The sequence below is a fragment of the Dermochelys coriacea genome, chromosome 23 (genome assembly GCF_009764565.3).
Source record: "Dermochelys coriacea isolate rDerCor1 chromosome 23, rDerCor1.pri.v4, whole genome shotgun sequence".
In the NCBI taxonomy this organism is placed as follows: Eukaryota; Metazoa; Chordata; order Testudines; family Dermochelyidae; genus Dermochelys; species Dermochelys coriacea.
Window position 1 is genome coordinate 2,826,039 of NC_050090.1, and position 219,009 is coordinate 3,045,047.

General features: G+C 56.0%; 13 protein-coding genes across 28 annotated transcripts; 3 read left to right on the top strand and 10 right to left on the bottom strand.

Annotated features, from left to right (window-relative positions):
• Window positions 1-2,524: 2,524 nt before the first annotated feature.
• HNRNPL (heterogeneous nuclear ribonucleoprotein L) lies at window positions 2,525-14,709 on the bottom strand. Of its 2 annotated transcripts, none has more exons than XM_038381678.2 (13): window positions 14,471-14,709; window positions 13,396-13,514; window positions 12,960-13,197; window positions 12,299-12,384; window positions 11,581-11,677; window positions 10,949-11,021; window positions 7,370-7,441; window positions 6,994-7,274; window positions 6,051-6,172; window positions 5,731-5,932; window positions 4,748-4,805; window positions 3,523-3,630; window positions 2,525-2,847 (listed from the first exon to the last, which is right to left on the bottom strand). In XM_038381678.2, the coding sequence occupies exons 1-13, from the start codon at window positions 14,519-14,521 to the stop codon at window positions 2,789-2,791; spliced, it is 1,566 nt and encodes a 521-aa protein (XP_038237606.2). In that variant the 5' UTR covers window positions 14,522-14,709; the 3' UTR covers window positions 2,525-2,788. The 2 variants fall into 2 exon arrangements, with proteins under 2 accessions (XP_038237606.2, XP_038237608.1); XM_038381680.2 differs by having other exon boundaries at window positions 3,523-3,618; window positions 14,471-14,496.
• A 13,142-nt stretch (window positions 14,710-27,851) lies between these two features.
• LOC119847347 (ADP-ribosylation factor 6-like) lies at window positions 27,852-36,257 on the bottom strand. 2 transcript variants are annotated; one of them, XM_043501428.1, is made up of 3 exons: window positions 35,970-36,257; window positions 31,841-32,318; window positions 27,852-28,361 (listed from the first exon to the last, which is right to left on the bottom strand). In XM_043501428.1, coding segments are annotated over exons 2-3 (447 nt in total). In that variant the 5' UTR covers window positions 32,287-32,318; window positions 35,970-36,257; the 3' UTR covers window positions 27,852-28,360. The 2 variants fall into 2 exon arrangements, with proteins under 2 accessions (XP_043357363.1, XP_038237994.1); XM_038382066.2 differs by having other exon boundaries at window positions 27,852-32,318; window positions 35,970-36,256.
• Window positions 36,258-44,600: 8,343 nt separating this feature from the next.
• LOC119847243 (SPARC-related modular calcium-binding protein 1-like) lies at window positions 44,601-72,243 on the bottom strand. The gene is made up of 12 exons (XM_038381843.2): window positions 72,113-72,243; window positions 55,678-55,870; window positions 55,353-55,459; window positions 54,662-54,761; window positions 53,831-53,881; window positions 53,069-53,122; window positions 52,346-52,423; window positions 51,475-51,667; window positions 50,023-50,105; window positions 48,925-49,024; window positions 47,462-47,696; window positions 44,601-45,915 (listed from the first exon to the last, which is right to left on the bottom strand). Exons 1-11 carry the CDS (start codon window positions 72,191-72,193, stop codon window positions 47,468-47,470), a joined length of 1,269 nt encoding a protein of 422 aa, XP_038237771.1. The 5' UTR covers window positions 72,194-72,243; the 3' UTR covers window positions 44,601-45,915; window positions 47,462-47,467.
• Window positions 72,244-77,683: 5,440 nt separating this feature from the next.
• Window positions 77,684-98,056, bottom strand: RINL (Ras and Rab interactor like). 9 transcript variants are annotated; one of them, XM_043501418.1, is made up of 13 exons: window positions 97,012-98,056; window positions 95,211-95,342; window positions 93,316-93,466; window positions 91,121-91,286; window positions 90,132-90,249; window positions 87,642-87,714; window positions 86,904-86,992; window positions 86,129-86,488; window positions 85,041-85,664; window positions 83,277-83,591; window positions 82,768-82,896; window positions 82,138-82,301; window positions 77,684-78,961 (listed from the first exon to the last, which is right to left on the bottom strand). In XM_043501418.1, exons 3-13 carry the CDS (start codon window positions 93,372-93,374, stop codon window positions 78,644-78,646), a joined length of 2,415 nt encoding a protein of 804 aa, XP_043357353.1. In that variant the 5' UTR covers window positions 93,375-93,466; window positions 95,211-95,342; window positions 97,012-98,056; the 3' UTR covers window positions 77,684-78,643. The 9 variants fall into 9 exon arrangements, with proteins under 9 accessions (XP_043357353.1, XP_038237872.1, XP_043357352.1 ...); XM_038381944.2 differs by having other exon boundaries at window positions 85,041-85,667; XM_043501417.1 differs by lacking the exon at window positions 97,012-98,056 and adding an exon at window positions 94,338-94,501 and having other exon boundaries at window positions 85,041-85,667; window positions 95,211-95,678.
• Window positions 98,057-98,192: 136 nt separating this feature from the next.
• Window positions 98,193-109,596, bottom strand: SIRT2 (sirtuin 2). Of its 3 annotated transcripts, XM_038381949.2 has the most exons (16): window positions 109,476-109,596; window positions 109,087-109,133; window positions 108,318-108,366; window positions 107,004-107,120; window positions 106,142-106,183; window positions 104,898-105,004; window positions 104,118-104,174; window positions 103,222-103,290; window positions 102,669-102,798; window positions 101,799-101,858; window positions 101,431-101,486; window positions 100,907-100,983; window positions 100,772-100,823; window positions 100,309-100,376; window positions 99,617-99,683; window positions 98,193-98,947 (listed from the first exon to the last, which is right to left on the bottom strand). In XM_038381949.2, exons 1-16 carry the CDS (start codon window positions 109,489-109,491, stop codon window positions 98,762-98,764), a joined length of 1,200 nt encoding a protein of 399 aa, XP_038237877.1. In that variant the 5' UTR covers window positions 109,492-109,596; the 3' UTR covers window positions 98,193-98,761. The 3 variants fall into 3 exon arrangements, with proteins under 3 accessions (XP_038237877.1, XP_038237879.1, XP_043357361.1); XM_038381951.2 differs by lacking the exon at window positions 109,476-109,596 and having other exon boundaries at window positions 109,048-109,129; XM_043501426.1 differs by lacking the exons at window positions 108,318-108,366; window positions 109,087-109,133; window positions 109,476-109,596 and adding an exon at window positions 107,876-108,026 and having other exon boundaries at window positions 107,004-107,121.
• A 4,178-nt stretch (window positions 109,597-113,774) lies between these two features.
• Window positions 113,775-121,816, top strand: NFKBIB (NFKB inhibitor beta). 2 transcript variants are annotated; one of them, XR_006276768.1, is made up of 7 exons: window positions 113,775-114,360; window positions 115,114-115,219; window positions 116,120-116,348; window positions 116,986-117,074; window positions 117,195-117,428; window positions 118,513-118,969; window positions 121,337-121,816. XR_006276768.1 is itself a non-coding variant. In XM_038381492.2 (6 exons), the coding sequence occupies exons 1-6, from the start codon at window positions 113,921-113,923 to the stop codon at window positions 118,558-118,560; spliced, it is 1,146 nt and encodes a 381-aa protein (XP_038237420.1). In that variant the 5' UTR covers window positions 113,775-113,920; the 3' UTR covers window positions 118,561-121,269. The 2 variants fall into 2 exon arrangements, 1 of the variants encoding a protein (XP_038237420.1); XM_038381492.2 differs by lacking the exon at window positions 121,337-121,816 and having other exon boundaries at window positions 118,513-121,269.
• Window positions 121,817-123,588: 1,772 nt separating this feature from the next.
• Window positions 123,589-128,333, bottom strand: LOC119847097 (proteasome subunit alpha type-6-like). Of its 2 annotated transcripts, none has more exons than XM_038381494.2 (7): window positions 128,173-128,333; window positions 126,933-127,027; window positions 126,206-126,287; window positions 125,038-125,193; window positions 124,432-124,607; window positions 123,902-123,996; window positions 123,589-123,817 (listed from the first exon to the last, which is right to left on the bottom strand). In XM_038381494.2, exons 1-7 carry the CDS (start codon window positions 128,246-128,248, stop codon window positions 123,760-123,762), a joined length of 738 nt encoding a protein of 245 aa, XP_038237422.1. In that variant the 5' UTR covers window positions 128,249-128,333; the 3' UTR covers window positions 123,589-123,759. The 2 variants fall into 2 exon arrangements, with proteins under 2 accessions (XP_038237422.1, XP_038237423.1); XM_038381495.2 differs by having other exon boundaries at window positions 126,933-127,122; window positions 128,173-128,304.
• Window positions 128,334-131,280: 2,947 nt separating this feature from the next.
• On the top strand, window positions 131,281-144,893 carry LOC119847095 (inositol-tetrakisphosphate 1-kinase-like). Its single transcript, XM_038381493.2, has 10 exons — window positions 131,281-131,459; window positions 135,800-135,824; window positions 138,993-139,115; window positions 139,921-140,032; window positions 140,672-140,770; window positions 141,574-141,614; window positions 142,829-142,994; window positions 143,557-143,624; window positions 143,983-144,145; window positions 144,619-144,893. The coding sequence occupies exons 1-10, from the start codon at window positions 131,365-131,367 to the stop codon at window positions 144,891-144,893; spliced, it is 1,167 nt and encodes a 388-aa protein (XP_038237421.1). The 5' UTR covers window positions 131,281-131,364.
• A 3,737-nt stretch (window positions 144,894-148,630) lies between these two features.
• Window positions 148,631-162,768, bottom strand: CCER2 (coiled-coil glutamate rich protein 2). Its single transcript, XM_038381069.2, has 6 exons — window positions 162,471-162,768; window positions 156,855-156,901; window positions 154,279-154,372; window positions 153,466-153,534; window positions 151,716-152,530; window positions 148,631-150,884 (listed from the first exon to the last, which is right to left on the bottom strand). Exons 1-6 carry the CDS (start codon window positions 162,514-162,516, stop codon window positions 150,801-150,803), a joined length of 1,155 nt encoding a protein of 384 aa, XP_038236997.1. The 5' UTR covers window positions 162,517-162,768; the 3' UTR covers window positions 148,631-150,800.
• A 4,089-nt stretch (window positions 162,769-166,857) lies between these two features.
• Window positions 166,858-186,515, bottom strand: SARS2 (seryl-tRNA synthetase 2, mitochondrial). 2 transcript variants are annotated; one of them, XM_038382177.2, is made up of 16 exons: window positions 186,231-186,515; window positions 185,015-185,110; window positions 183,585-183,614; window positions 182,011-182,151; window positions 180,385-180,439; window positions 179,365-179,428; window positions 175,207-175,312; window positions 174,380-174,427; window positions 173,578-173,686; window positions 171,680-171,725; window positions 170,901-170,988; window positions 170,199-170,311; window positions 169,859-169,952; window positions 169,304-169,396; window positions 168,810-168,875; window positions 166,858-167,992 (listed from the first exon to the last, which is right to left on the bottom strand). In XM_038382177.2, exons 1-16 carry the CDS (start codon window positions 186,492-186,494, stop codon window positions 167,876-167,878), a joined length of 1,530 nt encoding a protein of 509 aa, XP_038238105.2. In that variant the 5' UTR covers window positions 186,495-186,515; the 3' UTR covers window positions 166,858-167,875. The 2 variants fall into 2 exon arrangements, with proteins under 2 accessions (XP_038238105.2, XP_043357359.1); XM_043501424.1 differs by lacking the exon at window positions 169,304-169,396.
• Window positions 186,516-187,348: 833 nt separating this feature from the next.
• Window positions 187,349-190,542, bottom strand: MRPS12 (mitochondrial ribosomal protein S12; the record flags this gene model as incomplete). The annotated part of the gene is made up of 3 exons (XM_043501661.1): window positions 187,349-187,942; window positions 189,122-189,221; window positions 190,342-190,542. Coding segments are annotated over 3 exons (714 nt in total), but the record flags the coding sequence as incomplete, so codon positions are not given.
• Window positions 190,543-191,407: 865 nt separating this feature from the next.
• On the bottom strand, window positions 191,408-200,864 carry LOC122457289 (F-box only protein 27-like). Its single transcript, XM_043501427.1, has 5 exons — window positions 200,272-200,864; window positions 199,304-199,415; window positions 197,799-197,894; window positions 197,004-197,142; window positions 191,408-193,373 (listed from the first exon to the last, which is right to left on the bottom strand). Exons 1-5 carry the CDS (start codon window positions 200,573-200,575, stop codon window positions 193,236-193,238), a joined length of 789 nt encoding a protein of 262 aa, XP_043357362.1. The 5' UTR covers window positions 200,576-200,864; the 3' UTR covers window positions 191,408-193,235.
• A 775-nt stretch (window positions 200,865-201,639) lies between these two features.
• Window positions 201,640-213,983, top strand: ACP7 (acid phosphatase 7, tartrate resistant (putative)). The gene is made up of 14 exons (XM_038381448.2): window positions 201,640-201,805; window positions 203,631-203,887; window positions 204,453-204,653; window positions 205,442-205,624; window positions 206,489-206,514; window positions 207,213-207,310; window positions 207,559-207,621; window positions 207,998-208,112; window positions 208,200-208,313; window positions 208,536-208,593; window positions 209,659-209,726; window positions 209,858-209,929; window positions 210,641-210,778; window positions 212,933-213,983. The coding sequence occupies exons 2-14, from the start codon at window positions 203,767-203,769 to the stop codon at window positions 212,996-212,998; spliced, it is 1,323 nt and encodes a 440-aa protein (XP_038237376.1). The 5' UTR covers window positions 201,640-201,805; window positions 203,631-203,766; the 3' UTR covers window positions 212,999-213,983.
• Window positions 213,984-219,009: the final 5,026 nt, after the last annotated feature.

Sequence of the window (219,009 nt, forward strand, 5' to 3'; positions counted from 1 at the left end):
TAAGGGGAGGGGTAACTTAGTGGTTTGAGTATTGGCCTGATAAACCCAGGGTTGCGAGTTCAATCCTTAAGGGGGCCATTTAGGGATCTGGGGCAAAAATTGGGGATTGGGGTTGGATAGATGACCTCCTGAGGTCCCTTTCAACCCTGAATAGTCTATGATTAAGGGGGATGAATCAGCTTCCATCGGAGGAGAGATTAAAAAGGCTGGGACGGGGGCAGGGGAGGAGATACGGCAGGAGTCTATAAAACCATGAATGGTGTCACAAAAATGAATTATTTATCTTGTCACATATTCCAAGAACCAGGACTCATCTAATAGAAGGAATTATTTTCCCCACACAACACACAGTCAGTCAATGTGTAGAACCTGTTGCCAAGGGATGCTGTGAAGGGCCAAAAGTATAAATGGGTTAAAAAAAAAAAAGGATCAGAGAAGTTAATGGAGGATAGGTCCATCAATGGCTGTTAGGCAAGATGTTCAGGGACACAACCAGCGTTCCCTCTAATTTTTCCCCACCCATCTGCAGAATGAATTGTGTTATGTGCACCAACACGGAGGTGGTGTGTGACACATCACCTCCATATTGGTGCACATAAAATTCATGCAGTCGGCATGGGGCAGAGGGGTTTAGAGAGTGGAAGGGGGCTCAGGGCTGGGGCAGCGGGTTGGGGTGCAGGGGTGTGAGGTCTCCGGCTGGGGGTGTGGGCTCTAGGGTGGGGCCAGGGATGAGGGGGCTCAGGGCTGGGGTGCGGGCTCTAGGGTGGGGCCAGGGATGAGGGGGCTCAGGGCTGGGGTGCGGGCTCTAGGGTGGGGCCAGGGATGAGGGGGCTCAGGGCTGGGGTGCAAGCTCTAGGGTGGGGCCAGGGATGAGGAGTTTGGGTGCAGGAGGGTGCTCCGCAGCTACAGCAGGGAAAAGAGGACTCCCCCCAGCTCTCTTCTCCCCCCCACGGCAGGGGCTGCAGGATAGGCACCCCTTCCCTGGCCCCAGCAGGTCCAGGCCAGGTCGCCCTAGCTGCTCCTGGGCAGCACAGCCCTGGGCCACAGAAGAGTTGGGGCCTGTGGAAGGGCATGTCAGCCACAGCAGATCCGGACCACCGCAGCAGGTTGTGGGGCGGGCTAGGTTGGAGCCAATGGAGGGGTGCTCCTCCCCCATCCGGGTTCCCTGAGCACTTGTGTAGTGCTAAATAGGCTGCTGTGTGGCTACGCAGCTTACAGAGAATTTAGGACATAACCCCATGTTTGAGTGTCCCTAAACCTCCGACTGCCAGAAGCTGGGCCTGGCAACAGGGGATGGATCACTCTATAATTGCCCTCTGTTCATTCCTTCTGAAGCATCTGGCACTGGCCCTTCGTGAAGGCAGGACAGTGGGCTAGATGGACCGTTGGTCTGAATCAATATGGCCATTCTTACAGATGTGCAGATCTCACACGGCACCGCTAGGGTAGCTACAGCAATTGCTTGCTTGGAGAAGTAACATTAAGAAGTTAGTGTGTTTTTAGCTGTTGATTAATAGAATTGAAAGAACAGAAACTCCCAGTCAGCTTTCCGTACACCTACATGTTCTCCAGAACTACTGATGTACGCCAGTTTCTGGATTGACTGTCACGCATGCAGGGCTTTCAGAGAAAACCTGAAAAGCCTCAAGCCTCATCAGGGGCATAGACATTAGAAATCCCACTGAATACTTTTCAAAGACAAGACTTATGCCCCAATGTCAGACTGCACGGGGTGAGGAGAGGAAATAACCTACACCCCAAAGACAGCTGCATTTCCATGGTGCTGCATAGGTGTAGAACACTTCATGATGCAAGATGCTATTTCTTTAACACCAGATCTGTTTAAGTTGTTGTCTGTAACATCCCGAAAAATAATCATCCCAACCTCCTCAATGAATTACATTTCAAAGCATTCATTATGCACTCTAAATCTGTCTCAGGAATTCTTTTAGAAGACAGATTTCAGTTTTCTTTTAATTGGCAAGCATGTGGCTGCGGTTTGTAGTCTGTGTTACTCTATCATACAGGTTCAGAAACGGACATCGTCTTACATTAGTATGCATCGTGCTTTTAGATGTTATACAAATTAAAAGGTAAGGTTTCCACCTAAAGCACCATGCATAGTTATGGCATAAGGTTTCCATCTAATGGGAAACAAAGCTCCATTTCCCACTCATGGTGAACTCTCTTTGAAAACGAACCTTATTTAGCAGTACAGTTCTCAGTAATAGCACTTCAAAAATTGAAACAACAAAGTGAGGAACAACAAGAACATGCAAGTGGTGCTCTGGATATTAACACCTTATCTCAGGAGAAGGTTTGGGCTAGTTTCAAACTAATGAAGTCTCATGTCAAACCTACACTGATGAGTGATGTCACAAATTGAAGCTCTCAGTTATGACTTGCTTTTGTTCCCTACAATGAACAGGAAAGCCGCAGACCATTCTCAGTTTACTAACCTCAGGAGCCTAAGGGAACATACTCTTGATGCCACTCTGATATTTAGGATCAAACACAGGTAATATTTATTTTCCAAACTGTTTTATTGAAATGTGCCAGTAACACAAGCAGCACAAAATATGAACGGGAAAACAAATCACATGTACAATCATTTTAAAAACTGAAGGTATCTGGGATACAGACCACTTCACTTCTCCCAGTTGACATGTCTTCGCTATGGGTAGCCTCTACTAAACTGGAGCATTAAAAAAAGGAATACAAGAACTTTTTGAAAGGCAGCAGAAAGAACGGAAGGAATCTCCTGCTCCTGGCCCAACCTGGGCAGCGCTTATGAGGCATGCTGAGCAGTTGAGAAACAGAGTTTCAGCGTGTACGGGTATGGCCCATCTAAGACGAGAACAAAACAGGATAAAGATTTATTTTTTGCCCCAGAGATTCTCTCTCTCATGTCTAGCACCATTTAATATGAAGGATCTAAAAGCTCTTTATATGCATTAAGTCCCATCCCTCCCTCAGTGAGGTTAGAAGTATTATCTCCTTTTTGCAGATGGGTGGATAGATTAAGCACATTGTTCAAGGTCACTTAGCAAGTCAATGACAGAGCAGAGAATAAAACCCTTGAGAGTCCCAGCTCCCTCCTAAGCAGCAGGACCATGCCCCCTCCCACCCACACTATCTGTTAAGTGCAGCATGCCGAATTTCAGTTCAAACAGAGGCATGAAGTGGAGAAGATGGGAACGCTCCATCATATTAGCATAGCAACTCCCTCTGACAGAAACCATGGCAATTTCAGATGACAACGAACCACAGCATTTATTGGACCAGGCTTCTGACCACATCCTGTTAAGACTCTCGGCTGATGCTTACAGTTGTTCGTATGGGAAGTTGTGATAAGCATCAGCAATCTTAACTTTAGCTTAATCAAGTCTGGCTGTGGATAGAATTACAGATGACTATCAAGGAGAACAGGAAAGCATATGCTCCATCACTGTCCCCTGTTCCTGAACCCAGGCTCACAGATTAAGACGAGCCCCCCAAAGCTTGAGTGCATGCACATCTTACTTGGATTTTTCATCTGGTAATGGTTCAGGAATGACAGGGTCTCTAGCGCATCGCTTTTTGAATCCCATTCCAACAAACCAGAGGAGCTTCTTTCACCTGGACGGAACACTGGAGGTTACAAGTGTGCGTACATCACTATACAAGCAGGACAAGGTAGAACAGCACATGCTAATGCTCCACATTGCTATACAAGAGCTCTGGGCCCCATTCTCATCGGCCTCTGACATCTGGACTAGGAACACTGCAGAGGATGCCGCATGCAAAGCAACAGCAGCTCTGAGGGAGCAGTAACACCCCCATAAAATGCGTATTATTGCATTTGCTCCTAAGGAGGGAGGTGTTAATTGTCAGAGTTTAAAGGCCAGAAGGGACCACAAGATCATCCAAGAACAGCCATATTGGGTCAGACCAAAGGTCCATCTAGCCCAGTCTCCTGTCTTCCAACAATGGCCAATGCCAGGTGCACCAGAAGGAACGAACAGAACAGGGAATCATCAAGTGATCCATCCCGTCGCCCATTCCCAGCTTCTGGCAAACAGAGACTAGGGACACCATCTAGTCTGACCTCTTGTCTATCACAGACCACCGACACCACCCAGCCACCCACACACCAAACCCAGTAAGGATCTGTTGGGTTGAATCTAGCAGTCTAATGGGATTGGTTCCACTCAAGACATTTCCTGACCCACCCCCCATTTTTATACGCTCAGGTCCAAATCATGCACACGGTCCGTTCACAGGTAGTCATTCGTCTTCCCATCCCCTAATCCAGTCCTCTGATGGAAAGGCAGTGTAACACGGGGAAATCATGGGGAGCCATGCTTGCTCAGCAGAATAATTCAACCCAAGTGGCTTCTGCTAATGCATGTTCATTCTCATCTCCCTTTATGTGTGGACAGCTTGCTAAATAAAGGCTTGATGGCTAAGACTCTAAACTGCAGTTCAAGACTGCAACTCTAATGACTAAAGCTGGGTATGCCACTCAGACAACACAGCAATACAATGCAATTTATCACCTGTGCCCCAACCTTACTGGCAGGAGGAGTAAGAGTGCACTGAAACCTGCATTCTGGACCTGACCGTCAAACAGCCGCTCACAAGCATCCCCAAGGTTTCCCCAATAAAATTTTGTTGCTCCTTTAGTTTAGAAGTTCACCTCTTGACTAAGCAACCATTTTTCCCTAGTCCCTAAGGGAAGTTTCACCATGTTTAAAGGCTTACTTACTTTTCCCTGAAAACACCTTGACAGAAGCCGGCCTCTTCGCTCCCAGCTCATCACAGATCTAATGGGAAGACAAACAAGTATTCAGAGATAGTAACACAACAGCTTTGAGAATCAAAGCGTAAATACAGCTCAATCATCTATAAGCCAAACTTCATCAAGGCCAATAGATTACAAATTTATCACTCGCCTAGCATAATGGGATCCAGATCCATGAGCAGGCTCCTCAGTGCTATGGTAATACAAATAATTAACACCCTTCCATGTACTCCAACTAATTAGACACTTTGGTTGCTCATTACAGTACCTATATCAGAATTCTCCAGTTAAAAAGTTGCAAGAGTTTTTTTCAGTTCAGAAAGATACCACTGAATAGTGTGGGCACCATATCAAAACAGCTATCATATGAGAATTTTACCTTTGCTTTTTTTAAAACCACACACACACACTATGGGTCACTGGAAACTTTCACAATTTAAAGCGTAACCCCGCATGCTGTGCCTTATGAAAGAACACCACTTACACAGAGCAAAACTGATTAAGACACAACATGGAAGGCTTCTGCTTGGTGCGTACACGTGCTCGTTGAGTGACAGTCCCCTCAAGTTCTCAAAGTAGATCATCATATTAAGCCTTGACCACCATTTGAGGTCAAAATTCTTCTGTTTGGCAAGACAAAGATGGGAAGTGACCTTGAGCAAGTCCTAATGATTCAGTGGAAAAGGGTTACCCAGGAAAACTGGGTTCTACCTCATGTTCTAGCCACACAGGAACAATATCTACATTCTAAGCTCATTATTACTGAATGTATCCTTTCCACTAGAACCCAGGAGCGTTCATCAGGATGGAGCTCCACACCAAACTAGGAGCTGTAGGCAAAAGCAAGGTATGAGACTCAAATCTGAGACTGTACCATGAAGAAGAGGGAAGAATGTTAATCAGACAACGAAGAGCTGAGGGCAACTGTACAGTCTGATAAAGTTTACCTCATAAAAGTTGTCTTCTGTCACCTCCAGAGGAGCATTGAAGAAGTGAAGCACATTGCTAGGATGTTGGATCCTGTTCTTTGCTGCCTGCTCTGGGGTCGAAAACCTGTTATTTCGAGAGCCACTGAAGTCCTTGTAGCTGCACGAGCCATCCTCAAGCCCGTAAGACTGACCAGGCATGATGGCTTGCTGCTTGGATACACTACAAGCAGAGAAAGGCACAGCTTGTCACTATATGCATAGCTTTCTGCTGGGGATCAAGCTCCCCCCTAAGATCTCACCAGACATCAAGACCACAAAGCATCTGGAAAGAGACCCACCACACATTCAGCTTCTGTCCAAACATGAAGTTGTTGTTGAGGTGGGTGATTGCTCGATCCACAGCATAGCCATCTGCCATCTCCACCATGGCTGCGCCTGGCTTGCTCTTCATGAACTTCACCTAAGATACAACACACCCTTGATGTGAGCACAGGATGTTTACATTCGTTAGAGGGGAAATTTAGAAAGATCACAAGGGTTTGAGAGGAAAGGTGGGTGAGTCAATATCTTTAATTGGACCAACTTCTGTTGGTGAAAGACAAGTTTTTGAGCTTACACAGTTCTTCAGGTCTGTGTAACCTCAAAAGCTTGTCTTTCACCAACAGAAGTTTGTCCAATAAAAGATACTATGTCACCCACTTTGTCTCTGCAATATCCTGGGATCAATACGGCTACAACACTGCAAACCTGGGTTCTACACATTTAAACTAAACTGCTTCAGACTGATCCATTTCAGAGTCAGCCTTCAAGCTCTGCTTCTTATTTCACATGATTTGAGTGAATTGCTCCACCCATTCCTTAACCCCCATGTCCCACCACTTTGAAGACGCAAACTCTTCCATGATCACTGCACTCTTCCAGTCAAGCTTATGTCTCCAGAGACCGGGGGTATTTTCAATTAGCCTGCTAGAGACTGTTTGCAAACAAGGAGCTATCCCATAGCCCCAGCATAACAGATTTACGCTTCTGGCTTATTTGAGCCCTGTTTGCTCAAGCAGAGATCACAAGATACTGTGAAGGAGTTTTGTTTCACAGCCAAACTGCACACCACCAATTTCAAAGCCAAGCCAACAGACTTGGTGGGAAGCAAGTAAGGCTACCTAGAAACAGAAATCCCAAGCCCGAGCACAGGAACCAGAACTCTGCCAGACACGTGTAAAGGATCAAAGATATCAGTCTACACAAGACTATGAGAACAAGCCATTAATTTTCCCCTCTCACCTTTTCTACATTCCCATAGAGGCAGAAGACATTGAAGACCCTATCACAGTTCATCTTGGACTGGTCTAAGCCGTACACCATCAGCACAGGGCTGTCAGCATGAGGGCCATACTCTGGGGGTGGAGGAGGGGGAGGAGGATGTCCATACTGAGGGCCATAGCGGCTTGGGCCCCTGCGGTGGCCACCAACAGGAGGGCCCATCCTTCTCCCTTCATAGTGAGGTGGCGGAGGGCCGTAACCCTCATCGTGATAATGACTGTGGTATCCACCATGAGGTCCTCCTGTGGAGACACCGGGAGTAGAGGCAACACGTGAGAGCCATTAACATTAGAGCAAGACACTCCCACTGAAGCTAGCTTGCACACCAGATCCATACCATATTCTGCAGGGTGGTCCCCAAGGAGAGGGGGCTGTCTCTGACGCTTGTTAGGGTTACCACCAGGATCTCCTAGAGAAAGAAGGATGGGTTAAAAATGTAACCAGAGAGGAACAATGCTTCACTCGGTTGTTCACCTGGGGTTTACCTGTACGCTACCAGAGTCATTTAAGTCCCTAGCTTCTTTTAAATCACAGTGTGACCCCTGCTACCCAGGAGGTTTAAACCATTTTCTAGCCAACAACTGCCTCCAACATTTTAAGGTTTGTCTGGCAGGGGGAGATTAAACTCCCCTCCCCCTCAGGGTCTCCACTTCACCTAAGGCCTGGTATTATGAGGACTGACTCTCCTCAAAGGCAAGGAGGGTTGGATCCAGCTCCCTCCAGAGTTTTCCAACCCTGCTCCAAGCAGGGACCACAGACCCCTTTGGCTGGGGCAGCGCCATCTCTGCTGAGATCCCAGCCACAGACCTACAACATGACGCTGCCCTAGGCTAATGGGCCAGACTGACCTATTTTAACAAGAGGTTAGTTTGTAGGACACACATTTACAGTTTCATTTGTTACAACTACCGCCACACAGTCATGACTACGACTCCTATTTCTGAACCTACACAGACAAGTTACAACATCTTGTAACGCAATCTGTGTCTGAGTTAAAAGCTTAGAACAAATACAGCTGACTAGAGAGCTGGGCACGTCAAAGCGGATTACAAGGTAGGCATGACTGACAAGGGAAAAAAAAACAAAAGCAAGAGTGTCCCAGTTGATTTCGTGATTGAAACAATACTGAAGTACACCTGCCTCCAGGACACTGCTAGTTCTTTATAGCAATGGAAAAAAAAATAAGAAAATATCTCCCCACCCAAGCACAGGAAGGGGGAGTAAGTGAGAGACTTATACAAGCATGGTAGCAAAGCAACAGTAGTAATAAGTTAAAATGAGCCATCATATACAATGCGTAACATTCATGTAACCATACAGTTTCTTTGTTTTTTAAAACACAACCGAGTTTCATACAGGTTTATTCCAACAATCAGTCATTACAAAGATTGAAAAGGGCTACTTACAGCAGGAGTACACAGTACAATGTCCATTGTCACATAAAAATTCTGTATTTCTCTTACCATTGGACGCTTCAACAGTGAGTTAGCACAGTTCTGAAAGATGGCGTCCCATCAAACATACACTGCGACCCTGCATCACATGGTTTCAGAGTCATAAATACAAGTCAAAGGCACAAAACTGCTACAAAATTTTTTTTAAAGTAAAATCTTTAAAAGGTCTCACAGATGTTTTGTCCTCAGAAGATATCAAGAAAGAGGACATAAAGGTGTATAAATGAGAGTGTTCCTTCCATGTTTCATCTCCTGAATTTGTGTGGTGCTGTAACAAAATGGTGCTTCTGGCTCTGTGTAGTTCTCCAGTGTGCGTGTCTCCTCTGTAATGGAATGTGCCTTGGGTCAAATGCCCCCGTTATGCACGCATGCACCAGACTGCACACCCCAGCTACAGCCTCTTAGGTATCTGTGTGCCTTTGGTTTGTTTTTGGTTTTTTTGTCTCCACTTGGCGCTGATATGTTGGCAGCTGAGGACTGCAGGAAAGCAGTATAACAAAAAAACTGCCCTCCCAAACCAAACCATGTTGATATGGAGAGCATCCTATGTCTTGGATGGCCACTGAGATCTAGTCCATTCTCCGAAATGCGCTGGTGGACTTGTTTTGAGAACCCTCTGTTCTGTGTTTCCTAGTTCTGTGTACATTCTTGGGTTCAGAGTTTTGTTTGGTTTTGATTAGTAAGAATAATGTCTGCTGTGGCATGGTGCGCCTCTTTCTCTCTCTCTCTCTCTGTGCTTGTAGATGTTTCTTGGACCACGGTGTTGTGTTCTTGATGTAATGAGCTCAATCTGCTGCTGTTTCTGGTACGTAAGGATGATGCATGTTTTCTCCAGGAAGAGCTAGTGAGGTTTCTACACTGTGTGGTGTGAGGAATGTGCAGAGGCAGGCCACAGCCAATTCGGGACGTCCACTGTAGTACGGTCCCCCAGGGTTATATGTAATAACTGCTCAGAGCTGGGAAAGGCCAGGATAATACACCACCCTCGTTTCCCAGCCTCATATCAAGAAAGCCAAGATGCATCTAAATAAATGCACAGCCCTGCAACTAGCCCCTGCGGCTCTGCACATCTTCTAGTTATGTACCTTGGAGGAGAAATTTGTTTATGTTTTTGTTAAGTCATGTAATGCCATTGCTTGCTTCTGTATCTTAGTAAGTTTTCATCTTTTAAAAACAGGGGTGTCCACCATGTGGGAGATACTCCAGCCTGCCAGGCCCTTACTCAGCACCTTGGGCCACACTGCGCAGGGACCCTTGGAGGCTGCACGTCTCATCATGAAATGAGTAGGAAGAACTGCCTTTTGAGGCAATAATGCAGCATGGTAGGGACTGGCAGGAGTCCTAAGTAGCCTTCCCAAGATTCCTTAGAGGGGACAAAAGCAATCTCTCTGAAGGGAAAACACCCAATTCTGGAGGGACCTCTAAATTCATATCAGCTGGGACCACAAATAGCTCCACACCCTGGTTTTAAAACACGAAGCAAGACAATACTGCCAAGCAGATTGTACCATTTAAAAAAAAATAAATAAAGGGAAACATAAGAGATGCAACTGCTTCAACTGATGCGAGAGCTGCTCAAACAGTAACTCAACACCAGCTATTTATTTCACACTCCTCCACACAGTATACATAAGTTGCAAAAACCCAAGCAAGGGGTTTCTAGATAAGCTTGACCATAATTGTAACAGTCTGAAGTAGAGATCTATGGCTACAATTTGAATAATACACATCACTGTTCGGCATCACACAGATTCTGTGTAACTAATTCGCAGCACTCAATTTGGAAAGGAAAGGGATCTGTTCCTTTCCAATGCTTCCAAAGATGGGAGCAGACAGTCTTTTACAGATTTTTTTTACATTTCCCTCCATGTTCAAGTTACATTTGTATAAAATGTTCACCCACACCCCTGTGAATTATAACCCAGGCCCCACATTCTACTATCCTTTAGCCGTGTGATAACTATGCAACAGCTCAAGGAAAATTTTCTTGTTACTTTCCAGCATAATGAAAGACTAGCAATAGCAACACAGCTCAGTTTTGAAAATCAGGCACAAACAGCCTGTAGCTGCATCAGTTGACAAGCTGTAAATCTCCCATGTAAGAAAGCAGTGGTACTAAGCCCTTGCTTGCCCCTGAAGACTACCCTTGCCCAGAAACTTCTTAAACCACTTATGCATTGGGTTCCTTAATTCCTAACATTTAACTGATGAAGTTAGGCAGCAAATACACAGCATAAGCCACCCGTGAGACTCCCTGGTGACAAATGTTTGATTTTAAGATAAACTGAACAAGCACTCTTCCCCCTATTTTGCATTGGCAAAATTACATCATGTTTGAATTTAGGTAACTGAAGTTAGGAGGCAGGCCAATGGCATTACATAACATGAGTCAGATATGAAGTGCGCGAGTCAACTGACAAGCAAAGTTTGTGTATAGTTACAAAGCAGTCCATCAAGGTTACCTTGTCCACTGAGATTGGGGTTTGTGTAATCCCAGGTGTCCTGGTCATTCTTGAACACATTCAAACGTGTGGGCTGCAAAAACAACCACCCCTACCATTACTCAATTTTGCAAGGTGAGAGTTCTAGGCAGGACAGAAGAATTTAAAAAGCTACAGGAGATGGCCATGCTATTGCATCTGTCATTCAAGGATCTCAAAGCAATCTTCATGCTAAATAAGCCTTACAGCTTCCTCAAAAGTTAGATAATTATTCCCATTTAAAAAAAAAAGAGAAGCGACTTGCTCAAGCTCACACAGGAAGTCACACATACAGAACCCACGAGTCCTAGATCCCATTCCCTTGTTCTAACCACTAGAAGAAAAAACTCTTCCTCCCAAGGAAGAAAGGAGAAAGCAGGAGTCAAAGTTTCCTGCTCTAATGTTGTCTCCCTGTTATTTTTACATCCACACAGAGGTACAGGTCTGTATTTCTGATAAGGAGGAAAAAATTGTGAAAAAAGTTGGAGCTTGAGAGAGTTAAGCTAGCTTTTCCACAACTCTGCTATATAATTTTGTACAGATGCTCTGCATTCAATCCAACACACTGACAGGCGCAACTCATGAAGTACCTATCCATGTTTTCAGTTACTTACCTTGGCATATTCAATCTTTAGAGTGCAACACCCAGAGTAAATATCAGCACCATTCAGAGATGCCTTGGCTCTCTGCGCACTCTGCACAGAGTCAAACGTTTAGTACATTAAGGAAATCTTTAGAATACTTAGCATATTTAGTACAGACGTGCAGCAATTCTTTAAGAGCAGGATAACTGATCCAATCATGAGGAGATCCTCACATATGCAGGCTGCTAATGTCTGCTTCCTGATTTCTTCTGCTGTTAAAAGGGCTCCATATACTATTTTGTGCTTGCATAACACTTTACAAACCATACAACCCCGAGTATAGTCATCATCTCTCTTTTGTTGCTGGAGATTTAAGGCAGAGGGATCAAAGTACTCCTGCCCAGAATAAATAGTCAATAGTAGAAGCAAGTACAGAACGTTCTTGCTCTCAGCTGCTTGCTGTAGTCACTAAGGGACACCCATAATAAAAGTAGTGAATTTTCATATTATTTCTAAATTAATCATCTTTTGTTAAGGACGTACAAGATGCAAGTCCCCTGTGCCTACATTCAAAATAACTTCTCACTTGGAGTATAAGCATTCTGACAAGAAGCACTGAGTGAGAGGGTTTCTAATCTGCTAGAATCTGAAAACTTCAACAGTTCAGTCTGAACCCAACATTGAGTTAGGATCAACTTTAGTGGGGCAAAATATGGACAAACACTGAAGAGCATGTGAAAAAGGATATTCCACCATGGCCTGGACCCCATTCTTCCTGAAGATAACAATCCTTTGCACAGGACCACATGGGTTGCAGATGGTATACAGCACGTCCTGTGGAAGGGAAAGAGACAAGATAATATAGGAAACACTTTAAGAAGAGTTTAAGAAATGACATCGCAATAATGGCCTAGCTTTTCAGCTCTAGAAAGCAGACTGCAGCAGACCTTGCCTGCAGCATCACCACAAGATGTGGCTACAACTGACAGTCTGCATTCAAAAGCACTTGGATAGCAAGACCACTGCAGCTGAGGATTGAGGTTTTGATAGCTACGAAATTTGCACAGCATGCATAGATATTCTACATGGCTAGCTAGTAATTTTTCTTCATCCAAATCTGCAAATATACTCTCTCATTTCAATTCAGTGTAATCATTATTCCCTTGAATTTGCCTTAGAATATCCCATTTCTAAGTTAAGCGGGCTTGCACAAACTAATTCAGATACTTAAAGCAAGACCACAAAACAGATGCGGATTAATTCTCCAACATATCTCAAACTTCCTCTTGCATTGGTATATGCAATCAAGTACTTGGGCTATGATGCATTCTGCAAGGATGGACTCAGATTGCCCAGGGTTAGAGAGATCTATCACACTAAGGGAACCTGGAATTAGAACCACCACACACCGTTGTAATCGAATAGATGGGGTTTAGGATAGTGAAGAGCAGCACATTGTTGACTCCTCTTGAATCATCTGTGTCTCCAGGGCGGGATATTTTCTGACTGGTGGAATAGTTGACAAATGCAGGGTGCCCTGCTATGTAGATCTGGTTGTCTGCTGCGTAGTTCACAGCATTGCAGGCACCGAGAATATCCTCAAATTCCACTAGGGCCTGTCTCTTCTTAGGCATCACCACCACATAACTAGGGAGGAGAGAACCTAAGTTAGCTTTCAAACATACAGCAAATGGAGAGCTGGCTAATTAACATTTAACTGTACTAACTATTATTGTTTTCAGTGCCCAGGTAAAATTAATGCAAAAAGAAATGTGAAGGCTGAAATTAGTACTGAATCATACATGGATCCAAATTCCCTGCTTGATGAATACGTGTTTTCCCTACCTGATGGGCCCAAACTCCTGCAGGGCCTCCACAAGATCAGCTTCCACAACACCATCGATCAGCCCCCTGATGTGGACAACTGGAGAAGCAGGAGTTTTGTGGGGATCATCATAGTTTTCCTAAAGACACGAGGCAAATAAGTATTTTAAAAGATGTTTTATGCTCTCTCTGACTCAAGCTCACGTTTTATAGCCTTAATATGTAAGCACCTGCATGAGTCGGCACCTTAAGCACGAAGAAGGGTTTTCGAGAACATTAAGCTATCGTGACTGAAACACCATCCCCTTTTTGACCACCAAGAGAGACCTGGACGATTCAGGGATGATAACCCTGCAGAGACCAGACTGCTGGAGGCATATAGACTGAGACACTCTGCTTCTGCCAGCTCCACTTGAGGCCCTGCTTTCGGGTCAGTGAAGATACTCCAGAATGCTGAGGGGCAGCCCCATGAATCCCGGCATGGCAGGGAAGCATCATGCCTTCACCCTAGAGATGATGCCAGGCACTGAGCCCCCAATGCATTGGGCGAACCAGCTTTTTATTTCCCTCTACCTAATGCTAGGCGAAGACCTGCGTGCTGCCAGGCACCACCATCCCCACAAGCTTCCCCTGCAGGCCTTGGCCTATGGGCGGGTCTGGTTTTTGGCCTACGGGCACTGCCAAAAACTGCAGGTACCCAGATGCCCAGACCCTCCTCCCCCACCCCCCACATTTCTCCCTTGGGTTTGGAGCGTGACACAAAATCCCCCTCTTGGCCCTGGACTCGCCCCCACACCCCATTGTCCCCCCATCTGCCCCCCTACCCTCTCCCTGCCCCCCCCCGCCTCTCCACCATCACCCCCCCACACACATCCCAACTCCCTCTCCTCCAGCCCTCTCCCGCTTCCCTGCCCTTCTGCCCCCCCCCCCCGCCCAGCACCCATCTGGGTCCCATTCCCAGCAGCCCCCCACCTTCCCTCCCCCTCAGAGCCCCCCCCATCCTCAGGCCCCCCGCCCCTCCCCCATCCATGAAGCCCCGCCCCTCAGGGGCCTCCCCACTCACCCACCACGGTCCCAGCCCCCTCGCTGCCCTCACCCCTCCGGCCGCTCCGGGGCCCCCTCCGCCGCCGCCCCCCCCCCGGGCCATGCTGCTGCTGCTGCTCCGCGTTCTCCGTCTTCTGGCGCTTCGGGGCCCGGCCGCCCTCGGCGCCCCCGCCGCCGTAATACCGGCCCGAGCCGCCGCCCCCGGCCGCCGCCATCTTCACCATCTCCCCACCCCGGCCGCTGCCCTCCGCGCTCTGCGGACCCCGCCACCGCCGCCGCGACATGGCGCCTGAATCGGAGCCTGTGCCCGGACACGCCCCTATTGGGCCGGCCCCACGCCACTCAGAGCCCCCTCGACGCTCATTGGCCAGTCCTTTCGCTTGGCCAACTGCCACCCCGCCCTCCGTCGCCATTGGCTCAGCCATCTCCTGCCCGCCGCGCTGTTTCGGCCGCTCCCCTGCCTATCATACCCCTCACCACGCTCCATTGGCTGCAAATCGCGTCTGTCCTCCCGCCCACCGAGCTGATTGGCTAATCTCGCTGTCTATCTAAACGGCTTCCCGCCCATCTTCACTACCTTTCACAGACTCCGCCTTCTTCTACCGAAAGCCATTGGCTCCCTTCAGTCGCTTCCGACACTCCATTGGTTTATCAGAACGTCACTCAAAACACCCTTGATTCTGATTGGCTTATCCGCTCAACGCTTCTGCCACTTTCGACACTTCATTGATTAATCTGCACGTCAGTCAATAAACTCTGGGCGTTGATTGGCCTGACTGCGTAGCTCTTCTGCTGCTTCCGACATGCCATTGGTTAAGATTAACGTCACTCAACAAATTCTTCACTAAGATTGGCTCGTATTCCTGCCTGTTAATCCTATTAGCTATTCGCTCACCTGCGAATCCGTGCCCTGGCCACGCTCACTGGCTCATCCGCCTGCCTGTCAACTCCTCGGCTCGCCCTCCTGCGCCACCCTGTCTCCTTCTGGGCTCTGATTGGAGGTCGGCCTCGACCCCTGCGTTTCATTGGTGTCTCCTGCTGGCTTGGGGCGGGCTGACCAAGAGCAGAGTCCGTTTCGCTCGTTTCGCTCCCCGTGGCGGGGCCCACATTGGTGGGAGGAGTTAGGGGGAGGGGTTCAGCCGGGAGGGGGTGGGGCTTCAGGGAGGGGCTCAGCCAGGAGGGGGGACTAAGGGGGAGGGGCTCACCTGGGGAGGGGGTCTGGTTTGAGGGGGAGGGGCTTAGCCAGGAGGGGGGATTGAGGGGGAGGGGCTCAGTCGGGGGGGGGAGGGAAGTTTTAGCCTGGAGGGGGGATTGTGGGGGAGGGTCACACGGGGGGGGGGGGCTGGCTTGAGGGGGAGGGGCTTAGCCAGGAGAGAGGATTGAGGGGGAGGGGCTCAGTCAAGGGGGAGGGAGGTTTTAGCCAGGAGTGGGGATTGAGAGGCAGGGGCTCACCTGGGGGGGGCTGGTTCAGAGGGAGGGGATTAGCCAGGAAAGGGGATTGAGAGGGAGGGGCTCAGCCAAGAGGTTAGAGCCTTGTGAGACCCCAGGGCTAACGGGGCCCTGGGGTTGCATCAAGCCCTGGGGGGCCATGGACTCTGGGCCGCCTCAAGGCCATGGGTCCAGACAGGGGCGAGGGTTGCCTCAGGAAGCCAGAGCTGGGGGGGGATCACCTCAAGCCCCAGGGGCCCATGGGCTTCAGCCCAGGGGTCTCCTCGAGGCTCAGCATGGTTAGGATGACCAGATGTCCCATTTTTAAAGGGACAGTCCCATTTTTTGGGACTTTTTCTTACATAGGCGCCTATTTCCCCCCATCCCCTGTCCCGTTTTTTTCACAGTTGCGATCTGGTAACCCTAAGAATGGTGAGGTTTTGACGTCATGGCGACATTTCACCTCTCATAGCTCATCCCCGAGAAGCTCAGCTGTTTCATGGTTCAGGATCCCTCTCTCCTTCCGTAGGATCTTTGAGGCCATGAGGCAGATCTGAGCCCAGATCCCTTACCACAGCAAGCATCCATTCTATGCTGTTCTACTGCGATTTTAAGCAAACCCGGCAGGATCGTTTTGGTTTGGTGTTTTTCCTTTTACAAATCAAAAACCTCAGAAATTTGATACAAAAAACTGTGTGAAAACCACTTCAAGGTTTCAAACCGAAGTGCTCCTCTAGCAGGAATTGACAAAGTTAAGGGTCCCCATGGAACCTCAACTCTGCCCATTTTGACCTATACACTGAGGCCATCTTTAATTGCATCAGTACAGTCTATTTTTTTTCCTCAAGCCTCCTGCCTCATTCAGTGCACATGCTGGACAATGAGAAGGGGATGTCTCCATCTGATGTCTTGAGCTTAAATTGTAAACTCTTTGGGGCATGCACAGCAGTCACCTCGCTGCATGATGGGAGTCCCTGGCCCTGGTACAGCATGGGCGATGGAGTCTTACCGGGGCGGCCAGCCCCTAGCAGAGAATAATGACATGAGGCACCCAGGCTGCAAAACCCATGAAACACTGCAGCAGTATTTCCGAATCAAAATATTTCCTGGGTTGGCTGAAAAACTTTCTGATTTGGGGGCATTTGTTTTATGTGTTAAACAAAAAACTGAAATTTTCCAAGGGAAGCAGACACTGTTCATGAAAAAAATCTTTTAATCAAAACCCCAATTTTCCACCAAAAAACCTGTCAGCAGCAAACTTTTGACCTGTCCTAATCACACAATGCACATAGATATGGACAGAGTTTTACACGCAACCTTCTCTTTGTCATTTCCTGACTTTCAAGTGCTTGACTTTGCAACTTTAAATTATTTTAATGTAGTTTTTGGTATGGAATTTGCAAAACAAAGAAATGGCAAATTGGGGCACCATTTTCCAGACAGGTTTCAGAGTAGCAGCCGTGTTAGTCTGTATTCGCAAAAAGAAAAGGAGTACTTGTGGCACCTTAGAGACTAACAAATTTATTTGAGCATAAGCTTTCGTGAGCTACAGCTCACTTCATCGGATGCATTTGGTGGATTTTTTTTTCCACCAAATGCATCCGATGAAGTGAGCTGTAGCTCACGAAAGCTTATGCTCAAATAAATTTGTTAGTCTCTAAGGTGCCACAAGTACTCCTTTTCATTTTCCAGACAGCAGCAGAACACCGTCTCAAAGGGGCCAGGGCAGAGTTAAAGAGATACAGGCAATCTGTGGCATTCACTGATTTGTAAATTTTAACATTCTTTTAATGTAGCTTTTTCAGGCAGGGAATAGTATTAGTGTAATGCCAAGGTCCTCTGGGTGGGAAGGTTTAAAGACAAGGATCCCGCTCTAATAAATTTACAACTATACTGATCAGATTCATTTTCCCATCCTGTAAGCCAGTCATCACTTTTACAAAATAACTTCTAATTGGAGAGCAAGGTCCCTGTACAGTTCCTGCCTATTTCTCCTCTGCTTTCCACAAACCCCACATTATTATATCTCTGCAGCTGGTGGTTTCTTTCATATACCAAGAGAACATCTTTACCCAATTAAGGAGGTTAAAAAAAAAGTTTCCTTTTCTTGTGGGAAGCATTTTTTCTCCAACAGAAAGAGACATATTTAAAACAGCTCATCGCAGCTGACGCATCCTGCCTACAGTGCTTCAGAGATGGCGAGGTTTCTACAGAGGGGTAAGACACGAGCAATTATGCTGATGCGGAACAAAGCCATTTGTAGGGATTATGGGTTGGAAGGGTTTCTTACGAGACGACAGGCTGCTTGCTCTGCTGCAGATAAGGAAGAATGTATTCAGGGGATCAAAAGGAGGATTAAACCGCAAGGCCCTTAAAAATGTTAATTCTCCTTGATGCTTTTAAGTGCTGGTTAATGACCCGGAGTCCCGTATTTATCCTCAGGATAGAGACAGCATGGTGGGTGTGTGGCACCATTGTGGTAAGTGCTGGACATACAGTTTTTTAGGCCACGTCTACACTACACAGCCTATGCTGGCATAGTGCAGATACAGCATGTGCGACAGAAGGAGTTTTGCTAGCTTAGCAATGCCAGCTCCCTAAACGACATGCTAAGCCAACAGACGCTGGTCTGTCAGCACAGTTGTCTCCATTGGAGACTTTGCTGGCATAGCTAAATAAGCTGGCGGGGGGGGGGGCATGATTTAAGTCTAGCCTACCCTGAAAAAGGCTTGGTGGTACCCTCAAGCCATCCTAGAGCAGATGCAGCGTCTACAAACAGCAGTGTGCTTTTGCCGGTATAATTTATATCAGTTCCTTGAAACAAAATTAGCAACCCTAGTAAAAGGACTTTTTCTCAGTATAACTTTGTCCATACTAGGGCTTTTGTGGATATAAAATTGTCCTTAAAAATAAAATACACCCAAGCTGACATTATCATACCAGCAATAGACCTGGTCTAAGAGGCAGTCCCTGCGCTAGCAAGCTTCCAGTCTAAACAGACAAGACTGCGAGGGGGTGGGGGGCACGGAGAGGGAAAGCGATTGGCTCAAGGTCAGAGATTTCATAGATTTTGGCCAGAAGGGACCCTTAGATCAAGTCTGACCTCCTGAATCACACAGGCCAGAGAATTTCACCTAGTTATCCGTGTATCAAGCCCCACAACTAGTGGTTGGTTAAAGCGTCTCGTCCAGAAAGGCAGCCGGTGTTGATCTGAAGCTATCAAGAGACAGAGACCCCACGACCTACCTTCCCTAGGGAGTTGGTTCCCCATGGTTGATTACCCGCATTGTTAAATCAAATCGGTGTGTATTTCTCAATTGAATTTGTCCCGCTTGGACTTCCTTTCTGCCTTTCTCCACTAGATGAAAGGTCTTCCAGCAGTAGGCTGGCCATTTGTCCTGTGGTAAACTGGGCGGCCCTATTTGTCTATGGCTTGTCCCATGTCCAGTCCTGAGACAAAACCAGGTGTGGCTTTGTCGAGTCTCACCTGTGCTGCTTGAGATCATACCTGGGTGGATGGGATCACACAGGTGCGGGTGGGCCTAGGCGGTTCCCAGAAGTACCAGAATGTCCAGTATTCCAGGGCTGCATCAGTGGCTGAGGCAGGAATCTCCTGGCTCCCAGCCTAATGCCTTACCACAAGATCACTGCCTAAAGCTTGAGAGGGGAGTCGTGTGTCCACGATCCAGTCCAGCCTTGGCCTCTCTGCTGAGGCTGCCAGGGAAGTGGTCTAGTGTCAGCTTTGAGGGTGGGGGTTGTAAAGCAGACACAGTCCTGTTAGGAAATGCATTGAGACACCCCCCCACCGGCCCAGTCACTCACTAGGATTCAGGCTGGTGCTTTAGAGGTTAAAGGCTCTGGGGGAGGCGTTGGGTTTTAAACCTGTGGGAGCTGCAGGAAGTGGTCAGCTCTGCTGCTGTCTGGATGGAGAGATGCTGGACTGGAGTCATGGGGATCATTCAGCAAAATGAGGCAGTGGGACATGACCTCTCGCTGTGGGTATTTCCAGTGTCCTCACCAACCCAGCCCACCTGGGAATAGCTGGGGGGGGGGAACAGCTGCTCCCTTCCGCTTTTCTTCTTGGCTGGAGGGGCTCAGTAGCTGCAGCTGGCATGGGAGGAGCCCAGGTCCGGGGGCTGGCAGCAGCACTGGGGGGGAGCTGAGGATGGAAACAGCAAGGGACTGTGGGTCTGGGCTGAGGTGCTTTCATAGTACCTGACTCTAGCAAGCTCTCTAAACTGCCTGGGGTTTAAATCCAACCCACAATTCAAGCAGGAACACAAGGGAGAGGAGATCGGGTGACAGCTGCCTCTGCTCCCTGCCCGCCTGTGTGAGCCCCTCACAGCTGCAGCGCAGCTCTCCCGGACCCTCCCTTCTGAGCAAGCTCTCCCTGGGGTGCAACCAATCCCTCCCAGATGCTCTACTCATGGATGGGCTGAGCTCCCTGCTGGTCCATGTGCAGCCCTCAAAACTGACAGCAAGCGTCAGGCTCCTGGAAAATGCCCATCCTCACCCCCCACCCTCAGGCGGATGTGCAGCAATCCCCAGGGATGGGCCCATGCTCCCATCCCCTTCCCCGGCAATCAAGAGGCTGATGGCTAGAATCAGCTCCTTGAAGCTGGAAGGGGGAGGGGAAGGCGCCTGTGGGCTCCCCTGGCTTGCCAGGTTCACGTTCAGGCATGTGGCCAGGCAGCGAGTGCTGAGTCACTTGTGGCTGACGCGCCGGGAATCTGACCCAGCAGCTGCAGTTATACTAACTACACAAACCATTGCCATGGCACTGAAAAGGGCAGCAAATCAGTGACATTCCCACCCGCACCACTTTCTAGTCTCAGGATGTGCTGGGGGCATGGGGGATCTGGCACGGGCAGGGTACAGAATCCCTGCGGCAAGGAGTCCTCTGGCCCCACGCCCCCTTCTGAGAAGATCAGCCACACATGCCTCTTTCCGTGGGCAGGGGTGTGCCCCCTTTGCAATAGGCCCAGAGCCCTGGCATGCCAAGCTGCAACAGAGCTTGGGTGTACCGAGAGCACCCAGAGCATCTCCAATATCCCCCGTTTCTGTGGTACCACGCCAGACCTTTGGTGCCTATCCGTCAGGCCTGGTTTCCATCACCAGGGCCCAGGGTTACCCATCCAACTGGGAAGCGTTTCATCTCCACTTGGCCCAGGTGAGTGGCTCTCTCAGGAGCAGAGGGCTGGGAAATCAGGCCTCTCAGGTCTGGTACCCTACCTCTTGCGGTCACAGATCAGCCTTCGCCCAGCCAGCCCAGTAACCCCGCTGCTCCATCGAATGGCACATTCCGCCTCTAGCTTTTGCTTCTAAAGGGGTGTTAGCTTAATTGTTCCCAGGTGGGTTTTGTCATCCCCACCAGGGGAGGGGGGAGCTACAGGACATCTGAGAATCAGCATGGGTGTAACAAGATCAGAACTTTTTCCTGTTCTTTTTGAAAGGCTCCCAGCTGCTCTCCTCCCCCCAAACACCCAGCTCGTCCACCACTGATTTCTGGCACAAGACCGGTTAGGTTCAAAGACTGCCCGGGCAGGCGTGTTCCTGGAAAACAGGGCAGGTTCACGGGTAGGGGCTTGGATTGCTGGGTTTAAACCATCACTGCAGAGGTAGGCTAGCAGGTCATCTCCCTGATCAGCCGTGCTAGGCCAAGTGATTCCAAACAAGTGCTGGCCTTTTATTCTGCAGGTGGCTCTTTCCTAAATGATAGGCTCCGTTGCAAAACATTGTGAATGACTTTGAATCCCCCTCCTCCCCACTACCCACCCCCTCAAATCTCCATCCAGAGCGATGAGGTGCACAGTTTGGCTCATCTCCTCATGCCTGGTTCTTTCCAGTCTTGCATTATCTTCACTCAAGCCCCCAGCAAAACACAACCACCCCATTCCAAGAGCTTTACAAACATTAAAGGAGTAGGCTGCAAGCAGGGATGGTGGAGCAGAGTGTGTGGGGGGTGCTGGGGGGTGTGTGTCGAGAGCATCAGCAGGGAGGGGTGTAAAGGGAACCCCAGCAGGGCTGTGGGGCGGGCTTGTGGCACATCAGCAGAGCTGGCTGGGAAGGGGAACCCTGGGCTGGAAGAACACAGGGACTTGCAAGTCAGGAGCGAGAGGCCACAAGGGCTCCGGCTGGGAACAGCAGGTCACAGAGGGGCATTGTTGCCCTCAGAGATCAGTGCCTTTCCATCACTGGATTCAGCACCCTACAGCTGAGATCAGCATCTCCCATGACTGATCCCCGTCTCCTCCAGCCCCCCTGCCCCACTTGCTGCCATCCCTCAGAGATTTCCTCTGCCTTTTGCAAATGCTGCTCTGACCTTTCACTTCACCCTAGCCTTGCTGAACAAGGGGAATCAGCTGTTCTGTAGGGCAAAGGACACTTCAGAGACTGATTTCCCCACCCCCCGCCACACACACCTACTATTTGAGTTGGATCCACCCCAACGGGACCAGAGCACACAGCTGGCTGAACAAACACCTTTCACATGGCTGCCAGCCCTGCTCCGGGGCCCTGCAATCTCAGGGCTCTTCAGCTGGGTGTCAGGCTACTGCTGCCCAGCAAGGGACTAGCAACTCTGCAGGGGAACATGGGACAGCAGCAGTGCTCACAGGGGGTTTCTTGGATCCCCAGGTCACCCCAACCAGCTGAAACAAGTGTATCCCACAAGCCAAAGAACAGATTCAATAGGGCTTGTCCAGAAAGACAGAATAGAAACTTAAACACCCGCCAGGATCTGGTCCTAAGCACCTAACTCCGTTGATTTCAGCGGATTGCAGGATCTGTGCCTTAGTGCTTTACTCCTGTTGCCATCGCGTTACTGTTGGCTCACATGAGAGATGAGTTGGGCCGGTTTCAACTCGCACCCTGGCACAAGTGCCCCCCCCCCGATTCCCTCCCCTCCATGTTGGTGCTAGGCAGCCCCTTGACTGGCAACTTCAGCATGATGGCCAAGAAACAAAACGAGCCTGTCCCCCAAGAAGGATCGAACTGCCCCCAGGTAGGAGCTGCCTATTCTGCATCTGGCTATACCGCTTTCCACCTGCTGGGATCATCTATACTGCAACATAAGCCCCCAGTTCAAACTCAGGCTCAAGCTTCACCCCACTTCTGCTTACACATAAATGGCACTGACCCCACAGGGGATGGAGCATCTGAGCTGGAGTCAAGCTGGAACCCAGGGCTCAAGCCCTATTGCTTTGCAGTGTAGACGCAGCCACCCCGGACTCTGGGAGTCTACCACAAGTATCCCACAGGCTGACTTTCTTTACCCTCTGGACAGTCAAGTTTTCCCACCCTGCACCACGAACACAGGAAGTTTGGGATTCAGTTGGTTGGACTCAAGCTGGCGTAATGCAGAGTGGACACTGGCGCCCCAGGGTTCAACCCTTCCTAACCAGATTACAAACATGGGCAAGATGCTCAAGCCCTAGGTTATCACACCCGGAAGCTGCTAACTTGAGTTCTACTAACCCTGGGCTTAATTTGCAGTGGAGACGTTTCTAACATGGGGCCAGAAAAGTAGGCTGGGGGAGTGTGGCGGGTAGGCCAGCGGGAAGCTTCGAGCACTCGGTCCTACAAAGCCCGGGATCCCACAGCGAGGAAGGACGTCCCTGAGCTGCTTCCCAAACCCACCCTGCTTGGTGGCGTGCGGCGAGAGGACTTTCCAAGCCTTGCCCAGCAACTGAAAAGTCAGCAGTGGGGGTGCAGGCGGGGGGAGGCAAGCCCAGTGGAGACGATTCTGCTAATGAGGATGCAAACTTATGCTTCCCCTGCAGAAGCCGGCTCCGGGGCACGGGGCACTGACGGGTTTAAATGAGCGTAAATGGCAGATTCTCGGTCACTCGAGGACGTCCGAAACTCAGCCAGAGGTCAGGGCTCTGTTACAGGAGTGGGTGGGGGAGGTTCGGTGGCCTGCAAGGTGCAGGTCAGACCCAATGATCACAATGGTCCCTTTTGACCAAGAGGGTCTGAGGGACCAGAGCCATTTCCCACCATGAGCCTACGTAATCGGTCGCCCCCTCAGCCCTAGATCTTCTGGGAATAGAAGCTGGGGCCAGAGCTAACGCAATGACCACACGAGTGGCCTTGGGGAAGGGAGGCCCCTATTCACCTGTCAGTCTTGGAGTGGCCTCCACTTGGGAGGGCGTCCTGCAGACCTGGCGAAGATCATCAGCCCTCATGGCAGGTGGCTGCCGGCTGCACACTGGCTCCTCCACAACCCGAGAATGCTTGAAAGACAGAAGGGGGACGGAGGGTCACTGGAGGGGGCCTGCCAGACTGCTGCTTAAACTGGAGCAAACACACAAACAAAAAGTGGGGGAGGGCTGTTACAAACAGGGAACAAAAGGAGGACTGGGGGTCAAGGAAGGGGATATGGGGCCTTTCCCCTTTAGGGGATGCTGGTTCAAATCCAGCCCCAGATCAGGGGGGACTGGTGAGCTCAGGAAGGTCAAGGAACGGGGTACAAGGCTTCTCCCCTCTTGGCCCAGGTAGGGGGGACTGGCAGGCCTGGGGGACCAGAGAACAGGATAAGGGGCCTTCCCCCCCCCCCCCACAAAGGACTGGCTCTAGCAAAGTTGATGACTATCCAACATCCAGTGATCCGCATGGAGCAGGCTGCTAGGTCTGAGTCTCGTTTCCAGTGGAGCAGCCCCCACCACAGCACCCCACACATCCCAGCAGGGAAGGCCAGGAGTAACCAGGACCCCAGAGACCGAGCCTGCTGGGTAACTGGCCGGGGGTAATGATTTGAGGGGGCAGACCTGTGCTGTACCTATGTCGGGGGTACACAGAGCCCCTCGTTCTCCAGGGCTGTTCATGCAGCAGAACCCAAGTGCATTAAGAACAGGAGGCACAAGTGAAACGAGTTGTCCTGTCTCAGTTCTGCCACTGCAGCTCAGCAGCTTTAACAGAGCACAGTCCCGTTCCCCCCCCCCCCCCCGATGTGGGGTTCGGATCCAAAGACGTGAACACCATAGACAGAGGGCTCCTCTGGGGAGAGCGCACCGGCTGGCTAACCGCAGAGACAGGAAGCGGATGAGCGCAGAGGTACCGGCTGGCTCAGCCCAGGAAACGCAGCGGCTCGCTCGGCCCAGGCTGCTGCAACTCACTTCCAGCACGCGGGGGCCTTGGCTTACCCCTCCCACCTTTCTCCTTTCCACTGTCTCCCAGGGGGGCACCTTGCCAACAGCCCCCCATGCAGCTCCGAGCTGCACCCCTCCCATGACGCAGGTGTGCAAAGCATAGCGCCTGCCTTGGCACCTGTAGAGAGGATCTTGGTTAAGTGGCAAGGGGAAGTCAGGCAGGAGGCTGAGAGGTGGGACAGTGAGTTACAGAACCTTCTCCGGTTCAAATCCCCTCTGGGCTAAGGGACCAAACATTCTTACCTTAGGTGTTGGTTCCCACGTGGAGTGAGTTGGAAGGTCTCAGCCTTGGTCCTGGTGGAGGAAGTCTCCCTCCCAAAAACACCCCCTTTGCTGACTGCTTCTGAGTGGCCACTGGGCAGCAGCTTCAGAGATGTTAAGGGCAGACCCGCTGTGGGCATGGGGCATGCCCTCCTGAAGCACCCAGGCCAGAGTTCGAGAGGGGAGGAAGGACAGTCGAAAGCCCGCCCAAGACTGGGAGTGGGAACAGCTGGGTTCCCAATTCCCAGCTCAGCCCCAAACTTCCTGTGTGAACCTGGGCCCCTTGCTGATCCATGGGGCCTCCCTTCTCCGGCCTTAAGAGGGATGATGGAGCAGGGACTCAAGTACCTTCCCAGGGGGAACGCAGCAGCTACTAAAGACCTCCTTAATCTAGCAGAGAAAGGCCCAAAGCCAGACCCAACAAGGCACTGGTTTTGAAGAGTGTGGGCGATTAATCCCGGGAACCAACCCCCAAAGGGAGAGCTGGACGCTCTGTCTCTTGAGATTTTCAGATCCAGAGTGGCAAGTCTGGAAGAACATGGGCCTGGCCCAGAGAAACCAGGGTGAAATTCTCCAGTTGCTCATAGGCTGAAGATGCCCTAATGCTGCCTTCTGGCCTTAGAAGTCTACGGGCACGTCTACGCTGCCATAAAAAAACCCCATGGCTCCCAATCCCAGTGCCCGGGCCAGCCATGGGTCTTTGATTGCAGACATTCCCTACTTCCGGGGGACATCTGTCCATTGTGAGGCACTCCCTACCTTGGACAGCTCAAACTCAGACTGCCACCAATGGAGAGAAGTGGGGGGTACAATGCAGGGCTCTGCTCCCCGGCACTGGCAAAGCCTGTCCCGTCAGCAAGCTGAAGGCTTTTGCCAGCGCTGAGACCTGCCTCTCTCCTTCATGGACTTGCATGGTGGGATGCAGGGTGGAAGCGGGCAGGGGAGTTGGGTTTAAAAGGTTTGATCTCTCATTGGCCAGGAATAGCATGGCCTCAAGTGGCTCCCCTGCACTAGTCTTTCCCGTTCAGCCCAGGGTAACGCTCCCTACTGCTGCATACCCCCACGCATACAGATATGAGGGGTGTGGATGAGAGGGATTCAAGAAACAACCTAAATAGTTATACTCAGGTAGGGCCCAAAACCAGGACAGGGTTGCAATGCTAAAAAGTCATGGGGGAAGAGGAGTCTCATGGATAGAGCAGGTGGGTTGGTACCAGGACTCCTGGGTTCTATTCCCAGCTTTGGGAAGGCAGTGGGGTCTAGTGATCAGAGCAGGGGGCTAGAAGCCAGGACTCCTGGGTTGTTCCCAGCCCTTCCATGGACTCCCTCACTTCAGGCAAGTCCCTTGACCTCAGTTTCCCCATTTTCAAAACAACCCCCAAGGATTGGCTCAGATATCTGTCCCATTCCTTACGCACAGAGGGAGCAGTTCCCCTCTTTCCCCCACCACCTCTAGAGCACAGAGAAGCCCGCCTGGCAAAGAGGGAAAGTATAGCTCAGTTTTCAAAAGGGCCCAAGCCTGCTTTTGAGAATTTCTTGAGCCCCTCCACCAGGTTGGGTTAGCAGTGAGGGGCTGCAAATGCCGAGATCAAACCCCCACTAGAGAGCTGAGCCTGGAACCCAGGAGTCCTGACTCCTAGGTCCCTGCTCAGTAGTTCTGCAGGAAACAAGCGAGGCGGTGAAAAGCAGAATGACCCGCTGTATAGAGAGGAGGTGGTTGGCTTAGCAGGTTAGGTGCAGGGGTGGGGGGGTGGGGTGTCACATGTGTGCCCAGACGTTGGTGCAGCGAGCCCGCAATGAGATCAGCTGCCTCTAACACCTCCTGCACCCGCTTCCACTCCCTTGAGTCACAGCCAAGCTTCGCCTCTCAAAGAGGAACCGAAATGGCAGCAAGACACCACCCACTCTGTGCTTCCTACGGGCCCCCCAGAGCACATTGCGAGAACCTCAGCCCCAGCTCAGCAAACGGAGCCAGAGAAGGGGGAGCCATACAGGGACAGAACTGTGACCAAAGCCCACCTTTTGGGGGCCTGCTTGACCCCACAGCCACTGTAGGTATCCAGGGGTCCCATCATCTTAAAAACAAGTATGGTTGGCTGAGCATCCCTTACACTGAAACCTTGGGCCTGGTTCACTGATGCTTTGCACCAGCTGCACCCTTGCAAAATCTCCCCCATTCTGAGGCCATCGTTTTGTACCCCCAACTCTGCCCAGGTGCCAGCCCCTCCGCAAGTCATAGGACATTGGGCTTCTTCGTTTGAGAACTGCCAAGCGCTGCTAGGGCAGCATTGGGCTTAGCTGTGACACGGCCCTTTTCAGCCCCAGATCCCACTGTGCTTTACAAGAGATGGGTCACAGCCCCCTTTTAAACAGGTGAAGAAACTCAGGCGGCAAGCGGGGCAAAATGGTCAAAGTGACAGAGCTGGAAATAGAACCTGGATCGCAATGGCCCTGTCCAGAGCTCTAACCACTGTCCCATGCTGCCTTGTTAGAGACACTTGTGGGGAGGGAATAAAAAAAACAAACAAACCAGGCCCTTTTATAGAGGGAAATCTCTGCATGAAAGTGAGAAATAAAGCACAGGACTGCTGCCAATACGATTTTTAAAAAAGATTTTCATTTGCATAAAGATTAGAAAGAAAAAAAAACACACCTTAAAAAAACCCCCCCCACACAGTTCGAATGTCACGAGCCCTTTGAAACACACTGCACTTGCAGCCTTCCGGCTGCAGGGAGAAATTTACCAATAAGAAATAGGGGATGCTAAATCTTCCCAGATTACATGTACAGCAGAGAATACTTCCCCCGCGTAGCATCTCCCCAAGCAGATTACAGCCCCCAGGGGTTTCCAGCACATTTTACAGCTGGCTCTTAAAGTACCTTCATTTTCCTTTTCGCAACAGTGGCACTTCAGTAAAGGCACAAGAGTCTCCAATTCTCTCCCCTTCAGGAGGAAGGCTTTAGACAGCCCCACTTCACACAGAGAAGCTCCACCAGCTCTGGATCAGAACCAAACCTGACGCAGGATTACGGAGGAGGCCACCCACCGCAAGCAGGATCAGCTCCCCCCCACCCCCCCCCCCCACACGCTCTTGAGATGAGCATCCATGTAACGAGGAGACGCTTATTTCACAGCCCCAACTCAGCCCGCTCCAGTGAGTGGAAACAGCCCTATCACGCCACCTTGCAGCAGCAGTTCCTGCTAAAGCCATAGGGCCGGTGCGGCCCCCCCCTGCTCAGCAAGGGTTGTGCCTTGGGAATGCAGGCTGGGAAAGCCGGCACGCACCGTTAACGTGGCCGATCAGCTGAGTTTGGAGGAAGAGCACATGGGACTCGTGCTTTGCAGCCACCCCTACAGTAGAAGCTGCTTGTGCCAGACGCACACCCAGATTTTTAAGTGCTTTGGCCTGCTCACCCTGTACGAGATGCAGGCGCGGGGGGGGGGGGGGGGGGGAGAAAACCCAAGTCCGTTTCTATTTTCTGCAGGAAGATGAGCCTGCCCAAAGAGTCACAGCTGTCCCACAGTAAACAACAAACAAGAGCCGCAGTCTCATCAATTTCAGCTTCATTTCAGCAGGGCAGAGCAAACTGGGCCCCGTGTGCCAGAGGGGGAATTTTGGAAGGGGGGGGGGGAGCAAAAGGAAAGAGACATGTACTAAACTGGAACGTTCGAGGAAATCTGCTCCTGAATCTGCCCATCACACACTCGCCTCTAGCCCTGTGGTGGAACTGGCACTGCCATGTGCATCGATTCTATTGCAGCATGGGGCTTCTTGCCAGCCAAAATGTATATCAGATGGGGGGGAACTGGCACACCTGCACCTCTAAGGGTTAGTGCCCCCACCAAGAAATGCAATGCTGGAAGGCTTAAGGACAGAGGCAGCATCAGGACACTGGCTAGTCTCCCCTCGGGGTTAGGGCCCGTCCTGCTCTGCGTGGCCAAGCTGGGTTCGAGCGAGAGGCAGGGACAAAGTTTACAAGGCCAAGCCTCAGGGAAAGGCGACATTTGCAGAGCGGGCACCACACCACAGCTGGGTGGCACCAGGGCTGCCAAGAGCTGGCTTGCAACAAAAAGGGGCTGGCCGGCTGGCGTGGACTCCTCAGTAATTAGACTCACAGACACCTGAGGGGGGAAGGCACTGCCCTTTCCTAGTTATGATTCATTCTCTCCCAGGGGGGCACGCCCAGGGAGTAGGTTGGGAGCCCAGCTGCAGGGATGGGAGTGTGGGATTTCCCTCAAGGGTTGCCCCCAGGACTCAGAGATAAGGAGGGGATGTGGGGACATGGCTCGAGGGAGACTCCTTCCCAGACCAGTCCCTGCTCAAAGCCACAGCAGCTGGATCCTGGCAGGATGAGATGGCACATCTTAGTGGATGTGTGTGGCAGGGGGAAGGGGGGGGGGGGATGCGAACAGGCCTTGGGTGGGGCAGGCAGAGGCCAGGCAAAACTCATTCCAGCACTGGGTTCGGTTGGAGCAGCACCCACGCATGGGAGGAAAAAGGGAGTTTAATCCACTCCCTCGTCTAGCAGGTTTCGCAAGGTGGCGGCTTCACCCTGCCTGCCTCCCCGAAGAGCGAGAGAAAGGCCCATGAACCAGGGGCTGGGAGTGAGCCGCCTGAAATCGGAGGGGGCAGGGGGCCCTAAGGGGGAAGCACTGCGTGTGTGAGGGTTAAGAGGGAAGGGGAATAGCTCCAGTTTGGCATGGCCGCTTTGTACCCTCCCTCCAAGGAAGGGCAGAGCTCCCACCAAACAGTGCTACCCCCCCATTGCTCCTCCCCTTCCAACAGGATCAGCAGCTTCTGCTGGATGGGGTTTCCTTGGCAACAGCCCCCTGCCACCTTGTGGGGGTGGGAGGAGGATGCTAAGTGGACAGTGCAGGGGAGGAGCTGGGGGGCAGAGCCTGTCACCCATAGGAAGAGGGGCCGGGCCAACAGCTGCAAGCAAGTGCCACTTCTGCTCCTCCTAGCTGAAACTGGGGACAGGACTTTCCCCAGCCATGGGAGCCCCCCAATGTGATGGGGTCCTACCTCTACACACACTGGCCCCTCCTGCCTTTGCCCTGGGGATACCCCACCAGTAGGAAGCGAAGTCATATCCCAGAGGCTAAGGGGGTCCCTTCCCCCAAACATTCCCATCAGGACCCCCTTGCTTGGCTTCAGCAGATCCCTGGGGTATTGGCAGCCCATGCCTGGGATGGTCACAGACTGGAAGGGCTCTATGGGCAGATGTCCTGGAGCCCATGCAGGGGAAAACCTGAACCCCAACTGATAAGCTGAGAGGGCAGGAGGTGGATGCGAGGCATTTACCAGGGAACCTCCTGCCCCGCCCCACACAGGTCCCAGCCCGCAACTCAGCAAAGGGCAGAGCTTTGGAGGAGTCTCAGGGAAGGGGTGCGGCCGCACCCACAGGTTAACTACGATCCCAGCGGGGCCTGAGCCAAGGCCCACTGACATCCCAGGAGACGGACGCCCCCTGGATTTCCACCAGCCCCGTGGCCACCTTCCCCACGAACAGGAATGTAAGCCGGCAAGGACAGGTAGCCCCAGAATTTGGGGGAGAGCCACTCCTCTAAGACAGCTCTGATGAATGGGCTCTTTGATTCCCCCCACCCACGTGCTGGGGAAACTGGTTTGGGCGGAGACATGTGGGCATGTCTGCGTCTCCTCAGGACACCAGCTCTCCTCCCGCCAGGGTAAGCTAGTCACCAAGGCGTGCACGGCCCAGCCCCCTCCCACATGTGGGACAGCCCTCACGCGTCACCCGGGCTGGGTCAGTGGCAGAGAAGAATGGCGGGGCGGGGGGATAAATAAGGATCATCGAGATTTAGTTTGATCAGGGCACGCAGCTGTCACTCCCAACAGGCAAGGACATTCTTATAATTGTGGGTTATTGGGGAGCTGGACGGGGGACCCCCACAAGCTGCTCCCATGAACCTGCCACTCCAATGCAAAAATCTTAAGTGCCTAGTATGAGAGATCTCCAACACTCCTGCCTCCCCCAGCTGGTTCTGCAGACCACCAGGACATAAAGAACGGGATGGATTCCATGAACCACAGGTGAGAAGGGCTGCTGTCGAGGGCACACCAGTAGCACCAGATGATCCGCCCCTGTGAACATAGCGGGGGGGGGGGAAGGAAGGAGAAGGAGAGAGTCTACAACCATCCCCTGCTTCTCAAGTTAATTAAATAATAAACTCTACAGGATTTACAATCAGAAACAAGAAAAAAAAACTGGCTTGCATTCAGATCTAAAGAGCCACCCCCCCACACCCAAGCCTGCAGCATTCACAACACCCCAGGCCCCCCCATTTTAGAGGGCGGGTGCCAAGGTACCATAGCAGGGATCCAATCCCACTCCACCAGCAATTCTGAGAGAGAGAGAGAGAGAGAGAGAGAGAGAGAGAGAGAGAGAGAGGAGTGGGGGAGGTTGGGGCTATGGGGTGGGGAAATAAAGTTTCATTGGTTAGAGACTCGTGTGCAGGCTCGGGTACAAAAAGCCAGGATTAGGATTTGTAATTGGACGTCAGCCACATCAGACCTTCGCAGAGTCCTTCCCCGGACGTTGCACATGAGGGCTGGACATACCAATTCCTGTCCCTAATACGTGTCAGTCCCAGTTTCTCCTGGATTTCGTGGGGCTTCATGGCGTCGGGCAGGTCCTGCTTGTTGGCGAAGATGAGGATGATGGCGTCACGCATCTCCCGGTCATTGATGATGCGGTGCAGCTCCTGCCGGCCTTCATCAATCCGGTCACGATCGGCGCAGTCCACCACAAAGATGAGCCCCTGGGTACCTGTGTAGTAGTGTCTCCAGAGGGGCCGGATCTTGTCCTGGCCCCCCACGTCCCAGACGTTGAACTTGACGTTCTTGTAGGTCACAGTCTCCACGTTGAAGCCCACGGTGGGGATGGTGGTGACCGACTGGCCCAGCTTCAGCTTGTAAAGGATGGTGGTCTTGCCGGCTGCGTCCAGCCCTAGCATCAGAATCCGCATCTCCTTATTGCCAAAGATCTTGGACAGCATTTTCCCCATGGCTACAGGCAAGCAGCAAAGTCCATACAAGGCTGGAGGAGAAGGAACACAGAGAGATGAAGTCAAGTGCAAGCGAAGGGCCTGTGATCTGCTTAGCCTCAACTCCCCTTCCTGCACTCCACCCCGAGGCAGGTCATGGCAAGGCACCAGTATTCAGACGGTGGATGGGCCGGGATGCAGAAGATCTGGGCTCACATCCCAGCCCTGTCACCAATTTCCATTTGAGCTCTCGAGGCCTCAGTCTTGGCCATCTGTAAAATGGGGAAAACACTGTCTCCCCACCCTTTGTCTGCTTAAATGAGAAGTTCCTTGGGGCAGAGAAAGAAGCAGGCCAAGCACGTCACAGCACCTAGGTGCTACTGGTAGCCATGAGTCTAACACGGAAACTGAGGCCCTCCAAAGCATTCAGGCTGGGTCTAGCCTAGCAACATTTCGTCCACCTGGATCACAAAGGATCTCAAAGCTCTTTAACAATTCCCCCATTTCACAGGTGGGCAAAACCAGAGGCAGAGAGGACACAGTAGGTCACACAACAATCAAGGTCTTGTTCCTACAGTCCCACCTCCCAGTCCCCTGTTCCAACCTCTAGCCCTCACTCTCCTCCCAAAGCTGGGAATAAAAGCCAGGAGTCCTGACTCCCGATCCCTCCAGTCCTAGGAGCAGAACCCAGGAGTCCTGAGCCACCCCAATCCTCACCACCACTCCTCAGAAGGATCCAGATATTAACAGCAAGCCAGGAATGGATCCCACACCTCCGAGGATAGAAGCAGACCTACAACTAGTTTAGCCAAACGCAAAAGCATGGGGAAATGTCACACCATTACTGGGGTCTCTGGCTCAGATCCTCAAGAGGTATTTAAGCTCTTAGGTCACACTGAAATCAGCGGCAGTTTGGCCTTGCTGCAAAGAAGCCAGGATTACCCCAAAAGTACAGGCGGGGCACTTCAACGCAGCTCCTAACGCCAGCTGTTTATTGCTACCCTAGGGGAAGGGGCCAATTTCTCCACAAAGTCCCTGGGGAGCAGAGTCCCCCCTCCCTCCATGGGATCCTGCTAAACCAGCCTCTGATTAGACAGAGAACAAGCCCAGAGCAGCCTTGAAGGTCAAACTCGAGGGGAAGTTTCCAGGAGATGGAAAAATACCCATCATCTGGGCTGGGCTGCCTCACCCCCAGGGCACAGCGGCTCCACTGGCCGGCGCCTGGCCCCCTTTGTCCAAACCCAAACAGTTCTTCTCCTCGTCAGTCTGTCCTTCCCAAGCTATGGGAGATGAACGACTCCTTTCACCGAAAAGAACTGGAGGGAGGCAGGCAACAAACTCTGAGCCCAATTACCTCCAGAGCGTCAGATCACACGGTAGCAATCTCGGGGTCTCAAAATTCCACCGTGGGAACTGGCTCCTTGACGCCACACCAATCTGCACCCTTTTCGTTAAACTGGTTTAACAGGATCCCCCCCCCTTCCACCTCCCATGTGGGCGACTCTCACGACACTTTAAGAGCATCTTATTTTGGTTTAGTGGGCCCCTGTCCCTCGTTGGCCTGATTTTGGCTCAAGGCAATCAGAAACAGCTTTAGGCAAGCCCCCAACTAAGCTGCTACTCTGCACCTGAAATCCGAGCACCTGCCCAGGGGGCTGCCCCCAATTGAACTGGCTTCGTGAAACCGAGGCAAGTTTGTGAAGGTCCCCCAGCATGGCCCCTCCGAGCCCCCTCCTCCCCGCATGGGGACCCATAGGAATCCAGACAAGAAAGGTACCGAGTCCCTTTCCCGGCTGACTGTTGGTTGCCCTATCACAGAATCCCACCCGTAAACGGCTCAAATTCCAACTGAAAGCCAGTTAGGTTGTTTGTCCCCACAGCCCTTGCTGGGGGGGCTCTTCCAAAGCACCCCCTCACTCTGACTGGTAGAAACCTTCCGACTTCCAGCCTCGGATTTCCTCCCCGCCAGTTTATTCCCATTTGTTCTTGTGCCAACTCTGTCCTTGAGCTTCAGCTGCTCCCCCCCCCACGTATTCCTGGCTCTGCCACCAGCCTGCTGAGTTACCACCCCATCTGTGCCTCAGTTTCCCCATCTTGACACAGGGATAATGATACCGTCCTCTTTCAGAGAGGGCTTTGAGATGGGCTGACAAAAAGCTCTAGATCGATAAAAGCTATAGATCATCATACCGGCATGTAGAACGCATGCCAGTCCCCTGAACAAAATAAGTCATACCAACCACAGGATTGGGGGGGGAGGGGGGGGTGCAGCGTAACTGTGTCTACACTAGGGCTTTTGATGGTCTAAAAAAAGACTTCAAACCCCGCTAGCGGATCTTGCTGCACTGGCAGCGTAGACCTGACCTTTGAGCCACAGAAATTGCTACATGAGGGTCCAACCCTCCAGCATCTGTCCCACCACCAGCGTGTTACAGCAGAAGGGAGCTGCTTTGTGAGCTCCAAAATGGCCCCCACAAGCAGCCAGAGGGAATCCCAACCCACCCGTTAGTCAGACCCAACCCAACTTTTATAGGGTTCCCTGGCTCAAGCAAGCTCTTCCACCCTGCAAAGTGAGCTCAAAAGGCTGGCTGCCCAGTTCTGCACATGGGCTTGTTCCCCCACCACCCTCCCAGAAGCTTCTGTCCCCATCAAGCGGAACAGCTGGGCCGAGGGTTGGAGGAAGATTGGATTTAATTTTTTTTTTTAAAACCTCCAGTAAGACACTGGAGAGAACTGGGGACAGGTGCACCGCTGCCCGGCAAGCTCAGACAAACTGCTGGTTCTAGCAGGAGTCTCTCCGGGACCACATTTTAAACCCAGGTGGCAGAGACTCAAGACCCCCCCCCCCCCCCCACACACACACACAATTTGGTTGGAAAAAGAAAAAAAACGTATCCCCTCCCCAATCAGCAGAGCAGTTGGTTGCTACCAGCACCCAAGTCAGGACTAGAAGAAAAAAAAAATCGACCACTTCCCCTTTCTTCCAGCCCCCACCCACAGCAAGCAAGGTTGGGTTTTTTGTTTTTTTTTTTTTTTTGTTTGGAGGGGGGGTGCGTGTGCTGCTGTTTCCGGGCAGGGAGTCGTTTCTAGGACTCTTCTTGGCCGTTTTAATTCAAACCCCGCAGATCCACCCGAGAAGTTTCAACCCTTGGGCGCACACACGCCTGTTCCTCCTCCGGGATGCACGGGGAAAATATTTCACACCAAGAAAGCGGAGCGGGGAAGGGAGGGAGAGAAGGGACCAAGACACCCCTTTAATCCGATCACTTCCCCCCTCCCCTTCCAAACTTGAATTCAACCCCCCCCCCTCCCCCGATCCACCCGGAGACGTTTCAAGCCTTTCCCCGTCAGACTCGAGTTCAAATCTCCCCCCCACCCGCGGCCACATGCGCCCATCACAAGTTCACACGCGCCTCTACCCCCCCCCGCCTCACCCCTTAATGGGGGGGGTGTTTTCAAAGCAAGAAGCCGGGGAGGGGGGAGGAAACCCTTTAATTTGACCCGTTTTCTCCCCCCACTTCGAGAGCTGGGATTTAGATTTTCACTGAGCGATCAATGCCTATTCCCCCCCCCCTCGCCCCCCATTGCACTGTATATGGGGGGGGCGCGCGGCGGCGGGGGGAGGGTCCACCCTCTCGGTATGCGAAGCGGAAGGGGGTTTCCGGGGGGGTACCCCGCCCCCCCCGGCTCCCAGCCCCACTCACCCGAGCGGGGCGGAGGTCAGCGGCACCCCAGCGGCTCCCCGCGCCCCGGCGCCCCGGCCGCTTCCAACTTCCCGAACGCGATGTAACAATTTTCAGCGTCTCGACGTTCCACGGGGCCGCTCGGCATCGCCCCGGCCCCGAGGCGCGGCGGATCCGGGGGGGGGGGGCGGCTGCAGGATCCAGCGGCCGGCGTGTGGCCCCGATCCCGATCCCGATCCCGGCCCGCCTGTCGCCAGCCGGCGCCGCGCTCTGCCCGCCTGGGCGTCCCGGAATGGAAAGGGCGCGGACTGAGGACTGGGGGTGGGGGTGGGGGCACCCCTCCCTTTTGACAGCCGTGCGCATGCTCCGGAGCTCTTAAAGGGATCCGACCTCTTTTTTTTCCCCCCTCTGTCCCCCCCCGCCTCCACCCAGCCGAGGGTGGTTAAGGGGGGGCGGTTTTTTTGGTCAGTTTCCCTGTAAAGAACTGGAAGCATCGCGGGGTTGCTGGGTGAATACACGCCTCGTGTGTGTGTGTGTGTGTGTGTGTGTGTGTAGGGCTGCTGTGTTAATACGTGTGTGTGTGTCAGTGTAGGGCTGCTGGATGAATACACGTGTGTGTGTGTGTGTGTGTAGGGCTGCTGTGTTAATACGTGTGTGTGTGTGTCAGTGTAGGGCTGCTGGATGAATACACGTGTGTGTGTGTGTGTGTGTAGGGCTGCTGGGTGAATACACGAGTGTATGTGTGTATGTAGGGCTACTGTGTTAATACGTGTGTGTGTCAGTGTAAGGCTGCTGGATGAATACATGTATGTGACTGTGTGCATAGGGCTGCTGGGTGAATACACGAGTGTGTGTGTGTGTGTATATGTAGGGCTGCTGTGTTAATACGTGTGTGTATCAGTGTAAGGCTGCTGGATGAATACACGTGTGTGTGTGTGTATATGTAGGGCTGCTGTGTTAATACGTGTGTGTGTGTCAGTGTAAGGGTGCTGGATGAATACACGTGTGTGTGTGTGTGTAGGGCTGCTGGGTGAATACACGAGTGTGTGTGTGTATGTGTGTATGTAGGGCTGCTGTGTTAATACGTGTGTGTCAGTGTAGGGGTGCTGGATGAATATACCTGTGTGTTTAGGGCTGCTGGGTTAATACACACGTGTGTGTCAGTGTAAGGCTGCTGGATGAATACACGTGTCTGACTGTGTGCATAGGGTTGCTGTGTTAATGCACACACGTGCGTGTGTGTGTGTGTGTAGGGCTGCTGGGTGAATACACGCCTCGTGTGTGTGTGTGTAGGGCTGCTGGGTGAATACACGCCTCGTGTGTGTGTGTGTGTAGGGCTGCTGGGTGAATACACGAGTGTGTGTGTAGGGCTGCTGTGTTAATGTGTGTGTGTCAGTGTAAGGCTGCTGGATGAATACACGTGTGTGACTGTGTGCATAGGGCTGCTGTGTTAATGGACACGTGTGTGTGTGTAGGGCTGCTGGGTGACAAGACGTGCGTGTGTGTGTAGGGCTGCTGGGTGAATGTGTGTGTGTGTGTGTGTAGGGCTGCTGGGTGACATGACGTGTGTGTGTAGGGCTGCTGGGTGACATGACGTGTGTGTAGCGGTGAGCAGAAGCAGCTGAAGCAATTGCTTAAGACTCCGAGCAGCTCAAGGGGCCCTGATTTTGTTGAACCCCCAAACCACCCATCTTACTGACCGTGGCCATTGCAAGGAGAGTCTTGGCATGTGTTGGGCTGGGATATTGTTTGGTTTGTGGAAATAATGCAGTGAGTATTTTTAGGGGATTGGTGAGGGATTGGGGGGAGCCCAAACCATCCCTGCTCTGGGGTAGCCCCCCCGCGTGTGTGTTGCATTGTCCTTTAAGCTGTATTCCCCTTGATTAAAAAGAACGACAGAAAGGATCCATGAGAGGCTGGGGCTTTGCATGACTGAAAGTTGCATGTGATATGCACAAGGGTTTTTTTCCACTAAATGCATCCGATGAAGTGAGCTGTAGCTCACGAAAGCTTATGCTCTAATAAATTTGTTAGTCTCTAAGGTGCCACAAGTACTCCTTTTCTTTTTGTGAATACAGACTAACACGGCTGCTACTCTGAAACCTGTCACAAGGACTAGTTACACACCAGGCTGGGGCTCAGGCTTCAACCACTTACAGAGCAAGTGTGTGACATGAACATTGAGACTTGTCATACACCTGAGGTAGGGTGAGGGGGTGAGTCAGCTACAAGCCAGCTACCCAGTGTTGGGTGTGTGACTCCAGCCTTTGGATGAGTTATACACTAGGGACAGGGTGTGTTGTGTGTGACACTAGCATTTGGAATAGTTCTCCGCTGGCAGCGGGACTAGCTCTTGAACTAGTTGCACACTCTTGGTCGAATTACTTGTGTATGACACTAGCGCTTGGGCAGTGCACTGAATTGCCCTGTGCCTCAATTTCCCCACTTGTAAAATGAGGATAGTGATTCTTCCTTTACCTCATTTCTCTAGGCTGTAAAATGTTGGGGACAAAGATTGTTTCTCACAATGAGTCTGTGCAGCATCCGACACAATGGGGCCCTGATCTTGGTCAGGGTCTGTGCAGCGCCCAGCACAGTTGGGCTCTGATCTCGGTCGGGGTCTGTGCAGTGCCCGGCACAGTCGGGCTCTGATCTCAGTTGGGCCTGTCTCTGGGTTCTATGATAATAATAACAAAAGTAACAAGACAACTCTGAAGAGAAATTCAGATTCTCAAGGTGGGGGCAGGGGTGTGGGAGCAGGAGGATTCCCCTCCACATATCCCCCTCTCAGTTTCTCACACACACATGCACTGAGCTGGGGAGCTTGAAAGCAAATTCTCCAAGCCATGAAGCTGCAGTAACCAAAGGGCTGTTCACAGAGGGTGGGATGGCAAGGAGAAAAGGGAAGTAGAAGAGGCAGGTGCTGGTCTTGCATTTGCACATATTTCCTTCCACCACACCCCAGACAAAACCGAGACGATCTTGCTGATGTCACTTCATTTTGCATCCGGAGGAAAGGCGGGGGGAAGATCCAATAAGACCAGCCAAGTGAGCTGAAGATTGTTTTATAACTAAAAGTCAGGAGATAAGACCATGCACTAGGTACTGCACCTGGGTGCCAGGATGAGCTAGAATAGATAGATGATTAGATTAGATCGAGGGGGTGTGTGGGGATAGATAGATAGAGGGGTTGTATGCAGTTAGATAGATAGATAGATAGATAGATAGAGCAGGTGGATGGGGATGGATAGATAGATATAGATGATGGAGTATATGGGGATAGATAGATAAGCTCCAGATGTACATATGAGGATAGACAGACTCAGCTGTATCATCCTTTTATCCAATGGCTGGGAGTTAAAGCCAGACAAATTCAGACTGGAATGAAGGCATACCCACTTCTTTAACGGTGAGAGTAATTGACCATTGGAACAATTGACGAAGGGGCATGGTGGATTTTCCCTCACTGGCTGTTTTTCAATCAAGCTGGGATGTTTTTCTAACAGATCTGCTCTAGGAATTATTCAGGTTTCAGAGTAGCAGCCGTGTTAGTCTGTATTCGCAAAAAGAAAAGGAGTACCCGTGGCACCTTAGAGACTAACAAATTTATTAGAGCATAAGCTTTTGTGAGCTACAGCTCACTTCATCGGATCCGATGCACCGGATGAAGTGAGCTGTAGCTCACGAAAGCTTATGCTCTAATAAATTTGTTAGTCTCTAAGGTGCCACGGGTACTCCTTTTCTTTTTAGGAATTATTCAGGGGCAGGTCTCTGGCCAGAGCTGTTCCGGCCTTGGAACCTACGAATCTGTGATGGATTCTGCTTGTCCATTGCACCGTGAATTCCATATGTAATTGACTTATTCACCATTCCATTTGGAGGCCTCCTCCCGTCAGCACCCGTCCCTGGGCCCAGAACGAGCCAGACTTGTTTTTAATCTCCTGCCACTTCAGATTGGTCAAACAGAGGTTGGCAGCTGGATTAGAGGAAGGCATCCAGCTGGTTGGTCTCTCTTCCCGGAGATCCGGCGCTCCTGCGGTTCAGGGCCAGCAAGTTAACCCGCCTCTGCACTGAGTTGTATGATGTCACTCCCACGACATACCTTTGAGGATCTGGGCCAAGCTGGGTATAGCTTAGTCCCCGTCTCATGTGGTAATAGGTAGGCCAGCAGAGAGCATGTATAACGCTGGCTTGCAATGAATGGGAATTAAATACCCACACATTTTTAAAAATCTGGCCCTATGTCCACACGCAGGGGAATTGTGTCATGACTTTCTAGTGTAGACAAGACCTTCGACTGGAAGCACTTTGGGGTGGGAGCCAACTCTTTGTTCTGTGTTTATACAGTGCCCGAAGGGCCTGACCCATGACTGGGACACCTGGGTGCTACCGTATTACCCCTAATAGCAATAAAAACATACCGTACCCAGCACAATGGGGCCTGGGCCATGAGCAGGCCTCTTAGGCACTGCCATAATACACCTAATAAATGACAATAGTAACTACAAGATTTGTTCAGGTATGAAATCCCAGCAGCTCGGATCTCACTCTGGTAATTGACGAGGCACAACCCTCCTGGGATTTGCGGGCTAGGGTAGTGGGAATGGGGAGCGGCAGGCTGGGGGGATCCTGAGATAACCCCGCTGGGGGAAGTGGGCTCAGTCTCTCCCTTTGTACCTGGGTCTGCAGCTCAGTGTAAAAGGGGCAGCTTTGATAAGGGTGCTGCGACCATGGGTTGACCCAACCAGGCCAGCGTATGTGAATGGGAGGTCAGGCTCCTGCTCTCTGCTAGTTCCCCTGAAGTAACAATCCCCCACCTCCTGGGCCAGGAATAGAACCCAGGAGTCCTGGTTCCCAGCCCCACCCTGCTCGAACCACTACATCCCACTCCTTTTCCTGAGCAAACTTTACAAAATAAAAGACACGAACAGGCTGAACTAGAAAGTTTCTCTCCAAGTGGGGACAACAAATAATATTTTTGTAGAATACAAGCCCCACTGGTGCCCGTGTGAAGGAAACGGCTCAGCTCCTTGGCTAGGCAAGCCTTGGGGACGTGGAATAGCCATTGTGCGGGGACCTGGGGTTTGCCTTCCCTGTCAGCAGAGGGTCACTGCGCCCACTCCCACACACGCATACCTCAGACCTCACACTCACACTCCAAGTCCCACCCATGCGTCACCCCATCACCATGCGTCTCTGTCTCACACATACACATACATCACAAACACACACAGAGACCTACCATGCACAACACATGCACTCACATGTACCATGCAACACACACACGCACCAGCTGTGCATAACACACATACCCACACACCCGCCATGCATCTCTCTCTCTCTCACGCATGCTCATACACGCACACAACCCTGCCACGCAAATGAGTGTATAACTTTTTACCTTCCCCTGCTCTCTGTGGCTTGGCTCCCCACCTGTCTCTCTGGCTGCAGCAGGCGTTGCCAGGCAGCACTGTCACACACACGCTGACCAAATCTTTACTTAGCAGATAGGCAGGTAAAGGTGTTCTGAACAAACACTTCAGCGGGGATGAATTTAGCTGGTGCCACCTGTTTGTGTGGGGAGCTATTGCAAGCAGCAGGAGCCTTTCCATTCTGCTTCCCTCCATTTTTGATGCGAAGTCGCCCCGTGGGAATGGCACACAGATGTCGGGCTCCGATCCCTGCCAGAGGGGACTGGGCGCGTGTCGTTTGTGACCGCTTCTGCTCCAGGACCGGTGCATACGGTGTCAATGAACAAACGGCATTAAGAATGTACCCAGACTGCATGGCACTTTTCTCTCCTTCCTCAGGAACTGACCTGCCAAGCCCTGAAATTAGTGATTGTGCAACGGGGGTGGGTGGGTGGATCTCTCTATAAAACTGCCCTCTCATGGATGGGAGCAGAACTGCTCTGCTGTGTGTCCTAGACCCCTACATTGCTTACAGCTGAGGGTGATCCCTTTTAGTGCTAGGCCCGTGTTTAGGCCCGAGAGGGGCTAAGCCACTGCTGCTGCGAGATAGCAAAGCACTGGCTGGTTACAGCTTTGCTGGCTGCTCATGCAGCTCTTGGTGCTGTACGTGACTCAGAGGGAGCCACAACCCCTCCAATCTGCAGATTGCATCCACCCCCATGGCTGTACTGAGATCTCCCCCTGCCACCCCTGAACTCAGCCTAGTGTGGGAAGGAGTGCTGGGAACCGGGTCCCCCTTTAGGAGAGGAATGTCGTAGGGCTGCCAGGACCTAGGACCCAGCTGGGGGTGCTGGGCAAATGCCCCTCCCTGTGTCATTGATGCTGGCAGCCCTCACTTTCCAGGCCCTCTGCCTACCAGCACATCCCAACCTCGCCCCCGATTAAGTAGCTGCCCTTTAAAAACTACCCAGCCGGACACTGTCAGGCAGCAGCAATGGGGTTAATGAAGCAACTTTCAACACACACAATTCCCCCTCCCCCCCCGCCCCTGGCCCAAGGAATCCTTTGTGGAAATGCTGGCAAGGAAGCTCCAGCAATGAGAGCTGCTTTGGAGTAAGTGAGAGAAGAGGGTTTAGTGGTTAGAGTAGGGGGCTGGGAGCCAGGACACCTGGGTGCTAACCCCAGCTCTGGGAGGGGAGTAGGGTCTAGTGGTTAGAGTGGGGGGGCTGGGAGCCAGGACTCCTGGGTGCTAACCCCAGCTCTGGGAGGAGAGTAGGGTCTAGTGGTTAGAGCAGGGAGGGCTGGGAGCCAGGACTCCTGGGTTCTAACCCCAACTCTGGGAGGAGAGTAGGGTCTAGTGGTTAGAGTGGGGGGGGGGGGCTGGGAGCCAGGACTCCTGGGTGCTAACCCCAGCTCTGGGAGGAGAGTAGGGTCTAGTGGTTAGAGCAGGGAGGGCTGGGAGCCAGGACTCCTGGGTTCTAACCCCAACTCTGGGAGGAGAATAGGGTCTAGTGGTTAGAGCGGGGGCGGGGCTGGAGCCAGGACTCCTGGGTTCTATTTCCAATCCTAGTCAGAGGTGTGCATAAGCAGGTACAGCTCTATGCTGCTGAAAGTGGCAGAGCAGGTGTTTTATTTTGGGGCCGGGGGCCTGGGAGCGCCCGGGGCGGGGGGGGCGGGTGACGAGGCCAAAAGCAGATTTTTGCAGCTGCTCTTTTGTGAAACGTCCCAGCTTTGCTAAGGCGCAGCGGGCTCGGTTAATACCGCAGGCGGACAGCAGAGGGCGCCCTTCTCCTGGGAATGAGAGGCCGAAACAGGCTGTATATGGCAACTCAGGACCAGCTGGCAGGCGCCGGAGTTGTTTGGCAAACACAGAGAATAGAGGGCAAGGGGCCCTGGCTGTGGGTCGGGAGCGAGGGGCACTGGCAGAGCTTGTGAGGAGGGGGAGCCCAGGGCTGGGCTGGCAGGGGACTGCGGGTCAGGAGCGAGGGGCACTGGCAGAGCTTGTGGGGGGGGGGGAACCCAGGGCTGGGCTGGCAGGGGGCTGCGGGTCGGGAGTGAGGGGCACTGGCAGAGCTTGTGGGGGGGGGGAGCCCAGGGCTGGGCTGGCAGGGGGCTGCGGGTCAGGAGTGAGGGGGCACTGGCAGAGCGGGATGGGGGTCAGGGGGTGGGTGAAGACCTGGAATAGCAGGACTGACCACAAGCCAGGACTCGGAGAGTTTAAGGCCCTAAGGGACCATCCAGTCTAACCTCCCCCCTGACCTGGGAGCAGAGAGCTGGAAGTGGGGATCGCTCAGAGACCAGAGCAGCCCAGCCCAGGCTGCCCTCCAAGCAGAGGAGGACTGGGGGAGGGTGACACACCCCACGTCTCAGCCCAGAGCAGGTGCCCGCAGTCCCCTCAGCCACCACGCCCCGCTCTGCCTGAGAAACGTGTGCTCTAGGTGTGGGGATTCAGGAACCCCAGCATTCCCCCCCTGGCAGCCTGGAGAGGGGCAGGGCAGGCCCGGGACACCTGCATGCATCCCCTGTGCTGAAAGCAACCCAGCGAGCCAGTGCTGCATCTCTGCTCCAAGGGCAACCCCAAGCTGGCAGGTGGCTTAGGGGGCACAGGGTGGCTAGGAACAGGGTGGCAGCGTGGGACTTTGCAATTCATCAGAGGTGCAGGAAACAGGATTTGGAAGCAGGCTGCCGCCGGCTGCAGCAGGGGCCAAGGGCACCACAGACCTGAGTTAGCCATCCCAAGGGCTCTGTCAGGCTGGGGGCTCTCTGAAGCCATCAGAGACTGGGCTTCTACAGCTTCTGGATTGGCAGAGCTCAGCTCCGTGCCTGGAACCGGTTGTGGGATTCCCCCGTCATCAGAGGTTGCTAAGAACAGGTTGGACAAACCCGGGTCAGGGCTGGGTTAGGGTTACGTGGTCCTGCCTCGGTGCAGGGGGCTGGGCTCGGACACTTCCCAAGGTTCCTTCCAGCCTGATGCATCTCTCTTTTACGCAAGAGATCATTTGGCCAGGATCCCTGCGCTGCCACCAATCTAGCGCACCGAGTGAGGAATTCCAGAGACAAGGGACGTTCATCAGTTTCAGAGGCTACAGCACCTGCCCGGAGGATCGGTGCACATCTGGCTACACAGAGCCACACCCCACGCAGAGGAAGCTGCCCCCCCGCCATATCACCACCCAGGAAGGGCAGATTAAGAAACAGTCATGGCCCTGGGGGATGGATCCCTTCAGCACCAGAGCTTTAGGAGCCAGGTATAAGGGGGCTTCAGCCCCTCAGAAGAACACCCTCCCTCCTCTAATTACACAGGCAGGACTCCTGGGTTCCAACCCCAGCTCTGGGAGGGGAGTGGGGTCCAGTGGTTAGAGCAGGGGAGGCCTGGGACCCAGGACTCGTGGGTTCTATCCCTAGCACCAGATGGGGGGGGGTGTAGCATTGGGGATAAGCACTCCTGTTACAGTAATCGGGGCCGTACAGTTCCCTAGATAGGGGGCTAGGCATCAGGACTCCTGGGTTCTAGGCTCAGATCTTCCCCAGACTTGTCCCCGGATTTTAGGCAGTTGGCTTCTCCTCCCCTTGCCTAGTTTCCCCGTCGGTAGGGACTGAGGCTGGTCCCCACTTTAAGCTCCAGCTATTACGGGCCAGGATTGTGAGCAAGAGAGAAGGGGAACCCGGCTGGCATGGACACAGGATGCCTGGATCTTCCCTTGGGCCAAGCAGAACAAAACCCCCAGGGCTTCACGCTGCCAGGCAGCAACCGCATTATAGCTGCAGGGGGACCCAGCAGATAGACTCAGGAGCCTCTGGCCTGCTGGATGTTTCTGGACAAACCACATCCCTGGGTCTCTATCCCCATTCCCAAAGCTGGGAAGGGAACCCAGGAGTCCCCCCTGCCCCCCGGCCCCAGCAAGCTGCCCTGCTCTGACCACTAGACCCCGCTGTCCAGAGAATTACACTTTTAAAAGGGACAGGAACCTTTTAAGAACACATTGAGATCTCCAGGTAGAAAAGAAAGCAGTCGGTAGTTACTCTGTGGGCAAAAAACCGAGGCATCACCACAATACTTCTATAACTTATTGATTTAGGACACAGATTACAGGATTGTTGGGTTGTTTTTTTTCCTGACCGTTTTCTGCTTTATAAGGAAGCGGAGGGATTGTAAAGTAATTGGAGCCAATTTTAAACCCCCCTCCGATAGTAAACAGTAAAAATAAGCAAAGATTAGAGGGGTTAAATAAAATAATAACCCCTAACTGCACTTTACATTTTGCAGGATTCTCTTATCTACAGAAGAGAGGAAAACCAGGACTGAACTGCAGCGGAGTTGCCCAGATGCAAATAAATGGCCTGACACGTCCACATCCTTTAGATCGACCGATCCCCTTCTTTCTAAAAGGTCCGTCCGACTTTCTTCAGCGCCAGGGAAATAAAAATAAAATCCACATTCTACAGTTCACAGTGCAAATCGTCTGCCATCAGAGGTGGGAATGCAGTGCTGGGCGAGGCAGCGCCCCCATGGGTGGGAAGGGCGAAGCAGGGCGCGCCCCTCTTCAAGGAGACGCCTGGGGAAAGAGAAATGCCGATTAGATGCAGGAGTTTGCCGCGTGGATTACAGTAGCAGCATGAGGCCCCAGGGTGCTGGGCGCACAGTGAGAGAGGGTCCCTGCCCCAGAGTTTGCACAACAGACTAGGGGCAGGAGTGGAACTGAGGTATGGAGACTGACCCAAGGCCATGCGAAGCTGGGGATAGAACCCAGGAATCCTGGCTCTCAGCTCCCCTGCTCTAACCAGCAGATCACGGGCTCCGACACACCAAAGCCAGAACTTTGAAAGGCGGCTTCATACACAGCCCTGCCATGACCTTCAAGGTTGATCAGTTGCAGAGGGCTCGGAGAAGAGCCCCAGGAATGATCAAGGGCTGGAAAACCTGCCTTAGAGTGAGAGACTCCAGGAGCTCAGTAAAGAGAAGGTGAAGTGGTGACTTGATCCCAGGCTATCAGTGCCTACAGGGAGGGGCGGGGTAAATATTTAATACTGGGCTCTTCAGTCTAGCAGACCAACGTCTAACACGATCCAACGGCTGGAAGTTGAAGCTGGGCCCATTCAGGCTGGAAATAAGGGATACATTTTTAACAAGGGGAATGACTTACCCAGGGGTCGCGGTGGATTCTCCATTCCGGAGGATTTTTTTTAACCAAGCCAGGATGTTTTTCTAACAGACCTGCTCTAGGGATTGTTTCAGGAGCAGTTCTCTGGCCTGGGCTATCCAGATGAAATGAACACGATGGTTCCTTCTGGCCTTGAAATGAGCAACCTGCAGCTCCTGCCATCCCAGCCCCAGCCTGCTCCCTACCCATCTGGCTCTCCACAGCACTGCCAGGCTGAGCCGCAGCTCTCTCACCTGGGCAGTGGTGGTGGAGCCATGTGGGTCCCAGGATATTTGAGACACAAGGTGGGGGGGGGGATACCTTTCATCGGGCCGTCTTCTCTCTCAGCAACAGAGCTTGGGCCACGAGAAGACAATATCTCTGCCTTGGCTCTGTCTAACGTAGGGCGGTCAGCCGGGAAAGGCCAGCTCTGCCGTGGAGAGGCGGCAAGCTCAGGACTTGCTCTGCTGTCCCAGTTTGGAGGGACAGGACCATCCCCTGGCCAATGACCGCTGGAGACAAGAGAGATGCTCTGCCCTGAGTTACTGCTCAGGTGTTCTGGGTAAATCAGCTCTTAGCTTGAAAGGCCTTTTTCTAAGACACACTGATGCCAGGGAAGGGGACTTTTTCCCCCCTGTCCCATGCAAGAGAACTGGGCTCTTCCCTCCCTTGCTTTCTGTGATAGCTTGCAGCCCCTGGCAAATCTGGGCCCCTGGATACAGGAGGGGAGTGGCGCTTGGGGGTGGGAGCCAGGCTGCCCGAGTTCCAGTCCCAGATTGGCCCGGAGCAAGTGGCTTTGCTGCCACACAATTCCCCCCGGCCCGCCTGCCCGAGAGTACCGGGACCTGGGTTTCACACCAGTCGACCTCCCCATCCATCCTCCCCGGGCTGGATTTGAACTCTCAACCCAGGGGCTCTGCTGCCACCTAATCTGAAGCCAGCTGCCAACCCTCTCGCTCACCCAGTGCTAGCTGAGCCCCAAGCAGCCCCTGAGCTCCTGCAGGGAGACGAGCCGGTTGGTGTCCAGATCGCAGTACTCCAGGAACTTGCGGGCGCAGCGCTTGGGCCGCGCATGCTGCTGCACGTAGAGCTTGAGGGGCCGCAGCTCCCGCTCGCTCAGCCCGTCGCTGAAGTCCTTGTCCAGGCGCACGAAATGCCAGCGCGCCGCCCGCTCTTCCAGGTTGCGATCCGACAGACTGTGGGGGCAGAGACACGGTCACCTGCCGGGGCTCGAAGGCCCGGCCCCAGCACGCAAGCTCCCCCCCCCCCCGCCACCAGTGAGCCGTGAGGTTGTCGTGGCCGCGGCGGGGCAACGGGGACGCCTGCTGCACCCCACCACCCTGCAGGGACTTTGGGATGCCAGCCGGGAAATGCCCCAAAGCACCAGGCTAGGGCAGAGGGACTCTGGCAAGAACAGCTGTCAGGGGATTGCAAAGAGAGCGGGTGTCTGCACCCTCCTCCCCATGGGAGCACCCAGCCCACGAGAATCGATGGTCCATCTAACTCAGCACAGGGCGATTTTGGGAAGATCCACCCCTGTCTTCCAGCAGCCGGGGGTTTAGGGTCCCCCCGAGCTAGGCTGACCAGATAGCAAGTGTCAAAAATCAGGATAGGGGTAATAGGTGCCTATGTGAGAAAAGACCCCAAAATCAGGACTGTCCCTATAAAATCGGGACATCTGGTCACCCTACCCTGGGCCCGGCGTTATGTCCCTGACGAGCTTGGCTAATAGCCACTGATGGATCTATCTGTCCTCCAGGACCTCATCTAGTTCTTTTTTAAACCCAGTTGTATGGGGAGAATGGGGGTGGGGCACACGCTGGCTCAGGAAGGAGGGGGCTGGGGCCTTTTAGGCTTCTCCCAACTTCCTGTGGGGCAGAGCTTGGCCATTATCTCCATTTTACAGATGGGGAAACCGAGGCATATAGCGACTCAGTAACTTGCTCGCCCAGCAAGTCAGTGGCAGACCTAGGACTTGAACCCAAGTCTCCTGAGCCCGGGAGCAGCATCCTAGCCACTGTACCCCCCTCCCTCTCTTGGGGGAAGTAGAGTGGGGGGGAGTCTCGACTCATCAGATGAGCCCATCCACCTCCCAGGCAGACATTGGTCAGGGCCAGCCCCACGGCTCTGGGCTGAATGGCTAGCCGCACCACCATGGTCCCCCTATAAAACAGATTCCCTGAGGCCCTGTAGCCTCCTGGCTGGTCATGGGACTAAGAAGTTGATGAACCTTTGCACAGCATCATTAGCGCCGGCCCCACCCCGCTTCTTCTTGGCCGCCCCGGGGGGATGGTTAGCCCTCCATCAGCCAGCAGGGGTCGCTTCAGAGCAACAGGCCGCCCCCAGTGTCGGGGGAGAACCCGCCAGAGAGTCCTCGGCTCACCCTTCAGCATTCACCGGGGCCCCTGTTCCAGCCCGGCTCACCTCCTATACGTGATGAGCATCAGCCGGGACTCGATCATGTCGGACGCCAAGGCCTTCATCAGACTGGACAGGAACTCTGCCTTCTTGGGACCCGGGCAGCCTGGAAGGGGAGTGGGGGGGGCGTTATGTGGGGCTCTGGGGAGCTGCCCACCCATGACTCATCCCCACTGCAGACCACTCGCGGGGCCTCTCTCTGTCACCCACGCCAGGAGGGAGAGAGACACCGGCACGATGCTCGCAGGGAGGCGGCAGCCAGCTGGATTTAGAGTCCTTCGGCCTGGGGGTGGCCATGGTCCCCCCAGCCAATGTCAGCGGGGAGCTCGGAGCAAAGGGACACCCCGCTGCCCCTACAGTTACAAGCCTCTGTCGCCAGGACGGCAGCATGGGGGACTGACCGGCTGGCTCAAGGAATGGGGCATGGGGCCTTTCCCCTGTAGGGGGTGCTGGCTGTTGTCTGGCCCCATGGAGGGGGACTGGCTGGCTCAGGGGGGCAGGGAATGGGGCACAGGGGCTTTCCCCTCAAGGGGGCTCCTGTCTGGCCGCATGGCAGGGGACTGACTGGCTCAGGGGAGTGGGGAATGGGTCACGGGGCCTCTTTCTTCCGGGGGAGCTGGCTCCCATCCAGCCTGAGGGTGGGGGACTGGCTGGGAATGAGGCATGGGGTCTTTCCCTTGTAGGGGGCACTGATGATCCGGCCCACGGCAGGGGACTGACTGGCTTGTCAGGTGGGGGGGGGGGATTGGGGATTGATTTCCTCTCTCAGCTCCAGGGTGGGGGACTGGCTGGCTCAGGGGGGCAGGGAATGGGGCCTTTCCCCTCTAGGGGGCACCAGCTCCAACGCCGGGGGGGCTGTGAGCTCTCACCCCCACACCCACTTGGGGAGCTCTGCCCGGCCAGCGACAGGCTCAGCCAGCTCCCTCATGGGCAGCCTCAGGAGAGAGGCCAAGAGGACCAGACTCCCCGCTGCGTGGGGGCCGCTCATTGGCAGGGCACTGGGGATAGCCGAGTGCCACATGGCTGGAGAACCCGAGCTGCCCAGGGTACCCATAGAAGTTAGGGTGCCAAGGACATTGGTTGTCCCCCGCGCCCCCTGCCCACCTGGCAGTGCCCTGTCCCGGAAGAGAGAGCTCATCTCTGCGCCCTTGGCCGCAACATCGGACTCACAGTCTGGCGGGAAGTTCCTGGGTGGAAGAGAGACGGGTCAACGCCTGGACTTTCACAACTGGCGCGTGGCATTGGCAACTCCCAGCGCTGGGGCAGAGGAGTCGGGGTGGAAAGGCAGCTGCGCTTTGCAGGACTTTTGGTGCTTCCAAACCCTCTCCACACGTACCCCATAGGCAACCTCTCCCCCACGTTTGCAGGAGGGAAAACTGAGGCACAGAGGGGGTGGGTGGAAGGAAGGATTTGGCCCAGGCCACATGGCCAGCCAGGAATAGAATTAGAGAGTCCCAACTCCCCCCCGCTTTTAACCACTAGACCCCACTCCCCTCCTAGAGCTGGGGACAGAATCCAGGAGTTCTGGTTCCCAGCCCCATTTGGCCACTAGTGCCCCATTATGACCACATAAGCTAGCATTAGCATTAGCCATAAACCAGGTGTTGGCTACTCAGCGATTCAGTAGTTCACACATTAAACCCACTCCCTGAGTTCTTCTCCGCACACATTTATGGGTTCACTAGACCGACAGCCAATAACTCAACAAGGACTCTGCCTCCTCCCCTCGGCCTTCGTTCCTTGGGACCCCTCGCCAGCCCCCATGTGGACATGCAGGGTCTGCCCAGCGCCATGCACCAGCATTCACCTGGGGTGACTCCGATGAAGACTGTAATCCTAGAGTTGGCTCCAGCCATCAGAGTCCTGACTCGGGCAAACATTTTCCTTTGAAAAACAGAATTTCCCCCCACAAAGGCATGTCTGTTTCCAGCTGAAAAATTGAATTTTTCATCCAAAAAGAGGAAGGCCTCAGTATTTCAATCCAGAGAGGCTGCCACAGCGCCTCATGGGAGCTGTAGTTCAGGTGTTTCATGCTTCCCTGTTTTTCTATGGGCTAGGCTCCCTGACTGGACTACATCTCCCATGATGCACTGGGGCCAGAAACTCCCTAGCCGTCATTGCATCTTTAAGCGGGGAGGCTGTGGTGCATCTTGGGAGCTGTAGTTTGGGTGCCTCAGGATCCCATTCTCCTCTATGGGCTAGGTTCCCGGACTGGACTACACCAACGATGATGCACCATTTCCCTCGTCCCCCCTTTCTTGGAGAGGCAGTTGCATCATGGGACTCCCTGGCCCTGGTGCATCATGGGAGATGTAGTTCCAACCAAAAGCCCCCCAACATTTCCTATGGAAAATTCAAATAAAAATGATTCTCCCCCTCCCATTTTCAAAATTTCCAATAGGTCCAAAAAAATGGATTTTTTCCCCCTAGCTCTAACCCCACCCCCGGCTTTTAACTCCTTCTACTCCCAGGTGGCAGGAGACAGTCAAGGCTTATGCCAACCTACAGCCACGCGTGCAGCAAGCTGCTCTGCTGTCTCGGGCGCTGGACGCTGACCTGGTGGAGGTGCCGGGGACGGGCCGGCCGGTGTCGGCCTGCACACACCAGCAGTAGCCCGTGGCCTGGTGGCACTGCACGGGTTTGTAGGTGCCGTCCCCCTCGCACTCCGGGACGAAGGTCCCCTCCTGCTGGTGCTGCTGAATTTCCTTGAGGGCCTCTAGCCGCTCCTGCTCGCAAGACGGAGGGAAATCTGCAGGATGCAGGGGGGATTATGGGGGTGCTTTTTACCTTTTAACTCTCCGGGCACCCAGTCTCCACCTGCCCTCCCCCCCATCAGCTGGGATCAGAATCCAGGCATCCAGGCACCCTGTCCTTCCTGTCCCCCACTGGGATCAGAACCCAGGTGTCCGGGCACCCAGTCCCTCCTGCTTGCCCCCCGCTCCCTCCCCCCCACATCTGGGAGTGGAACCCAGGCATCCTGAATCCCTGCCCCAACTGTAGCATAACTAGACCAACCTTCTCACTCCCTTTCCCTTCCTCACCCCACTTTGGGGTCGACGCCTTTGCCGAAATCCCAGACATCGTCCCCCACCCCATTTGGTTTCGGTGGCATCAACATGTCTTACAGTGGATCCCAGAGCCGGTTTTCTGGGGCTCTTATTTGCGTGGCATTGGCGCCAGACCTGGCCCAGGGCCCCATGGCACCCAGCGCTGTACGAAAGAAAGTTTCCAGTCTAGAGAGACCCAAAGGAAAACGATCCCTCACTGAAAACAGAACCCCCCCAATTCTCTGCACCCCAGATCAGAGAAGGGTCTGCGAACGAGACCCCAAAGAATTCAGCCCAGGTGGCAGCCGGAGAGCCAGGGGGCAAAGCTGGGAACTGAACCCCGGGTTCTCTGCCTCCCACCACCTGCCGCCCCAAGTTACCTTGAATCCGCTTCACTGTGCGGTTGGGCTGGAAGTGGGGGAGGATGATGGGTATGAGGAACGGCAGCGAGGTCCCCTCTGAAAGTGGTGGAGAGAGATTCGGGGTGGCGGGGGGAAGGAAACCCTCCAGGCTCCTCCTCCCAACCTTTCCACCCACCCCACCCCCTGTCTTCTCTGGACACAGGGCACACGCCCCAGCCCCTCCACCGGGGGCAGCAGGCACCCCCCACTTTCCTCCCAGCCTGCCTGGGCAGATATGCCAAGGCTAAAACCGTACCAGGGAGGGGGGCACAGACCTCTGATGCCTCTGACCAATTCGGGGCTCTCCCCTTCATAGGTGCCAGGTGGGGCCCAGGGGGCAAAGCTCCCAGGGGAGGTATAAGGGGCAGAGCCCCTTATATTTGGGGGGGAACCCCCCCAGATAGGAATGGCATGAGAGGAGGTGGCTGAGCCAATTGTGGGATGGACAAAGGGGGCAGGAGATCACACGGGGTTAACAGCAGAGCAGCAGCCTTGCCCAGGGAAGCAAAGGGGACCCAGGAATGCCCCAGGTGAGGGGGGGTTCAGATGGCATCCCTGGGAGCGGTTTGAGAGCCACCTGGGGCGGTGAAAACTCCCCCTCCCTCCCTGGCACAAGTGCAAAGTGGCAGACGTGCATGCCGTCAGCCAGGCACGTGCCCCCCCGATGAATGGGAGTCGGGGGGCGGGGAGAGGGCTGCTTACCTTCCTGCTTGTGGGGTGGGGGGCTTGCTGGGGTGGGCCTGGGTCTCCCGCCTTCTGCGTTCAGGGAGGAAAAGAGTTCGAAGGCCACTATTACAGAGGTCTTAGTGTCATCTATTCTGCCCAAAGAGTGCAGTTCACGGCACAGACCCCAGCGCCAGCAGCCCTGCTGGGGACAAGCGAGGTGGGGCGGAGGGATAAGGGCTCCCCCCATTATCACAGCTGCCAGGACACCAGGCACACACCACCCTGGCCCCTCGCCATTCGGGGCACTTTCCTGATATCCTTTCAGCCTTGTTCTCCCTGCAACCACCTGCCCCCCGCAGCGAAGAGAGGGAAACTGAGGCACAGGGAAGGGGCAATGACTCAGAAATGGGACTACAACCCAGGCATCCTGGCTCCCAGTTCTAAGGAGCTGGTGGACAGCTGGCCAGTCCTAGGTTATAGGGCTAGAGTCTGGGATAGGGACCCCCAAAGTCCCATTAGGAAGCAGGCTGCAGTACCTGGGTCTCCCTCTAGAGGGTTCCCCCTCACTGCTCCCCACTCGCTGCTCAGCTGGCTGGGGAATTCTGTGGGGCACAGCAACCGCCAGTGGGGGACACCCCCTCGCTGCCCTGCCGGGGTGCGAGGCTATGCAGACGGGCATGGCAGAGGATGGAGCAGGGCCATGGTGAGACAGGCAGGAGTCACGGCACTGCAGTGGGGCAAGGGGGGAGATATAGCATTCATGGGGGGGGGCTGGGATGAGGGCTGGTGGGGGGTTACCTCTCCGTGAAGAGTTAGGGTCCTGCCAGGACGGTCGCACCACATAGGAGCCTGGGGATGAGCGAGAGACAATTCATCCCCATCGTCCAGGCTCCTGACTCCCAGCCTCCCGCCCTAACCCCTAGGCCCCACTCCCCTCCCAGAGCTGGGAATAGAACCCAGGTGTCCTGACTCCCAGCCCCCCTGCCTATCTCTGACCTCTTCCTCCACATAAGACTTCCCAGGTCTCTAAATATGAACTCCTTCGGCGGGGAGGGCTCAGACCAGACCCCTCGCCCGTTGGCAGGATGCTGCCCTACAGGGGGCACTTTCACCTCCTCCCCACCCTAGGAATACAACCCCTGTGTGCCCAGACCAGGCCCAGACACAGCTGGGGGCTCAGGAGGACAAAGGGTCCGCCCCAGATGTGTGGGGCCCAGGAAGATGCTGGGCCCAGCACACAGCAGGAGCGGGATGTATGTGTGTGTGGGGGGGGTGCACTGCCGAGGTGGGGGGTGGGGGACCTGGATCACAACCTGGGGGCAGTGATGGATTAGCCACTGGGCCGACCATGCCCATGCCCAGGGGCCCTGGCCAGTTGGGGGCCCCTGGAAAAAATCCACCATGGGGTGGCGGAAGCCTGGAGCAAACAGGTTGCAGGGCCACAGTGCGTGTGTAGGGGGGGCATGACCGTGAGTGGAACAGGGGTGGGGCCATGGAGGGAGGGGCAAAATGGGGGCGGGTCATGGGCGGGGCCGCAGGCAGAAGGGGCAAGGAGGGGCCCCCCACTTACTCCGGCCCGGAGCCCCACGAAACCTTAATCTGCCTCAGCCTGCAGGGGCTGCCAGGTACCTGTGCAGTTGGGCGTCTGGTTGAGCACGGATGTCCCGCTGACGGGTTTGCCCTCGGCGGTGGCACACCAGCAGTAGCCTGTCTGCTTGTGGCACTGCACCTGGGCGGGGAGGGACACACAAGCAGGTGACCCCCAAACGGGAGCTGGGGGATTTTCCGGGGAGGAGGTTTGGACTTTTGGGGCCGGATGCGGGACGGGGCGAGTCTCTCAAAAATTCTCGGGGGGTGGGGGGGGGGGAGAAATGATCTCCTCGCGGAGCCCTGGCTGCAGCGAGCTGACAACGCGCCCCATGGCCAGGATCTGCCCCTCCGGGGTCCCCTGAAGGGAGGCCGCACCACTATGCATGCACATGGCGCTGCAGGTTGGTTGCCCAGTTTCTACACAGGGGCTCTATGGAAGGGCATTCATGCCACACACACCCCCACCACTAGAGGGTGCTGCGTGGCAGGGGCCCCCCCCATGCCCAAACCCCACACATGTTGATACAAGGGGGGGGCAGAGATCTGGGGTGAACAGCGGCAGGGGTCCCCTCTGGGCAGGGGCGGTGACAGCCACCCCTTGCAGCCGATGAGGGCTGGGATGAGGGGGGTTCTCCAAGAAGGCTGTGGGGTGCAGAGGGACCCTGCGGTTCTCCCCCAGAGGAGGTGGGGGGGAGGGGGAGAAGCATGTTCCCCCCACCCCTGCCAGTACCTGCAAGAAGGAGCCGTCCTCGTTGCACTCAGGGACGTAGATGGAGTCCGCCTGGTTTCGGGCCAGGGCCGCTGTGCGGTCCTCTTGGCATCGGGTGAGGTTCACGCCTGCAGGGGGAAAGGTGAGGGTTAGAGGGGGCTACGGGGCGGGGGGCTGCTGGATCCTACAGGGCTGGCTAGGGGCAAGGGACACATGCCCACGGCCCTCGCATCACAAGCCAGGGGGTCAGGGAATTCCCCACCCCACCCACGCGGACGATCAGAGTGGGGAGCAGGAACCAGTTCCAAGGGCATCTTAGCTGCTCCCCTGCCAGGGCTCTACCTACTGGTGGGGTCCCGGTGGGCGCCCCCACAGCGGAAGCGGGGCAGCGCCTCGAGGAGGGGCTCCTGGCACCGGGCACGCTGGAAGACACAGTGGGATTTGTAGAGCTTGCCATCGGAGGCACAGACGGGGCGGTGGCGCTCGTGGGGGCATTCGGCCGGGCACGGCAGCCCCCGCTCGCTCTCCGAGATGATGAACTGCAAGGAGAGAAGGGGCAGAGAGAGATGTGAGACGTCAGCATCCTGCCCCCCACCAGATCCACCCTGCACTGAACCCCTGGTCCTCCCAGATCCACCCTTCATGGCACCTTGCACCCCCAAAATCCACCCTGCATGGCCACCTTGTTCCCCCAGATCCACCCTGCATGGCCCCTTGTCCCCCCCAATCCAAAATCCAACCTGCACTCTCCCAAATCCACCCCCATGGCACCCCTGCCCTCTCACTCCACCCCACACAGCTCTCCCTTGCTTCCCCCCAAATCCATCCTGCACATCAGCTCCCGCCTGCTCCAACCCAACACCCCCCCCCAACAGGCTGCAGGCTCCACTGAGACAAGGCTGCCGGGCCCCCAGTGGACCAGGTGCATCTCTCCGGCACCTAACTCCTGGCCAGCAGCCCCCCAGAAGGGATTGGGGTGAACGCAGCACGCAGCCCTGGGAGCTGAAGCGTTGGCTCAGAGAGGCACTGCTATTTGGGGATGTGGCAGGAAGGCACAGAAATACCCTACCCCCCCACATCCAAGGATGCTCTCGCGCTAGGGGACGGCAGAGCCCCACACCCCGGGTCTCAGGCTCCCTTCTTGTCTCAGCCCATAGCCGCCCCGAATTCAGGATGACTAGAGAGTGCCCCCTGCAGCGGGGGAAGGGGCATATGAGTAGGAGCCTAGCCATATGGATGAATAAGGCCTCTCCGTTCATCGGTAGCTTTCCCAGCACTTGGTCAGTATCGGTCACACCGTTTAACAGATGGGGAAACTGAGGCATGGGGGAGTGATTTGCACGAAGCTTCCCAGCTGGAAGGGCCAGGAATAGCAGCACCGTCTCCGGTATCCCGGTTCAGCGTGCTAACCACTAGGCCAACGCAGAAAAAGCACAGAGCCCTATAGCTTGGACCCAGGCAGGTGGTGACGGGAGGCCAAGGTGTTTGCTAGACTACCAACACTGGAGGTGCCTCATGGAGAGGAAATGGGGGAGCCCCGCCCTGGGGTTCTCCATAGATTCAAGCTGAAATTCACACACACACCCCCCCAGGCATTGCTCAGCCATCGCCCCTGCCCGGGGGGAGCCGAGCTCCCTGTGTGACTTGGCAGGGGGACAGGAGTTGGTTTAACTAATTGCACAGTAAATAAACGCCAGGCGAAAGGGGGGCCCATTAAAAGCCACTAAGTTTTCAGATTTCAGTTGTTTCATGCCGGTGTGTTTTCCAGAGCGAGCGCGAGCTGGCGGGGAACAGGACAAGCCCGTCACTTAAAGCAGCTGGCGTAACCCTTTAGAGGCCTGGCAGGCACATGCCGTTCTCTCCCCCTTTGGGGGTTTTAAAACTGCTGGATCTGCCTGGACACCTGGGTTCCTCCAGCTCCTTTCTGACAAAGGCCCCCAACGCACGGAGGTCAGTCAAGCCATGCTTGGCAGGTGGGGGGAAGGAGGGATTTGCCCCTATTTTATTTGGGGGGTGGAATCTTGAGGTGCAAGGGAAAGGAAGCACTTGCAAGAGGTCACATAGGGGAGCCAAGAATAGGACCCAGGTGTCCTGGCTCCCCCCCCCCCCGACCAGCTGTCAATTCACGGGGACAGGGGGATCCCCCTCCGAATTAAAGAGCCACTTCCCAGATCCGCTCCCATCCCTCCTGGGGCCAGGTTCTCAAACCAGCAGTTCCCCTTGGCCAAGGGGAGCGGGCGCCTTGTGTTAACAGAGGAGAGTTTGAAAAAGGAGCCACTCCTCCCACGCCAGTGGGAAGCAGCGACCCCGGGAGCATTGGCACACCAGCCCAGAGGGGCCTGGGCCCCTCTGCCAGTCTCCGGTGGCCAAGCACAGGTAACTTGGTAGCTGGGCTGGAGAGAGAGAGAGAGAGAGAGAGGCAGTCAACCAAAGGCCTTGCACCTAACAAGAATCTCCTTTTTGCTCCCCGCACGCCAGGGGCACCGTGCCAGCGAGAGGGTGATTGGCAGCTGACGGCTTGGACTCAGGGGAACCTGAGTGCTCTGGTGCCTGGCTGGAAGTGGGAGGAGAAGGGCAACGTTTCAGGTCCTCAGGCGGATTAATGGGTAGGTTGTTATTTGCGCTTGTAAACCGGGAGAGCGTCTGTCTGGTGCCCCAGCTCACCCATGTCCCCGGGGCAGAACTGCGGCTCCCTTCCCAGGCTTGGCTCAGCTGGGGTCCCTGGGCGGCTGCCCCGCCAGGAGCGCTCTAGGTCAGTGGTTACGAGGGCTGAGTCCTGGGGTGACGGTAAAGGGCTCATGTGTAAGGGAGAAAGGCGGAATGTATCACACCCCCAACTATCTCAGTCCTGCCCCCTAGCGCTTCTGATGCCCCTCAACCTCACCCACAGCCCCGCTATCCCAGCCCTGGGTGCCCTACGGATGCCCCTCAACCCGACCCACAGACCCGCTATCCCAGCCCTGGGTGCCCCACGGATGCCCCTCAACCCGACCCACAGCCCCCTGCTATCCCAGCCCTGACCGTCCCCCTGCCCCACTGATGCCCCTCAATCCCCGACTTGAGACACAGCACCCAGATTTCAAGAGCCGGGCTCTGCAGGATATTCCACGGTAGGAAATGTGTCCATGCCACGATCCCCTGTCTTGGGGTGCACCAGACCAGGGATTGCTGGGGCAGAGCCCCATGCTCACAGGGCACAGAACCAGGTAACCTTTGATCCCCGCCCCATCAGCTCACACTCTGCTCTGGCCCGTGGGAACGGACACCATCACTGGCAGAGCAACGCGGGATCTTAAGACAGGACAGAGAGAAAATCTAGGATTTGGAGGTGGGGGCGGGGGGGAAGAGAGGCTGATCATCCCCACTCTCAATCCTTGATACCCAGCCCCAAGGGTTTGTATAGCAGCGAGCACATGGGGGCCCAGTCCGTGACTGGGGTGCCTAGGTGCTACCATAATACAGCTAATAGCAATAAAAATGGACAGCGCCTGGCACAACGGGAGACCTGGGCCTCCCCATTGCGCTAGGTGGTGTGCATTTAGGTGTATTACGGTAGCACCTAGGAGTCCAGTCAGAGATCAGGCCCCCAGGTGCTACCGTAATACACCTAATAGCAATAAAACTTGTACAGCCCCTAGCAAGGGATTGAGATGAAGCCGGAGGGACCATGGGTGGGAGTCCTTCCATCCTATCACCTCACCTCAGGGGGCAAGGGCAGCTATCACTGGGGAGGGGGGGTCACCCACGAAGCTCTGAGGTACCTGTCCGGCCCCCATTATTGAAGTATCTGAGCCCCTCCCAGGGCTGTTGTCCCTGATGTACAGAGGGGGAAACTGAGGCACAGAGTGGCTAAGAGACCTGCCCAAGCTCACACAGGGAGCCTGTGGCAGAGCAGGGGTGTGATCCCAGGCAGGTGTCCCAGCCCCTGCAATTCCATCCCCCAGCTTCCCCTCTCCACCAGCTCTGCTGGTGCCCCTCAGTCCTGACCCGCAGCCCCCTGCAATTCCACCCCTGGCTTTGCTGCGCCCCGACCCAAGCCCTGCTGTTGCCCAGAAGCAGATAAGAGGCACTTGATGGGGTTTTGGGGTGGGGGGTGGGGGCAGGAGCAGGGAGCCTAGCATGGGAATGGGGCCACCTGGAAATACAGAGGCCTGCACTTCCAGGCTGCCTGTCTGATCGGCTTGTCAGCAGCCCCGGTGGAGCAAGCGGTCTGGTTCTGAACCCAATTCCCAGGCCCCTGCAACACCCAGTGCTGTCCACGCGAAAGGGGGCTGCCAGCGGAGAGGTTGAATTCTGCCCTCAGGCCCTGGCATGCGCCGGGCGCCATACCTGCACCCCGGCAGACCAGCAGCCTCCATCCTCCTGGGCCACTATCCCCACCCTGCCCAGCCAGGTCCTCCCGCTGGCGCCAAGGAGCTGGGATCCCGCAGGGCCGCGAGCATTGGCATGGGAAGTGGGTGGCAGGCCCCGAGGCCAGGAGCTGCCCTGGCTGCCGTGCAAAGGGCAAAGCTGTTGACAGAATGACGGGACGGTGACATAAACCGGCAGGGGCGGGTGGGCGCGAACTGGCCGAAGCTCCCAAACCCTCATGCGGAGAAGAGCCCTAGACACACACGGCGCTTTTCAAAACAACAGCCCCGGGCCAGCAGCACCCTTAATAAATACACCCGACGCCTCTTTCCATCAAAGGCGTCTCTTAGCCGCACAGACGTGACATCACTCCTCCCGCCTCTCCATGAGACAGGTCCCCCACCCCGCTAGGAGCTGGGACAGCTGGCATGGACTAGCCTCCCCCCCCACCGAGCCGCCTCCTCTCCCCCAGCTGCGAGTCCATCCCTGGCTGAGTCTCCGCTCCCCTCCAGCTCTCACATGGCAGACGCTAGTCACCTCAGGCTGCTGGTGGACGTGATGCTGGTAGCAGCTCAGAGACCGTGGGGATGGGCATGCTAGAAGAACCCGGCTATAGAACGCCACCCCTCCCCCCACTTATTCATGGACCAGGCCTCCTGATCCCAGTTCGACCCCCTGCCACCCACCCCTCTCCGAGAATTCACTTCCTCTTTGCGTCCCTCCCAAATATGCCACGGAGGGTCTGAGGCTGCTGGCTCCAGCCACTAGAGGGGACATGACACACACACACACATAGCCAGCATGGTATCAAAGTCACTGGGAGGGGGAGGGTGCCTCATTAATGAGGGAAGCTCCCCACCCCCACTATACTGCTGCTCACAGGCAGACCCCCCCACTCTTCAGGCAGCTCGTCCAAGCTGTGTATCACTGGCCACCAGCCCCTGCAGACCGAAGCCAGCTACCCCACTGAGACCAAAATATCCCAGCCCATAGCAGACACGACTGCCATGGGCCCCAGGCAGAGAACAAGAGGGACTGAGGGGTGCCAGCACCCAAGACCCCCAACCCCCACTATGGCAGGGAAGTGAGATGGACCCAGGCAATCCCGGCAAGTGACCCACACCCCCTGCTGCAGAGGAAGGTGATACCCCATCAGGGTCCCTGCTGATCTGAGCTGGGGTGGGGGGGGATTCCTTCCTCTGGCGATCAGTTAGACCCTGAGCACATGAGCCAGAACCAGCCTGGCAAGCGCCTGCGAGAGACAGAACAACTGGTGCCATCTCAGAGCCCCGGCTCACCCAGTCTAGTGCCCCTTCCCCAGCCGGGGCCATCCCTGCTGGTTAAGAGGAAGGGGATTTAAAAACAAAACAAAACAAACCCTCCCAGAACACATGGGGAGGATATCCCTTCCTGACCCTGGCCAGCAGATACCCTGAAGCATGAGATTTAGGAATAGAAGAAAGAAACTGGAAGTGAGCCCCAAGACTGCTGGGGCCTGCCCTCCCTTCCCAAGCAATCAGCAGAGGGAGTTGGGGGGGTGAAGACATCAGCTCAGCCCATCCACCCCCACTCCCACCAGAAGGGCAGCTTGTGACTTCCTCCAGGCATGCAGTCTTACAGCTTTGTGGGGGGAAGGTATCAGGGGTCTTCTACAGCAGGGGAAGGGAAGGAGAGCTCCTGGCTCTGCCACTCACCAGGAACCCAGGAGTCCTGACTCCCACTACCCCACACTCCCTCTCTGTAGGGGGTTGCTGCAGGAACAGCTGCGTCACCCCAGAGGTAGCTGCATCTCAGCGCTGGCTGAGGACCCCCGTACAAACAGCTGCCCCACCCCAGAGGCAGTTGCATTGGGTGAAGCCGGCCCACATGCACACAGATGGGAATACAGCCCTGCAGGCTGCTCCTCAGAGGGACACGGGCTCCCCGCGTGGGAGCTGAGGCCAGAGAGCTGGCCCGACGGCTCCCATCGTAGCTCGGGGCCTGTGCCGACACTTGCTTTTCCTGGCCGCTGCTCTGCAGTTACCAAGCCAAGCTCTGAATCTCTTTGCCCCGCAGGGTTTATTTATTCCACCCTGGCCTGCGGCTCCCACGAACCCTGATAGGCAGGATGAAGGTAGTGGCCACTGGCAATCCCCGCCCCCACTGACCCAGCCAGGCCTGGGGATGGGGGGGGCTACAGGGGGGATGCTGTATATCCCAGCCGGGGGGGGGGGTATCCCTTCCACCCCCTCGTCTTTCCCTACCTAGCCACCTGCACCCCTCCGCACCCAGCCCGATGGCCCAGGTGTGGGAGACCACAGCTCTGCCTCAGACCGCACGGGCCCTTCTAGCTCTGCATCCAACCCCTCCTCAACCACACCAGACCCATGGAACTGGATCCAGCTATCCTAGCAGCTGCTCCCCACCACACCTGTGGGTCCCTCCAGCCCCACATTCCCACTCCCAGCCCCCACGCAGTGTTGCCAACTCATGATGTGGTCACAAGTCTCCTGCTAATTAGTGTGTTCCTTAAAGCCCCAGCTCTTGGAGGCAGGTGGCTGTGTGATGCTCTCAGCCTTTATTCTTAGAGAAAACATAAGTTTCTAGCCTTCGTGACTGAGGAGAAAGCTTCAAAATGTGGCCCCAGGGCCCCCTACAGGCTCAAAAAGCAGAAGGGAAATTAAAAAACAAACAACCCCCCCCACCATCTGTTAATCTCATGATTTTAAAGCCAATCTCAGGATTTTTGGGGAGCCTGCGTCATGATTTTGGAACATTTGGGGTGGGTAATGCCACCCGCACACTGCTTCCAAGAGGACCACCGCTGCCCTCACCCTCCGGAGCATCCTCTCCTCCTTAGCCTCGGGGCCGGGGGGGGAGGAGGAAACACATGAATGAATGGCGAGCCCTGGAGCGCCCGCCTGGCCTGCCAGCTGGGGGACTGCCTGGCGGGCGGGGTTTGTGGAGATGGCCTCAAGACAGGCACATTTAGTGGAAGAACTGGAGTCAAAGTGCCCGATACGAGGCTGCGGGGCTTCCTCTGTGGCCCACGGGTGAAGGCTCTGGGCTGGGATCCAGGAGAGCCAGAGTCCAGGCCCAGCTCTGTGCCTCAGTTTCCCCAGCTGTAATATGGGGATAATGATCCTGCCTTCGTCTAGTTAGACCGAGTTGTTGGGGGCAGCCCCTTGACACAATGGGGGAGCCCCCCACCTCTCAGGCAGGGGCTCCAGACCCTATCATAACCCCTACAAATAAGCCAGGCTCCAAACAGTTTATTAATAATCGGCCATTGGGCTTTGTTACCGTTTAGCTGGGAAACCAGCTCCGCTGAGTTGTTGTCTTTTCATCAAGAGTCGCTCAGGCCAGTTCTCACCTGGAGGTTAATTCTGGCAGCCAGAGCCAGAGACCGCATCCCGTCCCCACCAGCCTCAGCTGCATCAACACCCCGCAGCCATGGCCAGGAGACAACACGGCCGCCCTGATGGGCCAGTCCAACCCCCGGGGGACCGCAGAGCCCAGCCCTAGAGAGCAATGCCTTTCAACACCAATATTTGGTTAGATTCCTCTTCCTACCTCCACATCCCTAGAGCGGGCGGCGGGGGGAACGCCCCCAGGGAGCGTGTCCCCTCCCGCATGTGTGTCTGGCCAGCTCTTGGCAGACACCCGCTGCACGCTCAGGGCCCTGGCAAGCCAGCCGCGTCCATCTCAGGGCCGTGTCCGTCCCCGCCACGACTCCCGCTGATTCCCCCCCCCCGCGCCTGCCTCCTGGCTGCCAGCGCTTGCCAAGGCTCACAGACGGGCCCATACAGCTGTCAGCCGGGGGTAATTTGTTAGGGCCTCTGGTGGCCCTGCCACCGAGTCAAAGGGCCATTGTGTACCAGCCACACGCCCTGCCCGTCGGCCCCCCCGCTCCCTCCCCCCCTCAGACAACAAGAGCCGTCGCTGTATAAGGCCGGCGTTGAGGCCTGGCCGCAAGCGAGCGACCGGGCCAGGCTGATGAAGGGGGCCTTAGTCTGAGAAGGGAAAAGAGGGGAAAAAAAGATAATCCATGGGGCTGAAATTGACTCAGTCTTGAAGATGAGATCAGAGACCCCCTTCCCTCCTCCCCCGCCTTCAGGATTTCTGTCCAAAAGAGGCTTTTAAGCAACAAAGGGAGAAAAGATTATTAATAACCAGGTGCTTGACAGCCGAATCTCCAGCCCTGCCTTCCCCGCCGCAACAGGACAGCTGCGGGAAGGGGATGCTTCCGAGTTTGAGGGGGGATCCCAGGGCTGGGCTAGCAGGGGGGCACCTTCATCAGAGGCCGAATAGCGAGCTGGGCTTTCATCTAGTTACCAATCCACATGCCCCTGCCTCGTCAGGCTACTCCAAAACCCCACGAAATGTGGCAGGTGGAAGAGGAGGGGTCCCTTCCTGCTAGGCTACCCCTCCCCCAGCCTGCATTTCCAGCCCATGCACTCTATTCCCCCATGCAGCGACCACCGGATCCGATTCTTCCCAGGCCCAGAGATGCTGCCCTGCTCAGAAGAATGCCCCTGTGATCAGGGAGGCTGCCAAAAAACTGGGCCGGCTGGTGTTGACCAGCAGATGCGCTGAGCGGCCGCAGAGGCACTGGGGCTGCCTGCAGACTCAGACAGATGGGGCTGCACCCCTGGGCGACATTTGGAAGCGTCTCTGGTGCCACAAGGGCCAGAAACTGGCTGCTCAAAGATCTGTCTCTTTCGCCAGCACTAGGTTCAGCAGGATCAGAGCAAGAGGTTGGGGGTGGAGAGTGTCCTCTCAGCTCCAGAGAAATGTGACTCTGGCCAGAGAGATTTCACCCTTACCATGTCCTCAGCCCAACCCCTCCCAATTCGGGAAGGATGGGGGGGAGGGGAACTAAAAGACCAGGCCTGCCTTCTCCCCACCCTGATTTCCCTGGCACAAGTGGCCTCTTAAATCAATTAATGGCCCTCCCACACCTGAGGAGAGCGAGCCCGTGGGCGGCTAGCTGTCTGTCTGACATTCCCCCTTCACATGCTGCTATTGCTCCTTGGCCTGGATCCTGGGACAGCACGTTCATTGCCCATGGGCAGCGGCACCTGGGTGGGTTCCCGCAGCCTGTACTGAGCTGGATTCTGCCTGGAAACGGGCCAGGGGGTGGGGGAAAAATCCCTGCTCATTTCCCAATTCCACCCCCACCCTGAGCTCTTCCTGCCCTGGCCCACAGAGACAGCTGGATCTGCATTGCATTGGCATGAGGGGGCGGGGAATTGAGCAAGCCAGAGGGCGGGGGGAGGGGCAGATCTGTGCTGTCACCTCTGCTGCGTTGGTGCTACCTGGGGGGGGGGGCAGGGGGGAAATGGAGCAGCGGTGGAGGGCAGAAAGCTTCCACCCACCGAGCCCGGGGGCAAGGCTGGCCTAGCCACAGCCCTAGGGGGAGGGACGAATCTGACTTTGGCGCAGAGACTAGTCCTGAGCCGACGCTACCATGAACTCAGCTGGAAGTTTTCAGGGCCTGGTACCTAAGAGCCCCCACCAGATGCGCAAGATGATGGGGCAGGAGGAGACCTTGGAGGGATGGATGTGTTGCATGCCTACAATAGCGCCTCCACCCTCGGCACACACCAGTCTCCCCTCCCCCCCAGTCGGGGGGTGGGGGGAGCTAGAGGAGGCAGTGTAGCCTAGTGGCAAGTGCACTAGACTGGGCCCCAGCAGACCTGGGTTCTATTCCCGGCTCTGCTGCGGTGTGAATCCCTGTTCGGCTCCATGCCTCAGTTTCCCCGCTCTGTAAAAGGGGGAGAATGCTGCCTGCCTTTGTAAAACACCCTGGGATCAACAGACAAAAATGCCAGATAAAAGCTAAGGATCATAGCTTGGGGGTGGGTAATAGATTAAGAAACCAGACAGAGTGTTATCTTGGTTCTGTTCCCCCAATCCCCTCAATTGCATTTTGTCATTAGCCAAGTCCATAAGTCCTTTGAGCCAGGGACTGTCCTCCTTCACACATGTCCGTACAGCACCTAGCACCATGCCTGCCTTGCATGCTCCCCCCCTCCAATCCCCCTAGCGGCCATATAAATGGCCCCTCTGAGTATGCTTGTAGACCATCTCCCCCAGCCCCGCATGGTTCTCGTGTGCAGCAAATCCCCAGGCCAGACCTAATCCAAGAGGGAATCTCCTCCCAGGAACCCAAAGCCCCAGGCAACCCCAAAACAAACAGCTCCCTGCTGCCAAAGCAAACCGGAGATGTGAGGACACTGCTGGAGGGGACTTGATCCCAATTCAAGTTCCCATCAAGAGGAGACAAGGCCCCGGGCAGCACACCTGGCTCTGGCTCCTGCTATGGGGCGGAGGGGGAAGGAAGGGAGGGAGGAGGAGGAACCGAGCACCCGAGTGCGCAGGTGAGCCAGAGATCGGAATACCTGGAGTTCTGTGCTGTGGGGAACCAGTGTGGCCTCAGTTTCCTACCCCCCCACACCCTTTCCGATCCCCCCGCGTGGAGAAGCGGAGATGCAGTGGGAGAGATTTTCAGGAAGAGGAGCCTAGAGACAGAGGCCCAGGTAAAGTGTTAGGAGGAGAAAAACAGCTCGATGGTCAAACTTGTTCTGTAGGAGCCTAAATATCAACCTGTGCACATGGATTGAGGTAGAGCTGGGAAGGAAAGGAAAGGAAATTCGATGAAAACGTGAAATTTTGGGAGTGGGGGGGAATCAAATTAACACAAAAACAAACAAACAAAAATGTGACCAACAAACCAAAAAAAAAAAAAAAAGATTTCAGTTCAAGTCAGAGTTGAGGTCAATCAAAACGTTTCTCTAACTCTTGAAATATTTTGATTTTGGCCCTTTTAGTGTAAACCAAAGTTAAATTTAAAAACACAAAGTTGTTTGGAACTAAAACACAAACATTGAAACTTCTGAAATTTCAAAATTCTCAATGTCGAGTCAGGAAACCCATCAGGACCAACTCTTTCCCCAGGAACAGTCCCGCTCCCAACAAAGCTGCTTTTGGGGGGGGCTTTTTGCCCCAAAATTTTCATTGAAACATTCCCCAGCCAGATCTAATTTTTGGATTCCAGGTTTTGGACTCCTTTAGCCATATAATTAAAGTCCCTCCCCCATTACTGAGGGAGCCTCCTATTATTAAGGTTGGAAGTCTTTAAAACTAGCTCAACTCACTTTTCATCCGTGGTGACCTCTTATGTAAAAATAAGAGCGAAGAAGAGAAGACTGAGGCTCGGGACCCAAGAGCAGTTTTCATGTACATAAAAGGTTGTTACAGGAAGGAGGGATGGAAATTATTCTCCATAACCTCCAAGGACAGGACAAGGAGCAATGGGCTTAAACTGCAGGAAGGGAGGTTTAGGTTGGACATTAGAGAAAAATTCCTAACTGTCAGGGTGGTGAAGCACTGGAATAAATTGCCCAGGGAGGTTGTGGCATCTCCATCATTGGAGATTTTTTAAAGCAGGTTGGACAAACCCCTGTCAGGAATGGTCAAGATAATACTGAGTCCTGCCATGAGTGCAGGGGACTGGACTCGAGACCTCTCGAGGTCCCTTCCAATCCTAGGATTCTCTGAATGATGCAGCAGCATGACATGGGTTTGGCGGTGACATCCCCCCGCCCCCGTATCTTGGAGAGTTCAGTGGTAGCCAGGTGGGGACCTCAGTAACAGCTGGGTAGAAATTTGATTTTTCCTTTCCCAGGAAACGCCGGGATTTCAAATCGTTCTGTTTTGAGACAGAGAAGAAGGAAAAAAAAGTTCCTCTGAACCAAAAAAACCTGGGGGAAAAAAACAACCCACCCAAGTTGGTTTTGGGTCAAAGTGTTTTGTTCCAGTTTTGGCATTTAAACAGTCTTTTAAAAATATATTTTAAAAAAAGTGAATTTTGTTTGGAAAGGGCAAAAATTAAAAATGCTCAGTCTCAAAATGGTCAAAACAGGATGTTCTGAGATTATTGGAACATTAATTTTGTCCCCCCCCCCCCCAAAGATGAAACTGACAGGATCAGAAAGATGTCAATTTCCATGAAAGTGGCATTTTCTTCTACAAGGATGCTGATGAAGAATTTCCAGCCAGCACTACTCAGCCCCTCCTCTGAGCCCCACAGGTTGCGGCACGGTATCTGGCCAGACAACATGAGCTTTTGGTGTGTTGCAGCAGCCGCATTGGATAACATTTGTCCCCAATGGCCTGAGAGATGCAAAAGACGGCTGGCATGCATGCCCCAACTCCACATGCAGAGAACTGCAGAAAGGGCCCGGTGGCTAAGCCAGTCTCTTGGGAGTCAGGTCTCCATCCTCGGCGTTCCAGCCCCTTCCTCCAGCCCCCCATGCAGCCGGCAGGGAGCTCTCCGGCCCACCCCGGGCAGCGCTGATATTCTAGCATGGGTAAAGCTGGGCCACCTGTTGCATCAGGGAGTCAAGGTCATATGCCAGCCAGCGAACCCAGCCCGTATTGATCACTTTCCAGGGCACGCGCTGGCCGGGCCTACAGCTGACTAAGGCCGATATATATAAGGCTCAAGAAGGGATGACGGCAGCATGGGGCTGTGATTAAAATTAGAAGGTGCATCAGCACCCAGACAGGCTGGGTCAGGCACTAAATACAGACGCTGTCAGATCTGAGCTAAGCAACACCCCTGAAGCTATGTTATGCAGCTTACCTTCCTGTCCAATGACCCCACTACAGTTCTGGGGAAACCTCCACCCTGTTACAAATCATGGTAATTTTGCATGCTGGTTGCTTATAAACTGCGGTTTCCTCGTTAAACCACCCCACTCTAATTTGACTGGGAGCTTGCCTTGTTGATATGCCCAACTGGTGCCCGTCCCTGCATCTTGGTCTGAGATCCAACGACCAGCCATCATGCCACCCGCCAGCCTCGCTTACGAGCCAGTTCGGCTTTCACCAGCCTAGATGCTAGAGGCGCTGGGTCTTGCTAGATGCTCACCAGAACCATGCAGTTGTAACCCACTCTGCGGTGTCTTTTCTACACCCCCCCCCCCCCGCCTGTCCTGGGGATAGAACAGGCTCTCATTCCGAGCCTCGCTTTCTGCTCTGCAGTCCCTCCATCCGATCCCCAGTCTGGGGCATCACCCAGCCTCGAGAGTCACCCTGTGGTGTACATTGGTGGACAGATACAAAGCAAAAAAAACCAGACCCACCTCATTGTAGCCAATCCCACCAGGCTGTCCCCCCCACAGAGTTAATACAACCCTCATGCTGCCAACACTGCAAAATTTGTTACACCCCGAGAACAGGAAGGTGATGTGGAACCAAGGGGGTGGTGGGCTGAGTCTATAGTTCTCCCCCCCATCAAGGCAGCTGAGAACAAGCTAATGGTGCCCTCCCATACTCAGCCCAGAAAAGGTTTTAGGAGACCTACTCCCAAAGGGCTTCCCAGATTTAGCCACAATGTCTCAGTTCTCAAGGATCATCCCAAGGGAGCAAGTAAGTCCCCCACTGACAGCTGCCGTGGAATAGAACAAGGGCTTGATGTTAACATGCCGCATAACTGCCATCTACCATGGGTGGAGAGCAGGATTTGAATTTAGGATCTTCAGCTCATGTAGTAGAGAACTGAGCTGGTGCTGCTTGAAGAGCGACTCCCCTAGCCAGGTGCAGCAGTAGGCTTTTATCCACTGTGGACTAGCTGCTAGAGGGAAACGCTGCCCCAAATCTCCTCCCAGCCCCCTGCGTCCGGCAGATCTGTTAAGCAATGGAGATTCACTACCTTAAAGCAGTCTACTGGTTAGAGCCTTAGCCTGGGAAGCCTGGAGTCTCAGTTCCAGCTCTGCAACTGACCTGCCGAGTGACCTGGGTCAAATCACTTACCAGATCTGTGCCTCAGTTTCCCTGCCTATTCTTCATCTTGTCTAGCTGGGCTGTGAGCGCTTTGGGGCAGGGACGCTGACTAGGAGTTCGTGCAGCACCCTGCACAACAGGGGCTCCCGTGCACGGCTTGAGCCAGAATCGGAACCCAGCAGAGCCAAACGGGGCTCTAAGGGGAACTGGACTCATGCACTGGACAGCAAGAAAATCGGTCACTAGAGCTCCAGTGTCCAGCCAGAACAGACCCATCTTAACTCTCAGCTCTTACAGGCAAAGCAAGAGAATATTTTTTTTATACAGGGCCTCTTCTCCCCCTCGAGCTGCAGTTTAAGAGTTTAAGTTTAAGACCCTGCCTTTCCTGCACCCCCATTTCCACAGATCCAATCTCAATTATTCCCATTCCAGCAGCACCTACAGATCACCCTGCCCTTGCTATATCACACCAGGTGCTGTGCAGACCCCGACCAAGATCGGTCGCCCTCCCCCAACAGGCGCTGCACAGACATGGAGCAAGTTTGTCCCTGCCCTGAAGGTCTTTCCATCTAAATAGTAAGGGTAACCCTTGTTTGACAGGTGGGGAAATCAAGGCACAAAGACTAAATAACTCCCCCCGCCAGGCCACAGAGAGCCGACGGTGGAACCAAGACTTGAACCCCAATTTCAAATCCCTTTTGCTCAAGTGAGGGGGAGAGTTACTAGATCCTTCAAACTGTAGATTTAACAGCATTGAATCCCACCAGGGTTCACTCCATGGGCTGGGAGTTTGGCTCTGGTCTTAAAAGCAGCATACTCAAGAGCCCAGGCTAGTGAAATCAGCTCCCCAGGGGTGGCACAAGCAGCTAGATAAGGGGTCTCCCAATGGGAAAGATCAGGGAGATTTGTTCCCAAGGGTGGTTGCTTGCTTTGTGCTGGGGGAGTTTCCTAGCTTCTCCTTCCAGCCCATGAGATGGAATCGAACCAAAAACCAGAGGGGGCAAAGCACAGCCAGCATCTCACCCAACATGCCTTACGCGAGGCAATTCAAGGCTTCGTTGGCCTTCTCCAGGTACGTCCAGCCACTCAGCCTCAGCACACGGCAGGAGCTCCCAGGTCACGGCTGCAATCAAGTGCCAACAGCCAGCCCCTTCTGCATGGGGATCTCAAAGCCCTTTGAGGAGCAGTAAGGCTTGCACCCGTTCTCTTCCCAGAGGGTAGGTAAAAAACATACCCAATTTTGTAGAAAGGGAAACTGAGGCACAGAGAGCAGAAGCTACTTGCCCTATGTCACAGAGCTGGTAGAGAACCCAGGAATCCACAAAAATAACGAGGAGTCCGGTGGCACCTTAAAGACAAACAGATTTATTTGGCCATGAGCTTTTGTGGGTAAGAAAACCCACTTCTTCAGATGCATGGAGTGAACATTACAGACACTGGAGACAGTGTTTCCACAGAACCCTCTGCACCCTACAAGCTGCAAACACAGAGCTCGCCCAGAGCCCCAAAAGGGAAAGCCCCTCCTTGGCAGCTCTAACCTTGCAAAACCCAAGGACCTGTAGGAGGAGCTGAATTTGGGAGAGATCCGCTGGGGTTGCTTTTGCAGGCAATCAGGGTGATGTTCAGGGGCAGGGAGCTGGGCTATTGAGGAGTGAGGCGATCAGATTTTTTTTCCCTTTAAAGCCCCCCCAGGAAGAGGCCGCCCCCGCCCCACAGAGGTGGAAGCTCTATGCGCCTCCAGGCAGCGTCCTCCGGCTTGAAGCAAAAGCAACAACCCACCACCTGCAGGCTTCCATCATCCCCGAGGGTCACAGGGGCATTCACCGGCTTTTGGCACCCCCACAAGCAAGGCTGGCCCAGGCCTCCGGGCATCTCAGCGCCCCCCTCCAGGCCGATCCCCCTCCAGTCCCATTCTCTTGCAAGCTTCGATCCTTTTCTGCCAGGGTCTGCTCAGCCCTGTGTATGGGACACGGCCCCGGCCCGACCCTCTCGCTGCACCAACCCACGAGGCAAAGGGAGTTTCTGCCACAGGCCTTGCCAGCTGGGCCTGATCCCCCACCCCACAGATAACCCACCCCAAAAAGCCTGGAGGGGAGCCCCCAGCAGACCCCCTCCCCTCCACAGCAGACAGCAAAGCAGCCCTCAAGACTAAATGCTAGTCCTTAAAGAACAGGGCACCCACAGCTACTCCCAGCCCCTCACCCCGCTCCCTATAGCCCTCCCCTGTTCCCTCCTCCCATAGCCAGAACCCACCTCTAGCCTCACAACCATGCTCTCCCATAGCTAGCTCCAGACCCCTGTAGCCCGACAACAATTACTCTCCCCAGAGATAGCCCCTAGCCCCCACCATGCTCCCTACTGCCAACCCCTACTCTCTCCACACCCCATGAGCCTTCCCATACTCCTCTCCCCCCATAGCACCAGCCCCTCATCCCATGCCCTCTCCCACACTCTCTGCCCCCCCAGTCAGCCCCTCCCCCATGTCCTTACCCGACTCTCCGCTCCCCCCAGAGCCAGCCCCGTGTCCTTACCCAACTCTCCTCTGCCCCCAGAGCCAGCCCCTCCCCATCCCCGTGTCCTTACCCCACTCTCCTCTCCCCCCAGAGCCAGCCCCTCCCCACTCCTCTCCCCCGATCCCCGCCGCCCTCGGGTCACCTTACCGGGGATCGGTCCCACCGCAAAGGGGCGGCCAGCGCGGGGCCGCCCAGGAGCAGGAGCAGCCCCCAGCGCAGGCAGGACATGGCTCGGGGCGAGGCGAATCCCAGAGGCAGCTCCCCAGCGCCGGGCTCCCGGTTTATAAAGCCGGAGCGATCCCCCCGTCCCCGCCCCGCATGTCAGGGCTCTCCAGCCGCTCCGCCAGCCACGTGGAGTCACCGGGCAACAACAGCTGGGGGAGGAGCCACGCCCCTTTTTGTACAAGCCACGCCCACCCCCTCCACCCACCTGGGGGGAAACTTATCTTCCCTTCCCCCCCTCCCCCCCCGCGAGATCCCCTGGGGAGCCTAATGCCCCTCACAGCAGGGGACAGTGACCTGCAGTGGCAGCTAGACAGGGCTGTCCAGCGGGTGTTTGGCTAGCAGCAGGGTCGGTCCCAGGATATTAGCGAGCCAAGGTGGGTGAGGTGATCTCTTGTACCCCCCCACAACTTCTGCGGATGTGACGCGCTTGCCCGCTGCCCCAGGGCTCTTCTTCCAGAACCCCAGCTCCAAAGGCAGACTCCCTGTGGCGGGCAAGCTCATCTCTTCCACCAGCAGAAGCTGGGCCCATGCAAGATAGCGCCTCGCCTGCCTTGGGTCCGTGTAGAGGGGCTCTGGCTACAGCGCCGTGGTGTAGACGCAGCCTCCAGCGCTGGAAGTTAATCCTCCTCTTTGAGAGGCAGGCAGTAGGTTGACAGATGATGGAGTCCTGTCTACACCAGGGCGTTAGATTGGGTGACCCTTGTGGTCGCTTCTAACCCTATGATTCTATCCCCAGCACTCAGGGGACAATGTTTTTCTCAGCCCTGAGTGCCATGGCAAGGGTGGTGTAATTTTTAAATGTAGACCAGGCTCTAGGTTAGATAGGCAGGGTGGCAGGCTGGAGGGGGATGCTTGGCCATAGCTAGGTAGCACAGCCTGGTCCTGGGCCAGGACTCGGGCTCCTAAGCGCGGCTGCGATACAAATAAATGTGACTAATAAGGGACTGGAGGATTGCTAAACTAGATTAGACCAGCCAGCTAGCCCAGCAGCCCATCCCCAAGAGGGCTTATCCTGAGATGACCCAGGCCAGGACTTGGCAGCCTTTCCACACCTCTTGGAGGAACTAGTCTAACGCCAGGCGTTCACCTTGTCCGTATGAAGCCTCGTCTACACCTAAAAATTAGATCGGCTCTGAGTTTTGTAGCTAGGCCGTGAAAAATTTTGTAGTTCGGTCGACGTCATCGCCATGGTAGATGCAGTTAGGTCAACCGAAAAAGTCTTCCATCCACCTAGCTACTGCCTCTGAGGGAGGTGGATGAGCTACAGTGACGGACAAACTGTCTGTTGACGTAGGAAGGGTCTATACTAAAGCTCTCTGTAGTAACCACTGTAGATAGGTGGATATAGGGATAGATAGAGAGGCGTGAATGAGGATAGATAGATAGTGTGTATAGTGAAAGACAGAAATTCTGTCACAAACAGATAGATAATCCCCAATAGATTTGAAAGGGTTTCGTATCTTACACCTCAGTTTTGCACCTGGTTTTAAACAAAACTTCCTGCCCTTGGAAGACAGTTAAAAAACACATTTTCCCCATCTTCCAGATCCTTTTAAGAGCCTCCAAGCAGTCTGCAAATGGAATACATCAAACCTCACCCCCCGCCTGCTTGGAGCTACTCAGCATCTCTTCCATTTTATGGAAAGGTAAAAGTGAGGCATGGGGAAAGGAAGGCATTTGCCCCAGGACACAGGGTCCGAGCCAGAGCTGAGAATAGAACCCAGGAATCCTGACACTCAATTCCGCCCTGACACCACTCCCCTCCCAGAGGTGGGCTTAGAACCCAGGAGTTGCCGGTGGTACCCAGCAAACCACAGGCCCCACCCTGCCCCCATGACTCAGGCTTAGCACACTGACAGACAGGCACCGAAGAGCAGACCTGGGCCCAGATCCTTAAAGCAATCGAGGTGCCCAACCTTGGATTGCTTCCATTGGCTGTTAGGAGCCAGAGGGGCCCAGCCCAGGGCTAGCTGTCCATTTTAAGGGATGGGGGGGGCATTAAGCTATGGTCCAGGAGCTCCCCACTATTCATGCCTTGTGGGAGGAGAGTGGTGTGAACTCCTCCCCCCTCTCCATGCACCAGTCCCCTCCCCTGTCCCCCGCAACTGCAGACCACAGGGACTGAATGGAGAGCGCCCCTTACTGGGCCCCCCACTTTGCTCCCCCTAGCATTGCACTGGGGCCAGCATGCACTGCCAGGGGAGCCTCTCCCTGCACAGAAATAGCCCAGCTTTGGAGAGCACGGAGGAAGATGAGCAGGCGAGAGGTTGCAAGACAGCAGGCTGTTGCGTTGAGACCCGCTGAAATGCCCCAGTGCAAAAACATATCCCAGGTGACTGTGACCCTTGTCTTACCCCCTCTCAGCCAAGCTGCAGGCAACCGCCCACTGCCATAAACTGTTACAGGGGTGACAGCTAATTTATATGCATCTGTCCTCTTAAAATGGACATATAGGTCTGCTATAGACCACCGGACCAGGGGGATGAGGTGGATGAGGCTTTCTTCCGGCAACTCACGGAAGCTACTAGATCGCATGCCCTGATTCTCATGGGTGACTTTAATTTTCCTGATATCTGCTGGGAGAGCAATACAGCGGTGCATAGACAATCCAGGAAGTTTTTGGAAAGCGTAGGGGACAATTTCCTGGTGCAAGTGCTAGGGGAGCCAACTAGGGGGAGCGCTTTTCTTGACCTGCTGCTCACAAACCGGGTAGAATTAGTGGGGGAAGCAAAAGTGGATGGGAATCTGGGAGGCAGTGACCATGAGTTGGTTGAGTTCAGGATCCTGACGCAGGGAAGAAAGGTAAGCAGCAGGATACGGACCCTGGACTTCAGGAAAGCAGACTTTGACTCCCTCAGGGAACAGATGGCCAGGATCCCCTGGGGGACTAACATGAAAGGGAAGGGAGTCCAGGAGAGCTGGCTGTATTTCAAGGAATCCCTGTTGAGGTTACAGGGACAAACCATCCCGATGAGTCGAAAGAATAGTAAATATGGCAGGCGACCAGCTTGGCTTAATGGTGAAATCCTAGCGGATCTTAAACATAAAAAAGAAGCTTACAAGAAGTGGAAGGTTGGACATATGACCAGGGAAGAGTATAAAAATATTGCTCGGGCATGTAGGAAAGATATCAGGAGGGCCAAATCGCACCTGGAGCTGCAGCTAGCAAGAGATGTCAAGAGTAACAAGAAGGGTTTCTTCAGGTATGTTGGCAACAAGAAGAAAGCCAAGGAAAGTGTGGGCCCCTTACTGAATGAGGGAGGCAAGCTAGTGACAGAGGATGTGGAAAAAGCTAATGTACTCAATGCTTTTTTTGCCTCTGTTTTCACTAACAAGGTCAGCTCCCAGACTGCTGTGCTGGGCAACACAAAATGGGGAAGAGATGGCCAGCCCTCTGTAGAGATAGAGGTGGTTAGGGACTATTTAGAAAAGCTGGACGTGCACAAGTCCATGGGGCCGGACGAATTGCATCCGAGAGTGCTGAAGGAATTGGCGGCTGTGATTGCAGAGCCCTTGGCCATTATCTTTGAAAACTCGTGGCGAACGGGGGAAGTCCCGGATGACTGGAAAAAGGCTAATGTAGTGCCCATCTTTAAAAAAGGGAAGAAGGAGGATCCTGGGAACTACAGGCCGGTCAGCCTCACCTCAGTCCCTGGAAAAATCATGGAGCAGGTCCTCAAAGAATCAATCCTGAAGCACTTAGAGGAGAGGAAAGTGATCAGGAACAGTCAGCATGGATTCACCAAGGGAAGGTCATGCCTGACTAATCTAATCGCCTTTTATGATGAGATTACTGGTTCTGTGGATGAAGGGAAAGCAGTGGATGTATTGTTTCTTGACTTTAGCAAAGCTTTTGACACGGTCTCCCACAGCATTCTTGTCAGCAAGTTAAGGAAGTATGGGCTGGATGAATGCACTATAAGGTGGGTAGAAAGCTGGCTAGATTGTCGGGCTCAACGGGTAGTGATCAATGGCTCCATGTCTAGTTGGCAGCCGGTGTCAAGTGGAGTGCCCCAGGGGTCGGTCCTGGGGCCCGTTTTGTTCAATATCTTCATAAATGATCTGGAGGATGGTGTGGATTGCACTCTCAGCAAATTTGCGGATGATACCAAACTGGGAGGAGTGGTAGATACGCTGGAGGGGAGGGATAGGATACAGAAGGACCTAGACAAATTGGAGGATTGGGCCAAAAGAAATCTAATGAGGTTCAATAAGGATAAATGCAGGGTCCTGCACTTAGGATGGAAGAATCCAATGCACCGCTACAGACTAGGGACCGAATGGCTCGGCAGCAGTTCTGCGGAAAAGGACCTAGGGGTGACAGTGGACGAGAAGCTGGATATGAGTCAGCAGTGTGCCCTTGTTGCCAAGAAGGCCAATGGCATTTTGGGTTGTATAAGTAGGGGCATAGCGAGCAGATCGAGGGACGTGATCGTTCCCCTCTATTCGACACTGGTGAGGCCTCATCTGGAGTACTGTGTCCAGTTTTGGGCCCCACACTACAGGAAGGATGTGGATAAATTGGAAAGAGTACAACGAAGGGCAACGAAAATGATTAGGGGTCTAGAGCACATGACTTATGAGGAGAGGCTGAGGGAGCTGGGATTGTTTAGTCTGCAGAAGAGAAGAATGAGGGGGGATTTGATAGCTGCTTTCAACTACCTGAAAGGGGGTTTCAAAGAGGATGGCTCTAGACTGTTCTCAATGGTAGCAGATGACAGAACGAGGAGTAATGGTCTCAAGTTGCAATGGGGGAGGTTTAGATTGGATATTAGGAAAAACTTTTTCACTAAGAGGGTGGTGAAACACTGGAATGCGTTACCTAGGGAGGTGGTAGAATCTCCTTCCTTAGAGGTTTTTAAGGTCAGGCTTGACAAAGCCCTAGCTGGGATGATTTAACTGGGACTTGGTCCTGCTTTGAGCAGGGGGTTGGACTAGATGACCTTCTGGGGTCCCTTCCAACCCTGACATTCTATGATTCTATGATTCTATGATATATGTAGAAAATGATGGGGTCTAAATTAGCTGTTACCAATCAAGAAAGAGACCTTGGAGTCACTACGGAGAGTTCTCTGAGATCATCCACTCAATGTGCAGCGGCAGTCGAAAAAGCCAACAGGATGCTGGGAATAATTAAGAAAGGGAGAGAGAATAGGACCGAAAATGATGGGAGTGCTGCGCTCCACCCCAGAGGTGGCTGCATTTCAGCTGCAGAAAAGCTCATTGGGGCAAGGCAGGTCAGCGTGCGGGGAGGCAGGATACCTAAGTTCTATTCCTGGCTGGTCACTCCCCCATTTTGTGCCTCAGGTTCCCCTCCCCTCCTTTGTCCATTTAGGCCCAGCTCCTCAAAAAGAACTTGGATGCTTAATTCGCATTGCCAGGGGCTGGGCCTAAGCTCTTGGGGGCCAGGGCTGTCCCTCACCCTGCCTATGTACTGTAATACACTGAACAGCAACCACAAACCCTCCCACCCACGCTCCGCCAGGCCTTGCATTTTCAGAGGTTCTCTCTTTTTATTTAAAGAAAGAGTAACCAAGCTGGCCAAAGTCCTCCCTTTACAGGGGGGAAGGTCATATAAATATATAGTCCCTGACATAGGCAGAAGGTTGAGGAATTTAAGGTTACTTCCCCTTTAAGCAGGGATTCCCACGAGCTGGGTTCCTGGCCCTAGAGAGAAGTGGTAAAGCTCACAGCACATTTGAACAGCCTCGAATTGTGGGGGAAACCAAAGGGCTGGTTAGTTACAGTCATCTGGATTTGGGGTGTGGGGAGGTCTGGTGCAGCCCTTGGGACAGAAGCTGATGCAGGGACATCAGGGCAAGCTGCTCCCCCCCGCCATGCCCCTTGGGCGATATATACCAGCCATGCCACGGAGAGGAAATTGGACTTGGTTTTCCCCTGCCCCTTTCCCACTGGGCTGCAACCTCCCAAACCCGTACAGCACGGGACCACTCCGCCCCTGCTCAGGCAGCTGGCTAGAGCAGAATGGTTCCTGTGCTCCGGACCGCAGCATCCCGAGCCATCCATGTCCCGGCCCTGGGCTGCAGTTGGGAGCCTAAATGACCAACACGGCCCTAAGGCTGGTAGCATTCCAAGACAGGAAAAGGCCATCCCAGCTTTGGACACCTACTCCCCCAAGCTGTGCCCTGCAGAGATGAGGGACGCCCCGTCCACCCCAGCAGGATTGTCCTCTCCAGTCAGCTCCTCTGGGCTTTGGCCGTTCCTAGTTATAAGTCAATGGGGCTTCCACGCCTTCTGCTGGCCACTCCAGTGCCTGTTTGCTCCGACCCTTGGTAAGTTTGGGTTTGTTTTTTCCCCAGGCAGCCCGAGATATTAGGACCCGGGAGGCTCTGGGGAGAGTCCGGCATCAGTCCTGAGGTCACTGGGCTTTGGCTGCACAGACTGGACGCTCCCAGCCGGCCAGTCTCTGATTGCACCGTCTCTCCCCCAGCCTTATATTGGTTCCTGAGCAGGAGCTGGACTGTCGCCCTCAGACGGGACTTCCTGCTCCTTTCTTTTCAGCTTGTAAACAAAGCAGCTGGAGGCGCTGTGGGATTTGAGGGATGCTGAGCGGATCTGCTGGGGGTGGATGTCCTCCGCCAGGAGCTGGGAGGTGTTGTCCGTCACCATGAAAAGACCATAGGCCTCCGGGTTGGGGACGCCATATTTCTTGCCGCAGACCACACACACTGAAGCCACTGTCATATGGGCGGGGACAGGAATGGCCTTCTGGTTCGCGAAGGGCTCTTGGAAGGAGACGTAGAGGATGTCCTGAGAGAAGGAGAGGGGGGAAAAAAAATAAATCAAGCAGACCAGACGCTATGGTGATGGGCACCCTATACATACCATAGACAGATCAGATTACAGAGAGAGTGGGTAGGGCACTGGACTAGGACTCGCAAGATCTGGGCTCTATTCCTGCTGAGTGATCTTGGACAAGTCCTGTCCCCGCTCTGTGCCTCAGTTTCCCCTCCCACCCTTTGTCTAGGTGGGAGGCACAAAGGAGCACTCAAGGACGATAAGGCCATTGCGGAGAAACTAAATGAATTCTTTGCATCGGTCTTCATGGCTGAGGATATGAGGGAGATTCCCAAACCTGAGCCATTCTTTTTAGGTGACAGATCTGAGGAACTGTCCCAGATTGAGGTATCATTAGAGGAACAAACTGAGAAATTAAACAGCAATAAGTCACCAGGACCAGACGGTATTCACCCAAGAGTTCTGAAGGAACTCAAATGTGAAATTGCAGAACTACTAAATATCGTCTGTAACCTATTTAAATCCGCTTCTGTACCAGATGACTGGAGGGTAGCTAATGTGACGCAATTTTTAAAAAGGGCTCCAGAGGTGACCAAGGGCGATCCAGTGGACATAGTGTACTTAGATTTTCAGAAAGCCTTTGACAAGGTCCCTCACCAAAGGCTCTTATGCAAAGTAAGCTGCCACGGGATAAGAGGGAAGGTGCTCTCATGGCTTGGTAACTGGTTAAAAGATAGGAAACAAAGGGTAGGTATAAATGGTCAGTTTTCAGAACAGAGAGAGGTAAATGGTGGTGTCCCCCAGGGGTCTGTTCTGGGACAAGTGCTGTTCAACATATTTATCAATGATCTGGAAAAAGGGGTAAACCGCGTGGTGGCAAAATTTGCAGACAACACAAAATTACTAAAGATAGTTAAGACCCAGCAGACTGCGAAGAGCTACAAAAGGATCTCTCAAAACTGGGTGACTGGGCAACAAAACGGCAGATGAAATTTAATGTTGATAACTGCAAAGTAATGCACATTGGAAAACATAATCCCAACTATACATATAAAACGATGGGGTCTAAATTAGCTGTGACCACTCAAGAAAGAGACCTTGGAGTCACTGTGGAGAGTTCTCTGAAAACATCCACTCAATGTGCAGCGGCCGTTGAAAAAGCCAACAGAATGTTGGGAATAATTAAGAAAGGGACAGGACAGAAAATATCACGTTGCCTCTAAACAAATCCATGGTACGCCCACACCTTGAATCCTGCGTGCAGATGTGGTCGCCCCATCTCAAAAGAGATAGATTGGAATTGGAAAAGGTTCAGAAAAGGGCAACAAAAATGATGAGGGTGATGGAACAGTTTCCGTATGAGGAGAGATTAATAGGATTGCGAATTTTCAGCTTGGAAAAACAGACGGCTAAGGGGGGGATATGATTGAGGTCTATAAAATCATGACTGGGGTAGACAAAGTAGATAAGGAAGTGTTGTTTACTACTCATAACACAAGTACTAGGAGTTACCAAATGAAATTAATAGGCACTAGATTTAAAAACAAACAAAAGGAAGTATTTCTTCACACAACACACAGTCAACCTGTGGAACTCCTTGCTAGAGGATGTTGTGAAAGCCAAGACCATAACAGGGTTCAAAAAAGAACTAGATAAATTCATGGAGGATAGGTCCATCAATGGCTATTAGCCAGGCTGGGCAGGGATGGTGTCCCTAGCCTCTGTTTGCCAGAAGCTGCGAGTAGGTGACTAGGGATGGATCACTCGATGATTACCTGTTCTGTTCATTCCCTCTGGGGCACCTCGCATTGGCCATTGTCAGAAGATAGGATACTGGGCTAGATGGACCCTTGGTCTGACCCAGTAGGGCCGTTCTTATGTTATGTTCTTATGTCTATTTAGAGTGTCAGCTCTTTGGAGCAGGAGCAGCCTCTGACTGTGCAGCACCTGGCACAACAGGGGCCCCCCATTTCAACTGAGGCCTCTAGGTGCTACCGTAATACACCTAATAACAAACCACAGGTGGATCAAGAGATAGACAGTCAATCATTCGAGGCAGCCGTGACTAACTCATTGACGTTTACCAACTTGATAACTTGACAGAGTGAAGCTTTGTTACTTGGCTCCTCCTCATCACCATTCTCTCTCTGAATGAGGGCGCTGTACCTTTAAGAAGGCGGGGCTCTATGACCCCACTCCTGAGAAGAGCTATGTGTATATGAGCGAGGGAAGACACATGGCTGGTAGTTACACTCAAATTCAACTCTTTGGGCTTGCCTCTCAGTGGGTTGCTCATATAAACGGGATGGCGGGAGAGGCTAAAACTCAGACCCCTCTGTTCCAAAAGCACTGGCGATGAAGGAGAATCTCCCTTCACTTTTAGTGTTGGGTCTATGACACACGCACAGCTGAGCAATTCCATCTCCGTGAGGAGGGGGGAAGAGGAATGCCACAAAAACATCCACGATAGCTCATTGTAACACCCAGAAGCCTGTTAGTCCTTCCAGCCCAAGGGGCTTCTCCAAAATATGGGTCAATAGCACGCTTGACCCTGGACTTGTTACTCTGGTTTATGGGCAAGCAGCAGAACCACGCAGTGCTGATCAGCCCCTGAGGTAGGAGGCACCACCCATCTGGAGTACACAGTTATTAGCTAGCTTATCTACATGTTCTGAAACACATTGAGAACCCACTTCTCCATAGTATTAAGCACTTTGGGATTGGTTCATTGGCATCCCAGATTCCCAGTTCATGCACCTGTTGCACACAGCTCACTCTCCTCCTATCTTTTTTGCTACTAGCTACGCATTTGACACGTTTACAAGGCGACCGTGAATTCATGCTTTTGTTCACTGCTGCGTGTCCTTGCTCAGAATAAACCGACAATTCCATTTTTCACGGATGGGGAAACTGAGTCACAGAGCGGCAAAGGGAAAGACCCCAAAGGTCACCCAGCAAGTCAGGGTCAAAGAACCCAGGAACCCTGGCTCCCTGTCCCCCACTGTTGTAATCAGTAGACCACGCTACCCTCCTAGAGCCAGCAATAGAACCCAGGAGTCCTGACTCCCATCCCTCCCCCGCTCTAACCACTAGCTGCCCCTGCCAGAGGCAGATATAGAACCCAGCAGCTCCCTGAACCACCCTGAGCTGCCCTTAGAGCGGTGACCTCCCAAAGCAGCCAGCCCTACCTGGGAGCGGCACCGACTGTGTTGGTTGTGGTGGATGGTGCGCCGGCGCTGCCACTGGTGGATGGAGTCCTGCGCTTCTACACTGATTTGCCGGGTCACCATAGCCGACTGGAAGTTGCTGATGTGGTAGAGAGCCCCGAACCAGGTGGTGAGGTAGTAGCCGCCTGCAGGAGGGGTGGGGAGGAATGCGGGGCTCAGACATCAGGGGCCCATGGGCATGCCCGTCACCGCTAGGGGCTGGTGCACAGAGAGGATAAAAGGACTACTACTGCTGCTGGTGACGGGAGACCTGCCCCCCTACAGTCTCCATGGCCTGTTTGCTTCTCACTCGCTGTCCTGAGCTGCAAGGCAGCCGGGTTGCACCAGCTTCCCCCCTAAGCCCTGCGAGGGCCCACCAACTCAGCTCAGCCAAGGAGCCATAGGGGGGCTGCGGGTGTGTGCCACCCAGGCACTGCTGACCAGGGCACGGTTCGACCGAGGAGAGGGGGAAAAACGCTCAGCACCCGCTTTCCAACCCCATGAGCCACGGGGTCGGCCAGCCTGGCTGCAGGCTCACCCCTAGCGGGGGCGTCCACAGGCAACCTGTGGGTCCCCGGCCTGGCTGGGGAAGGACGGGGTCAGGGCTCTGACCTTCTCCCTGCAGCTGGCTGGGGTCCAGCAGCTCCATCATGTACTCGACGTCCAGCTGCACCGAGACGATGTCGCATTTCACCAGGACGTAGGTCAGCACAGGCAGGAAGTCGTCCGCCCCGTAGACCTCTGAGCAGAGAGAGACAGGCGGTGAGAACGCCCCCCTTGGGGCCAGTCCCAATACCCTGTGTGTGTGTGTGTGGGGCTCGAGCCCACCTCCTGCAGGGGGCCAGTCCCAATACTCCGAGTTACAGGATGTCCACGGTACCCCATGCAATCCCCCCCCTGAAAACAGAGACTCATCAAGGCTGGGGGGCAGAGATGGCAGCTCAGAAACACTTCACGGGGCGGGGGGGAGACAGGGCTGTCTCGGGGAGGGGATAGGATGCCATCTTTGGGGGCTGGGGGCAGCTAAGTGGGGTCCCATGCGGTAGCGGGGGTTCCCCAGGACCTGGATGCAGGTTTCCCTGGCAGCCTCGTGCCGCCCCCCCACAGCCAGCCTCCCCTACCCTTGCCACCCATGCCGTGGTTCATGGCCTCGTAGATCAGCTTGCAGGCCTTGAGCAGCTGGGCCTCCTTCTTCTTGGGCGAGTAAGCCTGGTGCATCTGGACCAGCTTGGCCTGGATGCGCTCGAGGGCCGGGGCGTCGGGGACGCTGGCCGTCACCCCCAGCTCCGCCAGGCTCTGGCGGCCCATGGTCAGCTGGTGGTCGCGCAGCTTCTGCAGACTCCCGTCCCGGCTGTGGAACTCCAGGAGCTGGCCATAGATGCAGTCCCGCAGCGGCTTCAGGACGCACTTGTACAGGGCCGCCTCCACCATGGAGCCTGTGGGGGGGGGGGGACAGGGATGGAGAGAGGGGGTCAGGCCGGGGGGCGTCTGGCACAGGGCAAGAGCTTGGGGGCTTCGGATCAGGAACCTCCTCTCCACTGGGCCTGCTACCTGGGGTCAGGCAAATGGGGCTGAGGCCCTGGAGGGCAGAGGAAGCTGCAAAAGTGATGAGGGAAGAGGTGTTCAGTGGTTAGAGCAGGGGGGGCTGGGAGCCAGGACTCTTGGGTTCTCTCCGCAGCTCAGGGAGGGGAGTGGGGTCGAGTGGTTAGAGTGGGGGGGCTGGGAGCCTGGACTCCTGAGTTCTCTCCCCAGCACGGGGAGGGGAGTGTGATACCACACACACCAACCCCAAAGCACTTTATTCTCTCCCTTAAAGCATCGCTAACACTGAACCCCGCCCTACCCCGCCTCGTGGAGCTGGGACCCGTTATCTGCTGCACTGCCCGAGCCGACCCCCTTCCCTGCCTTGCTCCCCAGCCCTGGCACCAAACTGTCTTCCCCCAGGAGTGGGGGGAGCCTCTGGGCCCCCCCGCCAGCACCAAGGGGCCAGGCTTGATTCCTCTTTAAGAGCTCTCCTCTGGCCCCCCCCAGTCCGCCCCTCAGCTTCCTGCCGAGGCGCTCACTGACACCCCAGAGCCAGGGCGGATGCTGCAGCGGGTTGGGGGTGGTTTGACCACCGTGGCCTTTCCGGCTGCATTTACAGACAGTGCTTCTCTTCCTGGAGGGGCTATTTATAACCCCGGGGTGGGGGGTGGTGGTCCCCCACTACTAGCTTACCCGTGACAGGCTCCATCTCGGGGGGGGCCAGGGGAAATCTATTCAGGGGCCCTTCCCCCCACCAACTGCCTGAGCCAACCCTGCCCCTGCCCCAAGATTGGGTGGAGTCTGGGCAACCTCCCCCCCCCACCCAGCGCATCTCACCCCCACTCCGGGGATGGAAGCGTGTGGGGGGTGGTAAATGACCTGGGGGGGAGAAATGACGGGGCGGGGGGGCTGCTGCTGCAGGCTGGACCCAAAGCAGTGACCTTAAGGTGGGATCCACTGAGCCAGCCCCCTGCCTCCCCCACTGCCTTGAGAATTCCTCACGTGGGGAAGGAGAACATCTCTCTTCTTCCGCATCCCGTCCCCAGCCCCCAGCCCGCCCCCCATCCTGCCGCCCCCCCATCCCCAGCCGTCCCCATCCTACTGCCCCCCTGTACCCAGCCCCCAGCCCGTCCCCTTCCTGCCGCTCCCCCTGTACCCAGCTGCGCCCATCCTACTGCTCCCCCGTACCCAGCCCCCAGCCACTGCCCCCCACAACTTGAACCCAAAACCCAGCTCCCAGATGCCTCCCATCCCCCAGCTCACAGACGACCCTACCCCCTTGAGCCCAATGCCCAGTTCCCAGCTGACACCCCTCACCCCTTTGAGTCCCCCATACCCAGCGGACGCCCCCCACCCCGTACCCAGGTCCACGTCCTCGAGATCCCCGTACTCCCAGATGTCCTGCAGCTCCGAGCTCTCAAACAGGTAGCCCTTGAGGCTGCTGATCATCTGGCGGATCTCCTGCAGCAGGTCGGTGCTGGTGGGGTGCCGGGCCGCCCTGCCCCGCAGCATATGCCCCACGAAGTCCTGTACCAGGCCCCCGACGTAGGAGGCCGGCTCCTGCGTCAGCTCCTGGACCCGCTTGGCCAGCCGGCGCTCGGCCGAGAGGAAGCTGGTCAGGGCGCTGCCCACGGCCGACAGCCGGTGCAGGACCCGGCCTGGCAGCGCCGCTGACTGGTGCTTCTTGCGGGGCGTGGTCGGGTGGGCGTCGGGCTCCTCTTCCACGCTGCTGACCGAGAGCGAATCCAGCTCGGGGATGGGCGGCTGGAGCAGGCTGTCCCGGGGGCCCAGCAGCGAGGACTCCGAGTGGGACTTCTTCAGCGCCCAGGGGGCGTCCGAGGCCCCCTCGATCCAAGAGACCCGGTGCGGGGAGGCCGGGCCCTCCTGCCTCTCGGCCGGCGGCGAGGACACCTGTTCCTCCGACATGTTCCAGGCTGGACGGCGCAGTAGCAGTTTCCGTTTCGCCGAGGCCAGTGGGGCATCGCCTGCTGGGGAGAGCGGGGACGGGGGTGGGGGGCGCTGAGGGGCTGGCGTCTCGCTCACCCGGTGGCAGCCCCCCTAGAGCGCGGCTCGCGCCCGTTGCCCCGCGCAGCGCCCCCTGGAGCGTTTTCCCAGCATAACAACCTACTACAAGGCTCGCCGCAAAAGGGAGCGACTCCTTCGCGTCTAGCTGGCCACTAGGGGCTCTGGGGTTAGGAATTTACACCCCCTCCCTACCCCTGATCCTGAGTGCAGGGCAATTCCACCTCCCAGAAGCCTGCAATTTTTGGGGGGGGGGGACGGACGACCCCTGTGGGAGAGGAGAAAGGGACCGGCCTATGCACTAAGGCTTAGCCAGGGTGGGCGTGTTACACAGATGCCCCAATGCCATTGACTCCCAGCACACGCTCGCCCCCCAAGCCCGATCCCAACACCTCCACCCCCAAACCGGTAGGCCACTGGCACTTACCTTTGCCCGGCTCCCCCTCCTTCCCGGGCTCCGGGGCTCCCAACTGGCCCATCTCAGCATCAGCGGGCGCTGGCCGCTTGTCCAACAGGCCGGGGTCCTGCCCATTTTTCAGCCGGATGGTGCCCCCTCTTTCGGGCAGGTGGAACGGGGGTGGCACCCGGGCGGGGAGGAAGCCCTCGCTGCTGTGTTCCGACAGGAAGAGAGGGTTGATGATGCAGAGTGCCCCGTCCTCCGACGTCACCTGGATGCAGCAGGCCGGGCTGCTCATCTCCGGGGGGTTGGGAGACTCGGGGCTGGACCCCATGTTCTCTTCCTCCTCCTCGCCTGTGGCCGACGGCTTAAAGGGAGGACTCCAGAACCCTGCCGGGGACACCGGGCAGCAGGAGACACACATGAGTCCCTGGGCAGATGTAACCTAGCTTGGGGGCGGGGGGGGGTCAGCGCTGTGTGCTGAGGGTAGGACAAAATGCCCCACTGTCATTTTCTGGGGCTTACTAGTTAAAGTGGGGTGGGGTGGGGAGGGCTGGGAGCCAGGACTCCTGGGTTCTATCCCCAGCTCTGGAAGAGGAGTGGAGTCCAGTGGTTAGAGCAGGGGGGCTGGGAGCCAGGATACCTGGGTTCTCTCATCCGGCTCCATACAGAGGTCAGACATTGAGCACCTCTACCCACGAGGCGACCTGACCCCATTCCCCCCCTCACCCCCCAAGTGAGGGTGTCTGGCTTCCTCGCGGAGACCCTGACTGGGGGTGAAATCGCCCACGGGTGGAGCACTCACTCATGCCCAGGGCCGCACAGCTGTCCAGCTCGGCTCTGCCGAGGTGTTGCAAGGCGGCCGGGAGCCGCAGCGGGAGGGGCAGCACGTCCCTGCAAGCAAGAGAGACCAGGAGCCGGTTAGTAGAGGGCTGTAGGGAGAAGGGGCAGTGCAGGAAGGACCCTCCAGATGCCCGCACCGGCCAGGGCCCTGCCCTCCTGGCACCATCCAGTCCCCCGCACCAGACGCCCGCACTGGCCAGGGCCCTGGAGTGGAAGAAGCAGGGGTGCTGCAGGGGAGGGGCATGCCCCACGCTGGGAAGCTGCAGGAGGAAGTCACTGTGGCCACCCTTCCCCCACCCCCGCAGCTTCCTCAAACCCAGGCCAGCACCCATAAATTCCACTTCCTGGAAAGCTGGGCTAGGGGTCGGGGATGCCCCCACCCCTGAATGGCACCCCCATCACACACCCACATCACCCTTGTGAGGGGGCTTTTCACCTGACGTTTCTCCTCCAAGTGGGGTGGGAGCAGGTTATTGGGTCTTTAAAAGTGAGTGGGGTGGGGAATCAGGAGTCCTGTCTCCCAGACTCCCTGCTGTAACCACTAGACCCCACTCCCCTCCCAGAGCTGGGATAGAACCCAGGAGTCCTGGCTCCCAGCCCATAACTGATAGAGGCAAAGGCCTAGCCCTGGAGACAGGAGAGCGGAGACTCAGGGAAAGTGTCACCTGCCCATTCCTACTCCCAACCCAGCCCCGCTCACCTGCTCACGGAGAGGAAGGCGACCAGTTCCAGGAGCCCCAGGAAACGCAGTTGGGACCCTTCCAGGGAAACAGCTAGAAGGGAGAGAGACGGGGTCTGAGACACACAGCGGGGCCCCAGTGCAGCCTAGGCGCTGGGGGCAGTGGAGAGGGGGAGGGCTGGGGGGCTGCAGGGGGCTCGCCCGGCAGCAGAAACTAGCTGGAAGTTTTCCTCAGTCGGGAGATTCTCTTGAGCTTTTAAGAAGTGGCTTGTTCTGGGGTGGGGCACGTCCCAGGCCAGGCCGGTTCCAAAGGGTGAGTGTGTATGTGTGGGTGGATCTGAGCGACAGGGCCTCCAGTGCCAGACCCCCCCTCCCCAGTCAGTGCTTCCCATAGCACCAGACTGCCAAAAACCCTCCCTGATCCCATGTCCCTGATAGGGAATCAGAGGCTCCAGAAATGAAGAAACAAGGTGACACAGAGAGTCCATGGCAGAGTAGGAAAGGAACCCAGGAGTCCTGGCTCCCAGGCTCCTGCTCTACTCACTAGACCCCACTCCCCTCCCAGAGCTGGGGAGGGAACCCAGGAGTCCTGACACCCAGCCTCCCGCTCTACTCACTAGACCCTACTCCCCTCCCAGAGCTGGGGAGAGAACCCAGGAGTCCTGACACCCAGCCACCTCCCTGCTCTAGCCACTAGACCCCACTCCCCTCCCAGAGCTGGGGAGAGAACCCAGGAGTCCTGGCTCCCAGCCCCCCTGCTCTAACCACTATCTTGCACTGTCCGGCACTCATTTAAATCAGGTACAAACCTGGGCTATTTCCTGACTCTCCCAGCTCTGGTGTGCACTGACCCCTCAGGGGCAAGACCGAGGCCCTGGCTGGCTCCAGGGTGGCCGTACACTGATCTGTTCCCTTCAGGACTGCCCCGAATAACCCCCCGCCCCCCCCTGCCCCCGGCACAGAACACGTCTGCAGCAGAGATCAGCAGAGATAAGCCACCCCAGTTCTTCCCAGAAGCAAGGAGGAAGCTACGACAGGCCGCTCTGATGCCAGTGCAGGGTGGTGGTGTGGGCACGTCTGGGGCCTTCACGTCACTCACCCTGGGACTGATGGAGGTTCTGGCTGGGGATAGAACCCAGGAGTTCGAGTGGGGGCGGGGAGGGGGATTTTTCTATCCACCTGCTTGACCTTGGGCCCAGACTTGCCATCGCTCCATGTCTCAGTTTCCCCCCCAGCCAGCTCTGCACCAAGCCAAGCTCTGCCCCTTCTCCACCTCCGGCAACTGCCTCCTCTCCCCATCACAGCCCCCCACCCTTCCAACACCCCCAGCCACGAGGATCTCTCCACAACCTGCAACCCCCCCGGGCTGCCAAGCCAGATGCACCTTTGAGAGAAACCTGGCAGGAGCACCGGACAGGGAGCTCGGACACCTGGGTTCTATCCATCCTCGGCTCCTTTACCAGGAAGAAGGAAAGGGGTGGATGGAGGAAAAGGAGTTCCTGGCTGGGAATGGGAACCCAGGAGTCCTGGGTTCAATCCCCTCCCTTCCGCCCGCCGTATGACCTTGGGCCAAGAGCAGTCATCTTCTTGTGCCTCAATTTTCCACCGCATGCAGCCGATGAAGTGGGCTGTAGCTCATGAAAGCTCACGCTCAAATAAATGTGTTAGTCTCTAAGGTGCCACAAGTCCCCTGTTCTTTCAGTTTACCCCATCTATCCTAAAAATGGAGATGATTTAACCTCCCTGCTAAGATGTCTTAAAGGGGGGAAACTGAGGCACAGAGAGGGGAACAGAGTTGCTCAAGGCTACATAGGGAGTTAGGAGAAAAAAAACCAGGAGTCCTGGCTCCCAGCCCCCCTGCTCTAACCACTAGACCCCACTCTCCTCCCAGAGCTGGGGAGAGAACCCAGGAGTCCTGGCTCCCAGCTCCCCTGCTCTAATCACTCGACTGAACTCCTCCCTAGCTGGGAGCTGCCCTTTCCTGCTCCACATACCTCACCAAGGAAGCATGAGCTGGGCAGGGGCGAAGCTCAGAGGCTGGTGCTGAAACCCAGAGCAGCATTGCTATCGGGAGCAGCCGGCTGCATACTGGGGGGTGGGTGGTTCTAGTCTGCAGCCCCACCCGGGGGTCCCCGCCATGGCATCAGATCCTTCCCCCTCCAGGCTTTTGCGAGAGCTGGGGCCCTTCCCTTTTCTTGTTCAGCAGGAGGAAACGACGATGACGTCACCGACCTCAGAACTTTATGGGCTGGTTGTATCATCCAGCTGTTGGCGAGGCAGTGGGAACTAGCGGTTAGAGCAGGAAGAACTGACGTCCGGACTCCTGGGTACTATCCCCAGCTCGGGGAGGGGAGCAGGGTCTAGTGGTCAGAGCAGGGGGCTGGGCATCAGGACTCCTGGGTTCTATCCCTGGCCCTGCTGACGCGTTGCGTGAGCCCAGACAGGTGGCTCCCGGGGGCTGGGCCGCCGGCTGACCCCTCTGCAATGAGCCCAGCCGTTGCCCTGACCTACCCGAGCCGCCCTCCTTGATGTGGAAACGGCAGACGGCTCCGGCGTAGCGCCCCTCTCCACTGCTCTGCACCGACAACACCTTGAGCTCCCCGCTCCCCGCACCAGTCACCAGGAACGTCTGGGGAGGGGAGAGAGTTTGGCAGGTTCGGAAGGGAGCCGGCTGGCGGGTCTGGGTGGGGGCCCCAGGGCCTGCCTCTGGAGGCCGGTTTGTGGGGTCCAAAGCTGAGACCGGGGTTGGTAGGGGGGAAATCTGGCTCTCTCCATGCCCCACAGAGCCTTGGTTTGTCCCCGAAGCTTGCAGTTCCCAGTCTGACCCCTGCCCACCACGAATGGTGCTAATGGCAGCCCCAGGGCATTAGCCACCCCAGTGCCAACCCTCCACGTGGCAGGAGGGAAGAAAAGGTGATGGTGTAGACCCCCAGCCGCCTGCTTACAGCCCCGCCCACCTTACAGCTCCAGCCCCCCGTCCACCCGCTTATAGCCCCGCCCACCTTACAGCTCCACCCCCCGTCCACCCGCTTACAGCCCCGCCCACCTTACAGCTCCATCCACCTTACAGCCCCGCCCAGCCACCTCCTTCCAGCCCCACCCACCTTACAGCCCCACCCAGCCACCTCTTTCCAGCCCCGCCCACCTTCCAGCTCCACCCCCCTGCCCTCCTTAAAGCCCCGCCCAGCCACCTGTTTACTGCCCGACCCACCTTCCAGCTCCACCTTGCCCACCTTACAGCCCTGCCCAGCCACCTCCTTCCAGCCCCGCCCACCTTCCAGCTCCACCCCCCTGCCCTCCTTAAAGCTCCGCCCAGCCACCTGTTTACTGCCCGACCCACCTTCCAGCTCCACCTCGCCCACCTTACAGCCCTGCCCAGCCACCTCCTTCCAGCCCCACCCACCTTACAGCTGCACCCACCTTACAGCCCCGCCCAGCCATCACCTTATAGCCCTGCATGGTCCCACACTCACTGGCTGCCTCGCTGGCCAGCCGCTTACCCCAGGTGGCTGCATCCTCAGCAGCTCCGTGGCTTGCTCTGGGCCCAGGCTGAGCAGCTGCCAGAGCCCCCGGGTCAGCAGGAGCCTGTCCAGGATCGTCAGGGGGGGTGAGGGCTGGTCTCCCGCTGGGGCCTGGCACTGGCCATTCTGCAGCAGACGCTGGAGGCTGCGCACAAACACACGAGAGGCATTGAACTGTGGGTGGGCATAGGCCACGCCTTGGGGGTACGTCCAACCAATGAGAGGGGGTGGCGGTGCCTCTGGCTAGCCTCCCATTGGCCGATGCGGCAGCGCTATCCCAGCTCCTGCTCGTGTAGTTGAATTTAGCGGGGCATGAAAAGCCGTGGCTGGGTGTCCCGGATGCCTGGGTTCTAGCTGGTTGCAGGAGATCCCAGCCCAGCCCCACAGCTCCTCAGAGCAGGGGGAGGGAGGGTGGTTCTCTACCCCTCTGCCCAAGGCTCAGACCTCTCTGCACCCGTAACTGTGCCTAAGGATCTTAGCAATCACTGGGCTGTAGCTTCAAATACACATGCGTCTAACATTGAAGGTGCTGGATGGCACTCAGGGCATGTTGGGTCAATCCCCAGCTCCCTGGGTGAGTCATGGCAGCCTGCTGTGCCTTGGTTTCCCCACCTGTAAATGGGCGTCACACCCCTTCTCCTTTGTCTAGTTAGATGGCAAACTCATTGGGGGCAGGGACTGTCTCTTACTATGCGTCTGTGCAGTGCCGGGCACAATGGGGGACCCCTGATATCTGGCGGGTAGGGGAGGGGAAGGGGTGCTGCTGCACCTGGCATGACAGGGGGACCCTGATCTTGGTTGGGAAGGGTCTGTGCAGTGCCCAGCACAATGGGGGCCCAAATCTTGGTCGGGGGGTTGGTGCAGCTCCCAGGATAACAGGATCCCCCCATCCTAAGAGGTGGGGGATCAGTCCAGGTCCTGGCATCATGCGGGGGCAATCTTGGTTGGGGGGGTTCTGTGCAGTGCCTTGGAGGTCCCCCGGTCTCAGTTGGGGTGTCTAGGTGCTACTGTAATTTATTTCACACCCCATCGGGACTGACAGGGGGGACCCTAGTATCAGCCCTTCCCCCCAAAGTCTGTAACTGGGGTGAAACGGGGCGGGGGGGTAGGGTCCAAGCATACCTGATGAACCAGGGGCCCCAAATTTCTCTGCATCCCGTAACCGGAGTCTCGCCCCCTTTCCCAGGGCTGCTCTGCCCCCAACTTGGATCCGAAACGTTGCCAAACAGATCCAGACGCTACAGAGAATTGCTTCTCCTGGCGCCAAGCTGTATGTGGGACGGACAGATGTGCACAAAACTCCCCGTCCTCCTGCGAGTGACGCCTACCCAACCCCACTGGGGAAGGAACTGTGCGGGCTGGCTCCCTCCACCCACACACCTTTGTAACGGCTGAAAAAGCCCCCCAACCAGGCTCTCTTCCCCCCGCCCCCCATGGCTGATTTCCAGGTCTCTAGGGGCTGGGAGAGGTGAAGGCCCTGCCCTGGGGGGCTCCCCGAAGCCCGGGGGGGGGTAGAAACTTGCAATGGCCTGAACATGCATTCAAAGGGCTCCCTGCAAAGTGTATAAACTAGGAAGGGGGGTCCACACACATGCAACCCCATGCACTCCAGCCTACACCTCTCCCCCTACCCCCCAGACCCTGCATACCCACAAACCTTGAAATCCCAAACCCACTCCCAGCTCGACCTGGGAAGCACCCAGACTTGTGCATGGGGGAAAAGCAGAACCACGAATGACCGCTTCCCCCAGGAAGGAAACGTATCCGTGGCACTGCCTCTGGGCCTCAGTTTCCCCCATCCACCCCGTCTGGCCCTGGCCTCACTGTCCCCATCCACACCCTATCTTGGGGCCCCCCAAAGTTTTGCCACTGGACGTCCTGGACAGCACAGCGAGGGCTGGGACAAGCTGCAAAGCTTAGCACAACCCCACACAGGGACTGTCCAATCCCCCATCCCTCCCATCAAGGGGGCTAGAACCCAGTTCCTTTTGCCCCAAGGGCTCAAACCCTCCTGACTCTCGAGTTAAAGGGGAATCCCCATTGACTGGGGGCAGCATAGGGCATATGACACGCAGGAGCAGCCCCGATGCCATCCAACAGAGGGCAGTGGTTGCACATGCACTGTCCAAAGCTTGGCTGGATACAGACTCAGTCCCGCCTCGAGGTTTGCTTACCGGCTATCATTGTCTCCAGCCCCCGAAGGATCGACATCTTCAGCAGACAAGTGAGGCATCCTTTATAGCCCGGCAGCTGTAACTAACCCATCAGCAGAGGTGGCTTGCTCGGAAACCCGTGTCCCAGGATGCATTTAGGCGCCAGATCCCTCTGCAAGGGGAGCAAGCAGGAGACAACTTTGTAACAGGGGGAGTGGCCATTGTGACGGGGGTGTTGCCCCCCTGCCTGCTGCCGTGTTACTCTCACTCACATTACCCCCTTCAGCCTCTAGGTATCTCTGCACAGCACAGAGGTCCCAGAAGGGGCCTGTCCCCTGGTTAATAAGAGAGACACAGCTGGTGCGCGAGCTGTGTTGGGGTACATTGCTGCGGGGGGGGCGGTTCTCCTCAACGCACGTCTCCTGTTTCCCGAGGACTGTGATTCCATGTGGTGCTACCACTGCCCACGGGCGGGATAACAGGCTCGTAGGATCGGACCCAGCCTGACACTTTCCGGTCCTAGGCATTGGCTATTCAGCCTGGGAGTGCCTCAGGGCAGGGCCTAGCTCTTCCTAGGGTGCAATGGGGGTCCCCGCTTCCAGCGGGGGCCTCTAAGTGCTTCAGGCACATACATCAAATAGGGGATGGACGTCTCTGGAGACCGGAGTCCTTTGTTGGTTGTTGGAGCAGGAGCTCCCCCCAACACAGAGCCAACGCCCCTCAGCCTTGCCCTGGACAGGAACCCAACTGAGTCCTGGCTCCATGGCCCATGTATCCCCGAGAGCCCCCTTCTCCCCTGAAACTCCCTGGCATCCCCCTTGGCGCATCAGTCTCTACAGTGCACTTGTAAAGGGTTAACGGCCCCCTCCCAACCCCTCCATGGGCCTAGTTCCGGGGCGCTTGCTCCCCAGCCGAGCCTGAGGGAGCCTTTCCAATGGGTGCTTGGATCAGGGCCCAGGAGCCCCACTGGATTTAATACCCCCACACCCCTCCCACCTGCAAGCCCATATTCCCAAAGGGGGCCGCCGGACTTCAAAACAAACCCAGCGCTGGTTTCAAACCGCCCAGCGTGTCATCGGGGGAGGCGGAATCATCCCCAGGCTTAGTCACTGGGTAATGGCAACCCGCATTTCAGGTCTTCTGCTCTCTCTAGCATCTGGGCATGTTCCAGCATTGCCTCCCCCACAAGCATGAGCCCAGAGAGACTCTGGGGGTGTACGTGTGATCGGGTTCACAAATTGGTTTGTAATTTAAAGTGTATTATGGTAGCATCAAAAGGCCCCAGACCAAGACCAGGGCCCTGTCGGGCTGGGCGCTGCCCAGATCCCGACCGAGATCAGGGCCCCATCGGGCTGGGCGCTGCCCAGACCCCGACCAAGGTCACAGTCCCATTGCATTGGCTTCTGCACAGACACAGGGTGAGAGAGATCCCCTTGCTGCAAAGAGCTTCCACTCTCAATAGACAAAGGGTGGGAGGGGAAACCGAGGCATGGAGCAACAACTTGCTGGGGGGTCATGCAGTAGAGCTGAGGCCGGAACCTAGCTCTCGTGAATCCCAGCCCCCTGGGCCACGCTGCCTCTTAGCCTGAACCACATGGAGGGAGCTGACAGGTGTCTGACCCCACAGATTGGGCTGTGTGTTGCTGTGGCTGACTGTACCATGAATGAAGGGCCCTGCCAGCTGGTGGGCACCAGACAGAACGGGCTGGAGATACTTCAACTTCTGTCTGATGCCCGAGGGCTCAGCGGAGCAACTGGGAGTCCAATGGGCTGCGAATCAGGCCCTCTTGCCGCTGGCTCCCTGCCCAATCCACTCCTCTGCACCCAGATCTCCCCGGTCCAGGCCCTTTGCCAAACAGACACCGCTGGGAGCAAGCCAGGGAAGGAAGAAAGCAGCAAAGCCAGGGAGCTCTTACCTGGGGAGGGAGAAGCAGCGGCAGGGAGATCTCTGGTGAGGACGAGGGTGAGGGGGAAGGCGATGACGAAGGAGCGAAGGCTGCGATGCCAGGGATGTGGTTGTTATACCTCCGGCAGCCTTCACGTGGTCTCTGGGCTGTGCCGGGCGGAGGGGAAAGGCCACGGGACGCGGTGTGAAGGCGAGAGAGGAGGGGGAGGGACCGGTGTGTTTGGGTGTCACACTTCTGGCGCCCGCTGGGACCCAGGAGCGCCAGTGACTCAGGTGGGGTGCTCTCAGGCGACTCCGCCCAGGACAGCGGAGGCAAAAGGGCAGGTTCTTCGCCATCCATAGCTCAGGATGGGTCCTGGGCTGAGCTAGCAGGCGGCTGCGGGTCAGGATTGAGGGGCACCGGCAGAGCTGAGGGGGGCAGGAGCCCAGAGCTGGGCTGGCAGGGGGCTGCGGGTCGAGAGTGAGGGGCACCAGCACAGCTGGGGGGTGGGAGAGAGCCCGGGGCTGGGCTGGCAGGGGGCTGCAGGTCGGGAGTGAGAGGCACCGGCACAGCTGTTGTGGGGGGAGCCCAGGGCCATACCGACAGGTGCCCAGCCCTGCAGGGATGCTGCGAGAAGGGACCCAGCCCGCGAGGCCCGCGCAGGGTTCACGTTTCGCATTTCCTCCCGCTCCTCCTTTATCTGAGCTCAGATCTACGCAGCGAAGCTCAGGTGGGGGCCGGCCCAGGGCGTGCTGGTTCCTGCACTCGAGAGATGGGGCCTGTGCGGGATGGAGGACTGGAGGGGGGGGAGGAAGGAAGGATCTACTGGAACAATTCCCCCAAACCTTCCATCGCTCCCCTTCCCCCCCACCCCACATCAGAGCCATGGGCCCATCTAGCCTGGTATCCTGGCTGTCTGCCCACACTGGGCTTTGGCCCAGCTGATCCAAACCCTCCCCCCAGCCCCCAGTGCTCCTGCGCGTTCTCCCCTCGCTCAGCATCTCTGTAACTTTCCGTCTCCTCCCACCCTCGGCCTGCGACAGGAAAGCATGTAGCCGCTTTGCCTCCCCAGCTAAAAACGCCACCGGCCTCTGGCCGCGGGCCGGGCCATGGGTGAAGAGCGGGAAACGCTCCCCCCCCCGCCCCACCCACTCCTAGGACTATCCCAGCAGGGGGGAGTGGTCCTTCCCCGTCACCTCCACCAGGGGGAATCGCTCAGTTACCCAGGCAGGGGGCAAAGCTGGGTTTGTGGCTGGGCACCGGGGACACCAGGAAAAGGCAGAGCTGCAAATTACAGCTGCCCTGCAGCAGGGAATTCGGCCTGTCTTAGGGCCAGCCATCTGTGCAGCAGCCGATGCAGGGTGAGATCGGCTCGCTGGGGGAGCAGCAAGTGGGGCTGGGGGTGCAGTGGGGTGGGGTCTTCCTTCCAGGCAGCAGGAAGGGATGGTTCAGAAGTAAAGCAGAGCTCCCCTGCCCTGGTCTGACCATTGCAGATGCTCACACAAGCCAGACTGCTAATACCATGGTCAGCTAGACTTGGCATGTCCGAGGTCTGCTCCAACCCATAGCCCCCCCTCACCTCCCAGAGCTGGGGGCAGAACCCAGGAGTCCTGGCTCCCAGATCCAGCCCTGCTCCAACTCATAGACCTCATCCCCACTCTCAAAGCCAGGGGAAGAACCCAGCAGCCCTGACCCCTATCGCCATACCAGAGCCAGGGAGGGAACCCAGGGGTCCTGCCTCCCACCCCTGTTCTAACCACTAGCCCCTATCTGCCGATAACAGCTTTACTTCCCTTCTGCGGCTCAGGTTGGTCCCCGGCCCAGCACGTACCTGCTCCCTCCCTCCACAGCTCAGCCAGGGGCACTGGAGCCGTTTTGACGCCCACTCTGTCCCTGCGTGACTGGGAAGGGATGCCAGAGCCCCCGGCCCCTCCCTGCGGGCCGAGCAGGGAGGCTGTTTGCTTTGCGTCTGTGCCGGTCTTGCAGCCAAAGGGGTTTCGTAACCCGGCCGCTTGCCTGGACTTGCTGCCTCTGACAGGAGCTCGCCAGGCCTGCTCCAGCATTGGCACCCTGGGCGGAGGAGAGGCAGGATGGCTGGTGCTTGCCCCAGCTCTGGGAGGAGAGTGGGGTTTAGTGGTTACAGCAGGGGAGGGTAGGAGCTGAGACTTCTGGGTTCTCATCTTAAGTGTGCCATTGAATCTCTCTTTGGCCTGGGGCCAGTCACTCCTCCTGCTCTCTGCGTGCCTCAACTTCCCCATCTGTGGAATGGGGATAGAAATACAGAGCTTCCCTCCTAAAGTGACACAGACCAAGCGCAGAGGGCCATGATCTCGCCTGACTCGGGCCCCGATCCTGCAGCCTGTCCGCACTGCTGCCAGCGGGACGAGTGCCACAAAGGGAAGGAAACTCGGATTCTGATCTTGGCTAAATCTGCTCCCCGTCACACCAGTGCTTCTATAAATAATAGCAACTATGCCCATATCTTCTCTACCGCTTGTCATTACCAGATCTCAACCCGCCTCACCCTCTTTAATGGATTTATCCTTCCTGTGAGGCAGGGCAGCTTTACCATCCCCCTTTCACAGATGGGGAAACTGAGACAGGAAGCAGCTCAGGGCCACTTCCTGTGGCCATGGTCACACAGGAAGTCCACAGCAGAGATGGGAATTGAACCCGGGTCTCATTCATAAGCCACTGCCTAACACTGGCCCCTCCATCCCCTCTAGGATGCACTGAGATGTCACCACCCCAGAGTAGGTTGTGGCAACTCTTTATACAAGGATCCCTCACCCAGGACTGAAATGCAACCACCTCTAGGGCAGGACAATTGTTTATACAGGGATCCTTTGAAGTCAAGAGAGTTACTCTCGATTTACACCAGACCGACAGAATATGGGCCAATACCTCTGCAGCACCAGGACCATCTACGGCTCTGTACGAAATTCGATTTCCCTTTATAAATGGGAATTCATTTCAGAGGGAGAGAGACCCAAAAGCCAACACAAGCCTACCTCCAAGATGCTAAAATTTAATAGTCAAGTGATACTTAATACACTGTAATAACTAATCCAAATTAAACACCGAGCTGGGGTGGGGAGGGGAGATTGCGTAATGTGCCGGTATTCGGTTTTCAGCCCGAATGTACCTAACAGACTTGGTGACGCTTGTCGGAAAGTCTTGGGCCTGGCACATTAATTAGCGAGATGGGTCTCTGAGAGAAACTGAATCCCAGCTGGGGAAACAAATTAGAAAGGAAATGCAATTCTATCTTGCAGTGCTCTCCTTGAGCCCTGGATTTCAGTTATTTTAGCTCGGTGGGGAAATAACGAAACATGCGGTTAGCGCGAAATGACTCAAAGAAGCCCCAGCTCACTCGGATAGGTGGTTCCAGAGAAAAACTCCCCTGAATCTCAACTCTCAGACCCCCCCTACAAGCTGCAAACTTGGGGTGACCCTAGCTCCCAGCCCTCTTTAGATCAGAGACGGCTCTCGCCTCTCGTAGGGGAAGACTGTCCAGGCAGTAGCGAGTTCTAATCCACTCCAACGAACGAACGGCCCTCGCCAGCCACGGCCGGGCTCCATCATTCCGCTTTGTTTCTGGCGTCGCTTTCCTTCTTGGGCGATGACCCCGGCTTCGCTGGGGGAGAGGAGGGGCTTGCCACGGCCCCAGCTGGGGGAAGGGAGGGGCTTGCCCCGGCCTCGCCGGCTTGCCCCGATTTGGCATCGATGGCAGAGTGCTCCTTCTTCACTAGTGCCTCCAGCTCGTTCTGCACAAAACCACAGGGCAGTGGGGCTGGCGAGCAAGGGGCAGAGCGGGGGAGAAGTTGGCTGCCCTGGGAAGGGGGCTCAAGCAAAGATCTCTGGTGGCACCTTTTATACCACCTTAGCCTTGAGAGAGGCTCTTTCCTCCTCCAGGATCTCAGCTTGCTCTGCCGTACCATGTGTACAGAGATCCCTCACCCGGCGCTGAGACGCAGCCACCTTTGGGGTGGGGCGTGGCAGCTGTTTCTACAGGGATCCTTCATCCAGCACTGGCATGCAGCCATCTCTGGGGCAGGGCAGCTGTTTACACAGGGGTCCCTCCTCCAACACGGAGGTGGAGCGGAGCAGGGCAGCTGTTTGTATAGTATCGCATACTGTATAGATCGCATACTCCCCCTATGAAATGCAGCCATCTCTGGGGAGGGGCAGGGCAACTGTATGGCTGTGAATCGCTCACCCAGCACTGAAACACAGCGTCTTCTAGGGCGCAATGTGGCAAGTTCTTAAGCAGGCCCAGAGCAAAGGCAGCTCCACGCGAATGGGGTCACCAGAGCTCGGATTCTGGCCAGGACACCTGAGCTTGACGCCCGGGACTCTTAAGAAGAGCTTGCATGGGACTTTAGGATGGTGCGTAGATGCAGGGAGGCAGGAATACACGGGAGAGGAGTAAATACCTTCCATCCCAGCAGCTCGGCCAGTGCTGTGCAGCCTTCGTCACACTCCCCGAGCCATGCCACGTCCCTGGGGCAGGGAGGGAGAGCCCCGCGGGGGAAGAAGCCAACAAGCAGGTGTTAATGAAACGCTTTGTGATCAGGGAGAATCTCCCTCCACCCCAGATGACCAGCCCTGGAAGCGGAAGAGCTCACTGCCTGTCTCTAGCACCTATCAGCTACGGATCTGAAAGGGCTCTCTCAGCATCTGAAATTTCCCCCCTTGTGAAGGATCGCTGGTCCTGTTTTACAGAGGGGAAACTGAGGCACATAGAGGTTTGGCGACTTGCTCAAGATCTCAGCAACTCAGTGGCAAAGCCAGGGCAGGAAGCCAAGAGGTGTAGCTCTCACCATATCCGGTTATAAACACTAGCCTCTCCCGCCCCCCCGAACCAGGGACAGAACCCAGGAGTCCTGGTGGCTCCCAGCCCCCCTGCTCTAACCATTAGACCCCACTCCCCACCCAGAGCTGGGAAGAAAACCCAGGCGTCCTGGCCCCCCATCCCCTGCTCTGAACATTAGTCCGTTTCCTGTCCCTCCATTCCAGTTGCCGGGCAGACCCAGCCCGCCCCCCAGCAACGGAATGGGCCATCCCTGACCGTCACCCCTTTCTCAGGGTGGGCCGTGCGCTGGCCCCTCGTCCCCAGGGAACTTGCCTGTAGGCCTTTTCCGAGTCAAAGTCCATGCCGGTGCTGAGGCCCATAAGGGACATGAAAGGATCGCTCTGCAGACAAGACAGACCGCCGGTGAGGACAGACAGGCTCCCAGGAGGCTGTGGGGGAGGGGGGGCAAGGGGGTGGGAGCTCCTGGGGGCCATCGGGAGATCATACAAGCCCCCTGGAGAAACCCGGAATCATGCCCCGCCCCACTCCACTCCTGGGGCTTGCTAGATGAACGCCTAAGATTTTGGGGCATGGGTGGGAAAAAAAAAAAGATTGGGGGGGGAATCACAACTGCCTCCCTCCCACCCCCAACAGCACTAATTTCACCCCCTTCCCCTGGCTGGATGCAGCCAAGCACGGCAGGCCGGCATCGTCCCAGCTGGTGTGGGAGCTCACCAGTCAGTACCCGCTCGAGCAGTCCATCCCCACAGCTCCCGGGCACAGAGAAAGGCCTCACCTGCCCCGTCTTCTCCTTGTTAATCAGCAGCCTTGGGGTGTTGGTGGGCACCCTGCGTCAGACAAGGAGAGGGGAGGTCAGGAGGGGGCAACCCACAGCCCGGGGCCTTGCAGGAGGTCCCGGAGCACCACTCACCTGCTGACGAGGGAGGCGAAGGGCTGCACCTGCAGCGATGTGCCCATGATGATGAGCAGATCCACCTTCTGGAAATCCTGCAGGGAGCACGGGGTGGGGGGCAGGGGGTTAGTGCCGTGCTGCCAGCTGCCACCATGGGGCTGGTAATACCCCCCCCGCCACTACTGCCTAGACTATCGGACCTATGGGCCCCCCCGGTGTGTTCCCCTCATGTCAGTCCAATGGGCCCCCCCGGCCCTGTATTCTCCCTGTCAGACCAATGGGCCCACCCAGCCCTGTATCCCCCCACATTCGAATTAGACCAAGGGGCCGATCCAGCCCCATATATCTGCCCCGTCCCCAATCAGACCAACTGACCAACCCAGGATCCCTCCCTGCTGCTGTCCCAGCTCAGAGCAACAGGCCCATCTACCCTGGTATCCTGCCTGCATCGAAGACAGATACCCGCTGCTTCAGGACATGGGGGTGGGGCAGGTGTTTATTGGGAAGCCGACGTTGGGAGCGCGTCTGGTGGGGGCACTTACCGACTGCATGAGTGTGAAGAAGCGGGGGGGCAGGCTCTCCCCAAAGAACACAATATCTAGGGAAAAGAAAAGCTGTCACACTCAACACCTGGGCCGTGCCCTTCGCTGGGTGGGCAGCTCCCCGAAGGGCCGAGGAGAAGCCAAGACGCTGGGCAGGAGCAACAGCAGGTCAGCAGCCTCCCAGGGCCAGATCCTCAGCTAGGGTAGGTCTACACCAGGGGTTAGGTCAGTATAGCTATGCTGCTCAGGGGTGTGGATTTTTCGCGCCCCTGAGAGAGGAAGCTAGACCAATGTACGTTCCTAAGGTAGACCAGGTTAGATTCATCCCCCATGAATGAATCACCAGCGGGCGAGAACTAGACACTTACCTGGCTTCACCAGACTCTGACATTTGTCGCACTTGGGGGTGACAGTCGAGAAAATCTTTTCTGAAAGAGGGAAAAGGAATGAAAGTCAGCGGCCGGATTCTCAGCTCAGCTTTGGAGGAGGCGGGAACAGACTGCTCTGATGGGAACCAATTGCAAGTTATGAACATTAGCAATTCTAACGGATTTTGGAAGAGATCTAAAAGCTTTGAGCAGATTCCTAACACTCAAGAGATCAGGAAACTAGCCAACGTGACAGCAGATCACACCACATCCGGACCTTCCTCTGCAGCTTTGGGCCACCGTCAGAGACGGAATACCAAGCTAGACGGGCCGCACACTTACATATCCCCGTCCTTGGTTCCTGAGGTCCCAACTTTGTGCAGAGACCCAAGGGAACATGAACGACAGCCTCATCCTCTTGAGCACTAAGCGGACCTAGAGATCGCTAACTTCAAACGCCCAAGCTCTGCCTCGCCATCGAGCATGCAGGCGTCTGTCAAAGAGATCGGCTACCACCCTGATGAGTCCCATGGTTTTTGCTCCCCAACATTAATCAGAGTTCCTAGCTCAGGCACAAGCCTGTGCGTGACAGGCTCTCCCCCAGCCTCTCACCCTGCATGGGCCACCCATTTGCTGGGGAAGAACCCGGCAGGAGTCTTTGCTTCGCTCCTATCACATCCTCAGGCTGATTTGTCTCCCCCATGCCCCTTTTCTTACTGGCGGGGTGGGAACTCCCAGAACAGATGGGGATTAACGGGGCCTCATGGATTACGTGCCCATCTCGATCGGTGACGAACTGGGGCCCCACGGGGACTCTGAACGGTGTGGCCATTGATGGAAGAAGCTAAGGCAAGCCGGGGGAAGAGGTACCTTTCATCCAGTCCAGGGTGTACTGCTTCTTGCAGGAGGAGCCGAGACAATGAGAGGTGAAGAAAGTGCCGTGGGCTTCCACCAGATCTTCCTGGTCCAGGCCAGCCACCCGCTCCAACGTGTCAATGTTCTGCAAGGTGCAGACATGCCCACCTGCCCCTTGTAACGCCGCGGAGCTGGGTAGGGGCCGAGACCCAGGTAGCGAAACTGAGCAGGCCTGAACTGCCCCCAGGCTGAGCTGACGCCCCTGAAAGCCCCACATAGATCCCCCTCTGCCCCAAATTACAGTGTGGCTGGCCCTTGAAAGGGGGTGGGGCCCAACGTCACCTGGGATTGATCAGCTGGAGAGCAGGAAGTCAGCAAGTAGCTCAGCTGGGCTGGAGAGCAGCAGGAAGGCTCCAGGAGCATGGGGAGCGGTATCCCTTGGCCGGGGCGTTGCTGGAATGAAGAGGGGCTGTGCCCCTCCCATGGGCTGGGAGCCCCAGCTTGTTAAGTGCATTAAGCCCACCCCCATGCCCCCCCCACCTTGCTGGGCCTTCCCAGGGTCACCAACCTGTGTGTAACAGCGCAGCAGCCAACCCTTCTCCTTCAGCAGCCGGATGAAGTAGTGGCACACAGTGGGCTGGAACGGAGCAGGGGAACGTTTGAGGGTTCCCTTGTAGGTCAACAGCAGCTCTCCCTGCCTTGTATTTACACCAGCTGATCCCCAGCTTGCGAGGGGAGGAGGAACTCTCTCCCCCACACCCCAGTTTAGGACTGCCCGGGAAGGTTCATTAAGGGGGCGTTCTACACTTTATAGCAAGGCAGCGGCTGAAGGCCGGATATCTTCAGACTGGCCAGTTGGTGTGACCCTATGGGGAGAGAGAGAGGGGATACCGGACCAGCTGGGCCCATCTGTCTGATGGCCATGCCAGGCTAGGATCCACGGATCCAAGTGGGGAGGGATAGCTCAGTGGTTTGAGCATTGGTCTGCTAAACCCAGGGTTGTGAGTTCAATACCTGAGAGGGCCATTTAGGGATCTGGGACAAAAACTGGAGATTGGTCCTGCTTTGAGCAGCGGGTTGGACTAGATACCTCCTGAGGTCCCTTCCAACCCTGATATTCTATGATCTGGTCCAACACAACCCGGGGTGGGTAGCGCTGTGATCTGGAGCAAGGTGCGCGTCTGGCTGTGCACGGATACCAAGACAGCTGGGCCTTTTCATCTGAGCCACGATAGCGTCACATCTATTCCCCAATACCCTGCCATCCCAGTGCCAGCATCGGAGATCCAAGGAGTCCCGGCTCCCAGTCCCCTGCTCTAGCCACCTGACCCCTTCCCTTTCCTGGAATAAGGAATAAACCCAGGAGCTCTGGCACTCAGTCTCTGGGTCACAGCGCTACACAATGCCTCTGTATTAAGATGCCATAGAAAGCGAAGAGCATCCGATAGCTCAGGCTGGATTTACCTTAAACTGTCCTGGATACAGCTCCCTGGCAAGGGCAAAGAACGGCTCTGGGTGTTGCTGTGTGGAGGGAAATAGACAAACGTTTTGGGGGGTGGGGTTAAGTTTGGTTTACAGATTAAGAACAAATCCTGTGTGTCCCCCAAGATGATTCCTCACTGATCAGTCCCCCCCGGTTTTGGGGTTTGGCAAACTGGTCTCAGGATCAGGCCCTCAAGCAGGGGTGGGGGAGTTCTTTGGCCACCTCCAATTCTCCCTGTGCCCCAGTATTTGAACTCCATGCCCACCTCTGTGCAAAACGAGCGCAGCTCCCGATCACTGGTGCTCTGGATGCCCCCATCCTCGTGTTACGGCCCGGTGCTGAGCTCCCATCGGCTCTAGCCGGGGGCTACCGATGCTCGGCCCTCCCTTGTGCCAGGCTGCCTGTGTCTTAGAGAGACAGGGGTTTGGTTTGGCCAGTTGGCTAGAGATGGGAAGCAGCGGGTGCAAGTTTGTATCCCCGAGATCTTCAGGAGGTTGAACTGGGACAGTTTCCCCTAACAAGACTAGAAACATGAGCAGTTTGGGGAGTCCCGGTCGTGTTTTTAACCTCAATCCGTCCTTGCTCAGGGATCAAACAAGAATACAATGCGTCTGCAAGTGCTGACGATGCAGGAGAATTCTTTAGGACGTGGGTGGGTATGCGTGTGAGACTGATCAAAGGGACTGTTTAGGTGGCCCACCGGGCAATGATCAATCATTATGTAAGGAGATCTCCAAAGCAGGAGGAACCCTGGGTGCTACCTTGAAGTAGTTGATTTCGAAGATGGCTTCAGGGTATGGCAGGTTGTAGCTCTGCAGATTGGCATAGAGCCCCGTGCCGGGTGACCGGAAGTCCGGGATCCCTGCAGCTGAGGGACACAAGGGGAGCCGGTTAGAAAACCCACACAAATGCCAAGCGGTGTCGGTCAATGGGATGAGATGGAGAAGGGATGCCTCAATGCGGGGGGGAGCCTTCTAGCCAGGGGCTAGTCACCTCCTTGTCCCTCAGCCTAGCAGGCGAGCAGTTTTCTAGTAACACTCATTTTCTGGGGTGCCACCAGCACAGTTTAGATCAGCAGTGGACACAGCTATTAGGTTCTAGGGATTCCGGATTCTTCACCAGGACTTGAGAACAGCCAAAGTCCCCCAACTCCCCCCCAGGATTTACAGGGAGCCCACTCCAGGTGCAGACAGGCCTTCTGTGAGTCTGACCAGTGCTAGGTGGATGCCCACCTGGCATAGGCACATCATAAAGCTCCTGACCACGCACCTCAGTGCTGGGTCTTAGTGCCCAGGAGCCAGGTGCTTTGGTTAAGAAACTCGGCCGACGTGCAAGTCTGGATGTGCAATAGAACCCCACTAACTGCTCTGCCACAGCCCAACAGGGGGCGCTGTGATGCCAGAGGTGCTGTCTTTTAAACAAGACTTAAATGAAAGTCCTGAACGTTCCTGGTCGTTCAAGGTCCCACAGCACCTTTCCCTCCCTTCTGCCCAATAACACCCTGGCATTAGACACAGCGTTCTGGTCAAATTCCAGCCAGCCCCATTCCATCCTGCCTCCCTACCATCCTCCTGCAGTTTCAATCAGATTCAGGGTTCATCTTCACTTCCTCTCCTAGCTGCTGTGCAGCTGTCACGCTCCACACCAGAGGCAGAGGCACCTCGGTGCTAGATGTGTGATCCCTGCATAAACAGCTACTGTGCCCCAAACCCAGAACTGACTGCATCTTGGCACTGGAGGAGGGACTAGTACAAACAGCTGCCAACCTCAAGAGTCGTCTGCATTTCTGTGGAAGGGTGAGTGATCCCTGTACAAACAGCTGCCACGTTCCACCCCAGAGATGGCTGTATTTCAGCAGTGGCTTGTAGACACCTTTGGGATGGAAAGTGCTATAGAAACACTAGGCAGAACTGAGTCGTATCAGAACCCCCTCCGTTTATTGCTATGCGCTGGTTTCTTTTCAACATGAATGATCTAACGCCGCCGCGCCCGCTGCTGTACTCACAGGTCGAGATCCCAGCGCCCACTATGCAGACGACGTTCCTGCCTGCAAGGTAACAGAGGGAGGCGTCAAACCTGACTCTGGAAAGCTACCCGGGAAACAGCCCCACGCTCTCAGCGCTTCCGGGGGTGGCGAGGCGTTGGCAGACATCACGGCAGCCATGCGGCCCAATTTGCAAACCTCCAGGCTCTCGTCAGAGCTAGTCCGTCTAAGATCTAGATCAACACCGGGGTGGTCCCCGCACTCCTGACCTCTGTTGGACCAGGTCCTGATCTGCAGTTACAAGCAGGCCTGTCTGTGCCGCTCCGGAGAGGGACAGCCCTCTAAGAGCATCCCTAGGGGCCTCCCCAGCTAGCATGAAGCTGACATCAAGGCCCCGCTCCCAGCATGGGGGACCAGCCTGGCCAGAGCACACTGCAGTATGGCAATTCTCTGCTTCACAGGGGCCATGGGAAGCAAAGACTCAGTAGAGCAGCCCTGAGGCAGCTCTAACCTATGCTAGAACCAGAATACGAGCAGTGCAAGGGAGGTTTAAAGACTCCTCCACCAACCCTGTCCCAAGTGCCGAGAGGGAGTAACTGCGAATCAGGCCCACAGAGGCTGGATCTCTCCCAGCAGCACGGAAGGAGCACCAATACACGTAGGAATATGTAAGTCAGACTTGTCCCGCAGCTTGTAAATTACACCAGCGTGGAGTCCCTGCCACATTCATGGTCGGCTCCATGCCTCCCCCTCTGGCCCTCGGTCTCTCCCAGGCAGTTACCCCCTAGCACCTTCCCCTTCTCGTTTGGGGGATCAGAACGAGGGTTGGCTCCCTGGCTTAGTCTCAGGGAAGCTTCCTCCCAAGAAGGGAGAGTCAGCTTACACTTCTCGCTCTGCATGAAGCGGCTCACTCCATCCAGCGTCAGCTCATCCAGCACCTTCTCCGGCTTCTCGCTGCCCAGGCCCAGCGTCCGGGACAGGAGGTTTCGCAGGAAATCCACTGAAAGGGAGAGAACAAACAACGTTAGCTGCTGTGGACCCCTAGGAGCCAGGACTCCTGGGTTCTGTTCCCAGATCTGGGAAGAGAGTGGGGGACTAGTGGCCAGAGCAGCAGGGGGCTGGAAGCTAGGACTCCTGGGTTCTATCACTGCCTCTGGATGGGGAGTGGGGTCTAGTGGTTAGAGCAGAGGGCTGGGAGACAGGACTCCTGGATTCTGTTCCCAGCTGTAGGCAAGGAGCAGGTCTAGGGGGCTAGAACAGGAGGCTGGGAGTCAGAACTCCTGGGTTCTGTTCCCAGCTCTGGAAAGGGAATGGGGGCTAGTGGTTAGTGCAGGAGGGGCTGGGGGCCAGGACTCCTAGGTTCTAATCCCAGCTCCTCCACGGATTTGCTGAGCAGCCTTGGGCAAGGTAGTGCCCCTCCCTGTGCTTCAGTTTCCCCCCCAGGAACCTATTTATTCCCATTTCCCAATCTCACAGAGGGGGATTATTGTGAAGATTAGTTGATATTTGGAAAGTGCCTTGAAGATGGTACATAAGAGGGGAAGGAGGGCTCAGTGGTTAGGGTTCAAGTCATAGTTCTGCAACTGACTCCTTGTGCAATGCTGGACAAGTCACCCAGGCCTGGCATATGCTGCAAAGTTCTCCCCACATAGGTCTGTGGTCTAGGAGTGTTCACGGCCACTAGGTGACCCAGCAGAACCCGCAGTGCCAATGCAGCGAAGCCAGCAGAAGGTAACTAAACTGACAGGCGTGCTCGTCTTTTGTGGAGGTGATGTCGCCAGACTGGCAGGCTCCAAGCCTCAGTTTCCCCATCTGTACACTGGGGATAATGGCGCTGCCCTGCCTCCCAGGGAGTTATGAGGACAGATATGTTAGAAACCATGAGGCGTTCAGGGGCCCGACAAGCACAATCGACACGGATTATTCAATCCCGATTCCCACCAAAGACCAGGTTTTGCTTCGAAGCCCGGACAAAAAAAGATGGCCTAAGTGCAGATGCTACCACTATTCACCCAATGCATTAGAGCCTCCTGAGAGGAAGGAAGAGCCATAGATTAATAGACCCAGCTGGCTCTCACAGGCTCTCTCTAGCTGGCTACGCCCAGTCCATCCCCTTGGTATGACAAAAGAAAGCCCAGGCAGTTCGGCCTTCCCAAGCTCCCCATCCCGCCCCTGCAATAATGCACAAGCCACCTACTTTCAGACTCTCCAGAGGCACCACCGTTTTCGGAGTCAGAATCAGAGTCCTGAAGAACAAAATATAAAAAGATCTGTCGGTGAAGTAAGCCAGTGTAAACACAGAACTGTCTTCTACGTTTAGTGGCTACTGTTAGAAGCATCTCAGTCTTGGGTAGAATCGTCTGGGGAATTGGAACCAAGGAGAGTCAGGACTCCTGGGTTCTAGCCCCAGCTGTGGGAGGGAAGAGGGGTCTAAATAATTGGAGCAGGGGCTTGGGGGATCAGGACACCTGGGTTCTATTCCCAGCTCTGGGAGGGAAGTAGGGCCGAGCAAGTTAGAGCATGGAGTTGGGGGGGGCATCAGGACTCCTGGGTTCTATTCCCAGCTCCAAGAGGGAGTGTGCTTTGGTGGTTCATCACCAGAGAAGGGTTTGGAGATCAGGACCAAACTCCGTCTCTCTAAGGACTTTCACGCCAGACAAAAAAGGGACAATTTGCACAACTGTTGGGTCAGACTCTTACCGTGGTTCAGTGTCACTGCTGCGGGATATGAAAGCCACACGGGGCTGAGCCCCGGGGAATAGACTGCAGGGGATGAGTGCAGTTGGGGGACAGGGAGGGAAAGGGTTAGCTAGGACCTGATGGGGTTTCCCCTTGTCCCTTGGTTGCAATGGGTTAGCTCAGAACAACTACATGCCCCGCTCCCAGCTTGCTGGACCTCGCCACAAAGGGGAACCCTGGCTTCTTACCTAAAAGGGCTTCCACACACCGCACCCCCCAATACTCACAGGAGAGTCCAAGCCCCTCTCTGCCTCAGTCCCTCCGGCACCCGCCGCTGTGACACAGAAAGGAAAAAATCCAAGTTATTATCCGAAGCCTGGGTGCAAAGGGGACCCCGCTGGGTCAGGAGGCACGGGGGGGGCACTGCTGACTTAGGAGGGCAGGGGGAAGGAGCCCCCCAGGAAAGGGAGGTCCCCGGTGATTCAGGGAAAGGGGGGACCCCAGTGATCAGGGGGGACAGGAGAGGAAGGGGGGTGCCTGTGACGGGGGGGTCGACCCCGGGGAGGAGGGGGCGGTGGGACCGTGGGGACTGGGGGGCACAAGGGGAGGAGCCCCAGAAGGAAGGAGGGACCCCGGATAACTCATGGAGGCGAGAGGGGGTGTCCCCACTTCCTACCGTCCCGCTCGCCCATAGATCCCGGCGCGGGGCTGCCCCACTCGGCTCCGCCAGGCCCGACGGCGGCTCGGGAACGGGTCCGCTGGCCGCGACAGAACTACAACTCCCAGCAGACCCCGCGCCCAGGACGACAACCAGCGGGCCCCGCCCCCTTTCCCCAGCGTGCCCCGCGCCCCAGGACTACAGCTCCCAGCGTGCCCCGCCCCCTTTCCCCAGCCTGCCCCCGCCCCAGGACTACAGCTCCCAGCCTGCCCCGGGCCCCAGGACTACAGCTCCCAGCCTGCCCCGCGCCCCAGGACTACAGCTCCCAGCGTGCCCCGCCCCCTTTCCCCAGCCTGCCCCCGCCCCAGGACTACAGCTCCCAGCCTGCCCAGCGCCTCGCCCCCTTTTCCCAGCCTGCCCCCGCCCCAGGACTACAGCTCCCAGCCTGCCCCGGGCCCCAGGACTACAGCTCCCAGCCTGCCCCGCGCCCCAGGACTACAGCTCCCAGCGTGCCCCGCCCCCTTTCCCCAGCCTGCCCCCGCCCCAGGACTACAGCTCCCAGCCTGCCCAGCGCCTCGCCCCCTTTTCCCAGCCTGCCCCCGCCCCAGGACTACAGCTCCCAGCCTGCCCCGCGTCCCGCCCCCTTTCCCCAGCCTGCCCCCGCCCCAGGACTACAGCTCCCAGCCTGCCCCGGGCCCCAGGACTACAGCTCCCAGCCTGCCCCGCGCCCCAGGACTACAGCTCCCAGCCTGCCCCCGCCCCAGGAGTACAGCTCCCAGCGTGCCCCGCCCCCTTTCCCCAGCCTGCCCCCGCCCCAGGACTACAGCTCCCAGCGTGCCCCGCGCCTCGCCCCCTTTCCCCAGCCTGCCCCCGCCCCAGGACTACAGCTCCCAGCCTGCCCCGCGCCCCAGGACTACAACTCCCAGCCTGCCCCGCGCCCCAGGACTACAGCTCCCAGCCTGCCCCGCGCCCCAGGACTACAACTCCCAGCCTGCCCCGCGCCCCAGGACTACAGCTCCCAGCCTGCCCCCGCCCCCTTTCCCCAGCCTGCCCCCGCCCCAGGACTACAACTCCCAGCGTGCCCCGCGTCCCGCCCCCTTTCCCCAGCGTGCCCCGCGCCCCAGGACTACAACTCCCAGCGTGCCCCGCGCCTCGCCCCCTTTCCCCAGCGTGCCCCGCGCCCCAGGACTACAACTCCCAGCGTGCCCCGCGCCTCGCCCCCTTTCCCCAGCGTGCCCCGCGCCCCAGGACTACAGCTCCCAGCCTGCCCCCGCCCCAGGACTACAGCTCCCAGCCTGCCCCGCGCCTCGCCCCCTTTCCCCATCCTGCCCCCGCCCCAGGACTACAGCTCCCAGCCTGCCCAGCGCCTCCCCCCCTTTCCCCAGCATGCCCCACGCCCCAGGACTACAGCTCCCAGCGTGCCCCTCGCCTCGCCCCCTTTCCCCAGCCTGCCCCCGCCCCAGGACTACAGCTCCCAGCGTGCCCCGCGCCTCGCCCCTTTCCCCAGCCTGCCCCCTCCCCAGGACTACAGCTCCCAGCCTGCCCCGCGCCCCAGGACTACAACTCGCAGCCTGCCCCGCGCCCCAGGACTACAGCTCCCAGCCTGCCCCCGCCCCCTTTCCCCAGCCTGCCCCCGCCCCAGGACTACAACTCCCAGCGTGCCCCGCGTCCCGCCCCCCTTTCCCCAGCGTGCCCCGCGCCCCAGGACTACAACTCCCAGCGTGCCCGGCGCCTCGCCCCCTTTCCCCAGCCTGCCCCCGCCCCAGGACTACAGCTCCCAGCCTGCCCAGTGCCTCGCCCCCTTTCCCCAGCCTGCCCCCGCCCCAGGACTACAACTCCCAGCGTGCCCCGCGTCCCGCCCCCTTTCTTCAGGGTGCCCCGCGCCCCAGGACTACGGCTCCCAGCCTGCCCAGCGCCTCGCCCCCTTTCCCCAGCGTGCCCCGCGCCCCAGGACTACGGCTCCCAGCCTGCCCAGCGCCTCGCCCCCTTTCCCCAGCCTGCCCCCGCCCCAGGACTACAACTCCCAGCGTGCCGCGCCCCCTTTTCCCAGCCTGCCCCTGCCCCAGGACTACAGCTCCCAGCCTGCCCAGCGCCTCGCCCCCTTTCCCCAGCCTGCCCCCGCCCCAGGACTACAACTCCCAGCGTGCCCCGCGCCTCGCCCCCTTTCCCCAGCCTGCCCCCACCCCAGGACTACAGCTCCCAGCCTGCCCAGCGCCTTGCCCCCTTTTCCCAGCCTGCCCCCGCCCCAGGACTACAGCTCCCAGCCTGCCGAGCGCCTCGCCCCCTTTCCCCAGCCTGCCCCCCGCCCCAGGACTACAGCTCCCAGCTTGCCCCGCGCCCCAGGACTACAACTCCCAGCATGCCCCGCGCCTCGTCCCCTTTCCCCAGCGTGCCCCCGCCCCAGGACTACAGCTCCCAGCCTGCCCCGCGCCCCAGGACTACAGCTCCCAGCGTGCCCCGCCCCCTTTTCCCAGCCTGCCCCCGTCCCAGCACTACAGCTCCCAGCCTGCCCCGCTTCCGAGGACTACAGCTCCCAGCCTGCCCCGCGCCCCAGGACTACAGCTCCCAGCCTGCCCCGCGCCCCAGGACTACAGCTCTCAGCTTGCCCCGCGCCCCAGGACTACGGCTCCCAGCCTGCCCAGCGCCTCGCCCCCTTTTCCCAGCATGCCCCGCGCCCCAGGACTACAGCTCCCAGCCTGCCCAGCGCCTCGCCCCCTTTCCCCAGCCTGCCCCCACCCCAGGACTACAGCTCCCAGCCTGCCCCGCTTCCGAGGACTACAGCTCCCAGCCTGCCCCGCGCCCCAGGACTACAGCTCCCAGCTTGCCCCCGCCCCAGGACTACAGCTCCCAGCGTGCCCCGCGCCTCGGCCCCTTTCCCCAGCCTGCCCCCGCCCCAGGACTACAACTCCCAGCGTGCCCCTCGCCTCGCCCCCTTTCCCCAGCCTGCCCCCGCCCCAGGACTACAGCTCCCAGCGTGCCCCGCGCCTCGCCCCCTTTCCCCAGCCTGCCCCCGCCCCAGGACTACAGCTCCCAGCTTGCCCCCGCCCCAGGACTACAGCTCCCAGCCTGCCCCGCGCCTCGCCCCCTTTCCCCAGCCTGCCCCCGCCCCAGGACTACAGCTCCCAGCTTGCCCCGCGCCCCAGGACTACAGCTCCCAGCCTGCCCAGCGCCTCGCCCCCTTTCCCCAGCGTGCCCCCGCCCCAGGACTACAGCTCCCAGCCTGCCCCGCGCCCCAGGACTACAGCTCCCAGCCTGCCCCGCGCCTCGCCCCCTTTCCCCAGCCTGCCCCCGCCCCAGGACTACAGCTCCCAGCTTGCCCCCGCCCCAGGACTACAGCTCCCAGCCTGCCCAGCGCCTCGCCCCCTTTCCCCAGCGTGCCCCCGCCCCAGGACTACAACTCCCAGCGTGCCCCTCGCCTCGCCCCCTTTCCCCAGCCTGCCCCCGCCCCAGGACTAGAGCTCCCAGCCTGCCCCGCGCCCCAGGACTACAGCTCCCAGCCTGCCCCGCGCCCCAGGACTAGAGCTCCCAACCTGCCCCGCGCCCCAGGACTACAGCTCCCAGCTTGCCCCGCGCCCCAGGACTACAACTCCCAGCATGCCCCGCGCCTCGTCCCCTTTCCCCAGCGTGCCCCCGCCCCAGGACTACAGCTCCCAGCTTGCCCCCGCCCCAGGACTACAGCTCCCAGCCTGCCCAGCGCCTCGCCCCCTTTCCCCAGCGTGCCCCCGCCCCAGGACTACAACTCCCAGCGTGCCCCTCGCCTCGCCCCCTTTTCCCCAGCCTGCCCCCGCCCCAGGACTAGAGCTCCCAGCCTGCCCCGCGCCCCAGGACTACAGCTCCCAGCCTGCCCCGCGCCCCAGGACTAGAGCTCCCAACCTGCCCCGCGCCCCAGGACTACAGCTCCCAGCTTGCCCCGCGCCCCAGGACTACAACTCCCAGCATGCCCAGCGCCTCGCCCCCTTTCCCCAGCGTGCCCCCGCCCCAGGACTACAACTCCCAGCGTGCCCCGCGCCTCGGCCCCTTTCCCCAGCCTGCCCCCGCCCCAGGACTACAACTCCCAGCGTGCCCCTCGCCTCGCCCCCTTTCCCCAGCCTGCCCCCGCCCCAGGACTACAGCTCCCAGTTTGCCCCCGCCCCAGGACTACAACTCCCAGCGTGCCCCGCGCCTCGGCCCCTTTCCCCAGCCTGCCCCCGCCCCAGGACTACAACTCCCAGCATGCCCCGCGCCTCGTCCCCTTTCCCCAGCGTGCCCCCGCCCCAGGACTACAGCTCCCAGCCTGCCCCGCGCCCCAGGACTACAGCTCCCAGCCTGCCCCCGCCCCAGGGCGCCCGGCGGGGATTGGCTGGGGCGCGGGGAATTCCCGGGCCCCGAGATCCCCTCGGCGGGCGCAGCCGGAGCCAGCGGCGCCGGGCCGGGCATGGCAGCGGCGCGCCGCGGGCCGCAGGGTTAGGGCGGGTCCCACAGTCATGGCGGCGCTGCAGCCGCGGGCCCCGCCGGCCGCGCTCGGGGAGGCCAAGCGGCCGGAGGCGGGCGAGGACTGGTGCGACAGCGGCCTGGGCTCCCTGAGCGAGGGGCAGCTGAGCCAGATCCAGGACGGCCTGGGGGCCCCCCAGGAGAAGCCCCCGCTCCCCGCCACGGGCCTCCCCGTGACCCCTGAGCCCTGCCCCGGGGGGCGCCCCGTGACCCCCGAGGCCTGCGCGCCGGTCTCCGAGCGCCTGGACTCTGCCCTGGGCGAGGAGGAAGCCGGCTGGGGGGCGGCCGTGGGGCAGGCGGTGGGGGCGCTCGCCCAGGGCGTGGGGGCCGTGCGGCTCGGGGACCCCGCGCCCGGGGCCGGGGAGGCGCCGGCGGCGGCCCCCGGGGCCTGGCTGCGCCACGTCCTGGGCTTCGTGACCGAGGAGGGGGATACGTAAGTGTGCGGGCGCCTGCTTTGTTCGCCCCCCCCCCGGGGCCGCCCTCTGGCTTCGGCGTCCCCCCCCCCGCCGGCCAGGCCCCCTCTCGCCGCAGCCCCCTCCTCGGATGGCGGGGGCCCTGTCCCGGGAACGGCCCCGGCTCGGGCCCCGTTCTCCCCCCCGCCCCGTCTCCAAAACGGGGCCCCGGCCTGGGGGCGGCCTTATGTGGAAGCCAAGTCTGGGGCCGCGCCCCTCGGACAGCTGGGCTCCAGCCGGGCGCTCCCGTCCTAACTTCGCATTTTGGCCGTGAAAGTGCAGCATGGGGGGGGTCTGAGTCGTTGGCTCCCCCCGTGCGCCTCGGTCCTGGCCCACAGCCTGCTCTCTGCTCTAGTTTCGGACTTCGGACACGCCACTTTGTTGATGTGCTTGAGCCCTAAACTGCAGACCCCCCCCTGCTATGTCAGTGCTGTCTCCTCTGACCGTGGCCCTCAATCCCTGGCCTCTGGGTCCCGGGACGCTTTAGACGGCATCTGCAACTCGGTCCCCGCTGGCAGCTTTTGCCGTTGCCCACACTCGTACAAGATTTGCCCTATGGCCTCCCTGCTATATCCCCAGCTCCTTGGTACGTGCTCTCTCTTTGCTGACTAAATCCATTCCTCTGCTTGCTTATCGCGTCGCTTCGCTTCCCTTTCAGGTGCGGTATTTTCGGCCAGTTGCGCGGTACCGCTTTTTCATTTTGCTTGGAGTGGTATCTGTTCTTCTCTCCCCAGAGCTCTCCACCTGGCTGTGATTCACGAACACGAGGCCTTTCTGGATTCTATCTTGCAGTACACGGCTGGGACGGAATACTTGGATCTGCAGAACGACCTGGGCCAGGTTGGGCCGAGACTGGAGCATTTTCTGTCTGTATCATCCTCCATTTTCCAGTGGGGAAATTGAGGCACGAGGGGGCAAATTGGCTTGCCTGAAGATTCCACAGCAAGTCGGGGGGGGCAGAACTCGGGAGTACTGGCTCCCAGTCTGGTCCCTGCACGATGCCACCTCCTTTATGGAATGCTTGGGGTGCTGGTTAGAAAATGAAACAACCCCATGTTAAAAACCCCTCAGCATCTTAAAGGACTTGTGGGAGGAGGGAAGAGTGTTTCAGAGCACAACAATCTCTTTGGGGCAGGGACTGTTCCTAGCTTTGTGTGTGTTCTGCACCTAGCAGGATAGAGTCCCAACCTGATGGAGATGCTACTGCAAAATAAGTGTTGACAGGGGTTGACATCAAAACACATCTGCCCCTTTTGTGGCAGGGGGATGGGGAGCAAGTGGGGGGGTTTGACAGCAGTGGACCAAAGCACATACGGAGTCAGGGAAGGCTTTGTTTCAGGACATCAGCTGATCTGCACTCATTCTGGGGTCTTCGCTCATCCCAGGCAGATAAACTGACTTCCATGCAGCTCCTCGTGCACAGGGAGGATATAACCTTGTCCCCTACTGTGCCCGAGTATTACAGGCAGCTTTTGTGAGAATAGTGGATTTACCCTGGTGTCCTTGGCTAAAATTCCTGTCCCTCTTGTGCAGTTGGCTGCTGCCCTCCTGCCCAGAGGTGGCTGCATTTCAGCACTGTTCCTGGGGTATAGGGTTCAAAGCTGTTTGGGAGAAGTTGGGGTGAAAACCACTGAAAGAAGTGATCTCTAGTGCTGTTGATGACGGTAGGGTAGGCCCCTTTTAGGGGAGACCTACCTTGAGCTTTCTCACGCCCCCCCCCCTCTCGCTGCCCTTCTCCAGACGGCACTGCACATCGCAGTCATTCTCGGTGCCTCCAACTTTGTCCGCAAGCTGATGGCAGCCGGGGCGGGGCTCTGCGTGCAGGAGAAAGCTGGCCACACCGCGCTGCACCTGGCATGCCGGGAGGGCTGGCAGGACTGCGCACGGTGGCTCCTGACATCGCTGAGTGGGCACAGGCCCTGCGAGGGGAATGATGCCTGCACTCAGTTGGACTGCACCAATTATGATGGTATGGAGACTCTCGTCACCCACCTGGGAAATGCATTGGGCCTGTTACACATCAGACTTTTGTCATGAGCGTTCTCGCCCTCCTTTCCTTCCCCAGCCAATATGGAGTTGGCATAACAGCCTGGCACCAGCCCAGCTCCCGTGGCCAGAGCATGTTGTGCTCCATCTATGCTCTGCTCCCTCTGAGCCTGTGGAGGACCAAACATAAGTTAGAGCAGCCCTGAGGCTTCTCTAACATACCCAAGAGCCAGAGAACACCAGAATTTGGCCATCACCAAAATGACTTCCTTGCCTGTTTTCCCCAAGTGCAGAAGTGGCTTAACTGAGAGTGAGGCCTGCCACTTTGGGGGTGACAAAAACCAAAAGGCAACATGCTGGATGGATACATAGTCTGTTGTGTAGCCTATAGTTAACCTGTGGAACTCCCTGCTGCCAGACATGACTGGAGCGAAGAAATCAATGAGACTGCTCCATAAAAGATCCCTCTAGTCTTGTCTTCCCCCCCCCCCCCCCATAGCAGGGCGAACAGTCCTCTCGTGCTGCCATGACAGCAGCCAGCTGGTCCACCAATAGGTTGCTAGGTGGCCTGAGGGAGACAGAAATCAACTTGTAGGGTTGACCACTCTTGATTTCCACAGGTTACACGCCGCTGCATGTGGCTGTCCTGCGGAAAGACCTCGAAGTGGTCAAGCTCCTTGTGGGTGCCGGAGCCGATCTCAACAAGGCGGTTAGTACTGGGCGCTGGGGTGGATCGTCTACGGGGAGGGGTGGGAAGAGATCGGAAGGCTTTATCCTTCCCCGAGTACTCCATGGCAGCCTCGCTGACTTGTCTGTCCACCGCTGGCAGGAGCTGAGCTGTGGCCGGAGTCCCCTCCACTTGGCAGTGGAGTCGCAGAGCCCGGAAGTAGTGGAGTGTCTGTTGCGTGCTGGAGCAGACCCGAGGGCCCGGATGTACGTCGGCTACACCCCCATCTATAGCGCCGTACACAGGCCCAACCAAAAGGTCTTGCAGCTTCTCCGGGAGTTCGGCTCAGAGGAGCCCGACTGGGATTCGGAGGAGAGCCTTGCTGAGAGCAGCGACGTGAGTGGGGTGGGGGTGCTGAATTAACCCCACAGGAGGCTGGAGCGCAGCTGCCACCTGGGCGAACCCAGGCCAAGCTTCACCCCTTGCAAGTGTAGCTCATCTCTGTCCTAGAGCAACCCTTCCCCCTCTAGGAGCGATGGGGGACTTGAGGCCTAGACAGCAGTACTGAAAAGCCATTCCCATTCACTAGCTATGTAGCATCCCTCATGTGGAACGAATTGGCAGGTCTCAGCCTGGTTCCTAGTTCGCTCTGCCACTAACCAGCCCCCTCCTGGGTAAGCCTAGTGGACGCTGAAGATCAAACGGGATCCACAGAGACTGAACCCCCCCGCTTAGAATGGGTCCCTCTAAAACACGGTGGAGAAGCTGGCATTGCGATTGGCAGCAGTGCAGACCAAAGGGGTCTTTCACCAGCAGGGGATTCTCGTTTCAAAGGGATTGAGTTCCTCGAGTCTCTGGTCTATTTGGATTAACACAGACCAGGTTACGGGGTGATTGTATTGGTTTGTAAGTACGTACATCGCAGTGCTTAATTTGTAGTAAAAGAGGTGCAATGTTTTTAAACATTCATGACTGACGTGGCAAGCCCTGAGATGCCGGTGCTATGAATTGCCAAGCCTAAAGCCCTAGCACAAATTAAGCACTGCTACGTGGGTGTAAGAAATTTGACAGTAGATGATCTAGCGGTTGGAAATTGAAGCATTCAGACTTGTCTAGCTTCAGGATAGTCCTTAATTTTCCTAGAGCTGTGATGGATTCTCCATCACTGACAATGATTTTAAATCAAAATTGGAGGCCCCCCTCCCTCCCAAATCTGCTGTTGTTCAAACAGCAATTAATTCAGGGCCACTCCAGGGCCTGCGTTTTACAGGAAGTCAGACTTGATCACAGTCGTCCCTTCTTGCCTTAGGCTTTATGAGCCTAATGCAAGAAGGGAAGAAACCTGAACATGGGGCATTGGCAGCAATGGCAGATTTTGTGTGTGTAGTTTTAATCTGGCCCTTCCCACCTGCTGCGTAACAGTCTCTAAACGCCCACACCCCCTTCGATCCCGCCATATCTAAGCTCTCCTGTTTTTCAGGAGGAATACGACGACATCGTCATCAACAGTGGACACTATAAGAACTGACGGGGCCGGGCCGGCATCCCCTGCAGCGTGAGCCATTACCCATTGTGGCAGCGAACCTCTCCGTAAAAGACTCGCGTCCTGCTCTGCCGTTGTGGGAAGAAGTTTGGCAGTGGCTCAATCTCTCCATTCCCAGCTAGTTCCGACTATTTATCCAAAAGCTGCGGTTTCTGGCAATGCTCAGTATAAAGCTCCTGCTACTTGGAAGCGGTAGCCACAGTTCACCAGGGCCTTGATCTAATCCGTTTATCTTTCCCCCTCTCCCTTGTTCGTTTTCTTCTGTGTTTCTTAGCTTAGTCAGTTTATATCGAGTTATTTTGATTACGTTAAAATAAAAAAATGGTATTTCAGCACCTGCTGCTCTTTGCAGTCGCAGCTGGGATGGATTGTCGGCAGGATTCCTCTGCTCACTGTATCCTTTGCCCTGTCGAGCCACTTGTCCTTTGCATTCGAAGCGGGAGCGTCATCCCTACCTATGCAAGGGGTCCTGCTGGAGTCCACAGATGCTGTTCACATAACCAAGCAATTTGGGTCAGTGTGGAGCTGCACAGAATGTGTCACATTTCCGGCTGGGTTTTAGCTGTCTTTCAAATGCCTTGGGCCTGTTTGCTTTTATCTTGAGAAGCACTGAGCACCGCCTAAGTCCAGTTGGATTTAGTACTTGGGAACAGCTAAAAAGAATCCGACCCTATCTAAGCAGCTAAATGAGGTGGATGGATTTTCACGAGCGCCGTGCAGCCCTGGTCTCCTCCTGCAGCCGTAAGGCCGAGGATCGGTGGGTGCTCTTGAAAATCTGAGCCTCTGCTAGCGTTTAGGATCTATCAGCCGAGTCAGGGCAAGAGCTCCGGTGTAGGGTAGGTGGATTGAAACAGGCAGGGTCGGGGAGGAATTCACAGGAGGTGCAGATGAGAGATGAGGCTGGTGGAAAGAATGGGGGTGGGGTCTGTTATGAGCAGAGGGAGTGACAGAGTGAGGAAGAGGAGGGAAGAGAGGCCAAAGAGTGAGACCTTTTAGATCTCAAAGGTGGGGGCGAGAGGTTAGAAAGAGTCAAGGTGTGTTTGGAGCTGTCTGATTTGGGTCAGACATGGAGAAGGAGGGACGGTGCCTGTGCCCTGTCTGGTGTAGGAACCGCGCGTCTCTTGTACCTGTGTATAGGGTCCAAGATGCATCTGTGTCCATACGGGCCAATCTTGGCTTTTTAGCAGCTCAGCCAGTACTGCAGGGTGGGACCATCTTCATTCCTTTCCCCAAGGAGTCGGTTTTCTTCCTCGGTGCCCGCTGACTGGCTGTAAAGCCTTGTTCATGGTATCCTCGGCGCTGGGTGTCAATGAGGTCTCTTCTGGAGCTGTGTGGGAAGCAGTTTTCCCATCCCATAACGTTTTTAGAGATCAACAAATTTGCCTGCTCCAAATTGGGCTGAAAACTCCCACCTCGGCCTTTCACAAGCGGAACGGCTGAAAATAATTTCATTTGCGTTGTTAGATTTTGATCGTTCTGTCGTCTGAATTTATTCATTTCAAAACCAAAAGTTGTTTTGATGACAAAACTGGAAACTTGTTGAAACAGGATGGCTTCACCCCCAACACTCCCTCAATGTTTTGAATTGAGCAAGTCAGCCAAAGCGGCCCTGTTCACAAGTAGCTTTGGCTCTGACAAATTGATGTGGGTTTTTTTCCAGGGGGAAAAATGGTTTGTCAAATTCCCAACTAGCTCTGATCTTTGTGTCTAATGCCATGGAGATGGGACCGCTGGGTGCTGTGCTGTGCTGTCTGAAATTGCTTCTGTTTGCCGGGCGGGCGGGGAACGGGGTAATTTTGTAAGAGCTGCCCTAGGCAGACCTGTGACTTGATTTAGAAACTGGCTGCATTAGTTACAGATAGTTTATTAGTAAGACCTACTTCCTCCCCCCCCCCCCATTCCATTTGTGGTTTGGAAAGGTGTGGGGAGAAAGGATCTAATTCTAAACAAAATCCTCCTCATTCAACGAGGCTGCTGTTTTCTCCTTTACATTCTCATGCGTCTTGTAAATGAAAACACAGGCCAAAATGTAAGGGGAGATTGGGGCTCTCTGTTTTTTAGGGGGCGGGGGTTAATTCTCAAGCTCTGAGCATCTTAATGTGATCTCAGTACCAGGAGGTGGGGGTGGGATAATGAGGTTCTGGATGTGTCTGGGGGGGGGGGGGCCAGAATCAGGAGCCTCCCTAGGAAATGGGGTTGGATTTTTAGTTCACTTGCCCCCGTGCGAAGGACTGAGGGACCTGACTGTTAAGAGTCCATAATACTTTTCCCAGCTCTCAAGTGGACCAGAATTGAGCCCTCTAGGCCTCCGTACTTATTATTAAAGGGCTTACCTAACACACAAGTTGTAGCACTTCAACAACACCTGGCTCTGTGCAGCAGGAGATAACAAGGGAGGTCAGTCTCATTGTCCCCATTTAACAGATGCACAAAGAGTTGCCCACGGTCACCCAGCAGGCCCGTGGTCAAATTGGGAGAAGAACCCAGGTTCACCAAGTCCTCTATGCACTAGATCACACTGCCTCTTTGTGTCTTTCTAGTTAAAGTTGTACAATCCCATCTGTGGGCACGCAGTTATATTGACACAAAGGTGCTTTATTCCCCTCTGGGAAGGGGAATAGGCCTTACCAATATGAGGCACCTTTAGACCAGTCTAACTGTCCACCCTAGCAGTTGTACTGTCTTGCTATCAGTAAAAACAAAAACCGTCGCCCCACAAATGACCTAGTTCTACTGTTACAAACATTGCTGCGTGGATCAGGCCTCAAACCTGGCGTTCTTGGAATGGACAGACCGACGCCCAGCCCCACAAATGGGTTTTGATCCATTGGATGAGGGACACTTTTGTTCACGAGGCTCCTGCCAGGTTAGCTCCCAAAAGCCACCTGCTCCCTGGCTGATTCTTCTCGAACACCACACTGAAGAGGCTGGCTGAAGAAACTCGGCAGCGTTCTTCTTCCAGCGGAAGGGAAATGGCTTTTTCTATGTAAGCGTTGTCTCTTCATTTCCCCAGCTGGCTCTGTGTCTAAAGACCCAGATACCACATCGCTCTCATCCAGTGCGTGTGGGTTTTAAGCTATGTTGTGAGTTTTGTGTGAGCTGTCGTTCAACTTTATACGGTTCTGTGTCTGTGTGTTCTTTCTCCCCACCAGTCTTTGCTTTTGCTGGATCCCGCTCTCTGTATCGTGTATGTTCTTGACCAGTGATGGGGGATGAGATTAAAGTTACTGCTTGACCTATACAGCGTGTCAGGTGTTTATGTGGAGGGCAGGGCGTTTGGACAGAGGACTGGACTCGCTGCATCACTGCCATAGTCCATTTCTAATAATACCTGGTTCTTACATAGCACTTCCCATCCATAGAGCTCAAAGTGCTGCACAAAGGAGGTAAGCAGCATTTTATCCACATTTTACAGACAGGAAAACTGAGGCACAGAAAGGGGACGTGACTTGCCCGAGGTCGTGCACCAGGCCAGTGGCAGAGCTGGGCCTGGAACCCCTGGCTCCTGAGGTCCAGCCCAGCGGTTTACCCGCTAGGCCATGCATGCCTGATCGAGGCCTGCATGCTGCCCCCCATACAGTACGTGCTTCTCTCTCCAGAGTTCTGACTTTGCTACCTTTTCAGTTTCCTCAAATGCTTCCTTTGTTCTTGTGTTGGGAGAAGAGATGCTCCCGATCTCTGTATCCAGGACTTTCACTGGTAGCGTTATGCCCTACTTTGGCCCTGTCTACACCAGGGGCACCCCAGCTGCTGCAGTGGAGATGCTTTATGCGTAGCCAGAAGCAGTTTTTCTGCTGCTGTAGTTAATCTGGGTGGTGGTTGCTGGGTCAACAGAAGAATTCTTCCAGCCACCTAGCTGTATCTAGGGCAGGTATTCAGTTTTTCACACCCCTGCACATGACCCAATGGAAGTGTAGACCACACTTGGCATTGACGGGCAGAGCTATTGCAGCCGAGCTAGTCTGGTATCGTTTGACTTTGTGGGTGGAGTAACTATTCTGGAGTAGAGCCATTTATTCCAGAATCAAGTATCCAAAGTGGGCTGTGATACTGAAATAGCTACGCCAGCCCGTTTTTACCTCCTAAATCCTTCAAAGCCCCTGGAATGTATCTAACATCTAGGCTTTATGCTGGCTCTGCCTAGGGTGATGTCAGCTTATTAGCTCCTACAGAGTGCTGCGTTTTCCAAGCACTCAGAATCCGAGATGAGTCGGGCTGGAAGGGACCTTGGGAGGTCGTCTAGTCCATCCCCGGCCTGGAGGCAGGAGCAAGTCCAACCTGTCCTTAAAACCTTCCAGTGACGGGGATCCCACGACCTTCCTGGGACGCCTGTTCCAGAGCTTCACTCCCCGGAGAGTTGGAAAGTTTGTCCTGATCTCACCTAAATCTCCCTCGCTGCGGATTAAGCCCATTACGGCTTGTCCTCCCTCCCAGTTTTGATTTAAAAACTGCCAGTGGTGGACAGCCCTTAGTAGATTGTTCCAAGCGTTAACTATCCTCTCTGTGAAAAATGTACACCTTGTTTCCAGTCTTAATTTGTCTAGCTTCAATTTCCAGCCATTGGATCGTGTTACACCTTCCTCTGCTAGACTGAAGAGCCCAGTATTAAATGTTTGTTTCCCATGGAGGTACTGATAGCCTGGATCTACTTACCCCTTCGCTTTCTCTTTGTTAAGCTAAAGAGATTATTCTGAGTCTGTCACTTCAAGGCAGGTTTTCTAATCCTTTAATCATTTTTGTGGCTCTTCTCTGACCCCTCTCCAATTTATCAACGTCCTCCTTGAGTTGTGAGCATCAGCACTGGACACAGTATTTGGTTTTACGGGGCTTGCTGCTGCTGCGAAGACTTATGCCCTGGCTTAATGTTACACACATCCCATAAAGATTAAGCATGTGCATCTAAATGCACCTTTTTCCATAACACAGACAAGGCCTGACGGAGAGAGACAGAGAAATCTCATGATTCAGGCCATCAGCGGTCACAGGGGTCAGAAAAGAACTGGACTAGGCGGGTTCTAAATTAAACATTTTAAAAAGCACTGCAGGCTATCATGACATTAGCCCTGCTGTAAGTGGATTACTGTGGGGGAATCCACATGTTAATGTGATAACTAAGATCCAGGCTTTTGAGGGGTCCCTTTCAGAAGTGGTTTCTTGTCCTGAAGGACTCAGTGGTTATTGAGGTCATTCCCGTTCTGCGATGGTGACCAGGTGACGCTCGATCTCATACTCGCTCAGTGTCCTGCAAGCCACCAAGACAGGGTGCTATTAATTCGAGACCGCTCTGGAAATGGGCGGGAGGAACTTGTAGGCCAAGAGGTCTTACCGGAATTGGGGATGCTCTGATGTTACTATCCCCACTTCAATCTCACTGGCCTTGAAGTCCATGGAGAGGACCGTTGATAAGCAAGTAATCGCCAGCTGTCAGCCAAGGAAGAAAAGGAAAAGACTTTTTCTACTTTGCATGCGGTTGACCTGTGGAATTCCCCTCTCGAAAATATCACTGAGACAGATAACATAGGTCCTGAATCTTCCACTGTACGATCTGTGCTAGTTTTTTAAATGGGTCGTGACACCCCTGGACGTAGAATTCAAAACTCTCACCAGACAAGTCACCGCTGAAGGGAGTGTTGCATTGTGGGATTGTTAGTGGGGGACTGCATATACATTCTAGTACCAGCCGGATAGATCTGTACCAGCACAGGGCTCATGTTGCTCCAGGAAGGAGATACATTCACCCAGTCATGTACAGTAATGCACGGTTGTGTGGTAACACACATGTACAGTATTACATCTAGAGTCACATGCACAAGGATGCAAGGAGACATGGGCACATGTGCGCACACACACACTGACCTCTACAGGATCCACAGGTGAGCCCTGTTTCTTCTTCAAGGTCTTCTCCAGGAAGCTGTTAACTTCGGTCTGCTTCACCCCAGCAGTGGTCGCTTTATAGCCACAGTAGTAGCCCGCTGGGTCGCATTTAAACAGCTGGGGCCCCAGTTCCTGGTCGATCCCGATCAGGATCATACCTGCCGACAGAACCGGGAATGGAGGGTTCATGGGAAGGGGTGGGATTCTGTGTCTCAAACCATCCGAACCAGGGGAGTTTGGAGCCAGAGTGTGAAGTGGCCATAAAGGAATAGAGTCAGGGGCAGGGTGGGGGGAGCTCATATGGGTCCACTGGGGTCTTCGGAAAGGGGGAAGGGGGCATTTGGAGAATGGAAAGAAGTTGGCAGGTTTGCTGGGGCAGCCGTGTGGGGGTTAGCAATTAAGGGAGGGCTGAGTTAAGGGGTGGTCAGGGGTTATGGGGCAGGCTGTGAGTGGGGTAGGGGATGGGGGTGATCAGTCATTGAGTGAGCATGGCTAAGTGGGGAACAGATGGAGGTTGGGTAAAGAAGAGGGGTAAATCTGGGTGGGTCCATGTTGGGGGGGAGCTCTCCCCTGCCCCCCATCACTCACAGCAGCCCAGGGGTCTCATCTCGGCGTTCTGCGTGTAGACCTGGGAGATATCAGCCATGCGCCGGCACAGCATCGCCACCGGGATCTCGTAGCCCTTCTTGTACTTCCACTTGGCAGCCTCGTGCCGGGCGCGCTGCACCTGGGACCGGCCGTCGGCTGGGCGGGGAAACGAGCCCCCGTCAAATGAGGCACAAGCACGGGGTGTGTGTGTGTGTGTCTGTGTCTCCCACGCTCCCTGCCACCCCAGGCTGGAGGGTCTAAGTCCTGCTCTGTGTGTGTGTCTGTCTGTCCCCACCGCTAGTGGGAATCAGAGCTGTATCGTTCAATGAGTCCGTTGCTTTCTGCTGGCCGAACAGCTCTCAAACAGGATAAAAGCCCTAACACTGCTACACCCAAGAGTCGTCCTCTTAGAGCCTGGCCGCTGCGGAGCTGGAGGACCAGGGTTCTGACCCCTTGCCGGCTGCCACAGACACCTGGGGCGAGTCACTCCCTCTCTCTAGGCCTCAGTTTTCCCATGTGTAAAACAGGGATAATCACCCTGCCTGTGGCTATTTAGAGAGTGAACTCCTTGGGGCAGGGACTATAACGTGCTCTTGTCTGGGCAGTGCCCATCATAACAGGGGCCCTGATCTCAGTGTGTGTGTGGGGGGCGGGGAGGGGGGTCTGGGCAGCGCCCGGCAAATAGGGCCCTGATCTCAGTTGGGGGGAGGATCTAGGCAGCACTACATGGGCCCTGGTCTTGACGGAGGGGCCCACAACACGGGCCCTGATCTCAGCTTGTGGCCCCTAGGCGCTGCCGTAATACCATGTGTTTGAGATCTCAGTGCATCCAGGCTAGCGTGTTTCTAGAGGAGAAAAACTTGCTGGGCAGCCTGACGAGATCACCCCACGCACCTTGCTCTCTAGATCCAGACTTTAGGGCAGCCAGCGTAAGTGTCTCCGGGTCAGATCTAGATCTGGTTTCAGGCCGCCACATGGGAGGATGTGGGGGATTGAACCAGCGAACTCCAGAGCGAGAAGGTGGAGGGGCAGGGCCCAGGCCCTGTTCCGGGTGCGGTCCCAGACTCGTACCCCGCATGGACGGGCGCAGAGCAGGAGTCACCAGGAATTGCTAACGCCAGTTCAGGATTCATCCCCGGGAGGGAACCAGAGCCCGGCCCCGGCTTACCGCTCATGCCAGTCATGGCGCAGCCGATGGTCTCCGTCAAGCGATACAGGTTGGTGACCGTGCTGGGATCCAGGAGCTTATCCTAGGGGTGGGAGTGAAGACACCAACGCCGGGTGATTTCCCTTCCCCCTGCAGTGCAGGACGTGCCGGCCTGTCACCTGCTGCCCCGGGGGGTCAGGCTGGAGGGAGGTTGCCCCGGGGCCCAGGTGGAAATTGCCCCTGCATCCTACGGCTGGACCTGCTCATCCCTAGGCTTCATGTGCCGAGCCGGGTGGGAGCCTCCAGAGAAATCAGGCAGGGAGCGGGGGGCAGGGGCAGTCAGCGCTGGCCCCACTGTGGCACTAGGGGGCGCTGTGCAGCAGGGAGCAGGGCAGGAGGCTCAGCAGGGGGCGCTCTCCCCATCCAGTCTGTGCTGACCCCAGTGTGGCACTAGGGGGCGCTGTGCTCCAGCAGTGGGTGCTTTCTCCACACAGCACTCACAGCCCCCCCCCCCCAAGCTGATTGTGGCACATGATGGGTGAGAGCCCAGGCATGAGCCTTGGGGTTCTGGCCCAACTCCAGCTCTTGCGCCCGTGTTCTTGCTCCCCACACGGCGGGTTCAGCTGGCCCAAGGATCGGGGCCGCCAGCAAAGAGCCAAGGCTGCCTTCGTTAATGCAGGGCTCCATGGGCCCGCCTGACCCCCACCCCCCGATCTCCGGCCTCTCCCCCGACACGCTGGGCTCCTACCGGCACTTTTTTCTGGGTGACCATGGCCACAGAGTCCTCCCCCCTCACGGCCACGGTGGTCAGCCCCCCCTGGCTGATGGCTTTGAAGGCATATTCTGCAACCGGAGACAGCAATCGGTAAATGGAAGAAGAGAGAGGGAGGTGCTGGCACTTCTCAAGGGCTTTCCATCAGGGCTTCACAGACAAAAACCTGCATGCAGGTGCATGGGGAAACTGAGGCAAATCAGTATGATGTTGGGAATAGAGCCCAGGAGTCCTGATTCCCAGCCCCGCCCCGTCCTAATCCACTCTAGATCCCCTCCCCTCCCAGACTCAGGCATGGAATCCAGGAGTCCTGACTCCTAATTCCCCAGCTCTAACCACTAGACTGGAGTGAGCGAACTTAGTGGCCTGAGGGCCACATCTGGGAATAGAAATTGTATGGTGAGCCATGAATGCTCACAGAATTGGGGTTGCGGTGCGGGAGGGGGCTCTGGGCTGGGGGAGTAGGGTGCGGGGGGAATGTGGGGGGGGGATGAAGGCTCCGGCTGCGGGTGGGGCTGTGGATGAGGAGTTTCGGGTGTAGGAGGGTGCTCTGGGCTGGGACCGAGGGGTTTGGAAGGCAGGAGGAGGATCAGGGCTGGGGCAGGGGGTTGGGGTGTGCGGAGAAGCTCAGGGGTGCAGGCTCTGGGTGGTGCACCCACCCTGCTGCAGCTCCCATTGGAGCGCCGGAAGGGGCCATTGGAGCACGTAGGAGCCGGAGGGGGGCCATGATGCTGCTTCTTGGAGCCGCGTGGAGTGGTCCCGGACCCTGCTCCTGGGCTGGGGGAGCGCAGGAGCAGGGCAAGCCCCAGACCCTGCTCCCCAGCAGGAGCTCGAGGGCCGGCTTAAAACAGCTGGTGGGGCCGGATCCAGCCGCGGGCCATAGTTTGCCCACCCTTGCTCTAGCCCCTGCTGCTTCTCAGAACCAGGACCAGCACCCAGGATTTCTGACACCAACCCTGTATTCTAGCTGCTGGACCCCAGTCCCCTCCCAGATCAGGGGACAGAACCCAGGAGTCCTGGCTCCCAGACCCCCCCTGCTCTAAGCACTAGACCCTACTCCCCTCCCAGAGCCAGGGACAGAACCCAGGAGTCCTGTTGATTATTCCAGGCCCCACGCTTGGGAGCAAGGGCGCCAATCCCGCTCTGGCCTCAATCCCAAGGGATGAGAACGTGCAAACCCCCCACCCCCACCCCAGACAGCACCCCACAGACTGACCCACTTGGTAGAGACGCCCCTCGGGGGAGAAGATGGTGATGTGGCGATCGAAGCCGGCGCTGGACCCACGGGACATTTCGCCGTCCGTCCGGGGGCAGTGGGAGGGAGACAGGCAGACAGGGCCCTCTGCAGAGACACAGACACTCGCCTCTTTCCCTTTCACTTTCAGTTCACCCGTGGAAAGTACCTGCTGGGAAAGGCTGCGTTAATTGGACAGAACTGGATGCTGCAGAGGGGGTGCTGGGAAAATATGGGGGGCGGGTGATCACTGGGGTTGGGGAGTGCAGGGCAGTCAGGAGGGGGTCAGGTTGGGGGTTCACTGGGATGAGGGTGCAGAGCAGCCCAGTGGGTTCAGTTTGGGGTTGCAGCAGCAGGGGGACCATCCTGACCCTGGCATCTGTCACATTTCTGGGCAAACTGCACCTGCATTTCCCACTTCGGGGCCTCCTCGGCCATCACCTCTCTTAGGCAGAGCCCTGCAGCTCTCCCACTCCTGACCGGCGTGTTCCCAGGCTCCGCAGCTCCCTGCCCTGTGCTGGCAATCGCCCAGTGAGCCAGATGGCCTCAACGAGCCAACGGCCACGCTTAGCTCCCGTCTCTGGGGCTACGGGCTGCAGAATGGCCCCACGGTCACCCGCCAGCCCTTTCTCAGCAAGCGCCTTTATTCTGCAGGTCACAGCGTGACGGAGAGAAACCATGTAAACCTACACGCGGGCTAAAAAGCTCCCCAGAGATCCACCCAGCTCCAGCCTCAGGCACATGTCCATCCTTCCAACCCTTCCCTATGGATTGGGGGCCCCCCTGCGGCTCATGATCCGGTGTGTTGCAGGATCAGAAAGCAGGTCCTAGATCAGTTTAAACCCAGGCAATTTAGCCAAAAATCCTTTCTTTGTTTGCTGCTCTCTGGGGAACCCAGTTTTAACCAGTATATGCAAGCCTCCCCAGTGGGGGGTACCTCTCTGGAGTGAATCTGCCTGATCCCTCATAGTCCTTAGCGGGCTGTGATCACCTCCCATGGCATTACAGACCATCCCTGGCCCCCCAATGATACAGAAACCTAAGACAGGGAGATCTCCCCAAGACAGTGCAGCGAATTGCCTTGGCTGTCACAACCCCTCCAAAACCTCAACTCAGCATTAGACCTGAGGCTGCATGTCGCACAGATGCAGGGAAATATCGGGCTGGTCACGTCACCTGGAATCTAGCCGTCTGCCCCAAGGCAGGATGAGAGACTGGTTTATGAGAGGAAACTCTACATCATCTAGGGGTGTGAAAAGTCCACCCCAAACCCCCAAAGCCCCCGTGTAGACGGCGCTCGGTCGATGGAAGAGATGGAGGTAGATTGGCTGCCCCCTCGGGGCGTGAGTGGCGTTTACACTGCAGCGGCACGGGATCGCGCTAGGCCTTTGTCAGGGCAGGTTTTGTCTAGACGGAGGCGGATGGTGCCCTGCTTTGCTCTACAGCCTGCGGAGTCGGTACCATCCAGGGTGGGCAGCGAAGGGGGGGTGTGAACGAGGTGGAGAGATGCAGAGGGGGGCGACGAGATCACGGGGTAGAGAGGGGGGTTCAGCGCTGCGCAAAGGGAGCCCCTGGCGCCTTTCAAGACCCAGCAGGACATTGATACAATGATCCCTGGCTGCAAGGAGTCAGGCCGGACAATGGACTGGCTCATGCACCTCTGCCCTCTGCTGGCTGAGCACAGACCTGTACCTCCATGTGTCATAGTCCCTTAGAGAGCTAATGGGGAGATCCCCCTTTCAGCTCAAGCAGCAGCTGCTTGGGGTCTTGGAGCGGGAGGATGAGTTCTTACCCCGTGCTGCAGTGAAAATCCGATATCGTTATAATTGGATGTGGAGGGGAGATTTTATAAATTTCATAATGGCAAATCCAAGGCAAAGGCCTCTCTCCCTGCAGAGGGACCCGTGACACTCAGCCAGACAACGATGATCATCGTTAGCCAGGTGCAACCGCATCTTGAGGTTAGGGGCAGGCCTGCCAATTTGCAGGCTGATGGGGGATCTCTACTGGACAGCCAGCCCTGGCCAAGAGGAGGCAGCACTGTGGGTCATACCCCCAACCCCACTGGGATGGTGTGGGCAGAGCATGGGAGGGCTCTTGTCAAATTCAGGCATCACAAAGTGGGGGGAACCTGGGAGGGCAGGGAAAGTAAAGAGATTGATTAGAATTGCCCAACCTTTGTTTCCATCAGTAGATCCCAAAGCCCCTCCCACTTTTAGAGGTGGGGAAACTAAGGCACAGAGCAGGAACAGGCCTTGGCCAAGGACACCCAGCCGGCCAGTAGCAGAACCGGGACTAGAACGCAGGTGTCCTAAACCTCAGGCAGGACTTTATCCCTCGAGACCCTGGCAAGCCAGAGAGAGGGGCTGTGAACCAGTCCGATTGGGACATGGAGCGGCAGGCAGCCATGGGAGGGGAGAGATTTTCACACATTCAGCCCCTGGGGAGGTGAGCTGGGCTGTGAGATTTTCCCCTGCACCAATTTAAGCAGCCTTTGATCTTCTTGCATTTAAATGCAGAAGAGACTGGCACTTCCATGCATATCCTCTTGCTCAAATTTCCACCTGCGTGTGGAGGGGAATAAATCACTAGATTTCTTCCCTGGCTGCTGGTGCAATATGATATGAGCACCAGCCCGGGTGACGCACAGAAAGAGGGAGACCCCTATTTGATGCACGTACCAGAAATCAGGTGTTCGATGGCCCAAGTCTGAGGGATGCTTTCTGGGGCGGGGGCTCAGCAGAAATCTCAGCGTCAGCATTTGCAAGGCACTAGTTTGACAGGGTGTAACCAACCCAATGGCACCACAGGCCAGAGGTCTGGAGCTAAGTGTGCATTTTGCGGCGTTTATCACAGCTCACAATCAGCCCCAGCCCAGGCTCAGGTAACAGGCTCCTGGCCCCGAGTTATTAAGCAACACGGATTGATATTTACGGCACATCAGCTGATTGGAGGAAGATAGAATTTGCCACCTTCTGTGCACCCTGCCCAGTTCCTGCTCGCAAAGGACTTTGCCACTTGGACAGGGGCTGGCGCTTTCGGATCAAATAGAGCACAGGCCCTGAGTCAGAGGAGACAATATTAGCACATTTCACACACAGGGAAATTTTCACACTGAGAGGTGTGGGGCTTGGCTTATTTATTTATTTTTAAATAAAAGACGGATGCAAAAAGATGCCGAGCTGGAGGAAAGGGAAACGCATCGGCTACTGCCTGAACGACAAGAAGAAAAAGAAACTGAATTTCCGGGGGTTTGAGGATCTCTGCAGGTAAGGGACAGAGCCTCTGGTGCTTGGCGCCTCGGGAGATCCTTGGGAGTAGGGCAAAAAGAGGGGGCAGGTAGCCCAGGGCGTGCACAAGGGACTGGGGAAAACGGCTGCACCAGCTACCGGTCTGACTGGCTTTCTGCTTCTAAATCTCTCGCTCTGCATCTCAAGCCTTCATCTAGCTGTGGGGTTAACTGACCCCCAACCATGGCTGCAAGGTCTGAACTCCACACCCTCTTCCATGTATTTATCCCTGGGAGGCAGGACTGTTATCCCTACTGTACCATTGGGGAAACTGAGGCACTGAATGGCTAAGGCCCAGATCCTCAAAGGTACAGAGATTCCTAACTTCCATTCCTACCCATGCATCTCAATGCATTTGAGGATATGGGCCAAGCAGGAGACTTGAAACCATGTTTCCCATATCCAAGGTTAGTACCCCAGCTGCTGCCTACCCTAGCCATGCTAGTTACAGGGTCTGTACCTGCTCTGTAGTTTTTAGCCTCACCTCCCGGTTGCATTATGTCCGAAATGAGCCCCCTAGCAACATCCACACAGCACCACCAAAATGCAGGCACTCTGGATGGGAGCATCGCTCATGGCTGAGTGTAAATATCCCAGGACCTTTATAGGGGAACTAGCTCCCACATCCTCCTGCTTCCATTGAACCCTAAGAACTAAACATTAATTACTGTATTAGCTGGGGGCAGAAGCATTGGCCGAGGGCCCTCGGGTAAATCTCTAGTCAATAACTACACCCCACAGGGATCTATAATAGTGATACAGAGCAGACGGAAGCTCAGTTGCTAAAATCATATAAAATACTTGATGCTTACGTAGCACCTTTCATCCAAGGGTCTCTGAGCTGGGTCGCTATCGTTATCCCCATTTTACAGATGGGGAAACCGAGGCACAGAGAAGCAAGGGCCTCTAGGGGACACAGCGAGTCAGTAGCAGAGCTGGGGATAAGACCCAAGAATCTTAATTCTCCTAAACTGGAAAGGGAACCCAGGAGTCCTGACTGCCAGCCTCTCTCTGCTCTAACACTAGAACTCCCCTCCCTGAGCTGGGAAAGAACCCAGAAGTCCTGACTGCCAGCCCCTTTTCCTCTAATAGATCACACTCCCAACCAGCAGCTGGGGAAAGAACCCAGAGGTCCTGGCCATTAGGTAACACGTGCCTCATAAAACTGCACCCTGCTTTAACCCAGCCCGCCCTCTGTAGATCTCACTTCCAACCCAGAGCTGGGGAAAGAACCCAGGAGTCCTGGGACAGATTTAAGGAGTGCCATTTAGGCTCCCAGTATGGGGGTGAATTTCACTTTGAGTTTCCTTTTTGTTTTCCCCTCCCAGCCCCATTCCAGCTGCCAGAATTAAAGTAGCCCCAAGTCTGTTTTGCAAAACAGATGGCGTGTGCTCTGGGCCCTGAGGCTCTCACCTAACATCCCTGGCTGGGGCGATGCTCCTGCCTGGCTCCGCGGGGTTGAGCTGCTTCCTTTTGGTTCAGACCAGCTCCCGGCTTGTGTTTTTGCAACATCAGTTGGTCCTTTGCCTCACTGAGGTGGAAATCTGGAACGGGCCAGCACACGCTGCTCTGAGTTCCAGCCAACCCTGCCACCTCAAGGCATTTTACCAAGGAAGTTAGTATCATCAGCCTCATTTGGCAGGTGGGGGAAACTAAGGCACAGGACGGGGCAGGCAGGAAGTCACAGAGGCAGGCCTAGAACCCAGGGTTCCCGCTGCCCAGTCTAGTGCTCCATCCCCTAGGCCATGCTGCCTCTGGCATCCTACACTCTAGGAAGCAAAGGGACTTTCTGGCCACCTGTGACAAATGTTTTGTGTATCTACAAGGGCCCAAACGGGCCCACTGTGGTCTGGCCTCGGGATCCCTCTACGGCCTCCATTACCCTTCCTTCCCTGGTTAGTCAGATTCCCAGGCGGGGGCGGGGGCGGGGGCTGGTTTCCCAGCTACTGTGCTGAATTAACAGAGAGCTCAAAACAACCCAACTCTCTCTGGCTGTTCACAGTGAGCTAGCACCCCCAGACTCAGAGCCCTGTCCCTGAGCGCTCGAACCTTGCCCCCCCCACCCGCATAGGCTGCCCTATATTCCCCCAGCAGGTCTGCTGCTGCATCAATTGCTCCCTCCACCTTATGCAAACACCTTCCCCCCCCCCCCCAAACATTCCCTTCACCTGGGCAGCAGGCTACCTGGAGCCATCACCTCTTAAAGAGCCAGCTCCCCCCGGGACAGCCTTAGTAAGGGGAAACAAGCTGCCCTTGGCTGATGTTGGGGTGGGTGGGGGGATTGGCCCCAGGGTCTGATCCAGAGCCGCTGGGATCTGTTTCCATTGACATTGGATCAGGATCATGGTTTGTAAAGCACTTCAGGAGCCTTATTCATTCTGTGACTCGCAGCAAAGTCTAGAGGCACCAAATGAAATTGTGCCGGGCACTGCCCAGACCTCGACCGAGATCAGGGCCCATCGTGCCAGGCACTGGCTAGACCCCAACTGAGATCAGGGCCCTGTCATGCCGGGTGCTGCACGGACCCCGACCAAGATCAGGGCCCCTTTGTGCTGGTCACTGGACAGACCCCGACTGAGATCAGGGGCCCACTATGCCTGGTGCTGCCCAGACACCAAGTGAGACATAATCCCTGCCCCTAAGCACTCACTATCTAAATAGGCAAAGGGTCGATTATCAACCGCATTTTACAGATGGGGACACTGAGGCACAGAGTGATGTGCGTGATCCCATGTCCGCAGCATGAATCTCAGGATCATTCACCCTAAGGGCACCTCCCTTGCATATATTGGTTACAGCCTCTCAGGGTTGGCACACTAACGGCCCACATAATAGATCTGCTTTCTCCCTCCCTTGCTCCTTATCTTATCTCTCCACTTCCCTTACCTCTGGCTTTCCCTCCTCTCCTTTCTCCCTCCCCTGTTCTCCCTCACTCTCTGTCTCAGCAGGTACGAGGGCATCGACTTGTGATGTTTGTATAGAGAAGGAATGAAAGTCCCTCTTTATTATGTCTAGCGAGACACTGCCTAGATGCCATAGAAGACATCAGGGCGCTGCACAGACCCTCACCGAGATCGGGCCCTGTTGCGCTAGGCACTTCACAGATCCTGACCGAGATCAGGGCCTCCCTGTGCCGGGTGCTGCACAGACACATACAACATGCAAACTTTCACTGAAATAACAAAATCAGTGGTAACTCACACCTTTTGTCAATTGCATGCAAGTTTGTATGGCCCCTGATGTCAGCATAAAAGTTTCCTAGTTTGATAGTGCAACCACTCAAACGATGACAGTTTTATTCCAAAATGACTGTCCTTGCAGATGCCTACTGAAATCTTGTCCCAGAGCGTGTAGGTCTTGTCTTCATGGGAAAGGGTTACTTTAAATCGGATCCGAAGCTGCTCCAGGAAAAGCAGCACAAACCCTAGGGCGAAAGCTCCGGTTCCTGTTTAAGAGCCACATAGGTTCGGTTTAGTTTCCACCTGTTCTGATTTAAGCTGAAGCAAAAGAAGATGGGTTTAAACAAAAATACGTCTCAAGGCAGGGGGTCGAGCCAGTAAAGTTACGCCGTTTTGCCAGTGTTCCCAGCCTTTGCAAAGTTGCTTCTGTTAGGAGGAGAAATTGGTGCTACAAAGCAGGTGTGTTCTTTGGCACAGTCCTGTTTATTTACAAGAAATGTACACACAGTCCTAGTCTCCTGAGCACAGACAAAACAGCAGCAGGCAGCTTCCTTGCACCGAAATTCCCAAGTCTGCCTCTCCAGCAGGTCCTGTGTGCAAGAAACAGCATCTCTCTGCATCCTCCCAGTGACTTCCATTGGCAAATATCCTGCAACCTGCAGCCCAGAGAAAACACAACAATGGGTGTGGCTTAGCTCTGACCTGCCATGCTTTGGGCGGTAAGCCCCCGGTGTCTGCAGCCTTCTTGAGCCCAGAGCGGGGCTTCATTCCTCCTCCCATTGAGCCTGAAGCAGGGAGCTCAGCCCAGCGAGGCCTGTGATTGGCGTTGGATCAAAGGCATTAGGACCTTTCAGTATGACACCCCTTAGGTAAAAGGGTGCCACATTCTCCTCTAGATCTAAGTAAGCAAGGACAGAATTATTATCCCCGTTTCACAGGTGGGGAAACTGAGGCAGGGAGCGATTAGAAATGATTGGCTCAAGTCTGCACAGGGAGTCTGTGGCAAAGGTGGGGGGGGTTGATCCCATGACCCCTAGACCCCCCAGTCCTGTAGGCTAACCACTGGGCCCTGCTGCCTCTCTCAGCATAATGCTCTGGTGCAAATCCCTGACTCGGTTTTTCTTGATTTTGTTTGCCCAGGAAACGAGGCTATGAAGTCATTGAGGTGAGTCTGAACCATGGGTGGCCTGGGAGCAGAGGTATGCATGGGAGGAAGGGGGGGGCAGGGGATGCTGGAGGAGCGGGTCTTATATGGGAAGCTGCCACCCCTGAGGTTTGCTACCGGGAACTTTTGACCGTGTGCCAGCAGGCTACGCCGGGTCTGACCTGGTTGGATGGGAGACCTTGACACACCCTGATGTTATGGGGGGCATGGGTGACTCGCAGATGAGTCAGTGCTGTCCCCAGTGCCGGGGAGAGGGTGATGCCGCAGGGCATGGTGGGGCTGACCCAAGAGGGGGCGCTCTCCTCTCTGAGTTGGCGCTGGCACTAGGGGGGCGCTGCGCTTCAGGGAATGGAGTCGGGGTCTGCACAGTTGTTGTGCTAGAACAGAGGTCCCCAAATTGTGGGGCCAGCCCCCCTGCGGGGGGGGCAGGGAGGGACCGCCACTCAGCCTCACTCCTGGCCCCATCCCCAGCCTCGGCGTGGCTCTGCTCCCGGCCCTGCACCAGCCTCCAGCCTTGGCCTCCTTAATCCCTGCCCGCATCCCCCGCCCAAGCTGTGGCCCTGCTCTTGGCCCTGGCTCTGGCGGGAGAGGGGGCACAGATGGGGTGAGGGGGGTCGTGACCCTCAAAAGTCTGGAGACCGCTGTGCTAGGGGGTCTGGATATCTATAGGGGAATTACTGTGATCTTCATGCACCACGCTGGGGCGCTGGGACTCAGAGGGAAGAGCGCCCCCCTACCGAGCTCTGCTCCCTACAGCACCTCCTATCACCACATTGGGGTCAGCCCTGAGCTCCCCACCCCGGGTCTTCTTGGCCCTGCTCAGAGCAACACAGAGCTGGCTGGAGGACGGGTGATAAAAATCAAGTTGGGGTGGGAGAATAGGTCAATGGCCCAGCTGCCTGGATACCAGGGTGATGGGCACCCAAGATGGAGCATGCCGGAACCCATCACCTCCCTCTGCAGAGGGGCTGAGGGTTTAAGTGCCCGTCTTTGTTTGCCTGCGCTGGGATCGGCCCCGTCTGTCAATAAGAACTGGTTTAAACTGACAGTGACTGGCAAAGTCCACAGAGATAAAGTGAGAGGCGTTTCTGGGTGGCACCGGGTAAGGATGACCAATATGCTACGGAGTCAATAAGGCATTAACTTGGGTGGGTGAGAAAGAGACAGGTGCTTTGTTCGCTGGTATGTGGTCATTCCCTCCTCTTCCTTGGGTGATGAATCATCACATTTCAGATAGCCTGAAGGATCAGAACAATTACAACTTACGGGCTTGGCGAGGATTCCCTCCCACCCCCGCCCTGCCACAGAAAGGCTTCCACCTCTGGGGTGGGGCAAGGCAGCTGATTATAAAGAGATCACTCCCCCCCCCCGCACTGAGATGCATCCACTTCTGGGGAGGGACGCACTGCTTGTTTGCTTTGCCCACTACGCTGCAGTATTACTTTGCAGCGGCTCAGAGGTCGTAGAATGTCTGTGTTCGTTGGCGACAACTGGGTTCCTAGCCGGGCTGTGGGTGCTGGGACCAAAGGTGAAAGGCACAGCAGGGTCAAAATTCAAAGGACGCTGTCAGAAGAGCGGGGCGGGAAGTTTTCTTGCCAGAAAATTCTGAGTTGTCCAAACTCAAATGTCTCCTGGGGAAGGGGGCCTCAGGCCTGGAATTTCGCTCAAAACAAGAGTCAGCAAGAATGTCGCTAGCGTAGCAAATAACCTAGCAAATAGGGGCATGCACCTGGCATTCATATGCCTGAAGGCACTGCTATGCCCGCCTAGTCAGATCTTCATCACACATGCACTAATCCGTGTTTGAACTTCAGCAGATCTTTAAAAAAAAAAAAAAAAGAAAGAAGAAGCCCATCCCATCTTGATTTACAAATTGCCAGCGATGGAGAACCCGCCAGGACACCTGGCCAATCGTTCCAAAGGTTCGCGACCCTCCCTGTTAAAAACACACGCTTTCGATCCCTTCTGAATTCGTCTATCTTCACCTTCCTGTCGTCACTAGGGCTCAAATCTCTGCTAGGCCTGACCTGGAGTTGGGGACAGGAAAGATTGAGAAATCCCCCCCCGAGAAGAGCTAATAGCCTCGAGATCAGAATCCTCTGCTAGGATAGGGAAGACCAAATTATGCACACATAGGGTGACCAGATGTTCCAATTTTATAGGGACAGTCCTGATGTTAGGGTCTTTTTCTCACATAGGCACCTATTACCCCCCACCTCCTGTCCCGATTTTTGACACTTGTTATCTGGTCAGCCTATGCACATATGAAAGGGGGTCCATTTGTGAATTTGCCAGCGTGCCAGTTAGTTATTAAAGCTGAAATCTACCGAAGCAAGTTTGCTGATATATAATCAGATCCAACCGCTTGAGTTGTATCCCGAGTCCAGGGAGTGTTAGCTTACCAGTTTAACTCTTTTCTTTTCAGATCAACTTTTAACTTGAACAGCATTTCTCAAATCAGGACACTTACTTATTCATAACCAACCACCAATTTATTAATCCTTTAGTACAGGGTGACCAGATGTCCCGTTTTTAAAGGGACAGTCCCGTTTTTGGGGACTTTTTCTTATATAGGCGCCTATTACTGCCCAACCCCAGTCCTCTTTTTTCACAGTTGCTATCTGGTCATCCTACTTTAGTACCTAACACATTTGTCACCCTTCCAAGGGTGCGCTTGTCTTCCAGGCACTTTGAGGAGTGGGGCTACTGCTCTCTGACTAGGCTGGCCCACCAGGGGACAAGGTTCGAATAGTAAAAGCCATGGCTAAAACAATTCTTTTCGAGCTCTCTTAGGCCACTTTTTATAAAGGAGTTAAAATCTAAAATAAGGTCCTAAAATAAGGTGTCTCACTGGAGAGGGTGGACTCAGCAAGAAAACCGACAGCTGGTTACAATGAAAGAAGGAGGAAACAACCTTTGGAATTAAATCTCACCACTTCTTATCCCAAGTCTTTTTTCCAGAGCAGGGATGGATCCTGGGTGTCTCCCAGCCCTGGTAAGCGTGGTGACCCCCTGGAGCTCTCTTTCTCTGCGTTTTGTTGGCCATACATTTCCTAAGGTCTCGGATTCATCCTGATGAGGGCTGGGAAATGTTGGGATGGGTTTCCGGCCTTGCTCTGGGTCCCAGCAAAGAAGGGTTTTTAATCTCCACTTCTCCTCCCATCCCAGATTGACTTGGCCAAACCCCTCTGTGAGCAGGGCCCCTTTGACGTCATCATCCACAAACTCTCCGACCTGATCCTTGAGTCCGGCTATGACAGCCAGTCTCACCAGCTGATCCGCGACTTCCAGGTAAGGACTTAGTAGATTCCACTAGGATCTTCCATGACCCAAGCCAAAGCCATCCCCACCTTCCCCACAATAATTCCTTCTTGAACGGGAGCAGATCTTTAAAAGAAAAAAAAAATCCCCTCTTGATTCAACAAATGGCCAGCCATGGAGAATCCACCACAACCACTGGTAAGTTCTTCCAATGGCTAATTACCCCTGTTAAAAATGGACGCCTTATTTCCAGTTTGAATTTTTCCAACTTCAACTTCCAGCCATTGGATTTTGTTAGATCTTCCTCTGCTAGACCAAAAAGCCCATGATCAAATTTCTGTTCCCCGCGTAGGTCCTTATAGACTGGGATCTTCTCTTTGCTAAGTGAAATAGATTGAGCTCTTTGAGACCATCCCTATAGGGCAGTCCTTATTCCCCTGGCTCGTCTCTGACCCTTCTCCAATTTATCAGCATCCTTCTTGAATTGTGGACACCAGAACTGGACACAGGATTCCAGCAGCGGTGGCACCCTTGCCAAATATGGAGGGTAAATGACCTCTTGACCGATACTCACGAGTCCCCTGCTTAGGTGCACGTGGTGTCTTTGTCTCCCACTAGTGGTAGCTCTGGTTATAGTGCTCCTTAGTACAGGAAGTGCCTTTTGGATTCCGCTACCCAGAATGCGTAACGAAGCACTCGGATGCGTCTGAGTCTGGACAGCACCTCAGGTGCATCATTAGCAGCGAGGTGATCAACACAAACCCACTAATTGGCTTTGCGGCTTTAAACCTCCCCCGCCCCCAGGGCTAATTACACATTTGCTTTGGTCCTTCAGACCTATGTGGAAACCTATTCCAGCATCATCCTCCTTGACCCATTTCCAGCTGTACGGCTGCTCCTGGACCGCTTTGAATCCTATCGCCTCCTCCAGGACTTTCAGAAGCAAGGTATGTGTTTCTGGGGTCTCCTGGTAAAGCTCGGGTGGCCAATATCCAGTTGCGCTCTTCCCCCAGAACTGACTGAAGCAGTCCCCTAACTCGAATCACACACCAGAAGGAGGCGCTGTCGGACCAGAGAGGAAGGATGGTCCGGTGATCAGAGCATTAGCTTAGGCCTTGAGAGTCCAGCATTCCCTACTCTGAACCATATTCCCTGCAGGCCAAGGTTAGAGAGAAGGTTGCCAGTGTGAATGCAGTGATGACTCACGGCCCGCTAAGGGAAGCTGGGCCCCATAGAGCACTTGCTAGAGGTGTGGCTAAGAGCTTGGCTTTTGGCTCAGGCAGCAGCGATGTGTTGGAGCCAGGGGTCAGGGGTTCAATCCCAACGTGGGGTGGGCAGGGGAGAGAGACCCAGTTCTATGGAACAGCTAAGAAATCAAGGAGGGCGGGAATGCAGGAGCTGAGTGGGGTGGGGCGTGTGTCTGGGCTGTGTGTGTTGGGAGCCGGGTGTGGGGGCACAGGCAGTGCTGTGTGTGTGGGTGTGGGATGGGTGGTGGAGAGCCTCGCAGCGGGGTGGGGAGCGTGGACAGCTCACACCCATGCAAACCACCCACTCCCCACTTATTTCTGCCCCACCCTGCTCTGTAGACAGCTACATCTTCTCCCCGCCCTACGTGGAGCTGAACAGCGGGACTGGACGAGAGGCGGCGGCACGGATCCGGGAGCAGGGCCTCACCTTCCCTTTAAGTGAGTGAGCCCAGCATCTCCTTAATCCATGGGGCCTTTATACCTGGGGGGAGGGGGAGGAAAACCAGCCTCGTGGCACTAGGTGCTGACGATGAACCAGAGCACCTGAAACCAATCAAAATACGTCCCCTCCTGCCAGCTGTCGCTGCTCTGCACCCCGCCGTGCTGGGCTTGCAATCCCACCAGTGCAACGAGTTTCCAGGCCTCGGTGCTCCCCGGCTCGCCCTGCCATGCTGAGCCGTGGGCAAAGCGTGTGCTGCAGCGGGGTGGGGATAACAGCCTGCTGCTGCTGCTGGCTTGTGGAGTTGCTCCTTTGGCTCAAGTAGTAGCGGCTTGTGTTCGAGGGGGACCCGGGTTCAAATCCTGGTCACCTGGATGGAGCTGGTTCTTACATTGCCCCCTAAGGGAATGCTGGCCAAATAAACTGCTGACTCGGTGCCTTATTGACTGTGGGGCAAAGGGGGCTACAGGGCGGGTGCACTGGAACAGCAGGGAGCCAGAGCAGAGAAGGGGCAGGGCTGGAGGGCGGGGGGGCAGGGCAGACCTGTGCTCTGGCTGTTCTGTGTCCATGCACAGCCCCCTGCGGGAGGAGGTGGGAGCTGCTGCAGCCCCCCAGCCAGGACGTACTGGGGGGCTCAGCTTCAGTCACACCCCAGCGGCTGGGAGGGGAGGGATTTGGAGTAGAAAGTTCCAGGCCCAGGAGCCCCATTGGCTCTTGTTGGATGAGTCCGAGCCCAGGGTGGAACAAGGGGCGGGGGCTAAATCATCTCACTCTCCACTGTCTCCTCCTCTTCCTCCTTCAGTTTGCAAAACTCGGGTGGCTCACGGACCCAGCTCCCACGAGGTCAGTAGCATCGTGTCCCAGAACCTGCTCGTAAAGGGTTGGCTTTAGCTCCTCCTCCAGCGGCTAGGCCACGTGGAGGATAACATCCTACTACTGTGGCTTGCTAATGGAATTACTCTTTTAGCTCAAGCTGCGGAGGACTGGGTGGCTGCGTGAAAGGTTGGGGATTTAAATCCCTCAGCTGACCCATTTTGGGGGGTGGGTATAAAAGCACTAGGAGACTTTGGGGTGGGTGAGAAAGGAGGGGCAAGTGCCCTCTTAACACACCAAGAGCAATGCCAGAGATCAGGGCGGGGTCAGCAGTAGGGCTGCTGGGAAGTTTTCCATTTAAATAGTTTTTGCTGGAAAAATCAGATTTTTAACTACACAGAAAGCGGCTGCTTCCCACCGGAAAAATCCAACTTTTCCTCAGAAAAAAAAAAAAAAGAACCCCCCCCACCCCAAATTTGGCCAAACACCCAAAAGTTTCTATTTGGAAATGTTGCCGGGGTACTTTATGGGAGTTGTCATCTGGGACCTTTATTTCTTCATGCTCCAGGCAACAAATTCAGTCTCCCATGATGCACCAAGTTAGTCTCTTCCTCAGCCCCCACAGTGCATCATGGGAGCTGTAGTTCAGCTGCTTTATGTCTCCTTTCTGTCCTATGGGCTAGCTGCCCAGGGGGAATGCATCTCCCATGATGCACCACTGTGGCTCAGGAGGGGAAAGCTTGGTTCATCATGGGAGAGGTAGTCCAGCTAGGAAGCCCCACCAATTGAGGTACGAGGCACCTGAACTACAATTCCCATGAGGCACCAGGACTGTGTTTCTGAGCCCCTCTGTCCCTGCCACCCATTCTCTGACCCTCCTAATCCTCATTATGCAGCCACTGGGGTGTGTCTGGATGAGACCACACCTCCCAGTACGCTGTGGGGCTGGGCAGCGGCTCAGTATAGGGCGTTGCATGGAACTCCCCGCCTGCAACAAGTCGGCCCAACAGACAGCATTGCAGGCTGGGAGCTGTGCCCCATTCACAGACCACACCTCTGGTTCCAGCTGCAATTGGCAGCTGCATGGCAACCAGGGCTAGAGGGAGGCTAGAAGGGGGTGGGGCTAAGGAAGCCCCTGCCCTTTCCCCATCCCTCGAGAGAGGTCCCCTATAGACACATCCCCGCCCTATGGAGGCCCCTCCGTCCATTACCCTGCTCTTCTCCGCTCTCCCCGCCCCCCATAGATGGCGCTGATCTTCAACGAGGAGGGGCTGGGGGAGGTGAGCGCCCCCTGCTTGCTACAGAGCTTCGTCAACCATGACGCCGTCCTCTTCAAGGTCTTTGTGGTGGGCTCCTCCCACTTCGTGGTGCGCCGGCCGTCCCTGAAGAACTTCCCGCGGGGGGAATCAGGTGTGTGTGTGGGTGGGTGTGTTTGTGTGGGAGGGGCAGAGGGGGTACCTGGGCCATCTCTCCTTTGAGGGCTGGAATTGGGATTCTGTGGTCCCTCCAGCCCTCGGTCTCCCTGCTGAGGCGGCTCGGGGCGGGTGGGGGGAGCAGTTAGCGCCAACCCTGGAGGGGACGGTTTGGTGCCACGGGCTCCTGTCCCTGGAGAAACAGGGTTGAGGCCCAGCAAGGTCATTGCATGGATGACCATCCGGTTTGCTCTGTACTGAGTTGGAATCAAGCCGGGCAACCTGGGGTGCAAAAGCATTTGCGTGCCCTCAGAGTAAGGGCCAGATCCCCAGCTGGGGTCAACCATCTGTTGCCCCACTGGGGTCAATGGGGCCAGATCCCCAGCTGGGGACAACGGGCATCGCTCTATTGACGTCAGTTGCGTCAGCGACGGAGTGCACGGCTCTGAGCTGGTGACAACTGAACCCGGGGTTTCTCTGGACCCCGGGGCTGGGGAATCTCCCAGGAGCACCCCGAGCCCAGGCAAGCCGGGCTCACAACCTCGCTCTGTTCCTTACAGCCAGGAGAAGCATCTTCTTCAACAGCCACAGCGTCTCCAAGCCGGAGTCCTGCTCCCGCCTGATTGAGGTGAATACGGGCGCGGGGCCAAGGGCCGAGAGGAAGACTAAGCGAGCGCCGCAGACAGAGGGAGGCTGGAGAGCAAGCGAATCCACCCCGGGGGGCTAGAGATGCAGAGGGAGAGAGCCTTGCAGCAGCTCTGAGCTGTGGGGGCGCTGTGCCTCAGGGAGTGGGGTGAGGGGCTCACTAGGGGGCGCTGACCCCCATGCCCCAGTGCGGCGCTAGGGGGCTGCTTTACCCTCCGAGTCATCTGTCCTAGCGGAGGGGGTTTGTCTTACTCCTTCGGCTTCATTCCCGGAGACACCCTGCCGGGCGTCCCTCCCAGCAACTCCCCCCAAGCCCATAGTGCTCTCTGCCCCTTTGCCAGCTGGATGAGGCTACGCTGCAGCCCACCCCGCCCTCTGACAACGTCGTCTGCCGAACCATGCGGGGCCTGCGCTCCACCCTGGGGCTCTCTCTGTTTGGGGTGGATCTGATTGTGGAGAAGCAGACGGGGCGGTGCGCGGCCATAGACGTCAACGCCTTCCCAGGTGAGAGCACGGGGGAGGGAGAGGGAGGCTCAGTAGGGGGCACTTTCCCCACAGTCAGTGCTGGTCCCTATGCCCCAGTGTTGCAAAATAGGGGGCAGTGTGTTGCAGGGAGCAGAAATGGACGGGCATGGCCGCTGTTGCTGCAGAGATCTCTTACTCAGCATCGAGGTGCAGCCACCTCTGGGGTGGTTCGGGGCAGCTGTTTATACAGAGATCACTCACCCAGCACCAAGGTGCATCCACCTCTGGGGTGGTTTGGGGCAGCTGTTTATACAGGGATCCCTCACCCAGCACCAAGGTGCAGCCACCTCTGGGGTGGTTCGGGGTCAGCTGTTTATAAAGTGATCCCTCACCCAGCACCAAGGTGCAGCCACCTCTGGGGTAGTTCAGGGCAGCTGTTTAACATGCAGTGTTTGTAAGGGGCTCTGGGACGCCCTGGTACAGCCCGGTTGACACTTTGGTGGCCTCCGCAGGTTATGAAGGCGTCCCGGAGTTCTTCTCAGCCCTCCTGAACCACATTGAGACACTGTTGGAGAGCCACGAGCAGGCGGCCCGGGCCAGGGTGCTTGTGGCTGAGTATTCCCTGCACCAGCAGGCGTCACATGTGGACAAGGCCCAGGAGAGTACCCACGACACCGACCCAAGGGCCTCTTGGCTGGCCAATTCCCTCGAGACCCCCAAGTCGGCACCGGCCGAGAGCAACTTCTTCACCTTCGCCGTTCTGCCTGCCATGCTCTCCCGGCACTGATGGGGGTGCTGTGTTGGCTGGCCTCTCCGAGGGAGCAGGGAAGCGCTGGGTGTCCAAAGAGAACAGGAGCGACGTTGTGCCTGTCCCAGTGGGGAAAATTCCCAAACAGCCAGCATCCGGAGCCACCAGGATCTCTATGGCTCCTGTCACCTCCCCTGGCTCGCAGAACTGCACCTCCCTGCTTGGACCAGACCAGACCACCGGTCCATACAGTCTAGTACTACACCTCCCTTCCTGTATGGACCAGCTCAGATCACTGGTCCCTATAAGTACAGCACCGAACCTCTCTGCTTGGGCCAGATCAGATCAGCGGTCCATATAGTCCAGTATTGCTCCTCCCTTCCTGCATGGACCGGATCAGACCATTGGTCCATATAGTCCAGTACTGCACCTCCCTGCTTGGACCCAACCAGACCAGACACTATGGGTCCGTATAGCCCAGCCTCTTCGCCTCCAGCACTCAGTAAACCATACCCCCATAATGCACGGCATCACAGATAAGGACTGACTGTCCTCCTGGACTGTTCCAAATCCAGCAGCAAGGGGGCTGCATGTTCCAAAAACTCAAAGGGATGGTGGAGCCACTCACCACCAAGCCCCCTGGTTGGGTGATGGCAAAAAGGCAGACAACATGGGAGCCGTGGAGAATAAATCGCACTCACGTCCCAGCCAAAGGACTTGGGGTGCTAGGTTGTGCTGCATGCTGGGGCCTGGGGGGGGTGGGGAGGGTGATGTCAGGGTGGGGTGGAAGACTGAGTCCCCTCTTATTAGATTCTCCTTCCTTGAAAGGAGTCTCAGCACTCAATTAAGGCAGGGGACTGGCTGCTTCTGTTTTCCAAATCCCCATGGGTTTCCTGGCTCGTCCCTTGGGCCACGGGATGCTCTCAGCCTTCTGGAGGGAAATCCGCACCCCGCAGAGCGGGATCTGAAAGGGCAAACGCCACGTGTGGAAAGTTTCATTGCACACTATGAAGGGGGAGAGGAGGAGACAGAGGGCAGGAGGAAGGCTGTCCAGTGAAGTAGCAAGACCCAGCCCGCAGGGTTTTAAAAACAATACTGACAGGTTTCAGAGTAGCAGCCGTGTTAGTCTGTATTCGCAAAAAGAAAAGGAGGACGTGTGGCACCTTAGAGACTAACAAACAATACTAAGATTTATTTTAAAAAAACAATAGCACTTCCATACCAAAACGCCACCAGCTGGAGGTCCTTTCCAGATACCTTTCGTCCTGCAGCTCTGACACCCAGCCAGAAGCCAGGGAGTTTTATAGAGGGATTCCCTACCCAGAATCCTTTGCAGGGAAGGAAGCCCCCTCCCTAGTCTCTCTGGGCGATTGACAGCCCATCTGGCCAATCAACTCTTTTTTCCTCATTCCTGACTCTCCAGGTCTTCCCCTCCACCGCAAAGTGCTTTGCCCTGAATTAGCTTGATCCACTTTGGAAGTGGATTAAACTAAACCGGAACAAAGTATTCTTATTCCAGATGAAGAGTGTGGATGGAATTAATCGGGAATAGTCAATCTGCTTTCAACTCACACCATCTCTGCACCGGGAATAATTTTCACGTGTAGACCAGAAACTGAGCGCTGCCGTATCAGAGAAGATCAGTCGAGATCTGTCTGTTGTGTATCCAGATATAAAGGTCCCTGGGTGCGATTCCCATGACACAACCGTTCTGTGCCCAGCGGATAACCCGACCTTGTCTTGAAATGAGTGGTGGACAAAAATATTCCAACCAAAACCTTATTTCCGGCAAAAAATGCAGTTTTGGTAACCCCAAAACATTTCACGACGCTGTGTCAACTTTGCCAAATGGTTTTGGTTGGGAAAAAAACTAAAAAAGAAATGTAAAAAAGCTGGAAAAATTTGAAATGCGTCATCTCGGCACAAAACTGCTCAGGTTTCAGTCAGAACAAATTTTTCCCCTTCCAGCCTTGTTTTGAAAATAAAAGGGAAGGAAATCCAAAGCATTCAAACTGTTCAAAATCAAAATGTTTCCTTCAGCCCAAAATGACATTTTTCAGCTTTTGAATTTGCCCAAAGTTTTGAAAAAAACTTGGTTTTTCGGTTTTTTTTTTTTTTATTCAAAATGATTTTTTTTTAACCATTGTTTTGGAATTGTCGGCAAACTGAGAAATCGGTTATTCACGCCAATCTCTTTGGAACAGGCAGGTAGGGGGACCCGATAGCAACTGTGAGAAAACGGGACGGGGTGGGGGGTAATAGGCACCTATGTAAGAAAAAGTACCCCGAAAAGGACTGTCCCTATAAAAACAGGACATCTGGTCACCCTAGACGGGCTGCATCAGTGGTGAATCCCACTGACCCCTTTGAAATTCTTTGTCTCCGCCCGCACTAAAATATACGTGTGCTTGTAAGTTTCCAGGCTCCTCACTCCCCCTGTAAATTTTGATGGCTACATTTTGATAGGCTAACGAATGGGAATAAAAGCAGAGATTATTATTTGGAGGGGGTAGTAAATGTCTATCCTTGTCTGATGGGGCTCAGGAGGGGAAAGGGGCTGCTATGAATACAGCCAGGGTGGAGGATATGGAGGAAAGGGCCGTGTGGGTAAGGTGAGGAGAACTCATGCAAATTCCATGCAAATTTCACTTCTAACTGCTCTCATTTGCATACATTAATTATGTAAATTAGCCACCATTTTTAGGCTCCACCTCCTTCCTGGTGTGCTGTTGGTTACCTTGCCACTCCATAGCCAGCTGGAGGAAGTGGTGACGCCAGAGATCCCAGTATACAGCATCCATTAGCTCACTTGCTCCCATCGGTGAATTAAGCGGCTCTGTGGGGCTTTGATTTTCTTAATGTCCCCCTGGGGTACTTTTAATTATTATTGATATCATGGTAATGTCTAGAGGTTTCAACCAAGATCAGGGCCCCGTTGTGCCAGGCGCTGCCCAGACCCCAACTGAGATCAGGGCCCCATTGTGCCAGGTGCTGCTCAGAACGTGACCGAGATCAGGGCCCCCCCATTGTGCCGGGTGCTGCTCAGAATGTGACTGAGATCAGGGCCTCCCATTGTGCCGGGTGCTGCTCAGAATGTGACCGAGATCAGGGCCCCCCATTGTGCTGGTTGCTGCTCAGAATATGACCGAGATCAGGACTCCCCATTGTGCCGGGTGCTGCTCAGAACGTGGCCAAGATCAGGGCCCCCCATTGTGCCGGGTGCTGCTCAGAAAGTGACTGAGATCAGGGCCCGCTGTTGTGCTGGGTACTTCAGAGGCACAGTAAGAAGCAAGCCCTTGTCCCAAAGAACTCACAATCCTTATAGACAAAGGGAGGATCATTATGCCCATTTTACAGATGCAGAAACCAAGGCCCCAAGAGCTGCCAGGACTTGTCCAAGGTCACACAAGAAGCCTGTGGCCGGAGCAGATCTCAGGTATTCCCATCACACAGTATCTGAGTAACTCACCATTGTCAATGTACTTATCCTTCCAACCTCCTGCTGAGGCGGGGGAAGGTTTTTATCTCCACTGTACTGCTGGGGAACCCGAGGCATGGGTCAGCCTGGCATACGGTCACACAGGGAGTTTGTGGGTAGAGCAGGATCCTGAACCCACATCTCCAGTGGCTGTTTTAACCCTCGTTCTGCCACTATCACGCCTTGAAACTCCCACTGCAACATGCCGTTCACCCCCATTCGCATGATCGGAACAGGCACCTGTGAAAACCCCGGCATTGAAATAGGCACAACACGAAGGAAAGCTGGCGGGTCGGAGTCTGGTTTTCACTGTGCTTTATTGGTCCACAGAGCTGGCTACACAAAGACAGGGATTTAAAAAAAAACAAAAACAAACCCCCCAAAACCCCAACACCTGATAGACCAGGCCACCAAGCAGCTACACAGCATTGGCAACCGCAAGAGATGCACTCATGGCCTATGGGGAGGGTGCCGGGGGAAGAGAGTCCTCCAGCCTGAATGGGAGATGGGGGGAGAAATCAGCAAAAAACGTAAAGTGAAAAGCCCAAGAGACCAGGATTTGGAGGATCGGGGCCGCCAGAGGGGCCAGGTCCGAGAGATCTTGCTTTAGGAATGTAGCTAGGGAACGTAACCACTGCTTTGTGTTACCCATGGATGGAGTGTGTGTGTATGAATGAGTGAGAAAGACCCCTGCAGCTAATACAATAGGCTTCTCTCTGCATCCCCTGCCTAACATACAGGACGTGTCTGTTTTTTGTCACCCCCCAGCGAGGATCAGGCTACTGCTGCAGCCTGCCAAGCTCCCGCAGCAAAGGCCTGTACTTACGGGGCAACAGGAGGTGGGTTCCTGCTGCGTGGGACAGAGTAAACCCTTACAGACATTTCTGGGGTCAAACTCGTCCTGTCTCCTCTCTGACGTCTCTAGAAGTCTCCAGGCTCTGAGGGTGGGACAGCTTGGGGGACATTCAGGTCAGACCAGCTCAGTCTTCTTGCTTGCAAAGAGACCTCTCCTAACTACCTCGCCTTTCTATGAGTGATGAGCTGTATGTGACCGACCTCTGGGGCTGCAGGCCTTCCCCCCCGTCACATCCCGGGCCAGGAGAGGCTGGGTCCCTGTCTATAGCCCAGCAGGAATCATAGAATATCAGGGTTGGAAGGGACCTCAGGAGGTCATCTAGTCCAACCCCCTGCTCAAAGCAGGACCAATTCCCAGTTTTTGCCCCAGATCCCTAAATGGCCCCCTCAAGGATTGAACTCACAATCCTGGGGTTAGCAGGCCAATGCTGAAACCACTGACCTACTCCTCCCCCCTTAATCACACCTCGCTCCCCTGGTCTGCAGTGGAAACTCAGCGGCCCCCTTCGCCGAGGCGGGATCCGGTGCCAGCACCTCCCCACCGGGGCGATGGGCGCGGGAAAGCCCAGGTGGGACAGATGCACAGAGCCGTGGGCCTTGACCTCATCAGCCAGGCCAGCTGGGTACATGTCAGCTGTACCTTCTTCAGCTGACCCCCCCACTGCTATGCAGGCCCCCTGCCCCTCGGCTTTCCTGGTGCTACTGCGGCTGCCTCCCCCCATCTCCCCTCCACCTCCAGGCCTCCTGCTGGGCCCAACAGACTGAGCCCGTCTGGCTGCTGGTGAAAATGACCCCTTGGGAGGTGGGCAGAGCTGACCCCAAAGCAATGGCTGGGTGTCAGGGGCGGAGGGGTCAGGGAAGCCGAGGTTTTGAGGACCACGCAGAGCCGCTGGGTCCCACAAGGCTGCGTGTTAACAGTCAGAGTCCGGCTTGCCCAGTGGGTGGGGAGCCAGGCAGGTTCCCGCCCTGGCACCGGAGGGTCCGCTCTTTCTATCCCTTCTTTGGTGCCCCATAGGGGGTCTGCATTAAACAAGAGGCCAAAAGTGAAATAAACTCCTCCCTCTTGGGCCCTGGGGGTGGAGGTGGGGCAGAGAATAGCCACACCACAGTGTGCTCTGGTGATGCCCCATAACCACCCCCTATGGGGCCTGGGGGGCAGAGATTAGCCACAGCGCAGTGTGGCTATTCACCCTTTATACCACACCAGCTGCAGGTAGTTTTCAGGGGACATTCCTACCCACTTGGTACCCCCAGAGCAGCACAGTTGCTGAGATCTAGGGTGCCCCCCCCGCAAATCTCTCGCCCTCCGTAGCTGTGGAGGGACGTTTCTTGCATGGAGTGGGTGGGGAGAGTAGGTTGGTGGGTTAGTTATTTTCCTTGGGCCTCAGGTTGTGCTGGGTCCCTGATGTGGGGGGGCGGGGGGAGCAGATAGAAAATCACAAGCTCCGAGGCTTTGATAACAGTCCACAGCCAAGTGGGAGAGAAGAGGAGGGATATATACAGAGAAAGCACATGTGGGGGGGTGCCGGGGTGGGGGGGATGACTCTTAAAGGGGCAGCTGCCCCTTTGTCCCGCTCTCACGGCTCCCCGCTCCCCTAAGGGGGCTGGGGAGGTCACCCGCTCCGCAGCTCCCGCAGCTTCTCCGCCACCTTCTTCAGCGCATGCTCTATCTCTTCCAGCTTCTCCAGCTCCCGTTCCTGGATGGAGAGAAAGCACGAGAGGCCGTGAGGATGGGGGGCCCCCCCAGGGCTCATCCCTACCACCCACCAGGCCTTTCGTTTATCGCCCCCCAAAACCGGGCTTTGCACCTCTGGCTGCCCAGGTGCATTATGGGATCCCCACAGCACCTATCCCACAATACCCAGTGCTGGGAGTGCAGGGGCGTTTGGGCCAATCGTCCACATGGCCATGGGTGGGGGGAGGATGGAGCGAGGAGGCCCAACTGACCCCAACATGCTTGCAATGCCGCGGGCTGCCCCGTCTCCTCTCCACCCAGCTGGCCCTGCAGCTGTGGAGCCAGGTGGGAAACTTTGCAAGGTTCGTCACGAGGAGGAAATAGAGATCTTGGGAGGCGCTTAGCGAAAAATGGGAGAGCCCCACCGCAGAAGAACCCAGCACCTGGTCCCTGCTCAGCTTGATTTGGAGCAGGGACTCGAACCTGGATCTGTCCCATGCCAGCTGGTGGCCTTAGCCACTGGGTACTGATGCTGGGGCACGGCGTCCCCTGGTTCTGACCACAAATTCCCTCCTGGGACCCTGACAAAACTGGGGTGGCAACTGGGCCGTTCCATTGAAAAATTCCCAGCCGGCTCCTTTCTGCCCAGGGAGGGCCAGACCTTCGGGGCTCCCCAAGGCCATGGGAGCTGGGGGTATGCAGGGGAGATTTTTTTTCATGGGCACAAAGGCTGTTTAGCTACCCGCCTCCTGGCTTTCAGCTGCTCAGTCCTGAGAGCTGGCAGGCTCCCAGGCTGGAGGCTACCCCCAGGATCACTAGCCATGTAGCTCATGGAAAAGGACTAAGCGCTGACCTTGTCCTTCTTGGCCTCCCTCTCCTCTTCCTCTTCCTCTTCCTCCTCTTCCTCTTCCTCCTGGTGGCCCCAGTGCTTGCCCTTCAGGTGTCCCACCTCATCTTCATGGTGCCTTTTCTTCAGCGCGTGGCTGGGCGGCCTGTGGCGGTGGCTGTGGTGCTCCTCCCCCTCCTTCCACAGCTGCCTGTCCCCGTGGAGGTGGCTCTTCGAGTTGGAGATTTTAACGCCCTTCTCCTCTGCCTCAAACTGGGCCGTCTCCTCATCACTGGCCTTCTCGGCCATCCGCTTGGCCGGGCCGCCTTTCCGCTGGGCCGGGCCCGATCGCTTTCCCTCTTCCTCCTCCTCTTCCTCTTCCTCCCAGTCCTCTAGCCCCCCGTGGTGCCGGCCTCCATGGTGGTACGGCGGCTCCTCCTCTGAACTGTCCTCTTGGCTGAAGTGCCTCTTGGCTGGCGGCCCCGTTTTCTTGCTGGCCCTGGGGCCCCAGGTCTCCCGCAGCTTGGGCAACGCCCGCCTCACCTCCTCGTGCCTCCTCTTCCTCTCCTCCTCCTCTTCCTCTCCCTCAAGGATCTCTTTGGCCTCCTCCTCCACCTGGGTGCTGTCCTCCCCGTGCGAGACCTTCTCCTCCTTCACCTTCTCCTCAATCTTCTCCGTCTTCTCATACTCCTCCTTCCGGGCCTCGCCCTCCTTCTCCTCCACCATCTCGGAGGCGGCCGAGCTCTGCTGGAGGGGCTCGTCCTGCTTTCTCAGCTCATCCCCCACAGGGCCCTCCTCTGGCTCGTGCCAGGCGCCACGGCTCGGGTGGTGGTGGGCATTTTCTAGGGGCAGAGAGGAGAACAGTGAGCTGTTCCCACTTCGTGGCAGTCCCGACCCCATTGGGGATGGGTGGACACAGGCTGGGGGACCCTGTTCGCACAGCAAGGCCTGTGTCCACAAACTGCCCATGCACCCTGGTCCCCCATCGTCCAGGTGCCCCAGCCCTACCCCTTCTCCAGACACCTCTCCCTTGGCTTCTCTGCTCGGAGTGGTGGAAAATGGGATATTGCCCTAATGCCCTGTATCCCTTTCCCTGATTCCCCCCAGCCAGGTTCCCCCCACACGCACTAGGGTTGGATGAAACTGGCGTCCCCTCTAGGGGGTGCCAGCTCCAATCCGGCCCCAGGGCAGGGGACTGGCTGTCTCAAGGAGCTGGGGAGTGGGAGCCAGGGGCCTTTCCCCTCTCGCATGTGCCGGTTCTGATCCAGCCCTAGGGTGGGGAAACTTGCTGACCTGGGGGCGGAGAATGGGACATGGGGCCTTTCCCCTTTAGGGGGTACTGGCTAGCTTGGGGTGGGGAAGGAACATGGGGCCTTTCCCCTCTAGGGGGCGCCAGCTCTGATCTGGCCCCAGGGCAGGAGAGTGGGTGGCTCGGGGGGCGGGGGGCAGGGAATGGGACATGGGGCCTTTCCCCTTTAGGGGGCACCAGCTGTGATCTGGCCAGAGGGTAGGGGGTCTGGGTGGCTCAGCGGGGCAGGGGCATGGGGCCTTTCCCATCTACGGGGTGCTGGCTCTGATCTGGCCCCAGGGTGGGGGGGGCTGGCTGAGTCAGAGGGGGCAGAGAATGGGATATGGAGCCTTTCCCCTCTAGAGGCTGCCACTTATTTTCCAGATCCAGGTTGGCGACAGAGCCAGAAATAGGACCCAGGCGTCCTGACTCCTCATGCGGTCACTGTAATTCGTGCAGGGTGGTTGGGATGGGGGCCAAGGCAGGTACCTTCATGGACCAGCTCCTTCAACTCCTTCAGCAGGTAGTGATGGTGCAGCATGGCCAGGACCCGCTCGTCTGGAAAAGACAACAGGTGAACCCCCTTCATGAGCTTGTGCCCAGTTGGTGCCCTTGGGCAAACGATCTGCCCCGGTCGTGGGCTAGGAACAAGCCGCAGCCACGTGCGCTGGTATCACTGAGTTGCCTTTCACCCGCAAGGACCGTCTCGTGAAGAGACATGTGGGAAAACCTGTCCCGAGTGCAAGGTAATTGGGGGGGAGATTAACTAAGTGAATTAAGGTAATGCCCCGAGTTCTCTGAGCAGTGCCAGGTGATGTACACACATAGCATGAAAAGCTGGTCCCCAATTACAGTCAGATTCCCAGTGTTTCTGGTAGAAGTAGGGGGAGGGGACTATAACCCCCTTTGCCCTCCCCGTGTCCTGGGTCCTGCATGGTCCTTATCATCAGGGCAGCCTTAGAGCTCCACCACCAACTCGTGCTCCACCACCTCTGGGTCCTGGGGGCAGAGAATAGCCATGGTGCAGTGCACTCTGGGCATGCCCCCAATCCACCCCCTTACTCCAATTCCACATCACTTGCTAAGGGGAGAGTCTCAGGGAGCTTTTTCCCACCCATCCCCACCAAGGCCCCTGGTTGCTCCCAGGGCAGCCCAGAGGAATCTGAGAGCAATCAGGAGCTGCCTTCTAAGTCTGTTCCATCACAGATGGGACTGAGTCCTTGCTGAGCTATGTGGGGTGTTTGGATCTCTATCCAGCTCCGCTTTCCCCAGGAGCCGACGGCCACATCCCGGGGCACTCACCTTCTTTCAGGATCTTCAGGCAGTCGCTGGCGAGTGGAACCGGGCTAGGTTTGGACAGGGTGTCAGCCAGAACTTCTGTGATGCATTTGATGACCTTGCCAGGGGGGTGGTAAGAGTGAGTTTAGGTTTACAGTGACAACACACCAAAGATTCCCCCCCGGGGTTTCACCACCTCTCCCGTGGCTGTCAACTTCCAACCGGTCAGGGCCAGCATGATCAGAAAACGGGAGTGCCGTCTCACGGCTGCAATGAACGGAGGTTATATTTTTACGAGCCACCGGAATGCCTCAGGTTCCCTGTGGCGTTCGTATGGCCATCCACTGAGCACCGCCAGGAACCAGGGGCTAGCAGAACCATCCCCTGCTCTGTCTGAGCTGGAATCAGACAGCTAAACCAAGAACCAGCCTGAATCAACGCGGGTGAGCGGAGGAGCCGGAAGATAGATCCGATGGTTGAGACTTTGACTTAGCAATTTCCAGCACCGCTCTGCAGGGAAGCAGAGGAGAACGGCAGCTGGAAAGAAAGGAAAGCCCAGATCCCAGGAATCCAGGACAGTGGGAAATGCTGGTTGTTTTTTTTCTTTCTCCTGATAAGGCCAAAACCCAAAACTTTTTTAGGAATTGACCACAGTGCAGCATGGGCGATGTAGTTTGGCTGGGGAGTAAGGTTCATGAGGAGAATGGGGTGTGGGAGGGGGATGAAAGCATACAACTCCCATGAGGCACTGTGTTGACCTGCAATGATCCGATTTCCCGGCTGGAAAAATGCGGCCAAAATGGATCTTTTCCCAGAGAGAATTTCACTTGAGAGGAAACCCTGTTTTCCGATGGGAAACTATTGCGTTCTAAATTTTTGCAGCAGCCCAAGTCCTGACCATGTTGGCCGGGGCTGTGTGGAGACTTATGCGGCATCGTGAACAAAGAGCCGACATAATCAGTGTTATTAATAAATAATAATCCCGAGCCCTAGGGGTCTCAACCTTTTTGTTTCTGAGCCCCCCCCAACATACAATAAAAACTCCATGGCCCAGCTCTGCAACAAGAACTGCTTTTCTGCATATAAAAGCCAGGGTGGCGTAGGGGGTAGGAAGCAGGGCAGTTGCTTGGGTCCCACATCACAGGGGGCACTGCAAAACTAAGTTGCTTAGACTTCAGCTTCAGCCTTCGGTGGTGGGGTTCGGGGTCCTGGGCTGCAATCCCTTGTGGTGGGGCTTTGGCTTTCTGCTCTGGGCCCTAGAGAGTCTAATGCCAGCCCCCCCTGAAACCAGTTTGCGACCCCCCAGACCCCTGGTTGAGAACCACTGCCCTAGCGCTTGTCATGGGCAGATCTCAAAGCCCTTTCCAAAGGAGGCCAGCATCATTACCACCATTTTAAAGTGGGGAAACTGAGGCACGCAGCTGGACCACAACTTCCCCAGCAAATTGAACCAGGAAGAGAACACGAATCTTCTGAGTCCTGTTCCAATGTGCCATCCACTCGCTCATGCTACCTCTCACGCCTTATAGACGCCCATATGCACCTGAGAACACTCGGTGGCGCAGGGGAGAAGAAAGAGGAAGGCGATGGGGGAGAATTGCTATGAATTATTTGTGTTACGGTAGCACCTACAGACCCCAGCCCAAATCAGGCCCCCATCACGCCAGGCATTGCACAATCACCCCCTCCTCCCTAACAGCATCCAGGCGTGTTGCCAACTCTCGAGAATTTCGTGCGACTCTTGAGATATTTGCTGATTTCTCGCCAGCCCCAGATCCTAGAATCACGTGAATTCCTCAGAATCTCATGGAATCATAGAAACATCGGGCTGGAAGGGACCATGAGAGGTCATTGTATCCAGCCCCCTGCGCTGAGGCAGGACTAAGCAAACTTAGTCCATCCCTGACCAGGGTTTGTCCAGCCTGTTCTTAAAAACCTCCAGTGGCGGGAATTCCACATCCGCCCTTGGGAGCCTGCTCCAGAGCTTCACTCCCCTGGGAGTTAGAAAGTTTGTCCTGATATCTCACCGCTGAAGATTGAGCCCATTGCTTCTTGTCCTACCTCCAGCAGCCATGGAGAAAAATGGAACCTTGTCTCCTTTATAACAGCCCTTAACCTATTGGAAGACTTATCAGGTCCCCTCTCAGCCTTCTTGTGTCAACACTAAATATGCCCAAGTGTTTTTGTTCTAGGCCAATTTTCAGGAAATAAAAAACCCGCCTGGTTTTAGGGAAAAGCCTTGAGCATGTGACCCTTACACCGTTCAGACAGCACAAGGTAAATCAAAGGAGCTGAAAGTTTAGTTAAAAAAAAATCTCATGATTTTTAAGACAAATCTCGTGAGTTTTGAATGTTTGAAGTTAGCAACACCATAAACAGACAAGACAGACAAATGCACAAAGAGAGAGGCCCCACGGGTCTGGGGAAAGAACCCAGGTGTCCTGTGTCCCAGCTCTCTCTACTGGACTGTTCTTGAAGCAGGGACCCCAATTTAACCCCGTTAGGCATCTTGTTCACTTCAGTGGAAAGTGGAAACTGTTCACTTCAGTTTGGTTTGGTCTGTTTTCTTTTTCTTCCTTCCTGTATTTTTTTTTTCTTACCTTTTCGTCTTCCTCCGAGAGTGGGGTGGACAATGGCAGTGAATCGGCTGCAAAATAAAAGAGATGAGGCAATATATTATTACGGGCTTTTATTAGTCAGCAATCCAATCGCTAGAATATAGTCTCTCTACCACTTCCAGGGTGTTTTTGTCATTAGAGGTATTGCAGTAACTCATTAGAGGCTCCAGTTGAGACTAGGGCTGTCTTGTGCGAGGTGCTTCACAGACACATAGTAAAAGACAGTCCCTGCCCCCAAAATCTTATGATCTAAATAGACAACTCAAAGAAAGGGAAACTGAGGCACACAATTTTTTTTAAAAACTTTGTCCAGGATCAGACAGGCACTCTCTGGAAGAGGGTTGTAGCCTACTAGATTAGAGTAGGGGGTGGAGAGCTGGGAGTCAGGACTCCTGGGTTCTAATCCCCACTCTGGGAGGGGGAGGGAGGTCTAGGAGTTAGAACCGTGGGGACAGGGGAGCAGGGATGCCTGGGTTCTATTTCCAGCTCTGCCACAGACTTGGCTAGGTGGCTTTGGGGCAAGTCGCAGCCCTGCTCTGTGCCTCAGTTTCCCCACCTGTAAAAAGTGGGATGCAAGTTCTAACCCATTGAAGCTTTGAGATCTGTGCATGAACTGCGCGGGACATAAATAAAGCGTACAATCATATCACTTATTACGTGTATTAGGGTAGCACCTAGAGTGAGGCCAGGGCCCTGTTGTGTTAGCCACTGCGCAGACACACAGAGAGAATAAAGAGTTCACAGGCTATATTGATAACAAGCGGGAGGGGAAACCGAGGCACGGATGCAGCTTTTAGCTCTGATCAACGCCTGTGGGGGAATCTGGGGTTGAACTGAAGCCCAAGTTAGTAACACACCTTTGGTTGCAGTGTGGACATACCCAGAGGAGGCCTCCCCGTGAGGTCACACCCCCTACCACTAGATCAGCCTCCCTCGCAGGGTCATTCATTACAGACCCACAACTCATGAGTGCTTAATGGCATGGGGAATCCGGGCTCAGCTGATGATCGAGGTGGAAAAAAACCCGTTCCTATCTACCTACCCCTCGCTTAGCAAGGTAAATCAAACCTACGCGGTGGTTCTGCCTTCCCGATGCTAACCACCCTCCAGACACCAATTACTTTCCCTTCCTTTTTTTTTGTTTTTGTTCCCTTCCTTTTTTCCCTCCTGAAACAGCTGCACCTCACGCAGGTTTAATGCACCAGGCTCTGCCACCGCAGGGGAGAGAAAAGCTCCTTTCTCTGGCTGCGTGATCACCACCATCATTCTAATGAGGTCCCCGCAGGGGCTGCTGGCAGAACAGCAAGGTCTCGGGCAAAATAAACGACCAGGCTTTTGTTTCTTAGAGAAAAGCAAAGCAATCTGAGTAATTGAAGGCCGGCGGGTTTGCAGGCAGACAGATGTGTTGCTTTTAGAACAATGAGGGGAAAATAAAGGGGTTGGGGGGGGGGAAGAAAAAGAAAAGAAAAGAAAAGAGAGTACAGACCTCCCACTGATGGCACATCCGTGGGAATCGAACCCTCTTCCTTGTTAAAAGCACCGGTCTCTTACGTTTGAATGAAAGGATTAGCCCCATCAGCTGCTAGCAGCGGTAGGCTGTTATCCTCATATGTGAACCAGCCACTAGAGGGGGCTGCATCACGCACCGGTAAGGTCACTGTGGAGTCAGAGCTGTGGAATAACAATAGCGCCTCCTTGTGGCCAAAGGAGGCTGACGCTGGTGGAGTCTCACGGCCCCCCCCAAGGATGAGGCTCAAGGGGAGGTGAAGCTGCTTTGCAAAGGCCCCGGCCTGCCAGGCCAGAGGCGCGTCCTTCCTCAAATGCTCTGCACCTGCCAACGCACCAGGGCTCGTGCCATGCAGCTTGCAAATCCGGGCACCTCAGGGCCTGATCCAAAACCCGGTGGAAAAAATTCCCCCGACCCGCCCCCCCACGGACCCCCCCTGGCACTCCATGGCTCTGCAGAGTGGATCCAATGTGCCCTTCTGTGGCGGGGGCAGAGCAGGTGGTAAAGGGCTGCATGCCCCAGCAGCAGGTGCCCACTATTATTACCTGCATTTAGCACAGGGCATATCCCTAAGCTGTTCTGGGAGGGCAGGCTGCCCGCTGACGACACCCAGCAGGTGGACGCTGACACCAGCAAGGACCCAGCACCAGCGGGTGCGGGAAAGGGCCAAGCAAGAGTGTGGGGGCCTGACCCCGGCATGGAGGTTTCAGGGCAGCAGGCAGCTGCATTCCCTGGTACAGCACAAGGGTAGAATCCCTGCACCGATCACAGTTACACTGGGGCAAATCAGCTTGGAACCTGGCCCCCAGGGAGCACAGGATTCGATCCCAGCTCTGGGAAGTGAGTGGGGTCTCGTGGTTAGAGCAGGGAGGGGGGCCAGGACTCTTGGGTTCTATCCCAGCTCTGGGAGGGGAGTGGGGCCTAGTGGCTAGAGCAGGGGGGTCTGGGAGCCAGGACTCCTGGGATCTATCCCCAGCTCTGGGAGGGGAGGGGAAGGGGGTCTAGTGGCTAGAGTGGGGGGAGCTGGGAGCCAGGACGCCTGGGTTTTATTCCCAGCTCTGGGAGGGGGGGTCGTCTAGTGGTTAGAGCAGTGGGGTTGGGGCTGGCAGTCAAGACTACTGGGTTCTATTTTCAGCTCTGCCATTGACTTGCAGTTCGACCTGGACTAAGTCATTTCATCTCCATGGGGGGTGAATTATACTGACCTCCCACTACACCTGGGGGAGCTCCCTGGTGGAAAGGAGCTGTTGATGTGTTGGGTGTCCTCCAGCCCCTGCTCTCCTACTCTAGCTGCCCCCAGGTCCTCGGGCTGAGAATGTGGGGGACTACCCCCAGCCCTCCTTATATAGGGCCCTCTGCAATAGCCTGGCCCCTCAGCGCTCCATCTCCTATACCCAGCATTGGCGTGCAGCCCCTGGATCCTTTTACATGGAGCAACTAACCCCAGCCCTGAGTGGGGCACAGGGCAGCCCCTGTTCACACAGTGGCTGGGACAAAGATTCTCCCTTGCAGGCATCTTCCTCCCTAGCATCTGCTGCTCCTTGGCACCCAGGTGCTGCACAGACCCCGGGGGCATCTTTGCTTTAGTATCAGGGGTTTTGCAGCAGCAGCTAGAGGCTCAAACCAGGATCCGGCCCCCAGTCATGCCAGGTGCTGCACAGACCCCTCCACACACACACACTCGCCAGAGAGGGGAGCCCTCCTTGTGCTGGATCTAGCATGGATTCTGCCCGAGATCAGGGCCCCCCATTGTGCCAGGCACTGCCCAGACCCTGACCGAGAGCAGACCCCCCAGCCATGGACACGGAGTGAGTGTCCCTCCCCTGAAGAGTTTGCAATCTAAATAGACACAAAAAGGGGAAACTGAGGCACAGAGTGGGCAAGTGATTGGCTCAAGGTCCTGCAGCAGAGCCAGGCCGAGAACCCTGTTCTCCTGATTCGCAGGCTAGTGCCCCAGCTGGTTTTAGCCGAGGCTCTGTTTTGATAACCAAATGCCGGCCAGGCAGTTCGTTCCATCCCAGCCCCTCTGTCTATACCCGAGTCCAATTCCTGCTAGCATTTGTATCTGAAACCTTATACGTGGATAATTTCACCCAGCACTGAGATGCAGCCACTTCTGGGCTGGAGCACAGCAGCTATTTTTACAGGGATCTTTCACCCAGCGCTGCGATGCAGCCACCTCTGGGCTGGAGGAGAGCAGCTGTTTCCACAGGCATCCCTCACCCCCTACTGAAAAGCAGCCACAGAGCAAAGACGAATAATAATGCAGATAAATCGGACCTGGCGCCTCCTATCTAACAACGTCCTTATGCACAAGTCCCCCAGGGCGTGCTCCTTCCCCAGCACATGCATTGATAATCTACCCCTCCAGGGTGCGTGCTATCCGCCCCCCGCCCCCGCGGTTGTCCCCCCACTCCACACACAGGCCAAATGATGGACTGCAGAAGGGGAGCCATTGCTCCGGCACGTGGAGGCTGCAGCGAGGGACACGCCAGCCTTATATAATGATATTATGTAATGCCAGAGGTAGCACAAAAGGATGGAGAAAGCAAGTGGCTGGGATCCAGCTGGAGGAAACCTTGGCCCACCTAGCTCCGAAATTGGGGCTCTGCTCCTGAAAGCTTGGGCCCAATTCTGGGGTAAATCAGCAGCCGCTGGGGTGATGGCGGCAGGAGAACAGAATGAGGGCCCTTGGCTTTTTAATGACCTTGACCTGGTCGGAGACTGCCGGGAAAGACTCAGGGGGTGCTAAGTGAAGTCTGCCCCGCAGAAATTGATGTGAACTGAGCGCCGCTCTTTCAAAGGCAACTGCATGGGGAAGTTCCTCGGCCCTGCACGCAGATCTAGCAACACAGGCACACATGCACGCACATGGGTGTGCAAATCACCCTCCCAGATCTTCACGCACGCGGCCCCAGACACACCAATCCGGGGATGCAGGGACAATTTGTACAGTTGCGAGTGCTGAGAGCCATTGAACCAAACTGTAAAGCCAGCACATGATGGAAACCACGTCAAACCAGGGGGAGCTGCAGCACCCCCAGTTCCAGCCCCTATGTACAGATCTACACACCCAAGCATAGAGGCATCCGTACACCCTATGTGCACACGCTCGTGCGTACACAGATCTGTGCACGCACAGAGATACACGGAGAGCTGCACACATAATCTTACCTTCCCTCTGGTACTCCCCCATGACTGGACAGGCCTTTGGATTCATATCGGCATGTCTAGTTTGAAAGCAGCCCTTTCTTGCCCTGATCCAGTCCCCTCAGGCCCCGATCCAGATTTGCCTTAAAACCTTTCAACTAATTGCAAATTCTCCACCATGCAGGATCCCAGGAGATGGCCGGGGAAGCCGTCCCCTTCACAATTCGGGAGCTGATTTCGCGCAGCCTTTTGAGCGCCGGGATATTTAAGATGCAGCTCAGATATTCTTCTGCCAGATGACAGGGGCGGGATGCTGTCTAGGGTGCTGAAATCCTTCAAACCTCCTCTGCACCCAGGGCTTGGCACACACTGGCTGCTGCCAAGACGGCCTTTCATTTGATGCCACCCAGCGTAAAACAGGACTTTGTCCCACTTCAAGCCGAGCTCCTCCTGCAGAACACCCCCAGCCAAAGAATAAAGCCAGGCTGCTAGTGAGTGCGTGCGTGTTTTTTTCAATGCAGCATGTTCCCCATATGGCACGGAGCATGGATTTCTGGCAGATCCCACCAGGGGGCTGCATTTTTCCAGGGGGCAAACAATCGCCACCTTCCCACGCCAGCCCCATTGGAAAGAGAAATTGGCCACATGCTGTCCCAGCCCACGCAGGATCTTCCCCAGAAGGCAGGAGAATGGGAAAGCAGGACTGACCCAAGCCAGAATGCACAGTGGAAACTTACAATGATCAAAGACATCAGGGCATGGAAGAGGCACTTGGGGGCAGATTTACAAAGGTATTTGTGCATCTAAGACGCAAAGTTCGGCACCAAAGGGGATTTTCAAAAGCACCTAAGCAGACCAGGCACCTAACTCACCTAGGCACTTCTGAAAACCCACCTAGCTGTGTCTATCCCAGTCTGGGCCTTGCTTTGCTCGGCTCTTACCGTGCCAGCAGGACAGGAGCAAGACAGAGAGGCCGAAGGTCAGCATGGTGCTCGGGTGGCGAGTCCCAAAGAGCTGCCCAAATTCTGCTGTTGGCGATGGGCATAAAACAAAGCCAGGCGGGCTGGGAGCTCAGGAGCGAAGCGGGCTGCAGATGTGGGTTGGAACGGGCTGGGGAGGCAGCCGTAGAACGGCTGGTCAGCCAAGGCCAGCGAACGTGCCCGAATTCCCGCCGGTGCAGCCTTCGCGCGCGTGTGCGAGTGGCACTGCCTCTGCATCTGAGGACAGGCAGCGGGATTTTAAATAGGAGGCAGGCTGCAAAGGAAGTGATGTCAGCTCCGGGGGGGGGATCCCCCCTCTTTCCCAGCCACAGATCTCCCCCTCCTTTCCCTTCTGCACATTGGATTTATTCCAAGCCAGCCAGTGCCTAACCAAACCTGACCAGCAAATAATCTAGCTTGCCTCCTCCCTAGCACAAACTGATCACTAGGCTTAAGGCCTGGGTTACAGAGGTAGCTAAAAGGTCTGGGCAGGCCAGATTCTGACCAGACCCTGGTGTAAATCTGGAGTGACTTTGTGGATCAGAATCTATGTCCACACCAGGGGCTCTCAAGCTTTCCAGACCCCTTTCAGGAGGCTGATTTGTCTTGCGTACCCCCAAGTTTCACCTCTCTGAAAAACGACTTGCTTACAAAATCAGACAGAAAAATACAAAAACGTCCCAGCCACACTGTTACTGACAAATGGCTTCCTGTCTCATTTTCACCACCTAATTATAAAACAAATCAATTGGAATATAAATATTGTCCTGACATCTCAGTGTCTAGTACATAGAGCAGTATAAACAAGTCATCCTATGAAATTTTAGTTTGTAACTTCACTAGAGCTGTTTATGGAGCCTGTAGTAAAGCCAGGCAAATAGCTAGATGAGTCGATGTACCCCCTGGCAGAGCTCTGCACCCCCCCATGGGGATGCATGTCAGATCCGGTCTTGTGGACACTGTTTCCAAGCTAGCGCTTGACTGGCGTCCACCCTCCATTGGAAACCTGGCTTTACAATTGCTGGACCCAGGTCTCAGAGCCATGCCCGCTCTGTGCCATGCAGCCCTTCTGACCTGGGTCTGCAGCTGTGTCCACACTGCAAAATAACAGGCCTGGGACCCAAGTTGCAACAGGACTTGGGCTCTAGAAGGGTCCTAGGAGCCGGGTCGTGAGTGCTTGCTGATGGGAGTCAGACTGATTTGTGTGTGGACAGAAGCATGTACGAGACTTCATTAACTAAGCCAAGTGCCTTGACCGTCACTCCAGTCAGAGTGCTGTGTACAAAGTAGCACCCAATTCCACAGCAGCTCCGGGTGAAGGCGCTCCCCAGCTCGGGTGAAACTCACACAAGCGTAAAAGGTGACAAATATAGGACGACTCCTCGTTTGGCTCCTCTTGGGAAATATGAGCCAGCCCAGCTGAGGAAACCTGGGGTTTAAAAAATGCCTCGTTCACTTTAATTAAATTTCTCATTTTGATTGCGCTGCTGCCCTTTCAAATCAACCCCCATTAACGACGCGCTTCCCTTCGAAAACTTGACTCAGGCTCATCTTGTTTTAATGTTGTTCCTATAACAACCCTCTTCTTTTTGATTCCAAAGCCGGGGCCAGATCCGCCCCTGCCCCGGCCTGAATTGGTGTCACTCCATTGCAGCCAATGGGGCCAGATCTGCAGCAGGTGTAAACCGGCGTCCCTCCATTGCCCTGATTCTAAATGAGCCTCATTGATTTAAAGCTCCAGGTCCGTTTCAGTCTGAAGTCAGTCAAAGGTGATTCTCAGCTAGCTGCCTGCTCCCGGTGCTCTCCAGCACCCAGGGGGCGGGGAGGGGGAGAATGGTGCCAGGGCTTAGCTATGGCGAGCAAAGGAGTCAGACGGATGCCAGGTCCCGGGCCAGAACCATGCAATGGTCCTGGCCATCGATCCAGAGTCACTCCGTAATAAAGTACATTACAATCAGCATCATAGGTTCTAAGGCTGTATGGATAAGGATCATTCCCCCAGCATTAGAATGCAGCCACCTCTGGGTGGAAGCGTGGCAGCTGCTCCTATGGGGATTGTTCACCCAGGGCCCAGGTGCAGCTGGCTTGTGGGGCCAGCTACTCAATAACTCAGAGCAACGCTACGCAACTGCTTTCATCCAGGGCCTAATTAATGCCACCTCTAATTGACATCGGTGGGAGAAATTGTGGCCTGCGATCATGGCCATCACTTGTGGAAAGGGGGATGCTATGGGGAATGCAGTAGGGTGAACCACAGGCAGTCACTGCTGACCCCAGTGGGGCACTAGGGGGTGCTCTCCCCTCGCAGTCACCGCTGACCCCAGTGGGGCTCTAGGGGGTGCTCTCCCCTCGCAGTCACCGCTGACCCCAGTGCGATGAGAGGTTCAGTAGTGAGCGCTCTCCCGCTGCAATCAGTGCTGATTAGCCCTGAGCAAATGACTGGTCATTTTAGGACCCCTCCTAAAAAAAATCATGAAAAAAAAAAAAAAAAATCAATCAGATAGGTTGAAGCCAAAACGCAAAAATTAAAATAAAATAAAAATAACTGTTTGTGCATTGGATTGAACACTGTGTTCAAACCAAAACATGTTTTTTTAAATTGTTTCATTCAGAAATTTATCTAATTAGACTTTAAAAAAAACCAACCATTTTTTCCAGCCAAAACTATTTGCCGAATTCAACCCAAATGTACGAATAGTTTCAGTGCCCTGAAAAATGCACTTTTGGGGGGCGGGGGGGTGTAACTTTACTCTTTGCAAAGAAAAAAGAAAAGAAAAAAAAAAGACCCAGCTCTAGTGCTACCCTCAAAGCTAGTGCTTTGGTGCAGGGGCAACTCAGGAGGGGGTGCTCTCCCCTCTCAGACTCAGCGCTGGGCCGTGCGCAGCCGTCCGGGGCATCGCGACCCATTGCCATGCAGCCGAGTTTGAAGAAGTTGGCTCCCGGCCCTAGCTCCCGGCGAGTGCTGATAAAGGCCGTGCCCCTTGCTATCGTTCAGCACAGCCAGGAACTGGCAGCTGTTCTATGCTTGCCTTTGCAGGCACCTCTTTGTGGCAGAGCTATTGTCAGGCTGAGCCAGGCATAAAGGGCTGCAACCTGTTCCCTTCACAGGAGCAAAGCAGCCCCAGGGAGGACGCAGGAGAAATTCAATCAAATCAGCCGGCATGGCAAATTTCTAAGCAATAAAAAGCGCCGGGGGGGAGCAGCTGTCAGGAGGTTTTCACATAAACCTGGACTACTTGCCCCTCTCTGACACTGGCCGGCAAGGGCAGAGGTGACGGACAAAACAGCTTTGTCCTACCACATCTCTGGGATCCCAACTTGGCTACAGTCAATCCAAACGCACTGGGGTCTGTCGTTCTTTGAGCAGTCGGCATTGCTCAGCTGCTGCATTCCACACCAGAAGCAGCTGCATCTCAGCCCAGGGGGAGCGATCCCTGTATAAACAGCTGCCATCTTTCCACCCCAGAAGTGGCAGCATTTCAGTACTGGGGGAGGATCCCTGGATAAACAACTGTGGATTGCCAACTTGGGGTAGGAAGGATTTCACTGGTGGGGAGCAATCCCCATATAATCAGCTGCCACCTTCCACCCCAGAGATGGCTGCATCTCAGTGCTGGGTAAACTGTCCATCTATAAGCAGCTGTCACACCCCGCCTCAGACACGGCTGCCTCTCAGTGGCGGATCTCAGTTCTGTACAATCATGAAGGGTCAGATCCTCCCCGAAGGCAGGGAAACCACTGGCCCGGGGAGCTGTTCCGGTACCCTGCACCCTGTCCTGCAGGAGTCGCTCTCCTCCGTGGAATAACTGCTGGAGTACAGAGGAGCAGGGGGTGCAAGAGCATTGGCTCTTCTGTTCCCTGGTGACTCTGGACCACAATAGCAATTAAGATCCATTTGCCACAGTCAATTGGTGCCTCCCACTCCAACGCAGCAGGACTGGAGATCTCAAAGAACCAGGGCAAAGGGAATTCCCTGAGGCAGGAGGGTTTTCCCAACCACACGACACTGGACAGGGCTGATCCAAAGCACACGGAGATCAATGGAGATGCTGGGTCAGGTCCTTCCAGACCAACTGCCCCTCCCCCCTGCCCAGGAAAGGCTCAGCCAAGGATCCACAAAGACAGGAGGGGAGGGGTGATCCCCATTCCACACAGTGGGAAACAAAGTGATTTGTTCCAAGGTCGTGAGTCAGTGGCGGAGCTGGGAGAGAACCCAGGAGTCCTGACTCCCAACCCCCCTTGCTGTAACCCACTGGACCCCGCTCCTCCCTAGCCAGTTTGTGTTTTAAGCAATGACCCCTTGAGAACAGAAGAACCTTTTTTCAATTGCAGATTTAATGGGTGGCACAATCTCGTTCCCTTGAGTGGCAGCTCCAGGAACCCCATGCCCCACCCTGGCAGCTGCCCCACTCAGGTATCTCTCTCCCCCTCTCGGCCCCTTGGCTGGGATCCTTCCCCACTGCAGTCAGTCCAGCGACCGATCAGGGAACCTATATCTCCCCTTCCTTCCCTATAGCATGGGCAGCTGCAAGAGCAAACCTCCCCACCCCACACACTGCCCTCCTGCTTGGTTGCCAGAGCCCCAGGGGGACCCTGGCTACGGCCGAGGGGGAAGTACAGTTTCCATGGCCCGTTCTGCCTCTCCACTGAGGCTGCCGGTGAGAACTGGTGCCGATCCTGCTCTGTGCGAAGCGGCTCCACCAGGGAACTGGACTGAGACCTGGCAAAACTCATTTCATGTCAGGGTCTCCAAAGGGCAGGCTGACGGGAACACCCTGCAGCCAGCGTTGGCCGAGTCGGATGAGAACCGGCAGCCCTCAGGGCAAAAAGCTCTCGATCTCGTCAGCAATCAGCTCCGCCGGTCGTGGCTGGTACCGGCAGGGAGGTTGCGGAGCAGGACACGGAAAGGGAATTGTTCAGGGCATGAATGAATCTAGCCATGGCGGCAGCATGCCCCCGCAAAGGCCTCTAAGCCAGATCTCTCCTCCTCCTCACCAGGGGTTACTGATGGAGGAACCCAGGAGTCCTGGGGAGAACACAGCTTCCTGCCTCTTGCCAGTGCTGGGGTCTGGCTCCACACAGCACAATCCAGTCCCGGAAAGATCTTGGGGTTTCTGAAGCACCTCAGACCCCATCCACATCGGCCCCATCCGGGTGCCACAGACCAACTTGAGGGGGCAGGAGAAGGGACGGATCACAAGCCACCGAGAATAACCCGGGTGTGGCTCAGAGCCGGAAAACAAGCCAGGAAAGGCCCCTCTGAATGCTGCCGGGGTGTGCGCGTGTCTTGTCTGCGTCCAGCTGGGATGGCCGGGGGGCAGATCCCTGACGGCTGGTCCCTGTCACGGCCGCTCCTGGTAGGCGGCTCAGCAGCGCTTGGGCTGGTTGGGCCCAATGTATTTCAAGGGGGCGTAGCCAGGTTTGACGATGATTTCCGCGCCCAGGAACGGCTGCAGGATCGCGGGGACTCGGACGCTACCATCCTGGGGGGAGGAACGGGGTAGAGGGTGGTTAAGACGCAGCACGGGGGGGGGAGGGATCCACCCCCCCATGGCTAAACAACAGCAGTGACTGAAGACTTTACCCGCTAGTTCCCACCTGGAGCCCACCCCACCATCCCGACTCCGGGCCTCTGTCTGCCTGGGCAGAAGGATGCTCCCTGCTCCCGAAAAAACTTGGATCTTGTGGGGAGGAGGGAATCTGGAATGGGGCCCACACTGCTGAGCCATCCCTGATTTTCTGTGCTGCTCCCCAGCTGACGGAGAGAAGAGGGAGGAATTTCCCCCCAGCTTGGCAGGAACATGGGGATTTCCTTGCCACACCCACTTTCCTCCGTAGCCAGGGGTGCAGGATCATCTGGGGAGATCTCCCCACATCGATTCCCTGCAAGTGCAGGGGCATTGGGGGCCCTTTGCTCTTGGGGACAAATGCTCTGACTTGCCTCACGCTGCGAGCACAGTCCAGCGATCGCCGGCCTCTACTTAACAGCCCGTGCTGTGCAGGAGGTCTAACGGCCCCGTCTGGCCTGAAACGGGAACCGGGAAAGTGCCTTCTAAATTCAACCCTAGCCTGGCTCCGGTTCAGTGGGGGAACCTCCCCACTTCTCTACTCCTGGCTGGGGCAGGGAACCCAGGCTGCCGCAACTCTGCCCTCTCTCCCGGGGCTGTGTGGCCAGCCCCCCTCCGCCTCACTGGTTGTCAGTGGGGACAGCTGCCCCCCGCACCAGCAGGCGCCATGCCCAGGAGCTGAACGCAGGGCACACGGGATACGGATGTCCCCCGCGGAGGGACAGGAGCGCACCTTGAGCTGGTTGGACTCCAGCAGAGCGATCAGCACCCGCGGGACAGCACAGGCTGTGCCGTTGACCTGGGGAGAAGAACAGAGCGAATAATGGGGGGGGATTTAATTCCACTCTCCCCACAGCCTCTCACCAGCCAGTGACCCGCGTCTGCCAGCCTCCTGACCAGCTCCAGGACCTGTAGCCAATAGAATCAACCCCGTTTGCTCGCCCCCAAGGCAGACAGATTTATTAACATACAACTTTCCCCTGCACGATCCAACTTGACAGACAAAGGGACCCCTCCCCCAGTACTGAGACATAGCCCCCTCTGGGTGGGGCATGGGGGCGGTTTATACAGGGACCCCTCGCCCAGCACTGGGATGCAGCTCTGTTAGGTCTCCCACCCAAGTCCAGCTAGATCTGACGCTCCTGTGAAATCGCCTGAGAAACGTCCCTCACTCCTTTTGGGAGGCGTGCGCATGTTCCCCATTTTCCCGCCGCCCCGGGCGCTCACCGTATGAGCGTAGCGGAGCTGCCCCGTCCGGTCGCAGTACATGATGTTCAGGCGCCGGCTCTGGTAGTCAGTGCAGTTGGAGGCGCTGGAGATCTGGGGAAGCGAGGAGGGGGCCGTGTGGCTGGAGATGGCTTGGGGGACGGCAGTCACGTGACACAGAAAGCAGTCACATGACCCGCCAAGGGCATTAGGTTGTCCCCACATCCAGACCAGTTCCCTCCCCCCACACCTCCCCAGGACAGACCAGTAGGCCTAGTGCCGCCACACCACTCCCCACAAATGGACCCCCCCCACCAATGCATTTGCATTAGGGGTGTGTGTGAGATTTTATATCTCCTTCCTGACTCCTCACATGCCTATCCACCCCCATACCCTGAAGCATGAGGGTGGACAGCCATTGTGGTTGGGATCCTAACCTAAGGGAGCCAAGGCACATGGGGCGGCAGCAGATATCAGCCAGGGCTGCCCCCTTTGCCCCAGATCCCCTGGACAAGCTGCTCCCTTGGTGCCTGGATTCCCCCCACCCGCTACACCGCTCCAGCTGGCGGTTCTCACCTCGCCATACTTGCCCCTGCCAGGCATCCAGGCTTCGATGTCATATTTCCGGTAGGCGGGCAGCCCGAGCTCCTGGGTGGGCATATCCAGGACCCTGCCGCAGAGAGATCCATCAGGCAGGTGGCGGGAGGTACGGACCATCCCAGCACTCGGGGCACCCGGTCCGAAGCAGGGCTGGGGCTGCTGGTGCCGTTTTCCCCAGCCGAGCCGGGAAAGCGGCCCTGAGCCACCAAGGAGGGCAGAAAGGTAACCCTTGCAGGGGTGCCCCCCACCCCCCCACCCCATAGCTCCCCTTTTGACAAGGGCCTGCAGAACTCCCAGCCTCCCCTTCCCCGCTCACTTGTAGTGCAGCCCCAGCTCGGAGAAGATCTCCTTCTGCAGGGCGAGGAACTCCTCTAGCAGGGCGGCGCTCTCCTCCCCGCTCTCCGCTGCCGTCACCCCAAACATCTCCACCTGGGGGGGGGGCGGGGAGAGAAACTGGTGCGTCAGGCGGGAGGAGCCGCTTCGCCGCTCCTCGCGCCGTCCCATGGGCCTTTTATTCGGGAGGGGTCCCAGGCCCCACCTCCCTCAACCTGCACTGACCCTGTGCCCCGGGGCTGGGATCTTGGAATGCCACCCTGCTGTAAACGCCCTGTGACAGGACCCTCCTGACCCGAAGATGCCAGGCTGGTGGGGAGCTGTCGGCCCAGAGGGTGTCGGTTCTGATCCAGCCCTGGGGAGGAGGCGCTGGCAGTCTGCTCCCCCATCGGGTCAGCGGCTAGGGTAGGACAGAGGATCTCAGTCCAGGTCCCAGGTGCTAACGCAGATAAGCCCCCTCAGCCAGTGGCTGGAGCAACCCAGAGCGGGATCCTGTATGAAAACTAAGCGCCTCTCTGCTCACCCTTTCCCCCCAAATCAGTAAAGGGAAGGTGGCCCTGCCTCTTGCAGAGGGGTCTAATGGTTAGAGCAGGGGGCTGGGAGTCAGGACTTCTGGGTTCTAATCTCCCATTCCCCCTTGCCCCCCATTTCCTGCTTTCCCCAAGAGAACGAACGGCAACCCTACCTTGGTGAACTGATGGACTCTGTACAATCCCCAGGGCTCCTTGCCAGTGTCTGTCTCGGTTCTGTAGCATGTGCTGGAACACACGGTTCTGGCAAAGGTACAGGCCAGGCCATGAAATTAAACCCACTGCTCCAGCCCTCTCCAGGGCTGGGTGGGGGAAAAGAAACCCCACAGCTACCACGGGGGTGAGCATCATTAACTCCACTGGACAGAGTGGGGAAAATGAGGCACCGAAGTACAGACTTTTCCTTATTCGACTCCGAACCAGGAACAGAACCCTGAGGTCTCGGGGCAGGCTTGGGAGTGAAAGAGGTTGGGAGTCAGGACTCCTGGATGCTATTTCGGGTCTGGAAGGGGAGTGGTGTCTAGTGGTTAAAGTGCAGAGGGGGAGGAAGTGCTGTGGGCGTCAGTATTCCTGGATTCTATCCCTGCCCCCCCTTGTGAAATACAACGAGAATTTACTTTGCACAGCGTCCCCAAACCCCTGGCAGGGAATAAACGACACCAGAGGGACAGAGAAACCAAGGGAGGGAGGGAGGGAGGAAAAGTGGGTGTGATTCCAGATGAGACAGACAGCCGTCAGGATGGGAGAAATACGGGGCAAGTGCCCAGGACGGCAAGCGCTGCGGGGGAGAAGGCTCTTGCATTGAGCGAGGTGGGATTGCATGGAGGGGCCAGGCAAAGGGCCAGAGCTGGGAGGGGAGCAGAGAGAGACAGATCAAGAAGGAAGACGACGATTGTGAAAAACAAACCAAGTGAGGCAAGGGGAAGGTTATTACCTGACAGGCATGTCCTCCAAATTCACGGCATGATCCATGAAGTAGCCTGGAAAAAGGGGGGAGGAGAGTTTCAGTAAGGGGCACAGAAGAGGGTGATGGGGTGGCCCCCTCCTTATGCCGTGCATGCTAAACCCTTCTCCTGGGTACAGCAGCAATGAGACCAAGGCCCCTGCGCTGCTGGATTCTCTCGGTGGATGGCCAGAGAAAGCAGGGAATAGACAGAGCCCACACTCTCAGCTTTAGAGAGATCTTCCTGGGCTGGCTAGCGACTGCACTGCTGGCTCAGCGGAGGAGAGAAAACATGTTCCCTGCAGGATCTCAAGCCAACGGAGGAATTTGGGGGGGCGGCGTTAATGTAACCCCCCCACCCCGAAACAATGAACTACCACCACCATGGGGACCAGGCTACTCAATCTGGCTCAAAGGCCCTGGCACACGATGCACTTGGAACAGCACAAAGCGCCCGCCCTGACACAGGGCAGAGGGTCCCTCATGCTCCAGCCCAGAGACAGGCCCTGCTGGGTGCCTGGAGGTCTTTGAGACCTGCCAGCTGGAAGACGGGTGAGCGCCTGCAGTTCCTGGTTTGGGGTTTTTTCCCCCAGATCTGTTCTCTCTGGTGCACTTTTGTTCTGAATAAATAGGCCGCGACTGGCCGCCGGCTAACTCTGCCGCCGTGCCGAGAGAACAGACTGGTGGGGGCTGAGCTGCTGGTGGATCCAGGGCAGCCTGAGAATTAAGGCTACGCTGGAGCTTGGGGTGCAATTCCCAGCAGGGACAGAGGTACCCGACTCCGTAATACTCAGGCCGTTCACCGTCGACTGGAGAAAACCCACTGGATTGGCGGAAGACACAAGCCTACGGCACGCTGGAGCAATCAGGCACAGAAACGGGACGGCGTTCATCCGCCGGCCACCATGTGACAGACCCGGCCTCGAGACGACCAAAGGCAGCGGTCAGGTGGACTGGCAGCGGTCGTCCGCTATTCCCCTGGCTGCACCAGAGCGCCGAGAACCCAGAGGAGCTCGGAGACGCCTGGAAGAAAGCCACGCAGCGTGGGCAGAGCTGCTCGGTGTCTAAGTGCTCTGTTGGAGATGTACCCGTGCTCACGCCGGTCGACTGAGCGTGCAATAAAGTGCAGCTGCAGCGGAGTCAGGGATAGTCTGAGGAGGTGCCTGGGGTCTTGAAGGGGAGGGGCCACACCGCTACTCTTTGCCCGCTAGCTCTGTCCGAGGTGGGAATTACAGCTCCCAGCTCCAGGGTAGACGGACTCAAAGCCCCCTGCCAGGAGGAAGAGGATGGTGGGATCCTGCCCTAACGAAGGTGCCGGCTGGAGGCCTGAGATCTAAGCGGCGAGGTGCACTGGGATCTGAGAAGGGGCCGGTTAAAACTAAAATGTCCTTTTTAGGGCCCCTGAAGCAATTCCAGCCGGCAGAGTTCCTAGCTCCCGGAGTGTTCGAGGAGCTTGGGAACGAAGCTGCTTAATCCAGTTTCTAAGGCCTGGCCCCAGAGCCTCCAAACTTACAACTGAAAAGTCTGGTCTCTTCTCCCTTTGGCTCAGCTTCCTTTTCCTGTTTACACAGCCCCAGTGCAGGGCAGGGCGCGCCGTGATTGCATCCGGCTGCCAGTTCTAGCCGGTCCCTTAAAGGGGTCATATGCCCCGCCACTGGTGTGGGGTCGGAGGTGCAGCGAATGCAGGAAGCGTAAATGAGCAGACATCAGCCCAGAGGCCTGGCGCCCCTTGGGGCTCAGGGATCAGACCGACCTCATCTCACATTGACCTGGGCCCTTCCATCCTGTCACAACCACCGCTGCTGAAATGCGCCCACCTCTGGGGCACAGCATTTCAGTGTTGCACCAGGAAGCCGAGGACGGACACGGCCCGCCGGTTCCTGCCTTACCTGCGATGCCAACCTCGGAGGTGCCAGCCAGGCACAGGTCTTCGAAGCGAGTCGGGTCGATGTTGTACACCGGGGATGGGACGGCATTGGGCTGCATGCCACAGCCTTCCTGAAGGGCAGAGGTTGCAGAGCCCTGGTTATTTCCACGTGTCCAGCTCCCCAGCAGAGCAACCCAGCGCTGCCAGGGCTCCCCCAGTCCTGGGTGGCCACCCTGTCGGCTCACCCAGAATCGCGCCTGCCCTCCCTCTCTCCCAAATTCGAGGTTCTGAGAGGTGGCCAGACACTCTGCACGGCCGATGGACCCATGGCCCTGCTACTAGTGGGAGAAATGGAGAGCAAGGAAGATCGCAAGGGGCCTGGAGCAGGGTGGGCAGACCCCTGGGGAGCACCAGTAACACAGGGAGGAGCAAAGTGGTGGAGAATGCACGACCCTGGGAATACAGGGCTTGGGGGAAGTCGGGCCAGCTGCCACTCTCAATGTAGAGGTGGGTGCCTGGGAGCAGAGAGGGACCTGGGAGCCGGCAGAGCTGGGGGTGGAATGGGTACCCAGGAATTGGCACTACTGGGAAAGCAGAGGCAGGAGCCAGCATCACTGGGATCCCAGAGCTGGGGGCCGGCGGGATCAAGTTGTAACAGGAACACGGGGATAGAGGAGTCAGGGGCCAGCGCTGGGAACACGGCACCGACACAGCCGGCCTCTGGGAGACCCTACTGCCAAGGCCAGCAGAGAAGGGGGGAGGGATCAGAGACGTCCGAGTTCCTGGGCAGGGAGGGGCTGGGGCTCTGTCCCCAGGGCACTTACAAACACGGCTCCTCGCAGCAGGTCCGGAACGGCCATCGGAACGAAGCCCTAGGCAGGGAGAGAGAAAGGAGAAGATCCTATAGGCCAGCAGACCCAGGGCGACTGCCCCTTCTCCCAGCATGCCCTGCAGGTACCCTGCGCGGGGGGCAGAGGAAATTGGGATCCGTGACCCCACTCAGCCTCTGTGGAGGCTGCCGACCAGGGGATTGAATTCTGGGGGTGGTTTGGCGCCGTGGACAGCAGGGGCTGGCCTGAGACCAACCAAATGCAGGACACAGGGTCTATCCGAGGATGCCGGTGGGGCACGGAGCAGCAGCTCAGAGGTGAAAGCCTCAAAATCCTATTAATGAACCTAATCCTGACACCCCCTCCAACACGTGCTAGTCAGCGGCACAGTCTGGAACAGAACCTGGGAGTCTTGACGACGACTCCCCCTTCCCCCGGTGCTCTAACCACTGGACACCACTCCCCTCCCAGGTCCAGAAATAGAACCCAGCAGACCCAGCTCCTGACCCCACCCTCCCCTTCCACAGCTGGGAGCAGGAACCAGGAGTCCTGGCTCTCTGCTCTAACCACTCGATTCCACTCCCACCCTCCCCAAGCCCAGAAATAGAGCCCAGGATCCTAACCTCCCTGCTCTAAGCCCTAGACCCCACTCCCCTTCCAGAGCTGGGAACAGAATCCCTGACTTCCAGCCCCTCCCCATTCCAGCCACTAGACCCCACCCCGCTCCCCAAGCTGGGGAGCGCGCCCAGACGCCTGGCACCTTGCTCCAACCACTAGATTGGGCTGCCCCAAGGCCACACGGCAAACCCGGCTGGAAGTACCTGTTTCACCAACTTGCTGATGGTGAACTGCACCAGGGCATGCTGGAGCATGGCTCCAGCCCCACGGAGATAATAGGAGCGGTGGCCTGAGATGTGAGAGAGGCGCCTGCATGGGGAGAGAAAGGAAGAGAGACCATGTCAAGCCACTTCCACTGGGCAACATAACACAGGGAGCGACTGCCTGCTCTCGGAAACATGGTGCAGTGGGCACAGCCCTAACCTGGAGCCCAGTTCTGCTGCTGACTCCTTGTGCGATCATGGCCAAGTCGCTTAGTCTCTCCTTGCCTCAGTTTACCCAGCTGTAAAACAGCACCGCCCTACCTCACAGGGCAGGTGGTGGGGAGCTTCAGATTGTCAGTCACCATTGGGGTCACAGAGCCCAATCTCCCCTGTCCCCCGCGGGGTCCCTGGAGGGCATGCTGGAAGAAGGGGCAGCTCAGAGAAAGATTAAAGGATTGGAAAACCTGCCTTATAGCAAGAGATTCAAACTACATAGCTTAACAAGGAGACGTTTAAGGGGCAGCTTGGCCCCAGTCTATAAGTACTTCCGTGGGGAACAACTATTTAATAACAGGCTCTTCACTCTAGCAGAGAAAGGCCTAACATGATGCAACAGCCAGAAATTGAAACTAGACAAATTCAGATAAGAAATAAAGCGTAAATTTTACAGGTGAGGGGAATTAGCCATTGGAGCAATTGACCAAGCGTCGTGGGGCATTCTCCATCACAGACAAAGTTTAAATCAAGAGTTTTGCTATAAGTTCTGCTTTGGGGCAGTTCTCTGGCCTGGGATATACAGGGGGTCAGGCCAGATGATCACGGTGGTGCCTTCTGGAGGGGAATCTGTGACGATTGAAGGATGGTGGGCGAAGGAGTTGAGATGGAAACAGCTATTGTCCCATTTAATGGACAAAGGGGCCAGATTCGTCTCTGGAGTAATTCCACTCACTCGCACCTTCCTGAAGCCACGGGAGCATCTTGAAGAGGGAGAGAAATTGGCCAAGCCAGAGGGTTCCAACCGACTCACGAAGCCAGGACACAGGTGCCAGCCCCGTGACACCATGCGGATGCTGAGAGAGGAGCCTTTTTCCATGACGGGCATCGCCCCCACCCCAGGGCAGTGGGGGAGTCAGGGGCAGCGCGCCTGATGTCGGAAAGTGCCAGAGGCCCACAGCCGAACAACAGAGAGGAGAAAGGGCAGCCCATACAACATTTATGGCCCCTCCATTCTGCAGGAGGCTGGCGGCGTCAGCAATCAGCTAATGGGCCCGGAGAGAGCAACAGCTGATCTGCAACTCAGGGCCCCTGAGGCATCCAGACACAGCAGGTGGCTGATCACTTTAGTGCCATCTGATGCCCTAACTACAAGATCAACACGCCTGCCTATTGGAGGGTGCCCCTTTGATGTGGTTAGAGCGGGGGCGGGGGGCATCAGAACTCCTGGGTTTTATTCTCTGTCCAACCTCTGAATCCCTCAGACAGCTCAGTTAAGTCACTGCCTTGCTCTGTGCCTCAGTTTCCCCACCTGGGAAGTGGAGAGAATATGATGTCCCAGCCTCTCAAGGGTGGCGTTTTTAGAAGGGCTGATTCAGGGTGGTGAAGCTCGAGATCTTTGCCATTTTACAGATAGGAGGGAACTAAGAGAGAGGGGGGGTGAAGGGACTTGCCCCCAACAGATCTCAGGAATCCCGACTCCCAGATCCCCGGTTCTAATCACTAGACCCCACTCCCCTCCCAGAGCTGGGGATAGAACCCAGAGTCCTGATTCCCAGCTCCTGCTGCTCTAACCACTAGACACCACTCCCCTCCCAGAGCCAGGTACAGAACCCAGGAGTCCTGACTCAGGCCCCCTTTGCTCCAATCACTAGATCCCACTTCCTCTTTGTAATTCAGACCCTAGGATCTTCCATGAAGGTGTCCAGTGGGACCCGTCTCCCCATGTCAGCTGGCAGCTGCGTGTTCCAGCCTAGCCAGAGCAGATCACACTGTTAACTACCAAAAAGGCCAGAGGTAGGTTCCCAAGAATCAGTGTCTGACAGCTGCCATTTTGGGAGACATCCCAAGGTGACTGAACCAGACACCTGGAGAGCTGAAATCACAAGCTGCTACGAGCCAGGCCCCCGAATCTGGCTCTTAACAGACTCGCATCCCCTGCGGACACAAGCCATGTAACGCACATGGCCCAGCATGTGGCACTTGGGCATTAAAGCACCAGATCTGCAACTGGTTTAAGCTGCCAGAGCTCCACTGAACTCAGCGACGCTTCATCCGTTTGTAGCTGGTTGAGGATGTGGGTCGTTGACAATGGCCATTTCTTTTCCAACCCAGCTGCCTCCCGAGGTCTGTGGCGTTCTGCCTAGACAGCAGGCAGTTGCTCCCCCAGCAACCATCTGCCACCCTGCCAGAGAGAGTTTATGGCTCTCCCTGCACAGAGCGCAAAAGATGCAAGGCAGATTTGCCTGATGGCGGATGGGCAGGCGACATTTATGAGTGATCGGCAGCTTCTGGGGGCTACCTAGTCTCGGCTATTTTAAAGAGACAAGCCCTTTGACTCAAACAAGCCCCAATCTGGGCTACAGGCCAGATTATCTGACATCCTGCCCGGACTAAGATTCTTCTCTCTTCTTCCCCAGGACTTCCCAGGTAGACAGCATCCCCAGGGCCCGATTTTCACAGGTGCTCAGCCCCCACAACCCTGAGGTCAACCTCTCAGCACCAGTTGAAGTCAAGCGCCCAGCCAATCAATTCTCAGCTCCCCCCGATTAGATGTATTATAGGAGCCCCACTGAAACCAGGGCCCTGCAGAGGAAGTCCCTGTCTCAAGGAGCTCACAGACTGAGGTCAGGGTTGGGAGGGGAAACTGAGGCATGGAGCAGGCACATGACTCGCCCAAGGTTACTCAGCATGTCAGTGGCAGAGCCAGGAATAGAACCCAGGTATCTGGATTCCCATGCCTCAGTCCTTAGGCCACAACGCCTTCCTTGTTACTTCACCCTGCAGGAGACCTGAGCTTGTTCCTTGCCGGAGCTATCCAGAGCCTCTGGCCTCCATCACCCCAAAGGACACAAGATGTTTAAGAATCAAGCAAGTTGCAGCCACGGCTGTGAAACCGACTTCCTGGGCTGCTTGTGAACAGCTACCCCTCACTCTCCCATCTGTGCGTCCGGCCCTCTCCCTTCCAATCTGCTGCGAGCAACATGCAGAAAATTTCAACCTCACAACCATCTAGCCCAGCCACAGTTCAGGAGAGCAGACAGCCCCCGCCTCATCCCCTGGGGGTCCCCCAAGGGCAGGCGCAGCAGCCAGCTGCCTCATCGATATGATAGCAAAATGCAGTCTCCCAATCTGGAGTTGTCTCTCCAAACCTGACCCTCTGCCAGAGGCAGGAAGGTATAAACGCTGGGGGCGAGGGCCTAGCAAGTCACGGCCCTTTAGGCTCCAAGGGTCTGATGCTCAGTTATATTCGGGACCCTCCGGCAGTGTAAAGGGATCGCAGGGTTTGTGGAGATAGCCCCCCGAGAATCCACCCTGCGCAACAGTCTCTGCAGCTGGTGTGCAAGTGGCAAAGGGCCCAGCCCGCAGCACAGGGGGTGGATCGGGGACATGGCCGGAGCGCACTGTGCTGTGGCTATTCTCTGCCCCCGCGGCCCATGGGTTAGAGCAGCCCTGAAGCTTTGCACCTGATTTCCAGTCTATTTGTCCAGCTTCAACTTCCAACCAAGGGATTTTGTCAGGTCTTTGTCTGCTAGACTGAAGACCCCTCTCTCATCATGTTGCTGCTCTCCACCTACGTACCTAGAGACTGGGATCAAGTCTCTCCTTAACCTTCTCTTTGTTAAACGAAAGCAGCGTTTGGGCTCTTTGAGTCTACGGCAGGTTTTCTAACCCTTTCATCATTCTCGTGGCTCTTCTCGGAGCCCTCTCCCATTTACCAACATCCCTCGTGAATTGTGGGCCCCAGTACTGGACACGGGATTCCAGCAGCGGTCGCACTACCCAATTTAGAGTGATATTCTAGCATTTAACGTGGAGGGCTCAGAGCCGGGTGGATTAAGCTTACGTATCAGGCAGGCCTTGGTATCAGATTTCAACCCAAAGTTCAGTGTAATGTAGCCCTAAAAACAAACCCTTCCCCCACCACCTGCCGCACCATCTTACCTTTGTCTGATGATAGCCAGGTCTTCCCCAATTTCCAGGTGCCCCTTCACTTTGAAATCAAAAGCTAAAATGAAGGGGAGGGGAACAAAGGATTAAAGTCACAACGGGGTCCCAAGAGACGCGTCACAGCTATAGGGGACTCTTCCCCCACTAACTCAATGGACACAGTACACGACAGGTGCATCTACTGCGCAGAATCCAGTGAGCAGAAAGCACTTGGCAGTCGGGCAAACCACCCAGGAGATTGGGCAAGCATTAGCCTCTGCTACAGCTGGGGAAACTGAGGCACAGAGCAGGGAAGTAACTTGCTCAAGGTCACAAAGGGAGCTAGTGACAGAGCTGGGAAGACACGGTCAAAGTTATTTAGTTTCTGAAATGCAGGACAGGACCCAGGAGTCCTGACACCCAATTGTCCTCTGCTCTAACCCTTTAAATCCCACTCCCCTCCCACAGCTGGGGACAGAACCCAGGAGTCTTGTCTCCCAGCTCCGTTCTGCTCTAACCACTAGATCCCACTCTCCTCCCAGAGCCTGGGATGGAACCCAGGAGTCCTGATACCCAGACAGCTAATGCATGAGTGACCATGCACTCCGACTATCAGCATTCTCCCCTCACAGGGATGACTTGTGACTGCTCCCATCCTATGTCTTAATATTTGGTGTCTTCTCCCCCTTCCCCCCCCGCAAACACACACACTGCTGCTGAAGACCTACAGAACTCCACTAAGCCAGCTACTAGGGCCCCATCCCCAGGCTCTCTTTTTCTGTAAGCTGCTGCTCCCAGAGTTCCCTGGGGCTCACAGGGACAAAGCCGGTCTTTCCCCTTCTCCCCAGCAGATGTTCCCATCTCCAAGGCAGATTTGGAGAAGGCAGGTCTCAACCAAGGCTAACCGAGGGCCAGATCTCCCCAGCTGGGGAAGATGGGATCAGGAACGCCAGCTGTAGATGGGCTTTGCAGCCGGCCCATGTGATCCTCCCCCACATACAGGGTCCGAAACCCCCCCAAGAATCTGCTTCCTACCTGGTTTCTCTCCCACGACCTCCACCACCCTCGCTTGGCTCTCATCTCCGATGGGCTGGAGGAAGAAAAGATCAAAGGTCATGTGGGACCACCACAAAGATTCAAGAGAGGCATTGGGAAGGCACTCCAAAACCAAAGCGGACAAGCCCCATAATTACATGGATCGCTCTCTCTTTTTGACCCGGCCTTGGGACGCGGCACCACCTAGAGGCTAACTGAATTCCAGGACACCGGAAAGGGCATTGTGGGAGTTTGCGCGTTTGACCCAAAGTCCCACAATTCCAAGGGCGGCGTGAGAAAAATCCCGCAATGCAGAGGGCGCAGCAGGGGAACACTGCATGCTGGGATGCTTACCCAGAATGCAGCACGCCTATTCACGATCTGCAGGGGAAGCAGCTCTAGCCAGTTTAGCAAGGCGGTGTGGGTTCACTGCTTTGGGCCAGTTATACCCGTATTATCAGAGCCAAGACAGCCTTTCCACAAGAGGCAAGCCCTAAGCATGGTTCTCTAAGACCATCAGAATGGCCAGACTGGGTCAGACCGAGGGTCCATCTAGCCCAGTGTCCTGTATCGGAGCATACAGAGCAGGGCAATTCTGGAGAGATCGGCCCTGTCTTCCCCTCCTAGCAGTAACCACACCCAGACTCCCTGATCCGCCTCTCCTGTGTCCATGGATGAGAGGCCATTAGTTAAAGGTGGGGAGCCGGGCACAAATCAATACATATAATGGGAGGGGAGCAGGGTCTAGCAGTTATAGCTGCAGATACGCCGCACCATTGGGGGGGAAAAGAAAAAAAGAGTCAGGCCATGACATTGTAAGAACGGCCGTGTGCTATGCAAGGGGCAACACTCCCCTTAGTGGGAGTATGGAGGATGGATAGAGAGGGAGAGAGAGAGAGAGAGAAGATAAATAAGATTTTAAGGCCAGAACAAGGGACCATTCGCTCGTCTAGTCTGACCTCCTGTAGAGCACCGGGTGGAGATTTTCACCCAGTCACCCCTGTATTGAGTCCAAGCACTTGTGGCTGGCTAACGCATCTTCCTGAAAGGCATCCAGTTGAGATTTGAAGTCATCAAGAGCTGGTACTGACGGTTAATCACCCGCACTGTTTACCGGTGCCTTCTTTCTAACTGGACTTGGTCCGGCTTTTACATCCAGCCATTGTTCCTAGTTCTGCCTTTCTCCGCTCGATTAAAGAATCTTCTCACACCTGGTATTTTCTCCCTGGGAAGGTATTCATACACGGTGACCAAGTCACCTCTCCATCTTCTCTTTGAGACACTGAACAGATTGAGCTCCTTAAGTCTCTTCCTGTCAGGCGTTTCTTCCAGCCCTTGGATCCCTTTTGTGGCTCTTCTCTGCACCCTCCCTTGTACTCGAGCAGCTGTTTAAGTCAAAGCTCAGGGACAGACTTAACTGAAATAAGGTGAAAGTTCCATATCGACATCTAAAGCCCGGGTGACTGAATCCACATACATTACAGGCACCTAGCTTTACTGGGATCTCTTCTGTATTCATAAGAGAGTTTCCTACCAACTATAATGTTAAGCCTCCCAGCGTCTTGAGTGACAATTGTGTACCCGTGCAGCAACCCTCTGTCCCATGACCCAGCAGCCCCACCTTACCACATCAGGGTGGGTCCAGTTCGGCAGTTTCAGAGCCTTCAGATAGTACTTTTCATCCAGTTCCATCTCCTCCTGGTACAGGGAATTCAGCTGGTTACGTATTTCCCGTCCTCGGTTCCGTAGCGCTTGGTAATCGGGAAGCTGTTTGGGGGAGCAGATGAGCACATAGTGAGGAGAAGTGAGTCTCAGCCAGATTCAGGATTAAAAAGGAGCCTGATATATATCCAGTGGCCGAGTTTTATGGCACTCTTTGAGGTTCATTGCCCATATGCCCCCGAGTATTACAGGATCTTTCCAACAGCTTGTACCCTGCACTGTATTACAGCATTCATTTCCACTGCCTCTGTCAACCACAAACCTCAAAGTAGCATCAGCCCCCTTTGGAAATTTAGAAACTGGGCAAAGAAAGGCGACCCACCCAGCATCACACAGCGGCAGACCTGGGAACTGAACTTGGACATCAGGCCAGCCAGTCCCTTGTTCTCACAACTAATCCATGAGTCCCCTCTCGGAGCTGGGAACGGAAACATTCCACGGGACACCCATCACACGCTCTAACCGCCAGATAGCCCCTCTTTTCTTTAAAGCCCTGAGCATCAGGGATTTGAATTGCAGTAAAGCCTAGAGGTCACAATGAAGACCAGAGCCTGATTGCATTAGGACAGAAAAAAACAGTTCATGCATCAGAGGGCTTAAAATCTAAAGACAGACAAAGGTGGGGTAAAAATAAAAGACGTGTTATCTTCATTTGATAGCTGGAGAACTGAGGCTCAGGGTCACACATGAAGTTCAGCGCCCTAACCCCCATGCCCTGTCTTCCTCTCGAAGCCACCTGTTCATGCCTCATCCTAGTGCTCCAACCTCCATCCTTCCTAGCGAAGGAGGATTTCTAAGGAGCTCTCCATATGCTCCTGCCAGGGCTTGTAACGTACGAGGGTTTCTGCTAATAGCACATTCATCCTAAAAGCAGGGATGGCCCAAAACCAGTGGCCACAGATGAAACATGCCCTGCGGAGTCCTAAAAACTTCTAACACAGCTGATCACCTGCAGTTTTCTGTCGCACAGCTCCACTAATACATATCTATTCAGGTAGCTAGCAAGAAATCCAATGATCCGTGCATGCTTAATGTCATAGTTTAAAAACACAAGTCAGTTTCTGGACTATTAGGGGTGGTCACTCAGCTTCTGAACGGATTATCAAAAGCAGACTTGGGTTGCTACAGTCTGATCAATTTCAAATTTTCAGGGAATATTTTAGGCATCAAGACGCAGAGCCCAACTGATTTGGGGGAAAACCGGAAAAGGGGATTTCCGTGCTCTAAGTGAGAGCAAAGGCAGAGACCCAGTGTGGCCATCTGCTGCAGCAGGTGGTGGATATCTCTCTGGCGCCCCCTGCTGCGCCTTACACATCACAGGCAACAGCTTAATATTCTGCTCTCCTTGGGCTTACAGCTCAGTCTAATTAAGGAATTAAGTGTCTGACCCTCTAGCATTCATCTGCAGAGGTCAAGTGTGCACTTAACGCTGCCTTGAGCTTTCACAGATTGTTACATTAGCAAAATCTGGCTCTTACCGACTGCAATGTGCTCTTGTCCTGGGTCTCCTGGGAGGAAAAAAAGAAAAACAGTAGGTAGTAAAATTTATTTCCTTGCTGAAGGGCGTCTGGCCTAAAGAAAACAAAACCAGGGGTGCCTGGATTGTATGAAAATGAGCAACCTCATAGCTCCCCAGCATCTGCTCTCTTAAGATTGTTGAACAGAGCATCTGTGATGACAGAAAATTACACCAGCTGGGTTTTAAACATGGAAATATTGTATTGCACACTGGGGCTGTTTGGAAACATAGGGGAGAAAGGGGCAGCCTGTGACCTAGCAGAAAATCTCACCCCAGGGCCCGGGAATAATCTACACCCTATGCATCTGATTCTCTGCTAACTTATCTCAATTTTACACCAGTGTAACTCCACCCACTTCCCTGGGGTCACTCCAGTTTTGCACTAGTATGAGGGGAGAATCAAACCCAAGGATTGCCGGCTGCTGGATTTTTCAAAGGCCCACAAGTGTGAAATGGATCCAAAAGCAGCACAAAACTCTTAGGGGTGGGGTTAGAGAACGGACTGGGCGGAGGGAGGATTCGTCAGTCATGCTTGGCAGGGGGCGAGACAGAAGGGGAAAAAAACCAGACAAAACGCCCATAAAATTAAGCAAAAAAACCCACAAGCAGCAAGTGGATTAAAAACACTTCGCTTAAAAGTCATCAAAGTCCAAAGTCACATATTTTGAGCTACCATGGCAACCCATGAGGTCATACAGCGACAGACTGAAAGATGCACCCACTGAAGTCAATGGGAGTTTGCCAACAGGAGTTGCGCCCAACTACAGTCCTTTGCTTTCTGATAAAAGGCACTTGACAGACTCTCTCTAATGGATACAGTTCATCCAGCACTAAAATGAAGCTGTTGTCTCTAGAGCGATCGGCAGCCAGGATTAGTGACGGGAGGGGGAAGAAGACCTGACCCCCTATGCTTAAGAAATGTGCCATATGGGGGTTTTAGTGTTCAGTTTCTGATGTTCTGGTCTCATCTGAAGAATCCACATAACATAAATTATGTAGAATTTGAATGAATGGGAAGGATAAAGGTTGTATCAACTGCTGGATCCATGCTCTAGATCCAGAGAGTCTACAGGTTTCAAACCTGATGTTTGGTTCACTGTGCCATCCCCTCTGGCTACAGTAGGGGGGACTGGACTAGATGGCCTACAGAGGTCCCTTCCAGTTCTACATTTCTATCATTCTATACACACAGTCACCTTTTCAAAAGGGCCTGAAGTCATTCACGGCCAAGGAGATGGCAGCTGAGGCACATGAAGCCAGGATACAGTGAATAAAGTGTCTGTGCAATTTCCAGGGATGCCCCTCGGATAAGTTCTGGACTGTGACATCCGTATGATGGTGGGTATTTTTATTCTGGGGAATAGGACAGGTGCTGCTGTGTAGACTCACCACGAGGTATTTCACTTGAACGGAGACTTCCTCTTTCTCAGTTTCAAGTTTTCCAATCTCTCCTTGCACATTCACCAGTTTCTTCCACGTGGAGAGCTGGTGGGGATGGAAAACAGCAGCATGAGTGCTCGGAGCTGGGGTTTCTCTAACAGTCGCTCCTCCGAACACTACAAAGCAGCAGGTATTTTCCATTCTGCAGATCATTTTCCCTTCTCGCTCTCCCAAACCCTCTCTGTCTTTCTTTCTTTCTTTCTTTCTTTCCCATATTCAAAGCATCACCTTTCCCCCGAATCCAACTCTTCAACTTAACCTCCTAACCTTACACCCTTCCCTCCCAAATACACCTCCTCTTTCAGCTTCCCCTTATCCTGACCTATCTCCTTCACCACACAAAGGCAACTGCAGCATTGCTGCTTCTGCTCAGAACTTTATCAAAGCAGCAGAAATAGCAACAGGGAAATTTACAAGGCTCTAGTCAGTTTCAGGGCTGCTGTTCAGAGTCCTGTGAGCAGCAGACAGAGACCAAAATCAGGTCAGGATCACCCTGTTGCTTTTGCTTGGGGAAGCTGGATCCATCTTCTCCCTGTTAGCTGGCTGCTGATCTGAAAGATGGAGCCATCACACCCAGCAGGAGCCAGGGACAATGGCAGCACACAGTACCCTCCACTTCAGCAACCCCACACACCCCATTCTCTGTTATCCTTTCCCCAAAGGCCCTCCCCAGTTCTCTAAGACCCACTTTATATCCCATAAACCCATCCATTGTAGACTCCCCCATCCCCATAAAACCCACCCAGTAGTCCCCGGCAACCCCTCTATAGTCCTCATGATGCTTCCCTACAAGTCCCTCCCCTTTAGCCCATCCCATCCCCATAAACCTCCCACTCCTCTATAGCCCCCATCCATCCTCCCCTATAGGCCCCACCCACTCTATAACCCTTCTCATCAGCCCTTTCCTATCCACACTCCACAAGACCCTCCTCCCTCTAGCACCCACCCCAACCACCCATATCCCCTTCGCCAAGGCACTCATTTCCCCTGCCCCCTCCCCTGCCCTAAGGCCCACCCACTTACCACTAAACCCCGCCCATGTCCACAAGCCCCACCCATTTCTGCTGGATCATTGCACACAAGCCCCGCCCCCTTTTCAGATAGGCCCCGCCCCATGTTCACAAGCCCCACCCCTTTCCCGCTAGGCCCCCCCCCGCCGACTCACGATCTCGCGCAGGTCCCGGGGCCCCAGCGGCCCCTTGCGGGTCTCCAGCTCCCGCTCCGCCTGCTCGGGCCGGGCGCTCAGCGCCGCCATGTCCAGGCGGGGCCGCGCGCTATTCCCTTCCCGCACGTGCTCGTACAGCCGGCTCCGCCCCGCCGCCCCCTCGCTGCTCCGCCGCCTCCCCGCGCCGGGCAGCCCCGGCCCCGGCAGCATCCGCCACGCCCGGACCCGCCGCAGCGCCCGCCCCAGCGCCATGGGCGCCGCCATGTCTGCCGGTCATGTGACACGCTCGCCTCGCCTCGCCCCGCCCCCTCCCGCCTGTCCCGCGCGCGCAGGCCAAACGCAGCGCCTCCCCAAGACGAGGCGGAAGGGCCAATCAGAACAAAGAACCTGCCCCTCGCCCGCGCTGGCCCCGCCCCTGGGGCCGCTAAGGCGGGAGCCAGCTGGTTGCCATGGGGACGGGAGGGCGGGGTGCTGAAGGAGCAGGAGCCCCCCCTTCCAGCAGCCCCACCCCACTCCATCCAAGGACACTCCCTCAGGGCAGGGGGAGCCTCCCCAGACACCCCTCCTGTACGCTGCAGAGCCCTCCTGTGTCCTACAACCTGAGCAACACCCCCCCAGCCCTCCCCAGACAAAGACAGCTCCCCCAGGGAGACCCCCCACCCAGAGACCCACAGTGCTCTCCCAATCCATGACTCCCCCCGTGACCCACCCTCAGAGTCCTCCTATGTCCCACAGTCTGAGCAACTCCCCCCCAGCCCTCCCCAGACAAAGACAGCTCCCCCAGGGAGACCCCCCACCCAGAGACCCACAGTGCTCTCCCAATCCATGACCCACCCTCAGAGTCCTCCTATGTCCCACAGTCTGAGCAACTCCCCAGTGCTCCATCAACCTGAGTGACTCCCCTGGAGACCTCTGGTACCCTGCAGAGTCCTCCAATGTACCACAGCCTGATCAACACTCCAGAAGCCCCTCTCCCAGGAGCAGAGGAAGAGACTCCTCCCTCCCGCCCGAGCGACTCTTCCAAAGAGACCCCATAGCCAGAGACACCCCCTCATACCCTCCAGGAACTGAGACTACAACTCAGAGCCCTTGTTTAGGGCACAAATCCATCCCGTCTCTCAGAGATGAGTTAGAATTTAATGAGCATGGTCTGCATGTAAATACTTCACAACACTACAGAGCAAGTAGTAATGTCTCTGGAGGATATCTGCCATGATACAAATGCAGACGTGATTAAAACTCCTTTCCTACTAAGCCGGGAACTTTACAATCCCACAACACCTCTCTGTATGGAGGCACTTATTTCTTCTTCTGAACATGGGCGCAGTCATATTTCCCACGCACTATTTTGAGCTTCACCCCAGGCAAGTCCTGTGTCCTTCCACCTTCCACCAGCACAATACTGTGTTCCTGCAAGTTGTGACCTTCCCCGGGAATGAAGCAGACCACCTCTTTGCCGTTGGTGAGCCGCACCCGGGCGCACTTTCTGTTGGCAGAGTTGGGCTTCTTGGGCTTGCGAATCATGGTCTTGAGGACCACGCCCTTGACCTGGGGGTTGCCAAAGGTGGGGCCGAGTTTGGGTGGGGGAAACTTTGGCTTGCCCTTACGGTGCATCTGGTTGAGGGTTGCCATAGTGCGGGTTTCCAGCTGGCCCAGAGCTTGTGTTAATGGCCATCTCCCTGGTATGAAGGCATGAGGGAAAGCATTGATACCTATAAGGAAGAGAAGTTTCATTAATTACCACTTGGGAACAATCCGACTAATCCAAGCTGGCATCCCTTTCTGTACCAATAGTGCATCTATTCCTGTAGGAGACCGGAACAATGGTCCATCCATAATAATGCCTAGCTCTTATTTAGCACTTTTCATCAGTACATCTCAAGGCACTTTGCAAAAGAGGTTAGCATCGTCATCCCCATTTTACAGATGGGGAAACTGAGGCAAATGGAGGCACAAAACTTGCCCAAGATCACTCCACAAGCCAGCGACAGAGCAAGGAATAGAACCCGGGTCTCCTGAGTTCTGCTCTAGTGCTCTCTCCACTAGGGATTATGTCTCATGCTGTGCTATCTTTCTAATCCATTATCCCACCTCTTGCCATGCTAGATAGGACCGTAGTACCCTGCCTCCCAACTGTGCTTCAGAGAAAGGCATAAACCCCTGCCCAGTTATTCAAATTGTGCAGCCCTAGGATTATTTCTTCCTGTTCCCTGGCTGGTTGTTCCTGAAGCAACAAAAACGATAAGTGATTTAGAACAGAGTTTCTCAATGACCAGTTCGTGGAGCGGCGCCGGACCTGGAGATCTCTCTCATACAGTTTAGGAGGCAGCAAGACAGTCCCTGGTATCGAAAAGCTTGTGAAACACTGATTTAGAAGACTTACAGGGAAAGGCTGAAAGAACTGGGCACGTTTAGTCTAGAGAACAGAAGCCTGAGGGAGAACAGGATAATAGTCTTCAAATATGTACAAGGTTGTTATAAAGATGACTAACCAATTGTTCTCCATTTCCTCTGAGGGGAGGACATGAAGAAATCAGCTTCGTTTCAAGGGAGATTTTGGTTATATATTAAGAAACTTTCTAACTCCAAGCATGGTTAAGTACTGGAACAAGTTACCGAGGGAGGTTGTGGAATCCCTGTCATTGTCTAACCTTTGCTTAAAAACCACCAAACACCTGCCAGGGATGGTCTATTGATAGGTATGCCTGCCATCCTGCCTCAGCACAGGGGGAAAGGCTAGATGACTTCTCGAGGTCCCCTCCAGTCCATTATTTCTATGAAGACTGGGAGCCAGTATAGTTGCTAAATGCATTTTTTGCATAGCAAAGCAATACAGATCAACACTCAAGAATCAATCAGACTCAATGTAATGAATAGAAACAGATACGTACTCCATCTCAAAGGTGGTGCCAGCAATCTCAGGAAACCCCTGCATGACATTCTCTGCATTAAAAGCTCACTAAAGCCCCAGAGACCATGAATACAAGTCCCCTGGAAGAAAGGAAAACAGGAAGTTAGTATTTCTGGACGGCAGAAACTCCAGCTACCACATTGATAGGCACAGTCTCAGTCAAGTGAGACAAGATGATTTATGGGATTGGTAACTGACTACAGAGCTTATCATTTTAAAATCACTAGCCCAGAAGAAAAGCGAGTGAGAACTGTTACTGTCTGACAAGGGTTTGTTGCTGTACGTGGCACGAGTCTGGCAAGTCTCTGCCCAGTTGCTAGGCAGAATGATGCACCCAGGTTACAAAGCTGCTCCTTTGCCAAGCACTAAACAGAGTCACAGACCCACTTTCCTAGAGCAGATTCCTGCAGATTCGGATTGAGGCCTGCTGAAGGGTCCCGGGGTGCATGTGCGTGGAAGGCGTAGCCTGTTCTCTACCTGTGTGGGGACACACCTGGCCCACCACAGCTGGGAATCTGACAACGGTTTTGAAAAAGGGGGCACAGTAACGGGGGCAAGGAAGGGAGATGGGTGCGGGATTTTCCAGCAGGACAAGTCAGCTGATTTGGGGAGGGTACAAATCCCCTACACCCCCAAGTGGTTGGGAGGGGAAGAGCAGAATAGGCACCAGATTGGCAAAAAGGGGGGGGGGTCACCCACCTCCACAGAGGAGCCGCTAGAGGGGGACCACAAAGTGGAGAGGAGAGGAAACGGGGCCCTCTGCCCAGCCCCAGAGGAGCAGCTGGGGGAGGAGGGGCGGCTGCAAGGCAGGGCACTAAGTGGGGAGGGGAAGGGGAAATCCTTTCCCCACGGCCAATCACAGGGGAGCAGCTTGGGGGGCAGCGGGTGAGGCGGATGGGACCGCACAGCTGCCGGGAGGAGAATGGCGAGAAGTTAGGGCACCAGCTGGGGGCGGGGGGGGGAGAAGAAACCCCCCCCCCCCACAGAGGGGCAGCTGGGGGGAAGGAGGGGGAGAGAGAGGACCTGGGCGGGGGGGAAGCTGGCAGGAGAACGGGAGGCGTCTTCCCCCTGACCCGCCCCCCAGGGAAGCAGCTGACCAGGGCTTCAGATGTGGGGGGAGGGTCCCCCCCCCCCCACAGAGAAACCGGTGGGGGAGGGGCGGCGAAAGCCCTCGCGCTCCTCCCCACCATCCACACTGACCTCACTCCGCAGCCGCCATCTTGCTTTCCCCTCCCTCCCCCCGCCGCTCGGCCCCGCCCCCCACTCTCTGATTGGCTTCGACCGCGCCGCCTCTTGGTTGACCACGCGGGAGCTCCGCCCCTTCACCGCGCGGGGAACCTTGCCCCTCCTCTGATTGGCCGGGGAGAGCCCGGAGGCGGGATCATGGTGGGGAGCTACGGGAGAGGGCAAGGGTCATGCCGCGCACCAGTTACAGCCCTGTGTGCAGAGCAGTGCAGTGCAGTGCAGCCGGGGGGGGGAGAGACCAGGACTCCTGGGTTCTATCCCCAGCTCTGCTACTGAGTCCCTGTGTGAGCTTCAGGCCACGTCCTCTTCCCTGCTCCAGGCCAGAGCTTGTCTCACTGCAGAGTGGGAGGGAGGGGAGAGGCCCGGGGGGGGGGTAGTGGGGCTGGGTCGCTCGCTGCCTGGGGAAGGCTTTGGGAGCCATGGGGCACTAGCCCCACCCAGCACACACAGCCTGTTACTGGCTGTCAGGGGCGCTGTTGCCCCACTGGGCGATACCGAGGCAGCTGCCCCCCCCCACACCGATGGTTCGGCCTTTAGTTGCCCCAGCCAGCTTCCCTGGGAGGAATGCGTCTTGCAGAGCTGTCTCAGGCTTCCTCCGTTGTTTCACACACACTCTGGCATGATCCTGAGCTTTGCCCCCTTCTCTGAGCATGCCGGGTAGCAGCTGGATCTCACTGCGTGGAGCAGCAGAATCTCCTCAGATGGCTTCTCAGCAGCTTGCAACCTGCTGCTCAGGGAACTAGGGGCATAGTTGCCTACCCCTCCTGGGCCAGGCCGACCAGCACAAACTCGGGGAGAAAGGAAAGGGGGGGAGCTCTTCCGCTACAGCCCCCAGACTGTATTATTTAATTACCACCACACCCCACTGCAAACTCCTGTCCACTGCCTCCTGCTCTCTCTGAGCTGTGCCTGGCCCCCATGTTTCTTCCTCTCATTGAAGGGAGAAGAACTGAGACGTTCAGCTTGGGCCTATCTCACTTTCAAGCCAGCTGAGCTTTGAAAGCACCCGCACCACATGCTGTTCAGAAAAGCACTTTAATCTTCATTGACAATCTGTACAGGTGCTTATATCCAGTGACTCCATTTCAGGACAGAGCCCTGTGAAACTGAACAGCTAATATATTCGCTGGCCCCTCTTTTCTGGTTGGGGACCAGCTCAAAACTTCCATACCCTTTTATTAATAAAAACAATTACGACCAACAGGAAACCCGTTAGCTATCTCAGTAACTAACCTACCAGGGATTTCAGCCCAGGCCCATGAGATCATTTTAAACAATAACAGCCTTGCCCAAAGTGCCACCATCCATTCCTGCTCTCTCTGCACCAAGGGAATGGGTTGGGAGGTTGCTCAGTGCTAGGACTGAATAGCTACCCTAATTCCCATCTCAGTCTCTCCAGTGTAAACCAGGCTTAAGACCACTGGAGTCAGCAGGCCTCACTCTTCACTCAATCATTTGAGCAGCAGAAGAATCAGAGCCTCGGACTTCAATGGGGGCAGAATTTGGGCTTTTTTTGAGACAGGTAACACAGAGCACCAGATCCCCCAGCATCACGCCTCCAGGTCAATAGGACCGTATCCCTTGCTGGTGTAAGAGAGCAAAGACACCAATGGCAGGACACTGGTTTATACCAGCAGTAGTTCTGGCCTGTCTTTACTAGTATGGCTAAGGCCCATCCTGATGACTGTACGCAGGATAAGGTGATGCACTGAAGGCCGTCGCTGGGCCACGTGGCAGAAATTAGACCCCAGTCCCCTAGAAAGGTCTTGCCCGTCCACCCCTGCTGGAAGTGGGTTCTGTGGCTCCATCTATAACCCTCTGCTCATGACCCGTGATCATGCGTTAGTACAAGAGTGGACTTTGCCTTACGCCCACATCACCCCCACCCATGGGATGGGGGGGGGGAACTGCACCAAAGCACTGCTAGGCCCTGGCTCTGGTCTCATGTAGACCTGTGTGAATCTGGAGTCACTCTTCTGGAGTCTTTCCAGATTTACACACTTCAGAAGCTGACCCTTAGTTTATGTCAGCAAAAGGCCTGAGCGTCTACCACGCCTGCTGGCTTTGCTGGGATCTGAGTGCAGTGAGAACAGACCTGATGGTTACGTTCCCCATAAACTCCGGGACAATCAACAAGTGGCTATTTACGTTTGTCCAAGGGCTGCCCTGTATGGTATTCTCATGAGCGCTGCACTACTCGAAGCTTGCAGGACTTGGGTTCTAACCCCCCCCCTTCCCCAGAACCATGCAATCTAATTAGCATGGGGGGTGAGAGGGGTATTTTGCTCACCTGCCTGTGAATCTGGATACACATCAGACAGGCAACGCCACAGGCATCAGCTGGCAGAAAAAACTCTTCCGTTAACAGAACACAAAGCTAACAGAACACAAAGCGAGCTCCCAAACCAAACCCCTGCAGCTTCCTAACAGAAATGTGGCAGAGAAGATCTGACAACTCCTCCTCATGGTGGTAAAAAAAACCAAAACACCTCATAGAACTATTTTTTTAACCCCTTCACGCTCTGATGGCACAATCCCAAAGCCTGACAAATAATGGCACAAGCCCAGTTGTTTCCATCTTTAAAGACTTGTTGCTTCTGCCGTGCAGGGGCAGGTTCACACTGACCAAAGTCATGCACTAGAAACCTGAAGATTCGCCACGGTACTCTTTTGTCCTGTGCAGGATGAGGCTGGCCAGAAAGAACGGACTGAAAAAGCGTAGGGGCATATTAATTTAAAGGAGACGCATCCCTCTGATTTGTTCTACGATAAGAGAGGAGCTCACAGCAGCAAATGGAGATCATCATTCCAGCTTGCGTGAGAGACTCGTGGAGACCCGCTCCTGGCTCTCAGCTGAACTTCACCATGACTGTGGAGTTGGTGATCCGTGCGCCGTAGTGTCCTGCCCAGAAATGAGTGTCCTTCCCTTTGTGGAGGAAATGCACATACCGGACTCCGCGGCCGTACTGCCTGAACCGGTAGGACACCTGAGAGGGAAGGAAAAGGAACCCAAATTGATCTCTGGACCCTGTCACAAATCCATATGCTCCAGAGAGAGGAAGTTGGGGCTACATAGACTGGTGAACATATTCTTCAGGGCAGGGGCTGGGCAAAACGGAATAGCCACTGTGCAGCGAGTAGGGGGTCAGAGCAGGCCTGCCCCACATTCCCCCCAGAGTGGTGACCTAAGTTCCCTGTAAGGTGATTGGCCGTGCAGCAGCCTATTTAGCTCTGTGCAGGTGCTCAGGGTGCGGCCAGGGTGCCCCTTCCCTAACTCAGCCCCGGACCTGCCACGGTTGTGGGAGGGGTGGCCTGAACCTCCCATGGCCGGGGATGGGCGCCTATCCCCCGGCCCCAGCCCGGGAGCTGCTGCGGGGAGAGAGGGCTGGGGGGAGCCCCAGAGCACCCTCTTGCACCCCAAACCCCTCATCCCCAGCCCCACCTGAGCCAAAACCCCCAGCCAAAGCCCTCACACCCCTGCACCCCAACCCTCTGCCCCAGCCCTGAGCCCCCTCCCACACATCACCTCCATATTGGCGCACATAACCAGGGTGGATAAAAATCAATGATTTAAGGGAAAAAAAAAAGATTTTTTTTGATAAAATGCTTTTTGAGGAAAAAACTTATCTAAAGATAAAGATATATTTGAGCTATAATGTATCTCATCATGGAATAGGGATTATAAATTCTAATTCTATAGTATGAGACAATATATTCATGCAATGTTTAAGAAAAGTTTTGTAAATGAGTTCCAATAGTTCATGGATTAGGGACCCAATTTTATGGGGTTCCAGGGGGTTCTGTATAGATTATTTAGGTCAGAGGTGGGCAAACTACAGTCCGTGGGCCACATCTGGCCCACAGGACTGTCCTGCCCAGCCCTTGAGCTCGTGGCTGGGGAGGCTAGCCCCCAGCCCCTCCCCTGCTACCTCAGCTCGCCGTGCCGCCAGCGCTATGGGCTGCGAGCTCCTGCCCTGGTGCTCTAGAGTGCGCTGTGGCATGGCTGGCTGTGGCCGGGCAGCACGGCTGTCAGTCCTGGTGCTCTGTGTTGCGAATTATATCTGATAGGTCACGCACAAAAACTGCTACGAATTATACCTGATAGGTCATGCACAGTTTGAGTCTAGGCCGAGGCACACAAAGTCCACAACTGCAGAGTTCCCAAAGATACTAAGTTTATTACACTCGAGCGTGGTGCCCCCCTGCTAGCAGGAGAAGACCCCGAATGCAGGTTATACAAAGATTATAGACCTTTTAGCAAAGCATGTTGCCCTCATGCATCGGAAACCTTAGCCAAATAGACAGACCCCTTTCTTATCTTCCATCTATCCCTGCTAGGTACATTCCCCGTGCTAAACTATTACTTTAACTGGTTTCAGAGTAGCAGCCGTGTTAGTCTGTATTCGCAAAAAGAAAAAGGAGTACTTGTGGCACCTTAGAGACTAACAAATTTATTAGAGCATAAGCTTTCGTGAGCTACAGCTCACTTCATCGGATGCATCCGATGAAGTGAGCTGTAGCTCACGAAAGCTTATGCTCTAATAAATTTGTTAGTCTCTAAGGTGCCACAAGTACTCCTTTTTCTTTTTACTTTAACTACACACCATGGCCCTGAAGCAATGCACCAGTAACTTTTCTTATCAGGATGGGAGGCCCACATCAAAAGGCCAGGAGGCAGGGAGCTAGGAACAGACAAAAAACAGACAAGGGGGAGAGTTTTCACAGGAATGCAGTATCTAAGGAACACTCCTCCTGGTGCATGGCGTGCTTGCTTTTAGACAATGGTGGGCCCAAACCAAAATGGAATCACATATGCTAACTTTTCCTTAACATCTGAGAGGCACGATAAGAGGGTGGGGGGGGGGGTTGGATAAGGGGCAGGGAGTCCTGGGGGACAGTCAGGGGACAGGGAGCAGTTGGATGGGGTGGAGGTAGGGGGGGAGGGCGTGCGTGGTCAGGAACAGGGAAGGGGGGGGTTGGGTTGGGATTGGATAGGTGTGGGAGTCCCGGGGGGCCTGTCGGGGGGGCAGGGGTCTGGATAGAGGTCGGGGAAGTCAGGGGACAGGGAGCACGGGGGGGGGGGCTTGGATAGGGGGTGTGGTTCCGGGGGGGGCAGTTAGGGGACAAGCAGCAGGGGGGATGGATGGGTTGGGGATTCTGAGGGGGGTGGGAAGTGGATGGGGGCGGGGGCCAGGCTGTTCGGGGAGGCACAGCCTTCCTTACCTGGTCCTCCATATAGTTTCGGAACCTCAATGTGGCCCTCAGGCCAAAAAGTTTGCCCACCGCGATTTAATCTTTCTATGTACCCAATGGGACTCAGTGCTCAGTCTAGAAGATACCATCAGAGATGCTTAGTTTTGCAGTTCTCAGACTGTGGATTTGTGTCTCCAGAAGTAACATGCTTGTTAACAGCAAAAATGTTTTAAAATAAATATATATAGGTGAGAAATAATAGGCCTCAACCCTATTGTCCCTCTGCAAATTTATATACACACAGTCAGTCCCTTAACTCTCTCTAAGCGTGCAGTTTCAAAAAGTTCAGTAAATAGAAAGTTGTTGGGAGTGGAATAATCTGGACAAGAAGAAGAAGTCAGGAGCTAAATGTGAGAAGGGAGGGACAGGCAGTAGAAACAAAAGTGAAACTGTTTGAGCAGCATATTCCAGAAGTCTTGAAGTCTTTCTGAGTGTAGCCTTCATTGATTTGAGATCTACCATACCATTCTCTCACTAGAAGGGAAAACCTATAATGGCAGCAGGCCATAAGAGAGACCCAAATTGGGTCTCATCTGTCTCTGAGCTGTGAAGAATATGTATACAACAACCAACAAGAATGCACTTTTATGTAGAAATCCATGATTAAATCGAGTCTTCCTGACTAGTGATTTAAATCGTGATTTAAATCAAATCCACCCTGCACATAAAATTAATTCCGCACATGGGTGGGAAAAGGTAGAAGGAGCGCTGGTGGTGACTCCCGTCCCACAGGTCTGGGCCCGACTCCAGCCACTTGCAGAATTCGGAGGAGCCCGCTAGAGCAGTGGTCCGCAACCTTTCTTGTGGGAATAGCATATTGCACCCGCAGGCACCACGTTGGGGACCCCTGCGCTAGAGCGTCATGTAACACGAGTCTCTGTGCACAGGTGGGGCCATTCCCGCCTCCTTCCTGGCCCTGGTGCAGCTGGATACAGAGCTCTTCCTGCCGAGTGGAGCAGGCAGGAATAGATTTCTACCTGAAGAAGAAGAGGGGCTGAACGCCCACTAGCCTTAGTCATCTGTCATCTGTGGTGGGCTAATGGATAGAGGACTGGATGTCAGGAGACCTGTGTTCTATTCCTCTCTCTGCCACCACCACCTGCGCCTCCACTCCTCCGTAATAAAACATACATAATTTTACAAATTACTCCCACTTCATCCCTACCACTTTTCAATGATAGATCTCAAAGCACTTTACAGTAGACCTTGGTATTGTTATCCCCCTTTCACAGGGGAACCGAGGCACAGGGAGGGGAAGTGACTTGCCCAAAGTCAACCCAGTGGCTGAGTCGGTTCTAGAACCCAGGCGTCCTGACTCTCTGTCCCTTAATGTTCCCAGAGAGCTGGCAACGGAGCCGGCTCACCTGGTGATACTGCGCGTCGTTCCACTGTTGTATGGGATCGGGGTTGGCCTGGAATTCAGCAATTACAGTTCTTCTGTCGGCAGCCAGGAGCTTGATGCAGATGGAGTATTCACAGCCACAGTCTTCCCGGGCACCCCACCTGGGGGATGGGAGCAGACGTTGGGGAACAAGCAAGAGGGAGACAGGACACAGGCCCCCGAATGTAAAATGTAACAGGAATCCTGGGAACACACATAGCCGAATCCAACACATGCAGCACCACCGGCTTTTTGGTCCCCATCAGTCAGGGGATTGCACAGCATCTTAGCTCCAAGCACTGTAACATCCTCACCCACTGTTCTTGTCTAGCCCAGCAACTTCAGGGCAGCCCGTCTACAATCCTAGCCAGCAAGTTCGAGAACAGACACAACCTGCGAATATGCATTTGATGCAAGCCCTGACTAACAGTTGGGCGGGAGAAACTCACTGTTAAAAATCCAACTCTTCTCACTGCTTTAATTAAGGGCTAAGAGGGCTCCCAACCCACATCTCTGGGTCCTCCAAGGGGACCTCCAGCAAAAAAACAGATCAAACAAGATTCAACAGGCTTGATATTCTTAAGGCTTAAAAAAAAAAAAACACCCCAAAACAAACCCAAACCCTTTGATTTTGAGGCACAGGTGGCCCCTATAACTAGAAATAAAGGAAACTGCAGGTGTCTTATTTTGGACATCAGAAATCAGGAGCAAAGACACAAACCCATTTTTTTTAGCAAGTGACCATTAAGGCCTCTAGGGAGAAGAGGGTGAAACTTACCAATCGGAGATATAGATTTCTGGTTGGTAGTTATCCAGCAGTTCTTCCCACAACCCCTGCTTTAGAAGATCTACGAGCTGCGATTTGACGCACCACCTACAGAGGGGAAAAGGAAACCCTAATGAGATATTGCAGTCGCACCTAACTGAGATTAGGGCCACATTTTGCTGGGCGCTGCACAGACTCTGTGGACACTAGGGGAAAAAAAAAAAAAAAAGAGTATTAGTGGGCAGGTGTTGAAATCCTACTGTAGATAGGGCAGTTGTGGTTTTAACATGTTGGCAGGTCAAGATGAACTCTAGGAGGAGACAATCGCTGTCCCAAAGAGTTCACAGTGTAGACACAGTGGGCAAAGAGTGGGAGGGGAAACCAAGGCACAGACAGAGGAAGTAGTTTTTGCTCAAGGTCACAGAGCAGAGCCAGAAACAGAGCTCAGGTGTTCAAGTCTCCAGGCACTCCCGCAGTACAGCTCCCTGTGTAGGACAGGCAAAGCTGCCATAAGCCATGATTTGAACTCATGGGGTCAGCTCCCCCAGTGCAGATAATGTCTGCTATAGGAGTTTGCTGGGGCTGGGACAGCTACACCTAGGGCTGGAATCAGGGCAAATCAGCAATGCAGAGAAGGCCTCATAAATCTGAGGTGACACTGTTCCCAGTTCTCCCCTGCCAGACACCTTGGGTCGATACCGACACCTGGGTAGTGTGCGCGCGTGTGTGTGTGTCATGATAACGCAAGGGCAGCACAGAGTCAGGGCCTGCATCTGATCTTGGTTATACTGCTGCAAATCCGGAGCGACTCCACTGAAGTGTCTCCAGATTTACTTAGGGCTTGTCTACACTGGCAAGTTTCTGCACAGCAAAGCAGGTTTTTGCACTCAAACGGAAGACGTGTACACGCTCCCAAGCCACTTTGTGCGCAGAAACTCCGCAGTTGCAGCGCTGCAAAAAAACCATAAGGCTATTTGCATAGCGCTCTATTGCCAGTGTACACACTTGATTGCTTTCTGTGCTGTGATTGGCTTCTGGAGCTGTCCCATAATCCCTCAAGTGACATCCCAGGGTTTCCCCCTTTCCCTTCCTCAGGACTGGTTGCTTACTGACACACTCTCTGTCCCCCAAAACACACAGTCTCTCTCTCTCCACCCCTCCATCCGTACTGTATAACTGAATCCACACTGGGGGCTTCTGCTAACACCACTCTCTTCCCAACGCCTGGCCGGCAGAAGTCTGTAGCGTAGCCCTGGCCTAAATCCAGGGCCACTCCGGATTTACTGGTGTGTACATATATTTGGGACATTACAGTACATTTTCTGGTGTGTACATATATTTGGGCAGACTCAGGCCTGGCACCTCTGGGTCTCATTTAGGCTGGGTCGATCTAAGTGACTCTGGATTCATAAGGGCACACGCCAGACCAGGACCGGACTGGCCTTTGGAGGACGGATAGCTCTCTGCCGCACACAGAAGCTGGGGGGCAAACGCGAAGGCTAAGGGGATAGACTCACTCAAAGGATGAGACGAAGCAGGTCTGGGCTGGGGCGTCCTCGACTGGGCAGCGGTTCTCTTCCACCTTCCAAGCATGGCCCCCATGCTCCACCTGCCAGTGACAGAACTGATCTGTGGGAAGACGATGCATCAAGAGAAGGGGGGACAAGATGCGGTGGGAGTTGGTTTGATGGGGCGGAGGACGACACCCTGGTGGGCACCCATTCCCAGGGGAGGGAGAGGAGTGTGTTAATGTGGCTCTCGAAAATAAACAGGGAGAGAAATAAATATCTGGGGAGAAGGGGTTGCTGGGGAGGAGGGAGACTCTCCCATCCCGTTTCCTGACACCCCTCCTTCACACTTGCCAGACCCCCCAGGTACCTTTTTGCCCCAAGGCCCTCTCACCACCCCCTCCCCCCACCAGTGATAATTTTCTCCCCTTCCCCCACTCTGGTGCTCCCTCTCCTTTGCCCTCCCCAACCCACACTCTCCCTGGTGTCCCTCCCCATATACTCACTCCTCAGTGCTCCCCATTCAACTCTTGCTCTCCCACCTGGTCCCCCCTCCTCCAATGTCCTCTGCCCCCCCCACCCCCCGTTTGAGGCACTGTTGGAACACAGGTTACTGGGAGAGATGGACCATGGGTCTGACCCACTGTGGCCGTTCTTGTGGTGTCCCCTGCCCCTGCCCCCCACTTCCCCCCTCCCCTTCCCATGTTCCCACCTGTACCTCTCCCATGGTCCCTTCCCATCGCTACTCCCCCTTTCCTCGCCCCCTCCCATAACCCCCCCATAGTCCCGCAACCCCCGCCCCCTCCCATGGTCCCCTCCCATCCCTACCGCCCCCCCAGAACCCCCTATCCCTACCGCCCCCCCATAGTCCCGCAATCCCCGCCCCCTCCCATGGTCCTCCCATCCCTACCCCCCCTTTCCTCGCCCCCATCATAGTCCCCTCCATCCCTCTCCCACGCCCCCGGGCTGGCACCCACCCTGTCCGCAGGGGTTCCGGAGCAGGTTGCGCCCCAAGGGCTCCAGCAGGCAGATCCGGCTCCACTGCGGCGGGAGGCAGAGGCGGGCGGCCGCCAGGGTGGCCCCCAAGCCCGGCCGCCTCTCGCCCTGCAGCCGCCACACCGTGGGCCCGTCGAGGAGGTCCCGCCAGCGGCGACACACCAGCCGGCAGCGGGTCACCAGGACGCGGCCCGGCACCCAGCTCAGGATCAGCGCCAGCAGCTCGTCCGGCAGCGGGTTCAGGTCCAGCGGGGCCGGGGGAGCCCGGCTCGCCGCCTGCCCCATGGCCGAGGGGCGGCCTGGCTAGCTCAGGCCCCACCGCCGCTCCTCGCTGCATCCGCTCATGTGATCCCCGGCCCCGCCTTGGGGCTGCCCTTGGCCTCGTTTACACGGCTGCCAACTGAGCACCAGATTCTCCCCCGCTCCCAGGCTCTCGTTTACATGGGTGCAAAGCGAGCACCGGATTCTCTCCTTGCAACCCGGGGGCTGCCTGGAAGAGGATCCGGGAAACGCCCCCAGGTCCGGCTTCTCCGCTCAGCCCAGCTGCAGGGTCTGATCACCGGCTGGTTTAAATCGGCGTCGCCCCCCAACCCCACTGTCCCTGGTGCCCCCTCCCCCTGCACACACTCCTCAGTGCTCCCCATTCACCTCCTGCCCCTCTCCCCCGCACAGCGCTCTCCCACCCGGTGTCTCCCCCGCACCTGGCATTGGCCGCTGTCGGAAAACTCCCAGCTCCTCTGCTCTCCTGGAGCTGGGGAGAAAACCCAGGAGTCCTGGCTCCCAGCCCCACCCCCCTCTAACCACTGGACCCCGCTGCTCTCCCGGAGCTGGGGAGAGAACCCAGGAGTCCTGGCTCCCAGCCCCCCAACCACTGGACCCCGCTGCTCTCCCGGAGCTGGGGAGAGAACCCAGGAGTCCTGGCTCCCAGTCCCCTCTGCTCTAACCACTAGACCTCATTCCTCTCCCAAAGCTGGGGAGAGAACCCAGGAGTCCTGGCTCCCAGCCCCCCAACCACTGGACCCCGCTGCTCTCCCGGAGCTGGGGAGAGAAGCCAGGAGTCCTGGCTCCTAATCCCCTCTGCTCTAACCACTAGACCTCATTCCTCTCCCAAAGCTGGGGAGAGAACCCAGGAGTCCTGGCTCCCAGCCCCCCAACCACTGGACCCCGCTGCTCTCCCGGAGCTGGGGAGAGAACCCAGGAGTCCTGAGCCCATCCCAGCTTCTTTTCCGGTGTGTGGCCTTTGCCGCCGGGCAGCCTGGGCACATGCCCTGACCCGGGAGTGCGGCTCTGCCTCCCTGCCCAGCCCCGGGCTGGCCGGCTGCCACCGGCCCGCGGATCGCTCGGTGCTTCCTGCGGGCTGACGTCCTTCCGCCCCTGCCCTGCAGCCCCTGCCGGCCGGGCTTCGGGGGGAGCCGACAGCCGCCGGGGCAGCCTGGTGCGTGCGTCGAGCTGACCGGGCTCGGCGCTGGGAGGACAGCGGGGGAGCCCTGGCCGTGCGGGCGGCTGCGGAGCGAGGTAAACGCGATTGCGGGGCTAGGGAGACGCCTGTACCGGGCAGGGGTGTGTGAGCGAGTGGTTAGAGCAGGGGGCTGGGAGCTAGGACTCCGGGGTCGATCCCCAGCTCCGGGAGGGGAGTGGGGTCTAGTGGTTAGAGCAGGGGGCTGGGAGCCAGGACTCCTGGGTTCTTTCCCCAGTTCCGGGAGGGGAGCGGGTCTAGTGGTTAGAGAGGGGTGGGGGCTGGGAGCCAGGACTCCTGGGTTCTCTCCCCAGTTCCGGGAGGGGAGTGGGGTCTAGTGGTTAGAGCGGGGGGAGCTGGGAGCCAGGACTCCTGGGTTCTCTCCCCAGCTCTGGGAGGGGGTCTAGTGGTTAAAGTAGGTCAGCCTTATTGACCTTCCAGGGATCGGTTCTATTCCCTGCTGTCTCACAGACTCTCCACATGACTTTGGGCAAGTCCCTTTCTATGTGCTGTGCCTCAGTTTACCCAACTGCACAAATGGGGTCAATGACACTGAACCACCTCTTTCGGGGTGGGGGTGGCTGAGAGCAGCCAAGAAAGGATTGATGATGTTGTCAGCACCAAAACTGGTGTCCAGCAAATTGCAGAGCACAGGCATGGAGCTGGGCCCTGCCCCAAGGCATCTGCAGTCCGGCTGCTGCCCTGTGTGGGAAAGCCACAGTGGGGTAGAAAGCTCCCAAAGCTAGAAATAAAACCCAGGAGTCCTGATTCCCAGCCCACACCTCCTGCTCTAACCACTAGATCCTGCTCCCCTTCCAGAGCTGGGGAGAGAACCCAGGAGTCCTGGATCCCAGCCCCCCGTCTAACACAATACCCTGACCTAAGAAGCACCAGATCTTCCTTCCCCATTCCCCCCCACCCCCATCTCGTGACCTGCTGTAATGTTGCAACACCTGCCTCTGGATAACCCAGCCAGCTAGGTCAAGCTGGCGTCTCTGCCAGCCTGCGCCCCGTCCCCTCCCGCGAGGAATCCCTGAGATGGATCCATACATCTTGGGCCTCGCTAGGTTCTCCCATCACCCCATGGCTAAGGGAGCTGGGGCTTTAATGCCAGGGCAGGGGGCAGTATGTGTGTGTGGGGGAGCGCTGGTATCTCCCTCGCACTATTCACTCTGTGGTTGCACAGGTCATCCGTTTGCAAGGTTTCCCATCTGGCACCATCCGAGCCCTTAACTAATTGGGGTTCCGGGCAGAGTTGGGGGGTGGGACGGCTGGCATGGGTGGCAGCTTGGATAACAGGGTGTGCTTGTTTGTCTGCCTCTTCTCTGCTCTTGGGTTCACCCAGGAGTGGGACTCTGGGCTGTCTGTCCTGGTGGGTCAGCGTGGTGCGGAGGGGCACCTGCTTAGTGCCATGGGACAGAGCCAGGAGCAACTGGCAGGGGAGGGGCAGCCGGTGTCGGCCTGGGCCTTGAGATGGGAGGGAGAATTTTGGTTTCTGTCCCAGGGCCCTCCAACCCCTCCCCAACAGACTGTATCCCCCCAGCCCACCTTTCTGAGGGCACCAGGGCTGTTTTTACAGGCATCCCATGCCCAGTGCTGAGATGCAGCTGCCTCTGGGGTGGCGTGTGTTGGCTATCTATTCAGGGATCCACCATAAGGGACGTGTTTGTCCCCTGCAGCTGGCTCCCCAATAACTCTGCTCCTACACCCCATCAGGGAGCCCCAGGGCTGGCTCCCCCAGGACCACCTCCTAGCCTCCCCACTAGGAGACACCCAGATCCAGCTCCCCCTTACCCCTGCTCCCAGCCCTCCATCTGGGCCCCCCGAGATCCAGTCCCCATCAGGGTCCCCCCCAACTCTGGAAATTTGAACTCTGCCCCCCAGGAGCTGTCTGGCCTCACCGCTGACGTATCAGGCTGTGGAAATCAGAGCCGCGTGGCGCTGACTCAGGACCACAGGAGGATCTGACCCGCTCACAGGCCAGCACCCCACTGCTTTCAGTTCCCCATCCCTCTCCCACATGGCTGGGAAGAGCAGGGTGAGGATGGGGCTGCACGGCTGGCTCTGCCTGGTGCTCCCCTGGCTGCTGTGCCAGGGCACCAGCCGCACCCAGCCCGAGCAAGTGCATCTCTCCTACCCAGGTGAGGCTGTCGGGGCTCCGTCTCCTGGCAGGGGGACCGGGGCTGGGGCAGACTGGGAGCCCAGCTCCACTGGGCTATTAATGTTTATATCACTGGACCTGGGGTCCCCAGCTCTGGGAGGGGAGTAGGGTCTAGTGGTTAGAGCAGGGGGGCTGGGAGCCAGGACTCCTGGGTTCTATTCCCAGCTCAGGCAGTGACCACTCTGTCTGGCTTCAAGTGAGTCCCTTCCCCTCTCTGTGCCTCAGTTTCCCAACCCCCTGCAAACACTTCCCTGCCTCAGTTCCAGAGTGTTGGTGAGATGGGGGAAGGTTGAATCAGTTTCCCAGGCAGATTCAGCTCCTTGGAAACCAAGATCTGGCTCCAGGCCTGATCATAGGCCCATCCATGCCTGGCTGGAGGGTTGGAGCCAGAGGCTGGTTCTGGGGCAGGGTAGGAGTGGATGGAGCCGGCTCTGTGTGTAATCGGCACTTGTAGCACCTAGACAGAGCCAGTGGGGGGGAGAGGGCCGGCGTCCCGGGGAAGACTCGGGCTCCGAGCGCTCACCGGGCTGTGTTAACCCTGGCAGGCGACCCCACCGCCATGACCGTCACCTGGACGACCTTCGACCCGGCCAGCTCCATCGTGGAGTTCGGCCCGGAGCCGGGCGGAGCCTTCACCACCTCCGCCAAGGGCCAAGCCAGCCGGTTCGTGGACGGCGGGTGGTTGCGCCGTAGCATGTTGATCCACCGGGTCACCCTGCGGGGTCTGGCTCCCGGGCAGCGTTACGGTAAGCGGGGGCCCGGCCGCGGCTCCTCTCCTGGCAGTGGGCCCGGCACACTGCAGACTTCGTCCACGCCAAGCCACCCCCACACCATCAGACTGAGGGACAGAGACATGGGGGCAGGGCTCTAGAAAGGGGTGCACACAGGGAGGGGCACAGCAGGGCTGTTGAGACCTGGGGACACACACTGATGGGGGGGGGGCGCATGCCCAGACACCCTGCCACACTCCCTGACGCCTTGTCATGCTCACACGTGCCCTGACACATGCACACACCAGCCACGTGTGCACACACTGATAGGTGGGGCACACACACAAGCACAGTGTCATCCAGCAATATCCACCATCACCAGGTCCAAATCTGCATTGGGCCCAAATACACCCCCACCCTGAGCACCCAGCCATGCACACTCCCCAATCTCTCTCTCTCACACACACGCGTGCGTGCAGACGCACGCACCCACACACATACAGCTCCCAGCCAGTCAGATCCACGTGCACACTGGTGTGCACACACAACCCCCGGCCGTGCAAACTCTGCTCTCTGTGCAATCACGTGTGAACACACGTAGAGCAGGGCTCATCCCTTCCAGCAGGGACACAACACACACACACACACACGAGGAGCAGGCGTCTATGCTGACCAGATGTCCTGATTTTATAGGGACAGTCCCGATTTTTGGGTTTTTTTCTTATATAGGGTCCTATTACTCCCCACCCCCTGTCCCGATTTTTCACACTTGCTGTCCCGTCGTCCTACAGGCATCTGAGTCTCTCCCTGCTCTTCCCCTATAGCTTATCGCTGCGGGAGCCCACTGGGCTGGAGCCGGCCCCACAGCTTCCGGGCTCTGCCAAATGGCACTGACTGGAGCCCGCGTCTCGCTGTCTTCGGCGACATGGGGAACATCAACCCCCAGTCCCTGCCCAGGCTCCAGCGCGACACGCAGCTGGACATGTACGACGTGATCCTGCACGTAGGTCGGTGTCATGCCGCGCTCCCCCAGGCTCTGGGATTGGGGGCTGGAGAAGGGATGGCCTCAGGGGGCGGGGAATGGGACACGGGCCTTTTCCCTCTAGAGGGCGATGGTGATCCAGCCCCAGGGCAAGAGACTGGCTGGCTCAGGAGGGTGGGGAGAGGGACATGCAGCCTTTTCTCTCTAGGGGTGCCAGCTCCCATCCCATCCTTGTCAGGAATGACCGACCGTCACCCCCATCTCATGACTGTTGGTGCCCCCTGGAACGAACTCGCTGGGTCCATGTCCAGCTCCTAGGACGGCAGGGCCCACTTCCCCCAGAGCACTGCTGGGGGCTCTAATTCCCCCCTCGTTGGGGATCTCAGCCAAGTACTAGAATCATCTCTCAGCAGGGCCGGCCGGGGGGGGCAAGTGGGGCAATTTGCCCTGGGCCTCGCAGGGGTCCCCATGAAAGTTTTCGGTGGCACTTCGGCGGCGGGGGGGGGGGGGGGTCCTTCAGTGCTGCCGAACACACCCAGAGTGAAGGACCCCCCGCCACTTCTTCCGCTCCGGGTCTTCAGCGGCAATTCAGCTGCAGGGGTCCTTCTGCTCCATGTCTTCGGCGAAGTGCCCTGAAGACCCGGAGCGGAAGGACCCCTGCCGCTGAAGACCCCAGGCACCCTGAATTCCATGGGCGGCCCTGCCTCTCAGCCCTAGAGAGCACCTCTCTCCCCTCCAGGGATTAGAGCAGGATTCAGAGGGCATCAAGCCAGCATTGTTGGCTTCAAACTGGGGGGTAACCTCAAATCTGGGTAAAATCCACCCCCAGGCTGCCCCCTGCCCCCAGGGCAGAGCAGCCGATTCACTGTGATCCTCTTGTCTTTCCCAGGGGATTTTGCCTATGATATGGACCAGGTAAATTCGGTATCCATGCTGTCTCCTGCGCCTTCCCTTCTCCTCCGGCTGCACCCCATCCTGCTCCCCTCCATGTCTGGGGGGCTGGCCCCACTCTGCAGTGGAGATCTGGGGCCGACGCTGGGAGGGATCCCACAGGAGAAGGGGCTGTGTGCTCAGCTCCAAGGGTTTCTAGCAGAAATGTTTGTGCCCCCATGTATGTACATTCACCTGTGTGTGTCCTCACCCGGCCTATATGGGTATCTCTACCCTGCATGCCTCATGGACTCAGTGAGGTTTACAAAGCTGCTCCAGCCCTGGAACTAATCCAGCTGGCAGAGGCTGGCACGTGGGGGGTGGGGGGTTTGATTCCCACACACGGCGACTTGCCCAGGAGGCCGGTATTATGAGCCCAGGCCCATGGGAGATTGGAACTGCTTTTTGGAAAGTGCTTGGGAGCTGTGTAGCCTGAGATGGGAATTGAAGCAAGGATGCCAGGCACGTTGGCCCTGTCCCCCCCACCCCCCCATCCGTGCCCTGGTGGCCATGTATGCAAACCCACACACGTGTTTGCATTTGTACACGGAACTGCCCACCCTCTTCCAGGCATGTGGCTCTCCAGCCACCCGGGGTACACGCAGCCCTCAGGCATGTAAATGCACTCCGAGGGTGCGGTGTTCCCAGGCACCTTGGCTGATGCGACTGTCTCTGGGGTGTAGTGTAATGCCATGGTCGGAGATGCCTTCATGCGCAAGATCGAGCCCATCGCTGCATCAGTGCCGTATATGACATGCCCGGGGAACCACGAACAGAAATAGTGAGTGGGGGGAATTTGTTGCCCTGGGAGCCTCTCAGCCTGCGGTTGGGGCGGGGGAAGAGATGGCGGAGCCAGAGGTGTCTCCATCTGCTCCCGGGGGAGGACTAGGAGTGGCAGCTAGAGGCCAGGGTGAGGGGTGCATTAGGGATGCTTGAGATGCCGGGCTGGGAATTGGGAGGAGGGAGGGTTAAATCCACCCCTCCACACACACACCCACTACAGCCCCTAATTGTTCTTCCCTCCCCCAGCAACTTCTCCAACTATCGTGCCCGATTCAGCATGCCCAGTGACACAGAGGGCCTGTGGTACAGGTGAGCACCCGACCTCGCCCCCAGGGGGGCAGCATTCCAGCTCCAGGTGCCTGACCCTGGCAGAGGTGCAGGGGATAAGAACATCTGGGGCAGGACTCTCTGGGCTTGGCCGTACTTGGTTAGAGTGTGTGTGTGAGGGGGTTGGAGGGCTCCTGGTTCTATCCCAGCTCTGGGAGGGGAGTGGGATCTAGTGGTTAGAGCAGGCGGCTGGGAGCCAGGCCTCCTGGGTTCTATTGTTGCTACTGACTCACTGTGTGTGTTGAGGGGCATGCTGCTTCCCCCATTGCGTGCCTCAGTTTCCCCCCAGCATAGCACAGGGCTCATCCTTTGCTTTCCCTCCCTTGTCACCATATGATTCTGCTTCTCTGCCCCTGAGCTGGGACATCGGCCCTGCCCACGTCATCTCCTTCTCCACTGAGGTGTATTTCTACCTGAACTATGGCAGCCACCTTGTCCAGGAGCAGTACCAATGGCTAGAGAGAGACCTACAGGTAGATACGCCCCCAACCCCCCACCCCTGGCTGCCACCCGCCCAGACTGTCTCGCTCACAGACTCTCTCTCTCCCCCTTGGCGGCAGGAGGCCACGCGGCCGGATCGGCGCCGGCGGCACCCGTGGATCATCACCATGGGGCACCGGCCCATGTACTGCTCCAACAATGACTACGACGACTGCACGGAGCACGAGAGCATCGTGAGTGGGGGGAGCTGCTGCGGAGGAGAGAGGAGGATGTTCTTGCACCCAGCGGGGAGGGAGCCAAGTGGGGACCTGCAGACTGATCCAGGGAGGCCGTTCCAGGGGGCGGAACGGTGGGGGGACCTCGCTGGAGGGCCTTAGGGAGAGAATGTGGGGCAACCCAACAGGCCCCCCACCAGCTGCTGATTCCGTCCCCCCCCCCGCTGTCTTTCTCCTCAGGTTCGCCGAGGGCTCCCCCAACATCAATATGGCCTGGAGGACCTGTTCTATAAATATGGTATCCACTGCCCCTCGTCCCCCATCCCTCCAGCCTCCCCCGGCAGCGCCCCGTAGGGGGGAACTTGGGAAGCTCCCCCTGCAGGACACGCGCTGGGGCTGTCAGCTGGAGCCCCAAGGCGATGGGAGGAAGGGTAGTGGGGTGGCACCAAGGCACTTTGGGGGCTCATGCCGACCAGGATGGGCTTCTGTCACTTTCTGGGTGTGTCTGTGTCATGCAGCCCTGGCCCAGAGCCCTGCCACCAGCAGCCAGTGTGTAGCATGGGGATGAGCCAGCCTGGGTACTGATGCAGGGAGACCCCAACGGGCCTGAGTCTCCCCTGCTGGGCTCAGTCCCTCTCCCCAGACACTCCTGGACGTCAGCGACAGAGCCCACACCCCAGGGACTTCGGCCCCCTGGCACCTTTCTCAGCTCTGCCCTCCTGTGCCCCCCAGGTGACAGGCACCTCCAAGGACTTCTCTGCTTCTATCTCCTACTGTCTCTGTTTCCAATGCCGCAAAGGTTTCCTGGCGGCGCAGGCTCTGTCCCCCATCATGCTGGTTAAGGGGCCTGTCCCCCTCCCCACCTGCTCGTTTAGCTTGATGGCTTTGGTTGCTTTTTTCATCGCCCTCTGAGGTCTGGCCTTGCTCAGTTTACCCTGCAGGTCCAGGAAAGCGGATGGCATAGCATTACCTTCTCGAGGGCAGGCTAGGGTTAGGTACTTGCTTGCGTAACTCCTTTTTGTGCCTGTTCCCAGCCCACCTCTCTCATTCTTTGTACAGTACGGACTCATATGAAGGACCAGCAGGTCCCGGTTGGTATATGATCCCTTCCACGTGTCCTTGTAGAGACACAGATTATGACAGAGGCGTATTGGGGCAATGAATATTTCTTTCCCCGTCTCCTACCTGGACTCTCCCGCAATTCATCTGGGAACGTGGGCTGAGCCCCACACCCTATCTCTTAAAGGGCCGGCTCGCCCGGCGACAGGGCCCCAGGGCAGAGCATGCCTAGGCCCCCCATCCAGCCATGGGTCTAAGATCCAGTGGCCAGAGTCCTGAGCCAGTGCTGTCCTCTCTTCACCAGGTGTCGACCTAGAGCTGTGGGCCCATGAACACTCCTACGAGAGGCTGTGGCCGGTCTACAACTATCAGGTGACTCCTGATCAGGGTAGGGGGGCGCGGGTGTCTGGGGGGGTCTCTCCGGGGTCGCTGTCCAGCCTGGTTAGGGGACTGAGTCCAAGATCTGAGTCTGAAATGACCCCGTCTGCCTCCCCCCATTGCAGGTCTACAACGGCAGCGCCAAATCGCCCTACACCAATCCCCGGGCACCCGTCCATATCATCACCGGATCGGCTGTAAGTGACAGCAGGGGCCCGCACCTGGTAGTGTGGCTCCCAGCAGCACGGGCTGATACCAGCCGCCCCGGGCCCGCCTCTGCTCGCCATGCGAGTCAATGGTGGAACCTACCGCTGACGGCCGCGGGGCCCGGGGTGTCTGCCCACGGTTTAAGGGCCTGATCCTGTTAAGTGCCAAACACCACCTGAGTGGTGCTGAGTGCCCTCAGATCCCATTGAAATTCAGTGTGGGCTCTTCCAGGATCGGGGCCTAATTTAGATGCCTGTTGGGGGTGTTAGTTTAAGGGCAAGAGTATGAGGAGTGGAGCTGGGCCTGATCCTGTCCCAGGATAGTCCCTCTGCGTGGGGTAGGGTAGGATTGGGCCCCGGCTGCCCAGGGTATGAATGGAGGAGGGGGGTAAGAGGCTCCATGAGAAGATGAAGAGATTGGGAGAGGAGGCGTGAAGCTGGGAGCAGGCTGAGAAGAGGGAAACTGAGGCATGGGCAGGCCAGTGATTAGCCCAAGGGCACTGGGTCTCCATCCAATGCTCTATCTGCTAGGCCATGCTGCCTCGAAAGGGGTAGGGGTGGAGGGCTTGATGTGCAGCGGAGGTGGGGCTGACGCAGTGGGAAGAGGAGTTTAGCTGGGAACGAAGCTAAGATGTAGCCCCGCCCTTTCCCCCCCCCAACGTGGTCATGTAATGGGCTCTGCCCCCCTCCACCCTCCCGCAGGGCTGTAAGGAGAGGCTGGACTCCTTCGTCCCCAACCCGCGGGAGTGGAGCGCCCTGCGCATCGAGGACTACGGCTACACACGCCTGCAAATTGTCAACCGCAGCCATATCTGGCTGGAGCAAGTGTCTGACGACCAGGTATGGCGTGGCCAGCAGATAGACCCCCCCGCCCCAACGCCCACCCCGCCCTATCAGATCCGATCCCTACCTGGGCTGGCTCAATATGCATTTGACTGTGTAGTGGGCCCATTGCAGGGGTATCTGGGCACTGAACATTAACCACTAGACCCCACTTCCTTTCCAGAACCAAGGATAGAACCCAGGCGTCCTGACTCCCAGCACCCCTCTGCTCTAACCATTAGACATCACTCCCCTCCCACAACTGGGGAGAGGACCCAGGAGTCCTGCCTCCCAGCCCCCACCCTCCCCTTGGCTCTACCTACTGGGCCCCCCTCCCTCTGAATGCTACCACCTGGACAGCTCCTGCCATAGCAACCTCTCCCTGAATCTCAGCTGGCACCCAGGGAGTGTCACCACGAGGCCGTGGCAGAGAAGGGCAACCCTGGGGGTAAAGCAGCGCTGAACTCTCCTCCAGCCTAGGGTGGGAAAGGTCTGGAGCTGGGCGGCTCTGGAGAAAGGCACAGGAAGCCTTGGGCTTGTCCAGCTCCAAGCGGATATAGGGGGAAAGCAGGGAGGGGAGCGGGGTCTAGTGAGTAGAGTGAGGAGAGGGGCTGGGAGTAGGTGCTGAAGGCTGTTGGGAATCTAGTTCCTATGTTGCGGGAGCTGGGTGGGAAGCTGAGCGGATCCCTGCTGTTTTGGTCCTTCTAACTTCGGTGGGTTCACACTGGAAATGGGCCTGAGCCATGGAACCTCCCAGAGTTCTCCCCACCTCTCTCCAGAGCAGCCTAACATTGAGTTCATACCCTCAGGGTCTTGACTTCCAGCCTTCCCTCCTCTAATTGCTAGACCCCACTCCTCTCCTAGCATTAGGAGTAAATCCAAATCCATATAGCTGCGGTTTGCTAAACATGGATGTTTCCTTTGTTAGAAACGTGATAATCAACTTCATCTGAATCCTTAATTGGTGCTTCAGATTAAGGGGGCTGCAGAGGAAGGGTTTAGTGAAATCCAGAATGCGGGTCTGGTGGAGGGGAAATAAGGCACATCTTCATGCCACTGGGGATATATTGACAGGTTTCAGAGTAGCAGCTGTGTTAGTCTGTATTTGCAAAAAGAAAAGGAGTACTTGTGGCACCTAAGAGACTAACAAATTTATTTGAGCATAAGCTTTCGTGAGCTACAGCTCACTCAAATAAATTTGTTAGTCTCTAAGGTGCCACAAGTACTCCTTTTCTTTTTGGGGATATATTGCAATCCCACTTCTCCCACCAGTGTGAATGTGTCACGGAGTCCCTGGGTGATGCTCTGGAACTGCTCCCTACGAAGCCAGGCAGGACTCTGAGGCAGCCTCCTCTCTGTGAGCAGCCTGTCTCCAGGGCAAGCAGCTCACCCGGCTTCCACCTTCCTGGGGCTGATCTCGGAGCATTCAGCCTCCCCGTCCACGCTGTGCGCTTCCCCCAGCGAGTCCGCCCAGGCGGGGTCCTGGGGAAGCCAGAGGGCCCTGCACCCCAATTTCACAGTCAGACGTGATTCTTAGTTAGCCAGTAAAACAGAAGTTTTATTAGATGACAGGAACATGGTCTAAAACAGAGCTTGTAGGTACAGGAAACAGGACCCCTCAGTCAGGTCCATCTTGGGGGGCAGGGAGGCCAGAGCCCCATCTGGCCTCCCTCCATTTCCCCAGCCAACTCCAAGCTGAAGCTCGCCAGCCCCTCCTCCCCTTTGTCTCTTTCCCGGGCCAGGAGGCCACCTGATCTCTTTGTTCTCCAACACCTTCAGTTGGCACCTTTGCAGAGGAGGGGCCCAGGCCATCAGTCGCCAGGAGACAGGGTGTCGGCCATTCTCTGTGCAGACACCATCACACTGGCCCCCTAGGGCTCTGCCACAATCACACACCCTTATTCCACCACCAGGATATTTAAGAACTGCATCGGGGAAGCTGAGACACCCACACAGTATTCAGAGAAAACATTAAGAACATTCCCACCTCGTCACAGAATGAATCTTGCCCCTTTGTGGTCCCAATCCATCCCTCCCGTCCCCATTCCCGACATGTTGCCATAGACCCGCCCTGGGTTCTGAGGCTCACCATGAAGCTTGTCTGGGTTCTGAGCAGTGGGGGAACGTCCCCTGGAGCCACTCCTGAACCCGAGACCTGGTTTTGTCTTTCAGGACGGGAAAGTCGTGGATGGGATCTGGCTCATCAAGGAGTTGCACGGCCCCAAAGCTTGGCATTAGCCTGGCAGCAGGCACCCAACCCTGACTTGAGCCGAGGGCCTGCATCCCCAGGAAACCCTGAAATCCTTGTTATCTGGCTGTTGTCAGAGCTCCCTGCACGGCTACAAACTAACCTGATCAAATCCAAAGGCCGCTCTTGCAAGCCCTGATGTATGGCACTGGAAGGACACGCCTGCCCCTGCAGCTGGGTCTTTATAATGGTGAAAAAGCACTTCGCTGCAACTGAGTGCATTAGGTCTCAGAGCACTTTATATCGGTGGGGTTCTGTCTGTGTATTCCCAGTTTATAGATGGAGAAACTGAGGCACAGAGACAGGAAGAACATTGACCAAAATCTTAGATTTAGGGGTCTTGCTTTCCAGTCTTCCCTCATCACAAGATCCCATGCCCCTCTCAGAGTCATGAACAGAACCCAGGAGTCCTGATGCCCAGCCCCCCCCCCCCGCTCTAACCACTACACCCCAGTCCCCTCCAAGTGGCTGGAACAGAACCGTGATTCCCATCCCCCCTGTTCTAACCACTAGATCTGCCCCTCGCATGTCAGGAATAGAACCCAGGCATCCTGACTTCCAGTCCTTTGTTCAATCCACTGGCCCATTCTGCCTCTTAGGAAAACCCCCCCTAGATCTAAAATGTTCTCCAGCCTTTGCTTAGGGCATCTCCGCTGCTTGAATCCTTCTAACCTTCAGACTGTGTGCGGGGGGGAAGGGGTGCCAGGATCTGAGGGTTTTCTTTCCTTATTTCTCTCCTCCATGAGCTAAGCCTCCATACCAGGCTTTCTCCCCTGCTGCTGGTCCCTGTAATGCAATAAGCCCTACACGGAGCTGCAAGGCGGCAAGGGATGGGGCTAGATTTGCCTTTTGCCATCAAGCGTGGCCCATGGTACATCTCTGAGGTTCGTTGTATGATCCTTAAATCTTCGAGCTACGCACTGGGTCTTTTGTATTGATGCTTTGGAAATTAACGAAACAAAATCAAACTCAAAAGGTGTGCGATGCTCATCTCCTTCAGACGCCGCTTGATTTGCCTTTGGTGCCTTGGCTGTTTTAGGGCCAGATTCCGCTCTGGTGTAAATCGGGAGGCGCCCCCTCAAATCCTTGAGTCACAGAGAGGAGACTTCGGCTCTGTCACCAGCCCCTTTAAGGGGAGGTGGGCTCAGCCCCACCTGGGACTGATCAGCTGCCTCCTAGCTGAAGCTGGGGGGGGTAGAGGTCAGGTGATGACCTGAAGGAGCACCTGGCCAGCAAGCGCTCAGTTGAGAGGACAGATCGTATTGGGATCCAGGAAGTGGGCGGGCAAAGCCTGTCCACTGCTAAAGGATCTGCCCCCAGCCTAAGAGGGGGGTCCATGGAAAGCCAAATAATTACGGGGGACAACTAACGAACAACAGGGACAGGAATGTGGTCAAAGGGTCAAACGAAGGGAACCGGACGGGGACACCGAGCAGAGAACCCCGGACAGCGCCCACTGCTCCTCGAAGGTGTCAAGGGAGTCAGTAGACGCCGCCCAGAGGAACTCTGCCTGGAGGCGTGAACGGACGGAGGATCGGAAATAGCCCCCACAGTCACAGGAGACTCCATCGGCCAACCTCCTCACCCTGGTTTTATAGATGGCCACTTTAGCCAGGGCCAGGAGGAGGTTGACCAGGAGGTCCCGTGACTTGGTGGGGCCACGGACAGGGAGTGCATAGATAAGAAGGTGAGGGGAAAAGTGCAACCAAAATCTTAACAAAATATTTGTGAGGAGCCGGAATAGGGGCTGCAGCCTGGCGCACTCCAGGTAGACGTGTGCCAGGGTTTCCCTCATGCCGCAAAAGGGGCAGGTGTCCGGAATTGGGGTGAACCGCGCCAAGTACACACCCGCGCTCACGGCCCCGTGAAGGAGCCGCCAACCGATATCCCCGGCGGGCCTCGGAACCAAGGTGGAATAGTTGAGAGGACAGATGGCAGGCAGGCAGGCAGCCCGGCTTTATGGTGTCTTCCAGATAGGTGGCTGGCACAGGGAGAACTTATGGGAGTCTCTGGGTCCATGTGTTGGCTATGAGGGGTGTGGGTGGGGTGGGGTCTGGGGTGGGGCAGAGGAGCTACTTAACTTGGGTATTTTGCCTAAGTTTTCTGATTACCAATACATAGTGCCCTGTGCCAAGGGCGTGAGATAGCATCTCTCCACCATGGGTCAGTGAGAGAGCCTGCTGGCTCCCAGGTTTGTCCTAGATCGTTGCCACAGGCGGGCCAATGCTAGGCCAGATTTCTGCTGCCCTTTGCGGAAAGCCCTGGTGAGAGTTTGTTTTTTTCCCCACACTTACATCGTGAGGTACTGCCCGTCTCGCTGACCAAGACTGTCTCCCTGCACTCCCCCATCGGTCCCACCTCTTCTCCTGTAAGTGGCTTGTCAGCCGTTTTGGAGCAGGGAGCGTCTTTTTGTTCTGTGTTTGTACAGCGCCTAGCGCGATGGGCTCTGTGACTGGGACTCCTCCGTGCTGATGCAACTCAGAACCCAGGTGATGAAGGAGCTCAGTTTCCTTTCTGGGCTTTGATAACGGTGTAAAAGTCACTAGCCTGCATTAACTGTTTTAATCTACTGGCTCCTATTAAGAGAGGCTGAAAGAGTGGGATTCTGACCTTGGAGATGAATATGAGGGAATATGGTAAAAATGGGGGGGGGAATAGTGGGTGCTTAGCACCCACCAGCCACAGCTGTTTGGTGGCACCCCGATCAGCTGGGGGAGGGACTTGGGAGAGGGCAGAGAGCAGCGAGTGGGTGGGGGTCTCAGGGAGGGGGCAGAATGGGGGTTGGAAGAGGCGGAGTGAGGGCAGGGCCTCAGGGCAGGGGTGGAGTGGGGGTGGATCAGCCCCGGGGAAAAGAAAATCTCAGGGCCTATGCCGTTTTCACCCATTAGCCGGTGGAACTCACTGGCACATGATCTCCTGGAGGCCAAGAGGTTAGCAGGGTTCAAAGAGCAAGCGGGCATCTTGACTGAGAACCCAGCTCACCAGACTTAGCCTAGTTAATGCTACACTCTAAAAAAGATCGCTAGGTAGGCACTAGTTCAAATAGAAATGAGTTCAGGGAAGTCCGATGGCCTGGGTTATCAAGAAGTTAGACTGGCCCCTTCTGGTTCATAATCTCTGAATGAGGCAGCTGAGTAAAGAATGGCCCCAACATCAAATACATTTAGATGGGAGGGTTGGATGGCTGTATGTATACCCGGGCAGAAAAAAGCAAATTCATGACTGCAAGGTCTTCAGAATACCAGGGCTTGGTTTGCCCGTGTCTGGTAGAGAGCTGGGAAGGGGAGAGCGCACTCTGCTTAGGTAGTACAAGAGAGGCACCTTCCTAGCTAAGGCCCCTGAAACTCTTTAGGCTGCCGATTTACCCAGGGAGTTGAGTACAAGAGCCGGGCTTCAATTTTGCCTTTCCACGCGGTCCTTGATTTCCTCTTCTGACTTTGAGCTCGTTAGCACAGTTCTGTATGGGGCCCTGATGAACAGGACAAGTTAGTAAAGTACTCCTAGAGCTTTTGGCTAGGCTTTTGCCAGGGCTATAAACCCTCATGCTTCAGGGCATGAGCTGCCCTCTAACTATTGGGGTCAGGAGGGGACTTCCCCTGGGTGCAGGTGACTCCAGAATTGCCCACTGGGTGAGGAAAAGTCTCTTGCACCTTCCTGTAAAGCAGCTGAGAGGAGGCAGAAACCTGGGCTGGGGTGGCTCCGTGCTCTGAGCCAGCCTCTGTTCCCAGTAGGGTAGGAGCTGTGGTGGGAATTGCCAGAAGTGCACAGAGCTGGTGGGGAGAAGTTGGTCCCTGCTGCTGGGAGCAGTGTTCGGGATGGGGAGCCTGTGCCTCTGCCACCGTCCCTGTGCCATGCCTGCCCTGGGCTGTGGTGGGAACTCCTTCCCGGGGACCCTGGGGAGTGGGGGAAGCAGGGCTCGTTGTGGGACTGGGCAGAGAGGGTCACGTTGACAGAGGTGAACCCAAAAGCGCATCAAAAAGTTTTTGGGGCCCACTGATTTAGGCTGAGGCCCTGCATAACACAGGCCTTTATGCAGTGACCCCAGTATAGACCCCCATAACGTGTGGTGTTCCCATCTGGGCTGCAAGGTGGGCTTCATCACTAGCTAAGATGTGATGGATGATGTTACCGCTCTCTCCTGTCCTAAGGATAAACCCAGGACCTCCAGTCTCCAGGGCGCTTTCACCAGCACTAACGCCAGCTACCGCTAAGTTCTCCACGTGGGGGCGGAATTTCTCTGAAGCTGAGCATCTCAGAGTGACCTTACCGAGCCCAGGAAATTCATCTGCAGGACTTTGAAATCTGGCTGCCAGCAAAGGAGAAAAGGTTGGCAGAGAGTTGGCAATGGCCCGTGCATACCTAGGAGAGAGAAATGGGCAGCGTGCACCAGGCACAGGGCATTAGGATGGGGCTCTGAGGATTTTATTAATCAGCCATCTATTGCTGTAGGGTTTTCTTGCTAAAAGCAGCTGTGCAATATGTCCAGTTGGGCATGCGTGTGTGTGTGTGTGGGGGGGGTGGATGATCCCCATAATAATTAGTGTTACTTACACAGATCTTTTTATCCTGTGATCTCAAAGCACTTGCCGGTGATGGGTATAACTTATCACCCTCTCTCCAGCCCCCCCCCAAAAACCCCACTCCCATTTTGCAGATGGAGAAATTGAGGCACAGAGAGGGGAACTGATTTGCCATAACAAGACAGAAGCGGAGATGGGTATGGAACCCAGGCGTCCTGCCTTGCAACGCCCCCTCCCCATTCTTGTAATCATCCTGACTTATAAGCCCCTTTGTAATCACTAGACCCCACTCTCTCCTAGAGAGAAGAACAGAATCCAGGAATTCGGATCCCTGGTTCTCCCCTGCTCTAATAGCTAGGCCCTACCCACCTCGCAGAGCTGGGCATAGAACCCAGGAGTCCTAATTCATATCCCCGCCCCCCTCGCTCTAACTACTAGCCATTTTGCAGCTTGTCTGTAGTCCTGTCGATGCTTCAGGGGATGGGACTGTGCCGTGGAAATCCACAACTGATTGATTGACCTTTCTACCATACAACAGAATAAAAAAACACCAAATACCAGACTGACTCCGAACTAATGAAATTCTGTAACCCGCTCTCCACACAGATTTCATAACCATATAACTAGAGCAGTTAGAGGTGTGTGTGTGTGTATAACTTATATAGATATATACCAATACAACCCCTCATGTAGACACTGTTATCCTGGGATAAAGGTGCCTCATACCTGTATAGCTTATTTCCCTTCCTGTACAGGGATCGCTGTCCAGCACCTTTATTTGGTATAACTGCATTCACACCAGGGGTTTGTACTACTTTGACTAGACTGGTATAAGGCACCTACATCATTTGATTATTTGTTTGTATTATGGGACCAACTAGGCGCCCCAGTTGTGCCCCAGGACCCCGTTGTGCTAGGTTGCCTGGATGCCCATACAGCTGCAGCTTCTCTCTCTCTGCTAGACAGAGTCCGCGGGACGCAAGGCCGCACAGTACCTGCTCTGTGATTAAGCAGGGGCTGTCGCTCCTCAGGGCTGTCAGGCTGGCACTGAATTAACTCCCGTGACAAGCCGTTGACTATTATTAGCTGCCATGTGGGTAGCTCATTCTTTGCCTTGCGCTGTCAAAGCACTTAATTTAGCAAGTTGGTTAGGGCTGATTGCTGGCAGAAATGGCTGCTGGGAATGGCTGAGTTCTCAGGGGCTGTGTTGGTCCTAAATACAGCCCATGTGGCAGTGCCCTTTGGATCGTGACTTTCCCTGCGCCCAATCAGCCTCGTGACCCACCTGGGAAGAAGGTATTATCCCCACAGTTTACAGAAGGAGAAACTGAGGCATAGGCAGGTGAAATGACTTGATCAAGGCCACATATCCAGACTCCCAGTTCCCTCCTTTAATCTCTAGACTGCAGGATGCCGGGGCTCTATTTCTGCCGCTGGGAAGGAGTGTTGTCCATTGACTGGGGGAGGGTGGTGACTGGGTT

Excerpts from the sequence above, each read along its gene's own strand:
- RINL (XM_038381947.2), bottom strand. The coding sequence starts at position 93,374 with ATGCCTCACTTGTCTGCTGAAGATGTCGATCCTTCGGGGGCTGGAGAC. Across the intron at positions 86,489-86,903 it reads CTGTGCGGCCCTGGGCATGA|GGTTCTGGAGTCCTCCCTTT; the intron begins GTGAGTGCTCCA and ends TGTCCCCGGCAG. Across the intron at positions 85,668-86,128 it reads GGAGGGGGAGCCGGGCAAAG|CAGGCGATGCCCCACTGGCC; the intron begins GTAAGTGCCAGT and ends CGCTCTCCCCAG.
- NFKBIB (XM_038381492.2), top strand. The coding sequence starts at position 113,921 with ATGGCGGCGCTGCAGCCGCGGGCCCCGCCGGCCGCGCTCGGGGAGGCC. Across the intron at positions 114,361-115,113 it reads GTGACCGAGGAGGGGGATAC|AGCTCTCCACCTGGCTGTGA; the intron begins GTAAGTGTGCGG and ends TTCTCTCCCCAG. Across the intron at positions 117,075-117,194 it reads GAGCCGATCTCAACAAGGCG|GAGCTGAGCTGTGGCCGGAG; the intron begins GTTAGTACTGGG and ends CACCGCTGGCAG.
- LOC122457289 (XM_043501427.1), bottom strand. The coding sequence starts at position 200,575 with ATGGGGCAGGCGGCGAGCCGGGCTCCCCCGGCCCCGCTGGACCTGAAC. Across the intron at positions 197,895-199,303 it reads TGCTTCGTCTCATCCTTTGA|GTGGTGCGTCAAATCGCAGC; the intron begins GTGAGTCTATCC and ends TCCCCTCTGTAG. Across the intron at positions 193,374-197,003 it reads ACGACGCGCAGTATCACCAG|GTGTCCTACCGGTTCAGGCA; the intron begins GTGAGCCGGCTC and ends CTTCCCTCTCAG.
- ACP7 (XM_038381448.2), top strand. The coding sequence starts at position 203,767 with ATGGCTGGGAAGAGCAGGGTGAGGATGGGGCTGCACGGCTGGCTCTGC. Across the intron at positions 206,515-207,212 it reads TTGCCTATGATATGGACCAG|TGTAATGCCATGGTCGGAGA; the intron begins GTAAATTCGGTA and ends TCTGGGGTGTAG. Across the intron at positions 209,930-210,640 it reads ATATCATCACCGGATCGGCT|GGCTGTAAGGAGAGGCTGGA; the intron begins GTAAGTGACAGC and ends ACCCTCCCGCAG.
- SIRT2 (XM_038381949.2), bottom strand. Across the intron at positions 103,291-104,117 it reads TGTATCCAGGACAGTTTAAG|CCCACTGTGTGCCACTACTT; the intron begins GTAAATCCAGCC and ends GCTCCGTTCCAG. Across the intron at positions 100,377-100,771 it reads ACAAGGAGAAGACGGGGCAG|AGCGATCCTTTCATGTCCCT; the intron begins GTGAGGCCTTTC and ends TCTTGTCTGCAG.
- SARS2 (XM_038382177.2), bottom strand. The coding sequence starts at position 186,494 with ATGGCGGCGCCCATGGCGCTGGGGCGGGCGCTGCGGCGGGTCCGGGCG. Across the intron at positions 170,989-171,679 it reads TTGGAGGACATGCCTGTCAG|AACCGTGTGTTCCAGCACAT; the intron begins GTAATAACCTTC and ends TACCTTTGCCAG. Across the intron at positions 169,953-170,198 it reads GAGCTGGGGCTGCACTACAA|GGTCCTGGATATGCCCACCC; the intron begins GTGAGCGGGGAA and ends TCTCTGCGGCAG.
- CCER2 (XM_038381069.2), bottom strand. The coding sequence starts at position 162,516 with ATGCTGACCTTCGGCCTCTCTGTCTTGCTCCTGTCCTGCTGGCACG. Across the intron at positions 154,373-156,854 it reads TCTCGGAGGAAGACGAAAAG|GTCATCAAATGCATCACAGA; the intron begins GTAAGAAAAAAA and ends CCCCCTGGCAAG. Across the intron at positions 150,885-151,715 it reads GGGAGGCCAAGAAGGACAAG|GAACGGGAGCTGGAGAAGCT; the intron begins GTCAGCGCTTAG and ends CTCTCCATCCAG.
- LOC119847243 (XM_038381843.2), bottom strand. The coding sequence starts at position 72,193 with ATGTCCTGCCTGCGCTGGGGGCTGCTCCTGCTCCTGGGCGGCCCCGCG. Across the intron at positions 55,871-72,112 it reads TGCGGTGGGACCGATCCCCG|TTCATCATCTCGGAGAGCGA; the intron begins GTAAGGTGACCC and ends CTCTCCTTGCAG. Across the intron at positions 49,025-50,022 it reads CCGGGACAGGGCACTGCCAG|GCTGCCCGGGTCCCAAGAAG; the intron begins GTGGGCAGGGGG and ends CTCCCCTTCCAG.
- LOC119847095 (XM_038381493.2), top strand. The coding sequence starts at position 131,365 with ATGCCGAGCTGGAGGAAAGGGAAACGCATCGGCTACTGCCTGAACGAC. Across the intron at positions 135,825-138,992 it reads GAGGCTATGAAGTCATTGAG|ATTGACTTGGCCAAACCCCT; the intron begins GTGAGTCTGAAC and ends CTCCCATCCCAG. Across the intron at positions 142,995-143,556 it reads CTTCCCGCGGGGGGAATCAG|CCAGGAGAAGCATCTTCTTC; the intron begins GTGTGTGTGTGG and ends TGTTCCTTACAG.
- LOC119847347 (XM_038382066.2), bottom strand. The coding sequence starts at position 32,286 with ATGGGGAAAATGCTGTCCAAGATCTTTGGCAATAAGGAGATGCGGATT.
- HNRNPL (XM_038381678.2), bottom strand. The coding sequence starts at position 14,521 with ATGGCCCGGGGGGGGGGCGGCGGCGGAGGGGGCCCCGGAGCGGCCGGA. Across the intron at positions 5,933-6,050 it reads GGACAGAAGCTGAATGTGTG|TGTATCCAAGCAGCAAGCCA; the intron begins GTGGGTCTCTTT and ends CTCTGCTTGTAG. Across the intron at positions 4,806-5,730 it reads CAGAAGACAACTTTTATGAG|ATCTGTGATGAGCTGGGAGC; the intron begins GTAAACTTTATC and ends TCTTCCCATTAG.
- LOC119847097 (XM_038381494.2), bottom strand. The coding sequence starts at position 128,248 with ATGTCCCGTGGGTCCAGCGCCGGCTTCGATCGCCACATCACCATCTTC. Across the intron at positions 127,028-128,172 it reads GGGGCGTCTCTACCAAGTGG|AATATGCCTTCAAAGCCATC; the intron begins GTCAGTCTGTGG and ends CTCCGGTTGCAG. Across the intron at positions 125,194-126,205 it reads CGCCATGACTGGCATGAGCG|CCGACGGCCGGTCCCAGGTG; the intron begins GTAAGCCGGGGC and ends TTCCCCGCCCAG.